Source organism: Periplaneta americana, chromosome 8 (genome assembly GCF_040183065.1).
Source record: "Periplaneta americana isolate PAMFEO1 chromosome 8, P.americana_PAMFEO1_priV1, whole genome shotgun sequence".
In the NCBI taxonomy this organism is placed as follows: domain Eukaryota; kingdom Metazoa; phylum Arthropoda; class Insecta; order Blattodea; family Blattidae; genus Periplaneta; species Periplaneta americana.
Window position 1 is genome coordinate 135,853,931 of NC_091124.1, and position 288,358 is coordinate 136,142,288.

At 35.8% G+C, this 288,358-nt stretch overlaps 2 protein-coding genes across 7 annotated transcripts; both read left to right on the top strand.

The window, feature by feature from the left end:
• The first annotated feature begins 14,957 nt into the window (after positions 1-14,957).
• LOC138704245 (uncharacterized) lies at positions 14,958-17,179 on the top strand. The gene is made up of 2 exons (XM_069832123.1): positions 14,958-15,273; positions 15,877-17,179. The coding sequence occupies exons 1-2, from the start codon at positions 15,119-15,121 to the stop codon at positions 17,177-17,179; spliced, it is 1,458 nt and encodes a 485-aa protein (XP_069688224.1). The 5' UTR covers positions 14,958-15,118.
• Positions 17,180-48,281: 31,102 nt separating this feature from the next.
• Positions 48,282-225,855, top strand: TTLL15 (tubulin tyrosine ligase-like 15). 6 transcript variants are annotated; one of them, XM_069833686.1, is made up of 11 exons: positions 49,294-49,325; positions 51,253-51,492; positions 61,320-61,562; positions 61,712-61,867; positions 65,248-65,367; positions 84,909-85,138; positions 97,876-98,039; positions 127,235-127,410; positions 140,270-140,400; positions 160,636-160,849; positions 224,404-225,855. In XM_069833686.1, exons 2-11 carry the CDS (start codon positions 51,376-51,378, stop codon positions 224,512-224,514), a joined length of 1,662 nt encoding a protein of 553 aa, XP_069689787.1. In that variant the 5' UTR covers positions 49,294-49,325; positions 51,253-51,375; the 3' UTR covers positions 224,515-225,855. The 6 variants fall into 6 exon arrangements, with proteins under 6 accessions (XP_069689791.1, XP_069689790.1, XP_069689787.1 ...); XM_069833687.1 differs by lacking the exon at positions 224,404-225,855 and adding an exon at positions 166,877-167,342 and having other exon boundaries at positions 49,295-49,325; XM_069833685.1 differs by lacking the exon at positions 224,404-225,855 and adding an exon at positions 172,765-187,721 and having other exon boundaries at positions 49,298-49,325.
• The last annotated feature ends 62,503 nt before the right edge of the window (positions 225,856-288,358 follow it).

Genomic DNA, 288,358 nt, shown 5'->3' on the forward strand with positions numbered 1-288,358 from the left:
TCAATTATAGCCTACACTTTCGGTATTCGAACTCAGGAAATATTGCCGACACTTTGTCCAAACAAAAGACTGTAATTTTACGGAAGATGTGCATTGCCTGTATAAGTTTTTAGATTTTTCCTGCAATTTTTTATGTCTCTAATAAAGAATTACACTTTTTCGCACCTCAAACCCAGGATATAATGCCGTCACTGAATCCAAACTACAGACTGTAATTTCGCGGAAGTGGAGCATTGCGTGTACATGTTTTTGGACTTTTTCTGTAAGTTTTAATACCTATAATGATGAATTATATATTTTCGGGGCTCGAATTCGGCCTTAATTGGTTCCTATGTTGGCGGTTCCATAGATGAACCGTTCCTACCCAGTCACGCAACTCATACGTATAAAATATGCCAACATTTGACAGCTGGCGCGACAGTAGCCCTCTAGCGGCAGGCAAGTTAAAAGTGTGCACACGACATACGATAACTAGACATCGGATTTTTAGGCACTAAAAATTGCAGTTTTAGGCACCTAAAATAAGCTCAAAATTTGTAAAATTAGGCTCTATTTTAATGAAAATAGGCATTTTAGGCACATCAACTTATTTCTTTCACTGAAATTTTTAGTTATACACTAAAATACGCACAAAAAAGTATGTTTAAACATTAAAAAAGAATACTATATTATATTTATAAACAGAGCTGCACAAATTTAATATATTGAAACTAATGAAATAATGATTATTGATATCAAGATTACTCATTTTAAGTTATTGAAATTCAGTTCCATGCTCAGACTTTATTATAATCATCTGCACAGTACACCACCAGAATTTTTTCTAAATTCTCCACAGTTAACCTTTGCCTTTTGTCACTGAGAATCATTTTGAAAGCAGAAAAACTTCTTTCAACCGAAACTGATGTGAGAGGCGCAAATTTTAAATTAGGTACAATAGAAACATCAATACTTACTGGAACATTTACACTTTCCCCCGATATCACTCTTGATACTTTTTCCAACAATGAAAATCCTACATTCTTATTTAATACGTTGTCCCACTTATTTTTAACTTTTTTCCCAGTTTCGCCCAAAGCAGAATGTATGTTCACTTGAGCTTCCTTTACTATTGCTATTTGGCTACAAAGAGATTGTTTTTCACGTTCTAATTGTTCAATGCTTGTAGGTATGAAAGAAAAGTTTGATGTTATGTAGGCAATATCGTTTTACACTCTTGAGTCATTCAGACAATCTTTAACTGCTTTCACACACGCTGCACTATCAGTTTCAGGTAATTTATCAATAACTGTGACCACTTCTTTATAATACTTAGAATAATACACCACTGACTGAATCCAGGTTCCCCATCGTGTAACAACCGGCTGAGGTGGGAGTGGGATATCTGGAAAGTTCTCTCTGAATTTTGAAATCCTGGATGGGGCTTTACAAAAACATGTTTTTGTGTTAGAAATAAACGAACTGACAAGAGGAAATTCATTCCGGATTGTTTCAGAAACCTTGTGAAGGCCATGTGCTAGACAGGTTACATGCGTGGGGTTAGGATAAAATGTTTTAAGAAGTGGAGCTGCAGCAACCATGTATGAGGCAGCATCAGTACAAAACAACAGAACTTTAGAATCGTCTATATTACCTGAGTATAAAGACTGTAGGCCTTTATTTACAAAATAAGCAATGGCTTGGCTATTCACTTTCGAAAGTTCCTTAACACATACGAGGTGTGGAATCGAAGGTCCATCAGGACTAAGTTTTCCTACTACCATATTTGCTATATACCTATTCATAGGATCTGAGGTTTCATCCACAGAGACCCATATGTAAGAATCACCTATATCCTCCCGAATGGAAGCTAAAGTTTCATTGTATATTCTGTCTAAGTAATTTTTTCTTAGGGTCGACTCAGATGGGATATTTTGTTTGCAGTATATTTGTAAAAACTGTCTTAAAACCGGATTTTCAATACATTCCAGGGAATGTTAGCAGCAACAAACGCTCTGGTTAAATCAGCATAGAAATTGCTGCTGAGATTGGATGAAGTAGGCTGTGTTAGTAAAGTTTGTTGCAGTTGATTTTTCTGCTGAGCTTTAGCCTTATGAGCCGCTCCTTGCACATGCTGTTTTAGGTGGCACTTCTTTTCTTACGAATCATAAAAATGTAAAGTAAACTGAATTAAAATAAAATCCTAATTGTTATATTGCCGTATTTCTATCACAAAGTTAGTGGGTTCGAATAATCAAAATTTTAATGACCTGCAAATACTTTAACTATCGGAATTTAAAAGGTTAAAGTGTAGTGGTCTTAAAAAGAATTATACCTCAGGATAGCTCAGTCAATGTATAAATATTATAGGCCTACTCATTGAAATTAATAGAATTTATATATTTCAACTATTGTTACATACCTGTTTGCTACAAATCTTGCAGAATATTATTTTTCCATCATAAGTGAATTCTGAATATTCTGTTAGCCATTGCCGGATCAATGTAGATTTTGCACTTATATTTTTCGGCATTATCGCGTTAAACTTCACAGGAAAACGTCCTACCGCTCAAAACTTCTCAACACAAATAAGGTGAGGGAAAGAGCAACTGTTAACGAGCATTCAAATGAACCGTTGTTATTGAGATTCAATTGGACAAAAATACAAAGTTCCACTTATTGTTGCATTTCCTGGTAGTGTTAACACTAGGAGGGCCATTCTTTTAAATATTTTGTAACGGTTTACCCTACTAATTCGCAGTTTTACGACTTTTCATAAATATTTCAAAAACACTCTTTCTCCAAAAATTGTGATTTTATGACACACTGAAGGGCAGTACAGCTAATCGGTTTCAGACCGAAAACAGTCATTTTTATAGTATAGTATATCTCTGAATCGGTAGCAGCACATGTTGTGATTGTTGCCTGCTTCAAAACTAAGGTTGGTTTTTTGTCGGCATTTATGCCTCTAAACATGTTAAATTCGGTGAAATCTATTGCGAGTGTCGTGAGATTCAAAACATTTTGTTTCCTTTATCAATGGTTTCATGGCCGGTGTGAAGCAAACTTTCCACTTTTTAAATGCCTTAAATTTCGCAGTGAATGCATGTATAGATTATAAAAAGTAAGAGTAAAATGCGAAACTTTACAGTGAGTTAGACATTTTTAGGCGAATATTAACAAATTAGGCTGTAATAACCGTTTTAGGGCATTTTAGGGCACTATAAAACTCTTTGAATACCATTCAATTTCCATGAAACACGAATATTAATAATTATTTTTACTTTTCTCCTAAAGAAACAAAATAAGCATTTGCCCTAGAATCCGATGTCTGATGATAGCACATCAGAAAACGGGTTTTGCGTAATTTAGTTTATATGTTTATGCTATACAATAAGTGTATATGTTTCTAAGTAATTCTACTTTAGAATCCTGGAAGAATGTCACACGCAGTTAATCTACAAGTTTCAGAAGCTGGGAATAAACGTAATTCTTTCTGCTCCTTACAACTGAATTATGGCCCTGATAGCGTATCATGGTTTGAAATATGGTTTCGTGCGTGGTCGGTTAAGTCAATTCATTTCTAAATATATTTATGAATCATTGGAACTTTGTATTTCCTGTGAGAAGAGTAAAAATTAGTATCTTCAAAATTGTAGGGCATATCTCGTAGGGTACATCGCGTGGTGAACGCTCTACCTATTTCCTGAGAAATTATCGATTTTGCATACCGCAAATTGGGGTAAACTCGGCTGCTGAGGTAAACTTGAAAATAAAGAAAAGGGGAGGATTTAAATATTAATATGAAGTTCATTATTTTTCCATTTCTTAAGAACCGGTATTTTCTTTATTATTTTGAGTCACAAATAGTGCTGATGTTATGGTTTAAATTTGTATGGTAATTTTACCGCTTTTTATATTACATTTCCAGTTTTCACACATAATGCCTAATTTTAACTTATCCTACCTATATAATACGTAATTTACATGCACTTACTGTTAATATGACGTAGCAGGGGCGTTTTTGCGGGCTACCGGCCGTAGCCCAAGGAAATTACAAAAGAAAAAGTTTATAATATAACATAATGTAATAATTTTGTATTATTAGTTTTAGCATAGTAATTAAAATTAAAGTAATTGTTAGATATATTTTGTGTAATAATAGGGTCAGCGGTAGCCCAAACCCTTTAACCACTATACGCCACTGTGACGTAGGTGAGAACAAATAAATGAACACACAATTTTGTTGAAAAAATTGTAACTTCAATTAACTCAGAAAATGTAAGCCTAATTTTATTTTCAGAGCAGAAGTAGTGTAAGTCAAAAATGGGTAATGAGGGGTTAAAGTAAACATTCTATAAAATAGAGCGCAAAGTGGCAGTTAATATGGAATGTATTTAAACTATTAATTGTCAGTGAATAGTACGAAGGATATATTAATTGCTACTTTGCGCTGTATTTTACAGAATTTTTACTTTAAACTTCATTACCTAATTTTGACTTATACCACTTCTGCTCTGAACGGCTCAAATAATCACTGGTAATGTAAAATCAACACCAATAACAGTCATGCAAATTATTACAGAAAAGATTGCTTTTTATATTAAATTTAAAAAGGCTCTTTTATTTCTTGAGAACTTAATACACCTGCCACATGAATCTACACCAACACATCAGAAATTTATCGACACAGTCTGGATTTATTCAAGAAGTGAATATTTCGCAAAAGTATTATAATACGCCATGAATTCTTGAAAAAATTAACACTATGATCCCTATTTGAATGCTATATAACATTCAACTTTTGAAAAATATAAAGAAAAAAACACGAATACAAAAATTATGAAATTACTTGCATTAAAAACTGTAGATATATTATCCAAAATCGGAATGGTTACACATTTACACATATGATCTCTGCAAAAAAATAATATACTGTAACAGGTATTTACTTTGTTTTTATTTAAACTGTCCTTCCTGACATACTAATAGGTAACTGATAAGTAATAAATGTTTTATAGAACACAATACGTAGGCTATCTACAACTTGGATTATTGGTTATGACTGAGTTATGATTTTCTCTTGGTCTTTAGGGAATCTGAAGAACGACAAATTCGGAGATTTAAACTTGTTGTTACTGCAATTTTCGTCATTGCACACATTGCCTTTATTCCGACGCATGATTAAAACGTTATTATAATATCTCGCATCCCTTTAAAGCACGTGCTGGCTGTATCAACCCTATGACCAGTGCCTTGCCTGCCGCTTGGGCGCTAGTGTCGCGAATGTTGGCAAAAAAAGTGTTGAAGTTGCGCGACTGTAAGTATTAGACTGTGGTTCCTACCTACTACAAACATAATCTTTGTAATAAGACAGCATTATTTTACACTCTTTGCGCGTCTTGGACTCTCTGCTCGACCTGCATTAGGTTTTTATCGAGAGGAAGATTGGCGTAAGTAACAATTTTCGTTACAGTGGAGGCAGATGAGTTAAGGTTGGTAGCGCAAAAAGCGCTAGAAATATGTTGGCACTCCTTCAGATGTTACAGCATAGCGGGACAAATACTGCAGTTGGAAAACTGCAGTTAGTGTCCCGCTAGTGCTCTAATAGTAACATCCTAGATCATATATAAAACAGATTGACCAAGGTTATAATAATTTAGACGCAACTGGAAAATAACGGACGCTATGCGTCGCTAGTGTCGAGAAATGAGCTTGCAATAACCAACACTAGATGGCAGAGTACCTGAAAACAACATAGAGTAATACGACTGTGGGATGACTTTTTTTACGTCATGCCACATCCAAATATCTTTCTCATTGTAATGTGAGGTTGTGTTACTTTGATGTGTCGCTTAATTGTAGCATACAGAAGCTTGTTTTACCCAAATTTATCAACACACATAGATGACATTTTGGTACATGGCTGATACAATATTGTTTGCGTTCAATATATAATCTGTCATCATTTGATGTACGATATCTAATTGTTTTTAATTTTCAGTATACAATACCTCACTAGCAACAATTAACACAAAATACTAAAAAGAGCAGATTTGTCTGCGTTTGTTGAATGCACATCATGATGCTCACGAAAAGGCACTAATTTATTTTGTGTGCACAAGATTACAATTTTTTAATATGAAGGAAAAGCAGGTATTCGTCTTCTGAAATTTATCCGATGGGGGAAGAATTACAACTCCCTCCCCCCAAACATGTTTCCTCTTTGCTAGGCCTACATGTTTTCATTTTACAGGTGTATTATATGATGCGATATGGAAGCAGATAAATAATAACTGTACGTTTCTCGTCCACATTAAATTCAACGTGTTCATATCGTAGGCCTGATATATTGCTTCATGTAGGCTACACAGCTGGCAGTGTTCTTTTTACGAATAAGCGGTCGTACAAATCATTTTCTTTTCATCTGAACTATTGCTAGAATATGCGTTTGTGTTTTTATTTGCTCTGTATGTTATTAAATAACTACTGAACATCGTCTTTGGTTAACAAATTGTTCTAGTATTCGTTTCATATCAGTCTTACGGTATTGAATTATGTCCATAACGTGGGCGAGATGATATCAGGCTGGAAAATTCGCTCTGAATGCATTTTTTACACAATTTTCTAATTTTCAGCAGATTTACGATACCCTATGCGGTTTCTCTGCCAATGCAGAGTTAATTGCAATATACGGTAATTCTGTTATTTTCCTGGCACTTTTGTATCCGTTCTCATAAACGTACTGATTTAGATTATTTACCCTACTGTAGATATTTTGCTTTCTACAAATCATCGTTAGTCAAATGAAATAGTCTATAATAGTTGTTTGTAACGAATTAGTAGACAATCTCAATCCCTCCTGATCGCCTCCCTTACGAATTTCTTTCTCACTTTAATCAAATTTCATTTATACTGCTCCTTAAATTACATAAACTAGTGCTGAGGTAGTTACGGTGATTTCTGAAGTGAAAATAGTTCAATTTATAAGGGTGAAATCAAAAATAATTTTTGTAGCCTTTCCTTGTCCTTAATTGAAAATTTGAGTAACTTCATATTACGACAATATTTCTTCCTTCTTCTGCAGTTAACATAATCGCAGATGGACATTTCTAAATGAAGTTTGTTACACAGAAACCTTTGAGACAATATTGACACTTGAAGTTCTTTATACATATATATATATATATATATATATATATATATATATATATGTAGTTCATCTATAAGAGTTAAACTAGCGCTGCACTATGCCATGCACCCCACCCCTTGTTTTCTCCCTTGAAATATATCGGTGCCGGGTAGAGTTCCCGGGTAGCTCAGTTGGTAGAGCGTTGGTACGTTAAACCAAAGGTCCCGAGTTCGATGCCCGGCCCCGAAACAATTTTTCCCTATAAATTATTCAAACCAACTTTGCAGGGAGTTATACCTGAAAATCTTGATTAGCGCTGAGGTACTTTCCTTCATACTCAGCTTCTTCACCTTGCATACATGAGTCTGTAACGGGTTAGGTTTGGTCAGTGCTGTCATGGTAATTTTTTTCTTGGCCATGCACCACACCCCTTGTTTTCTCCCTTGAAATATATTTTACTCTCCTCTCTCTATCTCTCCAATTGTCATTTAATTATTTTTTTTAATATTAAAGAAGAAGTAAAATTGTTTTGCTTTACAATTTAATTGTACAAGTTTGATTTAAAGAATACACCATGTAGCACCACCATTGATGCACACTTGTCTCGATGAATCCTGGAGTGTATATTTGCAGCACTTCTCGTTTTTCAACCATTATTTTATATAATTCTGGATTCCAGTGCTGAAAAGGTGGATAATTTTTTGTTTATGAATATCAAACAAAATACCGGTAGGTACAGTAGGAACAGCAAGAGATGATCTAAGATCTGTATAGATCTCCATGTACAAAACTTAGGCACCCATATGCCGTATGGCTCCTTACAGACAAAATTTTCATTTCCCCATACGATTAATTTAAAAAAATTGTAGGTTCCATACGATTAATTAAAAAAACTTGTAGGTTCCATACGATATGTGGCCTCGTGTGGCCTCCATGACAGCACTGGGGTCAGTTAGTTTAGGCACTTTTACACCTTGCATATACAATCAACTGCATCTCCACAAAAAAATTCCTTATAAATTGAACAGTTTTCACTTCAGAAATCACAGGAACTGCTTCAGTGCTACTTTCACCCAGGTAGTAGTTAGCAGTTAATCATTTCAAACCTCTTGTTATATTATGAAATAGCATCACACAATGCTACCAAAATAAATGTTCCCAGTGTTAAAATTACAGAGTGTAAATTTCGCTTAGGACAGTTTTTGCTCTGGAAAATTAAAGGAAACAAACCGTACGTCAAACCAGCAGCTGAGACACAAAGCACCTGAAATTCGAAAGTGGTTAAACATTTTTATATTTCGTTCTTTCTTATTTACCAGCAACAGAAGTACCAGTATCAGATTTTTTGCAGAGCTAATATCAGAGGCCCCTCCTATTAGAGAATGTTTTGAATATTATTATATTCTGGAAAACTACATTGGCACATCAACCTCCCCTCCCCCCGCATGAATTCTGAGCTGAAGCACGAAAATTTCAAAATGTACAAACTACAGATGCGGCAGAATGTTACCACAGTGGTCTTCAGGAAGAACTTTGTAAGACATATCCAAATATCTTCATGGTCATTATATGTATTAAAGTAAAACATATACTACATGTGAAGTACCTACTAAAAATGAGAGAAATAGAAATGGGAAGGACAATAAAAAAAAGTGGAATGGACAAACACTAAGAAACTATTCATCTTGAATCAGTATGAACAATAGGACACTTTTTTTTTGGTGCCAGTGGTACAGAATATAAAATTAAGTTGCATCAATAAGTTTTTCGAGTTTAGCATTACTCTAAGTATTTATTGTTCCCCTGTTGGAAAGATGGAATTACTTTGTTTGAAACTTGGTGAAATTGTATTGTACCTTAACTCAATTTATTAAGGTACAATAAAATTCAAAATAATAACTGCAGGCCATTTTAAAATAAATCTGTTGGATGTAAATTATTTCTTAATTTATTAGGACCATAAAGGTATTTTTACAAGCGATAGATTGAATCATTTTTATCTTAATAATTTAATGTAGGATGATTATTTCGGGAATTGTTATGCTCTAAATTGTGAGGATATTTTAATACTTTTTTAAAATATACATTTGGAATATTTTTCCAGTTAGTAAAGCGTAATTCAGAGAGACAGAGGTCTCAAGCATATTTATTGACACATGCCAGAATTATTAAATATGAAAAAAAGAGTTCTTGCACTAACATACTGTTTATAAAGTAACCAAATCTTAAGAAATACAGTATATGTACTGGTATTCTATATAAAGGCATAGGAGTGAATATAAATCTGTTTTAAGGAATTCCTATTTAATATTCCTGCTATAGGAACATGACAAAATAAATACAACGCAGCATGGAAGCTAATTCAACTCTTTATCGAGTATTGTTGATGAGATATGTTATGAAGGTAGACCGAATCATTCAATATAAATGTATAAATAGGACGAATAATAATAGATTAATTTCATTGTATTTAGTATCAAAACTGAAAGCGGTAACTAGTCTTTGAATGATGTTTTAACAAGTATAAATAAAATGGACTCTTGACAAGAGACACACATTTGGCTTCAGTAATAACTAGGACTTCAAGGAATTTATGGTAGCTCACCTGTCAGGCAAAACTCTGAATAGTCATTGTCAAACTATAGAAGCCATTAAAAAGTATTTTTTTCCCCACCCATTACATATGATTGCTTTTTTTCAAGTCCCGGTAATAACTTTAAATTAATTATCCCACATATTTGGGTGGGGCCTTTCTTTGTTTCTGACATAACTTATGAGAGTTTCTCTTTTACACTTCAATAGAGAAATACAACTTTCAGTGGGCAATGAATGTGTAACTCTAATGGAACTCTAAGAACCACAGCATTAATGTTTTCTTCTTTTCTTTCTTTCCCTTTAGTGTTTGTTGCAGATAACATCATGCTATTGGATAATTATACATGCACCTTTCTAATAAAATTGGCATATATTTCACTGGTCTCAGAAGTAAAATAAATGTATAATAGCTTCTCGGTGAAAAATATTTACTGAAAATTATTGTAGGATTTGAATAGAAATGCCATTTCTCAGGCAAGGTTATTCGTGGATGACTGTATGATATATAGAAAAAATTAGTGATAAATCTTATATCACCACCTTGCAAAACTAGCTTCACGTTATTGAAAACTGGACTACAACAAATAAAATTAAAATCAATGTGAGCAAAAGTAAATCAATATGTATCCTTCTGTAAAACACAAAATTAAATTCGTCTCCATACCAATTAAATGGATCACCAGTGCCATAAGTAAACACTTAGGTACTGTATATATTTTAGTAACAATCTGGTTGAAATAAGTTACTAATATTACAAGGATAGCTTGGAAAGCAGTACATTTCTTTATGTGTATTCTTAAGAAAGCTAACCGAAAGTCAAAAGAATTAATGTACAGTTTCCCTGGAAAAGGATGAGACGATTGAATATTCCCCAAGTCTCAGATGTAAGACACTGCGCATGATCGGAGACCAGAGCACTGATACACAAGATAACGAATATTGAGTTACTTAAATGCAGGCTATTTGGTTTGTTACTACCATCGTTCCGAAATTCACTTCAAATACTGCAAAAAATATGATAATATTACGTAAATAAAATATAAATATATACGTAAATCGTGTAGTAAAATCGACAATGGACCTTCATGACTAGATCGACACTCCGCACACAAAGGAAAGCTTTCGTGTCGTTTCAATAGCTCAGACGCTAAAACTTCTGCCTGTTGTGTAGAAGAGAGCGAGTTCGATTCTTAATCTACGTCAGCGATTTTTTTTGTCTAAATAATGTTGAAATAGTTAAGTAACGTTAAAATAGAGTTTTACAAAGTCCTGAAATTAAAACTGTTCTCAGACAATGCAAAATTACAAGTTATAATATTATAAACGTTAATCTAGTGAATGCATTTACATACACACACACACACACACATATACAATGTAAATGTATATATATTAAAAACTAACAATTAAAATGAAATTTAAAAATATTCCTAAGCCACACAGACAAACTTTTACAAAGGTTTAGAGTCCTTAGGCTATGTCATTTGCTGAGTAATTATTACAATATTTTATTAGTAGCTTTCCCATATGTGTAAGAAATGCACTCGCACAAAACACTTTTTGTTAAAAGTGTGGCTTTGGATTATTTCACTCTCACCCCTTCAGTTGATTTTAACTATTTTATCTACGTGTTTCCAATAGTGTTTAATTTAATGTGCATTCAATTTTATTCATGTTATAATTGAATGAAAAAGCAATGTTGCAATTATTGACTAATTATATATATTAATACTAATTATTAAATGCAACTGTTAAGTAACCAATTGCAGTGTCTTTTGCAAAATCTTTAATGTTTAAGTTGTCAATAATATTTCTGTACCATATACTATAAGACGTTAAAAGAATTTGCAATAGATTTGGAATCCTCTACTTTATAATCACTTGTTTTAATGGAAAAATATTTTCTTTCTTAGAATATCTACAAGTTTAACTTTAATAATATTCCGAATAGCTTTAATTGCATTATCTGAATTTTGTACTTTTCTATTCAAATGTATTCTATTTCCCTCTTTCATTATTTTTGATAAATTACACTGTACTTCTTGTAGTATTTAAGAACATGAGGATCATTACATTTCAGCTCATTACATAGAGATTCTTCTTTTTAATACATTAGATTTTTAAGTCCCTGCATTATCTACATTTTTTTACTTTTGAATTTTTTCACAACATTGAGTGGAGAACATCCACTGAAGTGATTCTGAAATTAAGTGAAAGATACAATACATTTACCCTTAATACCAGTAGTACCAGTATCATATACGTTTTTCCAAGATTCATATTGTAGACATAAATGTAAATAATCACTAGATACTTGAAATTGCTCAGTGACATTGGAAACACTTAGGATTTGTTTATCATGTTCAGAAAAGCCATTGATTATAGATTCTGTCGAATATAAATTCAGTCTAATTCTGTGTACAAAACTTTTATCAATGGCTGTGCTACTTCAGCTTGTATGCTGGTAGATAAATTACGCTACAACTAAGGTTGTCAGTTTCAAGGAGTGAATTTAATTTACTTTTACGGAAAAGTTCCGAGAGATAATCTATGTTTATGTCACTACAGAGTAGCCACCTATGCCCACCGACGCCCTCGAAATCGAGACGAATTGTGGAATCAAGTTATTGACACCTGGGAAGATCTCGCCGAGGATCAGAACCTATTGCACAATCATGTGACATCCATGCCGGATTGACTTAGAGCTGTAATAGAAGCTGATGGCATGTGGACAAGATTTTAAGTTAACAGGTCTCGTTTTGTTTCTTATGATTATTGTTTCAGGAAGAATACTTTTAACTTCCAAGTAAGATTTTTTTTTACGAGGTTCAACCCACTTGTAAGACCCAGAATTTGGGCATAAATTATTCCATATTTTTCGACAAATTAGACAGTCGAGGAACTGTGAAGAAATTAATTACACCTCAATAAAAAAGAGTTTTACCCGGGATCGAACACGAGACGTTTCGGTTATATAGTAGAACCGACACGCTACTATATGAGCTACCGAGACAAGTCAGTGACAGCAGCAGTCCAGAATGTAGATCCCATAGCAGTCGTTTGCCATTCGGTACAGAGAAGCAATGATAGTTTGTGACTCGAGCTATGTTGTGAAATCGTGGCCTTAAATCGCTATCTTCTTCGTGATTCTTATTCTGGTCCTTGTCCTTGTTGTGGTCCTTGTAACAATTCTTGTTGTATATGTCATGGTATTTATTGTTACGTCGATATCGAGTGAACCGCGCTGTAGAACTTTAACTTCCGACGACCAAGAGTCGTCTCATTCCTCTTAAGGGTAACTGTACATAACCCATGTTCGGTCCACTGCTGTGGAGTAATGGTAGGCACATCTGACCGTGAAAGAGTGGGCCCGGGTTCAAATCCTGATTGGGACAAGTTACCTGGTTGAGGTTTTTTCCGAGGTTTTCCCCAATTGTAAGGCGAATGTCATGTAATCTATGGCGAATCCTCAACCTCATCTCGCCAAATATCATTTCACTATCACCTTTCCCATCGAGGCTAAATAACCTAGTAGTTGATACAACATCGTTACATAATCAATTTAAAAAAGACGTCAGAGAAGCAGAGGAAGTTACAAAAGCTTGTGGTGGCGAATTTAAAGTTTCCGTGATGTTCAAGAAAGGAAAGTACTACAAATGGGAGGAAAAGTAGATAGCCTATATTGGTGTATTCATCACATGATATTACACAGGAGATATCACAACATATGGTTGTAAATAACCAAGGACATTTTAAATCTGAATGTGTATTTTAGTGTAATCAAGTGTTGCTTTGTATAATAAGAACTGTAGGCACTGTGTATAAATCTCGATATGCATCTGAAAAAAATAGTAATCAACTTGGCAGATATGTTCGTGTGTCACAATATAATTCGTAATATTTTATTTGTTAATGGCACTGTTATTTTTATTAAAGTACGTCAGCAGTTACATGTACTACACAAGTGTCTTAATTCTTTGGAAAACAACTATTTATGTCATTTGGCACAATAATATGAACATTTTCCATTTTGGTAATAAATTAAGTGGCAAGAAAATGTTCATATGTCACACCATATAATATTTCATATTTTTTACATTATTAATTATTCCTTTTCATTAAGATTTTTCTGTTTATATTTTGGAATGCTTACGTTAAAAGACAGTGATGTCTCTTTCATAAGTATTTAATTAAATATCCTGTGACGATCATAGTTACTTCGAAAATGTTATTTGTGTCACTATGGAATGACCCATCAGTATTGATAGTATTGTTACAAATTACAAAACCTGAAACTGTTAGAATGGGATCAGGAGTAGTGACAAAAAAATGTAATGTTGTAGGCCTACATGAACATGACTATTTTAATCCAGTGTCTAATAAGGTGTGAAGGCCTTTTGAGGTAAACAGTATTGAAAATGTGAGGGAAGGGGTAATGGATTAGGCCTGTATACTTTATAATATTATTAACTATATATTGTTAAAGTACCTAGTAAATATCGTAATATGTATATTATATAATACTGTAAACGAGACATCACAGGCTGCAAACTAGATTATTCTTGTGTTTGTATAAGACTACTACTGCTTAGGTTAGGATAGTATTATTTATATATTGTAATCAGGCTATATGCACAAATTTTCCAATATACTACTATCATAACTAAATAGGTAATGTTAACATTAATTTTCATACGCTTTTGTGGTGCAAGTTAAAATAATTCAAAGTAAAGTATAATAAAACTCCGACAACATTATAATCATGAACGTCAAATTCTCTTATTTCATTTATTTTTCAGTCCCTTATTTTCCATTGTTCTTTGGATTTATCATTAATAAAATATCAATTAACGGATAAATTATGTTATACACTCAGTTGATAATATAAATAATATTCACGACAAATATATAAAAACAGAAGAAATAACGAATCATATTATTGCCGCCCGATACGGTACCATTATAACATGGTCTACATATTGCTTTGCCTGGCAGAGATTCTGAATTATATTCAATACAAAGGCGTACTTTATCTTATCTCGTCGCTTCGCCCACGTGACAACTATAAATAGCTGTCTCGTTCCGAACTTGTCTATGTTCCGAACCAAAGACGTTGTAGTTATATATCTAGACACACAATTGGCGCTGGTGTCGTGTACAAATTTGAAACCGCTCGCGCAGGTTCGCGCGACGCCATGTTTGGGGAGCACGAATGATTCTTTCTATAGGCTCCGTGCGTATAGCACTTTGCTGCTACAGGCGGACACTACGAGAACTACTTGTAGGCTTGTCTTCAACAGCTGTGTGTGATCTGTGTTGACAGCCGACTGCTGGAAGATTCGAGTAGGAGTGATTTTATACGCATTTATTTAATCTTTCATAAAGTGTTGCCTTTAGATTGCTATTTTAAAAATGTCAAAGCGGTCCAGCAAAATTATGTGCTGTGTTTTTAGCTGTAATAATAGATACTGTAATACAGAGAAAAATGTGAAGTTTTATAGTTTTCCATCACGACCCCACGAAATGGATTTGAAAAGACGGTGGATAATAGCAGTAAATCGGAAAGAGTGAGTTTAAATTAAGTATTTGGGATTTAAGTATTTTAATTAATACCTATTAAGTTTTTACAGAACTTATCGTAATCGAGGATTTTACAATAAACCTACAGTAACTATTGCATGCAAATAATCACGTTAATGTTATACTTACAAAATAAGCAGCTGTAGGCCATATTTGTAAACACATCATATAGTAGGGCGCATTGTATTCAGTAATTATGGCAAAGTCTTTATGATAGCCTGTATTATATAATTACAGAAATAGGCCTATATGAGAAATACGGAAAAATAGTATCATTACATACACACTTTACAATTACAGAATCATATTATGAATATAGAAGGAATTACAAATACAGAAAAATAATATAAATAAAAGTACATTACAATATTGTAATAGTCCTAAAGATATATCATTACGAAGACATATAACAAAAAATAATTTATACTCATTACAACAGAAATTACAAAACATTTAATAGAAACCAAAGCTACATTTTATGAAATCTATTTGAAGTGATTTTCTAAATATCATCTGCCTCTATAGTTTTGTCAAACATTAAACAATATGTTTACATTAATATGTCACATTTACACGAATTATTTTTATAGGGCAGACGGCACTTTATGGACACCTTCCAAATCATCTAGAATCTGTAGCGAACATTTCATAGGAGGGTGTAAATCTCAAAATCCTGCTAGTCCAGCATATGTTCCAAGCATCTTTCCTGAATGTTACAAAAGGGAGTCAACAGGAACAGACTCTCTCAACAGATTTAAAAGACTGAAGAAAAGAACTGAAATAATTTCACAGCCGGATACATCAGACCCTTTGGAAGATAGTGCGTCTATCCTAGTGACCACCAAAACTGATGCCCAAACTCAGACAGATAGAAATTATGACAAAGAAAGCAATTTTGAATTCAGTTGTATGGCGGATGGAAACAATGTCAGCACACAAGCATGCATATCAGCCTTCCACGCACTGTATGCCAAACCTAAGTGTTCCAGTAAACTGTCTGGGTCTGACTCCCCATATGAAAAAAGAGGATTTTTTGGTTATAGTTCAATTTCTGATGAATCACAATTAAATGTCCTGGCTGGTGTTAACACAGAAATTTTTAATTTATTTTTGAACTTACTGTCAGACAGTACCCAGCGTAAAATTAGTAAAGAAAATAAACTTTTAATATTCTTAATGAAAATGAAGTTAGCCTTGCCATTTGCTGCCCTTGCTGTAATTTTCAATGTTCACCGTAGTACTATTTCTAGAATATTCCAATCTGTTTTACCTACACTTGCACAAGCAACTAAAAACTTTGTTTTCTGGCCTAGCAAAGATACTGTTAATGCAACATTGCCTACTGTGTTTAAAGATAATTATCCGAATTGTAGAGCTATTATTGACTGCACTGAAATTAAAACAGAACAACCTCCTGAAATCAGTCAGCGTGTATATATGTACTCTAACTATAAGTCTGCATATACTGCAAAAGTTCTTATTGGAATTGCGCCTTGTGGTATGGTAACATTTATTTCCAAATGTTATGGAGGTAGAGCCAGTGACAGTTTTATCACAAATGACTGTGGAATTTTGAAACTGATAGAACCAGGAGATCAAATTATGGCAGATAAAGTTTTTCCCGGAATAAAAACTGTATTGGAGGAGAGCAATGCAATTTTGGTAATGCCACCCTTTATGAATGAAGGTCACTTAACACCTGATCAAGTTGATGATACTTATAATATTGCTAGTGTGCGGATCCACGTTGAACGCTGCATTCAAAGAGTGAAAGTGTATAATATACTTCAAAAATGTCCAAGTGAACTATTACATTGTATTGATGACATTGTGCACATGTGTTGTGTTATGACTAATGTACAGCCTCCATTGATTTCTGAAGATCATTGTTAGAACGGTATGCCAGTTCTTTTAAATAGTGTGTGAAGTAAAACTGTTGCAACTTTTCAATACAGCCCTTCAGGAACATATCATTTCTTTGAATTTCTATAAGAATGGAAATATGATTCTCTGTATAAATGAAAAAATCACAGAAATCAACGCCACAACAGTACATCAGCAGTTGACACTGAGTGAAATATGTATGACTTTGTTTTAGTTCCAAATTTCCTCGTGAATTTTTTATAATATAGGATACATTAATGTCCCCAATCTCACCGACAATGGGTTTTTCCTTACATGAAATAGGACATTTAATTTCTAATACTCTTTCTGGCTTACCATTCATCATTACAATCCCATCAGGACTAGCACACAACCAAGGTTGGGTTAAGTGAATGAAAAGACCACAACCAGCAACTGTTCTGTCATATGAATTTGTATATTTGTCAAGTGCAGGTTTTTTCTAATTTACTTCCAAAAGTTACATTCCTAAGACCCCTACCATGAAGCAATTTTGGGTTCATGAGGGTATTTACCAGCTTCTCATGATCTTTTTTTCTAGTTTTAATTGAATGTGCCCTACTCGCAGAAATCCTTATTTTTCTTTCTGTAAACCATAAGTCTGATTTTGATTGATGCAAGGTTTTTACACAAATTTCAGTTGCTCTGGTCTTATCAATTAGGACATGATTATCATAAAGATCATTTTCTAATGCAGAAATGTTGCTACTACATTCATTAATTATTATAGGCCTAGTTTCTTGTTTCATTAATAATGTTGTGATTAGCCCTTTACATGCATTATTCTCAACAATAGCTGTGATATCTGTTATTAAATGTCCCAGCAGTTCATTGACAACTTTAAGTGATTCTGATTTTTTCTCTTCGTTTAAAATTTTTGTCAGTATACATGGGGTTTTCAGTGCAGGAATTTCAATTTCTTCAACTTCAAGCCTCTGCTTTTTTTTTTGGGAAAAAGTTCTTCTAATCTCTTCCCCTTGCTATATTTCTCTTTCCCCGCATTTGAGATATGGGGTCGAGACCATTCGCAGGGCTGATCAGTTCGCGAAGTGATGCGTTCGGAGTTAACTGCATAAACAACAGCGGAAATGTGTCTACACTTTCCTGACGATCCAGCAGGACATTCGCAGGAACTATTAGTCGCTTCTCTAGCAGCATTAACCTACGATAACATGAGGTCGTCTTTTTAAGTCAGCATCGTTTAATGTATAAATTAACATCAATCACAAATAGTAATAATACATAAATAACTACGTTACCTCTATGGTGACATGATAAGGTTTCAGGCTAACTAATGTCTGTCTTATTACATTTGCAGTTATTACACTCTTGCAAATTCCAGCGAAATATTTTTCTTGTAAATTTAATACATGACCACTTTCTGCAAGTAAACGACCTTTCTTAGAAGAATTTGGCCGATTATTGTCATAGAAAATACTTTGAAATCCCACTGTTATTATTAAATCTGCCATGGCAGTACACTGTGAGATGACAGCTGATGCTCGCGCGGTAGTACGCAAGAACTTACAATTTTCGCCACTCAGAGCGCGGCGGTGCATTTCTCCCTGCAACGCACGGAGCCTATAAAGCATTCGGAGTTTAGAAAATACCATTGACTATATAGGCGTTTTCTTAGTGGATTTCCTCCTTCACTGTAATATAAATAAACTTATTTAAGTATTTTCTAACGTCTAATATAAAATAACAGAAGTAAATCTTAATATTGCAACTAAGCATTGTTTTAAATATAAACGCCTTATACTGCTCATAAATAGACATTAGTTTATTTATTTTTACTTATGTTATTTTATATACGTTAGAAAATACGTAAATAATTTATTTAAATTGTATTACAAAGAGAGGGATGTCCGCTAAAAATATCTATATACCCAATGGTAATTTCCAGACATCATTCTCAATGACACAATATTGTCAAAATGTGATTGTATTCATTGCTGGCTTAGTTGTTAAATCGTTAAGAAAAATATGTGTAATAAATCTAAAGACTCAATTTATGGTACGTAGTCTACCAGCAGTAAACAAAATCTCTTTTATTTTTTAACGAAAGAATAATGGGAGTTTTGTCATACAATCATCTGAGATTATAGAAATATGAAGCGATTATACAGATGTTGACAGTTCAATGGCATATTACCACCCACCCTTAGATCGTGTGAAAACGATGTGCTCTAGAAGTAGAACACTTGTACAAATTTTCTACACTTATAGGAACATATTTTAGAAAATGGATTCCAGATTCCTCCCGAGAATCATATTTTAAACTTATTAAATTGACCATAAAAGTACATAAAGATACTGACGTAGCTCAGCGGGCTAAGAACTGTCGGTCCGGAGTCGCGCTCGGTCGCGGGTTCGATTCCCGCTGATTTCCTGGTTGGGTTTTTTCTTATATCCCCAACCGTAAGGTGAATGTCAGGTAATCTATGGCGGATCCTTGGCCTCGTCTCGCCAAATATCATCTCGTTATCATCAATACCATCGATGCTAGATAATCTAGTAGTTGATACAGCGTCATTAATTAACCAAACAAAAGAAAGTACTACATAAAGAGCAGATGTTAGCACACAGCTTAAGGTTACCAGTACAACACGACTTTACATAAAAATGTTGTAAGACAATATTTAACGGAGTCAATAATAATAATAATAATAATAATAATAATAATAATAATAATAATAATAATAATAATAATAATAATAATAATAATGAATCAATAGGCAAGATGTTCTGTACACTAGGCCTGAGTTCTATTATATGACTAATTGACTAATTCATGTATGTGACGTTTATTTCATGCTACAGCTGTGATAATAAGCTATTGCACGGTAGGCCTACTTATATTTCTAACTGAAACATTAGGTACGTGTTTCTATTTTACAAATGTAGGCCTATATTATGTGATATGGAAGCGAATAAATAATAATTGTTCATTTCTCGTCCATATCAAAGCAAACGTGTTTACAATATAGGCCTAATGTAACGTCTTACACAGGCAGTGTTTTGTTAATAATAGTTAATACTAATAATTTTCTTTTCATCTGAACTATTACTACAATATGCATTTGTATTTCTGTTCGCTCTATATGTTGTCAAATAACTATACAACATCTTTAGTTACGTTATCAAATTGTTACAGTTTTTTTTTCGTTTCATGTCAAACTAGCGGTAACTAAGCTTGATTATTTCTTTAACGTGGTCGCTTTAAATGTTAATAAGATTTTTTTTCATTTATCCATTCAGATAGCTTTATAAGAGACACCAAACATATATATTAAACATTCAGCATTGTATAGTGCAGCCGTCTGCTAGCCGGTGCTTCTCCCAAAACATGGCGGCGGACGCGAGCTTCAATTTGTCCCTACTCTAAACTTCTGCGCAGCCTCGGCTGTAGGGGCTCGTTCCGAACTTGCCAAGTTGCCAATGTCATATAGGCCAATAATATTTATCTATGGTCATCAGTTGTCGACAGTACATACCGAGATTATCTCGTAAGCAAGAAATAATCGATTTAGAGTTCGTGTCTCGTGATGGTGTTGGTCATTGTGCCATCTGTTGACGATTATTGAACTACATCAAGCCGGCCTCACCTGCAAACCCTAAAGCCTATATAAAAGAGCTATCTGTTAGTATATATGATCTAGGGTAACATGTACATTTCACAATAGCTGAGACTCAACATAACAAATGGCGGCAGTTATATTGCATCGTTTAGGGTCGTTTTCTCCAAAGTTAGTTAATCTTGGGATAAATTAAACCCGTTCAACTTTCCTATTCAGTTTAAACATGCTTCCATTTTCTCCATAAATATCTAGCATCCCACCGTTTAAACTAATGTTGGCACTAGATGCTGATGGGTTCTCATGTGTTGGGTACACTGAACAATAACTTGATTACTGATGGCGCGTCAACATGTCAGCTGTTTACAGAGAATTAATCCTATAATCAAATCAACGCAAATAAAGAAGGAATGCATATACTAGTTTCACAAATAAATAAATCATTTATATCCATATGAAGTGTTGTCTATCATTTAATCAGTAGTTTTCTTGAATTTATTGGAAAGTATTCTCGATTCCACTTTTCTATGATAGGCAAGATCGTACAATAATTTGTGTTAATGTGCATTATCGATGGCATATGTGGATCCATTTTAATATAAAAATTAATTTCCGTTAGTTTATCCCTTTCCCTCCGAAAATCAATCTTAATTAATTTCAAGAAGACAACTTCCAGATTTTTAATGTGTTCGATAACCCACTAAATTAGGCCTACCTGATGTACCCAGGATCTTGGTAATTCTAAGGGAAATTGCTTTTATTTTTAACATTGTAGTATGTGATCTAATCTATTTATGTAATATTCACAGGCCCAAGTTTATAATTGGTTAGAATGGGCAAATACCCAGAGCAAGAGAAAGTGTTTACTTGGTTATTAGGTTTAGAACATCGTGTACCTGGAACCATTTCTAGCACCATGTATGGAAAAAGTTATCTTTTCTGAGAACTATAATAGTGCAAAAGATAAAGGGGCTTTCTTAAAGCAACACTGCACCTTGTCAGATGCAGGAATTACTCTGCTGATGAGACTAAGGGGCAGACAGTAAACACTAGATGGACAGAACTCAGAGAAAGTGTAGATTTACTGCAAGTAACTTTGTATCTTACTCAAATCCTGTCAGTGGGATAGATTTCCCCCATTCGTCTTTAAAAAACTTGTTGATTATGATACTGTATGTCAAGTGTAAAAGCTGTGTAGTGAGGAAAACAGCATGAAGCAGTAGCTGTGTTAGAAGTCTCAGGGTTATTAAAGTCACAGATTCAAGCAACAGGTTTATGGCTTCATTCAACAGGCGTACTAGGAGCAAGTCTTGATGGACTTAATGATATTCAGGGGAAAACATGTACAAGTAAAAGAAAATGGCCCTATAAATACAAAAACACAACATTGACTCAGGCACTGAAAGGGGTAAATGATTATATATTGTTTGTGGATGATGTTTTTTTTTTAAATATGGACCATTATTACTGTCATCAAATCCAAGGTCAGTTGTATATGACAGGTTGTGATGTAGGATATTTGGCAGTATGGGCTCCACAGCAGCCTGTTGTGTATTTCGTCGAGGACTCTTCATGGGAAAAAACATGTAAATATTGCAGTCATTTTTCAGTCATAAATTCGTGCCATGGTTGCACGAACGTAAGAAGTAATAATGTGAATAGACTTACATTAACACCATTAACAGAAAAAAATGTGGTGAACAAATTTTCAAGTCATTGTAGTTTTCCAGATAAGGATCTGTGAAAGAAAAACCAAATTAGGAAAGAAGCTACACGTTTCATTTCACTAGAAACACATCCAGATGTAGACAAATATCTGGCGTCAGGTTGCCATGGCACCAAAAATTTTTTGTATGGTGCCTGAATTTTTTTATCGAGTTCTAACTTTCCAAGATTTCAGATTCTTTTAGGCTATGTTGTTTCGACCAATATATAATGTTCACAAAAACAGTCGTAGGAAGAAGTTTAAGTGCGTAATGTGTTTTAGTAATTAATTATAATATTGTTTAATGTATTTGTAGTGAATATAGGGGCATTTTACTTCAAGTGTACATGTTTTTCCCCTCAACATCATTAAGTCCATCAGGACTTGCTCCTAGTATGCCTGATGAATGACGCCATAAAGCTGTTTCTTGAATATATGGGTAAAATGCAGAGTCTTAAAATTTTGAAGTTTTGTGTATATCTGTAATGTCAAACATGATTCTTAACAATACAGGTGAACTATCAAAACCAAACTGAAAACTGCTGTCAAGGCATTAACAAAATGCTTAACTCCACTGTTCTATAGTGCTACTCTTCTCTAATGTGCCGTTTTACCCCTCTATTTTGACAGCCTCACATCTACGTGGCAGTCAAAACAATCCTAATATCATAAAAGTGGGTTTCCATTACTAAATATTGCAAGATGATTTTAAATGTGTTAAAATTTACAATATATGTATCTGTTGTGACAATTTATTGAGTGTAGCAACTGCTATGGAGCTAAAACAGTTGTTTGATTTGTTCAGTCTAAATATTTGGTTCAGAAAGATAATTATATTTCGTGCTGTAACTGTGAAATTTAGATCTATTAACATGGTTGTTGAAGTTTTGTCAACATCTAATAAACAGGTTAGTATGCATAGATTTACGACAGTTAAAATTTTTTCTCTGATGAATAAAGATCTAGAGAGTGTAACAAACGTTTCTGGTACAGTGAAAATTTTAGTTTTTTTTTTTTTTTTTTTTTCAAATATTTGATGGTAAATATTACATTTTCAGCCAAATTATTAATAAAGGATTGCATCACACCACAATCAAGTAGTTCAACTCCTACACCATAAAATTTGGTCATGGTTCCTGAGAAAATGGAAACTAAACAAGAGAATAATTTTAACATACTGTTACAGTCTGTATACCTTTTTTTTTTGAGAATGAGAAATTTGGATACATAGCACTTAAGTTACTTACTTACTGGCTTTTAAGGAACCTGGAGGTTCATTGCCGCCCTCACATAAGCCCGCCATTGGTCCCTATCCTGAGCAAGATTAATCCAGTCTCTATCATCATATCCACGTCCCTCAAATCCATTTTAATATCTTCCCACCTACGTCTCGGCCTCCCAACCAACACTCTATATGCATTTCTGGATTCGCCCATACGTGCTACATGCCCTGCCCTGCCTATCTCAAACATCTGGATTTAACGTTCCTAATTATGTCAGGTGAAGAATACAATGCGTGCATTCTCTGTTGTGTAACTTTCTCCATTCTCCTGTAACTTCATCCCTCTTAGCCCCAAATATTATCCTAAGCACCTTATTCTCAAAACCCTTAACCTGTGTTCCTTTCTCAAAGTAAGAGTCCAATTTTCACAACCATATAGAACAACCGGTAATATAACTGTTTTATAAATTCTAACTTTCAGATTTTTTGACAGCAGACTGGATGATAAAAGCTTCTCAACCGAATAATAACAGGCAATTCCCATATTTATTCTGTGTTTAATTTGCTCCCGAGTATCATTTATATTTGTTATTGTTGCTCCCAGGTATTTGAAATTTTCCACCTCGGATACATAGCACTGCTATACGAATGCATAAGATATTACACCATAGAGAAGTGCATAATATGAGTTTTGAAGAAATGTTTGGGGATAAGAGGTTTTAAATGTCTTAATAAATAAACGAATCCTGAAAGTTTAACATATAAGGTGTTACCACGTCAGTTTGGTGTCCAGTATAATCCCTAATGATAAGAATCCCAACAGAGCTGTTCAGTGTGACGTCCATTCATGGCAATGCATTCCTCTGCCCTTCGGTGTAAGGAATCACTCACAATTTGAATTTGTCTTAATATGTTAATAAGAAAGTCCTGATAACTATCCCCAGTTAATCTCTGTGGTAGCACGTGTGACCCTATTAATCTGTCACTAAGAACGCCTGCCCATACGGTGATTGAGAATTGGTGCTGATGCCTTGTTTCTTCAACTGCATGGGGATTTTCATCTGCCCACACATGCTGATTATGAAAATTCACAACACCATCTCTGATGAATCCCGCTCAAATCTGCAACCAGACTTTTGTTTTCAGTATTCCTTGCGACCTATCATTATTCCATGCCAGGTGTCAACTATGGTATGATTATCTGGTAGTCTGCAGTATTGTAGGCAGAGAAATGCATTTCCATAAATGGACGTCACATTGAGCATCACCTATGAGCAAGTGTACAGAGCTCCGAAAGTATGTGTTGTAGGACTCATGTCTATTGGACATTATTTTCTTGTTTTGATGCATACTATCACCTCCTAAAATATTGGATACTTTTTTTAACATCTTGTATATTTCAGATTTTACAATGTTTCTTCAATGAAACAGACACTCTGAAAAAGTCAGAGTTAAAAATTCTTTGCACTAAGTTTCAAGATAAAACATATTATTATGGAAAAGTACGAACCAATTCTAAAAAGATACAGGATATTAAAATATTAGTTAAATGTGTGAAACCTAAGGCACAGAGTAAAAAAAAAATTCTGAAATAGTCTGCAGGAGATACTACCGCCAGGGGAGAAGATGATAACAAATCAGTAATGGATAGAGAATATAACATAATTTATTTGAACAGCTTTTTTTTTTGCTAATTTTTAATATATATATTGTAAATTTATTTAACTCACAACAATGTAATTTATTCTTCCAACAATAATTCCTTTCTACAATTCGCCTTAAACGCTCTCGTCAACAATTGGATTTTCACTCAACACAATATTCGTTATAAAACTCCACCGACGACAATGACAATTTACTTGGACTAGTACGAACAACAATGAACTGTTAATCTTAACTAATATTTACAAAGCACTATTTACAAATCAGAACTATCAGTTCTCAGTTCATAGTTCTTCTATCTCAGTCACTCGAGTTCACAGTATCTCGAACCCCAGACCTTCAGAGACAGTTCACTGTACTCGAACTCGGGTCCCTCCAACTGCGGTCCACTGCACTCGAACTCAGGTCCCTCCAACTGCGGTCCACAGCACTCGAACTCAGGCCTTCGGGTGCTGACGCAGATGCAGACGCACACTCGAGTCGAACTCCGGTTTGCTTGACTGGCTTGCTTGCTCTGGCTTACTCACTGACTGAATAACTGGAAAACTGCTCGAGTTCGCTGGCGCTTCTTCTTTTATAGCAAAATCATAGTTGCGAGAAATTTCTACAGGTGTGTAAAGAATTATCTAGATATCTCCACTTCGACGGACTTCTCGAAGGGTCGGGAAGATCCGTTTCCCATTCACTGCGTTAAGTAGCAGCTGCTCGCGATCTGCTTTCTTGCGGGACGCTGGTCATGAGTTCGATTCTCACGTCCCTGTCACATTGCCCCCTCCTTAGGGCTGCTCGTCCCGGGCAGTCCCTTGGTAGGCTGCTAATCGGTCCAGATGCACCACCATCATCTTCCCTCGAGGTTGTCGCTGGATGCGGTACACCACGTCGTTGATCCGGGTCACCACGCAGTATGGTCCATCCCAGGCACGCTGCAGCTTTGGTGATTTCCCTTTGGTCCTCGTAGGTCGATACAGCCACACCAGGTCGCCCTCCTGGAATCCTGCAGAGTTGGCTAATCTGTCGTAGCGCAACTTCATCCTGTCGCTGGCCATCTTGAGGTGCTCTCTGGCCAGTTGGTGAACTACATTCAACTTCTCGGTGAGTTCTCCCACATAGTCAGTTGCTGGCTGGTCGGCGCTGGGTGGCCTGCCAAACAGCAGATCACAGGGCAGGCGCAGCTCTCTCCCGAAGACCATGTTTGCCAGTGTCATCCCTGTTGTATCGTGGACCGAAGCTCTGTAGGCCAAGAGGAACAGTGGGACTCTGGCATCCCCGTCTCGTTGATGGTTGGACACCACCTTCCGCAGATGCTCTTCCAAGGTTTTGATGTAGCGTTCCACCATACCATCGGACTGTGGGTGGAGGGGAGTGGTCCTGGTTTTATGCACCCCCAGACGCTCGAACAATTCTCCCATCAGGTTGGATTCGAAGTTGCGCCCCTGATCGCTATGCAATTCCCGGGCACCCCGAATCGGCAGATGAAGTTGTCAAGCAGCGCGTCGGCCACCGTCGAAGTCTCTTGGTTGGGAATCGCGTACACCTCTGGCCATTTTGTGAAGTAATCCATGGCGACTAGCAGGTAGCGGTTCCCGCGATCCGTGACCGGGAACGGTCCAGCAACGTCGATGGCGATCCTCTCAAAAGGAGCTCCCACGTTGAACTGATGCATGGCTCCCCTGCTGCGGGTCCTTGGTCCGCGACTGGCTGCACAGGTGTCGCATCTTCGGCACCATTGTTCCCTGTCGGTTCTCTGATGCAACCAATAGAACCTCTGCCTTAACTTGTCCAGCGTCCTGTTGGCTCCCAGGTGGCCTCCAGTCACTCCAGCATGCGACTCCTCCAGCACTTCCTTCACCTTGCTCCTGGGCAGGACAAGTTGTTCTATGTGGGTCCTTCCATCGGCCGACTCCCAAATCCTCTTCAGGATACCGTCCTTGACAATGAAGGATTCCCACTGGGCCCAGTAGTTCTTGTAAGTGGTGCTACGGTTGGCGATATCGGCCCACACTGGTCTCTGGCCGGACTCCACATCTCGTAGTAGCTGTCCAATGTTTGGGTCCTCCAGCTGCTCCCTCCTTATGGCGGCGTTATCCCATCCTGGGCTCGGCTGGGCGGCAATTGCTCGGACTGCTTGGGCGCCATCCCGCTGTTCTACTTTCAGGCAGTGTTTACAGACATCCGGGCACGGGCGTCGTGATAAGGCATCAGCGTTGGAATGTTTCTCCCCTTGTCGGTGTTCGGAAGTGAAGTTGTACTCCTGCAGTCGTTGAACCCAACGGGCGGTCTGCCCCTCCAGATTCTTGAAGCCCAATAGCCAGGTGAGTGCAGAATGGTCTGTCCTCAGATGGAACTCCTGGCCATACAAATATTTGTGGAAATGCTTCAGGGCTTCCACAATGGCAAGAAGTTCTCTACGGGTCACGCAGTAGTTTCTCTCAGCCTTGGACAATTTTCGGCTGAAGTAGGCAATCACCCTCTCTTGCCCGTCCTGTTCCTGAGAGAGTACTCCGCCGATGCCTACGTTGCTAGCGTCCGTGTCAAGTGTGAACTTCCTTCCAGGGATGGGATATCCCAGTACAGGAACAGTGCAGAGCGCCTCTTTCAGTGACTGGAAGGATGACTCCGCCTCGTCCGTCCACTGGAATTGTCGTTTCTCCTCGGTCAGCTGGGTTAGAGGCTTAGCGATGTTGGCGTACCCAGCTACGAATTTTCTGTAATAAGTGCAGAGGCCGAGAAAGCGGCGCAACTCCTGCTTGTCCCTCGGTCTCGGCCATCCTCTGACGGCTTGTAGCTTCTCCGGGTCCGTGGCCACTCCGTTGGTCCCTACTACGTGCCCAAGTTAGTTGACCTTCTTCTGGAATAGATGGCATTTCTTCGGGTTCAACTTCAGTCTGGCTTGTCGCAGTCTCTCGAACACTTTCCTCAGGTTCAACAGCTGTTCGCCGAAAGTCTTGTCGACCACGATGACGTCATCAAGGTACAGCAAACAGGTGTCGTATGTCAGGCCTCTCATTACGGACTCCATTAGTCTCTGGAATGTAGCCGGGGGGTTGCAGAGGCCGAATGGCATAACGGTGAACTGCCATAGTCCCTGGCCTGTAGAGAATGCCGTTTTCTCCTTGTCCTCAGGATGTAGCGCCACCTGCCAGTATCCTGACTTGAGATCCAACGTCGAGAACCACTCTGCTCCGGCCAGGGTGTCCAAGGTGTCGTCAATTCGTGGAAGGGGAAAGCAGTCTTTCCTGGTGACGTCATTCAGTCTTCTGTAGTCCACGCAGAAACGCAGGTCCCCATTCTTCTTCTTCACCAGCACCACAGGTGATGACCAAAGGCTGTCGGATTTCTCGATGACCTCTCTTGCTTTCATGCCCTCCAATTGGCTGTCAATCTCCCTCTGTTTAGCTAGAGGGACGCGTCGAGGAGGTTGTCTGATTGGGCGAGCATTTCCGATGTCGATGCGGTGCTAAACTTTCTCCGTTCTCCCGTAGTCATTTTCAGACAGACTGAACACGTCCTGAAATTCTGTCAGTAGATCGTGGACTTGTCTTCTTTCTCTTTTGCTTAAATTCGCCGGCAATTCTCGAGCCAGCTCTTTCAGTGATGGGTCTAGATCTGGACGTGGTCGGTGACACTCCTCGTTTTCTGCCAGCGACGTCACAGACACCACCGGCTCGACGTTACCTAGTACAGTTCCACTAGGCACCTCCTTGTCCCGATTGGTGACATTCAGGACTCTCACCGGTACCACCTTCTGATTCGGGAGTAGGTATCTGGCCACATAAACCCCATCTATCGGGGTTGTTTGCGAATCGAGGAGCAGGTTTCTCTTAGGTTGTCCGTTCAGTCTTGCCGTCACCACCATCTCGCAGCCCGCTGAGATTGTCACTCGATTCTCCAAGGTGAGTCTGCTGGCCATGGGTTGGTCTTCGACGTCTCTCAGGAACACTTCATCCCGACCAAAACGCAGGATACGGCGCCGGACGTCCACCATTGCATCGAAAATCCGCATGGCGTCGAGTCCCAGGATGACGTCTTCAGTGATGTTGGCGACGAACACCCACATCTCCAGTCTCCTCTTTCCCAATGTCAGATCCAGGAAAACCTCCTTTTGGATGGGCAGGTTCTCGCCTGAGGCAGTACGTAGCTCATACCGGCGCAGCGGCGTCCTCCCAGGTAGTCCACGCACGAATTCCGGTCTGGCGATAGTGAGAGACGCCCCGGTGTCTACCAGTACTCTGCATGGGCGGCCTCTTTTCCATCCGTCAGCAATCAGCCCATCGTCGCATCTTCTGTTAACCGTCTTCAAGATCAGCCGAGGGGATGGTGATGACGGCGCCGACGTGCCCCTCATCGCATCGGCCCCTTTTAGTTTTCCTGTTTGTGACCAGATCGGTCACAGTCCCTCCTCAGGTGTCCAGGCTCGCCGCAGGACCACCAGGTAGGCACTCCTCGTCTTCGTCGCTCTGGTGATTTCGGTTGACGCTCCTCGACGTCGGCCGCCGCGACGCTCCTAATCCGGTGCGATGCCGAGACGTTCGCAGTCAACTTGGCTGCCTCCATCCTGAGGGCCGCCGCCAGAGCTGCGTTGATGGTGCGATGCTCTGCTAAGAGTAGCCGTTGTTTTATTTCCGGGTCTCGAACTCCGCTGCCGAAGGTGTAGGCCGCCTCTCCAGCGATGAAATCATTAGGTAGGCCCCTGAGGGCCTTATGGGCCAGTTATTCCACCACCATCGCGAATTCTTGTAGGGACTCGCCTGACTGTTGGACCCTCGTTTTTAGTTGGGTCCTAAATGCTGCAGCAAGTTGATGGTCACCATAACGTCCCTCCAGGGCCGCCATTATCTCAGCGGCTGTCCCATCTTCTGGAACGCTGTGAAAAATCTCCGACGCCTGTCCTTAAAGCGCGGTCAGCAGCTGAGTAGTCTTTTCCGCTGGGGTCCACCCATTATGTGCTTCGGTGGCCTCGAACTGGCGACGGAATATCGCCCAAGACGTCGTACCGTCGAACTTCGGCGTCTTGACGTTGTGATGTCTGGCTGAAGGCGATGATTCCGCAGGGCCACTATATGGAGTCCTCAACTCTGTGGCCGCTTCTTGCATGGCACGTCGAACCTCCTCGGCAACTATCTGTTTATGTTCTCTAGCCTGGCGATCCACCAACGCGAGAATGTGCTTGTTTTCTTCAGCATGTCGGTCCATCAACGTCAGTATGTGCTTGTTTTCCTCGGCGTGTTTGTCCATCACCTCACTCGTCTTGTCCAGCAACTCGCTTGTCTGCTCTTGACGACGCTCGAGATCGCGGATTTTGCCGTCGAAATGGTCTACCTCCTGTCTCAACTCGGCTACTGTCTCGTTTATAGTTGTAAAATTCTGGTTTAGTTTATCCAAATCGGCCTTAAGTTCGTCTTTTACGATGGCGACAATTCCATCTACGTGGGCCGAAACGCTTTCAATTTGCGTAGTGACGTCATCTTTCACTCCGCTTATGTCGCCTTTCACTCCGCTTATGTCGCCTTTCACTTCACTTATGTCGTTCTTAACCTCACTGATGTGCTAGTTCATGTCGTTCATGTCGTCTTTCATTTCTGCTTTCACGTCACTTATATCACTTTTCACCTCACTGATGTGTTTGTTCATTTCTGCTTTCATTTCCGTGATGGCTTGCAGGATCTGCTGTAGGTTCTCCATTGTCGATAATATCCCACTTCTGACACCAATGTAAATTTTATTAGTAACAACAATGTAATTTATTCTTCCAACAATAATTCCTTTCTACAATTCGCCTTAAACGCTCTCGTCAACAATTGGATTTTCACTCAACACAATATTCGTTATAAAACTCCACCGACGACAATGACAATTTACTTGGACTAGTACGAACAACAATGAACTGTTAATCTTAACTAATATTTACAAAGCACTATTTACAAATCAGAACTATCAGTTCTCAGTTCACAGTTCTTCTATCTCAGTCACTCGAGTTCACAGTATCTCGAACCCCAGACCTTCAGAGACAGTTCACTGTACTCGAACTCGGGTCCCTCCAACTGCGGTCCACTGCACTCGAACTCAGGTCCCTCCAACTGCGGTCCACTGCACTCGAACTCAGGCCTTCGGATGCTGACGCAGATACGGACGCACGCTCGAGTCAAACTCCGGTTTGCTTGACTGGCTTGCTTGCTCTGGCTTACTCACTGACTGAATAACTGAAAAACTGCTCGAGTTCGCTGGCGCTTCTTCTTTTATAGCAAAATCATAGTTGCGAGAAATTTCTACAGGTGTGTAGAGAATTATCGAGATATCTCCACTTCGACGGACTTCTCGAAGGGTCGGGAAGATCCGTTTCCCATTCACTGCGTTAAGCAGCAGCTGCGCGCGATCTGCTTTCTTGCGGGACGCTGGTCGTGAGTTCGATTCTCACGTCGCTGTCACAATATATATATATATATATTCTAAATAACGACTTGACGACTTTTTATACAAGTAAACCTATTATTATCATCTAGCGGGTATTTGTTATTAATTTTGAAATCTATAGTTTAAAAATTGAATTATTATGTTTTGTATTACTACTGGATAAAGACAGCAGACTACTTCTTAACACTGTTTAATATTCTATAACCATATTTCGGTGAATAAAAATACAGGTATATAAAATTTCAAACTGATTCCATTACTGGAATTCAATTTCCGTGCTAAAAGGCATTATGTCAGTTTTATATAACAATTATTTTTAAATGATTAAACAACTCCAAATATTTATCCATTATTGAAAACGTCGTGTCTGTCAGTACTCTACAATACTGAATGTGTGAAAAATGTGTACAAAAAATCTTTTGAAGATACAACATTTTTTCCTTCTCGTGAAAACTTGTTTTAACTGACATAAGTTAATGCCTTTTAGCTCTGACCAATTCACTTTTACATTGCTTTATGATGTATATTGCACTGTATGAAATTTTATTTCATGATCACATGTTAGCGTCCGAGTTTGATATTCTGGGTAATTATGAAGTTAATATTGCTAATTTCTGTGTAATTTTTTCAGAATTTTTTGAGGTGACATATTTTGCGTTATTCAAGTTCAAAGGTCAAATTACATGACCTTGCAAACTAAATGATTACAAACATAGCTGTGTTGTATATATATATCATTTCAAAGGTTTTTTCATTACTTTTCGATTAAGGCCTTTCCCATGTCTGTAAATTAATTAGGCCTATTATTTGAGTTATACCAATAAATAGAGTCATATGCTAGAAAATCCTTTACTTTTTAAATTCTTTGAAGTCCTGTATTCCTTAAAGTATATAAGATATGAACCTAAAATTTTATATGAATATTTACTTTAACAAGGTCTGCAAATATGTCAAATTTGATGAAGATCAGAGGATGTAAGATTGTGGGCTGAGTGATTTGGCATGGAATGACTCAATACAGGAAAAGTACTTTCATCTAAATCATTTATGTCATCCTCCATTACAGTAACATTAAATTCATGATGTACATCATTTACCACCTTTCACATTGAATCATTTACATAGATTTCATTTTGTGAAATTAAGATATTTCCTACTTTGATCGATCTCATAATTAACTGCAAATAAATTTGTACTCTTAATTTTGCTTCTGTTTCATAAACCTGTCTGACAGATATGTGGTAATTCCCAGCACTCATTTGATGGTAGTTACCACATCTGTCTTCCAGGTCATCTGTTTGCACCCAACAAGTTAAAAAATAGTTCCTATGCATTATGTTGATCCAATGAAAATAAGTCAAGCAAGACATCTGTTGTGTGATAGAATGACAACTGCCTGCATAACTGAAACCTGTCATTCCTTTGCTCAACCACACAGAAAAGCGAGTCGTAAATTCTGTAATATTCTGAGAATTTAGTGTATTGGTTCCTGGTACGTGTTTTTAGCTGGCTGACTCAATAGCTACTGAGGATAAGACATTACTTAAAACCCTGAAACTTTTAACTTTTTAAGTGTTTTAATAGCCACCTGTAACATTTTAGTATTATGCACATTTTAATGATTTAATGGAAAACACTGCTGAATAACAACTAACAATTTAACACATCAGAGTTTTACCATATTTCAATAAATTGTCTTCTAGGGCATGAAGGACTTTAAGAGCAGCAAAAGAAGCCTCTCCTTCTCTGCAGCTATATCATCACAGAAACTCTAATAACCTGATCTGTTTGGTTCAGCCAGTTATTTCTGACATAACTCACTTTAAAATAAGTAGGCCTACACTGCCAAAAATAAAGTACAGGGGTTGCTCTGTGAGATTGCTATTGGGGCATTACTAAATAATGAAACAGTATTTCTGTTTATAGCATTGTTAACTGAGACAATGTCAAAAACGTGGAAATCTATCTCCTCCAGCTTTAAAATAATACCTCTTCCAAACAAATACAAATGTTCGGCTTTTATGGTTGCAACACATAAGATATGTGCTACATCTAAATAACTTGTATCCAAACTTTGTGCCATAAAAACTGAATTTCCTTCTGCCTGACCAACTATTATATTCCCACTCAGTCGACCTGGTTGGCGAGTTGGTATAGAGCTGGCCTCTATGCCCAAGGTTGCGGGTTCAATCCCGGGCCAGGTCGATGGCATTTAAGTGTGCTTAAATGCGACAGGATCATGTCAATAGATTTACTGGCATGTAATAGATACCCTGCGGGACAAAATTCCGGCACATCCGGCGACGCTGATATAACCTCTGCAGTTGCGAGCGCCGTTAAATAAAACATAACATTTATTCCCACTCTTGTATTCAAACTGGGCTTTTAAATGGATTTCATCCACGAGCAGTAAGACAATTTTATCTTCGTCTTTTAGAAATTATACTTTCTTGGGCATATAATTTAAGAAATTTGAAGACTGTTGATCTATTATTGTATATGTGGAAAAATTGTTGCAGACCCTACTTAATGTAATTTTAAAAGGCAACAATAAACCTGATTTGCTTCTTATGTATCTGTAACAATGTAGCCTATGGATACAGATTGTACCAGTGACCAGAAAACCATTAACTTCCATGAATATCTCATGCTGACTTCTTAAAATGTAACAGAGAAACTTGTTGAACTTTAAAAATAGCAAACTAATTGGCTCTATTCCTGACAGATCGATACACAAACTGTTTAGCAAGTGTTGAATCAATTCCAGTTTGTCAGTAACTGCATATTCTCAGTTTTTAAATATAACACTAATTTCATTCACTAGAGTGTTTCACTTACATATGTCACTTACCACGACTGGAAGAGTTGCGTTGTCTATCCTTCTTACTTGTATATCTTTTACATGCACTATAACTAATCACTATTAATAACTACATAATAGGCTACAGTATTCTGGGTAAGGAACTTCACAAATTAACAACAAACACACAGAGATATCTTTCGTCATTAGTACCCAATCAATGTCCAATTTCGATTTAGAAGTAAGTTCATCTAAAGAATTAAATATCATTTCCATTTGTTTATTATACACAGATAAACTCTCCTCCAATGAAACTTTAAGGCGATTGTATTGTAGACGTTCCCTACGATCAATAGGATTCTCCCTGGATGATGATGCTTCACAAAGATATGAAAGACAGTCAGGAAGTTTTGAAGGCACGTATCTGAAATAAATTTTACATATGAAAACTATTTCAGATTATGGTGAATATTTTATGCAATTCTTATTTAATTATATTTTATAGAAGAAGCAAAATAAACAATAAAAGAAAACAATGTGTCTTATTGGTGTTGAGGTCATAACCTCAAACCTGGAACAAAATAATAATTATGAGTCTTTCAGGATGTGAACAAGTCGCAGTACTATATTAACAAATTACACTAGTGTATAGGAAGCTATTACAGCTTATGTAACCTAACTAATTTTCCTTTACAAATTGCAACTTACCTTTCTTAAGACGGGAACGTTACATTTGTTGTTCATAATCTCCCAGTCTTCGAATCACACACTGATGCTTCTATTTCATTATTCTGGGTTTCAAAATGTAACTCGCATACCTGCGAAACAAATTAATACTCATTAGTTTTTGTTTCTCAAGTTAAGTTTTACAACATAGGCTACATATCAGATGATGTTACATAACCTCTTATTCAAATTCTACTAAATACCTACCTCACATTTGAGCAGTGGCGATTTCTCTTAAGGAGCACAGGAGCAGTGCACCACTTCTTCAAATAACACATGTTTTTAAAGTTATATCAATGAGCTGCCATAGACTATGTGAGCGACATAATTCTTTATTATAATACTATGTAAAAATAACACTGCAAGTGTACTGGTCTTGTTGACGCCTGGGACTTATGTTTACCGCTCGACACTTGCGGCACACTGTTCCAATCGAGCATGCGCAGTAGTAGAGTTTCACTGGCAGGCTTTGGAGCATGGTAGGGAGCCAGTACAGTGTGCGTAGGAGGGGTTAGGAGCACTTACAGATGTGTTCTCAAGCTGTCTGCAGTAGCTGTTGGCCCGTTCTATCATAAATATTGCAATGAATAGTGTGCAAAATCTTTTAAATATGTAATTTTCTGTAAGAACTTTACACGAAAAGATAAAAATAAAGAAGATGGGTAGACCTACACATGAATTAAAATTATAAGTGACGAAGAACAGTAATAGAGAAGTGACAAGAAAATCCAACATTCGGACTTAACGAAAAATGCAATATGTGGCTGCAATATAAAAGACGCTGTATTTTGTTTTCCTTGCCTATTGATCGACGGCGAACATTTACTGACAAAAATAAGTGCGTTTTATGAATTTTATTTATTTTTCTGTTTTAATTTAGGACTGTGCGTAGTAACTACATAATTTTGATTATCGTTCTGCAGATATGATTGATTTGAAACACATGAATGAAAATAAAAAAAACACGATTCTTCAGCTGCACACATCAACAATAATGTTAAATTAGCAGTATTGGTATATTATTTTAATGTACCGAAGTACATGTGATATTTCCATGCAGATATTCTGCGTCATCATAGAAAAATGAAAGAGTAATGGAACGGAGAAAAATTCCCTCCGGCGCCGGGATTTGAACCCAGGTTTTCGGCTCTACGTGCTGATGCTTTATCCACTAAGCCACACCGGATACAACCCCGGCGCTGGATAGAATCGTCTCAGATTAAGCTCCAACTCTTGGGTTCCCTCTAGTGGCACAATTAATCGAACTATTTTCACGATGCACAATGCTTTGTAATGGTACTACTCATCATTTCATAGGGCAGAGAGGCGAACCTAGCGGCAGAAATTGTCATGACTCACAGAGACCTACTCTCGATCGTGCTATGCGCCAGCTTGTGTAATCACGTAAGCAACGCTAGAGACACATACCCGTGAGTGGCAGGCAAGAAAAATGTCACAAATTGAACCGGCTAGCATCAGCCATTAAAGGGAGTATTTGCTGCGCGAAATTCTAAAACAGTACCACAATACATTGATGTAGCCTGGTGATAGACACTGTTTTAAACATCTTTTACAAAGGATGAGTCGTGATGAAATAAACGTGAATGGCAGAGGAGCGCTATATTTATCAAAGTATTATAATGGCGATAGTCTAAAAAATAAATTAAATCACCCATATACACTCGGGATAAGTATGTGAAATATTGAATAATGGCAATGTCAACATTAATTTTCAGTATTACTAGTATTGTTTTAAGGACATAATAATGGATATTTACTGTAATATTTAAAGTGATCTATATTTCAGTCCTTTCATGCAAAGGAAGAGGAAGGTATATGGTGCTTAGAAAATATTTAGTGGTGAAATATGAGATCATAAAAATTCTGGAAACTGATTTAAAATATGAGAATAAATTTTATCATAAAACAATCTATTCATTGTGTAGTTGATGACCACCAAGTTAGAGGTCAGTATAGACTGTTTAATACAATAAATAGCGGTAATAGTAGGCCTAGTAGTAGTGGTAATAATAGACCTAGTAGTAGTGGTGGTAATAATAGGCCTAGTAGTAGTGGTAATAGTAGGCCTAGTATTAGTAGGCTTAGTTTTTGTGGTAATAGGCCTAGTAGTAGTGGTAATAATAGACCTAGTAGTAGTGGTAATAATAGACCTAGTAGTAGTGGTGGTAATAATAGGCCTAGTAGTAGTGGTAATAGTAGGCCTAGTATTAGTAGGCTTAGTTTTTGTGGTAATAGTAGGCCTAGTATTAGTAGGCTTAGTTTTTGTGGTAATAGTAGGCCTAGTAGTAGTGGTAATAATAGACCTAGTAGTAGTGGTAATAATAGGCCTAGTAGTAGTGGTAATAGTAGGCCTAGTATTAGTAGGCCTAGTTTTTGTGGTAATAGTAGGCCTAGTAGTAGTGGTAATAATAGACCTAGTAGTAGTGGTAATAGTAGGCCTAGTATTAGTAGGCTTAGTTTTTGTGGTAATAGTAGGCCTAGTAGTAGTGGTAATAATAGGCCTAGTAGTAATGGTAATAGTAGGCCTAGTTTTGGTGGTATTAGTAGGCCTAGTAGTAGTGAGACCTAGTCAGTGCTAGTGGTAATAATAGACCTAGTAGTAGTGGTAATAGTAGGCCTAGTAGTGGTCATAGTAGACCTAGTAGCAGTGGTAATAATAGGCCTAGCTAGGCCATCAACTATATTTTCACTAATTTGTTTGCATTTAATATAACCAAAAATTAGAAGTACATGCTGTACAAAACGGAAATTACATGATTAATTCAACAAAACAGTTTTAGACAGATATAGTCTGCGGATTTTCTTATGCACTCTGCTATTATAATCCACTGTAATGTGATGGCACCTAACCCTTACATAAATTGTTGAAATCAGTCTTAAAAACCTGATTAATGTGTTTCTGGAAAAACTTTTATCCAAGAAATATTCCGACATTCTGTAAACACATTCAAAAGAGGAACTGCATTTGGAATATTCTTCCAAATATTAAGATATGCATGCTTTCCTGGGCATCCTACAATAGTAGCTATGTTCGAACAATTATTTACGGCGCAGTATTTCACCATTTTCTTATTATTTCCCTTCAAGTGTACTTATATTTATTCTTACTCCTCAATAAGCATGAACTGCTTGCACTCCCGGCGAAGCATCAACTCCCTTTAATGGCGGCCGAACAGCGGTTCAATTTTGTATGCGAAACTAGCGCCGTTGGTGTCTCTAGTAATATATTACAAACTCTTTGCTCACAACCTGCTCTTGGTAATCTGAGAGTACTTGATGATCCTGACGCGGGAAACATGTGAAAACGATGGCTGGAGTGAAGACGGAACAGGCTGCAAGCCTAAACCCTGATAGTGAAGAAGAAGGGTAAGGATATCACTGGCAGTCCGTGCGTTTTTTTTAAGCAAGACGTAAAGCGCTGCAGCAAGACCGTTCTTTTATTACATTTGCTTCACCGTCGCTGCAGCAAGCGTGCAGAAAATCAAAACTTCGCTTTAAGAGTTTGCTGCACGATCCATCATGGCGGAATGTGTGTTTTGGTCTTTTGCAACATTTATTATTGTCAAAATCATCTAGTAATAATAATTCCATGTCATTATCATGGAAGTCGAAATTATTTAACATGTTTGGTTCTTTTAGGGTTAAATTTATTACGGCAGAAATAGAAGCCAATATTAATTGTCCACCATTTTGCAGTCAGTTGACCTACTTTCGTTTTTTTCGACCTTCATTTTGTTGCAGCAAAGGCATGAAGCGCTTTAAAAAAAAACCGCAAGGAGTGCATGAGATGGCCGCGTATGTGCAGGATGCGCAGTTTACAATCTCACAACCTGAGGCCTTTTTTTTAAAGCAAGACGTAAAGCGCTGCAGCAAGACCGTTCTTTTATTACATTTGCTTCACCGTCGCTGCAGGAGCGCTGTAGCAGGCGTGCAACAAATCAAAACTTCGCTTTACGAGTTTGCTGCACGATCCATCATGGCGGAATGTGTGTTTTGGTCTTTTGCAACGTTTGTTCATTCATTCATTCATTTTATTCCATAGATCTTACATGAGCAATGAAGCTTTAAGATGTGGAACATGTCAACATTTTACAATATTACAATTACAATTTTTACAAATTTTTATAGTTTTACAATTTAGTAATTTTCTACAATTTTTACAATGTTGTACAATTTTTTTACATTTTGGCGAGATGTAGTGAGATGAAATGAGGTCCGAGGATTCGCCAAAATATTACCCGGCATTTGCCTTTTCGGTGGGGGAAACCTCGGAAAAACCCAACCAGGTAATCAAATCAAAGGGGTTGATGCCAAGGACTCGCCATAGACCATCCGACTTCAGTCCCACGGCTGTAGAAAACCTCGGAAGAAACCAAAGTCCAAAGGGAGATCCAACTCAAGCCCGAACGCAGCTCCGGATCAGCAGCCCAGCGAGTCTGCCGACTGAGCTACATCGATGGTTCTACTAAAAGTATACAATACATAGCCAATCAGATTAAATTTACAAACGCAAACGATCATTCATAAGTTGAGCTATATTATAATACAAAACAATTTAATTAAATTTAAGGCATAAACAATTCAACCAGTTGTGATATACAGAAATTGATAATACATATCATGCAAACTACTTCAAATTACAAACACAAACAATTTATCAGTAGATCTATATAGATTACTATTCAATTTAAAGCATATACAATTCATCGGCCAAAACTATAAAAAAAAATATACAATGCAAAGTAGCATACTTTCATTAAGCTGTACAAATTTGTGCAATTAATATCAAGTAGATTAATTCAATTTATAATCATAAACAATTCATCAGTTGAGCTATACATATTACCATTCAATTTACAGTAGGTCTATATACAATTCATCAGTAGAGCTACACAGACTAGTAATCATTTTAAGAACATATACAATTCATCAGCCAAACTATACAAACATATACAATCAAATTAGTTCAATTTACAAACTTATTTTCGTTAAGCTATACAATTCATATGAAGTAGATTAATTCAACTTATAAGCTTAAACAATTCATCAGTTGACCTATACAGTACACTATTCAATTTACAGTACATACAATTCATCAGTTATGCTAAAAAAAATACAATACATAGTAAACAGATTAAGTCAATATAAAAACATATTTTAGTTGAGCTATATAAAATTGTACATGTCATTTAAGTAGAATAATTCAATTCACAAGCATAAACAATTCATCAATTGTATAGAAGGTATGAGTATGTAGAAATTTGGTTAATTCTTTTCTGAACCTTTTCTTGTTGTTCTTCAAATCTTTAAGATAATTAGGCAGTGCATTGAAGACTGTTATACATGAATAGCGAACTCCTTTTTTAAAACAGCTTAGACTAACAGAGGGTAGATGAAGATCTGATTTATGTCTTGTATTAAAGTGATGAATGTCTTGATTAGTACTGAATTTATCTTGGTTCTTAATATACAGCATCATTAGGGAAAGAATGTATTCACAAAGTAAAGTCAAGATTTTTAAGTTTCGGAAAATATTTTTACATGAGGTCCTTTTATGCACACCGGTCATTATTCTTATAGCTTTCTTTTGTAAAACAAAAACGTGTTTAGCTTCAGACGAGTTACCCCAGAATATTAATCCATATTTCATTACAGAGTGAAAATATGCAAAGTATGACATTTTAAGTAAGTTTATATCACCAATAGTATATAAGGATCTTAATGCATAACAGGCAGAGCTCAATTTACGAGTAATACATTCTATATGCGTTTTCCAGTTCAAGTGATTATCCAATTCTAAACCAAGAAACTTTGTGCTTATAGATTCTTTGAGATGAGTTCCATTTAATCGAATACTGTAGGAAACCTGAGCACTATTGTGTGTACTAAATTTGACCGCACTGATTTTATCAACATTAAGTGCTAGTTTATTTGCATGGAACCATTCATTCATTAGATTCAGCACTGTATTATAAGTGTTTATAAAATGATCGTATTGTTTGCTTGAAATAAATACACTTGTATCATCTGCAAATAAAATTACATGAGATGAAGTGTTTATGGTCAAGGTTAAATCATTAATATAAACTAGAAACAACAATGGACCTAAAATTGACCCCTGCGGAACACCATGTTTAATATTTCTAAATTCTGAATAAGTAACTTTATGACTATTTGGTACATTTATTTCTACTTTTTGTTTTCTATTTGATAAGTACGATGTAAACCAACCCAACATCTCATCTTTAATACCATAAAACTTCAATTTTTTTACTAATATACTATGGTCTACACAATCAAATGCTTTAGCCAAGTCACAAAAAATCCCACCTACATGTAGTTTCGAATTTAATGAATTTAGTATTTCATCCACCAAACTAAAAGCAGCATTCTCTGTCGATTTTTGTTTTCTAAATCCAAACTGTTCTAAAACTAATATATTGTTGGACTCCAGGTAATGATATAATCTATTATACATAACTTTCTCAAACGCTTTTGAAAATGTTGTTAATAATGATATGGGTCTGTAATTAGCAATAGTATATTTATCTCCCTTTTTGTATATTGGTTTTACTATTGAATATTTGAGTCTTTCTGGAAAAATACCACATTGCATTGACAAATTGCATAGATAGCTTAACGGAGGGGATAATATTTCAGAACAAGCTTTCAGAACTTTACTTGGAATTTCATCATATCCAGAGGAATATTTTGTTTTTAGTTGTTTTATCACATGCATGATTTCTGCTGCGGTAGTGGGAATAAATCTGAGACCTAAAAACTCAGTGTTAAATGCATCAGTTAGGTAACCAAGTGCAGCATCTTCTGCACAATCTTGAATGTTTAAGTTCTGAATAATATTTATATAGAAGTCGTTAAAATGATTTGCAATTGATTTTGGGTTATCTATTTTACTATCATTGATTTTAATGCAAGTAATATTTTCACTCTTTGAATATCGATTAGTTTCATTTTTAATAATATCCCAAATAGTCTAGTAATAATAATTCCATGTCATTATCATCGAAGTCGAAATTATTTAACATGTTTGATTCTTTTAGGATTACATTTATTACGGCAGAATTAGAAGCCAATATTAATTGTCCACCATTTTGCAGTCAGTTGACCTACTAACGTTATTTTTCGACTCTCATTTTGCTGCAGCAAAGGCATGAAGCGCTTTAAGAAAAACGCACGGTGTTTCACAATGTTTACAAACTTTGTAATTTGTAAACTTTGCTTGTAGATTTAAACTTCTGTTTCACAATCTTTGTTTGTAATATTGAACTTTACAAAGGAAATAAAATCTTTACAAATTAAATTTTGCTCACTTTACAAGCATTCTGTTTAACAATTAAGGGCAATTTTACAAACGTGTAAACTTAACTTGTAAAGTTAGCACATTTTTCTACAACAGCTCTGAGATGTGTAAAGTTTGATATTGTAACAAATTCTGAATAAATACAATAAAGATATATTTATTAAATTAATTTTTGAGTAACTGCGTAATATTAAGAATTAAACTAGAGCAGTTTTGATGTTATTAAGTAGTTCTAATGACTCAGACGAAGATACTGAATTTAGACCTAATCAAACAAAGACGTATGCATAAAATTTTCCGGCCAAGAATTAATAATACGTTCGTATCATTGTATGAATTTAATGAAAGTTTTCGAATGAGTCCCGCGATATACTTCAGAATACCGCATGATTATTTATATACGAAGACTGTATTTAATAAATAATCGCACTTAAAAAAGAAGTTCCCTGCACCAAAAGTAAATTAATTCAATAATGCAATAACGACACTGAAGTCGTTTCGAGTCCCGTTTCGCTGGAATCTCTCCTCCAAGATATGGGACATCACATCCAACATGGAAAAGTGGTGCCCTAACCTCAAAGCGAGAACTGTATTGTTTTGCATTGGTTTAATATACTATAGGGATACCACTTTGTAAATGCAGTTGTAATGCGCATGTGCTAATCTCCCCACCTACAGTTCTTGTTCATGGCGAGCGCTGAGTTCGTAGGGAGTACAGTTGCGCCAAAGTGAAGTGAAGTGGTAGTATAAAATAAATAAATGAATACTAGTAATAGTGCTGTGTGTTTAAGTTATAACCAGAGTATTGACATGTCTTTACGTGAGTAATATTGTTTGATCATAAACTCGTGGATGAATGTTCCCCAGAAAAATAGACGAAATTATGCGAGCATGTGCGGAAGACAGAGGACAAATATTTTGACCAGAGGTGTACGGTTGAAGCGGAAGTAAAGAACACAATCCAATAAGAGTCTCGATAACAGCGACTTAGCACCGCCAACTTCGGTTAAGACACAGATTCTGATTGGTGATCGACGTCGGGGAATGCACAGAGGGGAACACGCAGCGAGTATGGGAGAAGGAAATGATTTAGATTTCCGCCATAGCTGCCTTTTCTAAGTGGTCTAGCTATAGCTGTCGGTTCCGTGAGTTAGTAGATAAGCACGGAATTTCTAAGTTACGTGTGCAAAAGTGCCCATAGGGTAATTGATGTTGTTAAAAGAGTTAAATTCGAGACAGGTTTTTGATAATAAATTACAATAAATACATACTTATTAAATTGATTTTTGAGTAAGTGGATAATATTAAGAATTAAACTAAAGCAGTTTTGATGTTATTAAGGAGTTCTAATGACTCAGTCGAAGATATTGAGTTCAGGTCTAATCAAACGAAGACGTATACGTAAAATTCTCCGGGCAAGAATTAATAACACGTTCGTACCATTGTATAAATTTAATGAAAGGTTTCGAATGAGTCCCGCGCTATACTTCGGAATACCGCGTAAATATTTATATACGAAGATTATATTTAATAAATACTCGAACTTAATAAAGAAGTTACCTGCACCAAAAATAAATAATTCAATAATGCAATAGCGACACTACATACGCGGTATTCTGAAGTCGTTTCGAGTCCCGTTTCGCTGGAATCTTTCCTACCTACAAGATATGGGACATCATATCCAACATCCAAAAGAGAAAAGTGATGCCCGAACCTCAAAGCGAGAACTGTATTGTTTTGCATTGGATGCATACTAGCTGTCAGTTCCGTGGGTTAGCAGATAAGCACGGAATTTCTAAGATATCAGTGTGCAAAAGTGCCCACAGGGTAGTTGATGTTGTTAAAAGAGTTAAATTCGGGGCAGATTTTTGATCACCAAAATGTTATTTACTATAGCACAGAATTTTTATGCTGCTGATGGGATCACTAATGTTTGAGAGGTTAGGAATGTAACATTAATAAATACTGATGGATCAACACAAACAATTAACCTGATTTTGTGTTTAGACATCGTAATTATTTTATCAATTGCATATTTGTACGTGGACCAAATCTGTTATTTACTTATTTAACTGAATTTTATGCTAACTTTGGTCATTTAAGTAATAGAATTATTGGTATACTCGACCAATCACATCACATGAAACTCCATTGTCGCCAATATATAAAAATCTAAATACTTTTAATTTTTTTAACAATGCTTTATATTTTCTGTTGGTGAAATATGAATCAGAAAGCTTAGAATAATCTATTTTAGTACAAAATATAAACAGTAGTAAAAATACAGCGATTTTAGCTCTGCTCCTTAGCAATTTTAGTAAACTGTCGTTGGCGATATTGTGTAACCAATAATGCGTATTTGTAAATTTCTTTATCTGATTTTGTAAAGTTCGTCAGACTTTACAAACTAACAAAATAGCATTGTGAAACACAATTTACAAGCATTTGTAATCTTTTACTTGTTGTTTGTAAATTGTTAATTTGTAATTTGTAAGGATTGTGAAACGGGCCCCTCTTGGTAATCTCAGAGTGCTTGATGATCCTGACCCGAGAAACTCGTCAAGTGCGGAGCGGCACAGTGTATATCGTTGCTTACGGGATTACACAAGCTGGCGCATAGCACGATCGAGAGTAGGTCTCTGTGAGTCATGACAATTTCTGCCGCTAGGTTCGCCTCTCTGCCCTATGAAATGATGAATAGTACCATTACAAAGCATTGTGCATCGTGAAAATAGTTCGATTAATTGTGCATTACTGATTGAGTACGAATATTATAAATATGCCAAGCATATTACAGTGTTATTTGAAGTTTGTTCAGCTAAGTCATATTCGAAAATTGTCTGTGTTTTGCTATGTGAAGAACTCGGTACCAACAGGTCGTATCTTTATAGGTTAAGGTAAATGTCAAAGTTCTCTCGTATAACAAGCAATGCTATGTTAAAAGTGGCGAATTGCATTTTCCGACTCTCGAATGATGTGACCCGAAATGTAAAATAATTTCATGCATTGTTTCACTTACCAAGCATTACTGATATAGGCCTAATGAAAATGTGAACGACGTGATGTAAACATTGAAGATAATGTTGTTACTATTTTCCCTTTCTCTTTTAGAAAATACCGACAAAATTAATGAATTATCTTCATGCTGTACTTATTAGGTAATTAATGTGTATTTGTCTGTATTTTAGACCTGTGTATTGTTACGTAATTATCAGTGAATTAGGTTAGAGAACTTAACAAGGTTAGTATGAGATTAGGTATGCACCTCAAACTGTAACTAATAATGGCTGCTGCCGAAATAGGCTGAGGTGGTTATCGTGTGAAACAAATTATATCTGGAATATCTAGTTTTATTATATACGGATACGTAAAGTTTTTTTTTTTTTGTTTTAGCATGTGTTTGTAATTTTGTGAGGTTATGTCTAGCCTAATTTCTTTTTATTCTTGTATCATTACCAATACATTAATTTATTTTATAATATTCATTTCAGGTGTTACATCTATGGTGGCAACTCTACTTATGTTAGGATATGAAGTAACAGTATATATTCAACTTCATCATTTGCTAAAAATTAAAGAAAAACTGTATGTGTTAGACTCATTCCATCGTCATTTCTTCTTATGTATGTGAACCACGTTCGTTCTAAAAGTGCTACAATAAATGAACACTATAGACAACGTGATGGAACAATTTACAAGTTACTGTTAAAATGCTCAACATTTTCAAGTGGTGCTATACCCATTGTTTCAAAATGTACATACATATTTTTACATTTCTATAAGAGGTGTCATAAATTATTTCAGCATATTTGTAAATTCTTCAAAATTAATTCTTCTAATTAATACCATAAAGTAATGAAATAATATAGCCTAGGCCTATATGTGATTTTATACTACCGGTATTGATGTTGATCTTGGTAAATTAATCCAATTTCACAGTGTTGTCTTTTGTATTGTGGTTCATAATAATTATAACAGTATGTACGTGGAAATGTTTTTAAAATAATAAATTCTAGCTCATGATTTTAAGTGGTCGTTTCAATGGGAGGTTATATTGGAAAGATGATCACAAATGGATAATTTACTGCAAGATACAAGAACTGAATATACCCAGGTAAGTAAGTGTTCCGTTGAAAGTGAAAGTGAAAATTTCGTTTTACAAGAGCTGAGTAGGCGTACACGCACTAAAATACTACAGCGTTTACTATTACTATGCTCAATAGATTAATCAGTAGGCCTATAGAAATGTTTTCACCACTGCAAGAAAAAATCGCGCAATAATTATACTTCTCAGTTATTGTGACGTCCGTATTTTTTTTAAAAAGAGAGGGAAAAGTTAGGCCTTCTTGCAAATGCGTAATTATGAATTCAAGGAAATTAAAGATAATGCAGTACCTTAATTAGTTGCAATATCTTATTTAATAACAATATTAATAATATTAGGTGAAAAGGGTAGGCTATAGTGCGTATATGTAAGATGTCAAGTTAATTTATTTCCGGAAATGTTTGGTGTATGAACTGAAGTACAGAGCAGACAGCCCCTCAGTTTATATGTAATATGTTTTAATATCAAGAATGACAGCCTTTTATTGTAATATAATTGAGGAGTAGAAGTTTGCAAATTACGTCTATTGTCCATAAAATATTGTACGAAGCATTTAATAAGCAATGATGAGTCCTTTAAATGTCCCAAATGTCAATGTCTTTTAAGTGTTCTGCTATGAATATATAGGGCAGAACAGCGCTCCGAGCGGCGGAATTGGCATTACGAGGGAACCACTTCAGACTCGTTTTTCAAGCTCTATGCGCCAGCTTGTATAATCTCGTAAGCAACGGTGTATATGCTTAGCTTCCAAGCACGGCCGACTTGATGTTCCCTTCGCTTTTTTTGTATAAAGGAGAAGCGAAGCGAGCACATCAAGTCGGCCGTGCTGCAAGTTACTTGGCGGCTAAAGGCTCATTCACAATGAAAATTAAACATAACGTAAACATTAACATAAGCACATAAACATATGCCGCAAACTTAAGTAGCCAAGGCCCATTCACAATGAAAATTAAACATAACGTAAACATAACACGCGTGTGGAAACAAACATACCGAATCAACAAAACTACAGAATCTATTACATAAAAATGGAGAATTGCACAATGACTGACGATGTAGCTATTCAATTTATCTTTCTAATAACTACAATGGCATCAGTATATGGCTTTCAATACTTGAAATCAAACAAACGGAGATGTAAAATAATAAACTTTTCGTCATATGATTCCATGTTGCGCGCCTAGCTATCATCACGGCCAATAGATCAAATATTGCCTGTAGGCAAAGCCCATGAGATGTTAAACAAAAAGTGAAAACACGCTTTCCGCTTGTGTACTGTTTCCAAATCGCATAAACATAAGCATGAAAGTTTGGAGTTTGCAAACTTTCATGTTAACGTCTTATGATTAAGATTAAGTTTATGCTTATGCAATTCATTGTGAATGCTTTCATTAAATAACATGGACACAAGGTTTTATGCTTACGTTATGTTTATGTTTAATTTTCATTGTGAATGGACCTTAAGGCACAGTAAGCTACGGTTTGGCTACGGCGATCTTCGCCGACGATTATCGCTGGCGTTCTTCGCTGGGATTCGGTCCCGTTAATTTGAATGTGCATGGTTTCTTTACGGCGATGAACGTCAACGAAGGTCGCTGGGCTCGACGAACATCGTCGGCGTTTGCCTTGGAGGCAAAAACCTGGCGATCATCGCCGAGAAATCAATTGTAAAATTACGGTAGGTAATGAATTAAATCATTTAATAACATGTGATTTATACATCATACATACCATAATGGCGTTTAAACATATCTTTCTGGAATTTCTTCACTAATGACGATATATTAATTGATTAAACACAAATCCCTGTTCGACATGAGCCAAAAAGAAGAACCAATGTAAAAAATAACAAATCTATATTTTGCAACAACCAGAACTGTTAATACAATTTGAGTAAAATGATTCATAATTGAAGCACACACGATGCGGCAGATTTAGCTACTGAAGCAAAAGTTTGAGTGTGAAATATTAAGTGAAGTGGAATTCCAAGCAAAGGAGAGAAGTCCAACAATCTCCCTCTCACATTATTTTTTTTTTATTTGTAACATTATTTCCTAAATAAATGCTCCTAAATGAAAAAAATAACACTGTAAAAAGTAAGTTTTTATATAATTTGTTTTTACCTTAAAGTTATGCTTATCTTTCAGCAGGGCTTATTGGTTTGTGGATAAATTTTGTGGGTAATTTTACAATATCATTTTCAATTGAACTTAAAACACAATGAAATTGTTCGGGAGAAAGTCTGAAATATTCCTTAAAATTGGTGGGTTCATTTTCAAGATGTCTTAATATCAATTAATTAAAAGACCCCTCTGTATATCTATTTCTAAACATGACATTAACTACTTTAAAGATCCGTACTTGTTTTTCAAAGCAAAACATACCGTATTATAACTTTATCATATTGTCGTCCACTTATCAGCTGATCAGACATGGTCAACTATATAAAACAATAAACTATCCACCTAGGCACCTACGAAGTTAGCCGGAAAAGTAACCACTCTCTGACGATGACCGCTGGCGATTTCAATCGTCAGCGATGTTCGTTCGACGAAGATCGTCGTAGCGAAACCGTAGCTTAAAAAAGATAATACCACAGTCTAAGACATACAGTCACGAAACTTCAACACTTTTTCTGCCAACATTCGCGACACTAGCGCCCAAGCGGCAGGCAAGGCACTGGCCATAGTCTCGTTCAGCCAGCACGTGCTTTAAAGGGATGCGAGATGTTATAATAACGTTTTAATCATACATCGGACTAAAGGCAATGTGTGCAATGACGAAAATTGCAGTAACAACAAGTTTAAATCTCCGAATTTGTCGTTCTTCAGATTCCCTAAAGACCATGAGAAAATCATAACTCAGGAATAACCAATAATCCACGTTGTAGGTAGCCTACGTATTGTGTTCTATAAAACATTATTATTACTTATCAGTTACCTATTTGTATGTCAGGAAGGAGAGTTTAAATAAAAACAAAGTAAATACCTGTTACAGTATATTATTTTTTTGTAGAAATCATATGTGTAAATGTGTAACCATTCCGATTTTGGATAATGTATCTACAGTTTTTAATGCAAGTAATTCCATACTTTTTGTATTCGTGTTTTTTTCTATATATTTTTCAAAAGTTGAACGTTATATTGCATTCAAGTAGGGATCATGGCGTTAATTTTTCAAGAATTCATGGAGTATTGTAAACCTTTTGCAAAATATTCACTTCTTGAATAAATCCAGACTGTGTCGATAGATTTCTGATGTGTTGGTGTAGATTCATGTGGCAGACGTATTAAGTTCTCAAGAGCCTTTTTAAATTTAATATAAAAAGCAATCTTTTCTGTAATAATTTGCATGACTGTTATTGATGTTGATTTTACATTCCCAGTGATTATTTGAGCTGTTCAGAGCAGAAGTGGTGTAAGTCAAAATTAGGTAATGAGATTTAAAGTAAATATTCTGTAAAATACAGCGCAAAGTAGGAATTAATATATCCTTCGTGCTATTCGTGCTATTCACTGACTACTAATAGTTTAAATAAATTCAATATTAACTGCTACTTTGCGCTGTATTTTAAAGAATGTTTACTTTAACCCTCATTACCCATTTTGACTTACACCACTTCTGCTCTGAAAATAAAATTAGGCCTACATTTTCTGAGTTAATTGAAGTCACAATTTTCTCAACAAAATTGTATGTTCATTTATTTGTTTTCACCTACGTCATATTAACAGTAAGGGCATGTAAATTACGTATTATATAGGTAGGATAAGTTAAAATTAGGCATTATGTGTGAAAACTGGAAATGTAATGTAAAATGCGGTAAACTTGCCATAAACATTTAAACCATAATATCAGCACTATTTGTGACTCAAAATAATAAAGAAAATACCGGTTCTTAAGAAATGAAAAATAATAAACTTCATAAATCAATGTCTGTCATATTAAGGTTTAAATCTTCCCCTTTTTTATTTTCAAGTTTACCTCAGCGGCCGAGTTTACCCCAATTTGCGGTATGGAAAATAGTTAATATCTCAGGAAATAGGGAGAGGCGTTCACCACGCAATGTAACCTACAATTTTGAACCTACTAATTTTGACTCTTCTCACAGGAAATATAGAGTTCTAATGATTCATAAATATATTCAGGAATGAATTTAATTAACCATCCACGTACGAACAATTATAGTATTTCAAACCATGATACGTAAACAGTTCCATGATTCAGTTGTAAGGAGCAGAAAGAATTACGTTTATTCTCAGCTTCTGAAACTTGTAGATTAACTGCGTGTGAAATTCTTCTAGGATTCTAAATTAAAATTAATAAGAATCATATACACTTACTGTATAGCATAAAAATATAAAACAAATTACGCAAAACCCGTTTTCTGATATGTTATCATATGTCGTGTGCACACTTTTAACTTGCCTGCCGCTAGAGGGCTACTGTCGCGCCAGCTGTCAAATGTTGGCATATTTTATACGTATGAGTTGCGTGACTGTATGTCTTAGACTGTGATAATACTGTGGCTAAGGTATATGTGTCATGTCAGGTAACGGTGTAATCATGTAGAGGGGCTTCATTGTAGTAAAAAAATTCGTGGACGGAGTGACTAGCGTTGTTTCTTGAAATTCACGTTATGTTTGAAAGAGAATGCTTGCAAGCAAGTTTTGTAAACTCAGACATGTATCGGTTTGCCTCAAAAGTGAAGTACAATTCACAGAATGCTGAGTATGAGCACTTGCCGGAAGAGAAGGTATAGTAGCCTATGTTGACATTGCGATGTTTATTTTGTAATATTTTACAAATTCCATAATAGTGGTAGAAACGCACTATAACATCAATACACTTGAAGCTAGAATTAAGTTATTAGTGAATTTACTAGGCTTACGCTCTGTTATTCAGTTCAAGCCACACACAATAACCGTCAAGGGCAACCTAAAGTCAATAACTAACCGAGTTACTAAAATAAAATAAAATTTTGCCAAAAATGCCCATAGAAATAAGTAAGGGTGAAGCTTTAAATAAGTCCTGTCATAAGCTTGTCACGAAACACAAAGTTAATTTTTTTAAAAAGACTAAACGAAAAATTGACATTGCAATGTTTGTTTTTAGTTTTCTCAAAACTTGGTCTTTGTTACTTGGTCTCTTATTGACTTGAGCTATTCAATTGTTAGTAACATATTAATTTAATAATAATAATAATAATAACTTAGCTATAATTCAGTCCATATTAATTTTCCTACTCCCCTGAAAAATGCATTAACAAGAAGTAAAAACACGGTTCTAATCATTTTTCCTCCAATTTTAAGACAACGCAGCCAGCGTGGCATACAGTCAAATATATCTAGACTCCAGAAAAAATATGAAACTAAATATCCACACTCTGTGAGAAACTTTTAAATACTGCCCATGATAACGACCTGAGACTTAGGAGACAATGTTTCAGACACATGTAATAATTATTATTACAAAAAAAAAAAAAAAAAAAAAGAATTATACAAATCGTCCTCTATAAGCTTATATATATATATATATATATATATATATATATATATATGTGCCTTTTTTCGTTATTTTAAATTTAATATCAACAAAATGTATACATTTATCCGTAAAAGGGACATCCATGATACTGAACATTTTATGATATTTAAAAATTATAGCATCCTGAAGATAACTTAAACAATCTAATAATCTTCTAAAATCATTCACAACAATGTGTGCAAAAAATAAGAAAATAATAAAGTTTGAAAACTTGTAAGTTAGCCTAATACAGAAATTATATAGCGATGCAAAATACACCCTATTCTGATATTCAGCCATATATCATATTTAAGGAATTGTAAGAAAAATAACAATATGAATAGTGAAACTAAAAATAGTAACAGTTACAGCTTTGAAATTAAACAGATTTAGACAATTAGTTAAGAGTTAGCCACAAAATCCTGTGAAGGGCAAGAACCTTGTGACTATGCTGGGTGGCTTGTCAAGCAGTTCCCGGTTAGCCACTCTGGGAATAATGGTCACTTGTTTTAAGATGCTGTCTGGGTTAACATTGAAGGATTCACTGTTCACTAGTCACTGTTAGGGTTAGGGCCTACAAGTGACTTGGTGTTGAGCTTCCATTGTTGTCGGTCTTTCGCTGTTCTTGACCATAGATGGCCGAATCTTGATCTAAGTTCGTCCGCCTACTTTGCCTTCTGTCTTCCAACGTTGCGTTTGCCAATCCTTGGGTCCCAAGTTGTAAGGATATGTGTCAATCAGTTTGTGTTGAGTCTCATCACGTGTCCTGCCCATTTCTTCTTCAGCTTGTCAGCTGTTTATAAATCGTTAAACATGAAAAATGCAGTTCGAGAGTTACATGGTTATAGGTCGTCCAATTACCTTGGCTGCATCTAACAGTATATAATTATATGTCTATCTTTCGAATCTGGCAACTTAAATGTTCCTCCCACAGCTTAATGCTATTCATACAGATAATTTAAAATTGGATTTACACACACATCTTGCGAAAAACGATGTAGTTTATTTGGCATCCTGTACAATTTTATTATCTTACATTTCTTGTGAACAGGTTTTTTTTTTTTTTTTTTTTTTTGCGATTTCTTCAAACTTTGAAGCTTCTGTGTTAATTCCTTTGATATAACTTCGCCAAATACCAGTTTTCTTCTTACAGTTTCTGGAACTCTTCTGTCTTTTAACATTTGATTCACTTCGCTTTTTGGCATCATTTTTTCTTGTGGATTCTTAGATAAAATTTTGCCCGAACTCTATGATATCTTTTTTTTATACTTCATACATCTTTTGATAAGATTTTTATTTATGGTTTGTAGTTTTGCTGTGTCTGTATATGCTTGAGCTCTTTCATGGCTGTATACCTCTTTTTACTGTGACAACGTTTTTTAGTTCGTTTTAGCATTCATCTTATTGTACTGTTTACGTTTTGGTTTTGTTAAGAATGTTAGATAAGGGTGCAAATAGCCATAGTAGCTGACGCGCCCTTTTAAACCCACTAACTAACTAATTCTAGGCTGACTGTTTTCTTCCTCCGATTTTTCCTGAAAACTGTCATTTTCTCTGGCTTATAGGTTATTAGAACTTTTAGATGGGTTATTCAAAGTTCAAGACTTAAAGCTTGCAACAGATGCATTATCTTGCTCATTGTTGGAATTTTCTGGCGTGTTTCTCGCTAAAAATTCTCCAAGACACTCTTCCTCCTTCCACTTTGTTCTGTAGTGTTTTGTAGCAATGTTCAAAGATTTTCTATGTTTTATGAGCACTCGAGGAGTCATAGCTTCTGCTATTTTGCCTGATTCTTTAGCTCTAACGTATAAATGTTATGTTTTTGCACTTCGAAAGCTGCTATTTTTCAGAATCGTTTAAAAGCTGTAATTTTCTATGATCATGCTTCAGTCTTCCTCTCCTTTTTTTTTACATTCCCTTTTCACTGTATCCTTTCTTCTTTACTCATAGCTGTCTTAGATCTGATCATTTTTGTTAACACTATACAGTAAAAATTCCTTAAATAAGGAGTGTCAGAGAGATTCATAAAATTAAAAGAAATAATTATAACATTAAACAGTGCTTTTATTCTGCTGACATGCCCCAGTATACGTACTGGTACCGGTAAACTTTAAATTGTAAAAATTGTGGTGAAAATTTGGATTTAATATTGTTTAAAAGTGTGTCTCCTGTTATGTGCTGCCATGATCGCTTGATGTTCGAATTGTGGTGCCAGGAAGTATCAACAGATTGACTCTCATCAATAGTTATCGGCTGTATCCTATAATATATCGATCTGGTTCAATAGTACCTACTACTATTTCGATTGAAATTGCTTGCTGCTTAAAATTTGGAATCTTTCTTCGTGTGACTGATCAGATTCACTTCCTGTTCACTTTACTTTGTTGCTTTGCGTGCTGTGGTTGCATCTTTTGTGCATTTTGTAAGTGAATTGATTTGTTTTGTATGATCTTTTATCAAACGCAAGAATAAAAAAAATTATTCTGTTCTTCTCTTCTGCTCCGCCGACTAAGAAATTGAAACTTTCAGAGAGTGAATCGAGTGTGTTGAAAACATGTTTGGGGGAGAATGCTGTGATCGAATCTCTAAAGTAATGTAATATAGCGTTAACCATTTATCATGGGACCTGAAGATGCCATTTATGTTGAAAACGTTTGTCCCCTCTTGGCTCTGCTAATAGATTGCATAATTATGTCATAATGTAATGACTTATTATCAACAATAAAGATAAGTAACAGACGGAACAAAATAAACATATATATTTTACTTTTATCATACTTGCTTATCGGAACAATATGTGAATAAAACTGAATAGCTGTAAAAGCTGAACATGTGGTTGTGGCTACTGAACATGTGGTAGCAAATGAACTTCCCGAGTGTTGGACTCCACAGCAAAAAAACTGACTACGAAAAAAAATGACTGGTTAATCGTGAAAAATAATAAACTTGGCTGTAAAATATGCCAACAAGTAATCCATTTGGGTTGGACAGAAACAAGCAGGTATGAACATTTCTAAACCATGGACAAATGTTCAGATTACTTATTTTGGTGAAAATAACAAATTTCAAATGACTTCACTGTGAAAAAAGATTCATGATTTTCGTTCATAAAGCTGCCACTAATATATTAACTGTTGCAAAAGAAAATAAGTTTTTGAACACGACAAAGAGATAACGGTTGAACGACTGTTGAGGGACTTCCCCCGATTTTGGAATAGACACCGACGCACTTAGGTTAGGTTAGTTTAGGCTTTTATTATCCCGTCAAGATGCAGGTGAAAGCGATTGAGTGTGATTTTTTGTTTTCTATGTTGGCATTTCAAGTGCGTCGGTGTCTATTCCAAAATCGGTGGAAGTCCCTCAACACTCATTTCACCGAGATAATCTCCAAAATCATCAGAACAGCCTATAGAATTACCAAGAGAAATCAGATATTCAATCATTGATTTCGAATCTGAAATTGATCTCCAAGAAGTGAATGATAGCGACATTCTTCATTTGACAAATGCTTTTATCAATATACAGTAGTTAAGCATATTGTAGCCGAAATGAAGAAAATAATTGAATCTAATTGCATTATTTCTTTGCTAATTGACGAGAGCACCACTATTATACAATTGTCATCTTTAATAACATAATATATATACTTTTGATCAGTTATCTAGATATCATATGAAAATTTTATTGGGGATTTCAATGCTAAAGTAGGATGGGAGGATATTTTTAAACCGGCTATTGGAAAAGAGAGCCTACGCGTAACTAGTAATGATAATAGATTTAGATTAATTAACTTTGCCACGTTTAAAAATTTAATTGTAGGGATCATGCTTTGGCAACATCGTTAAAAACTTTAAATTGGGAGATTCATGAGGAAGTACATTGTGTATCATCAGATGGTTCTTTTAGACTGGCAGACATTATTGCTATTAATGGATGCTTAAAATGGGCTCTTGTTCTTGACCCTACTATCTGTTTCGAAAGAAACCTAAATCAGGCCACCGAAGTTGATATTGAGAAGAAGTCTATATATGAATCTTGTCTGCCTTATCTTTCTCAAAAGTACAACGTCCCTCTTAAACAATGGTCTGTCATTGGCTTGCTGTTTGGCAGTAGAGGTTCTATTACAAAATTCACATGGAATTATCTTAAGGAACTTCACATTCCTTTTGTAAGTCTGTCCTTATAAATATTATCAAGGATTCGGTTAATATATCATCATCTCTATTTCAATTAATCCACTTATATTTGCCTTGAACAATTAACTTTCATTTTTCTTTAATGTATCACATCACATTATATTGTACATGTTTATTGTATTCAGGACCCTTGTGGTCACTCATATTCTTTGAGCTGATGTCTATAATTTAGAAAAAAAATATATATATATTCCCTCATAAGGATGGATATATATATATATGCTTGGACTACTCCAGATGGATTGATACACAACCAAATAGATCACATCTTGATAGATAAATGAAAACATGCTAGTACCAGTATAGTAGACATTCGAACCTTCAGGGGTGCAGACTATAATTCTGACCATTGTTTGGTAATTGGAGAACTAAGAGAAAGACTATCAGTAGCCAAGTGAGCAGAACAACAAGTTAATATTAGGAGATTTAGTATTCCGAAATTAAAGGACGTGGAAACTAAGGAACATTATCAGGCCGAAATTTCAAATAGGTTTGGCACTTGAAGGTCCGACAAAGTTGGAGAAGAGTTGGATGTTAATAGCATGTGGGAAAATATACGAGATAATATCAAAATTGCAACTGAGCAGAGCATAAGTTATTATGAAACTAAGAAAAAGAAACCGTGGTTTGATGAAGATTGTACCATAGTAGTAGAAAGAACGAAACCGGCAAAATTGAAATTCTTACAGGATCCAGTTGAGGCAAATAGAGATAATTAAGCTTATTTCAATGACAGGCAAGAAACAAGTCATACACTCAGGAATAAAAAGAGAGAGTACTTGAAGGAAAAAGTTAAATGAGGTGGAAACAGATGGTAAGAATAGAAACATTACAGATTTATGTAAGGGTATAATGGAATTTAACAACAGATATAAGGCAAGGGTAAACATGATCAAGGAAGAGAATGGTGACTTGTTTGCAGACTCTCACTTAATCCTGAACAGTTGGAAAAACTATTTTGTGCAACTACTATGCATTTTATGTCAAGCGTTATGTAATTGGTGTAGTAAATCGGAGACTGATGGGTTTCTCTGTATTAATATTAATTGTGTGGATGGCTGTCAACCTTCAAGCTTTTGTCTGTGAGCTTGTGGTTGTACTGTGCTAATGTGGATTTTAATTTTAATCCTAGTGCTTTCCACAATGAGGGCATAGAGATGTCTTACTATTGCTGTCATGTTCTGTATTATGATTTTGGCTGACACCAGTACCCTATTTATCGTAAAAGTTGAAATGATGTATGTACCTTATATATATATATATATATATATATATATATATATATATATTTATTTATTAAACACACTGTGTACAATTTAAAATATGAATGTTCACTGGAAGTTCTCATCATTTGCGTAAAAGTTCATTGAGTGAGTCCTTGAGGGGCATGCAATTAGGTGATATTGTGGGCAGTGCTGACCGCACAGCCTGCAGGAACACTGGGATTATGCCTGGTGATATCCTCTTTGGTCACAAACTCTATGATGAAAGCCATGTGCCGCGGTCCTCGTGAACACATGCCTGAGTTCGAAGTTTGGCCCTTTCCAGTCCTCTGCATGCATTGTGGGCATCCGGAAGAAGTCTGGGTCAATTGCAGATGCCTTTTGCTCCCTGTCTTCGATGTGGGCTTCGTACGCTGTTGTGCTGCCTAGGTTGTTCTTTGCCCTCAATTCCCTGATGAAGAAGTCGGTGTCTGCTAGTACGTACACAAGTCTTGTCCGCACGGTTTTTGGTATTCGTAGTGCTCTTTTTATGTACGTAGTCTTTACAGCTTCCAGCCTTTTCAGGTTAGCCTTGGTGAGGTGAGCCCATATTTTGGTCACTGCATAGCATGCTATCGGTGCTATCTTGATATTGAAGAGTCTTAGGGCTGTTTTTAGGGACAGTTTCTCGAGGTTCTTGATTTCATATATGGACTTGATTGCTGCCGTGCATCTTTCCTCTATATGTTTGGTAAATGTTTTCCCCGTTACTTGCATGGTTAGGCCTAAGTACCTGTAAGAGTTTACCATCTCAATGTTGTCGTTGCCACATGTGAAGACGTCTGTTCTGGCTATATTTCCTCCTCGTCTGAATTTCATAACCTTAGTTTTGCTAGTGTTTATTTCTAGTTCATTTCTTTTTGACCATTCGCTGAGCGCGTTGAGTCCCTGCTGAAGAGCTGGCCTGTTTCTTGACAGCATTATCATGTCATCGGCATAAAGTAGCATTGATATATCTTCTGAGGCCACCTCTTCGATCACGTCGTGCGTCAACAGGTTAAATAGCATTGGGCTGAGGGGGTCTCCTTGAAGAACCCCATTCGTCTGGGTTATAAGCCCAGAGCGGCCAACTTTGTCACTAACCGTTAGCCGGTTGAAGCTCAATGTTTTCTATTAGTTGAAGATAAGGGTTTCTTTGTCCTAGGGTATCAGTTAGTTTCGTCATTAGTAATGTTCTGTTGACTCCATCGAATGCTTTGGCATAGTCCACGTAGATGGCGTATATGAAGCCTCCGTTTGTGTGTGTTGCATCCCATATGATGTCGAGTACCCTCTCGATTGCCTGGATTGTGGACCTGCTGGTGATGAACCCAAATTGTTCGTCTGGTATATGTAACATGGCTTGAGGTAGAATGCGGTTTAATAATAGCTTCGTGAGCACTTTGAAAGGGGCGCACTCGAGGGCTATCCCACGATGTGTCGGGCGAATTCTTTGGTCCTTTTCCCTTATATAACACCTGGATGATAGACTCCCTCCACCTTGTGGGGATTCTCCTCTGCTTGATACACTAGTTGAATAATCCTGTCCATACCTCTATGGTATTCGGCAGTGATTCTTTCAGGAGCTCGTTTGTAAGGTTGTCCGGGCCAGGTGCTTTGCCTGATCTGCATCCCTGGAAGGTGTTCCACACCTCTTCGACTGTGAAGGGAGTGACCGGGTCCTGCTGTGTGATTGAGGTCTGCGAACTGTCCAATTGAGTCCTTTGGTATATCCTGGTGAAATGCTCCTCCCAAGAGCTCATGGCTATCTTAGGGGTCACTTTCGTTCTCCTGGGTTCAAGTATCCTATGAGGAGTTGACTCAGCGGCTGCTATTATGTCGAGCTCTTGCTGTTCTGTGAATTGTCGAATCTTCTGCTTGAGCAGTTCTTTGTATTTCATCCTTTCTTCTGAGTATTCTGCTAATGTCTCTGTTTTGTGTGTTCTCCATTTGTGTAATTTCTGCAAGGTTGATTTCCTTCCGATGTAGCAGTCTTCATCGATCCAAGGTTTGCTTCTTCTTTCGAATGGGATTTTTGCTGCTGTGCTAATCAGGGACGATTCTAGCAGCTCAAGTGCTCTGTCGATATTCCCCGTGCCTGTCAGATACTTTATTTCGCTTTCGTACGTACCTTATATCATCTTCAATAAAATTTTAAAAAGTTGTATGAACTGTACAAGCTAAAACTGTATTATAATAAATACAAATATTACTTCTTACAATTAGATTTAGATTTATTTAATAACATATAGGCCTACATAAAAAACACTACATGAAAGTACCCCGAAAGAGCAAAGCTTGTGTTCGGGGACAGTTCTGTTTTGATAGAAATACTTGAAAATTACATACAATTTTACATTGTTCACCAAACATACCTATTTTTTCTGAATTAAAATTTAAGATTGTGATTACACAGATTATACATATCAGTAATTCACAAAAATATAAATCTTTACTGTTTCTAAAATAAAATTTAAAATTCTTGCACTAAGATCACATTCTTAAGAAGAGTAGATAGAAACATACATAAATATACATACTTTGTAGACAAAATACTAAGAAGGTGATATTAATAAAGTTAGTAATAATAAAACTAGTAATAACTGAGTGTAAAAAGAGACGATGTTGAGATTGGTGGTAGATTAATAGGCTATTGACTTATTATTAGTAGTATAATTAGTACAGGTTATGTAATAAAGATAAGATAGAAAAAATATACTTAGGATAGAAATAAACTTGTTTTACAAATACATGGTACATATACAACAGGGAAGTCTGTCATATAATTTTTTTAATTCTGGATCTGAAAATTTCATTGCTTAAAGTAGTCAATTCTGGATGAAATTTTATTATCGAATTATATAGACTTGGACCATAATTTGTACTGTGTAGTAAAGCAGCAGATGTGAGACATTTAGGTTCAACTAGATTAAGAATTTCATTTCGTCTTGTATTATGATCATGTGGCTGAGCCATAAATTTCATTCTATTTTTATGATAGGATTTCATTAAAGAGTATTTATAAATTTGGTCAACTTAAAAACATTAAATTCGGAATGGATCAAGTTTGTTGGATAATCCAGTTGCCTTTTCAATTGTATAGTAGTTCTTACAATTCCACGCTTGTTTGAGTGCAATGAAAATCATTAGACATGGGTGAAGTATATCACATATGGTTGGGATACTTGATCCTTGTATATGAGAAAAAATAAAAATCGTATTTAGAACATGAAATTCTTTGATTTTTACTGCTGTATACAGTAGGGATCTGATTACAAAATAGATAATGTAAATGATATTCAGTAATTTGTTAATATCCCAAAAAATTCATAAAAATAAAAAGTGTTTACTGGATCAAGTATCCTGACTTTTCCCTACATTCAATTTAAACTCTCCAGGAAAGATAATCAGTTTTAGAGTTGTGTTAATCTATTTGAGAAAATTTTAATTTTACAGAAGTAGATCATAACGAGGATGTTGATGATGATGATGATGATGATGATGATGATGATGATGATGATGATGAAGAAGTGAATTTAATAGGGATTTTTATAGAAAATACACGTGGTCTCAGTAATTGTTTGCACTTGTAACATTAATGCTCTTTTTCTTGCTTGTAGAAGAATCGTCCAGTAAGATGTGACACATGTTGGAACACATATCATGCATTCGGTCTAGGACGAATCAATAGCCGAGGAATCTTTGTGCTGTTCTTAGTGGTTTTCTGCGTGATACTTATGATACTGAATGTTTATGAGCTACATCACTTTGACTCGAACTCACATCCTGTTGTCTCTTGGCCAGATAAAGTTTCTGAGAAAAATGCATTACGAAAACCAGGCTTTGCAGTTTATGGAAAGAATGTAAGTTGCATTTAATTTTCATACCTAGTAGTTTTTATTAATATTTATTTATTTACTCTGGTGGAGATCAGTTAATAGAAGTACAAGAAAAAGTGTATATATGTCTTTAAATGAAAGTTTACATTACTTATGATTTATTTTTATTTTAGGTAGATGCTGGTTATTTAAAACATGTGTATTTGGTACTTGAGCGATTGGGTTTTGAACGTAGAAATGAATCAGAAGACTGGGATGTTCTCTGGGCTCATTTGTATCCATTTCGTGTCTTGTATTCCAGTCTTAAAAATCTTAAACCTCATCAAAAGGTAACAGATTCATAACAGAGATTGCTCTCTCTCCTTGCCCCATCTGAGTCATTCCACATCAAATCGCACAAAATTATACAAATTTTGACCTTCATATTTCTGATTGCATTTATATTTTTTTTTACCAACTCTATGGGTCTAATAAACCAACAAGTGTATTTTTATTTCCTCGTAAGTCCACATGTTTTTAAAATATTACATGTTAAAATTCGTTAAAAATGTTACACAATGCAACATTTAAAGCGTCATATTTCTGATATTGATGTTAAAAATTTTTTGAAAAATGCATTTAAAAGCTTATAGTACTGTATTTTATTAAATATTTACTAACTAATTTTAATATAATTATTACAAATATTTCTTTATAATTCAGTTTTTAAAACATATATATCAATGTGAAATAGCCCTATTACAAATCTAAAAAAAAGCCTACTAGGTGCACTGAAGTATTCTTAATAATTCCAGAAAAAATTAGAATGGGATCTCCAATAGTTTAATGGAAATTTAATTATTTACGACACAATGTGTAGCGGTCGGCGCAGCAGCAGTGGACGGGAAGCGTTAAAGCGCACTGGGAGGTTTATCGGCACTGGATGATTGACTGAACATTGCAACATTACACCCAGTATGGAACAAGTCACTCGAGGAAACACTGCTAATTTACTTATTATGATATCTTCAAATAACTGTACATTATGCTTTTTAAATGTTTCTTTTCATTCACATTTTAAATTTTCATTCGCTTACCTTCTTTCTTGAAAGAAAATTGTTTTACTAAATCTTCAATTTTTGACAATGGAATGAAAAGAATGTAATTTTAATGTACCAGTTATTGGTTTTAGATTATGGTATCTGGCCTGCAAATTTTCAGTGTGGTTTTTGTGCTTATTCAATGGACAAAATATAAATGACACATTAGAAATGGTTTTTGTGACCAATCAAACAGTTTTTTTTTTTTGGGTGTTATAGGATCTTGTATAGGCTAACTCTCGTGGCAAGTCTTTTAACAGTATCTCCAATGCAATCACATGGACCTTTACCATGCGACATTGCAAAGAAGTGTCATTCAGCACTAATTCCATAATCTTCTTCATGTAAGCAATTATTTTTAAAATTCTTTTTTTTTTTTTGTATTGTGAACTTGATCCATTGGAAAAGTAGATGATTTTTTTCATATCATTGAATTCTTGGTTTAAGAAATTGATTGCTTTGGATTGAAAAAAGTGAAAGGGATTGGTGTCATGTTTCATGGTTTCTGAGATGACAATACTTTTGTAACGAATTTCTGTATCTCCTTTGAAATATACTACGAAAGGATTTATTTATTTAAATATGCAGAATAAAGAATATAATTACAAACAAGAGAAATAGAAATAAAATAATACAATCAATATAAAAAAGGAGATACAGTAGTATTAACAAAATCTGAGACCGAATGAGCAGCGCTCGTGTTCGGTTGCAGTTCAGATATAATATTAATAGGCGTATAAGAGAATATAATATAAAATAAAATAGGAAGAAAGTTAAAATTGTATTGTATTGTGGCTTGGCATATGTTCCAATGCACACCTTGTATTGAATCTTGTATTACAAATGAATAATTTTCAGAAAAGTCTGCAATAACTATATAATTTTCAGGTTGTACATTTCTTTGCATTCCTTCAAAAATAAAATATGGCTGACTTTTGAAGGGATGACGATGCATCTTCTACATGAAAAACTTTACATGCTAGGGAGCCTTTTACTTTTTGAAACTTTTCACGGGGGTATCGTTTTTGTTGTAGCTTTCTTTTCTTGATAGGGGATTCTATTGACATCAAACTCTTGTTTAATTCCTCAATATTAGTGATTTCTAGCACTGTATCCATAGAACTGCTAGAAGAAGAACTGGGATAATCACTTTCTCTTTACGCACTTTCATTTGATTCATGTTTATTAATATCACAAGAACTACTGGCTTCACATAGCCTATAATTTCATCTGACCTATCCGGAAGTTGATAGATTTTTTACGGAAAGAATTACATATTCGCACATTCAAAGACTCCTTTTAATTGAGCTTTATCAATAAATCCCGACTTACGCGTCTTAGTGTACTTTTCGTTTTAAAAGCGTGATTAGGAAGGCCAAATGGATTTAAACACTTGTTATATATTACGTGATCTTTGCTGTCACTGATGTTGTATAGAAGTCACGCCACTCCATGAAATTCAAACCCTGACTGATTATTTTTCTCTTCTATATTTTGTCTCATGCCATCTGTTTACTGTCATAAAGTTACTGCCTTACCCAGCCTTGCTATCTTTAAACACTTGGCTATATTACAATATAAACATACAGCATTGTGAAGCGCTCCCCTCTTAGCTGAGCTGACAATAATAAAATAATTTTAGATAAGATATTTACTCTTCCTTAAGGTATTAATCATTTGATGATTAGTATGTTGACATCAGATGCAACGGGGGATTTCCACGGGCAGCCTTCTAGCCTATGGCTGCAAGCAGTTCATTAGCTGGGCATCGCGAGTGCGTGCATGCCTCTGGAAAATAAATTGTTACAAATGTATGGGTGCCGATCCCATATTTATAAATGCAGTAGTTTACAGATAATACATCAGCGAACAAGTCTATATTTTTCTCAGATTTTTAACTTGGTTATTTAATATAGTAATTTTGCTTTGAAAAAGAAATGATTAAAAAAATAGGCCAAATTTTAAATTTATTTGTGATAGGCCTAAAGTAATAAAAAGTGTTGTATTTAGTCTTTCAAATACGCCAAACCGCAAATCTCAATTATATGTAGACACAGAGTTCCAAGTGAGTTTATGTAACAGTGCGTGCATAATTTGCGTAACTACATAACTACACAAATAATTAATAATTGTGAAAATAAAACAATACGGGTCTCCTTATTTGATGTCTGGAATTCATGAAAAAAAATTTGGCCATTTTCGAGAAGGTCGTGTTTTATTGCTGTGCGATTTGACATGGAATGACTCATCTATCATGCCAAGTGAATAACAAGTATAATAATAAGATCACAACTTAATTTAATCTAATTTGATGCTAAACCAAGAAGTAATCTATAAGCTAAACAGTATATTTCAGTAATGTGTAAATTATCAAAATCAAGCCTTGATAGTTTTATATTAGCAAGAAATAACATTATTACTTTTTTGAAATCTTAATTATTAAGTAATTTAGCAATTTTTAAAAGCACTGATATTTAATTGAATTAAATGTCAATTTATTTAAATTTTCATACTCAGAATTTACTCTTTCTAATAGACTTTGTCAGGCCATGAAATTACTCTTTTCTGTTGCAGTTGTGTGACAGTTCAATTATAATTAGTTGTTTTCAGCACCTTTTTCTTTGCTCTAGGTGAATCATTTTCCTGGATCAGGATACATTACACAGAAAGTTGATCTCGCCACATCAGGCATTCCATACATTCCCAGAGCTTTTCGAATTCCTGCAGATATTGAAAAACTCTTCCAATATGTAAGTAAAATGTATTTAAAAAATGCATAGTTTAAGTATACAGGGTGATTCACGAAGATCGTGCAGTACTTTAGAATCTGATTCCTTACATCATTGTGAAGAAAAAAGTTCGTATATACATGTGTCCGATTTTGAATAGTTTTGGATAAAATCATGGTTCTTTCTTTCGAAAAACGATTCTTGGGAGCTATATGTGTTGCATTACAGCTGTTAACAACAGCAAGACACATTCTCGTGACATCAGTGTCAGCATTAGGGATAACGTAACACAAGCATGCTCACCATAGACGGTACTTCGTCATTGTCTCTGATTCAGTTTGCTGTGTTAGCAATATGCCTTTTCACTTTTCCAACTTCAAGTATGCAGACATGATTTATGTATATGACTTTTGTAGGAGTTTGTTACAAATGCTGTGGACGAATATCAAACAAGATTTTCAGATCATAGAATGCTGTCATGTGGTGTTTTCGTTCGCACATTTCAGCCACTAAGGAGTACTGGTTCATTCCCCAGTGCTGCTATGGTATATGAGCTTGCGATTGCTAAGAATTAAGAATGGGAAATATTCAGCCAGTACCAGAAGCATATCCAGACGACTGGGTGTTCTTCAAAGTAGGGTGTGGAGTACATAGAATGATGAGGGGATGTACATATCATTTACAGTGAATTCATCATCTTCAGCTAGAGGACTGTGATAGACGAATTTAGTTTTGTGCATGGGAGAGTTGCACTGGTTCATTTTGTTTAGTGATGAAACTCATTTTAGGGTAATTCCATAATTATGTCAACCAAATTGCCATTTTCTCAAAGTGGTTCTAGACAATTCTTGAATGCTATACCATAGACTTTAATGTCTATATTTTATGAAATCAAAGATAATTGGCCGTATTTTTGCATAAATCATATGTTGGCAGCACTGTGAACTGAAGATGTTTGGAAGTGAAGACATATGCTGATTTTGTGCAACTTTTGACAATTATTTACAGGTATGTACTACAACTTTTATAATAGGAGTTTGATGTTTCGAGTAAAATAATCCTTGTAAATTATTATAAAGTACTCTTTTTATATGCTGCAATGCATACATTGCAACAAGTATAACCTTAAATTATAGTTAAATCATGTCGTGTCTGTCACAGTAATTATTAAAAAGTTCGTCCTTACTAGTCTGTGTATATAATTAATGCACAATTTTTGTTATGTTCCACCACTTGAGGGAGTACAAACTACATGTAACTTTTGGTGTGCATAATTACCAATACCCATGAAAGATATAGTGAAGAAAGTTTGTCGTGTCTGTCACACACATATATTCTTGCTCCATTAGCAGCATATCTCTTTGTTTCACACTATATTTTTTAAATTACTGTGAGAAAAATGTACATGTTTTTCCTTACCTGTGCACAAAATTATTATTATCCAGAAAACATTTATTTATAGGTAATGGGGAAGACTGCTGCAGGGAGGAAACATGTGCAAAGGGAGAGGCTAAAAGAAAAGGGCCTGTATCAAGAGTATGTCAAGAAAGAGACAGAAAAGAAACGTCATTTGAGGAAATTGTTTAAAGAGAGAGCATCTAAAGAAGCAAGAGAAACTTTGAGGAAAAAACGTAAGGAGGAGCAGAGGAAATACCGTTTCAAAAAACAACAGGTGAAGAGGAATGCAGGCAATGCTAATTCTGTGAATGAACTGGATTCACCTGCATATAAGACCAGAGCATCTTTTGGAAAGGCAGTTGCTAAGGCAAAGCGAGCATTACCCGCAAGTCCAAGAAAACAGTCGACTGTTGTGCGAGCACTCTTCAAGAATGTGAATCCCGCAGAAATTAAAGCAAAGAAAAGAGGACGAGCTGCAATTTCATCAGAAACAACTGATTTAGTTTCACTGTTCTATGTAAAAGATACCATTTCATATCAAGCACCTGGTATGAAGGGTTACATTATTACGAAGACACCAGATGGAAAAAAACATAAAATGCAAAAACGCTATCTTTACTTCACCATTGGAGAAATATTTGAAGAGTTTAAAAGGGAATACCCAGATGTTGACATAGGCTTGTCAAAATTCAGTTATTTGCGTCCAAAACATGTAATGTTACAATCTCAAACACCAGAAAATCTATGTCTGTTTGTATCATGAGAACATTCGCCTTTTACTTGAGGTTGTTCCTAACTTTCCAAAGAGAACAGGCGACTTTGTGTCAGCCATTGTTTCTGATCCTGATAACAAGGACTGTATGTTACAGACCTGCAATGAATGTGGAGAGTTGAAAAAATACAGAATTCTAATGGAAAATGCTACCGAAAACAAAGATTCAGATGAAATTTGTAAGTTTCGTCAGTTGTTGAAAGATGAAGACAAACTAATCCGCGCAAAGCAAAGCGCAACAATTCGAGATGTTTTAAATAAAATTGAAGAGAAATGCACATACTTCCTATGGCACAAATATATTCAAGTGAAACAAGCTTCTAATTTTGACCGAATGAAAGCCAGTGTCAGCTCATCACCAGATTGATTTTAGTGAAAATTTCACATTTAAATATCAGGATGAGATACAATCTGCACATTGGGCATCCAGATCCTGCACTGTGTACTGCTCGGTCATATATTATCGAGAAATGTCCTCAGACAAAGTGAAAGTTGCTTGCTATGCCTGCCTATCAGATTATATGATGCATGACTAATATAGTGTTGTTGCTTTTAATGATGCTGTACTGAAATATTTTCAGGCTCGACACCCAACACTTGATGTGAAGAAAATAAACTACCAATCTGACGGCTGTGGACAGCATTTCAAACAGAAGTACATGCTTTGTTACATTACAACAGTAACCGGTATTTCAATAAATTGGCACTTCACTGCCACCTCACATGGCAAGGGTGCTGTGGATGGTGTAGGTGGCTGTTTGAAAAGAAGGTTGCAGGAAGATCTTAAAGCAAGAAAAGTTGACCCAACCAGTATTGAGGAACTGGCTAACTATGCAGCAAAAGTGTGTCCAAACATATCTATACTATACTTTATGTTTCTACCGAGGTTATTGATGGATGGAAGCCAAAACTTGATAAAATATGGAACACTGGTGTTCATAACATTCCAGAAACTCGAAAAGCTCACTGTTTCCGATCTATTCAGCCATACATCATCAGTGTTCATACAATATCAGAAGATTTAGAAGGTTTCCATGTTAACTTCAAATCAGGTGAAGCAACTACTATTCAGCTGAAGGAGTGTGAACAGGGAAAAGATGATCTGAAACCTGGAACATGGATTCTAGTACAGTATTTGCTGTCAAAAGAGAAGAGAAAAAAATATGTTGCCCAAATCTTAACAAACAAGGACGATACAATTCATGTAAAATTCCTTCGGCATGAGAGAAAGTCCAAGAAATTCTTTTGGCCTGCTATTGGTGATGAGGCTGATATTGACAAAGACCAGGTTATAAAAATTCTACCAGTTTGATAATAGGCTTAAACTAAATTTTCAACATATCTGTTTTGATAATGATGTTCTTTAATTTGCTAATGCATGTAATTTTGTAAATCATATTTTGAATATGTAGTGTCTGTCACAGTTTGTATGTCGTGTCTGTCACGAGAAGAGAGCTTAATATATACTTCATAAATGTTTCAAATGAAAAACTATCTGTAGCATATTAAGGAAGGATATTCTACCTTTCTATGATTATAGTACTAACAAAAGAAGTTGTTAATATTGGAAGATATAGTACATTGTTGGACTTCCCTTTAATTTGTGTTCCTTTTTTTGCCGTGTCTGTCACATCATTACTTGTACTTAGAAATCTGTAATAACTAGAGATTGATACTTGCTTCTTACATGAAAATGTAGCTGTGTACATGCACTTTGTATCTGATATAGTTTCAAAGTCTGCTAATGTTATGTTAAAGTAGAAATAAATCTTTATATTTTTGTAGAGAGTCATTTGTCGTGTCTGTCACAAATGGAATTACCGTTTATCCATGATGGGGTTTTCAATGTGCACAATTCACATGAAATGGAAGTAGAAATAAATAAGAAGAAAGGCAGAGACAGAAATATGGCAGAGATGAACAATGCAGAAAGATCAGACATAGTGACAATTAAGGATAAAATTAAAGAGGTATTGGATGTGATTGAAAAATGTGGGATTGAGATTAGCAAGTGCAAACAATGAAGAGGTGTGAAGGTGCGTACAGTAGAATCCCTCCTAACCGGCATCAGTGGGACAAGGCAAGTTTTGGATACGAGATTTTGCCAGATAATTTAATAAGTATTTAAAAAAAATTAACTGTTCGTATTTTATGATGCCAACCTGTTGAAACTGCAGCCATATGAAGCTTATTTGTGTCACTTGATCACAACTAAATAACATAAAACTGTGTGGATTTTCTAAATTAAAACATCACTTAACACAAAAATACACTAATTTTCGGTTTGGATATTCACTGAACTTGAAATTCATACGAACTTCCTAATGTGGCAACACTGACAACCCAAGCTTGGCAATCCATCCATGGGTTCTTTTGTGCCTGATAATGGACAGGGGGATTCTTTACGTTTTTTAAGCATCTTGGATTTCTTATTTTTCCACCACTGTCAACGTCACTTTGTATGTACCTGCAGCATTTCCTCATACCCCAAGTACATGATCATTGTTTTCTTTGAAACCCTTAGGCAAGATTTCTGTCACACACACCAGTGTTGTTGTAAGAAGACACCTTCATAATAAACTAGTCTTGTCAGCATTATATATTTGTTTTGCACTAACATTACGTTTAGACACAATTTTCTGGAACTGATTAATAAACTGATCTGCAGACACTTTGTCGGCATTTCTTTATTCACCGGACACGTCTGGTTTTTGGATTCCATGTCTCTCTTTGATTCTATTAAGCCATGCATCGGCCCAGAAATGTACATTCCCTCAGATGTTTTAATTGGAACCATTCGTATAAAACATGATCTAATTCTTCACAGTAGGACTATTGTACAGTTTTCAGATTTTCCGCAACATTTGTAGATTCAGTGCTACTGATGAATCACCGGAGTTGACTGCCTTCTTTCTTTATATCGTATAAAGTTGAACTTCCAACTTTATATTCGTCCGTTAATTTGGATCTACTATCTCCTCTTTCTATTTTCTCAGGTAATTGAAGTTTTTGCTTTAGTGTGAGGACGTTCCTCTTGCACTTAGCAGTATTAGCCATGATGCTGTCTTATCACACGAATGAAACTTACATGCTGTAGGAACAGAGAATTTCACACTTTCCTATTTAGACTCATCCAACACCCCCTCGAAACGGGCGAGTTCTAGTGGTAAATTTAAAGATATCGTCTGCGCATTGTTTGCAAGACCCAAGCGGCAACCTACCGATGCTACCCGATCTATCCCAGGGACATAACGGGGTTTTCTGTCTTATGTTTTCATGCTGAACAATATAAAGAGTAAACACAATATGCGGCATGTGCGATCCACGAAAACCAGTCAAAAGTGCTGTTGTTTTGGTAGTGCTGGTTATTTGGGTGTCGGATATGAGAGATTTTACTGTATATAGTAACAGTGTCGCAATGAATAGTGGTAAGTACAGTAGAACCCAGATTATCTGGACTTGACTCAAACTTCTTTCTCTCTATATCACTCAAGGCTAAAAAATTGTTAGGCCTACTAATCGTAAGTTATTCTAATTCTGGGATTTTTGCCATCCTGATGAACTAAAAACATACTCTGAGAACATACGATTCCTGGTCAATCCCGCCAAAACTGGATTGTTGGGAATCCTAATCCAGCATGTGTCAATTGAATTCTTTGTTGCTTGTGTTCTGGTCTTCATTTGAGTGATCTGGTTCTGAACCAATGCAGTAAGATGAGTGGAAGGAAAAAACAGTCTGGCTCTTTTGTTGAGATACGAAATGGAGGCAGAAAAGAATGTAGTGCAAGAAATGTCGGAATGTGTTAGAAGGCCAAATACACAGAATGAAGATTCATATTGAAAAATGCAAAGAAGTTAACAGTGATGGTGAAGGTAAGATATTAATTCAGATATGTTATTTTGGCACTAATTGTTCCTAATTGGTTTTCTAATAATAAATCGTAAATTCATAACATTCACTTCTTTCAATAATTCTACTTTTCTTTTATTTGTATCGGCTATTTTAAAGAAAAATACTAGCTGTCTGAAAAGGTGGTATTCCTTAGATTTACAGGTAGCTTGATCTGTATATGCTATCAGTACTGTATTTCGCAGTGTGGAACACTCAATTTCTCCAGCTAATACAACAACTATGTCCCAGTTGTAATCCCCCACAGAGAAAATAAATTGAAGGTTCTTTACTAGATCACAAGGAAGAAAATGACAAGTGGGTCATTCCATGGTGACTAACGTAACAAACTGAAGTATCCGTTCAAGAGAGAAGAGGTTATATACACTGATTTTATAAATGTTAAACTCTTTTAATTGTTAAATAGTAATCAACGAATACAGTTCATGCTATGAGCACAGTCAACAATGCGGAAACAAATATATATTAATTTAACTTACTTACTATTTTGTTAATGTTGCCACATCAAAAAATTTAATTATCAAAAGTACAACATTCCTCCATAAGGATATACATAAATATACTTGGCCTTCTCCAGATAGATTGACACACAACCAAATAGATAACATATAACATCTTGATAGATAATGTATAGAGACTGGAAAAACAATTTAATAAAACCATCTGAATCATACTCGTTCATTTTATAGGCAGTCTTGCAGGTCGTATTTAAAAAAAAAAAAAGCTTAGGAATATTAACATTTCCTTCAGTATATTTCTGGAACTCTTGTCGTATGTACATGACAATTTAGCTCCATTAGGTTATTCTCTAAGATTTCCTTCTAGGAATAACTCAAGTGTTTTAAATTTAGTGCACATAAGTTATTTATTTTAGATTAAGTTACTAGCACGTAAGTAAAATTTTTGACGAAACCCTAGGTTTTTCCACTTCAGTTTAACTGATTTATGCAAACGAAATTTTGACAGCCTTTCGACTCCAACCTTACTTATCGTTATGCCCACTTTGTTTTGGGCGCTTATTTTAATGGCAGATGCTCTTTCAATTTTCTTCAAACATGGTGGTGCAATGACCACTCTATAATCTCTCTCCTAACTAGTTGCATTAAGCAATATTACACGAAGGCTATGATCTGCAGGATTGCCGACATAGTATTTAGAGTTAAGATGACTCAGATTCTCTGACATTATAATGCCAATATGTCGGTTTTGAGAACGTTTCTATATTGTTATTAAAAACTTCAAGACTTAAGGTCTGATTCTCTAGTGTGTAATTTTCTGAGTACAGTTGTGTATTGGATATTAAGAACTACAAAACGTCATAGTGTTTGATGACATTATTACCATTACGACAGAAATATTATTATAATTAATGCAATAATGTGTTTAGATCTAGATTCATTTTCCGGGCTGAGAGGCCGTGGTCTGTTGGTTGGTTTTCTACCAGATGTTTCGTCTGCAACTGCGGCAGACATCTTCAGTGGAGTGGTATCCAAGGTCGTAAAACTCTTCTCGGTGTACCTGAGGCAACTGATCCTGTGGCTAGTTGTGCTGGCATATATATAGTGCAACTAGCGGGCCGAGGCCTGTTGTCGCTGCGGTCTGCTCCGCTTTGTTCGCTGCTCCTGTTCTGGGTTCCGTCCTTCTGTTGTAGTGGCTTCTTATCTATTCTGTTTAGGACTGGGTACCAACATTTGTTTAGCTTTACGCCTTCTTCCTTGCGATTAAAAACATGACAACAACTTTAATCGGAAGGAAGAAGGAGTAAAGTTAAACAAATGTTGGTACCTGGTCCTAAACAGAACAGATAAGAAGCCACTACAACAGAAGGACAGAACCCAGAACAGGAGCAGCAAACAAAGCGGCGCGGACCGCAGCGACAACAGGCCTCGGCCCGCTAGTTGCACTATAAATACGCCCGCACAACTAGCCACAGGATCAGTTGCCTCAGGTACACCGAGAAGAGTTTTGCGACCTCGGATACCACTCCACTGAAGATGTCTGCCGCAGTTGCAGATGAAACATCTGGTAGAAAACCAACCAACAGACCACGGCTTCTCAGCCCGGAAAATGAATCTAGATCTATAGACTCCGGCTGTGAAAGCCTACACTACAAGATTAATAATTTGTTTGTCACTAATTATACACATTAATGCTATATTGATGATATGAAAGTGAAATCTTTTGGGGTTATATAAGGAAACAACATTTCAATGGATACCTAGTCATTGTGGTATACCTAGAAACGAGAAAGTCGATAATATTGCAAAACAGGGAACATATTTGCAAACCAAGACCTCTTCAAGTGATATCTCTATCCAGTGCTTTTACTTCTATAAAGTCTCATTTTATAAACCTATGGATCAACAATGGCTCTCTTCTGAAAAAGGAAAAATTTTACAGTCCATACAAAAGAAATCAAATAACCTGGAAATGTACAAAAACTTGCCCAGACATGTTCAAACATTTTTAACAAGAGCTAGAACAGGTCACATTGTCACACAATTGTACCTACACCGATTTCACCTTTCTGATACTCCTACTTGTCTGTGGTGTAATAATGATGATGACGATCTGGAACACATTCTTCTATACTGTCCATCCATAAACCACAAAAGAAATAAATTAAAATCATCAGTTCCAGTTGCAGAAGACACAGCCCTGTAGTATTTATATTGACTACACCCCAACTCTGGCTACTAGCAACAGGCATCTGTAATAAACACCGATCAAAATACTCCTCATTTCTCATGAAAAACAGAAACTGATTAGACTACAGTGGACTATAGTAGAGCTCTATATAGACAGAGTACCGCAACTGTTTTCCCTGCCACTTGCCGACAATGCAGCGCTCTGGTTCACATGACCTCATGCGCTTCTCTGGACCCAAAGCCCGCTAGTAGTAGGATAAGAAAATCATTAAATTGAATTAAATAGCAGTTTTCTTCTTAGTTTAAACACAGTAAAATGCCGCAGTGCTGTGCATATGGATGTTACATAAGGCAAGAGAAAGGTGTACATCTTTATCGGATACCTCAAGGGCAAAGAGAAAGAAAAGAAGAAAAATTTGGGTGGCAAGATAAACTGGTACAAATGAACACCATCTAAATATTCCCGATTATGCGAAGTGACTATGGTATTAATGTTGGTTTATTTCCTCGCAAATGGTGATTATTTCCTACATATACTGTAATATATAATATAATACAGGATATCCAAATATTTTTCTCACTGATAACTTACGAATTCCAAAAATAAGTTCGGGGTTCTTCAGATTAATATTATGAAAGACTTCGTATAATAACAACACATGGCACTTTCTTTAGGGGCTTAAAGGGTTATAATACACCGAATGCTCTTGTGAGTAGTGTTTTAGATAAACTTGAAAAGTTCATATCAACTGAATATCCCTATTTAACATCGACAGCATATTAATTACCATACATAGCTATTAGTTCATCGGAACAGTACAGCTTCCCTTCTGGTCTAATATCTTATAATGTACTTTTGACCCCAACGCTCGATTTAGAAAGTAAAATTATTATGCTAAGTACGAATTATATAAGAATAAATAATATAAAATGGACATGCTTGCAGTGGAGCTCTATACTGCTGTATACTAGTATTTCTATAATTTCAGTGATTGCGTGCACAGCTATAAAAATAATGCTTGTAATTTCTATCATAAGAGAATGTTGCTGTTACCTTGTCTGACAAATTTCTTTGAAGTTGGGGAAAATCGAAGAAAGTTGAATTCTCTGTCTGGTGCGACATCCAGGCAATGAAGGTATTTTGATTTATTTTCTTTGTCACCTTTATTGTTTTTATTAGCCACCGATCCATAGAAATGATACTGTACGAAAATTAATAAACTTAATATATAATAAGTTTATTATGCTGGAAACTGTGGCCACACGGCTTTTCATACACATGTTACACAGATTTTTAACACAAACACATGGATGAATATTAATAACTAATGAAATTCTTTGTCAGGAAACTCTATGACCTTTTCCCTACGAAAGGACCCACGTTCACTGTTCGAAAAACTTATACTTAACACTTCGCACTAACTTAACACAAATTAATGTAGAACAGAGTCGAGAGTGACTATCGGACTGAACTGATAATAAAGCTGTCAGACAAAAAAGTAACGTTTAAAATCAAAGAAATATTGGAGAAGGGTTTTTAGAAAGCTGAAGCACAAAAAATCTCCCCTTTGAAAGTTAAAGTGGCACATATAGGCCTAAGTCGTTTGAAAATAAAACCTTTGTTACACGTGCACTTAGAATTGGGAGATAAATAAAACCATAAAAACGAGACATGACAGTCTCACAAGTTCAATGAAAAGAAGAAAAAAACGACAGACCTTGCCCTTCAACATTCTGGAAAGAAGAGACTTTCAGCCTATAGAAAAAAGGAGTTACCCATTTTTAAAGTTAGCTTACTGTTTCCGTAATGCGGTAAGTGGGTTGGGCGACACTTTCAATGTTTTGTTTTAGAAATTCAGTGTCCATCATTTCACTGTGGCTGTCTGAGGATCACTAGAAGAAAAAGAATTGCTTGAGCTATAAAAATTAGTTTCCTTTTAACATCTCTCTTTAGTTATTATCGCTGCGCGAGCCAGAGTAACGACCGGCAGATCAAAGAAAAGGTTAACCGCAATAACAGACCTGTCGATTGCATACTGTTCTAAAGCGATGTTGTCGCATCTTTTTCAAACTGCAGGGCGTACAAACGAGAAACACGACTACTTTATAACTAATATATAATAATAATAATAATAATAATAATAATAAAAATAATAATAATAATAATAATAATAATAATAATACTTCCATGCTATCTAACTACATTAATTAAATAAATATGTAAATTACAGTTATTAATTACCTGACATCCTAGCTCTCATCTGAACTGATTCCTTCACTGTCACTGTCACCTACACTTATAATGAATGAGTCTATCGTTTTCAGAATCGCGAACAATATATTGGCGTTCTATTTCTCTTGTCCTGTTAACACACTTTGTCCACAATTCCGAATTTATAAGTTCAACACATTCTCGTATAGTTCTGCATACACTGTTACTACGTGATGGAGTCACATTTCGTTTTCGAACTTCATGTTTTATGCACGCCCAAATAGGCCTAAGTTCAATAGCATTTAAATTACAGTGATATGGGGGCAACCGCAAAACCTCATGGCCGAAATCTCTTGCAATTTGTCAATGATAAACTCTCTACTGATATTAGCTTCTTTTATAAGTTCAAGCAATACAGATATAGTGGGGAGTGGATTGGGTACTTCTAGATTGTGTTGTACCATGAAGCTAATAATATCATCCTTTCTTGTGGATCTATTTGGTAGCCTAAACTGTAGCCTGGAATGATAAGCAGCGTTATCCATTACAATTATACACGGAGGGCTTGTTGGAAGATTTTTCATTAATTTGTTTGTAAACCAGTCTCGAAAATTTCAGAATTCATTTCATCATGTGAATCTGCTTTGGAGTCACCTATATTTCTAGCTGAAAGGAACAATTTGGAACCCAGCCGTCACTACTACCTGCGTGCAAAACCATAATTCGTTTCCTGCTAGATACAGGGGCATTGAAGGCACATGAGCAACTCCCATCATCCCAACCTTTTTTGGGGACATCATGGGTGTCATACCATGTCTCGTCCAAAAATATAATTTTATGGCCTGCCAATCTTTTAGAACGAAGTGTGTTCAAATATTTGTACCTCCACGTTACTATTCTCGACGACTCCATTATCACGCATCTTTTGTTAAGAACTTGGAACCTGAATCCTAACTTTTTCAATAATTCTCTCAGTGTTGTTTCTTTGTAGGGGAATTCACACTTTTTTTGAAGTTCTATTAATATTTCACTAACTGTTGGCGACTGTCCATTTTAAAAAAAAATCATACACCGTTCGATGAATCAGATCGCAGGTGAAGTTATCAACTTTTTCAAATTTCTGTTTTTCATTTTTACATTTTTTGGGTGTTTCAGGACTTCTTTCTACAACTCTGCTTATGGCTTGCCTACTTAATCCAACAGCTTTTGCGGTCTTTGGAATCGGTCCGTTGCCCAATTTATTACTTTTGACGTAGGCATACACATTACAGATTATTTTCTGAGACTGTTTATTCAATGTCCCCATACATTTGCTACCTGTAATTGTCTTACTTCTACTAGTTGAAGGAACACACGCACTTACATTACTTTCAACTTCATCATCGCCTTCCCACGGCCTCCACATCTTAAAATATTAACACCAACTTATAACTTCCACATGAAACGCTTTACTAAACTGAACGAACATTTGTTATTAAAAATGGCAACCTTGGTTCTTACTCCACGTAGACTTGATATGTACACGTCAAAATTCAATCCAGGATTGCCATTGGCGGCAACCGTTTTTTGTAGAATATGATTGGAGCGGTGGGACTAAAAGAACCACAATCACAAGTGACAAACAATGACTTATAAATATCAAAGACTTGCCAGTCGTTACTCTGGCTAGCGCGGTGATTATACTGCTTACGGAAGGTCGATATTTTTCTTCCCCTATTATGACTCTCCTTTTTGAATACTGTATTCAACAAAACTCTTCCCCTTTTACGATCATGTATGCTACATAGTGAAGAGATTTTCAATGTAAGTTACAATACATTATTGACCAGTATAACTAAAAACCATCCTCTAAATAAGTCTCCGAACATATTACAGATATTCCCAAATGAAACAAAATATTATTTTGTTACTAATTAAAAGGACACGATAAATTGCGGATTCTCTGGTAACTGTTGGCTGATCCCTGTGCATTCGCGAAGCATATTTTGGAAAACATTGATATAATATAATATAATATAATGTAATACAATATATTATAATATATGATACTGTACATAATATACATCTTAATTATATTACATATGATATATAATTAAATAATAAAATATGTATTAGGCCTACAGCTTCCTAATTTTCCATATTTTAAATATGAGACAGCCTGGCACTAACAAATTGGAAACTGGCATTGCAGAGGAACCTGCAGTTTTACCCATTCCACCAGCAGAAAGCAACTATGGCCTGAAGAAAGATTCACAGCAGATGGAGCAGGAAATTGGTGTGCTTCAATGCCAGCTTGATCTGATCAAAAAGAAGTTAAAGCTTTGAAAGAAAACGAATCACTGGCAGAGGGGTTAGATAAGTTTCTAAGTGATGACAAAATATATTTCCCAAAAAGGGATACAATAATACTTGCAATAGGCTCATTATACACTTACTCTCCCTTCTTGCCAGAGCTAATACGCGAATAACATGTATTTGCAACGCTTCTAATTGAGATACAGGGTTGGGCAGATAAAACCGGCCCCATCTCATGTCATATGATTTGGAAAATAAATTATGTAGGGTATTGATTTCTTTTCTTTCTTTTTTCTTGAAAATGTAATTATGTTGGCTATACTGTATCTTCCGCGTGTTTTCTGTCGTTGTTGCGCCATTGTTGCTTATAACCTCTTCTGGTTGCTGTTTAAAAGTCAGACGTTCTAAACACATGTAAAGAGTTGTTCTTTAAATAAGCATGACTTATTTAATACCAGAGCGAATATTCATTGTGGAGGCGTACGTACAGACCAGCTCTATTAAGGAAACACAACAATTATTCAGAGACAAATATCCGCTTCGCTCAGTACCAGCAAAAAGCAGCATTCAAGATTTGGTGCGAAAATGGTGTACGACTGGATCCATAAAAAATGTAACAAGGAACAGAACTCCTTCTGTCCGGACTCCTCAACTTATGGCGCGAATTAATGAATTTATGACTAGGAGTCCTCGAAAGTCTACCACGAGATTGGCTCAACAAGTTCATGTGAGTAGGAGAACTTGCGGACGTGTGTTGAAGTGTTTGAAATTCAAACCGTACCGAGTGACAGCTGTACAACAATTGAAAGAGCCCGATAGAGATAAACGTGTAAATTTCTGCTGCTGGTTGTTGGACATGGTTGCAGTTGCATCCGCAGTATCACCCATGAGGAATTGACACATGTTTTCATGAACCTGTTAAAACGTGCACAGAAGTGTCTAGATGCAGATGGAGGGCACTTCCAACATTTATTATGAAGGTAAATGCATTTTATTTTCATTCCATTTGAAGTTTGTTTCAAATCATTAGTACCTATCAATGTCATAATACGGGCCGGTTTTATCTGCCCAACCCTGTATTATATTTAAAAGTTCATAGTGTCATGAGTGAGACATGTAGCTACATGTCAGTATATTTACAATTACTATCAGTGCCCTAGAATGGAATATGCAGCATAAAAATAGAGAGAGCGTCGATTTCCCTATTCCAGCAATGTTAACAGAGCCAGCGCTTGGGTCCACCGCCGACCTTTGTGGTACTCTGTCTATATAGAACTCTAGACTATAGTGCACTTTATGTTGTCGGCAAACAGCTGGATACATTAAGAAGATTGATTGATATAAGTAGACGTAGAGAATATCTTAAATTAGATCTTCATTTCTGAAATTTACTCAGTGATGACTATGTAGTATATTATACATGTTACTGAAAACTACAAAGCTTACGTAAGGTAACAATATTATTATTAAAAATGAAATATTTTTATAGTTATTAATCAAGTCATGTGAGTCTTTTTCAAATATTTAATTGTGATATGGTGTAGATATTTATATGTGTGGTTCTGTAATTTTCCTAGGTAATAGTGCAGTACTATAGGCCTAAAAGAGCATAGTAATTGAGTTATCTTCCTATTTTATTTGTGTCTTTAAAATATATAAAAATTAATTTCATATTTCTTTGGTTTAATCATTTACATTTTTGTGACCCCTGCCAAGCATATTAGGGAGAATAGCAGGTCATTTCACTTCTTGCTGCCATGATAAGTTAGTTCATTTCCCACAACCACCAATGAATGAAACACAGCAACTATTAATGATTTATGAAGAACAATTTTATTTAGGGCGCATATAAGATTCTACAACTCTGATATAGCATTTGCCTCACTTTCCGCATTTCAGCAATAGATCCCTCAGAACAGCCTATAGCCTACCGCTGAAAATAATTAAGCCTTCACTTTGATCTGATGAATATCCCCTCCTCTATCCCTGATTAATCACAACTGCATCACATTGTCTCATGCCAACAAAACAAGCCCGCTAGAAAGACTTTACTTCAGTTTGTAACCATTTCTCACACATTCTTTAGTCACACAAGTTAATCCAGCAGTATTTGGTAGATCAGTATTGTCTGGAGAAAGCACAAAAATTACAATTCCTAAGGAAATACCAAAAGGTATTACTTACTAATAAAATAAGAGACCTACAAGATTTTGTAGTCTCTTGATTACCTCAGCAAGATCTCTTAGGAGGAAAAAATGAGTCTGCCCTCTACATTTCAAGGTAGTTCACGAAACATGCAGTGGGTATACCAAGATGCTATGTCTATTGTTCGAAAGCATGGAAAACCTGATATTTTCTTAACTCTCACCTATAATCCGCAAGTCCGCACCTGTGGAGTAATGGTCAGTGCATCTGGCCGCAAAACCAGGTGGCCCGGGTTCAATTCCCGGTCGGGGCAAGTTACCTGGTTGAGGTTTTTTCTGGGATTTTCCCTCAACGCAATATGAGCAAATGCTGGGTAACTTTTGGTGCTGGACCCCGGACTCATTTCACCAGCATTATCACCTTCATCTCATTCAGATGTTAAATAACCTAAGCTGTTGATAAAGCGTCGTAAAATAACCTACTAAAATAAAATATAATCCGCAATGACCTGAAGTAGCTACTGCATTACTTCCACATGAAAACCCACTGATCATCCTGACATTGTTACTTCCATTTTTGGATTGAAACTCAAGAAACTTAAAATGTATAGGCTCAAGAAAAAATATTTGGCATAAACAAACCATTCAAAGGGAGTATGTTTTATTATTATGGAAGCAGATAGCTTCCAAAATGTCTCCTATTCATTGAAAATAAATCTGAAAAATTTTATTTGAACTACTAATGAACTTAGTTCGCAGCATTTGTGCGCGCGCGCACACACACACACACATGCACACACACATATGCACACATACACATACACACACACACAAAAAATCGGCCTGGTTGGCGCTGTTGGTATAGCGCTGGTCTTCTATGCCCAAGGTTGCGGGTTGATGGCATTTAAGTGTGCTTAAATGATGGCATTTAAGTGTGCTCATGTCAGTAGTGTACTGTCTTGTAGAAGAACTCCAGTGGGACAATATTCCTGGACACTGGTGACACTGATATAACCTTGACAGTTGCAAGCGTTGTGAAATAAAACATAACATTTAACATTTACATATGTATAATTATGTATGTATATATATTATATATGTTTATATGAAGATATAATAATATATCAGAAACAGTGGAAAGACCATGTCTTGCAAATGACTTCCTCAAGATATCCAAGGCAGGCTTTATTTTACAAACCGACTGGTACATGAGATGTGAGACAACCCTGATGTAGATGGAGCAACCAATTTTAGCCTAGGAGCAGGTCTTTTAGGTCTAATCCTAAGCAGAAAGAAGAAGAAGAAGAAGAAGAAGAAGAATTTCGTTAAGGCTATGGATAAGAGTGAAGGAGATTTTGCTTATCTGAGAAAGCAGTTTCCAGAGCTAAGTGATGTGAAAGTGAAGAGGAATATTTGCCGGCCCTCAAATTTGAAAACTTCAGCTAGATAAAGACTTTGAGGAAAAGTTGAATACTAAAGAACTACTGGTTTGGATGGCCTTTTGTTCATTGGTTAAGGATTTTCTTGACAATAATAAAGCTGAAAATGATAAAAAAATTAGTGCAAGAACTGTTAGATATCAACAATTACGATGTCGAATGTTGCTAAAGATAGATTTCCTCCATTCTCACTTTGAATTTTTCCCCAAAATTTTGGAGCTGTGTGCGACAGATTCCAAAAGGATATTAATAAGAAAAATGTAGCAGAGGTATCAATGAAGATGGAATCGCCACATGATGGGCGACTACTGCTGTTTTCTGGTTAGAGAAAGTGACACAGTCTGCAAGAGGAAATAGTAACTGTAGGTGTTTCAATTTATACAAGATAAAGAATAATATATGTTGTATACTTCAATTTACTGGCAAACAGACTTACAAGGTTGTTTCCTTAGATGATACTCTTTTTTAGTCATAATTCAAAATAATTTATAGACTTAAAGTAAGGTTTAATAAGTTATTGAAAAACTAGTGATTATTAGTACATGACATGAGAATTTATGACCACTTTTTTAATATTGGCATAAATATAGAGATCTCTGTTATTTTTTATGTAAAATTCAAGTATTCTCTTACTTGTATTGTTTAGTAAATCAATTGCAATAATGCTAATATCAGTATTACATGTAAAATCAAACAGAATTGTGTGTTTTTTGGAAAATCTACTACACCTTCGTAACACAAAAACGTTAGGTCTTAACGACATTTTCACTTAATCTTCGTGTTCAGAAGAGTCGATTTAGTAAAAAAGACCTGGTTTTGTCCATGTTACAGATAAAAAGTTGAAATTTGCCGACTAGTAGTGTTATAGCAAAAATGAAGGAAATTGACAAGTTTACTGATAATATGTCCTGACTGAATTTCTTAAGGCAAATGGGTCATTGCAGCTTAGTGCTTACTGGCTCATTGAATGTGGAATTGATTTCTGACACAAAATAGTCCCAAATCCTGTACATTCTAGTGACAAGTTGATACATTTACACACATTTTCCTTATTGCTAATCGTTTTATGGTGGAAAGGAACTGGGCACCCTACCCAATTATCTCCTGATCTAGTTGCCTCATAAGTAGTGCCTTCTTGGTATAACTTGTGAGGTTCATACCTATAGTGATGATATTCAACCAGTACAAGCCGGTTGTTAAATTATTTCTAGATAATATTTGCAATTATCAGGGACATATACCGCATATGTTTAACATAGGTACTCAAGAGAGAACTGGTTGTTAAATTTTTTGAATATTACCACTGCATACCTGTCTTTGGACAGTAGACTGAACAATGACAATAACAACAACAATCACTTTATATGACCTGAATAATATGTATAATGAAAAATACATGCAATTTACTTTCGTTTTTGGGGTAGGGGAGAGAGGTGATCTATTATGGAGTTCATTTTTGTTGTTATAATGAGACTTTGGCGGACGTCACTAGTGGTTTTTGGTTTTTATTTCCCTATTTGTAACTCCATTTCTGAAATCTACATGCATTGAGATGTATATTATTTGGTGTATTTATCGTATCTCTAATTTGTATCGTAATTCTGGACTGTGGTTTGGAATTTGATGTTAATGCTTGCATGACAGTTTAGAGTCTTGTTGAAAATACAGTATTACTGAAGAATTTTGATTTGTATGGTAACAGTAAGATACTTGTGTTTCTGCTCAAAATTTGTTAATTCTTCCCTTGTTAACAATTGTGCCCTGTGTATATGTAGCTAATTTTCTTTTGAATACCTGTCAACAAAATAATGTTTAAACAATAATTTTGGTTGGACTGTTACCTAATTGGATCTTTTCCGAAGTTTTTCCCTATTGTAAGGAAAAGTGAGTTAATCATGTTGCCAAAATACGAGTACTATCTTGCTAGCATCAATTCCTACTCTCTCTCTCTCGTCTCTCTCTACTATCTGCCCTGCTTCGGTGGATCACTGCCTACCGCCTCGCACATATTTCATATTTTACAGCACAACACAATACAACCAAATTAATATGCATTAGACAATAACCACATACATACTAAGACATATCCAACGACACACATTGCATTTCTACAATATGTTATGGCAATTCCCTTGAATATAAATAGATTCATTTTTTCCTTTACCACCAACTCGTCTTGGTAGCCGAGAGGTCTAAAGCGTGACCAAAAATCGTGCGTGCGTTTAATTAGGAAGATCAATGGATCAAATACTACCCTCCGCGAAGTCATAAGAAAAAAAAAAGAGAGAGGGACATGACGCAAGGAAGAGAGAAGAAGAGGCTGGAGAGGGAAACAGGACGAAGTTCCTCTTTTGCTTCGTAGATGCCGCATTCACTCTTTTTGTTCCACTTTCCTCCACTAGATGTCACCCCACCCTAAACCCCTATTTCCCTCTAGGGTGTGTGGTGAGCTTGTAGGGAAAAAGTGGAAAGGGATCATGGGCAGAGCTTAGTGTTTGCTGTTTTACGATTTGCCTTAAATAAATTATGAAAAACAGAAATGAGAGAGATCCAACATCTTTATAATTCGGTTGTAGAAGTATAACTTAAAGCTACGAGTTTCTTGCTATTGGAAAACAAGCAACAAAAAATGGAGAGAAATATAATGATGAACTTCTTCATAGAAATTATAATTGCTCATCATGTGGAAATTTTGTACATATTTAAAAGAACGTACGGTAATATTGGATATAATTCTTTTGTAGGTTAAAGTGAATGCTGATGCCCTGTTTGTTCAGAAGAGTAATGATCATCGAGGTATCAGCATAAAGAAGGTGGAGGACTTAAATCTGGAAGTTAAGGGCACATTTGTTCAAGAGTATGTTAGCAGACCTTTGCTTATTGATGGGCATAAATTTGACATAGGTGTGTATACTATACAGACTTCAATTGATCCACTTAGAGTGTACATCTATAATGGAGATATGATATTAAGGTAAGTTATGATTGCACTGGAATATCAACTTTTTAGCTTTTTTGTTTAGGTTAGTTACTTTGTTGATATTGAAATACAGTGAAATTTCATTTATATGTTTTTTATGTGGATCTGAAGAAAAATACGCATAAGTGAGAAAAATGTATAACTGAAATGGCATTTAATTACATCTGAAATAATAATAATAATAATAATAATAATAATAATAATAATAATAATAATAAATAACATGTGGTTAGTCCACAAAAAAAAAAGTCAGTTACAAACTCTCTTCCTCTTTCTTCCACTCATCAGAATTCAAAAATCAATCAGCAACCTTCTCGTCATATCAGGTTGAGTCTACTGTGAAAATATTTTCAGTTTGGAGGGGTGTTAAGGTACCTAGTTGTAGTCAGTGAGGTTACAGCTTTGGTGCTGGATCCTCATTGCTTAAATGTTCTATCTTTTTCCTCTGTACATATTCACACACTAATTCTCTCTCTCTCCTCTCTGAATTGATTCTTCCACTGGTGCATAACTGATTTACCTACTGAAGTTGGCATGCATGGAGACTAGAATGGGCAGCTTCGAATTTCTAGGAATTTCAAAGCCGGCCACATCTTAACAATGAATACATAATATTGTACCATATTTACGTGATAATACGCAATTTTTTTTTTTTTTACAAAATGTCGTCTTGAAACTGGAGTGCGTTCTGTGGCATATTATATTTGCATACAAACACTCAGACTCGATCAAATTAAAATTAATGCTCTTTTTATGTTAAAAGATACGGTGGAAAACAACTGACAGAAATGGTCACTGTGAGTTCGTGTTTTCTCATCTTTCGCATACTCTTCATTTGTAATTTCTTGTCCAATTTTGACGATGGTAATTATTAATACGAATAATATTGTTAACTACGAGAATGGCTTAACAAAATTTTTTTATTTTGATTGTGAGATTTTATGAATATAACATTTAATTAAACCAAAAGAATTTACCAGTAATTAGTGATGAAAGAGTGGCATGATGTTGATAATTGTGAGTCAGTGTTCTGACACCAACCCAGGCCTGTTTACTGGAAGTCCCAGTTCTGATACTTCAAGGGAATGCCTTATATATATATATTTCATTTCATTTATTGCATTCCATAGATTTTACTTACATTAGAATTCAAGCTTCAAGATGTGGAACAAGTCAAAATAATTTTGCAAGATTACAATTTTTTTGGCGAGAAGAATTAGGTAAGGTCAAGGAATTGCCATAGACCAACCAGCATCTGCCCCATTGCTGGGGAAAACTTCGAAAAAATCCAACCAGGCCATGAGACTAAATGGGGATCCAACCCAAACCAGAGCACAGCTCTGGATCAGCAGGCCAGCGAGTCTGCCGATTGAACTACATAGTACATTGCAATCAGATTATTCAATTTACAAACCTAAACAATTATTCATCAGTTGAGCTATAAAATAAAATACATAGCAAGTAAGTTAATTCAATTTAAAAGCATAAACAATTCAATCAGTTCAGGTATACGAAAATTGATAATACATAACATGCAAATTACTTCAAATTAGTCCACACCTGTGGAGTAACGGTTAGCACGTCTAGCCGTGAAACCAGGTGGCCCGGGTTCGATTCCTGGTCGGGACAAGTTACCTGGTTGAGATTTTTTCCGGGGTTTTCCCTCAACCCAATATGAGCAAATGCTGGGTAACTTTCGGTGTTGGACCTCGGACTCATTTCACCGGCATTATCACCTTCATCTCATTCAGACGCTAAATAACCAAAGCTGTTGATAAAGCGTCGTAAAATAGCCTACTAAAAAAAAAAAAAAACTTCAAATTACAAGCATAAACAAGTCATCAGTTGAGCTATACAGATTAGTATTCAATTTAAAGCATATACGATTCATCAGTCAAACATATACATTACATAGTAAACAGGTTGATTCAATTTACAAGCATACTTTCATTAAGCTACTGGTATACAAAATTGTACAATTCATATCAAGTAGATTAATTCAATTTATAATTATAAACAATTCATCAGTTGTGCTATACAGACTACTATTCAATATATAGCATATGCAATTAATCAGTTGAACTATACAGACTACAGCATGTACAATTTGCAAGCATATTTTAGATGAGCTATACAAAATTGTACATTTCATATCAAGTAGAATATTTCAATTTACAAACATAAACAATTCATCAGTTGTGTAGAAGGAATGAATATGTAGAAATTTGGTTAATTCTTTTTTAAACCTTTTCTCATGGTTCTTCAGAGCTTTAAGATAATTAGGTAGTGCATTGAAGACTGTAATACATGAATAGTGAACTCCTTTTTTATAACAGCTTATTGGTATATTTCATTATTTTGAGCTATTAACTCATGATAACTGAAATGAAGTAAGAAAATCGCTGGTCACCCCTTGCTTACCTAGCTACCCTGTAGATACGTATGCTTGACAGATGCATAGATGTGCGTATAGTGTAAGTATAAAAGTATAATTATAGTCTGCAAGGTAAGGATGAGAATACCTAAACTGCAGCAGACAAAATATCTGCCTTACGAGACAAGTTAGCAATTTGGTCTCGGAAAGTGAAAGAGGGTAGCTACGAAATGTTCCCAAATACATCTCACTGTGATTCGAAGAATGAAATAAAAGGTTCAATTTACAACTATCTAATATTACTCACGGATGAACTCGAAAGTTACTTTCCAGATCTGAACACAAGGCTTATGACTGCATAAGAAATCCGTTTTTGTCATCTGAAGTTAGTGAACTTTCCTTAGTAGAGGAAGGTGAATTGGCAGAGATTAAAAATGATAGGAGGTTGAAGTTGAAACACCAAAGAGATAATTTGAACGGATTCTGGATTTCACTTGAAGATTTTCTGCATCTTGCTAAATGGGCTCTTGTGGTTTTGTTGCAGTTTTCAACCACATATTATTGCGAAGCAGAATTTTCTCTGGTGATCAGTATCAAAAGAGTTTAAAAAATGCTGGATGAAGAAATGCGAGTGAATTTATCACATATTCGTTCAAACATGAAATACATTTGTAAGATTCGCCAACCACATGTGAGCCACTGAAAAACTAAAACTAAGGGTGAAAATAAGTATGATTCTTTTCCTTACCTTAGAACTCTGTGCAAATGTTTCTTTCACCTCATATAATATGTTATTAATACAGGAAATATGTGTGTTAATTTTATTCATTTTATGAAGGATGTACAATTAGCCTATTAATGTGTAGAATACTTTCATTTGAGGTATAAGGTGATGCACTAAAATTCTAGAGTTGACTAGGGTGTCGCCATATAACAAAATTTGGAAAGCACTGGCTTAGACTAACAGATGAAGATCTGATTTATGTCTTGTATTAAAATTATGAATGTCTTGATTAGTGCTAAATGTATCTCGGCTTTTAATATAAAACCTCATTAGGGAAACAATGTACTCACAAAGTAAAGGCAAGATTTCTAAATTTTGGAAAATATTTTTACATGATCTATTTATATGTACACCAGGCATTATTCTTATAGCTTTCTTTTGTGAAACAATAATGTGTTTTGCTTCAGACGAGTTACCCCAGAATATTAATCCATATTTCATTACAGAATGAAAATCTGCATTTTAAGTATGTTTATATTACCAAAAGAAAACTTACAAATTAAACCAAACCCTTTAACTCTATTAAATATAGAATATAATCTAAATTTAACAGAAGAAATACTGAAATCAGAAGTAAACACTGAAATACTGAAACAATTGTCTTTAGAGACAATTAATATTAGGTACCCTCCACAAAACTGGCTTCATTTATACACCGACGGATCCTTGATCTCCAGAGAACAAGGTGCCGGTGCAGGTGTTACGTGCTGTCTCTTCTCACTTTATAGATCTCTTGGATATGGAACAACAAGTTTTGATGGTGAAATCATTGCAATAAGTGAAAGTCTCAGGAATCTTCTATGTCACATCAATAAATTTAAGAATGCAGTTATATTGTCAGACTCCAAAGCAGCTATTCTATCAATAGTCTCTAAACACACATCTTCATCTCAAACAGCAGAAATAACTAAAATGCTCTCTCAATTAATATCACTCAATAAAAGAATTGTATTCCAGTGGATACTATCCCATTGTGGAATCCTGGGAAATGAGAATGCGGATGCTTTAGCAAAGAAGGGCAGCACTGCTACTTACAGACCTGTTACTAAATCTACGTATTACTCTGTGATAAGATTTATTAAATCTACATACTTAGACTTCAACAAACAAAATTTGATAACACAATCTCAAGGGAAAAAATGGAAATCTCTGCATCAGAATCCACAGTTAATTCCCGATTTACCACGAAAATCGTCTGTAGCTGCATTTAGATTGGCAACAGGCCATGATTGTTTGGCCAAACACCTGCATAGAATTGGAATATATCAGTCCCCTAACTGCCCATTGTGCAACTCAAACCAAGAAATGGATTCGGAACACCTCAAAATCTGTGCTTCAGTGGCTGGCCATGATAATATCTTTGAAAAATATTGGAGTGCAAGAGGTCAAATGACTTTGTCAAATGCCTGGCATTAGAAAACAACAACATATTACCAATAGCAGATAAGTATCTTAATGCATAACTGGCAGAGCTCAATTTAGGAGTAATACATTCTCTTGTGTTCTCCAGTTCAAATATTATTCAACTCTAAACCAAGAAACTTTGTGCTTATAGATTCTTTGAGATGAGTTCCATTTAATCTAATGCTGTAGGAAACCTGAGCACTATTGTGTGTACTAAATTTGACTATACTTGTTTTATCAACATTAAGTGCTATTGTATTTGCCTGGAACCATTCATTCGATTCAACAATGTATTAGAAGTGTTTATAAAATGATCGTATTGTTTGCTTGAAATAATCACACTTAAAGAAGATACAGTAGGGACAGTTAGCATATTTCGTGGGAACATATTCTGAGTGTGCATGTCACGAAACAGAGTGGAATATCTGGAATATCCACTAGATGGTTCTGCATCTATATAAGGAATCTGATAGGGTAGCATAATTTAGTATTGACCGAGAATATTTATTGCTCATTTTTTAACAATTTGAAAGACATGAAGCAAAGGAAAAGCAACATAACCATAATAATAATTACTTCTGTATGTAATAAACATTATGAAAATATTCACTAATTGATACTAACATTCAAGTCACTGGTTGATGCTTATGTTGGTAATATTTAACCATGAGCTGCATAGATCATGGCGTTCATTTTGGTGAAGTGTGGACGTCAACAATGGATGTAATTGGCTTGCTAATAACATATTAGTGATGGATATTATTTCATATCAGTAACATTATACTTTAGCCTACGTGATTATTTGTATTATTGACAGTAATATTTTTATATTGATAGTGATTTTGGTTTTCAAATTGGAATTAACATACACAATAAAATTTCGTACTGTATCGGTTGGATAGGGTGTCTCTAAATAAATGAAACCAAACCAAACCTAGGCTACATAATTACCTGATTAGGTTGGTGTAGATCTAGCTCTTGAGTCTAGGTAGTATCACGGAGTGATTCAAAAGATACAAAAATTGATATGAGCAATAACCCTTGCCCATGTAGTAACATGTCAAAGTTTGAACTCAGTGCATTATTTCCTGAGTCCGAGCTTTGTATAAATATAACTTATTAGTATGGGTATGAAGGATTTTAAAAAATGTCAAAATTTACATACTATATAATGACTCTTGTCCATAGTAATGAGGCATCGTTTCAACCTTGCAAAAGAATTATTTTCTGAATTCGAGTCTTATAAAATTATAAGTAATTAGAGTTTGGTGTAGGCCTTTTGTGTGTATCTATGAAGAAGTTAAAAATCTGTATTACTGATTGCAAAAAATCCTTTACAAGACTAGAAGAAGGTAATTTTAATTCAAATGTGTTATTGTAATATATCTTTTACAACAGTGAAGGAAGTAATTTAAATGTAGCCTATTACAGCAATGGAAAAGTGAAAGACGTTACTGGGATTAATTTAACTGTTGCCAGTTACCTATTGCCCTCCAAGTGCAACACTCCATGACGAGTTGATAATTACTAGGGGTCAGATGTTGATGACTTAAAAATCAACTTAAAATGATCAATAAAATGCCCGTAAAATAATGGAAAAATGACATAAAATTAAAAGAAAATTACATTTAAATATTATTCACCGTACTTGTACCACAACTTCTTAAAAATTAGTCACTTTGTTTCAGTGACTGCCCTGCAAATGTCGGAGAGAGGAGGCAACTTCCTGAAATTAGACTAAGATAAAGGAAAAGAACATGCAACAAAATGAAAGTTTTAAGGGAAAACTATAGATTTTAATGAGTGTTTGCAATGTTTTTCAATCAGGGGTGGTCTATGTCAGTGCCTTCATTCTCAGTCTCCTTCTCCTTCCGCTCTTCACTTTTGTTACTAGATCTTTCAGATGGGGAGTGTAAATAACAAAACAAATTGTGAGTGCAGCATACATTCATGCAATCTTTGTGTTAAAAATACTGTGTACTGTAATACATCCCTTCCAAACCATATTGGGGACACAACGTCCTAATGTCCAGGAAACTGTGAAAGTTTCCCCCTTCCAAACATAAATTCTAAAACACCCTCGTACTAACAAAAGAACAATAGTGGTCAAAGTCCTCACTTAAACTAAGCTGATGTCAAGCATTTTATATTACTTCTGTTGTGTGAAGTGAAGCCTTCAGTGAAATGAGGGATGGACTTTAGAGTTTGTTCCAAACTATAAAACTCAAAGTTCACTGTTATTCACTTACTCAGTAGATAATTACTAGTAGGGCCTACTACGCATCTGTTTGCTTAGAAAAAGATTTAACAGGCCTATATGTAAAGAAGGAAGTAAAATGCATTCAAAATGATCTAAAAGTTCTTCAAAACATTAAAAATGATCAGAAAAGACCGAAAAAAAAAAATGTAAAAATGACCTATTAGTTCAAAAATGTAAAGAAATGCAAAAAATGCAATATAAGAAATTTATTTTTTACATTGATATTGATATAGAAAGGATTTGTATATTCATAGGCATCATACTAATGTGAAAAATAAAAATATGACATTTCATCAACATCCGCCCCCTAATAATTACGTAGTTATGTGATAAAAGTTAGATAGATACTTATTAGGTCCACTTTGTACACGTATTTAGTTACTACTAAAATTAGTAGCCTATATCAGATATACAGTGAACATATATTTTTAATTGTAACAGGTTATCCTAAATTCTAGCATATTTATTAATTGTTTCCTTTATGTATTTGTTTGACAACATATTGTGATCCAAGACGAACTGCAATGGTTATGGAAATATAGAATAAAACTTCCAGCACGTCTTCAGCGATGTTGGCGATGAACACCCACATTTCCAGTCTCCTCTTTCCCAAGATCAGATCCAGGAAGACCTCTCTCTGGATGGGCAAACTCTCGCCTGAAGCGGTACGAAGCTCATATCGACACAGCGACATCCTCACAGGCAGGCCACGCACGACTTGTGACCTGGCGATAGTGAGTGTCGCCCCAGTGTCCACCAGTACTCTGTGTGGATGACCTCTTATCCATCCTACAGGTATCAGCCCATCATCACATCTTCTGTTAACTGGCTTCAGAATTAGCCGAGGGGACGGTGATGATGGCACTGACTTGCCCCTCCTAGCATTGGCCCCCTCTCTCCTGACTGGCCAGATCAGTCACAATTCTTCCTTAAGTGTCCAGGTTTGCCGTAGAACCAGCAGGTGTGTGCTCGTCGTCTCCGTCCTTGGGTGACTTTTGTTGGCTCCCCTCAACATCGGCCGCCTCTCTCTCCTGACTATAGCCAGATTGGTCACAGTCCCTCCTTAAGTGTCCAAGTCTGCCACAGGACCAGGAGGTGGGCACTCTTCGTCTCCGTCGCGCGGGTGACTTCTGTTGGCGTCCCTCAACGTCAGCCACCTCTCTCTTCTGACTGTAGCCAGATCAGTTGCAGTCCCTCCTTAAGTGTCCAGGTCTGCCACAGGACCAGCAGGTGGGCACTCCTCATCTCCGCCACTCGGGTGGCTTCAGTTGGCGTTCCTCGATGTCGGCCGCTACGACGCTTCTAATCCGGTGCGATGCTGAGATGTTCGCTGTCAACTTGGCCACCTCCATCCTGAGGACTGCCGCCAGAGCGTTGTTGATGTTGCGATGCTCAGCCAAGAGTAGTTGTTGCCTGATATCTCGGGATGGCGAACTCCGCAGCCAAAGGTGTAGGCTGCCTCTCCAGCGACGAAGCTAGGAGGTAGGCCCCTGAGGGCCTTATGGGCCAGTTGTTCCACAGCCATTGCAAATTCCTGTAGGGACTTGCCTGACTGTTAGACCCTCGTTTTCAGTTGAGTCCTAAATGCTGCCGCAAGTTGATGGTCACTATAACGTCCCTCCAAGGCCGCCATTATTTCTGTGGCTGTTCCCTCTTCTGGGACACCGAGAAGGATCTCAGATGCCTGTCCCTGAAACGCAGTCAGCAATTGGGTAGTTTTCTCTGCTGGCGTCCACCCATTATGCACGGCGGTAGCCTCGAGCTGGTATCGAAAAATCGCCCAGGACGTCGTACCGAGAAATTATTCAATTTAAAAGTTAGTGGTATTCTGTTAAAAGTGAAAATAGTGTCCCATACGTAACAAATTAATCGACATTTTTAAACTTTATGCCTTATCATTAATGCAGAAAAATTATTAGTAATAATTTTTAAAGTATGGTGTTATATTGTAACTGAAAATATATTAACATAAAAAATGTGGGGTATGAAATAGGCATTAAATTTTATTTTAAAATCTGTTGCTAATGGACTGTTTCCTTGGATATTAAGAAAATTCAATTTAATGAGATATGTTCTGTAAAATTTGAGAATTTATCAGGTAGTGAGGTTGCCAGCATTATAGAGGAAAAGCCAACCTCCTATTATGGCTTTGGTATACATTATAACAACATATAATTAGTAACACATACATAAGAAACTTGATAATTAAAAAGATAAGTTTCATTACTTATACGATTTTAGTAGGGCTGCTTGAACTAATGTGATTTTGATCATTATAATAATTTAACTTGTGAAGGAAGTTTTTGTTTCACTTGCTTGATTAGTTATTTTTTTATTCATAAATATTGGTTACATAATTTTGAGGTTAAGAAGCAAAAATATTTAGGTACAAAATTTATTGTAAATGTTAAATAGGCATACAATATGATGTAATACTCTTCATGGTATGCCATTATTATTCACTTGTAAGGCATGGCTCTTATGACAGTTGCAGAAAGAAAACATAGGCAAAAAATAAAAATAAAATAAAAAAAATCCAGAGCTTCGGGAAAGTGTAAAAAAAGAAAGAAGAAGAGAGATTGAGAGTACAGAGAAATACTTAAGAGATTTAAATTGAATAAGAGAGAGATTGACCGTGTAAGAATTTGGGAAAGAGACAGGAAGAGCGTTCAAAGTCAGAAAAAGTTACAAGCTGCTCAACCTCAGATAACAGAGGCATCAACATCAAAGATTTCATCACAAGTAATAGGCAAGGCATTCAAGTGGGTTGAACACAATCTTCCAACATGTCAGCCTCGGTAGCGTAGTTGGTATAGTGCTGGCCTTCTATGCCCGAGGTTGTGGGTTCGATCCTGGCCCAGGTCAATGGCATTTAAGTGTGTTTAAATGCGACAGGCTCATGTCAGTAGATTGACTGGCATGTAAAAGAAATCCTGAGGGACAAAATTCTGGCACGCCGGCGATGCTGATATAACCTCTGCAGTTGCAAGTGTCGTTAAATAAACCATAATTTAATTTTTCTTCCAACATCTCCAACAAAACAAGTTCATGTCCTTTCCAACACCAAAATCTGTCACCTTCAAAGGTAAAAAATACTTTCTGAAAACCTTAAACTCTATTTGATAAGTGATTTAAAGAAAGAAAGAAAGAAACGGAGTGATGCACTAAGTGAAAAATAAAAGTGTGAAGTGATACAGTTCTACAGAAAGAATGACATAAGCAGAATAAGACCAGGAAAGAAGGAATATGTTTCTGTGGAAATCTTGAATCTCGAAAGCGGAAACAAATACAAAAGCATATTTTAATCGTGAAAATTCAAGAGGGATACGGTTTGTTAAAAGAAGATCATAATTTTAAAATAGGATTATCCATGTTTAAAACACTGAGAACATCAGAAGCATTTCCAACATCATGCAAAGTTCACAATGTATGCATGTGCTCATATGAAAACATAGAAATGCTTGTGGAAGGGCTGAATAAAATAAATGCCAATATTTGCACTTCCAGCTAATGTAATTAAGATGATTGAATCCAAAAATTCAAAATTTGGGTATATAAGGCACACTCTGAAACAATCTTTTAGTTATTATTGTTAAGTTAAGTTGAATAGGATAAGTTAATACTAGTGTGTCCCATATGTAACTTACACATCACAGAAATTATATGTTTGTGATTGGAACATATAAAGAAAACTCTTTGATCTGATAGCATATGTTAAGTACATATTGTAAAGTAATGCTGAGCACCAAAAAGCATTTTTAACTGGAAGTAATTTAAAAAAAAAATGAAGTGGGGAAAAAAGCCAGTTAATAAAGGCTGATTTTCCACTGTTCTGTATGTAACAGGTATTAATTTTTTTGTTTTGTTTTGCACTGAAATGAGATTTTGGATTCCTGACTTTGGTATAATGTAAGGAAAAGCATTCTGTTGAATTATATGTGAGTCTCTATTCTTAAAAACTATAAATTATATTCCAGTTCAAGAAACACTGTATTGCAAAATGTCCCATACGTAAAACAAAAATACTGTGGCTTTACCCTTAACAAGAGATATTTTAATATAAGTAACATATTCGTTATTAGAATATATTTGTAGTATGTTGCTTAATTTTCATTTTACTGTAAATATTTATAAATTCTTAAATAGAAGTTTTTTTATAATCCTAATAAGTTCAAACATTGATTGAAAAAAGCTAATTTTAGGTCTTTAAAACCTGAAAATTAAATAGCTGGATAATTTCATTTTGAATTAATGCTCTTTTTTGTTGAAAAAACTAAATTTTTAACTTAAAATAATTAAGTAATTGATTAAATGGCGATCTTACTCGTGTTAATTATGTAAGCATGTGCAGCTTACAGCTGTTTCGGTGCTATTTGACACCATCCTCAGAGCCTACTAGATCTCAGCGCTATCTCAACTTTGCTGCCTGTTGTGTGGGTGCATTCGTGTGATGAAGAGTTGTGTCAAATAGTGTGTGTGTTCTGAAATTAATCTGTGTGTTGAGAATTTGACTGGGGTGTGTTTTAGTGTGTCTGTATATTTCATATTGTTCTAGTGTGTCAAGTTTTTGGTTTTAGGGTTGTATGTGTAGGATTTCCATGTCTGTATTTATGTTATTGTATGTGTGGTTAGCATTAGTTATGTGTTCGGCAAATGTAGATGTATTGTGTCCTCTGGTTATTGCTTTAATATGTTCTTTGTATCGAGTTTGGAATGATCTGCCTGTCTGTCCAATGTAGAAACTGTCACAACGGATTAACATGGATTAAAATAGTTATTTATGATTCTCTTTTCGGTACAAGTGTGTATCATACAATGTTTTTTCTGTGATAGCACAAATTTACGTTAAATAAATATTTCAAGTAGGAGAGGTTATGAGATCACGATTTCACAACTGTCTGAACACATTACCATTAAAAAAATAAGTCTAAACTGGCCATATAATCAACAAAGCAGTTAGGAAAAGTTGAATGCTACATCTTGTTGCATTGAATACTACAGATTTAACTTCAGAATAATCCAGGCTAAATGTACCATAAATGTAAATTTGAAAGGCATGTTGGTCCGACAAGTTAACAAAGCAATATTTTAATTTATTCTTTTTATTGTCTGTGTCGCTATTTTAAGCTGCATATTTTTTACCAAATTGTGATCTATCACCTGCACACATGTCAAATATTTTTATGTATTTTTTGAGACCTCATGAAGGTTTTTTTTACCATATATATATATATATTTCAGACTGTTCATAAGTCTTTTTATTTCTCTTATCATTGTATTTTTCTTATTTTTATATTTTTACGTCATGTACTTTAACATTTTTCGACGTTACTAGTCTATCCATGTCTTTATATGAAAAGCATAACATCGCAAAAGTCTGACCTGAGGATGCTATTATTATAGCGAAAGCGCTAGTCAGAATATGTTCCTGCAACCTATGTAATATTTTGTAATTTTTAATAGACAGTTATTGAAGGACTCTTGATATTTGTTTCTTTAAATAAATGTAAATGTTAAATTTGTTGTTTGTTTGTGTTACTTTTTATTTTTATGTCATGAAAGATCGATAATGTACTAATTTCTTATTGAATGAAGTTTGTACATTGAATATTGCATTTTCTGTGGGAGTGTGTAAAATGAATAGCAGTGCATAAAGTGATTTTTTTTGTTGCTTTTCTTACGCAATATGTTTTAAAGGTTTACTTTATGCACTGATAACAGTGGGTAAAATGCAACTTTACACACTATTGTAGAAAAAAAGATTTAAGGACTGGTTCTATGAACTGCGACAAATTTGTCAGTTGCTTCGGGCAAACTAGCTGAATGATACCACTGTACATAATGATACAAGTTTCCTAGTCCCCAGAAATTTTTTGTATCAAGGTTCGACTGTATTTAATCTATTTCAGGTTCTGCCCAGAAAAGTATCATCCATTTGATCCTAATGTGCTTGACAAGTATGTAGTAGGGGACGATTATCTACCCACTTGGGAAGTACCTTCTCTGAAGAAATATTATATAGACCTGGGATTTTCCATGAAGGAATCACTCAGTGCTCATTTGAGATATACTGGTATGTATCTTTGAATGATTATTGGGCTTGTGAGTGATGTGAAGTTACTCGTTTGGCATGATATTCTGTTGAATTCTGAAACATAACAATATACAGAATAAAGGTCACTAGTGAGTATTGCTTGAATAATATATGAGGATTTTCCTCGAGACAAAAATTGAGCCAGATTTCTGTATTATAGATTTCTACGTTGAAAAATGTGCTACATATTTCTGAATCATCCCATATTTATATTATAACTTCTTAATAAGAAAAATGCGGACTGATTATTTTTATGCACTTCTATTTGAATTTAAATTCTAAGACGCCTCTTCACTTGCGTTTTATAAATTTAGTTCTGCATGTATTTCTTTTTTGAAACTTAGTTTAAGACAAAACAGTTGTTCCTCAGTTTATTGACTTGTAGGTACCTAATGTTCAAGAAAGTTAGAGACCAGACTTTTCTGCAGTAGAGATTATCTTGTTAAAGTAGAACTAAAGTTTTAAACACTATATTTTACTGATTAAATTTCCAACTTCTTTACTGTGTTAATACTGTATTTAGGTTTTACCTTGCGTGACTAGTTTCAAAGTCTTGTGCTTCATTGTCCAAAGCTTAGTGGAGATCCCGCGCTGTCTTCTGATTTCCTGTTGTGGTGTGGTGTGTTCATGATTGTGCCGAAAAGGGTGTGTGTTTTGAAATTGAGTTGAGTGTTCAGGATGTGATGTGGGTGTGTTTTTGTATGTTTATAAATTTCATATTGTTCTAAGGTGTCAGGTTTCTGGTTTCTGATCTAACAAAATTCATTGATGGCAAATAAAAAAAAACATCAAGTTCATTATTGGTATATAATTTATTTTACATGATTCTTTTAAAATATTCCTTCCTTTAAATAATATGTTTTCAGTATGTACCAATTAATATCAGTAAATTTATATTTTAGCTGTAGTTATAATACTAATACCAAATAATTAGTCATAATAATATTATTCATTGTTTGATACACTCTTTTAACACTTATAATCACTGAATAACTTTATGATGTCTTGACTGTGTTAACTTTTGCTATTTACCTGGCTGACTAGTTTCGAAGTGATATCCTTCATTGTCCAAAGCCTAGTGAAGATCCCACGTTGTCTTTTGGTTTCCTATTGTGGTGAGGTGTGTTCATGTTTGTGTCGAAAAGGGTGTGTGTTTTGAAATTGAGTTGAGTGTTCAGGATGTGATGTGGGTGTGTTTTTGTAGGTTTATAAATTTCATATTGTTCTTACAATCACTTTCAGTACTATTTAACTTCTTTAAATCAGCTCAACTGGAGTAGCACATGGGGAGAAACTGCTCTTAGTGTCCCGCAAGAAATTTTTCAAAGTCCAATGATGGGACACTGCGCATGCGCAAGACACAGACAAGTAAAGGAGCTACCACACCATAGATAAAGCTAGTGCTCTAATAGTAACTAACATGTACTTAAACCGTTTTAGCAGGTACATTTCACAATAGCTGAGACTCAACATAACAAATGGCGGCAGTTATATTGCATCGTTTAGGGCCGTTTTCTCCAAAGTTAGTTAAACTTGGGATAAATTAAACCCGTTCAACTTTACTATTCAGTTTAAACATGCTTCCATTTTCTCCATAAATATCTGGCAGCCCACCCATTTAAACTAATGTTGGCTCTAGATGCTCATGGCTTCTCATGTGTTGGCTACACTGAACAATAACTTGATTACTGATGGCGCGTCAACATGTCAGCCACAGATCACGATGTCAGCTGTTTACAGCGAATTAATCCTATAATCAAATCAACGCAAATAAAGAAGGAATGCATCTACTAGTTTCACAAATAAATAAATCATTTATATCCATGAGAAGTGTTGTCTATCATTTAATCAGTAGTTTTCTTGAATTTATTGGAAAGCATTCTCGATTCCACTTTTCTCTGATAGGCAAGATCGTATAATAACTTGTGTCTTGTGTTAATGTGCGTTATCTGATGGCATATGTGGATCCATTTTAATATAAAAATTAATTTCCGTTAGTTTATCCCTTTCCCTCCGAAAATCAATCTTAATTAATTTCAAGAAGACAACTTCCAGCTTTTTAATGTGTTTAATTACCCACTAAATTAGGCCTACCTGATGTACCCAGGATCTTGATAATTCTAAGGGAAATTGCTTTTATTTTTAACATTGTAGTATGTGATCTAATCTATTTATGTAATATTGGCTAAACTCCAGAACATGGATTGCACCCTTCCCCTCTACCCCCACCGCACCTACCATGCAACTTGCTACTTTCCTTGCAGGCTCCTCCCTCTCTCGCGTTCTCACGCTTCATCTCGCTCCGTCCGAGACACGCGCCACCTCGAAACATCATGGCGGCCACTGACGATCTCCGTAAACATCGCGCCGATGATCCGACGTGTAGCACATGATGAAAAAAGCGGGGTATCGGGGCTGCAAGCCCCGATTATGATCCGACGTGTAGCACATGATGAAAAAAGCGGGGTATCGGGGCTGCAAGCCCCGATGATGATCCGACGTGTAGCACATGATGCCCCCCCCCACCCATCATTACCCACAATTCCCACCGTCCCTTAGTGACTTGGGGAGGGGATGGAAGGTGCAATCCATGTTCTAAAATTTTCCCGTAATATTCACAGGCCCTAGTTTATAATTGGCTAGAATGGGCAAATACCCAGAGCAAGAGAAAGTATTTTAAGGTAGGATGTTGAAAAATTGTTAAATACATGCTCAATAAAAATGAATATTTATAAATAATGTAATAAAAAGAGCCTTTTATTTGGTGAATTGGCACAATTATTGTTTCACTTTTTTGTTTGGTAATAGAATGGATGAAGTTAAAGAAAGAGGTTAGGGTGCCAACATTTGCTCTGTCCAGTTTTCCAGTGACCTAAACCCATAAATATTCATAATAGGTGTCATCCTCTTGTATTATTTTTATTTCAGTAAACGGTTGGTTGCACTGTATGATTGGTTCATCGTCCATTATGAATTTTGATCAGATTTTCATAAGCTGATTAATGTACACTGTAAGGTCCTGTGTTCAGAAATGGAGAATTCAGGCAAAAAAAGTAAGAATTTTAGTCCAGTAGAAATTGATTTCTGCTCTCTTTAGTTAGTACAAAGAAAGATATATTAGAATGTAAGAAAACCGATAGTATATCCTTAAAAGACAGAAAAAGCTTGGCAAGAGCTAGCAGAAAGTTTCAATGAAATTAGTGGAACTGTAGTACAGTAAGAGATTGGAAGATATTAAAGGGGAAGTATGAAAACCTCAAAAACATCTGTAAAAGGAGATTTTCCGAAGATAAAAAATACACATAGGTGCAAGTGGAGACCCAAATCAACCGAACTTAATAATAACTTATATTAAAATAAAAGAGATTATTGGCACAATACGACTTGAGGGGCTACCATCTGTATGTGACTCAGATTGTACTGGCCAGTCATCACTACTCGCATCTGTGAAGCACCCATCTGCAAACATTGGAAAAGCACAATTTCCTTCTCAAATCCAATCAATTCAAAATTCCAATGTAATTCCCTTTTCATCTGTGAATCTATACAAGTCTGTAGCTTCTGAATCCCAAGCATTTGTCGCAGGTGACGATTCAAATCCCACTGATCAGGTAACTGAAGATATACCAATATAATAGTATCTCAGGATAATATACAAATTAATGAAGTAGAAGCCATTCCATGTAGCAGTCAATTCAGTACTACTTCCACTCCACTCCTAGTAAAGAAGAAAAGACCATCACAAGTTCATTGGCAGGAAAGAAACTTATGGCATTATGGCAAGAAAAACAAGTTCTGCAGTTACAAAAACAAGCAATAGAGGATCAAATTCAATTCCAAAGGATGGAGCATGATTTTAAAGTACCGGTAACATATATTATGAAAGAAGAACATACAGTGAAGAACTTTATATAAAAAATAAGGAGTTTGATCTTGAGATGAAAAGAAGAATTCTTGAACTTGATGTTAGGAATAGGGAATTGGACCTTAAATCAAACAGCTAACTGAAATCACAAGATTTTGATGTAGTTATGGTGTTTATTTTGTTCAAGTCTTTCTTTTTTATTTAAATTAAAAAATTTAAGCTAATGTATTAAATCACTTTAAGTACCGGTAACTTATATATTTAAAGACAGTATTGACAACTTCAGTTTTGTAGTGGTTTTTAGTAGTCCTAATATGTTCTGATGTTATTTTGATATTTTCATAAAGTCATTCGGTTTATATCATTCACTGTATTAATAATACCATAATCAACATATCACATCAGGTTATCATGCTACTTAAAACAGAAGATATTTATATTTATGTAGCTTCTTAAGTAATTGAATAACAAGTTAATCAGTCGGTAGTTTAACTTAATTCCAATTGAAAAACGAAATTTATTGCATGTTATCACCTATCACATAATTTATATATGGCTTATTTATAATATAGTAATAATACATAAGAAAAAAAACAGTAGGCCTAGGTCTAATTATAACGTGACATCAAAATGTTTATAAATCAATTGTTAGTTTCATTTCTAATTATTTTAATAGACATGAACATAATATGAAATATACAGTATATTTCCTCCAGCTAATTTCTTATATGTTAGAAAATAAACACACTGCATATTTCAAGTAATTAGTTACGTTCTGTCATTGAAATCCGACAAGTGGAATTTTTACATAAATTGTGACTACACTATAATGTGTTAAAATGTTTGTGTATAAGTAATAATATTTTATACAACACAGTTACAGTTAAGTCATCATTAGATTCTATATTATGGAGGTCGTGTTGCATCTAAAGCTACATCACACAAGATAATAAGTCAGGTGAGCCGTGCCTACTACCACGGCCGTTCACCTAGTACGTCACTTCATCCGTCAGAGCGCTCTCAGACGTCACAGAATAGATAGTGCTATCAATCCCTTCAATTGTTCTTTCCAAATAATCCTATTGGCCGGGTCATTACGTCTCACGAGGATAGAGGAGGAGAGAGTTTACCTGTTTTAACGGAGATACACGGAACGTCACTTGGGTTCCGGTACGCTGCAGATACACTTAACAAGATTTAGGCTCTCGTACGCGGGAGATATTCGGAAACACTTGGCTCAGATTCAAGCTCTCATATGCGACAGAAACATTTAACAAGACTTAGCATTTTGGTATGCGGCAGATATAGACAACGTGACTCGGGCTTTGTACGTGCTGGAGATAGATCAGTGGAGTAGTTAAATTGCGTCGTGTGTGTTTGGGATTTTAGTTTAGTGTAGTTTGAAATATCGCTTGCCAGTGATACGTCTTGGGGGCAAGTTTTAGTATTTGCATCGAGTAACATATTTGTGAGATATATGTGTTTGAGGTAATTTGTATTGGGAATTATGTAAGGAGATAAGATTTGAAATGTGAGTTCATGTTCCGAGACGGTTAGAGTCAGCGATTACGGTCTCACATATGGGTTTAGTGTTTTCCCTGCTCCATTTTGATTGTTGCTTTCCTTCGCCGCTATTCTCTTATCATGTGCGTCTAGTTTAGTTGCTATTTAAATGATCCTTGAAATTGGAATTATCGTCCGTTACTTATTACGTGCATCTGTCTCCATCCCTCTCTCTCTCCGTTGGGTATTCATTTTGTAAAGTGCAGAGATTTGTGTTAGTGCTATTTGCACAGTTTATGTGAGCAATATGTGCAATGGGTAATGTATAGTGATCTGTCATGTAATGCCTTATGCTGGGTAGAGTTCGTCTCTTATTGAGTGTACATGTATTTTTAGTTCGGTTAGTCAGACTGAGTGGTATCTATGGTCGTATGGATCATGTATTAAGTTAATGTGCTGGCTGGGTGTTGTGTTCAGATTCATACTCAGATAGTTTACATATATATATATATATATATATATATATATATATATATTTAGAGATTGGTTCATGAACATCTGGTTAATAGGTTAGTCACTGATGGTCGAGAGACGGCCATATTAGATGGTTTAATCACTTATAAGTGTGTTGGCCTCAGCCTTGTGATACTTACATGATTTACATATCCTGGCGATATCATTTCAGATTAGTTTGTCCTATTTTCACTCATCTATTTCATGTTTATTGTTATTTCATTTTTCATTTATGTACATTGTTACTTATTATTGTTAATTATATTTGTTTTACAAATTCACACTATTCATTCTAAAAGTCTTCCACCAATCCTTTCAATGTGCCGTCCACCTGGCGAAAGCAGCCAATATAAGAAAGATAAAGAGGAGGAGTGGATGATCGTACCACCGTCCTCACAAATGGTAGCAGAACGTGGTTTTAAATGGTATAGTATGGTTTATAAATCGTTTACCGGGGTTATAAATGTTATAAATGGGTTATTGTGATTAATAGTTACATATGATTTTGTGTTGGTGTTTAGGATTTGACATTGTGGTATTTGTAAATTTCTTCTGGCTGTTTTCGATCAACTGTTTGCATTTTTGCAACCCAATTTTGAGGTGCATTGGATTGATTGCTCATAATAGTGTGGATTTGTTGAAATTTTGATAATTTTTTTTTTTACTTGAGATTAATTTGATATTTCTTTGTTTAAGTATGAGTGTTCAAATTGGTTGGTGTTGGGACCTATCGAAGGTTACCTTGATTGCGGAGCTGGAGCGTGTTGGCATATCTATGGAGGGTAGGAAACGGGAGTTGCAGTCTCGGTTTTCCCTATACTTGGAGACGTTGGACCTGGAGACTGTGAGTAATATTCGCCTGCGAGTCGAGGATGAACTTAGAGACAAATATGCTATGCAAGGGGTAGGCTCACAACCTTCTGCAGTTTTGGGGCCAAAGAAACGAACTTCCATTCAGGTGGGAGATGAGGGTCCGTCTACTCTATTATTAGGTGGGGAAAAACAAATTGATCCCGTTAACATGACACAATTGGATATAGAGAAAGGAAAATTGGGCAGTGAGAGAAGAATATTTTCTTCCGATGTAAACCAGTGCCATATGAAGGTATATTTGGATTTGGTTAGAAATTTGCGGTTGACTGATGGTAAGAATCCGAGGTTATTGATGGGATTTTTAATGGAAAGTATAGGAATCCATGCCTTGGGATTAGTTGAGGATCGAGAGTTCATATTGGGTTTGATCCCACGGACTAGTGGTTTATTATTGGAGATTTTTGGACGGGGCATCCGATTTCTATGGACTTGGCCCATCCTTCTCGAAAGAGTTGTTTTGGAACTTCTTCCTTCATGTTTGCGAGAGGACTTAGTTAGATATTATTTATCGCTCCGATTTCAGTTTCCGGAAGAGAATTTTTTGGAATTCCTCGACTCTGTATATAGGGCCAATGTTATATTAAACCATTATTCTACTGAGTCCCAACTGATAGAATTGATTTTGCAAAATATGAGTCCGTGTACTAGATCACACTTCGTGTTTCAATCTAGGCCACGCACGATTGAAGAGTTACGTGAGTTGGGCCGAAGTGTAGATAATTCCTTGATAGCGGAAAGGCAACGGGATAGATCTTTGCCATATCATTTTCGTTCACGTGAACAGTGTTCAGGTACGCGTCCATTGAATCCTGTGAGTCAGCCTAAAAATTTTGTACGAAAGAGGCCTCTTACCTGTTTTCGATGTGGCAAGTTGGGTCACATTCAAGCTCAGTGTCGGGTCTTGCCTCATAAGGATTTTCAAGATTCTAGCAAACCCGAACGTAAAGAAACACCACGTAATCCGGTTTTTAATGTTAATAAAAGAACACGCCATAGTCAGGCACATGTCTTGCCTTGGGTCTCAGTAAAATTTGGAGAGGTTATTATCCCGCTATCTTGGACACAGGTGCTGCTGCATCCATAATTAGAGCGGACTACGTTCCATTTTTGCATCATATGAAGAAGATACAGAGTAAGCAGTCGATCAAGGAATCATGCCAGTTAGCTGATGACAGTGATGTCCCTGTTACTACCTTGGTGCGGTGCCATTTTCGTATTAACGAGTATTCTTGGACTCATCCTTTTAGAATTATCGAACATTTACAGGTCCCTATAATCTTAGGAAACGATTATATCGTGAGGTCTGGCATGGAGATTTTCCCTTGGGATAGGGCGTATGGATTTCACTTCAGGCCAGGAGAGAGTTGGAAGTGGGATGAGAAACCCATAAGTAAGAATCTTCCGGTTAACCTTGTGTATTCGGAGGATGCCGACCCAGAACCATTGGCACTGGTTTGCCACGTGTTGGGGTCAATACGGTCATCTTGTTGAAGAATTCCCTGAGTTGTTTGTAGAGCGATGGGAGATAGAGTTAGGTTAAGATATTCCCGCAAAGCTCCGCTCCGAATCAAGTATCGGCGAAGTTGATGTTTAGATGGTCCCAACCCTTGACCATTTCCAGATTTCTTTCCCCTGTCACAGTCGAATTAAGTTGCCCAGATACAGGCTGTTCTATTCGTAAAGCCCATGTCTCGCACTTAAAATTAGTGGGGAGAGAGGAGAGAGTAGTTTACCCTGTTAATGTGGTACCGAGTTCCTGAGTCCGGGGGCACTGCTGTGTGTCCTCGTTATTTGTTTATTTTAATGTGTTGGTTATTTTTTTTTATTTATTTGTGATCACTGTATACTGGTATTATCTTCTGTACTATATGTATACTGTATGTTTGCAGATTTTGTAATCCGGCGTAGTCTTTCCTATATTCCCTTTTAACTTCCGTAAATTTACCTAATCTACCATACCTTAATATAGTGCTATCTATGAGAGCAAAACCATCGTGGGATCAGCATGCACCGAGGACTTGACGAGCTGGCACTCGTCCGACATTGGCCGGGCCGCCGAACGAATTCTGGGGACACCTGGGTTCTATTCTGCGATACTCGAGCCTTTTCACTTCTCGACTTGCGAATCTTCCAGGATGCTTTCCCGGAACTCGTATACTTGCATCCACACGAAAATTTTTGGATTTTCTACGTATCTGTTAGGCTTCATCTTGTTGGCCGTAAACAGTAACCGCTGGTTTATGGGGACCAGTTGGTATCTGTTTTATCCTCCAAGTGTCTTTTGGAGTTACTACTTATTCTTCTTCTACTAGTTGCAGTTCTATGAGCGACGACTGGTGTATGGGAACCAGTTTGGACTTAGGGTCCAGTATCATCGGTTGCAGTAACTAACGGGATGCCGCTCCAGACATCTATTCCAGAGCAGAGGGCATCGGTTTCTGGAGTGACAGAGTTCCTCCAGTTGGGGCTGCCGGAGTGCAGTCAGGAAGAACCGGGGAGTAACCCGGGGCCACTTAAGTTGCTGAGAATCGTCGGGAGGGGGGCCGAGGTGCCCGAATTGGGGATGTGGATTTCCCAATATCTGGAGCCGCATTGATGCCGCGCAAGGATACCGTGGCATTTGGAGTTCCAGCGAATTGATACTATATCCAACGTCCATGGATAATTTCAACCGTTGCTGGTTCACCAGTTGAAATTCAGCGCAGTGGGGGAGAGTGAGCCATGCCTACTACCACGGCCGTTCACCTAGTACGTCACTTCATCCGTCAGAGCGCTCTCAGACGTCACAGAATAGATAGCGCTATCAATCCCTTCAATTGTTCTTTCCAAATAATCCTATTGGCCGGGTCATTACTTCTCACGAGGATAGAGGGGGAGAGAGTTTACCTGTTTTAACGGAGATACACGGAACGTCACTTGGGTTCCGGTACGCTGCAGATACACTTAACAAGATTTAGGCTCTCGTATGCGGGAGATATTCGGAAACACTTGGCTCAGATTCAAGCTCTCATATGCGACAGAAACATTTAACAAGACTTAGCATTTTGGTATGCGGCAGATATAGACAACGTGACTCGGGCTTTGTACGTGCTGGAGATAGATCAGTGGAGTAGTTAAATTGCGTCGTGTGTGTTTGGGATTTTAGTTTAGTGTAGTTTGAAATATCGCTTGCCAGTGATACGTCTTGGGGGCAAGTTTTAGTATTTGCATCGAGTAACATATTTGTGAGATATATGTGTTTGAGGTAATTTGTATTGGGAATTATGTAAGGAGATAAGATTTGAAATGTGAGTTCATGTTCCGAGACGGTTAGAGTCAGCGATTACGGTCTCACATATGGGTTTAGTGTTTTCCCTGCTCCATTTTGATTGTTGCTTTCCTTCGCCGCTATTCTCTTATCATGTGCGTCTAGTTTAGTTGCTATTTAAATGATCCTTGAAATTGGAATTATCGTCCGTTACTTATTACGTGCATCTGTCTCCATCCCTCTCTCTCTCCGTTGGGTATTCATTTTGTAAAGTGCAGAGATTTGTGTTAGTGCTATTTGCACAGTTTATGTGAGCAATATGTGCAATGGGTAATGTATAGTGATCTGTCATGTAATGCCTTATGCTGGGTAGAGTTCGTCTCTTATTGAGTGTACATGTATTTTTAGTTCGGTTAGTCAGACTGAGTGGTATCTATGGTCGTATGGATCATGTATTAAGTTAATGTGCTGGCTGGGTGTTGTGTTCAGATTCATACTCAGATAGTTTACATATATATATATATATATATATATATATATATATATATATATTTAGAGAGTGGTTCATGAACATCTGGTTAATAGGTTAGTCACTGATGGTCGAGAGACGGCCATATTAGATGGTTTAATCACTTATAAGTGTGTTGGCCTCAGCCTTGTGATACTTACATGATTTACATATCCTGGCGATATCATTTCAGATTAGTTTGTCCTATTTTCACTCATCTATTTCATGTTTATTGTTATTTCATTTTTCATTTATGTACATTGTTACTTATTATTGTTAATTATATTTGTTTTACAAATTCACACTATTCATTCTAAAAGTCTTCCACTGCGCACACCCAATCCTTTCAATGTGCCGTCCACCTGGCGAAAGCAGCCAGTATAAGAAAGATAAAGAGGAGGAGTGGATGATCGTACCACCACCCTCACACAGGTTAAAAAAAAATAACAATTTTAGGCTTAATAATTATGGTGTAAGTTACTGGTACTGCTTAATTTTCAGTGAAGTAAAGTTATAATATATACTTTTAAAAATATCCAAGTTTAACATGAATAATAAACAATGTTACATGTACTACAGTGAATGAAACTTACTTTATGTTAATTTCATCCCTTTGTTTCACTGATTCACAAACAAATTTTAGTCATGAACGTACTGATGGATAAGGTGCTGGTAATGCTTAATTTCCAGTGAAGTAAAGTTATAATATACTTTTGAAAATATGCAAGTTTAACATGAATAATAAAGAATGTTACATGTATTGCAGTGAATGAAACTTATTTTATGTTAATTTAATCTCTTCCTTCACTGGTTCATCAACAAATCATGGAAGTACCGATGGATAAGGTGGTTTCGCCTGACATTATTTTCTGCTACATTTGGGTGGTTGTTAGCTGCTTGAGGGAAGTTATGCACAGCGTTAATGGCATCCAACTGGTCATCAATAACAGGAGGTATATTTTCATTCTCATTGCAAGCTATATTGTGTAAAATAGCTGTTACCGCAATTACACTTTGAATTCTGTCGAATTTTAGTCTGATTCCAGTAGCTAAAACAGGAAATCTTCTTTTCTATACCCCATAGCTCTCTCTACTGGACTTCTAGTCCTTATGATGGCCTCCTGAAAAAGTTGTTCCTCTGGCGTGTGTGTAATTGTCAGTGGTGTACTGAGATAATTTTGTACAGCATATCCACTATCTCCAACTAGAATGGCTGCACCAAATTCTCCATCTTTAAATCGCCTCTTAATTATTGAAGAATTAAAAAAATGTGAGTCATGAGATGAGACTGGCCACCTAGCTGCAATGTCTCGAATCAACAAGGAAGAATCAGTCACAGTTTGCACATTCATTGAAAAAAAAATTCCTTTCGATTTCTGAAGATTTCTGAATCTCCTCCACCTTGTGATTGTATTTTCACATGTGTTCAGTCAATTGCATTTATATAGTTAGGAAAACGCCAAATCGTATAAAATCTGTGCTTAACCCTTGCCGTTCCTTTAGGTGTTGGCATGTTGATATAACGCTGTGACAAATGTCCTATAGCTGTAGAAACTTTTGCCAGGACTGAGAGAACAGAGACTGGAATTAGAGTACAGAGAGTGGATTGAGAGGACAGAGAATGATCTGAGAGTACAGAGAGTGAACTGAGAGAAGATATTTGACTGAGAGGAATGACAGTGGACTGAGAGGACAGAGAGGAGCCTGGGAGGATAGATAGAGCACTGTGGGATAGGGAGTAAGCTAAGAGAACAGAAGGAACAGAGACTGAACTGAGTGACAAGAGGGTGGAGAGCGAGGATAGTGAGTAGACTGAGAGACCAGAGAGTGGACTGAGAGGACAGAGAGTAGACGGAGGGGACAGAGAGTAGACTGAGAGGAAAGGAAGTGGACTGAGAGGACAGAAAGTGGACAGAGATTACAGAGAGTGAATTGAGAGTACAGAGAGTAGACTGAGGGGCAGAGAATGGAATGAAGGGACAGAGTGGATGGAGACGACAGGGAGAGGACTCAGACAACAGTGTGTAGCCTGAGAGGATAGGGAGTGGACTGAGAGGATAGGGAATGAACAAGAGGAATGGGAATGAACTAAGAGAACAGAGAGTGAACTGAGAGAAAAGAGAGTGGACACAGAGAATGTTGAGTATATTGAGAGAACAGAGAGTGGACTGAGAGGACAGAGAAGGGGTAGAGATTACAGAGAGTGATTTAGAGTACATTGTGTGGATTGAAAGGACGGAAAGTGATACAAAGAAAACTGAGAGGATGGAGTGGGCTGAGGAGAAAAAGAGTAAATTGAGAAGACGAAGATTGGACCGAGAGGAGAGAGAGCGAGAGAGAGAGAGAGAGAGAGAGAGAGGACTGGGGTAATAGAAAAGGAAAAGGAAACAGAGTGGACCGATATCAAAGAGAGAGTACCGATACTGTAATTACAGTGAGTGAGGACTCGGGGGGGAAAGAATTCTGACTCGCAGTTTCCCCAGTTCACTCTCAGTCTTCTCTCTATCCTCTCAGTCCACTCTCTGTCCTCTCAGTTCACTCACTGTACACTCAATCCACTCTCAGTTTTTCACCCCACTCTGTTCTCTCAGTCCACTCTCTGTCACCTCAGTCTACTCTCTGTCTCTTCCCTGTTCTCTCAGATCACTCTCTGTTCACTCTATGTCCTATCAGTCCACTCTTTGTCTTCTCAGTCCACTCTCTGTCTTCACTCTGTCCTCTGAGTCCACACTCTGTGCTCTCAGTACACTCTCTGTTCTCTCAGTCAACTCTATCCTCTCTGTCCACTTTCTCTTCTCTCAGTTCACTCTCTGGTCCCTCTCTTTTCTTTTAGTTCCCTCGCTACCCCCACAGTGCTCCATCTATCCTCTCAGTCTACTCTCTTTCCTCTCAGACCACTTTCTGTTCTCTCAACCACTGCCTGTCCTTTCATTCCACTCTCTGTAGGCCTACTCACAGTCCACTTTCTGTACTCTCAGTCCACTCTCTGTACACTCAGTTCACTCTGTCATTTTTGTGCCTTCTCTGCCCTCTGCCTTCCCTCTGTCCACTCTGTCTCATCTCAAAGTTCAGTTCATGAAGGAAAGAAAAGAGTGAGAATAAAACAATGACTGAGAAGACAGTGACGACTGAAATTTAGCGGAAGGGGTTCAATATGTAAGGTTTTTTTAGATTTAGATTTTCCAGCAAATCCTTCATACCCACATTAATGAATTTTAATTTTGAGGGGCTCTAACTAAGGAGATAACACGCTCACTAGGTTCAAACTACAGTCCGATATTAAACGGAGGGGGTTCATTATGTATACAAGTTTAGATTTTTCCTGCAATTCTTTATTCCTACAATAAGCAATTATACATTTTCAGGACTCGAACTCAGGAAGTAATTCCGTCATTGGGTTAAAACTACAGACTGTAATGTGGCGGAAGATTTGCATTGTGTATACAAGTTTTTAGTTTTTCCTGAAATGTTTTATTCCTTTAATAAAAACTTATAAGTTTTCGGGGCTCAAACCCAGGAAATAATGCCGTCACTGGGTCCAAACTACAGACTGTAATTTGGCGGCGGTCGAGCAGTGTGTATACAAGTTTTTAGATTTTTCCTGGAAATTTTTATGCCTCTAATAAACAATTATAGCCTACACTTTCGGTATTTGAACTCAGAAAATATTGCCGTCACTTTGTCCAAACAAGAGACTGTAATTTGGCGGAAGATGTGCATTGTCTATACAAGTTTTTAGATTTTTCCTGCAATTTTTTATGTCTCTAATAAAGAATTATAAATTTTCGGAGCTCAAACCCAGGATATAATGCCGTCATTGAATCCAGACTACAGACTGTAATTTCGCGGAAGTGGAGCATTGCGTGTACATGTTTTTGGACTTTACCTATAATTTTTAATACCTATAATGATGAATTATACATTTCCGGGGCTCGAATTCGGCTTTAATTGGTTCCTATGTTGGCGGTTCCATAGATGAACCGTTCCTACCTACTATAAACATAATCTTTGTGATAAGACAACAGTATTTTACACTCTTTGCGCATCTTGTACTCTCTGCTCGACCTGCATTCAGTTTTTATCGAGAGGAAGATTGGCATAAGTAACAATTTTCGTTACAGTGGAGGCAGATGAGTTAAGGTTGGTAGCGCAAAAAGCACTAGAAATATGTTGGCACTCCTTCAGATGTTACAGCATAGCGGGACAAATACTGCAGTAGAGATGCACATGGGTTACAATCTGTCGTGGCAGATTTATTGAGAACACCTTTAAGATATTGTTGTTTACTTAGATACATATTATTTTTATCTCTTTCAACCTTAATTCCTAGGTAATACCGTATTTAACTTCACTCTTATCGACCATTTCAAACTTGTGACAAACTTTATTCTTCATTGCTTATATTTCTATATCAGCACATCTAACACAAGATCATCTTTCCATATTTTCATTTCTTTTTACATACAAACAGTAATCGGAATTTGACTTTCGAAACCTAATTCTAGCATATACTCATTGAATCTTCTAAGTCCATATCTTCACTCTTCCTCCAAGATCCGCTGTGTTCATTTAAACACATTTTTCAGGAAAAAGAAAAAAATAAAATATCACTTTTAATTCCCTTGATTTTCAAAGTTATTTTCGGTATAATTTCAATCATTACATGAAAAATGATGTAATTATACCTAAAGTAGCATTGAAAATTGAGGGAACTGAAAGTGATAGTGGTTTTTTCTTTATTCTGAAAAATCCGTTTAAATGCACATAGCAGAATTTGGAGGCACAATGATGATATAATGATGTATGTAGTTTGCATAGCTACTAAGTTTGAATATTGTTATCAGAACCTTCTGAAATTTTCATATAGATCTTTTGTAAGATAATCATTTAAAAGGGCAATCTTTACATGCAGGTGAACATGCATAGTCAAGTGATAAAGACATTAAAATTCTAAAAGTAGTTAACTTTGCTACAAGTACAAAAGTTTCATCAAAGTTTCTGTGTAAGAAATTTTTAACTGTTAGAATTTTTCTCCGTTCCATTACTCTTTCATTGTTAGCTCTTGGTTTACCTTCAAAGTCTCTTTTTAAACAAAAACACCATTAACTATCTGTTATCCACACCTGTGGTGTAACGGTTATCGTGAAACCAGGTGGCCCCGGTACGGTTCCCAGTCAGGGTAAGTTACCTGGGTGAGGTTTTTTCCGGAGTTTTCCCTCAACCCAATATGAGCAAATGCTAGGTAACTTTTGGTGCTGGACTCCAGACTCATTTTTACCAGCATTATCACCTTCATCTCATTCAGACAGTAAATAACCTAAGATGTTTATAAAGTGTCGTAAAATAACCTATTAAAAAAATATTATCTGTTAATTTGCAATTTTCAGAAGGTTTAACTAATTCCAGGTTTGGCTTTTCTCCAAGGAATTCACCTCACTCTTCATGCTTCCTTCCACTTTTTTCATCTTCTTTACTGAGGATGTCTTCTTAGGTACCTGTAAGTTCTCTAGATGCAGAGCCAAACTTACCATTTCATAACCATAAAACCAGGATGGTAGTCTTCTGTTTCTTTCACTTCTTCAGACTGTATCTTCTATATATTCTTCATCTTTCACTTTCTCCAATACTCGAAAACAGAATTATCAGTAAAGTGTACTTGAGTTCGTTGTCGATCATCTTCAGAATTTCTAATGTCTAGAGCAGTCATTACCAATTGATCGAATTGTGATGTCAGAGCATGCATTTCCTGTTGGAGAAGAGGCCCGGAGAAATAGAGCTGAGCTTGGATCGTGGCAGATCGTGGATTGTTAGAGCTACTAGCTCTGGTTGAATGAATAGATCTAATAGTGTAATGTAGAGAATAAGTAATATACAGAAAGGAAAGTAGATATCAGTTCCTTTGATCATTATGAAGCCGTGCTGGCAGTTGTGTTGAAACCAGAACTGCTATACATACTAGTAATACAAGGAAATACAAAAATGAAAAAGTATTAGCTACAGAATTAGACTTACTTACTTACAAATGGCTTTTGAGAAATCCGCAGGTTCATTGCTGCCCTCACATAAGCCCGACATTGGTCCCTATCCTGAGCAAGATTAATCCAGTCTCTATCATCATATCCCACCTCCCTCAAATCCATTTTAATATTATCCTCCCATCTACATCTCGGCCTCCCCAAAAGTCTTTTTCCTTCCGGTCTCCCAATTAACACTCTATATGCATTTCTGGATTCTCCCATACATGCTACATGCCCTGCCCATCTCAAATGTCTGGATTTAATGTTCCTAATTATGTCAAGTGAAGAATACAATGCATGCAGTTCTGCATTGTGTAACTTTCTCCATTCTCCTGTAACTTCATCCCTCTTGGCTCCAAATATTTTCCTAAAAACCTTATTCTCAAACACCCTTAATCTCTGTTCCTCTTTCAAAGTGAGAGTCCAAGTTTCACAACCATACAGAACAACCGGTAATATAACTGTTTTATAAATTCTATCTTTCAGATTTTTTGACAGCAGACTAGATGACAAAAGCTTCTCAACTGAATAATAACACACATTTCCCATATTTATTCTGCGTTTAATTTCCTCCCGAGTGTCATTTATATTTGTTACTGTTGCTCCAAGATATTTGAATTTTTCAACCTCTTCGAAATAGACTTATTATATTTGCTATAAAGCAAATGTAAGAAGATTATGGAACGAACAAATCTATCTGTATAATAGAAAAATACAGTAATAGTGGTAGTAGTAGTAATAGGCCTATTAATAGCGAAATAATGATACTAATTATATTTAACCGGTACATATTATATTAGACTCTATGCAATTGCAAGGAATACCATACTTAAACGGGCAATATCTTTTGTCTCATTTTTTTAAATTCCCATTCACTTATGAAGCAACTACAAATATGTAGAATCTACATCGTAGACCTACCAGTTCATGCCAAACATAGATTATACATTTCATTGTACAGTATCTGTATTACCTAATCCTACTATTTCATCATTCGATAGGAAGTAAAAAATGACATTTCATCTGAAATTAAGGCAATATTTCTCTATCTCACTTAAATTATTCACTTTCAACTTTACACCAGAAAATATAAATTCATTTGGGGCAGGAGAGTACTGCCATTCTTCTGTCATTTGTCTTAAACACGTTGTAGACAATTGTAGCACTATATAAGCTTATAAACATTAGGACTTAAAAACATCGTTAGAGCCACAGTTTTCAGATCCTTTGCGTATCACATTCCTTTCTTGCTACGATCCTGTAAATCCACTTGAATTTTCACAATGTGTGCTAAATCTTTACGGTAGTTAAAAACATATCACATAAGTTTTATAATTGCTCGCTATTTTCACCCGCAAGCTGAGAATCACGGCTGTTTTCTCCTACAGATGACAATGAGGATACTTTACTTTGTACATGCCATTTTTTAAGTCATTTTAATTTCCTCAATCTTTCTTTCCTAGAATTGTGAGCTGATAAATCAACTTCACTTCCAACAGAAATAGTTATTTTGGAACACTTTGCAGAAATTTCAGGGTTGATGCAATTACTTGCATTTTCATTTATATCTTCAACCTAGAAAATACGATATAAAATTATTTTTAAAGACATGTAGTTTGATAGCTAAGTTATATCAGGTTACTTTCTACATAAGTAAAATATGCCTACCTACTAAATAAGTGCATTTAGCTTGGGTAGACACAAATGGTTTTTTGCAAAAGGCCAAGCCGCCCAGGACTATAGTTTAGTCTAAAAATAAGTCCACATGAACTTAGAGTACATTAAATACATCAGAAAGATAGCAAAATTATTTAAGTATAGTAGCGTGTACCTATCTCGTTCCTAAGAGATTAATACATTATTATTAGGTACTGTAAACGCTAAGTTAAACTGGTTTGCCTTACATCACTCCTTCGATAGGGTCTGGTGTTGCAGTCTGCTCTGAGAGTCTACCTGGATTGTACGGAGAATGAGAGACGCTCGCTATGACGTCACAGATCATTGAGTTGGAAGTGACTGGTCTAGAGAACTGTGCATATTCTTCTCATTAAAAATTACATCTCTGGAGGTAACAATTTTCTCTTTTTCAATGTTCCACATTTACATAACCTAGCATGAAGAAATAAATCTAATTTCTAATCAGATTTAAATATAATTTTCTTTAGAATATGTATAATCTTAGATAAAAAAATGACCGGCTGCCATACTTTAAGTCCCCTTCATAAGACTTTGTTGATTTTGTGAGAGCTTAGGTCAGGTGTTCTCAATCTGGTACTCTCGTCATGCGAGTAAAAAATGCTCGCGAGCATAAACACTTCTGAGGTCTTTCTTCAACTCAAACTTTGTTGTATGAGCTGGGACAAATATCGTTGCTCTCCGGCCATTATAATAGCTTAAAGACCAGATAGGCCTTCTCGTATTTATAGTGTATAACTCTTCTCAGTTTGGTGTGGACTTAATCAGAAAAATCAAGATTATGTAAGAGAATAATATAGCTGCTCGTGCGGAACTTCAATTGATAGATCTCCACTCCTTAACACCGAAATATTTGTTTTAAAAACAGAAATTAATAGTCCTTGGGCAGCAGAAGATACAAAAATACTCCAAATACTACGAAGTGTTTCTTTCAAATGTCTGGCTATGTTCAGGACAACCTACCTATGCTGGAGGGGCAGGGAGAACTTTTTCACTTACGAAATATCTCAATAACAGCACGATCATGTTTGACTAATTCACATCTGCAGGACTGTTTCCATGTAGCTACAAGCGACTTCTCCTTGGACATCAATGAAATTCTGAGTAACATTTAAGTTCAAGGATCTCATTACCCTGGTCAGCGTTTTAAAAATGTGTTTATGTTTATTTATTTTATTTATGTATTGATATAAGCCTATTAAACATATTATATTCCATGGTGCTTACTCATTTAGTACTATATGTGGATGGTGCTCACAATCTTCAAAAGGCTGAGAACCTCTGGCTTAGGTTTTCACGTGAACGAATTTCTTATGCATGACTCTGCTCTGTTTTTTCTTTGCTTTTTTTTTTTTTTTCCTGTCTGTTTATAGATTATGTGTTATAAGTTTAAATGTCATATTAAAAATTCAGATAAGTTCGTAAATTATAATATCAAATAGTTTGTTTAATTTTCAGTCTATCACTTATCAAGGTATAGAAACAGGAATAAATTAATAATAATAATTTATTTAATCTGACAGGATTAAGGCCATAAGGCCTTCTCTTCCATCCTACCAGATAGCACATATAAATACAAAAAAGAAATACAAACACTGATGAAAATGATACAACTTAAGTTAAAGCCCTATAGAGGGTCAACAGAGTCAAAAGTACATTATAGAGCTCTCATCGAGCTAATACAACGAAAAGAAAGAAAATAGAGATGGCAATGATGTTATTGATAACTGACAATAATAATAATAATAATAATAATAATAATAATAATAATAATAATAATAATAATAAATACATTACATATTAATTTTCAATTTTACAACAGCATAGTTAAAATATTTACTATATGTCATGGGTTAAGGTGAAGTTGCGCAACCTGACATGTGTTTAACAAACAATTCAACGAACTAGAATGTGATTTTTTAATTTAAATTTGAATTTTGATATTGTCCGACAGTCTCTGACGTGGTCAGGGAGAGAATTCCAGAGACGTGGAATAGATATGCTGAAAGATGATGAGTAGAAGGATGTTCTGTGCAGAGGAATAGAGAGAAGGTACATGTTCCGGGTTCGAGGTAGTGAAAGGTAAACAAAATGAGATGCTAGGTAAGAGGGTGTGGAGGTGTGGATGATTTTAAATAGTAATAAGAGAGAGTTGAAGAATCTTCTTTCTTTAAGTGGACTCCAAGACAACAATTCTAGTGACGGTGTTACATGATCGAATTTTCTAATGTTACAAACGAAACGAACGCAGATATTGTGAACACGCTGTAGTCTATGGGCAAGATCAGTATTTAGATTCGTGAATAAAGAATCGCAATAATCGAAGTGGGGCATCACTAAAGTTTGGATCAGGTTCTTTTTAAGGCTGAGAGGTAAAACATTGGTTAAGTGTTTGAGGGAATGAATTATGGAAAAAGTTTTCTTACATATGTAGGTCACTTGACTTTGAAAATTTAAATTTGAATCTAAATATACCCCTAAATTTTTTACTGTCTTACTATATGTAATTGTAGTATTATTTATTTTTTATTTGATACAGTGGCTAGATCTATTTTGTTTAATGCTCGTTGGTGGCCCATTATTATAGCTTGTGATTTGTCTGGGTTTAGTCTGAGTCCAAATTTTTGCGCCCATTGAGCTACAGATGCTAGATCTTCATTAATTCTGGTCACAGAGTCATTGATTGTACAAGTTCGGGAATGAATGTAAAGTTGTAAGTCGTCAGCGTATAGGTGGTGTTTTGAATATTTTAAGATCTTTGTTACGTCGTTTATATAAAGCGTAAAAAGTAATGGCCCAAGAACTGAGCCCTGAGGGATTCCGGCCTTGACGGTACGCCAATTGGAAGAATGACCACCGGCTACATCATTCTGCTACATCAAATTATAATATATTAAATTATACATCACGAATATTTTCGACTTTTCATGTAAGTCATCTTTGGGTGATGTGATTTGCTGACAATACAATTGAAACGTAGATGAAAAGATACAATGTTAAAAACACACATACCGGTATATAAAACATTTGTAAAATATTTAACCTTGCTTGCTCATTTTAAATATGGTTATAAATCATGGCGTCAAATGTAGTATTGAACTAAAAACATTCAGATAAAAACAATCAAATGAATATGGCTGCGATTAGGAGAAATATATTTAAATGGCAAACAGTGTGCCAGTGTTGAATTAAAATTGTTTAAAATTATTTAAAACTAAAGGCTTGAGGCTTGTGCATTTGTAATGCAATGTTCAACCCTCTCCCGCTCTCTCCCCTCTCCCCCTCTTTCTCCCTCTATCTCCCTCTCTCTCCCTCTCTCCCTTCCCCTCTCCCTCACTCCATCTCTCTCCCTCTCGATCCATCTCTCCCTCTTCCTTCTCTCTCCCGCTCTCTCCATTTCCCCCTCTCTCCCCCCTCTCTCCCTTTCTCTTTTTTATTTTTTTGAGATTTTGTTTGGATGGATTATAAGCATCATGTTTCTTTTACTTTCTTTCTGTCATTTCACTGTATATATAATTGTAAGTGAATTTGCTTATTGCGAAATAAATGTAAATCAGTTAATAATAACAAGGAATCTGCCCTATGGCAGTATTAGTCCTTACATATCTATGTCAAACTTACTTTTATATTACCGGTATCATTGTTTCTTAAGTGTTGTAAATAGTGTGTCATCAGTTTTGTCTGTCTCTAAAATGTAGGTCCTTGCGTACATATATTAATCATTTTTTTTATCATCATTGTTCCTTCCTTAAAATATTTAATTTGAACACTACTGTATTGTCAGTCACTTTTAGTGTGTATTGGCGAAGTTGAATTCTCTTTATAACTTCGGTCATCTATACACCAAAATTCATTACTCTAATGGTAGGATTATAAATAAGGACATTGAATAGAATCCTTTGATGTGGATGAGAAACAAACTTTACTTTCCCTTCCTTCCATAAAAATTCATAGCCAGATACGAACCCTAAACCTCAGGGCTAATAGCAAGCCCAAAAACCAGTGTACTGCTATTATGACTCAAAAACATTATTTATGTAATGGTTATGGTGCTAATACTGATAATTATTGTGAGAAATTTGTAGACCATTGTTTCATTGGTACACATTTTGCTTTCATCAGTCATGTACTGTAGTTGATATGATAAATATTTTAAAATACACATTTAACAGTAACTTAAAGAAGCTTTTTGATATATCTTTGTTATTTTGTTACGATCTGAAAGACATCAGATATGTACAGAGATGGAAATAAAATTTCGAGGTACTCTTGATGATGCTTAGGGTATGGTCAGACAAGCTACATTTGTTGCAGGTTTTCTGCGACAGATGTAACAAATTATAGACTGCATAGGTTAAATGCAAGCGGCCACATAGAGCAGTAAATGTAACTTGTTAGGTGCATTCCAAGGTCGTGTCGCAACTTGAATGTGCTGGGCCCATTTCTTCAGCTACAAATACTGCTGCTGGGTGGCTACACATTGCTACAAATGTAGCCAAATGTAGCCACGGTGTGAGTTTGGTGTGTCAGTATGGTTGCCATTTTGTTTACATATTGTAACCAGGTCATCATTTCTTGTAAACTGGAAGTATTTGACTTTCCTGTATTTGGTTTTCTTCGCATAATTCTTGCATCCGAACATGGCACAATCTGGCATTTTGTAGTATTTAAGTCACACATATAAAAACCTGTATAAACTTTTTTTATATACACATTTCGTAATTTTACAATAATAATAATAATAATAATAATAATAATAATAATAATAATAATAGCAACCAATGATCAGCGATAAAGTTATTAATAAAGTAATACTCATGTGTCTCTTTATTCAACAGAAAAATTTCAAGTTCTTTAAATATGCTGTAAAGTTATTCTACAAATCATCCCCTCTCAGTAGACTGCCTACACATATTAATAATCCTTTATTAGGGAAAATGAATTCTAGAAACAAGTAATAATTATAATAATAATAATAAAATAAAACTTAGGGGCAACAAGCATCTGACATGTTAGGCCTATTCATGACCAATTAATTTTCCTCCTTAAACGAATTAACTTTACTGTTAGTTACTGGGAATTCCTTACTATGAAATCAATATTTTTAAACTTTAAGTTTATATTAATATATATATTTCCGCTTTAGTAGATCCCAAAGGAGACTCAGAGAGTCAAAGAATAAACAAGTCAAAAGACTTTTGTCCTCTAACTGACAATGAATAAAGAATAAATATTATGTAATGAAAGTACAAACAGCCATGTAAAATGAATGGCCATGCTGTAATTTTTTAGCAATGAGATAGAAATCGAAAATCAAGTAAAGAACACACAGATTAAGACTTTAAAAACAGTGAAATAAATCAAAGTTATTCATTTTACAGTAGAAAATTACAATAACTTATTGTAATATCAATTTACAAATGAGAATGGATACATGTATAAGCTAATTTTAAATGCTATTTGTTTTAACCTTATTCCTGTTTTTGTTACTTCACCAGAAGGAAAAGTAAATATCGGTACTAAGTTCCCTGCTGGTAATTGAATTTGCAGCCAGATATACAACACCTTGGCATTTTATTTAGGCCTAATGTATTCTAAAATAAAACAAGTGACATTTATGAGTGCAATGAAATTTGTCTCTCGAATTAGCTGTAAGGTATCGCAATTTGTACCACCCTGCTTATCTTATAGCGTTAGAATGTCTTTTGCTTGTCAAAAACTCTATGAGACACTGAAACTGTAACATACCCTAAGACTCACTTTTCAGTTCCACCCCTCCCCCGAAATTTAATAATCTGAGAAACGTTATCTATAAAGTTAAAGAGAATGTAAACTCTGTTTTCTATTGGATGAAATGTACAGTGGGAGAAAGTCATTCTCAAATTTGAAGGAAAACCCGTTTCCCTAATGGATGGCATCAGTATGTACTTATATGTAGTCAGAACAACAGAATCAACTTGTAACCGTAATTGCTGAGTGCTGCAAGTCGCAAAAGAACTAGACTACAAATGTCGCTAGTGTAACATGTCTTGTAGCCACACATAGCTACATTTAATGCAGAAACTGAGGAGTATTTGTAGCGTCGTCTGGCCACCCATTTTGCACAGTTACGGCAGCTACATTTGTTGCAGAAAACCTGCGACATTTAGAGCTCGTCTGGATGTAGCCTTACAGTACGAGGTGCACATTACTACATTCCCTGTCCGTATAATACTGGAACCGGACTGTCATACGAGATCGACATGCCAATCAGATGACAGAGTTTCTGCCTCGTCATAATAGCTCAGTCGTTAGATTCGTCTGAGCGACGTGCAGAAGATCATGGGTTCGGTTCCTGTGGATGAATTTTTTTGTCTTAGCATAAAATTGTTTCTGACAACTGCGGCGGATGTTTCAGTTAGTTTTTTTTCATTATATGTGCAATAAATTATTTCCCATGTCCCATGGGATTATATTTGGTTTGACCTCACAAAAAGAACAGTAAAATATATATATATATATATATATACAAGGCCTGTCTAAAATGTATCCGACCTTAAATTTTCCCGCGCAAAGTAGTGATTCTAAGGCGGCGCCACTGTGCACGGTGGAAGGAGGAACCGTAATGTGCATGCTTGAATTTTTTCACTGCATTTGCTTGTGCCAGTCACTGGCTGGTGGTCGCCAAGTAAGGTGCTGTTCTAAGTGTTTGTCGGATTTAGTTTTCTCGCAAGATGGCTGTACGAATTGAGCAAAGATACTGCATCAAATTTTGTCAAAAGCTTGGTGATTCTCAAAGTCAAACAATTCGTAAGATTCAGCAGGTGTTTGGGGAAGATGCGATGGGTGTAACACAAATTAAGGAGTGGTTCAACCGATTCAAAGATGGCCGCACACCAGCGGAGAGTGAGCAGCGTTGTGGCAGGCCCCAAACTGCTCGGGAGTGCAGCTGTTGTTGAGAGGGTGCGAAATTTGGTGATGGCAGATCGTCGTTTGACCGTGCGGGAGATTGCCGAAGAGGTTGGAGTGAGTAAAGATTCTGCACATGCAATTTTGCGTGATGATTTGAACATGAACCGAGTGGCTGCGAAATTCGTGCCCAAGTTGTTGTCCCCAGAACAAAAAGACCTCCGTCGTGACGTTGCACAGGACCTTCTGGACACCGCCAACACTGATCCTGGGTTTCTGAACACCGTGATAACTGGAGATGAGTCATGGGTGTACGGGTACGACCCAGAAACAAAAAGACAGTCGTCGCAATGGAAGCATCCCGAGTCTCCAAGACCGAAGAAAGCGCGGCAGGTGCGAAGCAAATCAAGGTGATGCTGACTGTTTTCTTTGATGTCCGAATACGCACCGGAAGGACAAACGGTGACAAAGGAGTACTATCACGATGTTCTCCGGCGACTCCGTAATGCAGTTCGGCGCAAAAGACCAGACATGTGGACGGCGAACAACTGGCACTTGCATCACGACAACGCCCCCGCACATTCATCCCAATTGATCCACACTTTCTTGGCCAAACATGGAATTACAACCGTTCGTCAACCTCCCTACTCTCAAGACCTGGCTCCTTGCGACTTCTGGTTGTTTCCAAAATTGAAGATATCACTGAAAGGACCCCATTTTGAGAGTAGAGAAGAGATAATGCGGAACGCAACGACGGAGCTGAACACCATTCCAAAAGACTTCCAGAGGTGTTTCCGGCAGTGGAAGGATCGGTGGGCTAAGTGTGTGCAAGCACAAGGGGCCTACTTTGAAGGGGATTAGGGTCCCAACCCCGTCAGGTATTTGAAATATTTTTTCTGGCTAAAGGTCGGATACTTTTTAGACAGGCCTCATGTGTATATATATATATATATATATATATATATATATATATATCTGAGCCGTTCAGAGCAGAAGTGGTGTAAGGCAAGAATAGGTAATGATGATTCTGTAAAATACAGCGCAAAGTAGCAATTAATATTAAATTTATTTAAACTATTAGTAGTCAGGGGATAGCAAGAAGGAAATATTAATTGCTACTTTGCGCTGTATTTTACAGAATTTTTACTTTAAACCTCATTACCCAATTTTGGCTTACACCACTTTTGCTCTGAACGGCTCATATATATATATATCTCGGAAGATCCATTTTGTCTTCCTAATAAAAAATAACTTAATCACAATAAAGAAAGAAAAGAAACACTGGAGGACCCAGTACTTCGTCCACCAATCATTGCTTCTACCACTGCTCTGATCTGGCGAGGCATGGAATTGACGAGACTGCGGAACAAGGGTTCTCAATCTATGGCGAGGTCTTCCCACATTTCGAAAACTTGACTTCACAGGTCATCCTAATTTCGAGAGGGATTGCTTTTTAATTTCTCGTGCCTCCTCTCTTTCAATTCCGCCTACACATTTTTTATTACTTTCAAATCTGGCGACACAGGAGGCCAGTGATTACTTTGATATTGGGCCTTCCAGCAAATCAGGCTTGAACGTCTCTCACTGTATGCACAGCAAAGTTACTCTGCTGAAACAATAATGTTCCTTCAGGATAACATTCTCAAGGGGATGGGAGGAATACGGTCTTCAAAATGTATCAGTACTACGCCAAATTCAATCAGCCATAGACTCTCTCTATGACACCTGTCCTATCCTGAGACATCCAGACCCAGCATGATACACTAATGTGTCCTGATATGCTACATCTGTTCACATGTTGCGGGTCATACCTCGAACCTGGCTCTCGATAAACTCTGACAGGTGTCCATCATAATCAGTCGAAATGCTGGTCTCATCAAAGAAAACAACTCTCCCCCAATGGAAACCGTAATCTAGGCTAGTTACAAAAGCAAGACAGTCTGCAACTTGTTCAAATGTCATTTTCTTTATGCACATTTGCATGTAATATGAGACAACTGGTGATTGTAGTTGGAGATATTGTCTATGTATTGAATGATAAAACTGGTTGCTATGATAACAGATGTTATTGTGCGTGGTTAAATGTAGAGCACTATTTTTAACTGCTCTAAAGCATGTGTACTAAACTCGAGCAGTGATCGTGGATAAAAATGGAGGTAGCCCATGGTAGAAATGCACGTCAGTGTCATCAAGGGTTACTTGAAGCTTGTGGCAATGATGCACTACGTTATCGGATGGTTGCAAAATGGGTCTCCCCCGTCCATTTGTGACGAACAAATGAGTTAGTGCCAGGTCTCCTTCCTGTTGACCATCAGGTCGACGCAGGTTGGACGCAGTCATCGAACTGTGTGGTCATCCTGAACAAAACCTCCACATGAGAAAATTTGCAGGATGCTGGGTTACTCATAACCTGACAGAAGCACAAAAGTGGCACTGATACATAATAGCTCAACTCCACCTACAGAGATACCACAATGAAGGGGACGTATTCCTGCAACGTATTGTTGTCATTGACGAGACGTGGGCAAAGGCATACGAGCCTGAACTGAAGCATTACCTTAATGAATGACATCACAAAGGATCACCACTCCAAAAAGAAGTGCGATATGAACCTTCTAGGGTGAAAGTCATGTTGATAGTGGCATATGACACTGAAGGTGTTATCATTAGCCATGCCATACCTAAAGACCAAAATCTCAATTCAGCGTACTACCAACATTTTCTCGAACATAACCTACATCCAGCTATGCAGTGAAATATCCACATTTCCTGAGAGACAATCCACCTTTCATCTTGCATGATAATCCTCATTATCATGTCGCAGGAGCAGTGGCTGAATTGGTACAGAAATGGGATTGGGAAGTATTGGTACATCGTCTGTATTCCCCTGACATGAGTCCTTGTGATGACTTGTTTTCACGGTTGAAAGAACCACTTAGAGGCAAGAGGTTTCCAGATATTGCATCAGTGCTTCGTGCAGCAGGGCAGTCCATCAGAGAGATCAACAGAAACAACCTTGCTAATGGCATTCAACAGTTACCACAGATTTGGCAAAAGATACAGGAACATGCTGGTGATTATATTGAAGGGACGTAAATGTATTTTCCATGTAAATTCAATGTGATGTTGGTACTGTCTTTGTTGCCACTACTTTACTTACAACCCTTATATAATCTATTCTCAGATGGTTACAAACCTTCGAGAACAGCCTGCAGTTGATGAGCAGAGCAGAAGGGATCTGCAGAAACTGCTCTGCACAAGGCTTCGTCTTGTTCTCTTGTAGAAATACGTGGATATCTAGAACCTCCCCATGATTTCGAAAATGGCGAGCCCACCCCTGAGACATAGAACGAGGAATTCCCAATCTATGATCCACCTCTGGGGCTGAAAAACCATTTTCGAGTACAGCAATCAGCTGAATGAAGTCTCAGTCCTCTGCAGTCCGCCATTTTAATGATGCGTGGCTTCATCATGCACATCGACATAGCTACTATTAAATAAAACACACACCTAATAATAATAGTGGCACAGTTTATGAACAGTTCACTCCAGTATTATTTTGCCAGTATTATAGGAAGATATATTTTCCCTACTAATAACAAAATCGCGAAATTACTCAAAACTAACGACTAAAAGTTGTTAAGTAAACGAACACAGTGAGATAATCGTGATTATGACATTCCTCTCCAAGCTTTCTGATAGCTCTGTGGCATCGTGCTTGATTGCTAAGAACAAGGCTCTGTGTTCGGATCATGATGTCTACTTTTTTTTTTTCTTAAATTCATAATGTAGTTCAAATTTAATTTATTGTTATTCTGTTTTACTACAATACCCATCTACTCTTAATATTAGCTCACTTTTCATCACATCCTTTCGGATTGCTACAAGAATCGAAGAAAAATTATATATTTCAATTGCTGACAAAACGAAGCCTTGGAGAACTGGGCATGCACAGTGTGTTTTAAGCGAAACTTATACAATAAGAGAACTCCAAATTTTATTTCTGTATCTGTACATTCGTTATATGTCATAATTCTTACATGCTAACGAATTTTCAATGTGTAGGAAAGGATCCAAACAAGATATGGGACCAAATTGATGATGCACTGAGACACACCTATTTGAAAACTGAGCCTTTGATGATTAAATCTGCATCAAATTACAGATCAAAAAGAAATTTCTTTGAATTGGTGCGCTTTGATTTTGTTGTTGATGAGGACCTGAATGTTTACATCATGGAGGTAAGATGTTTTCTGTATATTTTGATGACTTGGCTGATATAATTTTTTCCTTTCCACTTTAATATTATATTGGAACTGTTACTGTTATTTATGTCACTTGCTTGAATCTCATTACATACCACTACAATGCTTGCTTGCCACTTGCTAGGTATTTCTATTTTCAGATATTGAAAGGATTTCACAGTATTTCATGTATAATTCTCTTGCTATTTTTCGAGAATTTTAGGTTAGGTAAGATTTCAGTGAAGACAAATTCTCTGTGAGTATTGATCGAGTTTATGGCTTGTTTCTTGCTCTACGAAATATTTTAATTTTGTGATATTGTATTCTTCAGTTTTTTCTCGATATTATACAGGGTGTCTATGAAGTTTCAATACTCCAAGTTTGTAAATTTATTACATGAACTGAATATCATTTGAGTATTTATAAACTACACTGATACATATGGTGAATCATATTCACAACATCATGTGCTGGAAAGTTCCTCTCCCTCTTGCAAATATAAGTCCTCACACTTGCACATGTTCTATGACACACTTTGTAACATTTCAGGAGTAATTGTCTGCGTAATTGCCTGCAATACAATAATCAACTTGGGGGAGGGGAGAGGGGAATTAAGGCACTGTTTCTTTTCCGTTAACAAAGTACTTAAATTAAATTTCTACATATATGTCACTTTATTTCGTCTGTTGGTGACTGCAAGATCTACTGATTTTTAAAGCAAGGAAATAATAAAAATTGGGGTAGGAATTGCTTAAGTAAGAGTATTTAACCATAACACACAGTGGTGAAACAGGTCGCTTGCACTGCCTTTTATAGTGAACGTTTTCTGTCTTCTTCTCACACATATCACTGTTTCTGTCTTTCTCTTATGCGCCATATGTTAATGCCATACTGCTGTCAGCACTCTTATTTGCTTAGACCATATATGCCTTCTTAAACTGCTGTAAGTGTACTTCGAACTTCCTTTATTGTTCCTAAAATTCGATACCAAAAATGTGTTATTGTATAATAATGCTTTCTAAATTGTTTTTATAATTTTTCTTCTGCTTGACGGATTTAGGCCTTATACCAGTTTCCACATGAAGAAAATTTGTCTTGCTACATTCACTTTTGTTGACGTACATAATTTTGTCCAATATTCTTCTGAGAAGATTAATTCCATATGTAGATGAAATTATTGGAGATCATCAGTGTGGTTTTAGGCGTAATAGATCGACTATTGATCAGATTTTTTGTATTCGACAGATATTGGAGGAAAAAATGGGAGTATAAGGGTACAGTACATCAGTTTTTCATAGATTTAACCCTAGGATGCATGGCCTCTTGGACTTACATCAATGCATAATGGGGGCCTCAAAGGCCCCCATTGTAAATTCAATGGATATTCTTATCTTTTAAGTTCAATTTCAATGTTGTGGTATTTTTATTCAGTTAGTTACTCAATATAGTGCTCTAATAGAATAATTATGCACTATGTATATGTTTTTAATAGCTAAATATGATAAAAATTTCTCTATATGCACAAGTTCTGAAATTATAGTTCCATTATATAAAGTGGTCCTGCGCTGTGTCGTCGTGGTCTAAGGCATCCTGCTTAGGACTCGCGTTACGAAATACGCGCTGGTTCAATTCCTCATGAGGGAAGAAATTTTCTATTGAAATTTCGGCCAGTGTATGAGACCGATGCCCACCCAGAATTGTGATGCACTTGGGGAGCTATGATAGATAGCAAAATCCAGTTATGAAAGCCAGCTGTAACAGCTGGGGGAATCATCGTGCTAACCCCACGATACCGCCATTCTGGTTGGATGATCGTTCACCTCTTCTTCGGTATATGGACGTGAGTTCAGCAGCCTGCTGGTCGGTCATGGTCCTTCATGGACTGTCGTGCCTCGGATTATTATTATATAAAGTAAAGTCCAATGCCCTTTTACTGAAAACAGTCTTCCCAAACAAAAACACTTTGCTCATTGCACACATTCTTAGAACATTTTGAACAACACTGAGCAGTTTTTCTTTCTAAGTCACGTAGGCACAAAAAGCATCCTCTTTTTGCCATTATTCTTGGATGAAATCCATATCCACCTCCTGGGGCCATTTGACTCCACACCGGGCAAATGCTTGAAGGACATTCATGTTCAAGTCTTATAAGTTCAAGGTTGTAAGATTGCGCCAAGTTTTTTTCTTATCACTGCTAAACGTCGTCCTTCCAGATTTGTACAGTATACAATAGACTACTATATTAGTTGTAATGAAGTAACTCCATCCATGCTTCGGTATTGACGAAATTCCTGTTACGACACCTGGAGAAATTTTGTAATATTATGAGTAGCACCCGCTTAGAAGGTGGTAGTGTTTTATTCCACTGAGTTCCATCACTTACGATCAGAATGTTCGCAGGCAGGGAGTATTTTCTGTATGATTGATGTCAGATGCTTCATCACTACTTATGTACTATGTATTCTGAACTATCTGATATAGACCTGTATTCAGGTCATTCTCTGAAGCTTTGCTAGATTCATCCAACCATTCAGAAATTGCGGTTGAAGAATTAGAATTATCTGTGTTTATTGTAGTACTTGAAGTAGGCCTTTCTTTAGAAACACTAGTTGATGCCATACTCTATACAAAAGAATAAAACTTTCTAAGTTTAGAAATAAGTGTGTAAATAGAAGTAAGAATAAACATTTGCACGATTTCTATTTTTTTCTCTCTATGAGGCTGGGTGGGGAACATCCCTATACACCGCGAACTGAGGCCTATTGTGCGCCCCTGGAATGAGTTGCAGCCCAACGACCGCACCCATGCCAAACCGACCTAAGCCCTAACACCCTAACGACCAGTCCCGTCATCCCTCTAAGTCCGCGAACCATTCCACCACATTCCCCCCTCAAACAGTCTGAAGTGTACGCCACCCGTCCCGTCTGGCCAACAGTCTGAAGTGTAGGCCACCCCTCCCGTCGGGAGGAGAGTGGATACCTTTGCTGGGTCACCAAATACCGTTCTTTGAGATATCCATGGAGGCCGGCCGAAAGCGTCAGGAGTATCGAAGGGCCGCCGCAGGCTTGATCTGAAGGCCAAGAAAGACAACCGGAATGATAAGGAAAGGATGATGAGGAGGGGGAAAGGAAGTGGCGAAAATGAGTGGAGTTCCATACGCCTGATAAAGTTACCTGATATTCATCCATAGGAATGAGGGAAAACCCCCCAAAAACCTCACACAGGCAACTCGTCTCAAGGGGGGAATCGAACCCCGGCCTGATGGGTTGGGGAACGAACACATTACCACGAGACTACAGCGGTGGATATTATTTATATTAGTAATACAAAAAAAAAAAAAAACACAATTTAGAACAATAAAAATACTTGCATTTCACAGCACTGAGATCAGCAGCTTACTTTGCCAATGTTAAATCCAAAATTTGGTTATAAAATTAAAATGTTGCAACAATGCTACTAGGATACAAATGTCCGAAGTGTCAACATTCACATATTAGCAGTAAAACATAAAATTGTATGGCTATATAATGAATAAAGCAGGACAGGCCTGAGAGGCCCCCGCTGTGCATTATACGTGTAGAATTAACAAACATTAATTTTAAACAGTTTATTTTAATGTATCTCCTTAAATGATCATACAACATGTTCTTAGATATATTTTAGAAGATTATATGAAGTTTGGTGCAATTTCATAATATTTTAACACGTTTAAGAGTGTGATAAAATTGATGAAAGGCGTCAAAGACCCCCGCCATGCATCCTAGGGTTAAAAAAGGCACATAACTCGGTTAAGAGAGAAGTTTTATATAATATTCTTAATGAATTTGATATTTCCAAGAAACTAGTTCGAATAATTAAAATGTGTCTCAGTGAAACATACAGCAGAGTTCATATAGGTCACTTTCTGTCGGATGCTTATCCAATTCACTGTGGGCTAAAGCAAGGAGATGCACTATTACCTTTACTTTTAACTTTGCTCCACAGTACGCCATTAGGAAAGTCCAGGATAGTAGAGGGTTTGGAATTGAACGGATTATATCAGCTGCTTGTCTATGCAGATGACACGAATATGTTAGGAGAAAACCCACAAACTATTAGGGAAAACACGGGACTTTTACTTGAAGCAAATAAAGAGATAGATTTGGAAGTAAATCCCGAAAAGATAAAGTATATGATTGTCTCGTGAGCAGAATATTGTACGAAATAGAAATATAAAAATCGGAAATTTATCCTTTGAAAAGGTGGAAAAATTCAAATACCTGGGAGCAACAATAACAAATATAAGTGACACTCGGGAGGAAATTAAACGCAGAATAAATATGAGCAAAGCCTATTTTTATACGGTTGAGAAGTTTTTGTCATCCAGTCTGCTCTCAAAAAAGGTGAAAGTTAGAATTTATAAAACAGTTATATTACCAGTTCTGTATGGTTGTGAAACTTGAACTCTCACTTTGAGAGAGGAACAGAGGTTAAGGGCGTTTGAAAGTAAGGTGCTTAGAAAAATATTTGGGGCTAAGTTACAGGATGAAGTTACAGGAGAATGGAGAAAGTTACATGCTTCACCTGACATAATTACTACTACTACTACTACTACTACGATGGCATCACAGCCCAAAGTCGAGCCTTAACCTCCTCAGTTTTCTTCCTCCAACTGTCCCTGTCCTGTGCTAATCTCCTCCAGGCAGTTGTTCTGAGATAATCCTGAAAATCGATCGTTACCGCATCTATCCATCTATTTTTGGGTCTTCCAATTGGTCTTTTACCATGTATTTTCCCTTCTAAGATCTTCTTTGGTATTCTGTTCCCTTCCATCCGATAGACATGTCTGGCCCATTCAAGCCTTCTTAATTTGATGAAAGTAACAATATCGAAACTTCTATATAATTTATATAGCTCGGTATTATAATGTATTCTCCACTGCATATTTTCTTGCACCTGTCCAAAAATTCTTCTGAGTATTTTGCGTTCAAATATACCTAGTTTAGGTTCTGTCTCCTTAGATAATGTCCAAGTTTCGCTTGCATAACAGAGAATACTTCTAATAATTGTTTAGTATATTTTAAGTTTTGTTTCCTTGTGCACACAGTTAGATGTCAATATTGCGCTTAATGCAAAATAGGCCTTATTGGCTGCAGTGATTCGACTCTGTACTTCAATTAATTCGTTATTGTTACTTGTCATTACTGTTCCAAGATATTTAAACTTCTCAGTTTCTTCAAACATGTTTATCGTCAGATTAGGAGGGTTGTATATATTCTGTTTATTTCTTACTTGTGCCATTCATTTGGTTTTACTTGCATTAATCTGCAACCCGATTTTAGCGGCTCCTTGTTCCAGGTCTTTATACACTTCTTCTATTGCTGTCAATGACCGTCCCATAACATCCAAGTCATCTGCGTATCCTACTATTTGAACGCTTTTGTAAACTAAAGTGCTGTTAGGATCTATGCCTGTCTGTGTTATCACCCAATGTAAAACAAGATTGAAGAGCATTGGTGCTAAAGCATCCCCTTGTTTCAGCCCATTATCAATATTAAATTGTTCTGTTGAACCACCATATATCTTCACTTGAGCCATGGTTTCTGCCATGGTCATCTTGACGAGTCTGATTATCTTTGGATGTATCCCTTGATGAATCATAATTTTGTATAATCCTTGTCTATTAATGCTGTCATAAGCTGTTCTGAAATCTATTAACAAATGATATAAGTTGAGATTATACTCCCAGAACTTTTCTGTCATGCCTTTAACAGTGTAAATTTGATCTATGATCGACCTTCCTGCATGGAAGCCGGCTTGGTACTTGCCTACAATATTCTCGTAGTATTTCTCCAATCTTTTCCGGAGAATGTAAGTGAATATTTTGTACATTGTACATAGGAGAGTTATGCCTCTATAATTTTGGCACTCTAGTTTGTCTCCTTTTTTATAAATTGGACAGATTATTCCAACTTTCCTTTCACTAAGTATTTGTTCTTCTTGCCAAATCTCTTTTACCAGTTTGTATATTGTCTCTACCATATCTTTCCCTCCTGCTTTGATTAGCTCTGCTGGTATTTTATCAATACCCGGAGCTTTACCATTTTTCAGCAAGTCAATTGCAAGGGTACATCCAGCTCATCTGGTGGCTCTAATTCTTCTTCCTCTTCCTCTGAAAGATTAACTTCATTTGATTCTTCATTTACCTCTGTGTTCAGTAATTGTTGGAAATGTTCTTTCCATTTTTGTAGAACTCTTTGTGGTGTGCTGACAATTTCTTCTCCATTTCTAAGTAAATTTGTTCTCGGTACATATCCTTTTCTGTGATATTTCACTTCTCTATAAGCACTTTGAGGTTGTTCTCTTTGAAATTGTTTTCCATTTCTATAATGCGTTTATTCCACACTTCTCTCTTTTTTTGTCTGCATATATAGTTTGCTTCCTGCCGTTTCTTTTGATATTCATTGTACTTGTTCCTTGTTGGACGGTCTAAATAAATTTTCCTTGCTTTGTTCCTTTCCTCTAGTGCTTTTTGACAGTCACTGTCAAACCAATCGTTTTTCATAGTCCTTTCATTATATCCTACTGCTTCTTCACTTGCTATTCTGCAGGCTTCTTTTAGTTCCTCCCAGCAGATCTCTATTCCTTGCTCAAATCTCTCTTTCCAATTTACACATTCTCTACTTAGAGCTTGTTGATATTTATTTCTTACTTCTTCTTCTTTAAGTGCCTCGACTTTTATTTTACGAGGTCTTTCTGCTTTCTGATTAAATGTACTGTCTATCCTGCATAAATATTTCACCTTAACAAGGTAATGATCTGAGTCTGCATCAGCTCCTCTAAATGATCTCACATCCTGAACTCCAGATGCTCTTCTCTTGTCTATTAATATATGGTCTATTTGTGTGGTGGTCTCTCCATCTGGTGATCTCCATGTTTGTTTATGGATATCTTTATGCTCAAATTGAGTTGAACTTATGATCATATTTCTGCTTTCCGCTATATCAATCAATCTCCTTCCATTGTCATTAGATATGTCTTGTAAGCTATTCCTGCCTGTGATGTTTCTGAACTCTTCCTCTTTCCCTATCTGGGCATTGAAGTCGCCTAAGATTACTTTAACATCATTGGATGGTATCATATCCAATACTCTTTCCAATCGATTATAGAATTCATCCTTCTCAATAGGATCTTTCTTCTCCGTTGGCGCATATACATTTATCATTGTCATGTTGTAAAACTTCATTCTCAATCTCAAAACACAAATTCTTTCATTGATAGCTTGGTATCCTATTATACTGTTTTTAAATCTTGGTTTAACAATAAATGCCACACCATGTTCATGTACTCCTTCTTTCTTCCCGCTATGCAAAATGGTGTATACTTTTATATGTTGTATATCATCTAACCTCCTGAATAGCAGTTACAGGTAATTCGTACCTTTTAATTTGTGATAAAACTGACTGTACGGCTCCTGTTTTGTATAATGTCCTAACATTCCATGAACCAAACTCAAAGACTATGTTCCGTCACTTAATTCACTGCCGATGTTTCAACCAATTCCGAGGCTTCAATTGAGGCTTCTCAACAAGTAGTTTTTTTACAGCTGTGGGGGTGTCAGCCCCACGAACCAACCCCCAACCTGGAGGACCAGGTCTCTGTATTTATGTCCCCCAAAGACAGGGTGACCCAGCTATACCCCGAGGCTCTGGGTGCTCATTTGATCGCCTTTACGATCTGTATGAGCTCACAGTGGAACTATTCTCTTTCTCGGTCACAACACGGGACCACCGGACATAATTAGGAACATTAAATCCAGGCGTTTGAGATGGGCAGGGCATGTAGCACGTATGAGCAAATCCAGAAATTCATATAGAGTGTTATTTGGGAGGTCGGAGGGAAAAAAACCTTTGGGGGTGCCGAGACGTAGATGAGAGGATAATATTAAAATGGATTTGAGGGAGGTGGAATATGATGATAGAGACTTGATTAATCTTGCTCAGGATAGGGACTGATGGTGGGCTTATGTGATGGCGGCAATAAACCTCCGGGTTCCTTAAAAGCCATAATGGTCCCCATACACATACAGTCTGCCTGCAGTTCAGGGACTGTCAGTTCAGAATGACAGATCGAAATTGAAGCAGGCCACACATTATTCAGTCCATGCTGACAGTTGTGAATTGACAGTCTGATCGAACAGTCCCAGGACAGCAGTTCGACTGTCTCTTCACCACCCACCCACCAACACGCCCCCCCCCCCACACACACACGCACGCACGCGCACACACACACACACAGACACAGACCCCCCCCCTCCTCCCTCCCTCCCTCTCAGAGAGAGATATATATATATATATATATATATATGAGTTCAATTCCATTGTGAACATTGCATACCGTCACAAAAACCAGAATGAAGATTGCATTATTTCTAATATTGCTGCTCTTAACGTCAAAAGAAAATCGAAAATGGCTGTGGATGAAAGAGTGGTTGTTAAATCGTGAAATTTATCACACATGAAGCTTCTGGAATGTCTGCAAAGTACTAGCAGTGAAGATTTGAAAAAAATTAAGAATGAATGAATAATGTTTCGGAAAATTGAAAATGATCAAATCTTATATTCAGAGAAAAATACAATAATGAGAAGTGCAATCAGTGCATGCGAAAGATTAGTAATGATGTTAAGATATTTAGCAACTGGCCATTGATTTGAAGATTTAAGATTTTCTGCAGTCATCTCTCCACAAGCACTTGGAAAAATCATTTCAGAAATATATCATTTTATACACAGAGTGTCTCCTACCTTCAGGGTCAAAGTTATACAGATGGTAGAGGACTCTAAACTGAGCATTTTGACTTAAGTGCATGACATTTTGCTCCACTCTTAAATATCCCTGGAGTATGTTGTACAGTGAGGAAGGCAGGTAAGAATCTGTTGCCCAGGTGGTCATGGATTTGAATGGGCAGTGTTACAACCACATTCTCTTTCAAACAACAAGATATATAATATATTATTATGATGTAACGAAGTACCTCTAAGTGGCTAGTGGCTGGGATCATATGTACTTCAGTACATCATAATAATATATGATATGCGAAAAATAATTACTTTGTGATTTAAGACTGTGCATACTCTGTCTGATCCCGGCCACTTAGTCACTCATAACGAGTGCACCTCTACACATGTATGGATGTTGTGCCACTGTCATACATCTATGACGCAGTGCTTGAGGGTAGGCCACTAGAGGGAACCCAAGAGGTGGAACTTAAACTGAGAGGATTCAATCTGACTTCGGGATGGGAATCTGGTGTGGCTTAGTGGATAGAGCATGAGCATGTAGAGCTGAAAACCCGGGTTCAAATCCCGGTGCCGGAGAGAATTTTTCTCTGTTCCACTCATCCTTCCTCATAAGATATATAATGGTTTTATTTCCAAAACAACATATACATAGCAACATCTTGAGCTCAGAGCAATTGTTGAAAGTGGCGACCACCTATCTCAATACATACATTGCAACACATTAAATTTTGTAAGCAATAACAAATCACCATGGAAGCACCAGGCTGTTTGTTATAAAAATTAAAGCAACTTAAAGAAATGTCCCCCACATACACTTTCAAGATCTCGAGGCGTCTGAAATATCCATTTCCGACCACTGTGCTGGTTCCTCATGTCAAAATGCTCAGTTTAGAGTCCTTTATCATCTGTATAATTTTGACTCTACTGGTTGGAGACATCCTATACGAAACTCTGAAGGTGGAGTATATGAAAGTAAGTATTGAATAACTACACTAGGCATTAGACAAATATTTATTTAGAATCAGTTGTACAAAAACTGTAACTGAAATAAAATCATGTTTCTTACAAAAAGCATTGCAAATGTTATTAATTTTCTTTTTAACTGTATGTACAGTGGCTTCATTGTCTACGGTCTTGCAACAGGTCACCAATTTTTCATATTATGCTTGTAACTTTAGTTTTCTATTGCTATATACTTTATGCTTAATGTTCCACAAAACAGATAACTGCTGATAGAGTACAGTAAATCATTAAATCTACTAATAAATGTGTGATCGATCACTCATAGTAGAACTCATTGTTAAAAACCAAAACTTTTACTAAGCTGAAAGTTTGGACCTGCAGGTACGATCTGCAGATATACGAACATACACACACAGTTTCGCGTCATTTTTATATAACTGCAGGTCTAAACCTTTCGACCACTTGCGTGTATATGTTGCAATCTTAATTGAAGGCCAGAATTGTCACAGTTCAGAACTGTAGACAGATTGAGTGTGTGTGTGGAGACTGTAAGTAAGTACATTCTTTTGAGGTGTCCAGTATTCTTTCTTCTTTGGGTTTATAGTTTAATAACAACTTGAGGAATAGAAATATGTCCTGGCCACATTACAAGCAGGACAGGTTCAGTGGTAAGGCTGCTACCCCAGAGCTTTTAAACCTACTTCTCTATGTATTAACCTCAAAACGAAGGTTACCACTTCAACAGTATCCATCATTTCAAAAGTTCTTCTTGTCTTCTGGAATACTGTTGTAGACTTCACTGATTGGCCTGAGCAAGAGCTCCTTCCTGGTACTGACATTTGGATCAGCTAAGACTGGAATTTCTAACGACATGTGCTTCACCACTTCCCCTTTCTTTGTGGAGTTTAGGGTCAGATATGGCAGGATTTTAATAATTTGCTTAGTGAAATTTCGAGAGCAATAATGGTTTGTAAACAGGAAACTGTACTTTGCACAGTACAAAATGAAATTAATTCTTGTGTATAGTCTCAGTGCAGTAGGACAGTTTGGAATTTCAACAAGTTTTGTTTTACTCAGTTACTGATCTTTTATTATATCTGTGCCTCTGTGCAACATCATAGCTTACGAATAGGGGGAAGAGAGATGGTAAAAGGGTGTACTAATCTATTAGAGAAAATATGTCTTTAGACAAACAGTGACCATAGCATTCAAATGAAGGCAACCAGATTATCTTTTGTTTTGATTTGTAGTATTCTGACATCCACGAACAAGATAAGCCACTTGAAACTCAATGGTTAGTCACTGGCAGAGATAATTACAGAATCTGTACAGTTGGAGTTGGCGATTTTGGCAAGTGACCTCGATGGCATTGCTAGTAGGCGAGCCAAATGTTATTCTGTTTGGACTGAATGAATGAGTTGCGATAAAGCTGTCAGTCATATTGCCATTATTATAAAACACATCACAGTGCAGTCCGAATCATAGTACTTCTGTAAATGACTTCTGTTCGTAATAATTTTACAATTCGCCTCCCACATTTTCTAAATTAAAAGGAAAAAGAAAGAAAAAAACATTGCATAACCAGAACCAAGAAATTATTGCAAATGTTTATTACTTCATGAAGCAACAGGCGAAAAAAGGTATCAATTGTGTTGAATTGTCTTCATTAATAACAGATATTCATGAAGTACAAGAATGAGTTGTGGAAGCGACAGAAACTGACACATTCGATAAATAACCAAAAGAAGAGTTATGCTGAAATAAGAGATGAGATGAATAGTCTAGTTCAATTTTATAAAGGAGCCTTTGTTTTAAATTTAAGGGCTGCATGTCTGCCAGTTGAAAAAATTAACCAGTATCTTTTGATCATTACTACCTCCCATTTTACATCCCTTAATGTTCGTATTTCGTAAAACTCCGTCTTATCTTCTGACTAATGATTAACAGAAACTTACACTCAGGGTTTAAGGTGATTAGTCAGTCAGTCTGTTGATTATATTTTTTAATTATACAGTATGTTATATATAGTCTTTATATTTTATAGTAACGAGAAAAAGATTATGCAGCAGCAACTGGAATTATCTGCCTGGAACTGGTCCCTTTTCATACGCATGTACACATAAACTACTGCAATTCTATAAAATTGGTTATATGTGCATTGTTTTTGGAGGTAATTGTCCATGTGAGTCCACTAGGATAATCGAGAATGTATGTTTACTCTTATGTCTCATCTATTCCAGCAGTTTGCTTGTGACGAAGATAACAACCAACTTTGTAACTATAAGTAACTCGCTCTGGAGTTCTGATTAACAAAATCCATCTGCTGAAATGAACGACATCCACTGTATTTCCTGAGTTGACACTTACTCAGACAATGCACCATCATTAAATCGATTAACACAACTTTGCTTTGTAAGCATGGTAATAGTTAATTTTTAAGTTAAATTAATTAATTTACCGGTAGCTTTTCCCATCAACCAGATATGACTGTGTGTATACAGTGTGGTCGAATATGAAAAATGGAAATCTAAATGAAGACCAGATGAGACTTAATGACTTATAGGCTACTTACCACAATGAAAGAATCAACTTCTGACATTTCTAGTAAAACACTTGGAAGGTACGGGACCAAAGCATGGTGTTACAGCTAGCAGCCTTCCCCCTCCTCCCATCCCAAAGAAAGACAGCAGGCGAAGGGCTGATGGAATGAAATTTTGCGTTTATTACTGATAAGCATGGAAATGTTTACAATACAACAGAGCTAAAAGGCATGTGACAATGCCGCCTTCATTTGCTTTGTGGCATCAGAAAGACGAATGACGAATTCAATTTCTTGTGACTAACCCAAGTGTGTAGATGAGAGTTCAAAAATAGACGTTGCAGAACTCTCAACTCCTTGTGAGTAGTGTAGTTGTGAAGTGCTGAACGTTGAAAAAAAAAACAAAGAACAGAAATGTTAAAAAATCACTGTGTAAATCTCGACATATCATTCAGCTGTTTAGCACCTCTCTTGCAGTTTGTAATTATTGTTTTATTTATTTATTTTACCGGTACTTATTTATTTATTTGTTCATTCACTCATTCATTCATTGTTTCATTTATTTATTTTGTAGGCGAATATGTCTCCGAACCTGTCGTCACAGCACTTTCCTCCAAACAGAATTCTATATGAGCAAGTTCTCTTTAACATGCTGAGTTTGGTTGGTGTGGGGCGCAGGATACATGGAAATTCTCTTCGTCCCAGGTATATTTTGTTTTATAACATGTGTTCATTTTATATACTGTATGTGTGCATGCGTGCACACACTCATTCACTCACTTTCTCCCTTCCCCCCTCTTCCTCTCTCGTTCTGTCACACACACAGCAGTGCTCACAAAACAGATAGTCTGCTTGTAGGTAGTTTGTGCCAGTTAATGTGTAGTTAGATAGAACATAAAAACCATGTGTGAAAATTGCTTAAATCTGTCAGTTGCTTGACACATTTTAATCGATCATCAGACAGATGTCTTTCAGTTCGTCTGAGGGAGATTTTCTTTATTCTTGACAGATTAATTTGAAAATAAAAATAACTATTAGTATTTATTCAATGAATTGTTGGTGAGGAAAAAGCATAGTACTGTAGGCCTAATTATTGTATAATACTTTGTTATGAACTAAAAGTGGACAAAGGAAGATTTTCTTTAATTTACAAGAATGATTTTGGGAACATCTGCCTGCATTTTGTAAATAAGTAATAGTGGAACTGAAATAAAATTGAATGGTTGAATGAAAAAGAGGCCTCAGGTCACTCAGGCCTTTTTGTGTAAAATGTTTTTTCGGAGTCCTTAGGGTTTGAAATACGTGCCTTAGAAATTTCATGAACGTAACATTAATGTTGGCAGTGTTGGAGCTGTGTAAGAAATGTTAGCAAATGTGGAGACATCAGCTGTCTATCCTCCAAACACATTGTGGCTGTGTCAAACATGTTACTAGTTGTGTTTAAGACGTTTTACGAAAAGTCTCGAAACAACTTCATACAAATGGAAGGGGGTAATAAATTCTCTGATAATGGTTCATGCAGTGAACCAGTATCTAAACGAACAAGGAATCTTGGGCGAAAAAAATCTCGCAATGAAAAACAATGGAAATCCAATTTCGGAAAGGTAAGAAGAAATTCTGGATTATCTTATAAAAGAGAAGACGGATGCATTATTCCAAACAAAGTGTTTAAGACAGTGAGTGGATGCTGCCCAAGGAAGTGCTGCACTCAAATTTCATCAGTAAATCAGGAAGAGCTGCACACAAATTTTTATAATCAGAAAAATAAACCAATGCAAGATCTACTCTTATCAGGTTGCATGATAAAATAGATACTAAATCACGAAATGTAGCTCCAGTTAAAAGACCATATGAAACACTATGGGAATATTACTGTACTGTGGACAGTTCAAGGTTATTGGTATGCTGCAAATTTCCTGGTAATTTAGTTTACAGATAATGCATTAGGGAACAAATCTATTTTTTTTTTTTTTTTTTTTTTTTTTTTTTTTTTTTTTTTTTTTTTTAACTTGACTATTTAATGTGTTGTTGTTGTTTTCTAATGCCTGGCGTTTGACAATAAAGTCATTTGACCTCTTGCACTCCAATATTTTTCAAAGATATTATCAAAACCAGGCACTGAAGCACAGATTTTGAGATGTTCCGAATCCATTTCTTGGTTTGAGTTGCACAATGGGCAGTTAGGGGACTGATATATTCCAATTCTATGCAGGTGTTTGGCCAAACAATCATGGCCTGTTGCCAATCTAAATGCAGCTACAGACGATTTTCGTGGTAAATCGGGAATGAACTGTGGATTTTGATGCAGAGAGTTCCATTTTTTCCCATGGGATTGTGTTATCAAATTTTGTTTGTTGAAGTCTAAGTATGTAGATTTAATAAATCTTTTCACAGAGTAATACGTAGATTTAGTAACAAGTCTGTAATTAGCAGTGCTGCCCTTCTTTGCTAAAACATCCGCATTCTCGTTTCCCAGGATTCCACAATGGGATGGTATCCATTGGAATACAATTCTTTTATTGAGTGATATTAATTGAGAGAGCATTTTAGTTATTTTTGCTGTTTGAGATGAAGGTGTGTGTTTAGAGACTATTGATAGAATAGCTGCTTTGGAGTCTGACAATATAACTGCATTTTTAAATTTATTGATGTGGCATAGAAGATTCCTGAGACTTTCACTTATTGCAATGATTTCACCATCAAAACTTGTTGTTCCATACCCAAGAGGTCTATAAAGTGAGAAGAGACAGCACGTAACACCTGCACTGGCACCTTGTTCTCTGGAGATTAAGGATCCGTCAGTGTATAAATGAAGCCAGTTTTGTGGAGGGTACCTAATATTAATTGTCTCTAAAGACAATTGTGACTATTTAATGTAGTAATTTTGCTTTGAAAAAGAAATGATTAGAAATGAGGAGCATCGTTTCAAAACGTATTAAGTCCAACAGTGGACGAAATTAAATTTGTTACTTTCTATTTATTTATCTTTCATGCTGTGAAGTCTGATGGTTCCAAGTCGTCATATTTGTAAACTGTGAAACAAGTACTTCAAAATGGTTTTGTGTAGTGTTTTGAAAACTTGTCCGGTTTACGAGTAATTCAGTTTTTCGTCGGTCGTGTAAAAAAATTGTAAGTTGGACATAATACGATTTGAAACGATGCTCCTCAAATTAGGTCAAATTTTAAATTTATTTATGATAGGCCTAAAGTAATAAAAAGAATTGTATTTAGTCTTTCAAATGCGCCAAACCCCAAATCTCAATTATATCTAGACACAGAGTTCCAACTGAGCTTATGTAACAGTGAGCTCATAATTTGCGTAATTTCAAAAAGTCATAACTACACAAATAATTAATAATTGTGGAAATGAAACAATACGTGTCTCCTTATTTGATGTTTGGAATTCATGAAAAAAAAAAAAAATTCGACCATTTACGAAAAAGTCATGTTTTGTTGGTGTGCGATTTGACGTGGAATGGCCCCCATTTAGGACCGGTTTCTGAAACGTATTACCTTTTATGATATCTATTACATAGCTTTATCTGATGGATAAGTGTTACCGAAATGTGAGATAGCATTTATCCAATGTATAAATCTCTGGATAGCTTATCTCGAGAAAAATGAACAGATAAAGGAATCCACTGGATAAGTTATGCAATATGGCGAAAGTGTAAACATTACAAATTACTAGTAAATATTGTAGAAATAGCAAGATGGACGTTTCTTCATCGTCGTCATCATCATAATCATCATCATCATAATCTTTTTCTTCTTCATTATCTTTCTCATCAGAAGAAAAAATGTTAATGCCGATGTGACAGCGACAACATGGATAAATATATAATAGGATGCGAAACTGCGGTCAGCACCATCTGGATTTGGGGGTCTGAAATAAGGTGATCAGTGCCCAACGTCGTAGGTGGTGAACATTAGAACTATGTGTTGGGTACATTACCCAGAGTTCTCTATTTATCCGTTCGAGATATTGCTGTACGGGAGAGTCGAGGAGCCGAGAACACGAGATGGCGGACTGAAACTTGCTAATAATAAGTGAACATAAAGTGATACGTGTGTGTATAAGCAGTGTATGTTAAACAGTGATGTTTATGGACGTTGTAAAAATAGTGTTGTTGAATATATTGTAAAGTAATAGTAATATGATAAATTGAACTATTGTGCCGTTTCTTTTCGGCACACAACCTTTTATTTCCATTTTCTCTTTTTTCTTACTATCCTCGTTATCTTTCCACTTTTGTTTTAGTTCCTCTTACTCCTCATAGATGGCTTATATCTTTTCCATTTGTTCTAGTTCTTCTTACTCTTCATAGATGGCTTACTTCCTCTCCATTTTCTGTCTTACCTTCTCCTCTAGTTTAGTTGTTTTCTTTTCTTCCATTTATCACGTGATTGCGTTTTGATTTATTATTGGTTGGGGTTCAGTTAATATTTTTACGGGGGCCAGTTATTATTTTGTAATAGCGTTAGTTGATTGGTTAAGACTGAGGGGCCAGTTAATATTTTGTAGTAGCGTCATTTGGCGTCGGACCTTCGTTGAGGAAGGTTGTGTAGAGAGTTGAGTCAGTGGCGAGCCTTTGAGTATGAAAGGTGTAGACGAGTGAAATCTGGAAGTACGACTCGTTCAGGAAAGAAGTGTAGCAGCGAGGTTTACTATGTGGAAGTAAAGCCGGGTCTACAAACAGAATCTTTGAGGAAGGACGTGTCGTATACGGGAGCCGACTGTGTGAGAGTGACACCAGGTCTGGAAATAGTTAGAATGTGGTAACCGTGGTTATTGGTTGCTAATAATCGCGATTGGGTCACGAGGACGAATATTCATATATCGCGAGCGTCGTAATTGTATAAACATCGAACTGGGTTCGAGAATCTTTCAGGGAAGAGTGCAGCCAACTTGGACTAAATAACGGCGATATTAGATTTGTGTTACGTTTATTTCTAGCTGTGATGTGACTTTTGAACCAACTGGAAACTTGAAGCAGTGTGGGTTATACAGTTTCTATCATTCTTATTCGTACATATCTAATGTAAACTAATAATATAACCTAATGTACAAAATAATTATATTCATATATTAATAGTAGTGTACCATGATTTAAAATCCATTTCTTAAAACGTTAATTTACAACCAGTTTTCATTTTAAGCCCTAATTAACAAAAATATTAATAAAAACATTACTTTGAAAGTAAAACTGTATGTCATTTATATTCGTACACTTGAGCAATGTTGACATATTCGGGGGTGCCGTGCCTTAATGGTAACAGCGAGTGTGCATTTCCGCGTGCTCTGGGGTTTGTTTTGCTTCAGCAGTCAGTTCTGTTCAAAATGGGCAAGTCGAAGGAACTCAGTGCCGAGCTGAAGGAGACGATAGTTAGACTGGCTCTAAAAGGTTATTCTTTAAGGAAAATAGGCGATATAGTATATAAAAGCCATTCCACGGTACAATACGTGATTAATAAATTCAAATACCGTGGATCTACTGCAAATCAGAAGAGGAAACCAAAAGAAAAAATACTAAATGAGAGGGAAGAACGTTTTATAATAAGACAGATAAAATCAAATCCACGGTTAAGTGTGCCGAAACTACGTCCTCTCGTGACAAAAACCACAAGGAAGACTGTTAGTGAATCAACGGTGCGACGTGTCCTATATAAATATGGATTTCATGGTAGAAGGATAAGAAAAAGGCCCTTTGTAAGTAGGAAAAATCGAGCTTTAAGAATTAAATTTGCTAAAGCTCATGTAAATAAGGAACAAGAATTTTGGGACAGTGTTATTTGGTCGGATGAGACCAAGATTAATCTTTTCGGATCCGATGGTGCCCATAGAGTGTGGAGAAAGAAGAATGAGGCCGACAAAGTGGGTAACACTCTTCCTGCTGTGAAACATGGAGGTGGCTCCATAATGATTTGGGGCTGTATGTCCTCGAAAGGCGTGGGTAAGATCGACTTCATTGATGGAATTATGGACAAAGTGGTCTACAACAACATCTTGAAAATTAACATCAAGGAAAGTGCAATAAAAATGGGTTTGCCGCCTGTCTACATTTTCCAACAAGACGACAGCAAACATACGGCCGAAATGAATAAACACTGGTTGATATGGCACGTCCCGAAACAACTCCATACTCCTCCTCAATCACCCGATCTGAATCCTATCGAGCATTTGTGGTCCAGACTTAAGGAAAATGTACATAAAAATACAGTTTCTTCCAAAGAACATCTCAAAACTGTTGTGCTGGAAGAATGGCGAAAGTTCACTCCGCAGCAATGTAAAACATTGGTAAATTCCATGCAGAGAAGGTGCCAGGCAGTGATCAAAGCCAGAGGATATGCAACCAGGTATTAGAACGTAATTGTTCATGTTATTTCTGTATAGTTATTTAACTTTGTTACTAAGTGTACGAATATAAATGACAGGTAGAGAAATTATATATTTTGTTAAATTTTGTTTATTTACATGTTTACGGTACATATGGAATTCATTTTTTTTTTGTTTTATTTGTATTCATAATACTACTGAACAGAATTTTCAAAGAGAAATATAATATTTTCATTTCATATGTCTTTTATCATCAAAGTTGTTACATTTTTTCACCTGTACGAATAAGACTGATAGACACTGTATGTGAGTTACTTCTACGAGTAAGATGGCAACAATGTGCAGTCTTTACGAATGTAAGGTAACAAACTATTTCCTTTATTGATGTTATTTCTCAGTCACGAACATTTTACTGTGAAGAAGCAGCAGCGTTATTGTTTGGTGTGTATATTCTCAAGAAATGTTTTATTGAGAGAGTGTGTGTTGTTACTCAACTACCTTGACAAGCAGATTTCCATCCCGATCATAACGTTTCATGGCAGGGTTATTCTGTACTTTATTACAACCAACAAGACTAGATAGGCCGAGAACGGTTCACTATCTAAGTAGTTCTTGCAGACTTTTCCATTGTGCTGTACAATAAATACCCAAAGAATACAATCCCAATTATCTAACCTTTTGCTTTATTTTTTGTCTCTGTCTGGTTATATTTTAATCGGGTAGTGTAAAACACATCGTCTCTTTTATCTTCCTGTTGGTTCCGGTAAGAATTTTCAGTAGAATATGCTGTGAGGAATAAAACTGTAAATGTTTTATTTTAAATTGGGTTAGTTTTGAATTTCAACGAGGGTGGGAGGGAATACTTTCTGCACAGTTTAACATTTTCGTCACTAGGTACGCTGCTAAATGCATGGAGTAATTACTCTTTTTGCTACTTGGTGCACTGCTAGATGTAATAACGCCCCTCCCACAAACAGATGGCAGCAAGATCAATTTCTACAACAGCGCCTCTAGTGTGTGTTACGAGAAACTCAGTAAGTTTCGCATCCTATTATATATTTATCCATGGCGACAGTTTCGTGACCAAAATAACCCTTTTGATGTATATAATGTTGGTGAATTCAAGAAACGATTCCGATTATCAAAAGACCTTGTAATGAATCTTCTTTATGAAATTGGTCCACATCTGAAACAAGAAAAAATATGACAATATCAGGAATGAACCAACGTCTGTTATGTTGTCGATTCTATGCATGTGGCAGTTTTCAGATTGTGATTGGGGACAGTTTAAATATTAATAAATCTACAGCTAGCAGAATTATTAGAAAAGTGACATGTTACATTGCCTTACCTTGACTCAGTTATGTTAAAATGCCAGAAACTGATGCAGAGGTGGCTAACACTAAAACACAGTTTTTTAATATTGCAGGATTTCCTGGTGTACTTGAATGTGTGGATTGTACTCATGTGCGAATTCAGTCTCCTGAAGGAGACAGTGCTGAAGTGTATAGAAACAGAAAAGAATATTTTTCTTCGAATAGCAAGTGGTGTGTAATGCAAAGCTAGAAATATATGATACTATTTCCCGGTGGCAAGGCTCAACTCATTATATAGCAAAAAAATACCACTCAGCACGAATTCCAAACTCATCTTCATCACACGTTGGAAAAATTTGTTTTATTCTTGTATTGGCCACTTGATCCATCGGACATGTAAACTATGTTGTTTACGAATTGCAATTACTGCTTCAAAAAATGTATTAGTTTGGTCTGAGAAAGATGTACAGCACTGGTATCATGTTTTAAATGTTCTGAAATGGCAACAAAATTTTTATGTTTAATTTCATTGTTCTCTTTGTAGTACGCAACAAAAGGATGGATTGTGGCCTGATTATTGTTCCAATGAATTCCCTGTACCAAATCTTGGACAACAAAAGCGTAATTTTATGAAAAATCACATATCACTATGCACTCTCCAGACATAGTTTTTCTTTGTGCTCTCTTAAAAACAAATTTTGCTGCTGGACTATAAACGTGTGAGGCAGTAAGTTTTAATAGTTTGTTGGACAATCTAGTAAGTCCTAAAATGGTGATAGCAGAGTTTCTAAATTTGTTCGATCCACTGTGATGCATTGTCTATAGGTAATTTCTTTTACAGACTATTCATCAAAGAGTTACCATAAATATTGTGTTATTTTTTGAGTTCCTGGGCAAGCATCACATTTCTTTAAGTAACAGTTGGATGATGGAGGATTGCAGATTATGTGCGACAAACAGTCTTTATAATTAGTGAGAATGGCTTCTGAATTTGCAGTGAGACGAGCAATATTAATTCCATCAAGCATTAATTTAACATTTTCATGATGAGCACAGGCACAAACTGCGTGTGTGTCACAGTGGCGGCTCGTAGTCAAATGTCCAGGGTAGGCAAAATTTACAGAACATTTTTATGTAATTACCGCGATTCAATGACAGCTCGCTGTCATCATGCCCCCCCGAAAACTTAACTCTTGCTTACATAACAATACTGTTACATCAATGAGCCGTCTCATAATTTGTCGGTTTTTTCTAGTTTATTGTTATACTGTTGTCTTGCAACCCTTGTTGTTCAGACAACATTTCCGAAATTGGATTCAAATTCTTTTCAAGTCTCTTTAGACTTACCGAGTTACAAATACGATCTGATTCCAAGTACCTTCTTAGATTACAATAACAAACGTGACCACCTACAGCTTAGCTTTAACTTCACTTCCTGTTAGCCATTTATGTGTTTCATACCATACTTACTTACTTACTTACAAATGGCTTTTAAAGAATCCGCAGGTTCATTGCCGCCCTCACGTAAGCCCGCCATCGGTCCCTACACTGTGCAAGATTAATCCAGTCTCTATCATCATATCCCACCTCCCTAAAATCCATTTTAATATTATCCTCCCATCTACGTCTCGACCTCCCCAAATGTCTTTTTTCCTCTGGCCTCCCAACTAACACACTATATGCATTTCTGGATTCGCCCATACATGCTACATGCCCTGCCTATTTCAAACGTCTGGATTTAATGTTCCTAATTATGTCAGGTGAAGAATACAATGCGTGCAGTTCTGGGTTATGTAACTTTCTCCATTCTCCTGTAACTTCATCCCTCTTAGCCCCAAATATTTTCCTAAGAACCTTATTCTCAAACACCCTTAACCTATGTTCCTCTCTCAAAGTGAGAGTCCAAGTTTCACTACCATACAGAACAACCGGTAATATAACTGTTTTATAAATTCTAACTTTCAGATTTTTTGACAGCAGACTAGATGACAAAAGCTTCTCAATCGAATAATAACAGGCATTTCCCATATTTATTCTGCGTTTAATTTCCTCCCGAATATCATTTATATTTGTTACTGTTGCTCCAAGATATTTGAATTTTTCCACCTTTTCGAAAGATAAATCTCCAATTTTTATATTTCCATTTCATAGTGTTTCATACCATGAAGGATTAAATTTTCTTGCACCTTTAGCACTGACTTTATGAACAATAGAGCTTAATGCAGGAGTGGGTCGTCCATTGTCCAAAATACTTCTCTTTTCAGTGTCATTACGACGCGAAAACAGACAACGTAACAGTTTACTTATTATATCAGTCATAATATAATATTATTGTTATCACTTACATTAACTATAAATCACCAAATATACATAACATTAATATACAGTATGTACTTGCAAAAATCACATTTTCTAAAATACATTGTTTAAAAAAAAAACATCTTTTAAAACACACTATTTAAAAACTGTTATACTACTTGTAACAATTTTTTACTTTCCTTATACATTTTAGAAACAATTCTGAGAGATGAGATGAATAGTCTAACCCAATTTTATGAGTGAATCTTTGTTCGTTCCAACTCGTGAAACTTTCAAACAGAAATTTTGCAAATTGTAGGTGTTCGATAATGCTCGTGGGTTCTCGTTAGGGCAGGCAGAATTCAAGCTTGCTGGCTTAAGCATAGAACGCATGCGCTAAGAAAGCATTTAGAATAGCGATCTCTTTTAATGCTTACTCCAGGGCCAGCTTTGAAGTTACGTGGAAGGTCGGCTAACTTCGCTCCTGCCTACCTTCTGATGCATCGTGATCTGTCCAGTGTATTCTTGTCGCATAAATCGAACTGCCAGTAGTGAGCAACGTCCAACTAACCCTCAAAAAATCCCGTTCATAGTTAATTGAAGAATTTCTAAGAAGCTAGACAAGAGTGTATAATTATATAAGGTTTTCCAAATGTGTTGGGGTAGTTAATAAATATCCACTTTTAGGTTTTTCTAAATGTGTTGAGGTAGGCTTAGCCTACCCTGCCTGCCCTGAGGAGCCGTCTCTGGTGTGTCAGTTGTTCTAAGGAGTATACATTCCTTTGGTCTCAGTTCGCAGAATTTTGAAAACCCAATTTTGATGTCCAGATATTGCTCTTTGAAACACTTTTGAAGATGTAGTCAGGGACACGTCCCAGAACTGACTTTCCCACATTGAAAGTTGCTGCTCAGACATAATATGGTTTAATTACAATTTTATTGTTCAAATAATAATTCAATTATAACATGATGGTCGTCATTGTTTTAGTAGGTAAAATTCTATAATTTGCATTCAGTTACACACTGGTATGTTTCCTAAAGATCACATAATATTAATCTTTTCTGTATGTGAACTCTCATTCCATCTTTTTAAAGTGAAACACAATCCTTTTTACTGGCCATAATCCTGCTCACATCATTAGAATTATAAAATGGAGCAACCTTCTCTACTTTAAATGTTCCCAAACTTTTTTCCGATTTAGGATTAGGAGTAGCCAAAATCCCCTTTTGTGCGTCTACTTGTTTAGAAATTCTTATCATGTGAGTGGTAACATTAAAATGCTGTTGAATTTTACTGTAGGACCAACTTAAAAAAAATTGTTAATATTTGTATTTTGAAATTTCTGTCTGTTTCATGGAAAGAGTTTATCAGTTCCTGTATTATATCGGAATTATTTGAATTTTCAGCTGAAGTTGAGTCTTCTGTGATATGAAATATGTTTATATAATTATGTTAAGTGTATCTGTAACTTCTGCATTTTTTGTTTTGGATTTCTTTTTAATATAATTTTCTCTTCTTTATTGGTGATTGTCCTATCATCACTAAGCTCTCATTTAGTTTCTATACGTCTACAACTACAATACTGACTGAACTGTCAGACGATGAGATAGGGGTATCACTTTTTACACTTTCTGTTATCACGTTCACATCACTAGTACCAGGCAGACACAATTCACTTGCACTTTGTTCCTTAGGAAGTTTTGAAATTTTAACAATGCAACTGTTACACACTTTCAGATCAGGTGACAAGTTATGTCTTGTCTTTTCAGTTTCACAAGCATTGCAAAAGTCACATGCCTAATATTTTACTTTTTTTTTTTCTGCGATTAGGCAGTTTGAATGGATGAAAACAGTAACTGTAACTTCGTTTTACCTTTTCATGATTGCAGTAACACAACAGTGCCTCAACTGGATGGTTTGTTGATACAAAAACTGTTGGGGTTGCTGGAGGGCGCCTTGCAAGCTATTAATACTCTTCCACACCCCTTCCATGTGCTCGCCTTACCAAAGTCCGCTTCTTGTCACTCGATGCAGCATGTGTAGCGCCAAGGCACATGGCGCTCCATGAACACATCTTCAGTCAATTATTTTTGAAGTTATTTCTTACTCAAAAGCAACCTGAAACCAATACTCGTAGTTGTATGTAAAATATAATAGATTATGTATATATTTTGCATTTTTAAAATAAGTTAGCCACCAACATAGCTCTGTTAGCTAAGGCACTTGCCTGCCAATCCGGAGTTAAGCTCGGGCGTGGATTCGATTCTTGCTTGGGCTGATTACCTGGTTAGGTTTTTTCCGAGGCTTTCCCCAGTTGTAAGGCAAATGTCAGATAATCTATGGCAAATCCTCGGCTTCATCTCGCCACTATCACAAATTTCGACGCTGGATAACCTCGTAGTTGATACAGCGTCGTTAAATAACCAAGAAATAAAATAAAGTAAGCTTATTATAAAAAAAAATGTTTAAAAGGTGACCCCCTAAACCAAACCCATTTTGTATTTCAACTTATACTTAAAACAAAATTAATGCAATAGTCCATTTCTTCCCATTTCAAATGACACCAACATTCAACGTCTGTGATACATAGAATTTTAACAATGAGCATTTTCATACTGCATTGCGCATGAATTTGTCATATAATTAAAATAGTATAAATAGTAAAATATTAAAGTATGATTCCAGAAAAAATTACAGATCTCTTATTTTGATCTGCAGAACATATTTTAGAAGATCTAAGCAAATACTAAATGGTCACGTTTCATAGAGAGGTGTTTGATTTGACGTGGAATGACTCACATCCACACAACACAACACGATACCTAGTTCGAAAGTCATAGGATTTATTGTTAGATAAAAGGGTAACTGCTAAGTGTTGATGGGACATTACATGCTTTTAAAACTAGAGGTTATCTGTTTATTTATAGTAACACCGCACCACTGATAATGTCTTTCTTTGTGACATACGTTGCCTCCTCATTACTCCCTCTTGCTGTGGCTTTCGCAGCTATATGCTTCAACACGCATTATCTCAATCCGACCCTTCTGACCTGAACACACCATCAGTAAATTATTTGCACAGTGACTTATTCGAATAGCATTCTAATACCAAAGCAGTTCTATGTAAAACATTTCAAAGAATATGATATTTTTTTTCTATTTTTAGAAGTTGGCACGTGATATATAAAAACATATTTTAAAAATATAACCCCTTGAAAGGGACCTATTTTATGTTTTGATTGAACACTAAAAGTTAATATACAAGTGCAATTGTTGCATTTTAAAATGATATAAATACGGAATTTCTATGATTTATAGAATCTTCAGTATAACCATTTTCATAATATGTTGCACACTAATTTACGGAAAAATAATATTTAATAAATGACTAAATATTTGTGTCCGCCCAAAAAAAAAACATACGTGAGTTATTTAATTTAATCAAGATAATGTGTGTGTGTGTGTATGTGTGTGTCTATATATATATATATATATATATATATATATATATATATATATATATATATATATAAAATTGGAGCAAATACTAAGTTGTCATGTTTCGTAAGTGTTTGATTTGACATGGAATGATTCACTGGATGGTGCTGAAGTTTGTGAGGCAAGAAATGGAGAGGAAAATTCAAATCTTGGTCCTTCATTCGAAACAACTCCTACAAAGGATGGCTCAAACCATGATCCTTCATACCAGAAGACGTCCATAAAGAAAAAGGACCTTGTTATTGGAAAAAGAGCGAAACTGCAAACACAGACCATGAAGATAGTGAAAAAGTGTAAAATTTTCTGTCTTTTGTAGTTGATAAAGGGAGCATCTTAACCCAATGGACTTATTTAAATTTCCTGCACTCGGACTATACTCGTATTTTATATCCAGTTTGCAGTGGAATGTCAAAATATTGATAGAAAAAATAACTATGCAAGATTTTTAATGCAAAATTTATTAGAAGTTACGCCGAAAGTATGTGGTTACAGATTAAGATGTCTTACTAAAATAATTTGGTGTGGTAAATTTCGCGCGACCACAGCTCGTCAAATGATGCGATTGGGTTAATAATTAAGAATTTGAAATAATTAACTGCGGATGCGACAGGTGTACCACAGTAAAGAAATTTTCATCCATCAAACTCAATAACTATCAAGATTCGACTAAAGAACACAAAAAGAACATTAAATTCTCTTTTGACCGAACCGACTATTTTTCTCGTGACTTATTGCACAGAATAGGCTTAATCTATGAGTGTTATCGAAACAGTGCATCACCTATTGCATAGAACCTGACTCAAGTCATTCTAGAAAAGTCTGAACTGTTGCCATTCTTTCGTCATAAATAGTGTATGTTTGTTTATTTTTTTTTTTTTAAGCTTTACATGTACTTTCTTACTTTTGCTTCGAATGAATTTTAATTCCTAAATAATATGATCGTAACAATTGAAGGGTTCATAAGGTATTAATAATATATTTATATATATTAAAATATGTTTGACACGTGTTAAAGCTGCTTTCAGGAAGGGGGATGGAATAGAAACCTTCAATCTGTGTTTGAAGTTGTCATAGTAGTCCAGTGACTAGTGCACTAGACTTACGATCCTGTGGGCCTGGGTTCGATCCCTGGTGTATCCCTGATTTATAAGTTGTGTTGGGCAAGCTCATGGTCCAGGCAACATTGATTTTCTCTAAGAGCTCCAACCCTGTGGCATCCCAACAAATCTTCATCATCTCATCTCGGATGTAGCATTGATCTGCCTTCTAAGCCACATTCTGGGCAATGACTCTGTCAATAAATTGATCTGCACAACTGACTTCATATGGGTGAATGATGAACAGTCATGTACCCACCATTAGTAAAAACAAATCCTACCAGAAATAGGAACTATGTACAGGTGAACGATTATTCGTTAGATGACTTGGATGAGGCTTTGTTCACGCAGTTATATTGAAAAGTCACAGTTTTTTAAACTGTACTCAGGGCTGCCGAGAAGGGGGGGCAAGTGCATAAGGGCCCGTGAGCAGTAAGGGCCCATCAGATTAAGTGAGTCTAATTACTTTTTATTATCACGAATAATTATTCACAGATACATACTGGTACTATGAAATTTTGTAAGAACATTTGTTACATGAATGTGACATATTAACCAACAATAGTAGAATTAATACAAATTACCACTTCAGTACGTAAATGTTTAACTTTTATATAGTAGAATATTGGTTTCCCACGTTAACAATCATCCACACGACACTTGAGGGCTCCGGGATTTTCCTGAAATATGTTCCTGTTGCTTGTACTGAACACGTTCAATTGGCTTGTCCTCTTAACTACCAACCTCTGCCAGCCACCGCAATATGCTAGTGGACTCTCCCAAATCCAAGCCGCAGGATCACTTTTCCTTTTCAGTAGGGCCTACATAGTATGTTTCGTGACGAAACTTTCGTCTTTTCATTGTCTTTTTCTAATAAATTCTGTCCATTAGTGTTATCAATGGATAATGGACAAGTGGAAGCATGTTGGGAGCTGAAAAGCGCAAGGAGAGACAGAAAAATTGGAAGATATTAAGAAAGGGAGTAGAACTTTTAAGTTAGTGTGAAATTGAGCGACCTTGGAAAACTAAAAGTAGCAGACAAATTGTGTCACTGAATGCATTGTTCGAAAACAAGAGCCTTTCCAAAAACAGTATTACAGTATTTTAAAAACTCAGCAATGGAGAATGTGTTCCCAGAGACTGACTAGTGTGGAGTGAAACAAATCAGGGAAAATAGTACAGTGACTGATTTGTTTCACTCCACACTAGCCAGTCTCTGGGAACACAATCTCCATTCTTGAGTTTTGACAATAATACTGGAAAGGCTCTTGTTCCCTCACTTAGAAGGTTATTAGGCAGGTTGGGGGTACTTTTCCGAACAACACATTCACTTTTTAGTTTTCCAAGGTCGCATGTTACTTGCCATGACTCAGAGTTAGGAACTGGTGTGTGTAAATTTGTTTCACTTGCACATATTAACACATCATTTTTACTATTGTTTGCTTGTTCTGATTCAATACTAGTGTTATCAGAATTTTTTTCTAAACAGCCACAACCATCAGTATTCACTTCTAAGTATGAACTGTCTTCATTTTTGACAACCTGAACAGACGGGGTTGAGATTGGTTTATTTTCTGTACCTTCACTAGTAACGCTCAATTTCACACCAACTTCAAAATGAAGGAAATAAAAATGTATTCAGAGTAACAATGTGCCAAGAAAGACTGAGTAACCTTGGCCTCCTTAGACTGTAGAGCGATCTTGCTAGGTCTTTAAATATTGATTATATAATTGATGATTTTGCATCAGTGAAGTTAAGAGAGTTGTTTGTTGGTGTTAGTCTGCAAGTCAGAAATTGCAGTTGTTTAAGAATAATGTTTTATGAAAACGACAACGAAAAGACGAAAGTTTCGTCACGAAACATACTTTGTAGGACCTACTGAAAAAGAAGCGTGATGAATATAATATATTGTGCTAATGTGAAGTTTTGCTAAAAGTTTTCAATGTAACAAAAGTGCATATTTTTAGATTGGTATCTGTGTATGGCCTTATCTTTTTATTTATTTTGCAAATAATTATTATGGTCAGAATAATTGGTAACTTGTCATTTTTATATATATTATTTTAATGTACCGAAGTACATATGATATTTCCATGCAGATATTCTGCGTCATCATATGATGTAAGAGTAATGGAACGGAGAAAAATTCTCTCTGGCGCATCTACGTGCTGATGCTTTATCCACTAAGCCACACTGGATACCACCACGGCGTCGGACAGAATCGTCTCAGATTATGCTCCAACTCTTGGCTTATTCCATCGGATCCCGGCCAACTAGAGTCCAAGGCAATTCGGAAGGCGGGTTGTCTGCTAGCGTTTGCGTCGAGAGAGACAGATAGAGAGAGCAAGGCAGCATACAACATTGCCACATCGTACTTCACACACGTGCAATACAAATAGCGCAGGAGAGAATTTAAATTATCAAAAGACAATAATGACCTTAGCCATTGATTACTGTAAGCATGACACCAAACAAACCCTCTTTCCTTCACTAACAATATTCTTTGCACGTTTCTGAATCCCACACCACATGCTTCTGCAGTCGTTTCTTGCACATTGGCAACGTTGCTGCCAGCATCAAGATGGCCGGCAGCTTTCTGCTCGTTAACGTTTTTATAATAATTATACACCTTAAACACTGTTTTCCGCGCCTGCTTGTGTAATACTTGTGTTTTTACAGTCTCTTCTTCCATTTATTTACCTTACATACACATAGTAAATGTTAGTTTTACTTATTCAATGTATTGAAACACTTGCACGTGAACAAACGAACTCAGGAAGTGCTTGTTATAGACTGATTCTGATTGGTTCTCCTGTTCAAGCTTGTGACGTCACATGCCATACAGGCTACGGCGCATCTAGTGGCCACCCGTCTTCCGAATTGCCGTCTAGTCTAGTCACTCATAACGAGTGCACCTCAGCACATGTGTGGACTTCGGTCCTACGTTCATAGACATCTATGACGTAGTGCAGAGGGTGGCCACTAGAGGAAACCCAAGAGTTGGAGCATAATCTGAGACGATTCTGTCCGACGCCAGGGTGGTATCCAGTGTGGCTTAGTGGATAAAGCATCAGCACGTAGAGCTAAAAACCCGGGTTCAAATCCCGGCACCGTAGAGAATTTTTCTCTGTTCCATTACTCTTACATTGTCATTTTCAACTTTTTTTTCAGCAGATCCCGAGCACAATATTGCACAGGGGCCCATAAATCCTGTCAGCGGCCCTGACTGTACTTATCTGTTTCTGTTTATTAATACATCTGCCTGTCATAACAAATGACCATATAGGTCCGGAAAACAATTTCAGAAAAATACATATATGGAATAGAGAGAAAATATACAATATTTTTCATGTTTCCATTCTCTTGTTATAAACGGCTTATTTTTAAGTTTAGTCACTTTTTAATCTTTACATGTACTTTCTTATTTTTCCTGTAATAAATTTTAATTTATACATAGGCCTAATATGTTTATAACATTTGAAGGGTTCATAACGTATTTAGCAAAGGACATGGCAACTCTAAAATCTAACATTTGGCACATGTCAAAGCTACTTTCAGGCAGGGGAATGGGGTGAGGGCATTAAGGCTTGTCCTGAAGTATATGAGGCGTTCAGAAGTCAACATGATTAACTCCACTTTTGGTTATTTCAGAGTTTATAAGTTGGCAATGTAGTAAATCGACCATATTTTCAGTGGTCAATGTGATTTACTCCATAGTTCAGTAAAAAGCCCACACACAGCAGTATTCTTCTCGACTACATCACAGAATTAATAGTGTGTATTTAACTTTAACCTTGAATATCTCAAAATCTTTGGAAAAGGAGTTAATCATGTTGACTTCTGAATGCCTCATATACGACATTAGATATAAAGACGGGCAACATTTTAGATTTTGTTGTGTTGCAAACTGGAAAAACCCAGCATATGAATCACTGATTACTTGTCTCTTATCTAAAGGCCACTGCTGTAACCATTGTTACAGTGGTTCCCAACCTTTTTCGACACACGACACCCTTGTGATGTACCGGTATTAAAAATCATGAGGCACCCCTGTATATTTTCTCTCCTAAAAATGTCAGAAAAATATAAGTTTTTAATTTAAGTTCATATAAATTCTTACATTACTGGTTTCACTCGTTTATTGAAAGATTATAACACACCAGAATAAAACATACTAATACATTTAAAAAAAATTGTGGTTTACAGTGGAATTCACTCAAACTAGTTCTGTTTCATTAACGTGAGAGTTGGAATTGATGCTTAGAACACAAATGTTTGTTATCAGACCTAACAGTTGACAATGAAACATGCATATCATCCTCAAGGTTCTGCAGTCTATTTCTTGCTTTGGATTTTATTGTCGCCATAGCAGAGAATGTTTGCTCACACAGCAGCGATGGAGGCTGTGCTTCCCCTAGTATTTTACCAGAACACAATATGACAGTATTAATTCCAGCTGAATTAAGATCAGTAAGTTATAACAAATGACGGACATTTTTCCCTTTATATTAATTTTACTATTCAGTACGACTAAGATGTAAGTTACATACGTAAAATCAACCACATCCAGTTGGTGAAGCCAGCTTGCTGTACTATAGATAGTTCAAATAATTCGTACCGAAAAATAACAAATAGCGCTGTAATCTGTATAGTCGACATCTAGCAGCCTGCAGTGTCTATGTGAAAGAGGGAGAGAGAGGAGAGAGCTACATCACTCTACTCCCTGAGTAACCATGACAACAGCAGTTCAACCAATAAGATAGCTCATTAGTGGAATGTTTAAACTTAACTAGAATGCGCGAGGGGAACCGAATTTGGATACGTCCTACTAGTTACGGCTGCTTTCGGCTGTAAATTCCTAAACATAGTTTTAAATCCTAAAACATAAATTGGAAAATCTAGTTTTAGTTTCTTAAAACCTATAAATTCTGTGCTTGGTAATGAGGTACGTCACAGGCCTTATATTTTTAATACATGTAATGCAAACTCTCATCAGTCACATCTTGGCCTCTTCAACTTTCAAACCCACCATCCGCCACTGTCACACAGGTATGAAGTTGAAAAGGCAACTAGGTTAGAGTACTCCTCTGTCAGAACAAGCCAAAAAACAGCCACTGATGCCTCACACTTAGTAAACTTAATTCTTGAGTGTGGAATCAGCACAGAAATCAATGAATTCATCTCGTTCACAAGATGTGAAATCTGTTTTCTCCACACAGCCTGCCAAATCAATGGTGATACAATCCAATCAATATTCTTGGTGGAAACAGATGAAGAGTACAGATCTACTGCATCTTGAAGTCTTGATAAGTGATCAAGAATTTTACAGATCTCCTTTCTGAACTGCAAACTTCCGAGAACCGAGTTTTCTCTTAAAACCTTTGATTTTATTGGTTGAAGAAATTATTGTTTCCTGTTGCATTGAAACATTCAGCTCATTTAGCTTATTAAACATATCTGCCAAATACGATAGCTTTAAATACCATGAATCATTTAACAGCAGTACAAAAAGTCTTGATTTTCTTTCTTAAAAAGCTTTCACTTCTTTGTTGGATAAATGGGTTCAGTACACCACCGCTCGATTACCACCTCTCTTCTGTGTGCAATATTAATGCAGTGTGAGCTGCACACATTTCCCTACATAACTGTTAAAAGTCCTACAATTCACAGGTCGTCTTGATGTAGTTAACCATTTTCACAACCTGGTTAAAAACTGCAGTAAGCTCTTCACCGCAAGCTTTTGCAAGTAGCGCCTCTGTGCAAAAAGCAGTGAGTTTTTATGATGGATGGATTTTCATTCAAAACTCGGGCAGTAAATTCTTTATATTTCCCACACATTGATGGTGTACCATCCATACATATTTCACAACAGTCTTTCCAAGGTTTGGCCATTGGTTGTAGTCTGCAGCATTCTACAGAAAGAAACTGCTCAGTAATTTTTTTATCATCAATAAATCTAATAAACCCAAGGAGTTTCTCTTTGTCAGTGTCAGTACTCTCGTCCACTTGCAAAGCAAATTTGCTATGAGATTTTATTTTCTATATGACTTGTTCATTTATGTTGGATGACATCTCATATATCCTCTGGCTGATTGTATTGTTGAAGAGGGGAACATTACATTATTACATTATGCACATCTGTGGGAGAAGCTAGGCTCTAAATAAAATTACATTGGGACTTATCATTTCTCTTAGTGGATTGAGCCAGGGACATAGACTTTTTTGAACTAATTTTCAAAGATATTGGCACTTACAGTCTTTTTTATTTCTAGTCATCAATTGCAACGGGGGAGTTTCCTCTTCCTTCCACAAGGAATTGTGAGTGATATTCTTGAGTAGTAGATATGAAAAAATGTAATAAAAAGTCTGCTTTGAATGGATGTTGGATGCAGGTCAAGGGAGGAAGAGGTGATGCAGGTGACAGATAAGAATCTGGCAGTGTTTCCTGACGTGTGTGCCAGTAAGCTGTGCAGAAGTAGTTGTGTGTCTCCTGATTGCCAGCTGTGCAAACCGTGTCTTACCCCAGAAACTGTGGATGTGCTGAAAGATGCTTACATGGAGCACATTAATCGACAGGACTGCAAAAGGATCTTTCCTCCACATATGGTAAGGAGACTTAACATACCAATTCTTAGCTTTGTAAGCACTTTTGAGTCATTGTTTTCATGTTGGAAATTACAAGAAACCCTTCAGTTATAAACAGAGAAATGAATGGTAGATAAAGGGTACAGAATTATTGACAGTGTCCGAATTTTAATTATATTTTGTCTTTATTTCCTATTTTACAGACAGTGCAAACTTATTTATAAATCCTGATAATGGTACTGTGATAATGTATGTATTTATTTACACTGCAAGTGGGCAAGCACCCGGTGGCAGTGGTACACACAATATAAACAATACACAATAAAATTACAATACAATACACAATACAATTATACAATACACAATACAATAAGAATACACAATACAATTTAACACAAAAATTACAATTAATAATAAAACATAAAATAACCTAATTTTACAATACAACCTACATATGTATAGATCCTACATAAGTTTCAATAGTCTTTCACTTTACTCTCATCTCACTCACTGTAATGGCACTATGACGCATTTCACTGATACTTTAGGACACATTTCACTGACACTATAACACATTTCACTGACACTAAAGAACACATTTCATTGACGCTATAAATTTTCACTGATCGGAACTATTCACTGCACTGTAAAACCATAACTTCACTGACTCACCACGCTTCACTGATACAACAGTTCAAATAAGACAAATAATTACACCCTTATGCATACTTATAAAAATAACTACATTTAAGCTAAGCATTTCTAGTCTAAGGCCCTCTTACATGTTATTTTTAAATAATTTACAATTCAAACGAAGCGAGTAACTCGTCAGGCTAAATAAATACATGTCACCTTAAAATATTAAATGTTAAATGTCACCTTAATTTTAATTTGCACTTTATACACAATTTTTAAAGTTATTCTTGAATCTCCTTAAGGAAGGACAGCCCTCAAAGACCGTTGCAGGCAGGTCATTCCAATCATTTATAATTCTATTTAAAAATGAGAATTTACCTACATTCATTTTCTGTTTCCTACATTTGATTTTAAAATCATGATCGTTCCTACCATAGTACGTTGGCTTTTCTAACCGAGCCGTTATGTCTACCCATGCTTTCTGACCTAGAAGTGCTCTATACAACGATAAAATAAAATTAATCATCATAGTAGTGCCCATAGTAAAAGTTGTCATCATCATCATCATCATCATCATCGCCACCGCCACTCCTACACCCATCCCCACCCCCACACCCACCATCACCACCATCCTTGCATTAGTTATGAGTAGTCTTATGTTGCCTAGCCATCTGTTTAGAGTCTTTCTATCTGTTACAGCCTCACAGACAAATTAATTTTAGCATTTGAAGAATCCCTATTCGTTCTTCTCTTCCAAAATTACATCTTTTACTGTGTAATTTTTAATGTAATTGTAGGTTCCATTTCTAGTTATTTCAATATATCTTTATTTCTTCAGTGATCCAGAAACATACGTCTTGTTCTAGTCATAATTTTAAATCTGATTTCAACAGTTCTCATCAGTTTTCCATATCACATATCTATTGGTAAAGCAAAGATGTTACATACTTCTAATATGTTATGCTTTTGCATTTGGAAGTGTTCATATGTAAATTTGATCTATTACACCTAAAACTTAAAAAAATTTGAAGATTTAAAAGTATGATAACTATATTGAAACCTAAGTTATTCGTTGTTGAATCTTTTGTACACTACTTTTAACACTTGAAAATAAATAATTGATTAAATGGCGATCTTACTCGTGTTAATTATGTAAGCATGTGCGGCTTACAGCTGTTTCAGTGCTACTTGACACCATCCTCAGAACTGTAACATAAATACAGACATGGAAATCCTACACATACAACCCAAAAACCAAAAACTCAACACACTAGAACAATATGAAATATACAGACACACTAAAACACACCCTAATCAAATTCTCAACACACAGATCAATTTCAGAACACACATACTATTTGATTCAACTCTTCATCACACGAATGCACCCGCACAACAGGTAGCGAAGTTGAGTTGACGCCGAGACACAGAAGGCTCTGAGGATGGTGTCAAGTAGCACCGAAACAGCTGTAAGCCTGACAGGCTTACATAATTAACACGAGTAAGATCGCCATTTAATCAACTAAGGTATTCATTGTAGCCTGTTTGTTGAAGTACAACATTACAGCATAGATTAGCTTCTAATAAATTCCTCAGTTTTGGTTGATTTATTTGAAAAATAGTAATTAATAGATTATTTATTTTGATAATTTACTTTTATGGACATTTTTAGTTATTATTATATAACTTCTTATTTAATTTTGCATGACCATTTTATTGTTATGGTTACTGCTGCTGCTTCACATTACATAACAATGATTTAATACATGCGTGTGTGTGCGCGTACATACGTGTGCGCTTTTTCTTTTGTCAGTAGTCCGAAGACTGGTCGGAATCTCATATAAGTGACACCAATAAGGTATCGCTTGTGAGGTAACCAATCTGGAATATAATAGGCTAGGATCGCCAGTTCCTTTCCCCCTCCATTGCATACTTAGCTGATTAGTAACATTACAAGTGTATATAGAATACTAAAAACTTATTTTTCGAACCATTCTGCACTTGTTTACGAATTTAATTCATTCGAGTTTATAAAATTCAAAATTAGTGTGGCATGTTGTTCTTCAGTCAACTGTCCGAATCTCATAAGTGACACCAATAAGGCATCACTCATGAGGAAACTAAGTCAGGAGATAATGGGGTAGGGCCAATTCCTTTCCCCCTCCCATTGCATACATCGCTGACTAGTAGAGTTGCCATATTTTTTTGAAGAAAATATGGGAGGCCAAGGAATCGACAAAATTTCACGTATAAAAATAAACAAATTATTCAGTTTAGTTACTAAAAACAACTGTATTCTACACCTCGCCAGCTAGGCTTAAATTAAGAGTATTTTGAGACAGATTTTGTCTCGTGTAATAGTTGAAGTCGACTGCAGTTTTCAGCTCTGATTTGATTAAATGTGTCATGCTCATGTTTCGAACATCTGACCAATTATACTACTCAACAAGGTTTTTCATAACATGGACAAGAATAACTATTTTTATGTAATTTGTATGTGCTGATTACGAATATGGCATTGAAAAAGAGCCTTACGTCACATTTTTTTAGAAACTTATATTTTTTTAGTTAGCGAATCGTATAAAAATGTGTTAAATTCTAGCCACTTTGAAAGATGTTCTTTTCTTTAACGTACATCTTTGACACAATTATATATCATTTCCGTTCTTTTAAGGTACCATTTGAAACATACTTTCACTTTTGTGAGTTAAATGAGTGTTCCCTTAGCGATGGTTTACTGTTTTATTACCCTTATTATGCAGCTGCACAGAGGGTAGATCACATCTGGCTATAACTGATTGGGAAAGGAGGAAATACGGTCGCTGTTGTATCGTTAGACAAAAAATGAACAATTTAGCGATTAGTTCTGAATGTGCAAGTGTTGTGAGCGGTATTAGTTATTCTGTAATAGTGTTGAATGGATCGCAATCGTCGTTCATGTAATATTTTTCCAAATAGTTTCTGCTATGTTTTTGGGAAATTAACTTTGAAATCACAATGTCGATCAATTACAGACAATGTAAAAAAGGCATATTACTTGTATTTTGGCTGTAAAGTAGGTAAACAAGGTAAAAATTGGGCACCACACGTGTGTTGTGTAACATGTTACGTGAAGTTAACAGAGTGATTGCGGGGGAAAAATAACAAAATGTCTTTTGCTGTTCCAATAATTTGGCGACAGCCTACCAGTCATCTGGAAGATTGTTACTTCTGCATTACCAAAAAACCACAGGGATTTTCAAGAAACACTAAAGATATAATTGTGTATCCTAATCTCCCACCAGCTATAAGACCTGTGCCACATTCTCCTGAACTTCCTGCCCCTATTCCTCCACCCAGTGAGTAAGATTATGTCATTCCAGAAGAACACGAACTATCAGAATCCTCAGACTACCTTTCAACTTCCGCTGATCCCACCTACATTCCCGAACATCATAGAACACCACATCTGACATGACAGGCAGAACTTGATGACCTAGTTTGGGATTCAGGTCTTTCCAAGCAACACGCTGAACTATTAGGTTCTAGATTGCAAGAATGGGACTTATTAAGCAAAAAATACCAAGATTTCAGTGTTCAGAAAACGAAACGAAAGCTGACTTGTTATTTTGTCATGGAAAATTGTGTTTGTGCCTGCAGAAATGTGAACGGGCTTATAGATGAATTAGATATTGAATATAATCCAGAAGAATGGAGACTGTTCGATTCATCAAAACTAAGCTTAAAAGCAGTTTTATTGCACAATGGTAATACAAAACCTTCCAGCAGTGGCTCATTCAGACACTATGAAAAAACTTAAGAAAACATGTCACTAATATTAGATGCAGTAAATTTTAATTAACATCACTGGGTAATTTGTGGGGATTTGAAAGTAATAGCTTTGTTGCTTGGATTACAAGGAGGATTTACTAAATTATGTTGTCTTTTAATGTTGTGGGACAGTCGAGCAACAGCATAACATTATGTGGTGAAGAACTGGCCTATCAGACAAGGTTATATTCCTGGTGAGCATAATATTAAATATCCTCCGCTAGTGCAACGTGAAAAAGTACTTCTTCTTCCACTGCATATAAAACTAGGGCTAATGAAAAATTTTGTGAAAGCTCTAAATAAGAGTGGAGAAGCCTTTCAATACTTAAAGACTCTGTTCCCTAAAATCAGTGATGCTAAATTGAAAGAAGGTCCACAAATTATAAAACTTTTGAAGGACAGCATTTTTGAGAAAGTACTTAACCCAAAGGAATTACCAGCATGGAAATCTTTTGCATCTGTTGTCAAAGGATTTTTAGGAAATCACAAAGCAGGAAATTATCGCCAATTAATAGAGATATTACTAAGAAAGTACAAAATAAATGGCCTGCTGTATGTCACTGAAGATCCACTTCTTACATTCACATTTGGACTTCTTTCCTGAGAACTTGGGGGCTGTAAGTGATGAGCAGGGAGAGCGATTTCACCAAGACATTGCTACAATGGAGCAACGGTATCAAGGAAGATGGGATCCAGCGACTATGGGTGATTATTGCTAGTTTTTAAAAAGGGAAAATTCCAGTTCTCATAAGAGAAAAAATGAAGGTATTTTTTTATCTTTCTCTATTTTATTGCATGAAGAGTGGTTTTTATAAGTCTTAATAGCTGGTCAGTTATTAATGTATCAGTTTTATCATATCTATGCTGCTCTTGGAAATTTTCAAACAAAAAATGAGAACAAAATGATTTTTCAGTGTATCAAGTAAGTATGTATAACACAAAAATGTAACGTGTTACAAACTTTTCATTTTCATTTTCGTATTCAGCGCAGTTAAGATCAGCCTATTTTATTAATGTTATGGAAAAAACGTTCATATTTGTTGAGTAGTGTTATTATTCATGAGATGAAACGCCCTCTTTTTATGAGCATTACTACTGCGTATGCTTAGAACAAAACTATCCAGTTTTTTCAAATTTATAACATTAACACAGCTTGATTTTAGATGGGTGAGCACTAAAACCCATTTCTGGCAAGCATTATTTTCTATAAAGAATGCACATTTTAATGCATTTCTTGTATAACAAAATTCATCATAAATCATCATCATTCACGACAAAATGAAATGTTTAGGATAAAAATGTTTACATTATGCAAAAATAAGGGAGAACAATGCTTGAAGAGAAGAATAATATGGGAGCCCGGAGACTGTTAAAAATTAGGGACAAATACGGAAGATCCTGGGAAATATGGGAGGGTTGGCAACTCTACTGACTAGTGACATGTTACACTGATCAGATTCCAGATGTATGCAGACAATATTATTCTTCCTCTGACACATATTGTCAAGTGAGATGTACCGCCTGATAATAGATGTGCATATGAGCCAGAACCTCAGTCAGGGGTAATAATGGCTAATGTATGTATGTTTATCTAATGTTCAGGAAGTTGTTCTCCTTCGTGCTTCCCAATATTTGGAAGTAAGGTCTTCATGAAGCTTCAGGGATTTACAGGATGCCAAATGTTTCATATCCATTTCTTTATCTTTGGCACATAATGGGCAATTAGGAGAGGTTACTGGGATAAGTCTATGAAGTCGTCTACCCAAACAGTTGTGACCAGAAGCATAGACACTGACTTTGGGGAGCAGGGCACTTTCTGCTGCCTCAACTAATACAGCCAGGGGCGTCTCTCCTAATAATTCGAAGAAAGATTCTTCATGTTAAAAAAAAGGTATTTTTAATGGACTAGGACATAAGGCAAAAAATAATTATTTGAACCTGAAGAGGGTCAGCTGTCGCAGTGAACATGTTAGTGATGCATCCGACAATGTGCCCTCTCTTTCTTTCCTCCTGCATTTGAAGTCAGTGAATCCCGACACATTATGCAAAGATGACTCCACTTCTTTGTCTATGATCCACAGTTTTTTAATTCAGTTAAAATCTGTCAAGTATTGCAATTGAATAGTAACTGTCATAAGTGTTACTGAGTGAAAGTAATAATACAAAATTAACACTTGAATCAACAATGTATTCGACTGTAATTTTGTCTAATGGCAGTTAAGAAATTATTATTAATGTTCAACATTTTTTCATAGAATTACTTACATTTGTTGCGAAATTTAGAAGTAACATTATCAACATTCGGTTTTAATGATTGTTTTTTTTATGATGATTGTTGTTGCGAGTGTGTGCTTGTGATTGCGATGGTAACTATTGGTAATGGATAAATTCTTAATAAAGAAAACTAGCCAAAGTAAAACTACAGTGGACAGGAACAGAATGAAAAATTGAGTTGTAGTAGTGACAATGAAACTAATAGCTCATGTTCATCATCACTGTAAGGATTAACAAAGCGTAAGCAAAACAGTGAAGTGGAAAAGGTAGTATATAAGGGCGTAGTTTTCAACAATTTCCATTGGCATGATATGAAATATCAGACGATATTAATTTCTGTAAAATCTTATATATAAAAGTCAATGTGGCTATGTATGTATGCATATATATGTATGTATGTACTCTATACAAATCTACATGCTTTGACCGATATGTGTCAAAGTTTCCACATTTAACCTTCATAACCAGGAGAAGAACATAGGCTACATTAAAATCGAACAAATGGATATTAAATTAATTAAAACATAAAAAATAAAATTATATACGTTCAAATATTCATGTATAATATTAAATGCAATCTTCTACAGTCAGTTGTTTTTTATTATTGTCTTTTGTATTCAATGTCGACATTCACGAGGCCGTGGAAGAAAGAGCACAAAAGCATTGTTGATATATCATGAAGGCCAAAATTTAGGCAATTCATGCAAGAAGTATCTTTCCTCAGTCCAGGTAGTATGAGTTTCTTGATACAGTTTAGATAGTGAGCAGGCTGTATTTTATCCAACCGAATTCTTGAATTCTTTGAAACCACATAATTTCATACTTAGTTATATATATACATATTTATTTATGCAAATGAGGGGAAAAGAAAGCATTTTACACACATAAAAAAGCAATTTAGTGATATTTTTGTTATGTTGTTAATATTAGTATGTGAATGTACGTAAGCCCACTGAAAATAACACTGTATTAATTCTAAATTATACGTCTCTCAAAATATTGTTCTTGTCCGAAAAAGTGTTACTGCGAGATTCTGTCTGTATAATCACGTTGCTAATCACTAAGCATTGTGGGAAGAACAAAGTCTTCATTTCTAAAGTGTACGTATCCCAAAATATTATTTTTGTTAAACAATGATATTGCGAATTTATATAATGTATCTTTATTTTGTATACAAAATAAGATATAATATAATTAATATGTCCTTAATTTCTGAGATATAATTTCTCAAGTCATATTAAAAAAAAAAAACAGTGTACGATATTAACTGGCGTACAGCGGTCAAGGGGTATAAAATCTTCGAATATAAATTAAATAACATGACGTACATATTGATTCTTTGGTATGACCGATAGAGAGATAATTTTTCTGACGATGAGACCCCAATGGGTTAAGACTGTTAACAAGCAGATTCCCTAATTATCGTCAGCTGTCTTTGAAGTTCAACTGAAAGCACGCATAGTCATGAAATTACGTGAAATGTGTGTCAGAACAGCTTCACATCAGTGTGCAGATCTTACATCATTTTATCTCTGCCTCTGTGTAACATCACATTTGCGGTGGGGAGAAAAAGAGATGTGTGAAAGGTTGTAATGCTTTTTAATACTCTAACGTCCACAAATAAGATAAGCCACTTGAAATTTAACTGTCATTGACCACCAGAGATGAAATGTAAGATCTGTAGAACATTGGGTCAACGCTAAATGGATGTATAAGTACCAAGTGGTGTGTTTTTGTTTTGCTGAAATTGAAGACAATACTAACTCATTTAAAGTTCGTGTAATTGTAGCCTGTATATATATTTTCGTTGGTTTTACTTTGTTTATAGGTTGATTTTTTCTATTATTTTATTTTATTTCTGGTAATGTAGAAGAGATGGTCTATTGGCCTTAACTACACCAGATTAAATAAATAAAAGAAATGAAAAATATATATGATTAAATTTAAAAAACAATTAAACGCAAGGGTCATGTTGCAAAGTTTTCTTCTTGTGCCTGATCTACAATAGCTGTTTCAAATTGAGTTAACCCTGATAGGTATTAATTAATTCATGTAAGTGATGCTATGTAAAGAATCATCTTCATGAACGAGGTTGTCTATAGTTGAGTTTCCGAGATTTCCGACAAATCTAGCAACCACTTTAATTAAAAACAAAAGCAAAAATGAAAACCCGGGCAATGCCAGGTTTTTCAGCTAGTATGTTATAAAATGTTTGAGATACAACAATTAAAAGAAGTAAGCGCCTGTGACCAGAAACTAGCCTAAACATAGCCACAGCAGGCTTTTGGGGTAGATCAGGAATTAAGTTACAGCTGTTTGATAAGTGTTTCCATTTTAAATATTGTTCATTTGTTAGTTTGTACTGATAGTTGAGATTGATTTTCCTTTTGATGATTCTTTTAATAACTTGTACCAATAAGAAAAATGTTGACTTAGATCATTTCTTTGCTACTATGTCAGCTTTCTCATTATCATTTCGCATTATAAAGCCCGAAACAATTTTTCCCTCGAAATTATTCAAATCAACTTTACAGGGAGTTATACTGAAAGCTTGATTTGCATAATACACGTCACTGTTCGTTAACAGAAAACCACAATTTAAGTCACACAGAGTTAGTGTGCTCTCAATGTTGGTTGCTTGACTGTTGTCAGCCCACTTTGAGGTCTGTGGATATAGAGGGAAAAATTGGATCGGTGTCTGGTAGAGTTCCTGGGTAGCTCAGTTGAGAGAGCGTTGTACGTTAAACCAAAGGTCCCGGGTTCAATGCCCAGCCCCAGAACAATTTTTCCCTCGAAATTATTCAAATCAACTTTACAGCTGATACCTGATACTTTACAATACCTGAAAGCTTGATTTGCCATACAAATAACATTGAATGACTGAGTGAATAGTCTCAATTTTGCTGTCATAATTAGTTGTATATTTCTCAACACCATCATTCCCCATAAATGTGGTCCTGGAACACAACTATGGTCCATTCAAATTTTGTACTCAATAATGTAGTATCTTGTTTATCTATATTTTTGCTGTACTATATATGTTACTTCTACAATGATCTTTGAATGGTTGTATCGTGGATCATAGTTATGTTCCAGGACCATAGTTATGGAAAATGACAGTACTTCTGTAGAAAGAAAAGAACTGGCAGGTTGCACCAATTCTAATGCCTTCAGGATTGAAATGAGAACCAGCAATGTAAATAATTTGAATTCAGTTATTTTGCGAATATCATCTGTAGACAGTTGATAAGGTACTCTTGATTCTTCTTCTTCTTCTTCTTCTTCTTCTTCTTCTTCTTCTTCTTCTTCTTCTTCTTCTTCTTCTTCTATTAAAAGTTATATCTAGGCCTAAATCCAAGAAATATTGGATCACAATGTTATTGATTGGGTTATAAGGACATGACAGATTTTGTTTTTCATTCTATATATCTAAATTTTTTTCAGTTTTATGATTTTTTGAAAGAATCCATTTTGGATTTTTAGAGTATGTTCACATATAGAGTTATGATACTTACCCCATTTACTAGAATTGAAGTCTTGTTAATTTTTCGTGGCTGCTATTGGTGTAGACTTAATTGCTCCAGTTATTATGCATAAAGCTTGATTTTGTATATTGTGTTGTAGAATTTCTTTGTTTGAAAGTGATGCTATGATTAACGCCACATTACTTTAGGGTGGACTTTATTTATCTATGTCATGTTTAATGTTTGTCTTGAGCTGTCCCATGGATAATTTCTGTAAACTGACATATTATATAGAAATACAAATAGCCTACAGATATTTTATTTACTATAAAACATATATTTTTTGGCTTCATCTAAAATTTATTTTAATATTACAACTATAGCAATAAAGTAGATTGTCTTTTGTTCCAAAATAAATGCAATTCAGTTTCAAAGGCAACTTCTATTTACAAATGAGGAAAAGAATATTTCCTAGTCCAGCTGCTAGATATTTTTGAAGTTAACAGTCTGTGAAACTAATGTATTTAAGTCGACAAAACTTTTGGGCTATGAATTTTTATGATTTTAAATAGTCATTGACGCAAAAATGCATTCAGCAACTTCAAAATGCATTTGGAAATAAAACATGAAGCACCGTCAACAAGGACTGTGTAAGATTGGTTTGTGGAATTCAAACACGGACATACATTAGCAATGATTTCAGCACAGGTTGACCTGCTATGCATCAATGATAAAGGAAGATAATCTAATCACCTATGCCGAGATTCTAGCACCTCTGGGGATAGTTATGAGTGCAATACAAAAGATTGTTCATAATCATCTTGCTATGAGAAATCTGTGTGTTCAATGGATTTCACATAATTCGACAGAACTTGAGAAACAAGCGCGTGTTGATAGGTGCACAAGAGTACTAAAAAAATTCAATTGAGGCCAGCCAAATTCTGTATTCACATAATAACAGGTGACGAAACATGAATTTACTGTTATGAGCTAGAAAATAAATGACAGGTCAGCACAATGGATCTTTCCAGGCGAAGATGAACCAACAAAATTCAGGCACGACCAAAGTACTGGCAAGAAGATGGTTGCCTCATTCTTCCGTCTGTTCTTTTTCGTTGTACTATCAATACCGAGTGGTATACCACCATTTGTTTACAGACAGTCTTGGAAAGAGTGTGTACAGAACGATCTCAAAGCTGTATCATCCTCCACTATAACTAAGCATTGTCCCACATTGTGGATCAGACTTTTTGGCCATTTGAGATGTGAAATTAATTACTCATTTGATCTACATTCTTGATCTGGCATCATGCAACTTCTTGTTTCCAACCAACAAGAAGAAAATGCGTGAATTGTCCTTTAACATTGGTGAAGCTGCAATTGAAGCCAAATGCAGAAATGACTTGTTGCTATACATTTCAGTTTGCAGAAACTTTTAGTGTGACCCATAGCATATATACGCTGTTGATTTGTTTCCTGCAGTATACAGAACAATGCTGAAAGTGATTTCGAATGATAAGAAATTAAACTGAGTGTTAATAAATAACATTATTGCTAAGTTTATAGGTTTCTTTTTAATAAATTGTGAGTTATTTTCTATTATCACAACTTTAAGATAGGTAATTCTGTAGGTAATTTTTCATCATGGAACTCTAGGCTCTGGATACTAATAAAAGTAATAAATAAAATCTTAACTTTGTGTAAGTGTAACAAGTTGTACCAATTTTGAGTGATGATAAAATTTTGTTGCAGACTGTAAAGGAAGCAAAGAAGGGTGTCAAACTGGAAGAATACTCTCCAGAAAATCAGCTGATGTATCGGTGGTTTCAAGGCAAATGTCTCATTGATCAAACATGGTGCTAATTCATAACCTCATTATCTAACAAAAATGAGACTTCATGAAGTATATGTCAGCATCATGTTAAGTGGCTCTTGTCTCCAGGATACTGCTTTGCATGTAATGAAACTTTGTTCCCCTGACCGAACATTTGATAAAGCTTCATAATCATTAATTTTAAATGTCCAGTCAGAGTAATGTTATGTTCTGACCAGCAGCTACTTGAACTTCATTTAGAGAGAAGTATAGAAATCAGCAAGATCTGATGTTTATTATTTTATTTTATTTTTATTTATTTATTTAACCTGGTAGAGATAAGGCCATCAGGCCTTCCCTTCCCCTCTACGAGGGGATTACAACTACAATATTAAGAATACAATTACAATTAATATTAAATTTACAAATACAATAAAAATCAAAGTACTAAAAGATTAGCTGATTAATAAAAGCTAGACAGTTTATTGTAAAAGTTAAGAAGAGAGAAACATTTTTTTTATTAATTAAGTAAAAATTAAACCTACTCTATGCAGTAAGAAAATGCTTAATAAGCTTGCTTTTGAACGCTACTAAATTCCGACAGTCTCTGATGTCACTGGGTAGGGTATTCCACAAGCGCGAGAACGAGATTGTGTATGATGATGAATACGATGTCTTATATGTTGGTATGGCTAGTATGCGGTTATTTTGCGTGCGTGTGAAGAGATTATGATATGATGACAAGTAACTGAAACGGGAGGCAAGGTAGGTAGGTAGGTTTAGAAGTGTGAAGGACTTGGAAAAGGAGAACAAGAGAATGAAAATTTCTACGTTTGTTAAGCCGTAGCCAGTTTAGAGTTTGGAAGGATGGGGTAATGTGATCAGTGCGACAGACATCGCAGACGAAGCGAACACAAGAATTATGAACACGTAATTTTTGCGACTGGTTGACATTGAGGTCATTCAGTAGAAAATCACAATAATCGAAGTGGGGCATTACTAGTGATTCCACTAGTATTTTCTTGAGTGATAGCGGAAGGAATTTTCGAATGTTGTTTAAGGAATGTAGTATGGAAAGCACTTTTTTGGTAATATGGGTTACCTGGTTATTCCAGTTTAAATGCGTATCAAAGTAAACTCCAAGGTTTTTAACACAGGAAGCAAAAGGGATTATTGTGTCGTTTAACTTGACTGGAGGAGCAGGTTGATGTCCCACTAGGATTGCTTGTGATTTTCTTGCATTGAGAGTTAAACCAAACTTTCTTCGTAAATCGTCTGCGTAAAGAAGATGCTTACAGTCCTGTAGAGTCGAAGGGATGTCATTTACGTAAATAATGAATAGTAGTGGTGATAGAACAGATCCCTGTGGGATTCCAGAATCAACGATACGCTATGAGGATGTTCGACTTCCAATGCAAACACACTGCTGACGTTCGCTGAGATAAGAGGAGAACCAAGAAACTGTGCTTTCTGATAGTTGGAGTGATCGTAATTTTCTCGTCAGTAAGTCATATTTACAGTGTCAAATGCTTTACTGAAGTCTAGTAGTGTCAGTATTGTAATTTTACGTTTGCCCATAGCTTTTCGGATGTCTTCCGTTACTTCCAACAGTGCAGTCGTTGTACTGTGTCGAGTCCTGAAACCTGACTGATGTGTGTCCAAGAGTTCATATCTGTTTAGGTAGTCAATGAGTTGTCTGTGTACTATCCTCTCTAACGCCTTCGATAAGGTAGGTAGAATACTAATAGGTCGATAGTTGTTGGGCGTAGTCGGCGTTTTAACTTTGGGTATAGGGCGCACAAAGGCATTTTTCCAAGCTTTAGGAAAAATGGATGTCGTCAGCGAAGCTTTGAAAATGTGTGTCAGTGTTGGTAAGATTACGTCAATAAGTTTCTTTATCATTGAGATACTAATGTCGTCAGAACCTGTCGCTTTGGATTTGTTGCGTTTAAGAGCTTTCTTCACATCAATAGGTGTAACGTCGTCATCATCATCATCATATCCTTCATGTATTAGACCCTACAGGATCTGTTATGGTCTCATGCCAACGCTTGCGTGGTCTTCCCAATTTCCTCTTTCCTCTTGGTACATAAGTAGAATCTGTTTAGGCCATAGGTGTAACGTATGAAAAGTAAAATCTGTCTCTGAGTGGGTCAACTATCTGAGGTTCTGCCATTGTCTGTCGCTGTGTGTTATGGTCAATACTGTTAGTTCGCGGAGTAGTGAAGTGTTCATTGAGGCGTTCTAATGAGATGCTGATTTGTTGTGTCTGTCCTTTTGTATTTCCAAATCCCATTGAGTTAATATTTTTCCACATGTCCCTAGTGTTTACATTTGACTCAGTTAGTCCTTGCATATATTTCAGTTTGGTGTTTTGTATTTCTTGATTCGTCATATTTTTTAGTCGTTTGTAATTTCGTAGGTTGTCATCAGTTTTATCCCATCTACATTTTCTGTAAGCGGCATACCTGTTGGTCATCAGGTCTTTTATCTTAGTTATCATCCATGGTCCTGGGCACCTTTTAACACGTTTAGTTTTCCGTGGAGCGTGTTTGTCATACAGTAACACAATAAGTCCGTTAAGAATGTCCACTTTGTCATCCACTGAGTGTGCAGTCCAGATCGTGTGCCAGGGCAATTGCTATTGCAAAGAAACTAGTCTCATCAATGCGTTTCAAGTCGTGGAAAGTTATTGTATTTGGCTTCATTTTAGGGCTTTGTAGTGAATATGTTAGGTAAATGATGTCATGAGCAGATGTGCCTGGTGCAGTTAATTGTCCGTATGACAGTACCCTGTCCGTGTACTTAGTAATAATCAGGTCTAGTAACGTCTCGGATGTTGCAGTGTGATGCATGGGCAAAAGTGGTAAAATAATCATATTATACGATTCGAACAGTGTCAGAATTTCTCGAGTGGCGGGTGACTCGGTGGCTAGCAAGTTGGTATTGAAATCTCCCAAAACTAGAACATGTTCAAAATGTGGTGATAAGTCCAATAATGCGGTTTCAAATTCCGTCGACATACTAAGTCTGGGGGGGCCTGTATACTACACTGATTAAACATTTCTGATAGGAAGCGAAAATTTCTATAAGCATAAATTCGGAATGAGCTGCATATTGGTTGGGTGACTGGCGTAAAACTCTTGGTTGCAGGTCTGAATGCACGTAGACAGCACAACCACCTCCTCTTTTTCCAACTCTGTCATTTCGACAAAGAACATAGCCAGGTAAATCCACTAGAGAGGAAGAGAGGGAAGGTTTTAACCATGTTTCAGAAATGAGGATAACGTGGATGTTCAAAGGAGCGAGATGGGAAGTATTTCTGATAGTGTGATATTAAGCTTTGGGCATTTAAATGGGCTACCTGCAGTGCAAAAGGATTGCTATTGACCAAGTCTGCTTTCAGAATGTCTGTGCCGGCGTCAAGATGGAGGGTGTAAGATATTAGTATATTAGTAAATACATTATTTTGAATATTGTAAATGAATTTTACGTACTTTGATATCATCTAAGTATTTGGTACCTGCCACGTAATTTTTCTGATCTATATAATATATATATATATATAATAAATCTGTGAAGATTCTACAAATTTTTACCTACCTGTAATGCCATTTAATGATATTCTGAAACTTTGTGTAGTTGTGTTATAAATTTGTATCTGCACACAAGAGAAACTTCACTTAACTTTTGTTAAATTATTACATGTTCCAATGAGGAAAATCTTTAAAATGAATTCGATAATATTTGTGTGTGAATTTAGCAGTTTATCCAGTGTATAAATCTCAGAATAACTTATCCCCTGAAAAATGAAGGAATAACTCTTTATCCACTGAATAAGTTATACAATGTGGTGAAAGTGTAAATGTTACAAATTACTAGTAAATATTGTATTAATAGCAAGATGAACATTTATTCATCCTCATCATCATCATCTTCCTCGTCAGAAGAAGAAATGTTAATGCTGATACGACAGCGATAATTTCGTGACCGAAATAACCCTTTTGATGTATATGACGATGGTGAATTGAAGAAACGATTCCGGTTATCGAAAGAATTTGTAACGAATCTCCTTCATGAAATCAGCCCACATCTGGAACCAAGAACAAGAAGCAATATGGCGATATGAGGAATGAACCAGCTGCTGTTATGTCTTCATTTCTATGCATGTGGCAGTTTTCAGATTGTGATTGAGGACAGTTTAAATGTTAATAAATCTACAGCTAGCAGAATTATTACATCGCCCTACTTCGACCCAATTATGTAAAAATATCAGAAACTGATGCAGAGATGACGGACACTAAAACACAGTTTTTTAATATTGCTGCGTTTCCTGGTGTGCTTGTATGTGTGGAGGGTACACATGTGCGAATTCAGTGTCCTGGTGGAGACAGTGCCACAGTGTATAGAAACAGAAAAGGATATTTTTCTTTGAATGTGCAAGTCGTGTGTAATGCAAAGCTAGAAATATGTGACATTGTTTCCCGAAGGCAAGGCTCAACAGTACTGTTTTCGATTCTTCACATCTTCGTGCCCGTTTAGAGACAGAAATAGCAGTTATATTCTTGGTGATAGTGCCTATCCTTGTTGAAGGTATCTTATGACACCCATTATTAATCCAGGAACAGCGACTGAAGTCAGGTACAATACAGCTCACACAAAGACACAAGGAATTGTGTGGAGAGAACAATTGGAATATGAAAGAGGAGGTTTCCTTGCTTGTCTTTAGGGATGAGGACAAAATTTGCAAACTACAGCAGCTGTAATAGTAGCAACAGCTGTACTACATAACATGGCGAAGAGAGGATGAGTTACATGAACAATTACCTGACGTGGATTATGACCATGCTGTTCATAACAATGATACTGAAGGGAATGCAGTACGAATTGGAAATAATTAATACCTATAATATAATGGGACTTATTGGACACAAATTACAAAACATAGCCTAATCCAAATCATTTTGCTTTATATTCAGCTTTCTTGTATTCGATCTCTAGTTTTTTAAATTCAGTTTCATACTCAATTAATTGCATTTTCACATTATGTTCCATTTCTATATACTGTAATTTTACCTTATGTTCTTTTTGCATTAAACGTATTTCTTCTTCTGCTTTTTTCAGTTTTATTTCGATCATACTGTTTTTGTTTATGCACTTTCGTACAGTACCTTTCTGTTGTAAAGTTCCAGCTGTAGGATAAGACTATGTGGTAGTTGGTGTTGACTGTGATATGTCAGTTGAAGGGTGTGGTATTGTGTCTAGTGCTGTCTGTGTTGAGATAGTTGTAAGATGAGGGACTGATGATACTGTTGATTGTGTACAGGCTGTTGAAGGTTGATGTACTGCAGTCTCTTCTGGTTGTTTTGTACAAAATACGAAGCACTGCATCTTCTAATACACACAGGCTTTCTTGATTGTCTTGTGCTCCAGATGTTCCTGAATAGTCAGCTGCATCCACCTCTACTTCGTATATCACATTGTCTAACAATAAAAAGTATTGAAATTTAAGGTCCATTCACAATGAAAATTAAACATAAACGTAATAACATAAAAATTTAACGTGTAAAATTACTGGGATGTTCATATATTTAGTACTGATTTCCTTACTTACTTACTTACTGGCTTTTAAGGAACCTGTAGGTTCACTGCCGCCCTCACATAAGCCTGCCATTGGTCCCTATCCTGAGCAAGATTAATCCAGTCTCTATCATCATATCCCACCTCCCACAAATCCATTTCATTATTACCTTCCCATCTACGTCTCGGCCTCCTCAAAGGTCTTTTTCCCTCCGGCCTCCCAACTAACACACTATATGCATTTCTAGATTCGCCTATACGTGCTACATGCCCTGCCCATCTCAAACGTCTGGATTTAACATTCCTAATTATGTCAGGTGAAGAATACAATGTGTGCAGTTCTGTGTTGTGTAACTTTCTCCTTTCTCCTGTAACTTCATCCCTCTTAGCCCCAAATATTTTCCGAAGCACCTTATTCTCAAACACCCTTAACCTATGTTCCTCTCTCAAAGTGGGAGTCTAAGTTTCACAACCATAAAGAACAACTGGTAATATAACTGTTTTATAAATTCTAACTTTCAGTTTTTTGACAGTAGACTGGATGATAAAAGTTTCTCAACCGAATAATAACAGGCATTTCCCATATTTATTCTGTGTTTAATTTCCTCCCGAGTATCATTTATATTTGTTACTGTTGCTCCCAGGTATTTGAATGTTTGCACCTCTTGAAAGGATAAATTTCCAATTTTTATATTTCCATTTCGTACAATATTTTCCTCACGAGACATAATCATATAATTTGTCTTTTCGGGATTTACTTCCAAACCTATCTCTTTACTTGCTTCAAGTAAAATTCCCGTGTTTTCCCTAATCGTTTGTGGATTTTCTCCTAACATCCGCATAGACAAGAAGATGATGTAACCCGTTCAATTCCAAACCCTCTCTGTTGTCCTGGACTTTCCTAATGGCATACTCTAGAGCAAAGTTAAAAAGTAAAGGTGATAGTGCATCTCCTTGCTTTAGCCCACAGTGAATTGGAAACACATCTGACAGAAACTGACCTATACGGACTCTGCTGTACGTTTGACTGAGACACATTTTAATTAATTGAACTAGATTCTTGGGAATACCTAATTCAATAAGAATGTCATATAAAACTTCTCTCTTAACCGAGTCATATACCTTTATGAAATCTATGAATAACTGATGTGCTGTACCCTTATACTCCCATTTTTTCTCCATTATCTGTCGAATGCAAAATATCTGATCAATAGTTGATGTATTACGCCTAAAACCACACTGATGATCCCCAATAATTTCATCTACATATGGAGTTAATCTTCTCAAAAGAATATTGAACAACATTTTGTACAACATCAACAAAAGTGATAGTCCTCGAAAGTTACTACAGTTAGTCTTGTCCCCCTTCTTAAAGATAGACTAAATACGATAACCTATCAGTGATAAATTCGACCTTTTTTGCTGCTTATTTTATTCTTTTATGAATAAAGAATCCTGTTCCTAATTGGTGATTATCGTTTCCTTCCCCATAATACAACAAGTAATCTCCTAGTTGTGTTATGCCGTTCCCATCTAACCTAACCTCCTGTACTTCCACAAAGTCTATTCTATATCTAGTTACTTCTTTTGCTACTAATGTTACTCTTCCTGTTCTATATAGACTTGTAATATTCCAAGTACCAAATCTCAAAACCTTATTCCTTTGCTGTGGTCGTGCCAGAGAATCAGTCCCATTCCGAGGTTTACTGTTAGGTTTCGTAACAAGCTGTTTTTTTACGGTGATGGGTTGTTAGTCCTTCACCCAACCCCCAAGCTGGAGGACCACCCCTCATCGGCTGTCCACGACTGCTTATTCAATATATTCACAACTACCCTCCATATCTGGAGGCAGTCTCCTCGATCCGAAACCTGAGGATACGCCATGCCATGGTGATAGGGACCCACAATACATGGACTGATTTCCTGCATATATTTATAGTGACTTACCATGACCAAAGTATTGTGCACTTGAATCATATGCCATTTCTAGTGGTTCAAACTGAGGCTGAAGTAAGTTTATTTTTTTGAACTCGTTTCACTCAAGTTAGGAATGAATACCCTATCACCAGTTTTGTACCTCTCCATCTGCAATTAATTGAACAGTAACGAATATTTTATATGGATTGTCATAAGAGAAACACATTAACCATTTTAGACGAGCATTGTATGTTTAAAATTATTCTTACCTTGTCTCTGTTTAAATCTTTTCTAGCTGCTTTTTTCATGCAGTTGTACAGAGCCGAAGCTGCTTTGCAGAGCGTGGCCCTATACGGGAAGACGCATTGTATTTAATAGTGATCTCTTCCCATGCTTTGTTTTTTGTTCTTACGGTTACAGAATTGGTCTTTTTATTTTCGATCATATGCTTGTAATTGGCAATTGAAAGTTCTTTTCAAAATCGTCTAAATTCTTTCCACGTTTAGCAGCCATTGTGTAATTAATATCGATAGCAATACTTTTATTTTACATTTCGTCAAATAGTAATACGTAATGCCCCTGACCACATGATCGGAGAGAATCTAACCATGGATATTCAACCATGATACAACCATGCAAATACATGTGTCGACATCTACTAGCAACAGAAGTAACTTCCTATTCAATGCATTGTTATTCATCAGTAGATTTGCTTTCAGAAATGGACGTGTGTTTATCCATTAGAAAAATGTTATAAAATGGGTAGCTATGTAGTAGATATCTCAAGTTTTATGTAATTGGGCCTAAATGGTTGTGGACGAAAGATTCAGTCCAACTCTTTCCTGGTTCCTCTTGCAAACTCGAACCTGTAGCCATTGGTAACTTCCTTAGAATCTGATGTTGATCTGAAGGGACCAACTCGCATGTTCTGAATCCTGAGAGAATGTTCTTCGCAGCATTGTCACTAATATTCGTCCGGGCCATTTCGAACAAAGAAGGAAACTGAGACTTTGTTAATGTTCCTCCGTGCTTCATTTTCCATGTTGAGAGAACTTCACGCCATGCTGGAAGAATGACACATCGAGTAGTTGGAAGAGATGTGTGGAGTGGGAGGCAGTAGAACAAACCTAATGTCATTTTCTCTGCATGAACGAATGACATTTGCTGTTATGTGACTGCACAAGTTGTCTCCCACCAGAACTTTAGGGCAGTCCAGTCTTATTAGATAGGGAAGGTATACCGATGTAAACCAGCTTTTGAGTGTGTTCATGTCGAACCACCCTGACTCTCTGTTGTTGTATGCAATCCCTAGTGGTCCATTTTCAACCTACATAGGATAAAGATGCTTTGCTTTGTAAAGCACATAGGGTAGCAGCATCTTCCCATCTCCTGTCATCTTATCTTCGTGGTATCCAGTAATCTTTCTGGATGTTTACATCTTCTTACAATTACAGTTATGTTACCAGAGTCGTTCGTAAAGTTGGTTTCGTCTTAATTCACATCATTTTGAGGTGGAACCTCCTTAACAGATATTTTTAGATTGTCAAAATATTGATTGCTGACCTAGCTCTCTTAATGTCTTCTGACACTGACTTCCGGATGTCTTTTCAGTAGAGATTTCATATAGTCGGCTCCTGGCATGTTGATGATAAATCTTTTTTCTTGCCTTCCCTGCTTATCCAGAAACCCCTTTACCACTAACCTTACATCATAATGTCGCAATAGAAAACCCCAATCTCCACAGTCAACAAGTCCATCTATTAGTTGTTCTCTTCACAGTTACTAAGCACAGTTGGTCTTCCAACTTTTACGTTTTTTTGTTTACTATTTCATGCAGTGTACATTTTGGCACACTGTATTTTTTTTTAAGCTTGAGTGTAAGTTAATTTAAAGGTTCTCACCTCTACTAATGGTTTTTCCATAGCTTCCCTATCATAATTTCGTCTACTTCCGGGCCTAGTTTTCTTTTTGTAGGGCCTCAGCATTATTCGGTACTGCTGAAAGTAAATTTAATCAATAATTAAAATAAATAATAGAATATTAATTAAATAAATAAAAACAATCATTCAGTGTTATTATTTATCTAAACAAAAAGCGATACATAATAAATATCTTACTGTCCGCGAAACTTATCTGGGCAGCTAAAAGAGAGGCGCGAGGAGTAGAGGGGTCGCTTCTAGAGGTAAGCGGGACATGAGAGGGAAGGATGGTCTACGAGGCGGGTAAAATACATTTGCTTGCTTAGTGTGATCTGTACTTACAGTAATTTTGCTTTCTGTGAAGACATATTTATGCAGTGGCCGGTAGTAATACGAGATGCAACAAGATTATATGCGCCTTCTATACTCGAGGTTGCCGGTTCGATCCCGGCCGAGGTCGATGGCATTTAAGTATGTGTAAATGCGACAAGGTCATGTCAGTAGATTTACTGGCGTGTAAAAGAACTCCTACGGGACAAAATTCTGGCACACCGGTGATGCTGATATGACCTCTGCAGTTGCGAGTGTCGTTAAATAAACCATAATTTAATTTTAATATAGCGTACATAGTAAGGAGAGGGAGGTAATAAGGTCAGTGGTTATTTGTTACGATCAAGAGGCGAAAGAGAAATGTCTTACTTACTTACGACTTTTAAGAAAACTGGAGATTCATTGCCGCCCTCACATAAGCCCGCCATCGGTTCCTATCCTGTGCAAGATTAATCCAGTCTCTACAGTAATCATATCCCACCTCCTTCAAATTCATTTTAATATTACCCTCCCATCAATGTCTCGTCTTCCCCGAAGGTCTTTTTCCCTTCAGCATCCCAACTAACAGTCTATATGCATTTCTGGATTCGCCCATACGTGCTACATGCCCTATCCATCTCAAATGTCTGGATTTAATGTTTCTAATTGTCAGGTGAAGAATAAAATGCGTCCAGTTCTGCGTTGTGTAACTTTCTCTACTCTCCTGTAACTTGACCCTTGTTAGCCCCAAATATTTTCCTAAGCACCTTATTCTCAAACACCCTTAACCTCTGTTTCTCTCTCAAAGTGAGAGTCCAAGTTTCACAACCATAAGAACAACTGATACTGTTTTATAAATTCTGACTTTCAGCTTTTTTGAGAGCTGACTGGATGACAAAAGCTTCTCAACCTAATAATAGCAGGCATTTCCCCTATTTATTCTGCCTTTAATTTCCTCCGAGTGTCATTTACATTTGTTACTGTTGCTGTATTTGAATTTTTCCATCTCTTCAACGGATAAATTTCCAATTTTTATATTCCCATTTCGTACTATGTTCTAGTCACGAGACATAATCATATACTTTGTCTTTTCGGGATTTATTTGAAAACGTATCTCTTTACTTGCTTCAAGTGTTTTTCCTAATAATTTATGGATTTTATAATACATCTAAACGACACCAGCAGTGATGACTATGATGATGATGATGATGATAATAATGGAGAAGGGAAGAGGAGGAGGAAGAAGAAGAAGAATATTGATAATGACTGTATGTAAAAGTGAACTTTTTGGAAACCCAGCAACTACAGATCTGTGCTTCTAGTTTAAAGACTTCATGCATCGCTTACCATCAGTAGCTCATGGCCAGATACGAATATTGTAACAATTGGAGTTGTGATCATACTGTATAGCACACAGAAAAAGAAAAATGTAATTTATTTATGTTTGTTATTTTGTGAAACCATGTACTTTCACCTACCATATCCAATGGAATGCACTGAAATTAAATACCGAATGATGTTTTTGTAACTCAGGGGCGTATTTTGTGGGCTACCGGCGGTAGCCCAAGGAAATTACAAAAGAAAAAGTTTATAATATAACATAATGTAATAATTTTGTATTATTAGTTTTACCATAGTAATTAAAATTAAAGTAATTGTTAGATATATTTTGTGTAATAATAGGGTCAGAGGTAACCCAAACCCTTTAACCAGTATACGCCTCTGTTGGAACTGTACAGTTGTCAAAAAAAAAAAAGTGGCCGCACTCGTGAACAGCAAATATTTTCTAAGTCCACTTCGGATCACAGCGATGTTACACGATGCATGTGCTTTTAGAAGCAGTTCCGGAACTATGGAATCATTTCATATCTGCTCCTCATAGACCAGCGGTAAAGAGCTCCCTTAATGATTTGAAGGTTGTGAGTTCGGGCCTTGTTCAAGTTTTCATTTTATTTTTTAATCGTTCTTTAGCGATATAAATACTGCATCATTCAAATTATCATTTATATTCTGTTATCGTTCTTTATCGATATGAATAATATTCAAGTTATTTATATTTTATCGTTCCTTTAGCGATATATATAATATTCAAGTTATAATTTGTTATATTCTGTTATCGTTCTTTAGCAACGTGAATAATATTGAAATTATCATTTGTATTCTGTTATCGTTCATTAGCGATATAAATAATATTCAAATTATCATTTACATTCTGTTATCGTTCATTAGCGATATAAATAATATTAAAATTATTTCTTTATTGATATGAATAATATTCAAGTTATTTATATTTTATCGTTCCTTTAGCGATATATATAATATTCAAGTTATAATTTATTATATTCTGTTATCGTTGTTTAGCGACATGAATAATATTCAAATTATCATTTGCATTCTGCTATCGTTCATTAGCAATATAAATAATATCCAAATTATCATTTGTATTCTGTTATCATTCGTTAGCGATATAAGTAATATAAATTTAATGTTAGGTTTAGAACAATACAGCTGCCTAATAAGAGTGTTAGTTTTTTCTTCTTATATTGTTATATTATTACATTATACTATCCTGTAACATAATAAATTGGAAAGCTGTCACGAGGATTTGAGCCTGATATGTTGACATTTCAATTCCGAATTTCACGACGTCCAACATTCCTAAGTTCTTCCGACTGAGCTATGTCATTTACCTGGTATTAACGTAATTCAGCACATTGTCAGAAACACAACTGAACATTCATTTCAATTATATTCTGAATATTTAATAATGATATAAAAAGGTTATGTTTATGACAATAATATTTGTAGTTGTAATACCAATTGCAACAGCAGCAATGTTAACAGCAGCAATGATTAAGGATGATTAAGGACGTATTGCGTGGATACAGTTCAATACAGATTTTTCGAAAATAAATTACGACATTGAGGTCGAGGTTATAAAATAATTTTATTCTTCTTAACTCTGTGGACTTTATGTTTGAAAATGATATAGTTATTAATAAGACTCTTAACAAGTATTTATATTATTATTTCCTAATTGAAGAATATATGTTTTTAGTATAATGAATGTTTTGCTGTTATTTTAAGACCTGGGTAGAGGCTAATTCTCTGAGGAAACCACGACGCCATTTCTGCCTGTGACATTGACTGACATGGCTCCACAAAGAGGTGTAGGAACGAATGAAAGTATAATACGGGCTGTGGTTCATCTTGGTTTTTCGGCATCCGAGCAGATAGGCATTTCAACGTTTCAGAAAGGACAGCCTGGAGATGGGTGCAAAATTATCAATGCTCGACAAATTTTTGGCCGAAAAGCTGGGCGTGGTAGAAGAAAAATTTCAACACTACAACAGGACGCCAGATTAGTGGCAGAGGTTGAAAGGAATCCCTTTCATTTGCTGCTACTTTGAAGGCAATTGTTAATTTCCCTGGCCATGACCAGACCATGAGAAATCGTTTAAGGGCCAACAATTTGAGATCTCGACATGCCATTCCTAGGGAAGTTCATAAGGAAGAGCATATACAGGAGAGTTTAGTCTTTGCAGTGGGAAATGGTGATCAGGATTGGAAAAGAGTAATCTTTTTAATGAAGTCACCTTTTCTACTACAAAGGAAGGACCCACTCTTGTATATCGTTCTCCTGGTACCTGATTCGACCACAGATATGCTGCCATGCATGCCCGCAGTGGTAGAGTATCTGTGTCATGTTGGAATTCTTCAATTTCAGCACGATAATCATCCCGTCCACACATCTCAATTGATTCAGGACTGGTTTGCGAGGAGACAGGATATTGAATTGATAGACTGGCCTCATCGCTCTCCAGACTTGAACCCTTTAGAGAATATGTGGGCACAAGTAAAGAAGCATATGCGGAAAAATTGCCCCAATCCCCTTCCAAGACGTCCTGATGATTTGTGGAAGCTCGTCCATGGTCCCTGGGATGCCGTGACTGAGAACAGTCAGTATTTGAAAACACTAGTCGATTCCATGCCCACTCGACTGCAAGATGTGATCGAGATGGGAGGAAGATGGACTAAATATTGAATCGTAGGTTTTTGTTCTTTTTTTTTTTTTTGTTTTTTTTTTATTTATTTTTTTTTTAACTTTTAATTGTTTTAATTTTTTAAGGCAGATGTCTGTAAGTTTGTTTTGTTTATGCCAATAAAGATGTTTTTGTTGAGAATATAATCTTTCTTTCCATTTGCAGCCATAATGTCATAATAAATAATGACACATAATACATTCATGAACCTGATGTTAATTACTAAAACAGTCATAAAAGAAACAGAAGCAATTATATTTTCTCTCTCTCTCCTAAAAAAAACATAAAAAGCATTAGGTTGTGTTCGAATGCACGACCTTACGAACACTTGGCCGAAACGCTACCATTACGCTACAGAGTAACACGCAAAAACTTTCATTCTGGCTGTAGATATCAGGCCACGTGGTCCAAGAACATGTAACATCACCTGTCTCCGAATTGTAGCAGAGAAACCCGAAGGGAACTTTGTGTCTAGAGAGCGGCCACTATTTCTTTTGACAACTGTACATACAACTGCTGCAGCGACGGTCCCAGCAGATAGCTGCGGGGCAGCGAGAGAGCACTAGGGATCCCAAGTGCCTAGATAAGTTGCGCGGAAAATACCTCTTACTTTATTGATTTTGCTTCTGAAAATGTGTGTTTCTCTGCTGAAATATATTCAGAAGGTACAAGTTTATTTTTTCTGATCTTTATGAAAGAAGAAACTTAACCAGCTGTATAGCAGTACATAAATGAGACACAGACCTCTTGCAAGCACTGCACAATATTGACTGACTGATGTTAACAGGTAAACAACAACACTCTCTTCTTAACGTTTCTTCTGTTTGGTATTATTCTCCGTTCAGTATTACCCTGTTTATGGTACATAATGAAGATGTCAATATGAAATTTGTGGTCTTCCTGTGCCTTTCCACTGTGTTCATGGACTCATTTCTGGATTATGGTTAAGTTTGGTGTAGATAGGCTACTGTATAGGTTTTTGTAATGGCTCTATGAAAAGAAAATGTAATTTTAAAGCATTATATATATTTTTGTATACAAGTTAAAAATGTTTATGTTATTCTAATTATATATTATTTTATAAATTTTGTTACTGTTCATAATTTTACAATAAAACAATATTTGAAAGTGTTATATTTTATTTATGTAGATATGACCTTAGAAGGATTTCTTTTAACGATTTGTGAAATTTTCATTGTTGGATGATAAAAATGTTCACAACTCAAGAATGAAAGACATTTGTGGTCTATTAGAAAGTCGTCTGTATCACAACTATCACATTCTTCCTCCTCTTCTTTATCTTCATGATTAGGCTCAGTAGTGTGTTTGATTCAAACAGTGGCGTATACTGGTTAAAGGGTTTGGGCTACCGCTGACCCTATTATTACACAAAATATATCTAACAATTACTTTAATTTTAATTACTATGGTAAAACTAATAATACAAAATTATTACATTATGTTATATTATAAACTTTTTCTTTTGTAATTTCCTTGGGCTACCGCCGGTAGCCCGCAAAATACGCCCCTGGATTCAAATGACATAGTTGTTTTGAAGTATTTTCTGGGAATGTACCTAGAAAGAGCAAGAGAACTGATTGACAAAATAGTGAGTCACTTTAGGGTGTTCACTTATTTGTAGCCATTTCATGGTATTTTCCCACTTGAGTGTTTAATTCTTCAACTAAAAACAGTCCACACTGTGGAGTAACGGTTAACATGCCTAGCTGCGAAACCAGGTGGCCTGGGTTCGATTCCCGGTTGGGGCAAGTTACCTGGTTGAGGTTTTTTCCGAGGTTTTCCCTCAACCCAATATGAGCAAATGCTGGGTAACTTTCGGTGTTGGACCCCGGACTCATGTCACTGGCATTATCATCTTCATCTCATTCAGACGCTAAATAACCTAAGCTGTTGATAAAGCGTAGTAAAATAACCTACTAAAATAAAAAATCAACTAATAACATCATATTTACTTCTTGGAATGTGTTTGATAGTTGTGAATTAATTACGTGATATCATTGTGAGATGTGAGGGACCATGAATCTCACCACATACAGGGTGGAAGGGGACTGATGCACCAACATTTAAGAGATGATTGTACATGTTAAATATAACAAAACTTTTATTACACTTTTTCTTCGATGAAGCACCATTAAGCAGAAAAAAAATAGTCTTTGCCCAGTGTTTGCAGCACTCTATTGTGGTAACAGACCGAGAGAAATGGCTGATTGCTATACAAGCAGGTAGTTATGTTGTCAGCAAAGAGCTGGATACATTAAGAAGATTGATAATTCAATTCAGTTTATTAAGCCATTAAACATACAGTGATAGGCTTCGTCACAAAAAAAAAAAAACATAATTGAAAACGGTAATTAGAATGAAAACACAAAACATTTTGAAACTCCAAAATTAATTAAAACACTTCACTCTTATGTAATAATTGTAACTATTCTAAATAACTTTATTAAAAAACAATTTCGTATGAATTTATGTTAAGAAACTCATCTACATAGTAGAAAGGATTAATTAAAAGCCAATTATAAAATCTAGCTTTGAAACTATTGGTTGGTAACTTATAATATTGACTGGGAAGCTTACGGTATTATATAATTTCATCCCCACGACAGAAAAATTTGTACTTGTTTTATGTAATCTTACTTACTTACTGGCTTTTGAAGAACCCGGAGGTTCATTGCCGCCCTCACATAAGCCTGCCATTGGTCTCTATCCTGAGCAAGATTAATCTAGTCTCTACCATCATATCCCACCTCCCTACAGTATGGAATATTAATTTGTTCACTATTTCTAATTTCATGATCATGTATATTGGCTATTAATGAGTAATTGTCTATATTTTGTCGAGTGTAAAGGACTAGATCGTATATATATATATATATATATATATATATATATATATATATATATATATATATATATATATATATCTCTTAATATATATATATATATCTTAATATATAAAATTGAATGTGGGTATGTATGTATGTATGTATGTGGGTGTGTATGTTCTCTATACAAATCTACACGCTTTGACCGATATGTGCCAAAGTTTACACATTTAACCTTCATAACCAGGAGAAGAACATAGGCTACATTAAAATTGTGCAAATGGAAGTTAAATTAATTAAATATATAAAAAATAAAAATAAATAGATCAAATATTCATGTATTATATTAAAATGCAAAATCTTCTACAGTCAATTGTTCTTTATTATTTCTGTTGTATTCAACATAGACTTTCACGAGGCCTTGGAAATTTTAACACGAAATTAAATTACATTGTTGTTACACATCACGAAGGCTAAAACTAGATAATTCATGCAATAAGTATCTTTACGCAGTCCATGACCGTATTATGAATTCCTCGATGCAGTTTTGTAGATAGTGAGCAGACTGTTTTATCCAATTGAATTCTAGAATTCTTTCAAACTACAAGGATTGCTACCACATAATTTACTTAATATTGAATAGCCATAGTAGACCTATTATTGCGAAATATTGACTCACCAAAATTATGCACTAACAAGAATTTGTGTCAAAAACTCATGCGAAACGTAATATGAGTGGCAATATTAACTGGAAAAACGAAAGAAGATAATGTTTTTATCCCACGTATTGCTATTATAGCCATTCGATTTTAAGCAGTTATTATAAGTTATAGTAATATTTGTGATAATATTGCAATATTATAATATTGCAATAATAATATAGAGCCTATTTTACTGTTACTGTTAATAAGTTATGGTCACTAATGACTTGGCCGTTTATAGAAAAATATGATTTTCTGTTGTGGTAGTGTTCTACATTGCTTTCTCCAGGAGAGTGAATTCTGATGAGTATAGTCTCCGTTACTGGAAGACACCCTGAAATCCATGTATTTGATAGAATCCATCCGTTACAGATTGTAGTTTGGCCTTGAAGGAAATTAAATATATTGTGGGCAGAAAGGCTTAATAATGCATAATGCCGTGGTACGATAAATATTATCATCAATCACAATGTTAAATATCTTAAATATCCCTGTAGCATAAGGTCTTAATGTTGTTAAAACTCTATTCATAGGTGAGATGGAATTATTTCGATTAGTCAGTTTCTTTGGATATTAGTGGCACTTTCTTTAATATTCGTCACTAGGGAGGAGAAAACATAAGTAAATATGGTTCGTTTTGGTTTTATATAGTTCCCTTGCCGAGGTCTCTGGTAAGTCTAACAAACAGTTTATTTAGAAATAGACCAAAATTTAAAACCCGGGCAACGCCGGGTAATTTAAGCTAGTATATATATATATATATATATATATATATATATATATATATATATATATATATATATATATAAATTTATGACGGTTAATATCTGTGATTGTTTGAAAAGAGATCGACAATGTTCAAGATAGTTTGATTGACATAGAATTCTAATGGCTTTCTTTTGCAAAATCAAGACACTCCCAATTTTGCTACCATTTCCCCAGAAAATCAAGGCGTACCTAATTATCGACTGAAAGAACGAAAAGTAGGCACATCTTAAATAATTTTGAGAAACACAAGTCACTAATTTCTTTAATAAATATATAACTCTTGATAATTTTGTGCATATATATTCGATATGTTTTTCCCATGTTAAACTGGAGTCTATAAAAAGTCCTAGAAATTTGGTATAGTTTTGTACCTTGTCCTTTTTTATTAAATGATTTAGGGTAAAAGTTATGTTGATAGTCTTTTCTTGATTAAGCAAAAAACCATTAGATTCAAACCATAAAGCCATCTGTGATAGAATATCATTGGTTAGAGCATGTAATTCATTCAGAATAGAGCTAGAACATAAGAATGTAGTGTCATCAGCATACATAATTGTTATAGCTTTAATGAGGTACAGGCAGATAGGTAAAAATCTGAGTACTTAGTGTTTTGAGTCTTTTTTTTTTTTCAAATTAAACTTTTTAGCCATGAATTTAAATTGAATAAGTCCACACCTGTGGAGTAACGGTTAGCACGTCTAGCCGCAAAACCAGGTGGCCCGGGATCGATTTCTGGTCGGGGCAAGTTACCTGGTTGAGGTTTTTTCCGGGGTTTTCCCTCAACCCAATATGAGCAAATACTGTGTAACTTTTTGTGTTGGACCCCAGACTCACGTCACCGGCATTATCACCTTCATCTCATTCAGATGCTAAATAACCTAAGCTGTTGATAAAGCGTCGTAAAATAACCTACTAAAATAAAAAAAAATTGAATAATTGCGAAAATCGTTAAATCTTCCAATGGAGCAGTGTCGGATGCCTGTGACTGAGTACAGCAAAGGGGGAGAGGAAGGTAAGGGATGGGATGATGATGTAATCTGATCTTCACTTGCTGTTTTGACATGACATCAGTTTTCGGAAATGAACCTGGAACAATACACATCGAGGGAATACTGAGACATGATTATCATTTTTATGGAGAAGTTCAGCAGAATTCTCTGGCAGCTGCTCAGGGTATGCAGAACGATTTCTGCAGAAAAGAGCTTCATATCGACGCATGATTACAGCCACCATACAGCGATTAGTAGACACGGGTAATGTCATGCCCACCTATGTCCATTGTGGACCTGCACCTTCGTGCAGAAGAACTTGTCAGTCTCTGTGTCATATTGGCTATTGTTGTGAGAACACAAGATAATGAGAAATCCATTTATTAAAGGGATTAATCTGTGGTTTAAATTCAATAAATGTTATTGCGAAAAAAAAAAAAACAATAGAACCTTATTTAATTGCGGAACCAGAAAGTGATGATCTGGCGGTCGGAAGAGAGATATAGAAAGAAACAAAAGGTACGTAAAAAAAAAAAAAAAAACATTATAAACATTGTTCCAACAACAAAGATTTTCGGAATATGTATGGTAAGACTTTCCTGTGTTAAATTTCAACGTACATCGTTTACATGTTTTGACCTATTTATGGGTCATCTTCAGAACTGGTCGTTGTTAGTCTTGGCGCCACTTGTTCTGTTTCCTGTGAGGGTGTGTTCCTTTCGTATAGTATAGAGTCAAGGAAACAGGAAAGTCTTACCATACATATTCCGAAGTGATACAGTGTTAAAAGTTGTGTAATCAAGATTTATAACAAAGATATGTTAACAATTTTCTTAGGTTTTAATTTTTAATGTTTGCTTTAAGATATGAAAATCCAGTCCCAGAAGTGAAGAAATTTAGAAGATCAAGTAACCATGACAACAAATCTTACTGCTGCAATAAAGTCACTAATATGGATATCATGATTAACCGAAATCGATTATATACACGGTGTAACGAAAGTTTCTGGTACAATGAAAATTTGACGTTATTTCTTAATTTTTTGTGGTAAATATCACAAAATAACGCCACTTTATAGCCTAGTCCTTACATTACTGTTCTTCAGTAGTTGATATTATATCCTTTTTTCAGAACAATGCAACACACGCCTACCAAGACTATCTGAGTCTGAAAAGTCTTCCTGAGTAATGGACTCCCACTCTTCGGGCACTCGGGCGATCAACTCATTGCAATTTCTTGATCTGGATGTTCAAAACACACTATCTTGTAATCTGCTCCACAGGTGCTCTATGGGATTTAAATCTGGAGAATTTCCAGGCCAGTCTGTCCAGACTTTGATGCCAGAATTCTTTATTGTGTCCAGTGTACTCTTAGCTGTGTGGGCTCTGGCTCCATCTTGCATGAGGAACGCAATATGTTGTTTTGGAAATTTAGTGGTATCCCTTAGAACTTTAGAATGTGCTGGGAGAATGTGTGTACAGTAATATTCGCCATTCACAGTTTTCTTCTCATTGACTATGACAAGTTGGTCTTTCCATAACGTGAGATTCCTCTGGCCACCATAATCTTAACGCCAAGCTTGGGTACCTGTGTAGGCTTTATAGAGGATGGATCCGCTGTTCGAATTCTGGCATTTTGACGATTCGGAATAGAGTGAAGTTCCGCAGGTGACTCATCTGTGAACAGAATATGAGCCCTTAGAATTCTGACATCAGGTGCATCATCTGTGTGTCCTTCTTTCAGCAACCTTTCACAGAATTTAATTCGATCTGATATGTTCTTTTCACTCAGCATTGGCTTGATTCTTGATACATAAGACCTCTAACTCCAGTCTTGACTACGACAATGCCTACTGACTGTCATGTGTGAAATTTTTTTGTTTATAGAGCGGTAACACTTTGAAAAATTCAGCCTTTTAGCCACAGCCCGAGTTTCTACACCAACCTTGTCCTTCACCCATTCCCTTATTTTTCTTTTTGTTAGAGGTGACATTTTGCTTGGTCGACCTGATCGTTTAGCATCAGAAACAACCATTCGTTTGATTCTTCCATTTTAAAACTTTTGTTGGTGACATTTTCAATAACCTGGCAATATCACGTACAGATTTTCCAGTCTTGTCCAAGGCTTGAACCTGAGACCAAGCATGCTTACGTTTTGTTGGTGCCATGGTGACCTGAGTGACTAAAATAAGTGTCAGTATCGTTTATTAAAATTACGCATTAAAATTACATTTAATTGGTTTATTATCCGGAAAGTATAGAAAAATAAAGATGTAACAAAAATTCCTGGTATGTACTAGAAACTTTTGTTACATTTTTGTGCTATGAATAATTAATATTGAAAGAAGATGACACTTAATTTCAATCATACTACAAGATAATTTATTGTTTAAAGAATATAAAACAATACTCACCACATTAAAATCACAAATTACAGGAAAAATTTATGACCTCTTATTTACACTACCTAATTTAGTACAAATTAACTTACACTGTTAAGATATTGAACACATTTCCCGACAAATCATTAGTAAAGAATTGGATCACACCACAATCAACCAACTCCATCATAAAATTTGATCATCATTCCTGGGAAAATGGAAACTAAAGAAGAGAATAATTTTAACAAAATATATCCGAAACATTTGTTACAATCTGTAGAAATATTTCTAAAACTAGAACTGAGTTTTTGAAATTTTTATAATTTAATCTGATTTATTATATTTTTTGTCTGTTTCAGTAAAAAATGTCGAATTTATCAGTGACAGGTTATCGTATTTAGTACTTAAGAGTAGATGGTGCGAGATCATAGTTATAAATGCTCACGCCCCTACAGAAGAGAAAGACTATCATATTAAGGATAGCTTCTCTCTGAGGGATTGGAACACACATTTGATCAGTTATCTAGATATCACATGGAAATTTTATTGAGGGATTTTAATGCTATAGTAGGACGGGAGGATATTTTTAAACCAATTAATTGGAAAAGAGAGCTTACACGTAACTAGTAATGACAATGGAGTTAGGTTAGTCAACATTGCGACATCAAAAAATTTAATTGTCAAAAGTACAACATTTTTCCATAAGGATATACATAAATGTATTTGGACTTCTCCTGATGGATTGACACACAACCATATACATAGATCACATCTTGATAGATAAACGGAGACATACTAGTATATCAGACATTCGAACTTTCAAGGGCCAGACTGTAATTCTGATCATTATTTGGTAATTGGAGAACTAAGAGAAAGACTATCAGTAGCCAAGCGAGTAGAGCAACAAGTTAATATTAGTAAATTCAATATCCTGAAATTAAAGGACGAGGAAACTAAGCAATATTTCAGATCTAAATTTAAAATAGATTTGTCACTTTAGGAAGTTTCGACGAAGTTGAGGAAGAGTTAGATGTTAATACCGTGTGGGAAAATATCAGAGATAGTATCAAAATTGCATCTGAACATCAGGGAAAGGATTTATATGTAAATACATATTTACTTATAAAGCTAATATAATTTATATTTTGCATTATCTTTATGTTTCACAATGTGTAGGGTTGAAAAATCCTACTTTTATTTTCCATATTTTTCCATATTTTAGAGTTTAGTACATATTTTCGTTAATTTCCATATATTTTCCATATTTCATATAAAACAGTCCATATTATATTAGGTTTAACAATAAAACAAAACAAAATTCCATTAACTTTTAAAAATACATTTCAACAATAGAGATTTAAACACATGTTCAGTAATCCCTTTAACATCAGAGTTATTTGAAAATTAGCAGTCCTATCAACAATGGGAAAGTAAGTTACAAAACTGTATTAATTTAATTTAAAATTTTTAACAGACTTCAGTTGTGCAGCTCAACAGTTAAATGCCAGTCAGAGTACACATAGGTTCAGTTTTGTAAATCATACTATAAAGACGGTAAATATGCCAAAAGTACGTCATTCAGTCAATTTAAAATCAAAACTAACAAGTTACATTTCAGAATTTAAAGAAGATGGTTTATCAACTGACAATAAAATATTATTTTGTAATTTGTGTCAGTGTGCAGTATCATCTACACAAAAGTTCCTGGTGCAACAACACATTACAACTAGTAAACATCAGGCCAACAAACAACTAAATTCCAAGCAGAGACAATTGTTTTTAACACAACCAACAACATCGAATGTAAGATCTGAGTTTAACATCGACCTGTGCCGTTCTCTCATCTCTGCTGATATTCCTCTCTACAAACTAAAGAATAAGGTCTTCAGGGAATTCCTTGAAAAATATACTCAACATACAATCCCGGATGAGTCAACACTTAGGAAGACGTATGCTCCATCCATCTACGATGAGACAATACAGAAGATAAGAGATGAAATTAAAGATAGTTCAATTTGGGTTTCCATTGATGAGACTCCCGACAAAGAAGGTAGACTTGTTGGTAATGTAGTTATCGGTTTGTTAAGTGAACAATATTCTGAACGAATTCTTTTACATTGTGATGTTCTAGAAAAGTGCAATAACAAAACTATAGTTAAACTGTTCAACGAAGCTATGGGTATCCTGTGGCCAAAGGGTATTATGTACGATAATGTGTTATTCTTTATTAGCGATGCTGCCCCTTATATGGTCAAAGCTGGACAAGTATTATCTGTTGTATATCCTAAATTGACTCATTTTACTTGTGTGGCGCATGCATTTCATCGTGTGGCAGAAGTGGTCAGAGACAATTTCCCTAAAGTAGATTTGTTGATTTCATCAGTGAAAAAAGTATTTCTCAAAGCTCCCAGTAGAGTTAACGTGTTGAAAGAAATGTACCCTGAAATTCCATTGCCACCAAAGCCAATTTTAACTAGATGGGGTACATGGCTAGAAGCAGTTGAATATTATGCCGAACATATAGACTCTATTAACAATGTTCTCCTTGCATTGGACTCTGAAGATGCAGTCTCAATTGATACTGCGAAAACAGTTACCTGTGACATAAGTGTGAAGAATGACTTAGCTCACATTCAGCATACATTTTCATGCATCATAAAAACGCTCAAAAGTCTCCAAAATAGGCACCTTTCACTATCTGAAAGTTTTGAAATTATAAATAGTACTGTGGAACAACTGAATCGTGGTAGAGGTAAAGTTGCAGATGCAGTAAGAGCTAAGGTGGACACTGTACTTTCAAAAAACCCTGGATATGAAGAACTACAAAAGGTTGTTGCTGTGATGAGTGGTGAATCAACAGTGAAGATTAACTTGGACTTATCCCCAGCAGACATTGTGAAATTGAATTATGTACCAGTTACTTCTTGTGACGTCGAACGCTCTTTTAGTCAGTATAAATCTATCCTCAGAGACAATAGAAGAAGATTCACTTTTCAGCACTTGAAAGAAATGTTTGTAACCTATTGTTATGGTAACAGACAATAAAAATTGTGTTTTGTTGAAACTACATTGGAAGATAAGGTACGTCCATTATATTTTTTGTTTAGTTTGATTAAAATGTACCAATATTTAACGTACATAGTCATTTTTTTATAATTTTAAGTCCATATTTAATTCCATATTTTGGTAAAAATCCATATTTAATTCCATATTTTGGTAAAAATAACTACATATATATTTACATATTTCATATATTTTTAGTCCATATAAATCCGTTCCCTGGTTATTATGAAACTAAGAAAAAGAAACCATGGTTTGATGGAGATTGTTGCATAGTAGTAGAAAGAAGGAAACAGGCAAAATTGAAATTCTTACAGGATCCAGCTGAGGAGAATAGAGATAATTATTTCAATGAAAGACGGGAAGCAAGTCGTACACTTAGGAATAAAAAGAGAGGTTACTTGAAGGAAAAACTGAATGAGGTAGTAAAAAAAAACATTCAAGATTTATATAAGGATATAAAGGAATTTGAAGAATGGATATCAGGTAAGGGTAAACGTGATCAAGGATGAGAATGGTGACTTGCTTGCAGACTCTCATTCAATCCTGAACAGATTTAATAACTATTTTGAGCAACTACTATAAATGTACATAGGCCAAATAGAAATGATCGGGACGAAATTCAAATACAAACAACTGAGCCACTTATACCCGAACCCACACCTTCAGAAGCCGAAATTGCTATAGAAAATCCTAAAAAGTATACAGTAAGTCTCCAGATATCGATCAAATTCCAGCAGAATTAATACAAGAGGGTGGAAGCGCATTATCTATCGAAATTTATAAACTTGTACTTGCTATTTGGAAAAGGAAATTGTACCAGAAAAATGGAAGGAGTCCACAATTGTACCTATTTTTAAGAAGGGGGACAAGACTAACTGTAACTTTCGAGGAATATCACTCTTGTTGACGTCGTACAAAATGTCCAATATTCTTTTGAGAAGATTAACTCCATATGTAGATGAAATTATTGGGGATCATCAGTGTGGTTTTAAGCGTAATAGATCGACTATTGACCAGATTTTTTGTATTCGACAGATAATGGAGAAAAAATGGGAGTATAAGGGTACAATACATCAGTTATTCATAGATATCAAAAATGCATATGACTCGGTTAAGAGACGAGTTTTATATAATATTCTTATTGAATTTGGTATTCGCAAGAAACTAGTTCGATTAATTAAAATGTGTCTCGGTCAAACTTACAGCAGAGTCCGTATAGGCCAGTTTCTAGCTGCTCCTTTTCCAATTCACAGTGGGCTAAAGCAAAAAGATGCACTGTTACCTTTACTTATTAACTTCGCTCTGGAATATGCCATTAGAAAAGTTCAGGATAACAGAGAAGGTCTGAATTTGAACGGGTTACAACAACTTCTTGCCAATGCGGTTTACGTGAATATGTTAGGAGAAAATCCACAAACGATTAGGGAAAACACGGGAATTTTACTTGAAGCAAGTAAAGGGATAGGTTTGGAAGTAAACCCCGAAAAGACGAAGTATATGATTATATCTCGTGACCAGAATATTGTACGAAATGGAAATATAAAAATTGGAGATTATCCTTCGAAGAGGTGGAAAAATTCGAACATCTTGAAGCAAGTGTAACAGGTATAAATGACACTCGGGAGGAAATTAAACCCAGAGTAAATCTGGGAAATGCGTGTTATTATTCGGTTGAGAAGCTTTTGTCGTCTAATCTGTTGTCAAAAATCTGAAAGTTAGAATTTATAGAACAATTATATTACCGGTTGTTCTATATGGTGGTGAGACTTGGACTCTCACTTTGAGAGAGGAACAGAGATTAAGGTGTTCGAGAATATGGTTCTTAGGAAAATACACTCAGGGACAAAAAAAACCGGACACTTTAATATTTGCTGGTATTTTGCAAAATATTATCTTCTCATACAATATTATGGTAGCCATCTGTTGTTATGGAGATGTGTATACATTGTTGATTGTTTTTTGTTTTATAAACAAGCCATTACAACCAAATATTCCAATTTTGCTTTCGGAGTCTCAGCTATAACAATTTTGTCTCAACCATTTTGTGCTTCATTATCGTTATCATTCGTTATTTCTTTATTTTTAAATTTTGTGAGTTTAAGTGGGGTTGTAACATTTGTCTTAAAACAAGATGTGGCTCGAGCTGTATCCCTTTACGATGATGGACGCAGTGTACGTTACATTGCAAATGTTATTAATATGGCTAGAAGCACAACCCATGATGCCATAAAACGGTATAGAGAGACCCTAGAATATCCCAGAAGACCAGGTTCGGGTCGTCCAAGAGCCACAAATCCAAATGAAGACAGGTATAGGGTGTTGAGAGTTCTTAGGGAGCGCAACCTGCCAGCTACTAGTGTAGCCCAGCAATTTGTTAACATGCATGGACGCCCAATTTCGGCCAAAACAGTTAGAAGGAGGTTGAAAGCAAGTGGACTGATATCAAGTAGACCTGCAACTGGTCCCAGACTTCTCAGGATGCATCGAGTTGAACGACTGCGTTTTGCAAATGATCACAGGGATTGGAGAAATGGACAGTGGAACTGTGTTCTGTTCACCGATGAGTCCCGTTTCAATCTATGCTCACCTGATGGACGTGAAAGAGTTTGGAGAAGGAGGGGAGAACGATTTTCACAGTGTTACATTTCCGAAAATGTGCCGTATGGAGGTGGTGGAGTGATGGTTTGGGCAGGAGTGTGTACGGATGCTCGTACAGAGTTGGTTTTTGTTGAAAATGGAAGACTAACAGCTGATAGGTATATAAATGAATGTTTGGCTGATCATATTGTGCCATTTGGCCAATTTGTAGGCGATAATTTTGTTTTAATGCATGATAATGCACGGCCGCATATTGTCCATGCGGTCGGAGATTATCTCAAAGAAGTGGGAATCCATGTTCTTCCATGGCCAGCAAGGAGTCCAGACATGAACCGAATTGAACACGTGTGGGACATGCTGGGACGGCGTGTTAAGAATAGACACCGAGACCAGAATCGTTACAAGAGTTGAGGCGAGCACTTGGCGAAGAATGGGAACTTATTCCCCAAGAAGACATTGCTAACCAAATTGAGAGCATGCCAAGACGTATGGATGCAGTTATTCAAGCCAGAGGGGGTAATACCCGTTACTAAAAAGAGTTTTTAATGTTTAAGGCACCATAAAATGATAAAACAGCTAGACCAAACGATGCCATAGTTATACGCCCTTTGTAATTTTTTGTAAATTTTCTCATCAGAGATTTTTATTTTTTTCAAATGTTGTCGTATAAGGTGCTAAATGAAACATTATTTTGTTTAAATGGGTTTTGTTTCATTTTGAAATAATTGGCAACAAAATACAAGCAAATATAGAAGTGTCCGGTTTTTTTTGTCCCTGAGTGTATTTGGGACTAAAAGGGATGAGGTTACAGGAGAATGGAGAAAGTTACACAACACAGAACTGCACGCATTGTATTCTTCACCTGACTTAATTAGGAACATTAAATCCAGACGTTTGAGATGGGCAGGGCATGTAGCACGTTTGGGCAAAACTAGAAATGCATATAGAGTGTTAGTTGGGAGGCCAGAGGGAAAAAGATCTTTGGGGAGGCCGAGACGTAGATGGGGGGGATAATATTAAATTAGATTTGAGGAAGGTGGGATATGATGATAGAGACTGGATTAATCTTGCACAGAATAGGGACCGATGGCGGGCTTATGTGAGGGTGGCAATGAACCTACGGGTGACTTAAACCCATTTGTGAGTAAGTTGTAAGTGTAAGGTCTGTACAAATTTTGACCTCAATCGGACTCCTAGTTTCAAAATTAATTTTATTTTAAATAAGTAAATTAATGACACACCTAATCTAAATATTCCATGTACAGTTGTCAAAAGAAAAAGTGGCCGCTCTCTTGAAGCAAAGTTCCCTTCGGGTATCTTCGCTACAATTCGGAGGCAGGCGATGTTACATGTTGTTGAACCACGTTGCCTGATATCTACAGTTATAATTAAAGTATTTTGTGTGTTGCTTGATAGTGTAATGGGAGCGTTCCTGCCTCTTATTCATGAGATCCTGCGTTCGAATACGCCCCTATGCTTGCTTTTTATGTTGTTTTTGTTTTGTTTTGAGAGAGAGACAAAATATACATAATTGCTCCTTTCTCTTTTACGATTATTTTTGTAATTAACATCAAGTTCATTAAAGTATTATGCCATGACTTTATCATTATGACATTGTGACTGAAAATGGAAAGAAAAAAGATTTTATTTTCAATAAAAATATCTTTCGTGGCATAAACAAAACAAACTTACTAGCGTCTTCCTTAGAACATTCAAACAATTAAGCGTTCAAAAAACAAAACTAAAAGTGACGAATCAATATTTAGTCTATTTTCCCCTTATCTCGATCACATCTTGCAGTCGAGTCGGCATGGAATCGACTAGTCTTTGCGAATAGCGACTGTTCTTAGACACGACATTCCAGGCATTCTGAACATACATACATAAGTGTTCTGCCCATGGGCAGGTCCTTCACTGCAAACCCAGTATTCTCCAATCTTTTCTATTTTCTGCCTTCCTCTTAGGCTCCGCATATGATCCACATATCCTAATGTCGTCTACAGTGGCATATGCTGAACCTGGAGTTTGGATGTTCTGTTAAGGGGAGAGGATGGTATTTTTTTTTAACTTTTTTCCTATTTGTTGTAAATTATTAATTTTTTGTATGTAGAGAGCTCAGAGCTGTGGCAACTCAACCAAATAAAAATATTTTGAAAACAAAAATAGTGGGCCCAAATTTGAAAAAAATATACCCCATGCAGGATTGCACTAAAACCGATATATCTAAGCCGTTTTTAAAGATAGATTCAAACAGTTTTTGCAATGTATTTGCAAAAGTATGTTCTACAAACTGTCTGTAACAGAATTTTGATATTAATCCCTACGTTTGTAAAATAAACAATTAAAATTTAGTAACAATTTTCTGATTTCCTTTTTTGCAAATAAACGGACGTATTTTTAAAATGGAATCAATTAACAAAATTCTGTTACAGAGAAAAGTTTCCTAATAGTCTAAAGAATGTGTGTTCTAAATTTCATGCAGGTATCTTTAATAGTTCAGAAATTATATTAATTTTGTCTAGCAATGTAGCAAAAAAAAAATGAAGTTACTGGAAACCGATAAAAGAGCGGGCGTGTGATTTAAAAATCCATAGCGCTGGAAGTTTGAAAATGACGTTTCAACATCCGATAAGGGCACAAATACTCACAAAATGTTATGCAATGCATTCCACACACATCAAAGAGTATTTTAAAGAAAAAACATTTTTTTTTTTATTTAATTTACCGGAAACAACAATAAAAGTGGGCGAGTGATTTAAAAATCCATAATGCAGGAAGTTTAAAAATGGCGATCCACATATATCATAGAGTATTTTGAAGATTTTTTTTTTTTTTGTTGAAAATTTAGTCATTTTTCATCAAAAATACCATCTTCTCCCCTTAAAAATATATAGTTGGTATATCTCGCACAATTATTATAGGCCTAAGTGAAATATCGGGTCAACATTAACTGCCATTTTTAATATATAATTTAGTATTATTTATAAATAATAACTATTGGGCGGATGTTGGTGACCTAAAAATCTACTTAAAATGCTCATTAAAATACCCTTAAACTAAAGGAAAAATGACATAAAATTAAAAGAAAATGACATTTAAATAATATTCAAAGTACTCGCACCACAACTTCTTAAAAATTAATCACCTTGTTTCAATGACTGCCCTGCAAATGCCGGAGAAAGGAGGCAACTACAAATAACGTTATTCAAAATTGCATCATTTATGATCAAACAATAAACATGGCCAGCAAAATAACCTGTTTGAAGTTCCACAACCCGCTAACTATTCTACAGTTTCATATTGTGAAGTAGAAAAATGTCTAGTATAAGTTATTGTTCGCTTTTTGTTTTATACTGTTGCACTAAATTCGGAAGTGGCGGGGTAGGTCTACCCTTATTCACTATATGTAATTTCTCTCCTAGTGGGCGAGAAGAGAATGGCTTTTGCAAAAGATCTTTTACAGTGTACATTTCCAAGTGCTATTATCATTAAATAAGTAATTTAAATTGTTCACCTGCGCTGGCACACAACTATGAACCCTAGTAAAACCTAAACACAGTAAATTCACTCACACAAACAGTAAACACACACGTCAAACACAATATTTTGTAACGCTATTGACAAGTTGACCTGCCTGTATGCAGGACGACTTGCGAGCTTGAGAGAAGCCACCTTGCGCACGTGGAGAATTATAGCAGTACTCAGCAGGGGATGTTCTTTTGTACGGACAGGACAACCAGACCAGACCTCATTCCACTTCGTCAGGGAGAGCGTACGTTACAAAACGAAAGCCGTTCTGGGGATGGTGTGTACATTCAACCAGCAGACATTTAAAATATTTAAATGGTAATGAATTAAAATTAGTCTTGAACTATATACGTCAACTTCCAATGAGATTACCACGCATTTAAATTGGGATAAATTAAAATTGTTGTTGCATTATATAAAACAACTTAAAATAAAAAATGAGATTACCGAATTTACAGGGTGTCCAGCGCACACCTTGAACATCCGCAATACACGCCCCTGGTCGTCTATTATTCTTCTCAACCAGAGACCCAACCAATTCCTTTTTCTCTTTCTAATCAGTTTCAGCATCATTCTTTCTTCACCCACGTTTTTCAACACAACTTCATTTCTTATTCTGTCTGTCCATTTCATACGCTCCGTTCTTCTCGACATCCAAATTTCAAATGCTTCTATTCGTTTCTCTTCATTTCGTCGTAATGTCCATGTTTCTTCCCCATACAATACCACACTCCACACAAAGCACTTCACTAGTCTCTTCCTTAGTTCTTTCTCCAAAGGTCTGCAGAAGATGCTCCATTTTCTATTAAAAGCTTCCTTTGCTCATGTTTGCAGTTTTTCTTGGGAAGGATAAATGCGGTAACTTCCCGTTGCCTTCCGCACACCACTGTCTCTTTCGCATCTTATTAGATCGCAGGGAGCGCAAGCGTGGAGATGAAGAGAGTGAATTTAACTAATTGGGCCCTACGGACTTCACCAAAATTCACAGCAAGGGTTAAATATTAGTTCTATCAGGATGTTTGAGCCGATCAGAGACCGGGAAATCCCAATTAGCCTTTGCCCCTCGCCATCCTGGACTACCTGCTACAAATAATCAGAAAATCTTGGCGGGGGATTGGGCCAAGTTTTCCGAAAATGTTTCCACACTCTTGCCTTCGTAGCTCAGCGGAAGAACGTCAACGTCTCAGATTCAATTCCTCGTCACTCCTTTTCATTTTATTGTGGTCCAAGATAATATAATGTAATAATATAGGAAGAAAAACTAACACCATTATTATGCAACTGTATTGTTCCACACCTAATATTAAATTTATGTTCTTTATATCCCTAAAGAACGATAACTGAATATAAATTATAACTTGAATATTATTTATGTCGCTAAAGAACGATAACAATATAAATATCTTGAATATTATTTATACAGTATCACTAAAGAACGATAACAGAATGTAAATGATAAATATCGGTTTATTTAATTAATATAAGATATTATATTATAATATATATTTAATTATTTAAATAAAATTAACTATTTTACAAAGAAAAATAGTTATTTGTATTATAATAATTACTTACATAAAATACATATTATTTATATCGCGATAGAACAGTAACAGAATATAAATAACTTGAATATTATTTATAACGCTAAAGAACGAAAACAGAATATAAATGATAACTTGAATATTATTTGTATCGCTAAAGATAGTTAACAGAATATAAAAAAAACGTGAATATTATTCATATCGTTAAAGAACGATAACAGAATACAAATGATGGCTTGAATATTATTTATATCTCTAAAGAACGATACATAACAGAATACAAACAATTATAACATGAATATTATTTATATCGCTAAAGGAACGATAACAAAATATGAATAAATTGATATCGATAAAGAACGATAACAGAATATAAATGATAATTTGAATATTATTTATATCGCTAAAGAACGATTAAAAATAAAATGAAAACTTGAAGTAGACCCGAACCCAGAACTTTCGAATCATTAAGCATGTACTCTACCGCTGGTCTACGAAACGGAGATATGGAATCCTTCCATAGTTCCGAAACTCCTTCTACAAGTAGGCCTACGTGCATCGTGTAACATCGCCGTGACCCGAAATTGACTTAGAAAATATTCGCTGTTCACGAGTGCGGCCACTTTTTTTTTTTAATGACAACTGTACATTACATTTAAATACAGCTTTTCGTGTATAGATTTTGAAGATAAAACATGGTATTAAACCGCAAGTATTGTTACATGAATCACTGTATTTATCTATATTGACTATTGTATAACTGTTATTTTTAATTGTTTACAATAATATAATGAATTTCAATTTTATTATGTATCATGCAAAAAATAATGCGGACTGGAAAGCCCTAGATCATACATGTTGAATGGATGATTCAATGAAATTCTGAATAGTTGAGACAAATTTGTATCCATAAGTCAGTAATGTTTATTTTTAGCCAAAACTGAGCAAGTCCTACAGATTTTTTACAGTAGGTCGAGGGCATTTTGTGCAAATCAGTCTTTCACTACATTCCCAGCATTCTCCAACCTATCCTATTTTTCGCCTTTCTCTTGGTCTCCGCATACGATCCATGTAGGCTATTTTAATGTTGTAATGTGTCCTTCCCCAGTATCCTCCTTCCGAACATCCGAATGGGGGCGTAGTTTACATCCGGAACCTTTTAGCGTGGAGACACTCATGTCATTTGCATTTGGGGGGGCGGAGATAACTGCAGTAACTTCCTGTTGCTTTCCGTACACCATTCTCTCTTTCGCATCTTTAAAGATCCCAGGGAGCGTCAGCGTGGAGGCGGGGAGAGTGGATTTGACTAATTAAGCCCTTTGTACGTCACCGAAATTCCCCACAAGGGTTTTTGATCGGACCAGAGACCGGGAAATCCCAATTAGCTTTTGCCTCTCCCCTCCACTACAAATCATCTTATCGTAAAAATGTAGATCTACGGAAGAAATTAGCATATATTACACAATATTGTAGCCTATATGTCACAGAAACCTTGAAAGCTTGTATTATCTATTACTGAAGATATTTACATAGCCTAGGTACTTCATTGTATCTTCTTTTTTCATTCTTCGCTAGATTGGGGCATGATAACTGATACATGCGACATGTGTCATCTTGGACAACTCTTAAGGAAAAAAATTATCATGTCGTAATCCAAAAACTTCATATTGAGTGGCAGTTGCAGCAAATTTTATCTTTGGCCTCATTTCTCTTCTTTTAAGACTAGATCTACACTTTCGGGTTTTCGAGAGCTTTATTTGTACTCGTAATACTACGTTATTTTAATCAGTACTCTTGGTTTCACAAGTAAAGAACCTTCGTTGCAGGGTTGGGTTCAGGAAGCCATAAATCTGACTGACACGATCCCCCAATTAGTGAAACTGTGGACAAAGATACCGCCAGGAGACAGCCGAGAATGCTGTGTTGTGAATTTTCCATTTTTGAAAGAATCCAACCAGTTGCAAAAGAAAATACATTTAAAGAGTCCAGCCAAGAGCAAACGTGGCAACAGCTTCCCCTAACTGGCCTGTCAATCACTGTCATCTGTGCAGAAGTGGTGTGAGGCCAGGGTTCTTTACTTGTGGAGCCGAGAGTAACTCAGCTTTGTTGAGACATTTCATTTTGAGTTCATCTTTCTTTTAATATTCTATACTATTATTTTATTATTACTATTATTATTAATTTTAATCATAGACAAGTCGTTCTCGGCGATCGAGTTGCTAAAATGCTAGTCGTTCTCGGTGATGTAGTTACTAACATGCTAGTCGTTCTCGGTGATCTAGTTAGTACCATGCTAGTTGTTCTCGGTGATCTAGTTATAACCATGCTAGTCGTTCTCGGTGATCTAGTTACTAACATGCTAGTCGTTCTCTGTGATCTAGTTATCAACATGCTAGTCGTTCTTGATCTAGTTACCAACATGCTAGTCGTTCTCTGTGATCTAGTTATCAACATGCTAGTCGTTCTTGATCTAGTTACTAACATGCTAGTCATTCTCGGTGATCTAGTTATAACCATGCTAGTCGTTCTCGGTGATCCAGTTACTAACATACTAGTCGTTCTTTGTGATCTAGTTATGAACATGCTAGTCGTTCTTGATCTAGTTTTTTTATTTTTTATTTTATTGGGTTATTTTACGACGCTGTATCAACATCTCAGGTTATTTAGCGTCTGAATGAAATGAAGGTGATAATGCTGGTGAAATGAGTCCGGGGTCCAGCACCGAAAGTTACCCAGCATTTGCTCGTATTGGGTTGAGGGAAAACCCCGGGAAAAACCTCAACCAGGTAACTTGCCCCGACCGGGAATCGAACCTAGTTTCGCGGCCAGACGCTCTGACCGTTACTCCACAGGTGTGGACTTGATCTAGTTACTAACATGTTAGTCGTTCTCTGTGTTCTAGTTATCAACATGCTAGTCGTTCTTTATCTAGTTACTAACATGCTAGTCGTTCTCGGTGATCTAGTTATTAACATGCTAGTCGTTCTTTATCTAGTTACTAACATGCTAGTCGTTCTCTGTGATCTAGTTATCAGCATGCTAGTCGTTCTTGATCTAGTTACTAACATGCTAGTCGTTCTCGGTGATCTAGTTACTACCATCCTAGATCATATATACTAACAGATAGCTCTTTTATATAGGCTTTAGGGTTTGCAGTCGAGGCCGGCTTGATGTAGTTCAATAATCGTCAACAGATGGCACAACGACCAACACCATCACGAGACACGAACTCTGAACCGGTCTGGTCGGTCTAAATCGATTATTTCCTGCTTACGAGATTATCTCGTATGTACTGTCGACAACTGATGACCATGGATAAATATTATTGGCCTATATGACCTCGGCAAGTTCGGAACGAGGGAGCTAAATATAGTTGTCACGTGGGCGAAGCGAAGAGATAAGATAAAGTACGCCTTTGTATTGAATAGAATGCAATACAATCTCTCGGCGCAAAGCCAATGTACCTATATAGAATATGTAGACCATGTTATAAAGTTATCGGTCGGCTAAATTATGATTCGTTATCTCTTCTGTTTTTATATATTTGTCGTGAATATTATTTATATTATCAACTGAGTGTATAACATAATTTATCCGTTAATTGATATTTTACTAAGATAAATCCAAAGAATAATGGGAAATAAGGGACCAAACACTGAAAAATAAATAAAATAAGAGAATTTGACGTTCATAATTATAATGTTGTCGGAGTTTCGTTATACTTTACTTTGAATTATTTTAACTTGCACCACAAAAACGTATGAAAATTAATGTTAACATTACCTATTTAGTTATGATAGTAGTATATTGGAAAATTTGTGCATATAGCCTGATTACAATATATAAGTAATACTATCCTAACCTAAGCAATAGTAGTCTTGTTTATTTCATACATGTTCGTATAATTATACAAAAACAAGAATAATCTAGTTCGCAGCCTGTGATGTCTCGTTTACAGTATTATATAATATACATATTACGATATTTACTAGGTACTTTAACAATATATAGTTAATAATATAAAATATACAGGCCTAATCCATTACCAAGAAATACCCCTTCCCTCACATTTTCAATACTGTTTACCTCAAAAGGCCTTCAAATCTTAAAAACTATTAGACACTGGATTAAAATAGTCATGTTGATGTAGGCCTACAACATTACATTTTTTTGTTACTACTCCTGATCCCATTTTAACAGTTTCAGGTTTTGTAATTTGTAACAATACTAACAATACTGATGGGTCATTCCATAGTGACACACATAACATTTTCGAAGTAACTATGATCTTCACAGGATATTTAATTAAATACTTAAGAGTTTATGAAAGAGACATCACTGTCTTTTAACGTAAGCATTCCAAAATATAAACAGAAAATCTTAATGAAAAGGAATAATTAATCGTGTAAAAAATATGAAATATTATATGGTGTGACGAACATTTTCTTGCCACTTAATTTATTACCAAAATGGAAAATATTCATATTATTGTTCCAAATGACATAAATAGTTGTTTTCCAAAGAATTAAGACACTTGTGTAGTACATGTAACTGCTGACATACTTTAATCAAAATAACAGTGCCATTAACAAATAAAATATTACGAATTATATTGTGACACACGAACATTTCTGCCAAGTTGATTACTATTTTTTTCAGATGCATATCGAGATTTATACACAGTGCCTACAGTTCTTATTATACAAAGCAACACTTGATTACACTAAAATACACATTCAGATTTAAAATGTTCTTGGTTATTTACAACCATATGTGGTGATATCTCCTGTGTAATATCATGTGCTGAATATACCAATATAGGCTATCTATTTTTCCTCCCATTTGTAGTACTTTCCTTTCTTGAACATCACGGAAACTTTAAATTCATCACCACAAGCTTTTGTAACTTCCTCTGCTTATCTGACGTCTTTTTTTTAAATTGATTATTTAACGATATTGTATCAACTACTAGGTTATTTAGCCTCGATGGGATTGGTGATAGTGAAATGATATTTGGCGAGATGAGGTTGAGGATTCGCCATAGATTACATGACATTCGCCTTACAATTGGGGAAAACCTCGGAAAAAACCTCAAACCAGGTAACTTGTCCCAATCAGGATTTGAACCCGGGCCCACTCATTTCACGGTCAGATGTGCCTACCATTACTCCACAGCAGTGGACCGAACATGGGTTATGTACATTAATTCTTTTGACTTTCAGTTAGCTTTCTTAAGAATACGCATAAAGAAATGTAGTGTTTTCAGGCTATCCTTGTAATATTAGTGACTTATTTCAACCAGTTTGTTACTAAAATATATACAGTACCTAAGTGTTTACTTGTGGCACTGGTGATCCATTTAATTGGTATATGAGACGAATTTAATTTTGTGTTTTACAGAAGGATACATATTGATTTACTTTTGCTCACATTGATTTTAATTTTATTTGTTGTAGTCCAGTTTTCAATAACGTCAAGCTAGTTTTGCAAGGCGGTGATACAAGATTTATCACTAATTTTTTCTATATATATTATACAGTCATCCACGAATAACCTTGCCTGAGAAGTGGCATTTCTATTCAAATCCTACAATAATTTTCAGTAAATATTTTGCACCGAGAAGCTATTATACATTTAATTTTACTTCTGAGACCAGTGAAATATATGCCAATTTTATTAGAAAGGTGCATGTATAATTATCCAATAGCATGATGTTATCTGCAACAAAAACTAAAGGGCATGAAAGAAAAGAAGAAAACATTAATGCTGTGGTTCTTAGAGTTCCATTAGAGTTACACGTTCATTGTCCACTGAAAGTTGTATTTCTCTATTGAAGTGTAAAAGAGAAACTCTCATAAATTATGTCAGAAACAAAGAGAAAGGCACCACCCAAATATGTGGGATAATTAATTTAATAACGTTATTACCGGGACTTGAAAAAAGCAATCATATGTAATGGGTGGGGAAAAAAATACTTTTTAATCGCGCTTCTATAGTTCGACAATGCAGACTATTCAGAGTTTTGCCTGACAGGTGAGCTACCATAAATTCCTTGAAGTCCTAGTTATTATTGAAGCCAAATGTGTGTCTATTGTCAAGAGTCCATTTTATTTATACTTGTTAAGACATCATTCATAGACTAGTTACCACTTTCAGTTTTGATACTACATACATTGAAATTAATCTATTATTATTCGTCCTATTTATACATTTATATTGAATGATTCGGTCTACCTTCATAACACATCTCATCAACAATACTCGATAAAGTTGAATTAGCTTCCATGCTGCGTTGTATTTATTTTGTCATGTTCCTATAGCAGGAATATTAAATAGGAATTCCTTAAAACAGATTTATATTCACTCCTATGCCTTTATATAGAATACCAGTACATATACTGTATTTCTTAAGATTTGGTTACTTTATAAACAGTATGTTAGTGCAAGAACTGTTTTTTTCATATTTAATAATTCTGGCATGTGTCATTAAATATGCTTGAGACCTCTGTCTCTCTGAATTACTCTTTACTAACTGGAAACATATTCCAAATTTATATTTTAAAAAAGTATTAAAATATCCTCACAATTTAGAGCATAACAATTCCCGAAATAATCATCCTACATTAAATTATTAAGATAAAAATGATTCAATCTATCGCTTGTAACAATACCTTTATGGTCCTAATAAATTAAGAAATAATTTACATCCAACAGATTTATTTTAAAATGGCCTGCAGTTATTATTTTGAATTTTATTGTACCTTAATAAATTGAGTTAAGGTACAATAAAATTTCATCAAGTTTCAAACAAAGTAATTCCATCTTTCCAACAGGGGGACAATAAATACTTAAAGTAATGCTAAACTCGAAAAACTTATTGATGCAACTTAATTTCATATTCTATACCACTAGCACCAAAAAAAAAAAGTATCTTATTGTTCATACTGATTCAAGATGAATAGTTTCTTAGTGTTTGTCCATTCCACTTTTTTTATTGTCCTTCCCATTTCTATTTCTCTCATTTTTAGTAGGTACTTCACATGTAATATATGTTTTATTTTAATACATATAATGACCATGAAGATAAAATGGATTTGAGGGAGGTGGGGTATGATGATAGAGACTGGATTAATCTTGCACAGGATAGGGACCGATGGTGGGCTTATGTGAGGGCGGCAATGAACCTTCGGGTTCCTTAAAAGCCATTTGTAAGTAAGTAAGTAATGACCATGAAGATATTTGGATATGTCTTACAAAATTCTTGCTGAAGACCATTGTGGTAATATTCTGCCGCATCTGTAGTTTGTACATTTCGAAATTTTCGTGCTTCAGCCCAGAATTCAGGCGGGGGGAGGGGAGGTTGATGTGCCAATGTAGTTTTCCAGAATATAATAATATTCAAAACATTCTCTAATAGGAGGGGCCTCTGATATTAGCTCTGCAAAAAATCTGATACCGGTACTTCTGTTGCTGGTAAATAAGAAAGAACGAAATATAAAAATTTTTAACCACTTTCGAATTTCAGGTGCTTTGTGTCTCAGCTGCTGGTTTGATATACTGTTTGTTTCCTTTAATTTTCCAGAGGAAAAACTGTCCTAAGCGAAATTTACACTCTGTAATTTTAACACTGGGAACATTTATTTTGGCAGCATTGTGTGATGCTATTTCATAATATAACAAGAGCTTTGAAATGATTAACTGCTAACTACTTACCTGGGTGAAGCGGTTCCTGTGATTTCTGAAGTGAAAACCGTTCAATTTATAAGGAATTTTTTTGTGGAGATGCAGTTGATTGTATATGCAAGGTGTAAAAGTGCCTAAACTAACTGACCCCAGTGCTGTCATGGAGGCCACATGAGGCCATATATCGTATGGAACCTACAATTTTTTTTAATTAATCGTATGGGGAAATGAAAATTTTGTCTGTAAGGAGCCATACGGCATATGGTGCCTAAGTTTTGTACGTGGAGATCTATACAGATCTTAGATCATCTCTTCCTGTTCCTACTGTACCTATTTTGTTTGATGTTCATAAACAAAAATTATCCACCTCTTCAGCACTGGAATCCAGAATTATATAAAATAATGGTTGAAAAACAAGAAGTGCTGCAAATATACACTCCAAGATTCATCGAGACAAGTGTGCATCTATGGTGGTGCTACATGGTGTATTCTTTAAATCAAACTTGTACAATTAAATTGTAAAGCAAAACAATTTATTTACTTCTTCTTTAATATTAAAAAAAAATAATTAAATGGCAATTGGAGAGATAGAGAGAGGAGAGTAAAATATATTTCAAGGGAGAAAACAAGGGGTGGGGTGTATGGCCAAGAAAAAAATTACCATGACAGCACTGACCAAACCTAACCTGTTTACAGACTCGTGTATGCAAGGTGAATAAGCGGAGTATGAAGGAAACTACCTCAGCGCTAGTTTAACTCTTATAGATGAACTATATAAAGAATTTCAAGTGTCAATATTGTCTCAAAGGTTTCTGTGTAACAAACTTCATTTAGAAATGTCCATCTGCGATTATGTTAACTGCAGAAGAAGGAAGAAATATTGTCGTCATATGAAGTTACTCAAATTTCCAATTAAGGACAAGGAAAGGCTACAAAAATTATTTTTGATTTCACCCTTATAAATTGAACTATTTTCACTTCAGAAATCACCGTAACTACCTCAGCACTAGTTTCAGTAATTTAAGGACCAGTATAAAGTAAATTTGATTAAAGTTAGAAAGAAATTCGTAAGGGAGGCGGTCAGGAGGGATTGAGGTTGTCTACTAATTCGTTACAAACAACTATTATAGGCTATTTCATTTGACTAACGATGATTTGTAGAGAGCAAAATACCTACAGTAGGGTAAAGAATCTAAATCAGTACGTTTATGAGAACGGATATAAAAGTGTCAGGAAAATAACAGAATTACCGTATATTGCAATTAACTCTGCATTGGCAGAGAAACCGCACAGGGTATCTTAAATCTGTTGAAAATTAGAAAATTGTGGGAACAACTGGATAATACGCACGGCAGACCAATATCGATAGTCGACTCTACTCGCTGGCCACTAGTCACCGGGCCGTACCGAGCCGTATCAAACAAAATATAATCGAAATGGTGGTAGTCAAATTCGCGACTATATTCTTAAATAATTCACTCCATTAGTCAAGTTCAAGGTTTTATGTAGTACAACGGCGGTTTTTTGAATGCATTAAATGAAAATGAAGATGTAATAAGATAATAAACTAGGTTATCACAAGGAAATTAACAGGAAAAAAGATGTGTTTCACGGAATACAATTAAAATGACGGAAAGTAAATTTCCGGTTAATGTTCGCCAAAGCGTAAAGTACGTAATTATGACGGCGTTGCTGTTTTATTTCTGGCCTATAGAAAAAGACCTAGCCTTCTACGAAAAAAAAATTTAAGGACCATGAAATTATTCACCGCTTTCATTATAGGCCTATTATTTTTTAACAATATTACGAATCAAAAACTGTCATATCATATAATTTTAACTACTACATGGACGAACCAAATCAAGCTAACCTAACCTAACCTAACCAAAGCTAACCTAACCTAACCAAAGCTAACCTAACCTAACCAAAGCTAAGCTAACCTAACCAAAGCTAATTTAACCTAACCTAAGCTAACCTAACCTAAGCTAACCTAACCAAAGCTAACCTAACCTAACCTAACCAAAGCTAAGCTAACCTAACCAAAACTAATCTAACCTAACCAAAACTAATTTAAGCTAACCTAACCTAATCTAAGCTAAGCTAACCTAACATAACATAACATAACATAACCTTCGTAAATGCAAGGCCTGTAACCAGAGCAAGAAGGGATCTCAATCATTTAATCTGCAAGTACACGCAAAAATAAATTCAAGTAAGGATCACGCTCCCACTGCATGAGAGGTCCGCGCATGCGCTACAGCAAAACTGTTTCTGTCCCGAGCCTCTCATCTAAGGCACTCGTCATAATTTACTCGCAATATTTACGCAAATACACATTGTCGCTAACAGTGGTGCTATCTCTCAATAATGTTCAGAACGAAGGAGGTAGACAGAGAGAGAAAAAATTTCTCCCGCCAACTACGCCACACACCAACGTCACGTTCTTATGTTGGTGACATTGTGTATTTACTTAAATTTGGTGCTAAACGTAACGGCACGGTTCAAAGTGACCGTGCTAATTCTCCAGTATAGCGAAATTGTGTAAAAAAAAATGCATTCAGAGCGAATTTTCCAGCCTGATAATATCTCGCCCACGTTATGGACATAATTCAATACCGTAAGACTGATATGAAACGAATACTTGAACAATTTGTTAAACAAAGACGATGTTCAGTAGTTATTTAACAACATACAGAGCAAATAAAAACACAAACGCATATTCTAGCAATAGTTCAGATGAAAAGAAAATGATTAGTACGACCGCTTATTTGTAAAAAGAACACTGCCAGCTGTGTAGCCTACATGAAGCAATATATCAGGTCTACGTTATGAACACGTTGAATTTAATGTGGACGAGAAATGTACAGTTATTATTTATCTGCTTCAATATCGCATCATATAATACACCTGTAAAATGAAAACGTGTAGGGGGAGGGAGTTGTAATTCTTCCCCTTTCGGATAAATTTCAGAAGAGGGATACCTGCTTTTCCTTCATATTCAAAAATTGTAATCTTGGTCACACAAAATAAATTAGTGCCTTTTCGTGAGCATCATGATGTGCATTCAACAAACGCAGACAAATCTGCTCTTTTTAGTATTTTGTGATAGTTGTTGCTAGGGAGGTATTGTATACTGAAAATTAAAAACAATTAGATATCGTACATCAAATGATGACAGATTATATATTGAACGCAAACAACATTATATCAGCCATGTACCAAAATGTCATCTATGTGTGTTGATGAATTTGGGTAAAACAAGCTTCTGTATGCTACAATTTAGCGACACATCAAAGTCTTATTGTAACATAACCTCACTTTACAATGAGAAAGAAATTTGGAGGTGGCATCACGTAAAAAAGTCTTCCCACAGTCGTATTACTCTATGTACTTTTCAGGTACTCTGCCATCTAGTGTTTGTTATTGCAAGCTCATTTCTCGACACTAGCGACGCATAGCGTCCGTTATTTTCCAGTTGCGTCCAAATTTAACATAAGCTTGAGCGATCTGTTTTATATATGATCTAGGCTACCATGCTAGTCGTTCTCGGTGATGTAGTTACTAATATGCTAGTCGTTCTCGAAGATCTAGTTACTACCATGCTAGTCGTTGGATCCGAAGTTCGCGTACTCAAGCTCGGCCGAGGACGATCAATTTAGATGACGATAAAATCCCCAGTAGGGCTTCCTCCGGAGAGGAAGTAAAGCTGTGTGTTCTGTGTCGTAGAGATTTTCTACGTCTCCTTTCATCAGAAAGCATGTAGATACAGCAGCCTACCATCTTCACTCGAGTAGATCTTGCCAAATCTTCTAATTCTGTTGTTTTTATAATTATAATTATGATCATTATTATTAAGGGCGAATCTCTTCAATGAGAATAAGGACATTTGAGAAATCCAATAATTATGTGAATGAGAGTGCTTGCTTCCACCTAACGGAGCGAAGTGAATAATTCGGACTACGGTAATTTGCTGAAGGTTAGGAAAGCTGCCCGACAGACGTCACACTGTACTTTTCTTTGATCCAAGAACCTCCTAAATACGGAATTCACTGCTACGCTATCACTGCTGCATTACGCGGAAGAATCCACAGGTCTAACGGCCTTCAACACAGGTGCAACGCTCTCTGGCGCTGCCCAGGAGAAAGAAGCCAAATTACTCAACGAAAAAAGTGTACGGTACGTGACGTCAAGCCAAGGCTACTCCAGTTCAGGATCTACGTAGAATGTTAAGGCCTGAAATGACGCAAATATGAGCCAAAACTTCATGATATCATGAGTGTATTTGAACAGGAATCGAATTGATCGTTAAATTAGACCAGTACATTATCCCTAAGTTGTAGTCTTTTATTTTTCCATTACCTGAGTGTATATTTTTACAGTTTTATAATATTTCTCTGATTATTATCTTTGTAGAAACATCACTGGTTAAGAAAATGAACTTAAAACTAAGAGCATGGGATTGTACGTACATGGACAGATATAATAAACACAAAATAGTAGATAGTTTTGAAAAGAAATAAAAATTACGCTCTTGTTTCTGTTTATCCTCTATTAAAACTAATTCTCAATTTATACACATTCAAAAACAAAATATGAATGAATAATTAAAAAAATGTACGTTAACTTTTTATTTCATCAATTGAAAATGACCTATCAAAAATGCTAGTAATAAAAACCATCATTAATGTATTACAGACTTTCTGGCAATAATATGTTGTACATGCATTTATTCAATACAGTTTTTATCCTAAGGAAAATAATATTGCAACCTGCAATGAAGTTACATTTTATTCCATTGCAAAAACTGCAATTTAAGATAGTCGTAAAGCAGGATTGTTTTTACATATGAGCACTGATCAGCTCATATCAGCAATGATCAGCACATATCAGCACTAATCTATTTTCTTTTACCATTGTCATTTCCCTCCCACTCATCCTCTCCCTCACCCTTGACATGAAGGAAACTTCCAGTGCTGGGATTTTATACACGCTTATGGGCTGAGAGCTGAATAGAGTGCAGTGAAATTAGTATTTCCAGGTAAAATCTATCCTCGCCATATTCTTTGTCAGCTTATCGGATCACGATGATCACCGAATGAAAGTTAGTTTTTCTGAGCAAAGTAGAATATTAATCTGTGCAGAAGCAGCAACTGTGATTTGTACAGTGGCTGTTCGTCAAGTGAAGTTAGTGAAACGGCACTTACCCTCTTGGCTTAAAAACCACGCTTTTAACATCTGTTTTTACATGAGATTTTATAACGTTTAATGTAAATGTTAAATTTGAACTTCCTAGTTCTAACCAAGTCGCCATATTCTTTTCTGGCTTTGTGTACTAGGTACTGACAGCCACTGAAGGAGAGGTCTTTAGTCAGAGGCTATCCTACGGCAGTCATCGGCAGAATTGTACTCACGATGACAACAGGCAATGCAACCAGCAATACACATGACGTCGCATGGCTGAGGGTAGGGTTGAGGGCCCGCTCAGATCAGTGGCATGCAGCCATCACAAACTTCATATTTACTGTACCGTAACTTTCAAGGTGTCACAGAATTCTAAGTTTGTCACAAGTAGCCAATCTCAAGATAGCTAACAAACTTTCATCTTTCAGCCGCGATCTTTATTTTGATTTCGGTAGTTTCAATTTTGAAAAAAAAAAAAATGTTCGCAACTGTAAGTGGAACCATAGTTGCTATGTATATTAGCGGCAAATAGCCTAAGGGAAGCATATTTTTCCGTATACGGAATTTTAAAGAAATTTAAACCACACATGTCTTTGCACCGCGTTTGTAAATACGAGTATGTATCACTCTGTAAATCGGCTACTACTTGCTTAACCTTGTTTATGTCTATGGTCAAAGGATTCGCAAAAGTAAGAAATCATTTGCAATATTTTTAAAATCACCGAATCTCCGTTCTTGAAATTTTGTTTTTTGTTTTTTGTTTTAATTTAGATGAGCATAATTATTTAAATTTGATTCAGAAATATCAGAAAAAGATTGTAACCATGGGGAATGATGGAAACTTTTTTTCTCTCTAATAACTTGATTTCCACATATCTATTATTGTAATGAATGATCGCACCATATCGTACATATTTACTAAGCTTTGCTATTGTCCTTCGTACTGCAATTTGGATTTTAAATGCTCATAAATACCTGTGATCTTCTGATGCGCTTTATGACATAGGCTACATTATAATGACGTTTAATATTGTGTTGATAAATGCACTTTAAAACTTTCGAGCACAATAAACATATACTATTGTGTTTCGCCCTCGGTAGCGTAGTTGGTATAGAGCTGGCCTTCTATGCTCGAGGTTGCGGGTTCGATCCCGGCCGAGGTCGATGGTCTTTAAGTGTGTTTATATGCGACAGGCTTATGTCAGTAGATTTATTGGCATATAAAAGAACTCCTGCGGGACAAAATTCCGGCACACCGGCGACGCTGATATAACCTCTGCAGTTGCGAGCGTCGTTAAATAAACCATAATTTAATAATTTTTATACTATTGTTTCCATAAGCACAAGAAAAATACGTCTCCTCCCATTCTTCTTTAAATACACGTTTCCTACTTTTGGACAGAGCCCATCTTAACAAGCTATATGTTACGCCACTGGTAGCTGCTTGTACAATGCACTTGCAAAGGGTTGGTTGGGAGGGGAGATGCGTATTCCTTGCCTGCCCCAGCAACGTTACTAAGTAACAGGCATCGCGATGGCATTTCTGCCGACGCTGCTATAAGGGTTAACCCTTCGAACATAAAATAGATACAGGATGCTCTAAAATTCCCCTTACAAACTTCTAGGACTTGTTAAGGGACTGAGTAGATAATATTTTGAATTGGAACCCATGTCCGGAAACGTACCGTTTCCGTGCTACAGCCGTTTGAAAGCAAGCACTATCTGAACGTACGTCACGTGTCTCTACAAGTAATAGCTTCCCGATTCGTCCGCCTGAAGCGTTACATGATGAGGGGTGCTTACGGCAGATCCTCCATGGCCTCCACGATCACCGGACTTGACTGCATTGGACTTTTTCCTCTCGGGTCGCATGAAGAGTTTGGTTTAGGAGACTCCTGTAGAGACAGCAGAAGATCTGGTGGCACGAGTTGTGGTCGCTGCAGGAGAGATTGCAGATACACCAGGTGTGATAGAGCGCGTTTACCAAAACATCATTCGTAGGTGTGATAGAGCGCGTTTACCAAAACATCATTCGTAGGTACAATGCGTGCAACGAAGTTTGTGGTCGCCACATCGAACCGCATTTGTAGTGGATTTGAATGTTAACCATCATTTGAAAAGGACAAAAACAGTTTAAGTTGAACTGTAAACAAAAGTGTTTGTGACAAATGATTCAGTTTGCATTTTGTTTCTTTGGTTATTAATGAGTTGAATTGTAAAACAAGTGATGTACTGGGTCACGCCTCATAATAAAATTAATTACTTGTAAAAGTGGTCGCGTTAAAAACATGTCTTCAAACGGCTGTAGCACGGAAACGGTACGTTTCCGGTCATGGGTTCCAATTCAAAATATTATCTACTCAGTCCCCTTAACAAGTCCTAGAAGTTTGTAAGGGGAATTTTAGAGCACCTGTAGAAGGGGCAAGGCTTGCTGGGCAGTGGCACCAGAGTTCGATCAGCTGATCTAGGGCAGAAGCGATATTGGATATGGAAAGGCCAATGTATGTCTAGTGGAATATGAGTGTTTTGGATTGATTTTGGCACATAGAAATAACGATAATATTTCGTAGGTGGTTACACTTGATGCATATTAATAACCTTACTGCAATGTATTAAAGCGCGATAACGTTATTTAATTGTGTTTATTTTGGAAAACTTGAGTGCATGTACGATTTCCTCACTGCCAGAAATTTATCTTTAAAAAGGAGCAGATTTGTGTGTGTTTATTGAATGCGTATCATCACGCTTACGAATTCAAATACAGAAAAATAAATAGCCTAAGCCTACTTCAAGTTACCAAATTACCCTGTTCGTTTCGTGTTCTTGTTTCAGTTTTGCAATCGAATCTCCAATAGGTCTCAAGTTATTTCAACAAAGTAACTACAGTGTCCTATTAAATTTTTAAAATGGTAATTACATATTGCACCCGCTCGTCTCCCTCCCACCTTGGCTATAAGTATATGGATGAACTGAAACAGTTATCTAGGTGAAACTAGCGTTGAGGTAGTTCCCGTGTTTTCTGAAGTGAAAATCGTTTAATTTAGAAGGAATTTTTTGTGGATATGCAGTTGATCGTATATGCAAGGCATAACAAACGCCTAAATTAACCAAACCTAATCTGCCTGAGATTCGAATGTGCTAGGTGTATAAACTGAGTATAAAGGGAACTACCTCAGTGCTAGTTTAGCCGAAAATTGAATTACAGCGCCACCAATTTTCAAAACTGTTAAGAAAATGGCATCGAAGTACTGCTCAATGATCTAGAAATTTCGGCGTTGGAGTTTTCTTTATTTCCTTGTCACACTCAGTCAGTTCAGAGGTGCACAACGCTTGTGACTGAAGCTTCCACTTCCACTATGGGTAAAAAAAAAAGAACATAGGCTAGATGATTTATAAGGAAATGAATTGATTCAAGAGCAGTTTTACTCAGGTTTGAAACAAAACCAGAATACAATGTATAAAAATGAAGAAATGTTAGGCCTACACTGTTACTTAAATTGTTTTTATTCTAGTATAAATATCCAATGTATGTGAAATAACGTAGAAATATTATTTTCCTCTAGTTTTTTTATAAATAATTATTGTGTAATGACTTCATTTGTAAGCTTTCATTTTAACAGTACCTATTATTATTATTATTATTATTATTATTATTATTATTATTATTATTATTATTTTATATTTACTTATAAGGCCTATTGTGAGGATTTAATTATAATTTACAAGACATCCAGTTTCATTGTTACCTACGGTAGGTATAATTACCTAGGAAATTTTAAAACTCTGAAACATAATGGGTTAATATGTTTCGTTACATTTTTTCAAACATTCATTTTATGCGATAGAGCGAAAAATCATGTTCTTTCCCTTCCTCTTTGCATAAGTAGCTGCCAGTTTGTGACCTATTCCTTTTTATGGGCTTACATAATTATATTTTTTATTATTCTGTGAATTAAATATTATATAAAGACACGGTAGGCCTAGGCCCATATTCCAGTTTTTCTAGTAAATAAACTTGCCGAACTTACGAATAATTTCTAAAATACAAGGTTCGGTAGAGCCCTCAAGATGTTAATCACAAAATCATAGCTATTATATTTAATATTTCAGTAAGACACAACTTTACTTTCTCACACTATTATAGTTTTCAAATCAATAAAAGTTACATGACCTATGTTTTCACTCCCCCCAAATGAAGGGTACTTGTCAGACAAAGAAGTGCAAAGTACTGTGAAGTGACGTAAAGAAAATGCCGTGATTAAAGATTTTTTAAAAACAATAGTGTCCTTCCTTTTGTCAACTCCTTTGTTTCAATCTCACTTAATACATTTTCAGTAACTTCTAACTGCAATTTCCTTATTAAAACGTCGACAGTAAAAGTGTCCCACATTTTCATAAGACATTATAGCAGGCTTATCTTTAAGTTATTTCATGTTTTATTATAAAACAAACCATTAAAACAAGACACTTGTTCAATTAGGATCTACCGAAACATTTTTTATTTTTATTTTAATACATTCAAGGATAGGCTGTCATATCCGCAATCATTGCAATAAATTGCTTGTTCGTAAACATACTGTGTAATGTTTTGCCCGAGATCAGCTGATCTGAGAGAGCTGTTATTTTGGTGCCACATTCATCCGGTAGAGTAATATCGAACGCCCTCTCTATTTACTTTAATGCTCGAAGGGTTAACCCAACCCTGTTAGGGTATATCTTAAGTGAAGCTCTGTGCAGAAGCTCTGAGAAGGAGCTGCATGTTAACACCAGGTTGCCATGACAACGATATTTTGCTTGTTTGTGAAATATCTGTTTCGAGGCTAGGCTGCATCTCTAAAGCAGATTTAATTTTAGTCCTGTCAAACCATCTCTAGCCTCTGCAATGCGGAATTATAAAAAAAAGTGTGTTAAATCATTGTTAGGCAGTTAAGTATCAGTATTTAGTTTATTTAGATAGTTCACAGAATTATGTTAGTACGTACTTTGATAAGTTTTAGGTTTACTCATATTTATTATTATTTGTAACAGTTGATTAGAGTAATGATGAATAAATCCAGTTAATAATATGGTGTAGCGTATTAGAAAAAAACATTGTCTCAGTGAACAAAGAATGGCACAATTGATATATTATTACTATTTTCAACAGGAAGACCAACACCAATTCTTATCTTATCAATGCAGTAAGTAAATAATAAAAGTGCAAATGTAGGCCTACGTCTTACATTATTAGACTTTTGGAAGACCTACATGGCGCTATTCATAGACATTTCGCTAGCCCGCGCTACGAGCGTGCTAAACTAGCCCCGGCTATCGACTGGTTCCTTGTACAGTATTCATATCATATCGCTAACACTGGTTTATGAATACGAAAAACGTTAGTTCGCTGATCATCCACCGGAAGCCCGCGCTAAGAATGTTTATGAATACGGCCCATAATGACCATTCCTGCTTACGTGGCAGCAATTAGTTGAAAAAAATTATTTTATTAGCCTTGTTTGCTAGTTGAAATAAAGTAGCGCGTATGGAACTCGAACGGATATGACTGGTTGAATATTAATCGGACTCTCAATAAACATCCAGATTTCGCAGAACGTGTAAAAATATATACCGTAGGCTATTTTACAAGTCACAAATCTTAAACTCAATCAGAATACAATTTCTGCCCACCCTTAAAAGAAAACACACGTCTACATATTGCTCAATATAATGAAAATGTCAGGCTTAACAGATTGATTTTACGCGTAGAAAATATTGCTGTTTTATGTTTATCGAAACAAAGAACTAGCTTTCCACGGAAATCACGAAAATTCACCTTTTATAAATCGAGGGAATTTTAAAGAACTTTTGTCTCTCTAATGTGAACAAGCTCTGCAGAAATTCAGAATCAATAACACGAAATGAACTTTTCTCATTCAAATTGACGACACCGCAATTATCAAGCAAAAATCCAGTGCTCATTAATTGCGAAACTAATTGATATATCTACAGATGGAGAGTTAGTTGAACGATTATTTTTATGTGATTTGTGATCGGACCTCGCAGATACTATTTAATTTGATGGACAACATACTAGAGCCTTTGAGCTTATAGGACAATGCTACGATGTTGCCTTTGTAATGTCCGGACAGTTGAATGAACTTCAAAAGATAGTAAACTTTAATCAGCACGATTCTGTCCGACGCCGGGCTGGGTATCCGGTGTGGCTTAGTGGATAAAGCATCAGCACGTAGAGCTGAAAACCCGGGTTCAGATCCCGGCGCCGGAGAGAGTTTTTATCCGTTCCATTACTCTTTCATCGTTTAATCAGCACGTCAGACGCTTTTTATTCATTGCTTAGCTCACAGGTTAAATCTAGTACGAGGCGCATCCAGAAAGTAAGTTTCCCTATTAAAAAAAAAGAACACACTTTCAGGAAAACATTTATTGGCAACAGGTACAGCAATGTTTAAGCTATTTTTCAACATAGCCACCACCAGAATTGAGACACTTGTCGTATCGTGGGATCAACGTTTGTATCCCTCTGTTGTAGAACTCTGCCGCCTGTGAATGGAACCAGCGTGTGACAGACGTCTTCAGCTCTTCGTCGTTGCCAAAACGCTCACCGGAGGACAGGAATTTCTTGAGGTCCAAGAAAACGTGAAGCAAGATCAGGACTGTAGGGTGGATGATCAAACAACTCCCAGCCAAATTCCGTCAAAACAGCTGCTGTGCGCCGAGCCGTATGTGGACGAGCATTGTAATGGAGGAGCACAACACCTGCAGTAAGCATTCCACGCCTCTTGTTTTGAATGGCACGTCGCAATTTTCGCAGTGTTTCACAGTAACGGTCAGCATTCACTGTTTCACCTCTTGGAAGGAAGTCAATGAACAGAATGCCCTTCCTGTCCCAGAACACCGTGCACATCACTTTCCGTACCGACAGCGTCTGTTTGAATTTCGTCCTGACCGGAGATCCACTATGCCGCCAATGCATTGACTGCTGCTTGGTTTCCGGGGTGAAGTGCGAAATCCAAGTCTCATTGCCCGTGACGATCCTGTCGAGGAACTCGTCGCCGTCATCGTGATACCGTTGCAGAAATGTCAGTGCTGGTCCTAAACGTTGCATTTTATGTTCGGGTGTCAGGTTTTTCGGCACCCACCTGGCACACACTTTTTTGAACAGCAGATGCTTAGTGACAATCTCACACAACAAGGATCGCGATATCTGCGGAAAATGGCTGCTCAGCTCCTAATCGTGAAGCGACGGTTCTCCATGATGCACTGCCGCACCAGCTCAACACGATCATCATTGATGAGGGACGGTCGCCCACTGCGCTCTTCATCATGGACAGTTTGACGACCTTCGGAAAACTGCCTACACCAGCGACGCACCATCTGCTTACTCATGATGTTTGGCCCATAGACCTGACAGAGCCGCCGATGAATTTCAATTGGCGCAATGCTTTATCATTAAAGAACTTTATCACCGACCGAACCTCGCAGGCGGCGGGAGAAGGAATAAGAGCTTCCATTTCGGACCATTGCTGCCACGCTACTGGCACCAGGCGGGACCTGTCCGGCTAGCATATGATTGATACGTCATAGATCTGTTACGCATGCGCAATTGACACGGCTAATTACGTTTACTTTCAAGGGAAAAATCGGGAAACTTACTTTCTGGATCCGCCTCGTATATGTCTGTCCAGTTTTTTGCCGTGAAAGATACGAATTTGAGTTGTTACTAACTCTTTAAATTACACATTTACCAAACCGTTAATCAGTATACTTACGAACTCTAAATCTTAGGCCTATAATTATTTTATGTCCTTCTTGAATAGAATATTTCTGAAATTGTGAAATGTTAAATTATTCTGAAAAGAAAATATTGTATTAGATCTCATCCACATTAATTTCGCGTATAAAAATTTTATTACTCGTTATTATTTTTAAATTATGTATGTGATTTATAACTTCGAGACATTTCTTCTAATATCTCTTCATTACTATTTATTGTTAGTAAATCATATATTTAATTCGCAAATTTGAAGTCATCTATGTATTATTGTGGCTAATTATTATTGTTCTAAAAATAATGTGTTTAATAGCTAATTATTGTTTTTAAAATAATGTATTTAATCTGTAACTGTAGCCAATCCATTGTTATTTTCTCTTTACTATTATTATCGCCCCGGTCTCATCCTTAACATTCGGCAGGTCTTTGAGCGACCTCGAGCGTAACATTCGGTAGGTCTCTGAAATTTAATAAAATTGTATTATTGTTTTCAATTTGTTGTGTCGTCGCTCCAATCACTCGCCTCAATTTCAATGTTGCAACCAATAAGCTGCTTCCATTATAAAATGATACCTACTGGTCTAATCCACATGGACTAAAACTGAGGTTACAATGTCTCATGCTGAGGACGAACATGAAGGTATGTGATTAAAAATTATTATTAATGAGTTATTATTAAGAGTTAAGAATGTCAACGTATTCGTATATGAAATAATAATAATAATAATAATAATAATAATAATAATAATAGCCATTTAACAATATAACAAACTAGTGCTTATTAATGTTTATTGGTTATAAAATATGTATCTTGATGCCAACTGTAACCCTAATGCTAGGTTTACACGGCGACAGTTTAGAGCGAGAGAAGATCTAAAGTATCAGGAGAGCTCTCTAAAGGAGTGTTTACACGGTGACAGAATATAGCTTCTCTAAACCCATTAGCGAAGCTCTCATGATATTTATATAACTCTAAACTCTAATGTTACTCTCCGGACCGTTTACATGGTGCAGACAGTTTAGAGTGAGAGAAAGTGTTGCGAGCATATAGAAGAGAACAGGCTGGTCAGTGCGTTTACAACTATGGCAGAAACACAACGTTTTTCGGCCGCTGTAGTGTGCAATTCTTCTGAATTGAAGAAGGCAGAAGAGAAATAGATCTACGTGGGAAAAACCCTGGATATCTCGACGGAACACGCATGGAGCTTACACATCGGACCTGTAATTGGCAAAAAAGACACAACTATGAGGATTGTCATTAGTATAAAGGAAAGGCTGTTGGTCACATTACGCTTCTTAGCAACAGGTTTATACCCTAAGCATATTATTTTATTGTTCTTAACAGAATAAATTATGAATAATAATAATAATAATAATAATAATAATAATAATAATAAATAAACATATGAAAATGGTAGACTACATTGCTCATGTAAAATGTATTAAGTTCCTTTCATTATGTTCGAAAAGGTATGGTGTATGAATTGAACAACAAGAAGGTAGTGCCTGAGTTTATAATATGTAATATCTTTTCATATCAAAAATGACAACCATTTATTTTAATATAATTGATACGTAGAAGTTTTGAACTAAAGTCTATTGACCATAAAATATCGTACGAAGCATTTAATACGCAATGATGAGTCCTTTAAATGCCCCAAATGTCAATGTCAGTAAGTGTTCTGCTACAAATATCTAGAACTGAACAGCGCTATGAACGGCGGAATTGCGTCTCTACATTTACACGGCGAGAGTTTAGAGAAGAGAGGGCTAGAGATTATAGCTGATTATGGCTTGTGCGGAACCTGGTGAAACTTGGAGGGAGAGAACAGTATTGTGGTGTGGGATCGACTACCGATCGATGTTATGTGACGAGATGCAAGCGAGACTGAACAAGCGTTATCCCCCTCCACTCTTAGCCGCCCGTAGAACTGGTTTCTCCATCAAGGTCAATCTTCACCAGGTTCCGTTCGAGCTATATCACCGTGTAAACGGTTTTGAGAGTAGGTATCTCGTTGACTCTAATTAGATATTAGAGAGACTAAATAGAGCGGCCTTGAAAACTGCTCTCGCCGTGTAAACACCCTGAACAAAGAACTCGCATATGCTCTCATTATAGCTACTCTAAATTATTCAACTCAGTTGAACTACTTCATAAACTCTCGCGACAGAAGCAGTATAAATGACGGCCAAGAACAATGGAGTGTCGAAGACACGAAGATTGAATGAAGCATATGAATTGGAAAGTTGTTTGTGGAATGTGTTTAACAAGAATTGCAATAATAAGGACCTTGAGAAATCAGGCATTGTCAAAATTAGCTGAGACTGTTGAGGCGTCTGAATTTGGCTTTTAATTTTGTTAATTTATTGTAATCTGGCCATAATTTTAGCAAGGTCCATTGTTTTAGTTTTTTAATTTGTGGGTTTTATTCTTGCTTATATATTTGCTGGAGGACGTATAGCGAAAGGTCCATAAACTCCAGTAAGTGCGAACTGCAATAATAATAATAATAATAATAATAATAATAATAATAATATCACTATTTTATTATTATTATTATTATTATCATCATCATTATTATCATCACTATTATGTTATTATTATCACTATTGTTTTATTATTATTATTATTATTATTAATATTATTATTACTGTGCAATTATCACCATTCACTTGATGTGGAATATTTTCTATATTCCTTTAATACTATTGATAATGCATCATATTAATAATAATAACGCTCACTTAGTACATTACAAACAAATCACATAACTGGTACAGTGGGGTCTGTACCGGTATTTAGTCTGTTAACAAGAATATAGTTATAATTTAACAAAACGAAATAGGCACAACTATGACACTATATTAGTAGAACCATTATAAACACAATATAATGAAAGAAGATGAACAATGTTATGTGAAAAATTATTGTTTTTTTTTTTTTTTTTTTTTTCCTTGAACACTCGGTCTCTTTTGAGGAGATGAAACGCAATCAGTCATTTTCATCGCAAATTCTGCACACTTTTTTTTTTTAACATTGGAGGTAATTTGAACTTTGGCCCTTGTAGAAGAATATTTTTTTCCTCTTTAATTTTGGGGGGCACAAAGCACATCTTCTTCTTCTTCTTCTTCTTCTTCTTCTTCTTAAGAACCACTTCTTCAGCTGCATCCGTTGCCTTTATTTCATCAGGAAGCCTGAAAATTGTCTTTATACAGGGTTCCTACAAAAGATCTTTCCGGTTTCGAACACATTTAATTTACGTGCTATGAATCTGAGGTGCATGAAAATAGTACCAATGGAAAGAGAACCTCCAAACGTTCAGTTTCTTGATTTAAAGATGTTCAATGTGTCCCCCCTCCTTAGTAACACGGCACACATCAAGCCCATAGTCAAGTTCCACGTAGGTACGTGGATTTTCCGATCTTCAGATTCTGAGGTTATGTCTGTTCACCTTACCAGAAAGTTGAAAAGTGACGTCGTCTGAAAACACCACGGAACGAATAAATTCATCATCGTTTTCAATTAAAGTCTACATACTTATGAAAAAATTTCTTCGTAGTACTGTAGTAGGTATGGATTGAGTCGCAACATTCTTGCGAAGAATCGTGCCTTTAAATCTCTGTACCATTTACGGATTTTAGGCCCGCTGGGTGGATCTGCACCAAACTTTGTTCGGTAATGCTTTCGCACATTAATAACCGACTGGTTCACATGAAAATTAAGCTCTTCTGTCGTCTAAAGCAGCCATTTCGCCTCAACAATGAACAAATTTGTTTATATGTACTATTATGAGGCATGTTATCAAGTAGGGAAACAATGTTAACACAACTAAACTTTTTGAGTTTCTCTTACCATTGGTACTATTTTCATGCATCTCTGATTCATAGAATGTAAATTACATGTGTGCCGACTTGAGCTATAATTTGCACATTTTTTATCAAGACTATCAACTCCGTCCTTCGTGCAATTATAGTATTCTATACGAATAAATAAATAATGACTCGCCCAACAATATTAGTAACGCAAGTGATATGCACGGTCAGGTTATACAACTGCTGACACACTGCTCAGAAGTTAGATGGGTGATGATGTCATAAAAACGCACTGACCAGCCTATTCTTCTCTAAATGCTCTCTCTCAACATTTTCTCTCACTCTAAACTGTCTGCACCATGTAAACGGTCCGGAGAGTAACTTAGAATTATATAAATCTCATGAGAGCTCGCTAAAGGGTTTAGAGAAGCTATATTCTGTCATCGTGTAAACACTCCTTTAGAGAGCTCTCATGATTCTTCAGAACTTCGCTCTGAACTGTCGCCGTGCAAACGTAGCATGATTATTACTTTAGACCTGTATTTCAAGAATTATGTGCAAGCTTGTATAATCTCGTACGCAACAGTCGCGAGAGTTAATGAAAAAGGTCAACTTTGCTGACTAATTTAGAGTAGCTGTAATGAGAGCTGACAGTATATGCGAGTTCTCTGTTCAGGGTGTTTACACGGCGAGAGCAGTTTTCAAGGCCGCTCTATTTAGACTCTCTATTTAGATATTAGAGTCAACGAGATACCTGCTCTCACAACCGTTTACACGGTGATACTCAGCTATAATCTCTAGCTCTCTTCTCTAAACTGTCGCCGTGTAAACGTAGCATAATATACGTCAGGGTAAAATATTGTTTATTACATTGGATAATAATAATAATAAAAAAAAAAACAACGCGAAATATACAAGAACACAATAACACATCCACAGCTTATACTTAATACACAATTACAATTCAATACCCTTATATTATTCAATATCATAATACATGACTCACAAACAACCATCCTCACCATAAGAGCAACACATCCCACTCCAACCACTGACGACCGCAAGCGCCGGAAATTAAGATCAGCTGGAGCAGCAGTAGTCGCAAGACACTGAAGATGACACCACACCGGTGTCGAAACGGGCCCCGTCTGTCTAAGGTACATAACCTCGTTAAAATTATAACTCTTTTAACGTTCCGATGAAGTAAGTTTTAAGTAAGAAATTAACACTAAAACTAGTTTGGAGAGCATAATGGCGGTATTTTTAAATACGATAGAGGCATTATAATAATAAAATACGTATTATTTCCAGCTTTCTCCTAAAAAGAAAAGCAGAACTACTTTCGAAATGACTTTCTGCAATTAGAAGAGATAATTTTATTCGAACAAAATATTATCACAAACTGTGTTCTAAACATTTCACGGAAGTTTGTTTCTGGAACATACGTGCAAAAAAAAAAAAAAAAAAAAAAAAAAAAAAAAAAAAAAAAAAAAAAGGGTAAGATGAAATAGTTCCATTTGTCTTTAATTTTCGAAAACATCTTATGCAGATAGGTCCATTGTTTTTAGTTGGAACACAATTATATGCTCAGTTCCAAAAAAAGATTGAGATTAATATTGAAGGTTAGTTACAGAAAGAGAATGAACAGATTAGGAGTTTGAAAAATAAAATGCTTGGTTTGGAAAAGAATATGTGACGGATATGCAGCTATAATAATATCTACCTTAAAAAACTTGACTAAAGAGCTGAATGGGAAAAAAACCTGATTAACGAAAATTTTCATGACGTAAACAGCAATTTTTTAGATCTGATACTTGATTCAATAAAGAGACCTACAATATTCCATAATAATAATAATAATAATAATAATAATAATAATAATAATAATAATAATTTATTTTGTTTATATATTTATTGATATTTATGTGCTGAACAACAGCCATTGGCCAATAAAAGTCGAGCACAGTAATACAATAAATTAATACTATAGGAAAATGAACAACAATATTTATTATACAAATTAACTATATAACTGTGACAATAACAAGCGGAGAACATGCATTTAACTTGAATAATTTCAAGGGAAAAATTATTCAAATCTGCTTTACAGGGAACTTCACCTGAAAGATTAGATTTGCATAATGCATTTAACTTACTTACAAATTGCTTTTAAGAAACCCAGAGGTTCATTGCCGCCTTCACATAAGTCCACCATCGGTCCCTACCCTGAGCAAAATTAATCCAGTCTCTACCATCATATCCCACCTCCCTCAAATCCATTTTTATATTATCCTTCCATCTACGTCTCGGCCTCCCCAAAGGTCTTTTTTCCTCCGGTCTCTCAACTAACACTACTGTGCTCGAACCACGCGAAAGTCTTTGCGGAATGAAACGCAGCGGGGTGATGCTATGAATGAATGTTCATGTCATAAGATGTCATAAGGTCACACACGTGGGTACTAGTATTTCTATTGGCTAGCTCTCACAGCACAAACAATAACATTGACACACATATTTATACTACCCTAGTTACAAAATTAGATCACTGTTAATCTCCTGGTCTTTTAATCTCTCCATACAGGAAATAACATATGCAGGAGAGCGCATGGTTTTTAAACTGACGTTATAACGATAATATTATCTATCTACTTCGCTCCAATAGATGACGCAATAGTAAGCACATTCCTTTTACGGTTGATCTCCTGGTTGGAGTACAGTATATGCATTTCTGGATTCGCTCATACGTGCTACATACCGTGCCCATCTCGAACGTTTGGATTTAATATTCCTAATCATGTCAGGTGAAAGTACAATGCTTGCAGTTGGAGAACATGCATTGCAATGTTGATTTTACAACAAACAATACAATTAAATTTTAGAAAGTAATTAAATATTACAGAAAATATTAGGCCTACCGTTTGTGTAGAAATATTTTGCAAATAATATAAAAACAATTTACATTGTCATGATCTAATACTTCTATAGTGAATGAATAATTTCTTTATTTATTGACATTTATATGCTGGGCAACAACCATTGACCAGTAAATGTGCACAGTGGCGTATACTGGTTAAAGGGTTTGGGCTACCACTGACCCTATTATTATACAAAATATATTTTAAAATCCCTATAATAAAATTCCTTACATATTTATGTGAATTCCAGACGTCTTGATTGGGACGAAAATACGTTGATGACTTCGTCCTTGAAATTACAGTTGGGCCACTTGCAAAGTTTCTGTAGAAATGACTTTTCAATGGATATTAGTGCCAAGCCGGATAAACGTTCTTGTGTATGAGTTGATCTACAGTAGGATTTTATTCTCTTCAACGCAGAAAATGTTCTTTCTACCGATGCTGACGTAGCTGGTATTGTCACAATTAATGTTGCCAATTTAAGGACTTCAGGAATAACTTGGTTCAGCTGGTTTTCATATATGGCAGATAATATTTCATGGATAGGTTTGTTCGAAAAATCAAAGACTTCTGCTGAATATATTACACTTAATTCATTTTTCAAACGTACTTGATCAAAGTGACTGTTATAGGACTGAAATAATTTGTTTAGTGCCTCATTCGGGAAGTTTTCTCTATAAGCAGAAAATTTTTGAGATTCTAGAAGATGTGTGAACTGAAGCTTTCCATAATCAGAAAATCTGTCAGTAATTTCCATGTGCATACGATCTAGTATGCTGTAGTACAGCTGCCTGTATTTCAATTCATCATCTCCTTTTCTTCGCTTTAATGGTGGTTCCATTGTATTGACTGAAGAATTTTCATTTTCCATATTACTCCATATGGTCTGAACTCGGATATAGTATTTTTTTTAACTTTGATACCTCTTGCAAGTAGTATGCTGTCTAGACTTTTTGTCTGAAGAATATTGTAGAGCACATCTGTATGTGCGAACACTCTAGCATAGACTTCAAGAAGAAATATATTCTGAAACTGTGTGAAAAGATTCAAATATCCTTGAGCCTGCACATTTACAGCATCATCCCAGTTTTCTTCAGAGTCATTACAAATGATATTTTTAAAGAAAGCAGTCCGTTTTTCTCTGTAGTCCTTTACTGTATTTACAAGCCGAGATGTAAAATTCAATCTAGTTGGTGCTACTTTTGGGAGTTTCATGTTCATAAATTCCTTGAGTTTTCTGATCTTTTAGGAGATGATGAGAAAAATGCAGCTAAACCCGACAGTGTTTTGAAAAAAATGCGGCATTCTGGAATGGATGAAGTAGTTTGTTGCAAAACTAAATTGAGAACATGGCTGTAACAATGGACAACTAGTGCTTGAGGATACTTTTTTTGAACTTTTGTTTTTAAGCCATTAATATTTCCCGCCATAACTGAAGCACCATCGTATGTCTGTGCAATTAACTTATTGCCGACATTGTATTCTGCTATAACACCTTCCACATGCTGAAACAAAGCAGCAGCAGTTTTGTCCGAACTGACATTTGTGAATCCTATAAACCGTTCTTGAACATTGGCAGTACTGTCGACGTATCTTAAAACAGTGGACAATTGACTCTGATTAGAGCAGTAACTTGTTTCATCAACAACAATGGCCACAAAAGGTTTTATGTTCTTTATCATAACCCCACTTATAGCAAATATTAAGTCATTCTGAATTGCGAGAGAAGTACCACGAAATACTGTTGAACTCTCAAGATGATTGGCCAGTAAATGGTCAAATTCACTTAAGGAACTTAAATATTCAATATAATTTCCTATATTGTCTGATTCCACACTCTCGTTATGACCCCGAAAAGCCAATTCTTGTTTTCCTAGAAAACAGACTGCGTTAATAAGATGCAGTAAAATCTCCCGATTTTTTTTTTTCACAAGAGCATTGTGTTGGTTGATGTGTAGAGCTTTTCGCTTATCTAGCTGTAAATCAATTCTTGTCTTCCCAAAGTTTGCAAAGTTCATGTTACTACAAATATGAGCTTTTGATTTGTCGTATTCTAGGACTGCCGTTCGAAGGGAGTTCATATTAGAAAACCCCTCTTTTGACCACACATTAGTTTCGCGGCTAAATAACAAACATGGCCAGCAAAATAATTTAGACAGTTTAGAACTACCACACAATCAATTCCACTTACTATATGATGTTGAAGTGAAATGGCGTGTGTACTCTCGCTGTTTTTCTTTTACGTCCATGGACAAATTTAACTCAGGAGTTGGTCTTTCCATTTTCACAATTTCAACTTTCTCGTTGTTATGTACGACGGTTAAAAGGCACTTTTAATAAACCTTCTATTACACAGTCATTTTCAACACAAACCTCTCCAGAAACTTCTTCTGCCATATTTTTCACAATATCACTTAATTGGGAAATTAAAAACTTAATAATTCACAATTAATATAAATCTTAGACACTAGAACAAATCACAGATTTAAAATAATGCACTGCAAGAACACAATCACATTCAATTGCTAGCGTACTAAGCGTATAAGCCTGCGAAGAAACCGATCATGACAGCGGCAACTCGCCCGCCTACAGTGCACGATGGAAACAGGAGGGAGCGGGGGGGGGGGGGGACGGGCAGTTGTGCGAAGGACAGCGTGAGCGAAACGGTCACAGGCTACCTCACGCAGCAAGCGGTTTCTCCAGCGATGCCACCTTGACAACTTGTTTCTTTTCGAGAGCAGAGAGCGCATATAAATCTAACAATTACTTTAATTTTAATTATTATGTTAAAACTAATAATACAAAATTATTACATTATGTTATATTATAAACTTTTTCTTTTGTAATTTCCTTGGGCTACCGCCGGTAGCCCCGGTATTCCGCAAAATACGCCCCTGAATGTGCAGCACAGTGATACAACTTATACAATAAAATGAATAACCATGATACAAATTAACTATATAATTGTGACAATAACAACAAAATGAAGAACATGGATTGCAATGGTTAAGTTACAACAATCAATAGTACACTCTCCGGAAAAAAAACAGGGCCACCTACATTTTCTTTAAAATTCTTGAAAAGTGTAAGATTTTTAAAAATAATTGTAGGTGTCTTGAGATTCATTTAGTCATTAATTTATTTTGTGATACGTAACAATGTAATACTGAATACGCAATAGCCAACAATGATTTGAAAAGAAGATTCGTTCTTCTTGCAATATTGTGTGTAAACTTCTTGGACTCATTTCAAGCTAAGCTGAAGAAGTCTACAGACTGGTAAGCTCTTTTGAGGCAGTATTGGAGTACTTCATTGTATACAAATGTCGCTAAGTCCTACCGATTCAGCAAAAGTGGTTGCATTAATAGAAGATGGGAATAGTCAGCGTTATGTGGCTGCAGTTCTTGGGATTCTTCGATCGACCGTACAACGAGTGTACCATCGCTTTAGACTTAGAGAGACAGGAGGTTATTCCAGGAGACCCGGTTCAGGAAGAAAACAAGTAACTTCTGCTCGTGACGACCATTTTATTGTCCTAAACACATTAAGAGATCGCCATTCTACAGCTGTTGAGACTAGAAGAGCCCTCTAGGAAATAAGGCAAGTTAACGTGAGTGAGAGAACTGTAAGACGACGTCTGGATGAATCTGGGCTGAAATCCAGAAGACCTGCCAAACACCCAGAATTGCTCCAACAACATCGTGTTGAACGATTACGTTTTGCTCACAATCATGCTAATTGGAATCTGGGGGACTGGCGACGAGTGCTCTTCACAGATGAATGAGATTTAGTTTACTGTCTCCAGATGGACGTGAAAGAGTGTGGAGAAGAGGAGAACTTTTTCTCCACGTACAGCTGTGAAAAAAAGAAATGGCCGCACTCGTGAAAAGCGAATATTTTCGGAGTCCACTTCGCGTCACGGCGATGTTACACAATGCATGTGCTTGCAGAAGTAGTTCCGGAACTATGGAACTATTCCATACCTGCGTCTCATAGACCAGCGGTAGAGTGTTCCTTAATGATTCGAAAGTTGTGAGTTCGGTCCTTGTACAAGTTTTCATTTTATTTTTTAATCGTTCTTTAGCGATATAAATAATATTTAATCTATCATTTATATTCTCTTATCGCTCTTTAGCGTTATAAATAATATTCAAGTTATCATTTATATTCTGTTATCGTTCATTATCGATATAAATAATACTCAAGTTACGTATATTTTGTTAGTGTTCTTTTAGCGATATAAATAATATTCAAGTTATAATTTTTTATATTCTGTTATCGTTCTTTAGCGATATAAATATTATTCAAGTCATTTGTATTCTGTTATCGCTCTTTAGCGTTGTAAATGATATTCAAGTTATCATTTATATTCTGTTGTTCTTTAGCGATATAAATAATATTCAAGTTATCATTTACATTTTGTTCTCGTTTTTTAGCGATATAAATAACATTCAAGTTATTATTTGTTTTCCGTTATCGTTCTTTAGCGATGTAAATAATATTAACGTTATTTATATTCTGTTATCGTTCTTTAACGATATAAATAATATTAATGTTATCATTTGTATTCTGTTACCGTTCTTTAGCAATATAACTAATATTCAAATTATCATTTATGTTATGTTTTATTTAACGACGATCGCAACTGCAGAGGTTATATCAGCGTCGCCGGATGTGCCGGAATTTTGTCCCGCAGGAGTTCTTTTACATGCCAGTAAATCTACTGACATCAGCCTGTCGCATTTGAGCACACTTAAATGCCATCGACCTGGCCCGGGATCTAACCGGCAACCTTAGGCATAGAAGGCCAGCGCTATACCAACTTGCCAACCAGGTCGACGTTATCATTTATATTCTGTTATCGTTCTTTAGCGTTATAAATAATATTTAATTTATCATTTATATTCTGTTTTCGTTCTTTAGCGTTATAAATAATATTCAAATTATTTATATTCTGTTATCGTTCTTTTAGCGATATAAACAATATTCAAGTTATAATTTTTATAGTCTGTTATCGTTCTTTAGCGATATAAATAATATTCAAGTTATTTATATTCTGTTATTGTTCTTTCGCGATATAAATACTCTGTGTTTTATATAAGTAATTATAATATAAGTAACCGTTTTTCTTTGTAAAATAAGTTATTTCATTTAAATAATTAATTATATATTATATAATATCTCATATTCACCAAACAAACCTATATTTACCATTTATATTCTGTTATCGTTCTTTAGTGATACTGTAAAAATAATATTCAAGTTATTTATATTCTGTTATCGTTCTTTAGCGATATAAATAACCTAAATTTAATGTTAGGTTTAGAACAATACTGGTGTAAGCTTTTTTATATTATTATATTATAGTATCTTGAAACAGAAGAAAATGAAAACGAATGTCGGTTAAATTGAACCTGAGACGTTGACATCTAAATTCCAACGTTCTTCTGACTGAACTCCAAGGGCACAAGTATAGAAACATTTGCGGAAAAATTGGTCCAATCCCCCTCCAGTATTTTCTGATGATTTATAGAATCTCATCCAGGATGCGGGAGCCAAAGGCTAATTGGGATAACCTTTGCGGTGAATTTCGGTGAAGTCCTAAGGACCCAATTAGTCAAATCCACTCTCCTCACCTCCAAGCTTAAGCGCCCTGGGATCTATTAAGATGTGAAAGAGACGGTGGTATGCGGAAAGCTATGGGAAGTTATCGCATTTATCCTTCCCAAGAAAAACTGCAAACATGAGTAAAGGAAGCTTTTAGTAGAAAAAGGAGCATACTTTGCGGACCTCTGGAAAAAGAACTAAGGGAAAGACTAGTAGAGTGCTTTGTGTGGAGTGTGGCATTGTACGGGAAGAAACATGAACGTTACGACAAAATGAAGAGAAACTTATAGAAGCATTTGAAATGTGGATATGGAGAAGAATGGAGCGTGTGAAGTGGACAGACAGAATAAGAAATGAAGTTGTGTTGGAAGAAGTGGGTGAAGAAAGAATGATGATGAAACTGAGTCGAAAGGGAAAAAGGAATTGGTTGGATCACTGGTTAAGAAGAAACTACCTACTGAAGGATGCACTGGAAGGAATGGTGAACGGGAGAGGAGTTAGGGGCAGAAGAAGATAAATAATAGACGACATTAAGATTAGTGGATCATATGAGGAGACTAAGAGGAAGACAGAAAATAGGAAAGATTGGAGAATGCTGAGTTTGCAGTGAAAGACCTGCCCATGGGCACAACACATGTATGTATGTATGTCCAGGGTGCCTGGAATATCGTGGCTGAGAACAGTCGCTACTTGAAAAGACTAATCGATTCCATGCACACTCGACTGCATGATGTGATCGAGATGTGGGAAAGAGAGACTATATATTGAATTGATTGAGGTTCTGGCTGATATGTATATCTATTATCAGGCAGTACATCTCACCTGACGGTATGCGTCAGAGAAAGAACTAGTGTTTGTATGCGTCTGAAATCTGATTAGTGGAATATGTAGATAATCGGCGATGTATGCATTGGAGGGGGAATGGAACCTGCCACCCTACCCTATTATCTCCTGGCCTAGTTGCTTCAGGAGTGATGGTTTATTGGTGTAACTAATGAGGTTAAAACTCACAATGAAAGAAATACACATCTCAAGTAAAATAAAGTAATCAAGCGAATTCATACGCGAACCTGTTTCACCCTCTTCAAATAGACTTGTAAAAGGTCAATAAAATAATTTCCGTTTCTACAAGTGCTTCTAACACAGTGGCCTACTTATACTAATATCGTTTTCACATAATGAGTGTTTACACTTGTAAAAGAAAATAGTTACACGCAAAGTATGGTGATTTTAAAAATAAAATGCGTCAGTGGCGGCTCGTGAACTTGTGGATTGGGAGAGCTGCAGTAGATTTTGGTACATACAAATTTCACTTCTTGATATCATTACTAATAAGTATAAGACAAAAATAAATGCACTACATATCGAAAAACCAAAACTTCCTGACTTAGTTGGGAGATGTCTGTGGCATTATTTGCTAATCGTTAAAAAAAAAACTAATACCATCAATTTCAACTTGCAATCTACCAGTGCATTCTGAATTTTCTTACAATTACCTTTAAAAAGTGGCATGTTCCAAATGATTTTTGAGAGGCTCGTTTAGATTACTCACGAACTGTAGCTACCCACGAAATACACCAGGGTTCTTCGAATTGTTTTTTCATCATGTCCCCTAAGGGGAAGTTCATATTGGCCACAAAATTTGATACAATCAATATTTTCAAAAAAATAATTTCACGATTTCTTCTCACTTCTTGATTATGTTTGAGAATGTTTGTTCTGTTCGTTTCACTTAATTGCGCAGCAATATTAGTTTTGCCTAACATAGCCAATGAAACAACATTTTTCAGGTGAGATTGCTTTTTAGGGGCAAATGTCCTAAATGTGTCACGCCACTCCTAGTCCATGCAGCATCACCACCGAAAAAGAGGCAAGGAAAACAAAATACATATTTTTTTTGTTCACATCCACGTAACCACAAATGCTTAGCGTAAATTTAATTGTTATGCTTCCTTACATATATGCACTATTTCGGCTGGATGAAGCTTGAGTAAGATTTAAGTCGGGTAACGGACGACCCTTTAATTTCACTTCATTACATCAATCTTCTCTGCAAGGAAAAGTTGAGAAAAATAAAATTAATATTCTGTAATTCACACACACTCATGCTTGCAAATTTGCACTGGTTAAGTTACGGTACCAAGACGCCACACCAAAGCAACACTCAGATATACTGATGGTCAAGAATTTTCTAAAACTGGAAAAGAAGTCTATTTCGTATTTTACGTGCTATATCAAAAAATATTCTACTCGTGCAATCATTTTGAGTTAAGACAAATATTAGGTTCTGCTGGCCATGTATTGTGGGTCCCTATCACCACGGCATGGCGTGTCCTCAGGTTGCGGATAGAGGAGACGGCCTCCAGATATGGAGGTTAGCTGCGAATTTATTGAATAAGCAGTCGTGGTCAGCCGATAAGGGGTGGTCCTCCAGCTTGGGGGTTGGGCGAAGGGCTAACAACCCATCACCATAAAAAAAACAGCTTGTTACGAAACCTAAAACTAAACCTCGAAATGGGACTGATTCTCCGGCACGACCACAGCAAAGGAAAAAGGTTATAAGATTTGGTACATGGAACGCAACTAGTCTTTATAAAACAGGAGGGGTAACATTAGTAGCAAAAGAACTAGCTAGATATAGAATAGACTTAGTGGGAGTACAAGAGGTTAGGTTAGATGGGAATGGTATATCACAAATAGGCGATTACTTATTGTATTATGGAGAAGGAAATGATAATCACCAATTAGGAACAGGATTCTTTGTACATAAAAGAATAAAATCAGCAGTGAAAAAGGTCGAATTTATCAGTGACAGGTTATCGTATTTAGTACTTAAGGGTAGATGGCGCGATATCGTAGTTATAAATGCTCACGCCCCTACAGAAGAGAAAGACGACCATATAAAATATAGCTTCTATGAGGAATTGGAACACACTTTTGATTAGTTACCTAGATATCACATGAAAGTTTTATTGGGGGATTTCAATGCTAAAGTAGGACGGGAGGATATTTTTAAACCAACAATTGGAAAAGAGAGCCTACACGTAAGTAGTAATGACAATGGAGTTAGGTTAGTCAACTTTGCCACATCACGGAATGACACATAACCAGATAGATCACATCTTGATAGATAAAAGAAGGCACACTAGCTTAGTAGATATTCGAACTTTCAGGGTGGCAGACTGTAATTCTGACCATTATTTGGTAATTGGAGAATTAAGAGAAAGACTATCAGTAGCCAAGCGAGTAGAGCAACAAGCCAATATTAGTAGATTCAATATTCTGAAATTAAAGGACGAGGAAACTAAGCAACGTTATCAGGTTGAAATTTCAAATAGGTTTGCTGCTTTAGCAACTGCTGACGAAGCTGAGGAAGAGTTAGATGTTAATAGCGTGTGGGACAATATCCAAGATAATATCAAAATTGCAGCTGAACAGAGCATAGGTTATCATGAAACTAAGAAAAAGAAACCATGGTTTGATGAAGATTGTTCCATTGTAGTAGATAGAAGGAAACAGGCAAAATTGAAATTCTTACAGGATCCAATCGTAAAGAATAGAGATAATCATTTCAATGAAAGATGGGAAGCAAGTCGTACACTTAGGAATAAAAAGAGAGATTACCTGAAGGAAAAACTGAATGAGATAGAAACAAATAGTAAGAATAAAAACATTCGAGATTTATATAAGGGTATAAGGGAATTTAAAAACGGATATCAGGCAAGGGTAACGTGATCAAGGATGAGAATGGTGACTTGCTTACAGACTTTCATTCAATCCTGAACAGATGGAAAAACTATTTTGGGCAACTACTAAATATACATAGGCCAAATAGAAATGATCGGGACGAAATTGAAATACAAACTGCTGAGCCGTTTATACCGGAACCCACACTTTCTGATGTCGAAATTGCGATAGAAAATCTGAAAAAGTACAAGTCTCCAGGTATTGATCAAATTCCAGCTGAATTAATACAAGAGGATGGAAGGGCAGTACCTATCGAAATTTATAAACTTGTACTTGCAATTTGGGAAAAGGAAATTGTACCAGAACAATAGAAGGAGTCCATAATCGTATCTATTTGTAAGAAGGGGGACAAGACTAAGTGTAGTAACTTTCGAGGAATATCACTTTTGTTGACGTCGTACAAAATTTTGTCGAATATCCTTGTGAGAAGACTAACTCCATATATAGATGAAATTATTGGGGATCAACAGTGTGGTTTTAGGCGTAATAATCGATTATTGATAAGATTTTTTGTATTCGACAGATATTGGAGAACAAATGGGAGTATAAGGTACAGTACATCAATTATTCATAGATTTCGAAAAGGCGTATGATTCGGTTAAAAGAGAAATTTTATATAATATTCTTATTGAATTTGGTATTCCCAAGAAACTAGTTCGATTAATTAAAATGTGTCTTAGTAAAACTTACAGCAGAGTCCGTATAGGCCAGTTTCTATCTGATGCTTTTCCAATTCACTGCGGGCTAAAGCAGGGAGATGCACTATTACCTTTACTTGTTAACTTCGCTCTGGAATATGCCATTAGAAAAGTTCGGGATAACACAGAGGGTTTGGAATTGAACGGGTTACATCAGCTTCTTGTCTATGCGGATGACGTGAATATGTTAGGAGAAAATCCACAAACGATTAGGGGAAACGCGGAAATTCTAGTTGAAGCAAGTAAAGCGATTGGGTTGGAAGTAAATCCCGAAAAAGACTACGTATATGATTATGTCTCGTGTCCAGAATATAGTACGAAATGGAGCTATAAAAATTGGAGATTTATCGTTCGAAGAGGTGGAAAAATTCAAATATCTTGGAGCAACAGTAACAAACATAAATGACACTCGGGAGGAAATTAAACGCAGAATAAATATGGGAAAAGCCTGTTATTATTCGGTTGAGAAGGTTTTGTCATCTAGTCTTCTGTCAAAAAATCTGAAAGTTAGAATTTATAAAATAGTTATATTATCGGTTGTTCTGTATGGTTGTGAAACTTGGACTCTCACTTTGAGAGAGGAACAGAGATTAAGGGTGTTTGAGAATAAGGTTCTTAGGAAAATATTTGGGGCTAAGAGGGATGAAGTTACAAGAGAATGGAGAAAGTTACACAACACAGAGCTGCACGCATTGTATACTTCACCGGACATAATTCGGACCATAAAATCTAGACGTTTGAGATGGGCAGGACATGTAGCACGTATGGGCGAATCCAGAAATGCATATAGAATGTTAGTTGGGAGGCCGGAGGGCAAAAGACCTTTGGGGAGGCCGAGATGTAGATGGGGAGATAATATTAAAATGGATTTGAGGGAGGTAGGATATGATGGTAGAGACTGGATTAATCTTGCTCAGGATAGGGACCAATGGCGGGCTCATGTGAGGGCGGCAATGAACCTCCGGGTTCCTTAAAATCCAGTAAGTAAGTAAGTAAGTAAGTAAGTAAGTAAGTAAGTAAGTAAGTAAGTAAATATTAGGTTCTGCTGGAGGCTGGATATATACGTAATAATAAGGCAAAAGAGAATATTAATTTTGTTATATTAACTCGATAAGATTCTACAACAATAAGTATGTGAAAAGAAAATAAAAATTTTGTCATTAAGTTTCAATGGAATAGAGAATCCATTTGACGTAGCATTACAATAGCGGTGTGGGAGGGGAGGAAAGATCTTCTCTTGTGGCCTGGCTCTGCAGGCCACTGCAGCGAAATGTGGGTTTTAAACAGCGGCAGTTTCCCTCTGCTTCCCTTCACCTCTCTACCCCTTGACCATGCAAGACACAATCTCTTACGAGCTGTCCCACCCTGCAGATCCCAGGACGACTTTGAATGCAGTGTCAATTCCAATACTGTCGACGTGCAAAAAGATTATGCATAAGATAATGGATCATTCCATATCAAATCGACAAGGCTCTCAACCCGACCGACTCAGATATCTTTCAAAATTTGAGGGTTTGTTTGACCTGCCGTGCTAACTGAAACTGCCGAGTTTCATATGTCCTGTGCTTTTCGTTTTCTGTCAGTGGCGTTTCAAACATGAAGAAAACTCACATTTTTGTAAGCACGCCGCTTCAATTAAAATTATATATCTCAAAAACGTCTCCAGATAAATTTACAAAAATTGGGTGATACATTCTTAATATGTGATAGTTTTTATTACTTATATTTTTTTCTGCATGTATTCAATTACACTAAAAAAACATGGTGAAACAATTTTCATATATTCATATTTAAAAATGCGGGGGTTCTATTTTAATGAAAAAAATATATAGTACGCCTCAATTAGTGATATAATGAACTGATAAGTTTCAACTTGGAATCTTCATAGGTTATAAAGATAAAAATTCTTATGTCACAGCAAGCGTAAGCTAACCGTATAAGTCGCGATAATTATGTCCCACACATTCGTTGTATTTAATTATATTTGATCATATTCTTGAATGTCGCTATGTAATTTAACATGTAATACATAATTCAAATTTTTTTAATTATTACCTGAAATAAATTATTGTCACATGGATTTTGTTAAACCTGAAGTTCTGTAAGAAATGCTTACCTTTCATTGCTGCGATGAAATAGCCTGATCATCTTTCCAGACAGGATGCTGCGTTTGTTTCAACTGCATTTTAAAACTGCTTAGCAAGTATAATACCCATCCTAAACAGCAGGACTATATGAAACTTGTGTTCCAGGCACTGCGGTGGATTTTGCAAATCGAAGAGCAAGCATTTTTTCCTCTTCAGTATAGCCTTTTTTAGTCACATAAACGGTATTAATGTTTGGGAGATGATGCCTTGTCCAGTCGTACAATTCCCTAGGTGTAGTTATTTGTTTATCGGATGGTCTCTGCAAACTAGCACAAGCCGTAAACCTTTTAAGTGTCCCATCTACAACGTCGCATGCTCTTTTGCCATGCGATATGCAAAAATAATGCAATTCTGTTGGAAATCCAAAATCTTCTTCATGTAATGTGAGGTTCAGGAAATTTTTTTCTATTTTTATACTGAGCAGAGAATCCATCGGAGAAATACATAATTTTTGTGGTGAATTACAGTTGTTTGTTTCAATGACTCCATTAGATATTTTTGAAATAGATGTACAGCTGTAGTGTCATATTTCGGGCAGTGTGAAATGATTACCAGATTTTTAATAGAGACTGTATCGGATGACGATTCGTTATGATATATTACGAAAGTATGAATGGTTGTCTGCACATTAGTCCTGTGATATGACTGAATTTCATCTTGGATTACGAAATAATAGTTTTCAGCGAAGTCGCATAACACACAACAAGCAGGCATGGGTGTAGAAATGATTTCATATCACGTAGAAACTTACTTTGTTCAGATGATATAAATGAGTGAGTCAGTAAATCACCAAGTTTCTCCAAGAGACAGTCGAAAAATTTGTCTGTGGGTTTCATTATAGTCTCAAGCGTTGATCGGTCAGTCGTCATCCACTGCTTGTAGGTCACTGATTCACTGCAGTTTTATACGAAACATTTCTCTAAACCCTCTCTTATTTTGAATGGTTCAAGACATTCTGCACATTTCCTGAACAAGCAATTTATATGAGGAGGATTGCACACCATAGTAGCCAAGAAATGTTAAGTTGGAAAGTATAAAGAAAAATTTTCTTGAAATCCACGTAGACCTGAAACTTGAATAAATTGCTTCCGGTATAAGTTTCACATTCTGATAGGACACAAACACAGACAGTATAGTCCACTAACTCCAGCTAGAATACAATTTCTTTGTCAGGGTTAGAATTTTTAAACACTGCATATAATTAATTTCTGCTCATGTGATTTACTCCCTGATTCTTTAATCACAACAAATATTTCTTACCAGGCATCATTCTGCTTATCTCGTCAGAACAACAGAATTCTTTAACTTTATCGGCAACAGCCGCGAGCAAGGGTTTTCCAGGTTTCGGATTTGGTGAACACAAAATTCCCTTTCCCTTTGCCAGGACTTTGGCTATCCGAATTATGTATTCGAAAGCTGAAAGAAACTCTTTTTTATATTATTTACGCTGCAGCTTTTAGGTAGTAGTGTTAAAATGGTGATTTTCTCACTTTTACTTGAATTTTGAAAATTTTCCTGCAACTGAGACAAAATTTCAGAATCAGAAAGGTCCTGGTTCCTCGGCATCTTTATATCGAAGACTTTGTCTTTTACAATATTTTCAAATTTCTGTCTCTTATATTTCTCTTGTTGTAGCCTTTCTTGTTTAATAAGGAACACACCTTGGTCAAAGAGATTTGTATTTAATGAACTTACATTTGCTGTAGAGTCGACGTATTCTTCATTACTAGAGTCATTATGAGGATTCTGCGTAACAGCATCATATTATATTTTTATTTCTTTGCGACACATAGCGCATACCTTTTGTTCCTGTTTTAAATCAGGAAATACATTAAGCATCCACGATATAACACTTCTTAAATTTTTCCTCTAATTACAGTGCCCTGATTTCTCGAAGGGATTGCAGAAAACATAGGCCTATAACTTAAAACGCGACTCCATTACATCGCACAAAACTACCACATACTACGAAAACTAACGACACTGCACTTGAAACAGATTGTACGTTTTGTATAAATTGAAGACTGTATTGTATAAACTGCCACTCATGACGGCCTGACAGATCGATGACGCAGCTTATCAGACAAGTAGGAACTCGTGCGCACGCAGTGTTGGTGTAAGACGGGGTTAAGTGCTACAAACCAATACATTGATATATTTTTTTACTGATATTCCTGAAACGTTTCCAAAATGAAACTTACACCAAGGGGAGAATACTCTTACCTCTATAACATACATTTTTCGCGAAATAATTTACGTCCTGCATTTATAGATATTCAATGTTCAAATGTGTTTCACGTGACTATTCAATAAAGAATTCATTACTTTGATGCAAACCTATTTTTATTGAAACGTATGATCCCTTAGCTTTAAAATAAGCCCAAGTTTAAGATTCTACCTCAATTAGAAGAGAAGTTATGAATTATTTTTGTTGAGATAGTATGCGACATTTTTACATTTTTTTTTCGTATTGACAGAATTGCTGTAGAGATATCGTGCATTACTGAGGGCTAAAATTTTACATAATTACTTAACTTAAGGTTCTTTACCATCCTACCAAATTTAATGAAAATCTGAGGTGGTCGGGTTGAAAAGTCCACTTTTTTTTGTTGATTTGACATGGAATGCCCCTAATAGTACATATTCCCGGGCAGTTGAAATATAAAGCAATTTACCAATAAAAGCTGTAACAATTCTTCTACAAATTAAAATAAATATTATTTTTATTTTCCTGTCAAAGCAGGGAGTGCTGCAGCTCCTCAGCTCTTATGGACGGGCCGCCCCTGAAATGCATAGAAAATGAATTATATTGTGCATCTCGAAAACGCGAACTAATGGAACATTTTTCTTGTTATTTTTTAATTCAGGAGATCGAAAATAGTAAGAATTGTTAGTTTTATGTCTGGCGAAAATGACTGTTGACCAGTGTAATTGTTTTCATTAATCCTTATGAAGTCGCACAGTTCTTTCTAACATTAGTGCTCTCGTGGAGTGTTACTACAATTCAATAATCATCATGTAATATTTGTGTAAATATTGTTATAATAACTAATTTGCAAGTAATTTTGAAGTTTGGAACATGAGATTGTAAGGTTAATTGGCAGAATTTGACATCTAACAGAAACTGCTCAATCAATCGTTTTTATTGCCTTTCCACACTTTCAGAATACACTTACACATAAAGACGCTAATTAATTAGAGTTGAAAGTAAGGGTTGTTAAAAGTAAATCCTGTTAATTCACTCAGTGTCACTCTTATGCCCTTCCGAACTTTCGAAACATTTCTCACAAGCCGACAACAATATCTATTGAATTGAAACACATAATATATTCATATGCCCTTCTTTTGGAAGTTGCGCATCACACTGAACTACAACAACTGTGAAGCAATGATGTTTACTTCGTGTAGTTCTGATAATATTCCATGCATAAATCATGCAACCAATGTAACACCCCTGATCACATTATAACAGATTGATCAACCTATACGTATTACGTACATGTACACGGGTCAAGAAAATGCTCGAGATTTCAAGCACTGATGACTACCAACCTGTCCTGGCCCTGTATATGCAGTGTTCCGCAACCTTTTTTCTACTCATGGCACACCCTGGATGGGCCTGGAATCAACACGGCACACCAAAATGTTAATCGCCTCAAAAACCTATGATGTTTATTGTTTATTGTTAGTAAAATAAGATGTACAAAAATACATCTTAGTTCTTCCCTGAAGGAGTAAAAAACTCGTGCTCAGGGAGATATCTAAACACAAAGATAAACACAAACAAAGATAATTATTTGACACAAACTGGGTCAAGAAAAAAAAATACAGGAATAAATTAAATTTAAAAATACAATTTCAATTTTAACAATTTAAGTCATACAAATACATATGCATATTAAATCAATATATGTATTCTTTAAAAATTAAATTCCTAACGCTATTTTTTAATTTTCTGATAATAAAATTTTCCAAATTTGGGTATTTATCAATTATTTTATTGTATAACCTTGGACCAAAGTATGTACCAAGGCTCAGACCTGTGCTTGTGAAACACTTTGGTTCTTCTAGTCTTATAAAATCGGATCTTTTAGTTCCATATTTATGATGATACAATTTGAATTTATTACGATTTTTATGTATGAAGATTAATAAGGCAATATAATAAATCTGTTTAATTTTCAAAACATTAAAATCAGTAAACAAAAGCTCAGATGAGTAATCAATTGGTTTATTAAGGCATATTTTAATTATTCTTTTCTGAATAAGTATTAGTCAAGTGAGATTAGAAATACATGCATGTCCCCACCCTAAAATTCCATACTGGAGAATGGATTGAAATAAAGCTAAATAAATGAGACGTAAAATATTGACTCTCTTAATATAATTACGTAATAGAATCATATATTATTATTATTATTATTATTATTATTATTATTATTATTATTATTATTATTGTTGTTGTTGTTGTCATTGTTATGAAAGAGAAATCTACTCTTGCATTATCTTATTAACAATTCATGAACTTTAATTCACAGTAGAAAATACATATTTCTATTTCTAATACTAAAGTAAATAACTCTACTCATATAGTACCTTGGGCCTGCTTACTTGAACAGAGGTGGATCCATGGCGGAATCGTTGACAGTGCAAGCCTCATTTTTTCATCGATGGATCTGAGTCTCTCCATCTTTGATGTTTTAATTTCGTTAACAAATGTCGTTTCAATTTACTGGAAACCATAACAGCATTACTGAGTTTTTTTACCACACACAACACACTCGGGGATTGGACATGTCCACACCAAGAAAATCCGTTTATCAACAAATACTGGGGACCCATTTTTTTTTTATCAAAATCGGCTACTTTGCACCCGAAATATAATTCGTATTCGTGTGATGAAAGAAGAGTACTGTGAACCGTTGTGAAACGTCAGTCAAGAACTTCGCTTACTAGATGGACATGTGTCGTCTATTTACAAACGTTATTACTCTTGCAGCCTCTTGTGACAAAGTACAGTGTCTAGTTATAAATTTATTATTTGTAAGAGTACAGTTCATTACATTTAATGACTCTGATTATAACTTATCATTTTTAATTTCCAAGGCACAGCACCTTCGCCGTTGAAATATTCACAGTATTTACTCGTTTTGCCATTGCCTCATTGAAAGAACGTCTGTCTCTCTGCCGTGTAAAATTTTGCATATAGTTTTGTTCGTTTTTCCATTTTCCAGGTACAACTCTGCCTGTACCTACATTATCTAAGTCAATCAGTGCCTGATTAAGTTACGAGCTACAAGTTTTTCGCAACCAAATGAATCGGTTATTTTTTAAAGGAACTAAGTTTACTTTTTAAAGTTTTGAGATAATCGAAAAAAAAACTGTTTTGTAAGTGATCTATGGAAGATTAAACTGAAATATTTTGTGCATGTAACATATAGACATAGAGAATTAGTTTATAGGCATACTTATAAGCGTATTCGTACTGTCATTAGAATCTTCGTAATTGAGAAAACACATCATTGAACTTAGTTCCTTTCAACACGGAAATGTTCTATTTCATCGGTCATTAGCACAGTGCACCCTCGGGCTAGCGTCTCTTACCAGCGGATAAGAGATACACTAGCGTGCATCCGTGGTTGCTGGCGGGTATGCTTACTCCCTCTCCCTTCTACACGACTCGACGGTGCATGTTGCGATACACTCCTTACCCGTTACTCATTTCAGCGAGTGCTGAATACCACTGCTCTATTTAAAAGAATGTAAACACTTTTTAGTCTACGAAAACAAATTGTGCATTCATTAAATAATCTCTAATACATTTCTCAAGAAAAAATCGATTATGAAACATGTTACTTGCAAGGAATAGTAAAACTTACATTATTTTTACAATGTAGGCCTACATAGAATTTTTACAGTAGTCATACATCTTTGTAATGGGAATAACTAAGAAACAAGACAAGACTTTTAAAATATTCAATCTATTTGAGTGAATTACCAAAATATTATTCTGAGTTAAGTACAGAACAACAGAAGTAATAATCAAGTTACTGTTCCATAGCAACTATTTCATCAATCTTCTCTTGCGGTAACATAACGATAAACTTTCTAACATCTGCTAGTTTACTTGTTTTGATTAGAACTCATCCGTCAGGATAGGTTATTCTGTAATTAACCAATAACTAGTGACGCAGTAAATAAAATAAACGAAGACTTGAATTCGATTTCACTGTGGGCACACAAATTTGGATTAAGGTTAAATCCAGAGAAATCGCAAGCAATCGTAATGGGACATAATCGTCTACGAAGCACTCTTGATAGTAGTACTAAACCACATATAGTATTGAATGGGATTATTGTTATAAATACAGTGAAACAGTTAAAAATCTTGGCATTTTTATGGATAGCGATCTAAATTGGAACACTCAAGTAACACACATTTGCAAAAAAATATTTTCTCAACTTCACTCCTTGTTTCATATGAAAGGATTTCTACCACTTAGTCTAAAAAAAGGATCTTATTCAGACGCTTATAATGCCCCACTTTGATTATTGCGATTCCTTGCTAACTAACGTAAGTTCACTCTTAGCTGAGAGACTACAACGTGTTCATAATGTGTGCATACGATTCATCTGCAATACTCGTAAATTTGACCATATAACGCCTTCCCTCCAGTTACTTTCATGGGTGCGTCTGAAGGAACGAAGAACAATACATTCACTGTCTCTTCTGTTTAGAATCATGCATACTTCTACTCCGAATTATCTGTTATCGCGCTTTCAATTTCTTACAACTCTTCGAAACCGACATCAAGCATTTCTTTCTATCCCTCATCATAGAACGTCTTTATACTCATCTTCCTATACTGTAGAAATACCTCGCCTCTGGGATTCGTTACCTAATGACGTCAGGGACTGCCGGACTTTATCACAATTCAAAATTAAATTGGAAAATTTTGTCTTAGCTAATGTTTTTTAGGTATTGCTAGAAGTATTGACTTGTGTTTTTTTTTTTTCATTTTTAATCTAGACTAAAATTGCAAGTTTCTTTTTTATTTAGTTAATTAGTTAGGATACAATTAATTATGATACTTAACCGCTCATTTAAAGTTTGTGTGACTGCAACCTGTGTATATTTTTGTGTGGCTTTACTTTGTTTATAGTGTTTTTTTTTTTCTCTCTCTCTCTCTCTCTCTCTATAGTATTTTTTTCTGTTTATTTATATTATTATATTTGTATTCCTGGTGTTGTGGAAGAGAAGGCCTGATGGCCTTAACTACGCCAGAATAAATAAATAAATAAATAAATAAATAAATAAATAAATAAATAAATAAATAAATAAATAAATAAATAAAATTACCATTTTTTGGACTAGGGTTTGATAGGCGGAGCCTTGATAAAAAGACAAATTACAACCCTACCAGACTGATCAGTAGAATATAAAAGTTCTGACAATGATGCAGGAGCAAATGCTAACTTCATATCCCTAGATATTCCACCCAGCTGATTCATCACTGAGAGCGATCTTTCTAAAAAAAATGCAATTTCTTATTTACATCATAAATTCCATTACCAATCGCAATTTTAACAGTAACATTGCTTTTTGCTTTAGCAATGATGCTGTATACCAGCCGTGGCGAAAATGTGACTCGCGAGCACATTGTGGCTCGCAATGATAGCTATGAATTTCCCTTGCTTCCTACCTCCCACAATCCCATCCTCTCACTCAATAGAGTCAAACTCCGTTCCATTTGTATTTGTCTCTGACCTGCGAGAGGCGTATCGTCGCAATGTCTCTCTCGAAAACACGTACCTCTACAAAAACGAAAGTTTCAAGTAGGATGGGAGGACGCATTTTTTTGCTGCCAATATGATGAGAATATTAAATGTATGATTTGTTCAAAAGTGTTACGAGGAAAATGGTTGTATAACATAAAACAGCATTATACAACGTGTCACTGATGAAACATTAAAATGTTGTGTTATTATTATTATTATTATTATTATTATTATTATTATTATTATTAAAATCTCTGTACGTCGATCCTTTTTCAGCAGATTTACGAATAATGCGGTCAGATCTTCAATTTAAACTCACAGATTTACAATGTGATGTTAAATGAAAGCTAGATGTAAGGACTTGACAAAATAATGTTGAACTTTTCAAATCTTTGCCAAAAATAAATATCCGAAGCTTCGTCCTTTCGCTTGCTCTGTTGAAGCCATGTTCGCTACAACTTACGTTCGTGAAAAATGATTTTCAACAATGAAAATAGTAAAAACCAAATTTAGATCACGACTGACAGACAAACACCTTCATGATCAACTACGACTGGCAGTAAGTGACATAATTCCTGATTTTGAAACTCTGTCGTAGAGACATTCTGAAGACAATTAATTTTAGGTTGTGATAATGTGTCCTATGCAACCCCGGGCTATAAGCCAGGGGCGGTTATTCAGGTGAAGTAGGTGAAGTACCATTTCACCTATTTACGTGTAAAACACAATTTTATCTCGTATTAATAATTAATTCTATTTACTACCGGTTCCGTATTTCTAAAATAAAAAAAGTTTTTTCAGTCGTTATTAGTTATATAAATAGTACCTGTAACCATCCGCTGAATAGGATAATGTCAACTGTTACGAGCGCCGAGCGGTGTCTATTGAAACCTATAGACCTAATACTGTAGAGGTGAAAATATTTGGGCTCCCATTGTCATACAGCACTTGTTTTCCATGGTAACGTGACGTCACGCACTAAAGGAAGATTGTATAAGTGAAGTGAGTTTCTGAGTCTTTCAGTTACAGGGAACTGTCAGACTTGTTGTAGGTGGAGTAACCAGTTTGCAGACCTAACGTTACAGAAGGGTTGAAGCTGGTCTCCAAGGCCGGGGGCTATTGTTGAAGGGCTGTGAAATTTTACAGTATATACTACCTGACTCGAGAAAAGTATCCTCATTCCTTGTGTCTAAGCAGCCAGCCCTGCAGCGGTAAATAAGTTGGCTATATGTGATTTTATCAGGAATGCACGCCACATACATTCGTAGAGTTTAAAAGTTGTTTTCCGTCGCGTGTATTATTTCTTCTCATGAGTTTGCCAGTTTTGTTCCAGCTCTTGTAGGCCTACTTGAAAGTTTAACGCGCGCGTAAATGTACACATGTAGTTTAGTACTTATTAACTTATTATTTAATGTATTTAGAGTATATTAGTGATACGTGTATATAGTGTATTAATCCTACATCGTAGTGTATATTGTATGTTTAATCACTACAGTGCTATTATGCACCAGGTACCAGTACATAGAAAATATTAATAAATGAGTGCGAAATATGTATCCCGGAAATGGCACGGTTTGTAATATATTGGAAATGCCGTTTTGCAGACATAAATATGAGGATGGAAAAGATGTTTTAATTCTGGACGTCCTACAGTTCCATTTGTTCTTTGTTTTAAAAAGTGCTAAAAATAGAGAAGTTATATAAAATAACTTAAATTATTCCGATGAAACAAGCTTATCTCTTTGAAAAGATTGAAAATTTCATTTGGAATGCCACATAACAGGAGAGACTTTTATCATTAGCCCCATAGCTTTGCATAGAGATATACTGTCCACCTCCAGTTGAACTGAGACATTTCATGAAGACATTATGACAGGTTTGCTGCTTTAAAAGACAGGAGGATTGACTTTGTATGCAAGAAATTGGGTGAGTCCTGAAATAAATTAATTTTCCTCTTTTCATGTGTTCCAGAACTAGTAAAATTGTACGTAGTTTACGAATGGTAGGCCTTCTCATATTAGCAAAACTGTTCATGCATTTGTATATGTGAACAGCACTTCACCTATTTTCTTTATGAGAGCCGCTACTGCTATAAGCTTGAAACGGTGGAACCAAAAAGGTGTACTAGTATGGCCAAATTACCCATAGTTCACATCTTTTTCCGGTGTGTTAAACAGCTGTTATGTTCGTAGTATTACGATTACGACTTCTGTTTTGTGTTGTGAATATTTTTAAAGCTTAGTAAAATTAAGCGGGTGTTATTTTTATAAAAGTTAATATTCTTTTCTGTTGGTGAATATAGTGAACAGCAATAAAAGAAAGTAGAAATGAAGTGTTCAGTCCATGTAACAACCATAATGCGTTTAATAAAGCTACAGTGAAATGTACATGATATAATAATCTACTAATTTACTCCTATTCTCTCCACACCCATTCTAAGTCATTTACGTAAGACAAAATATAATTTTTGAAGCGTCATATGTTAGATAGAGCATAGGTGGACATATTGTGCTATTGAGTCTAATTTTTTTAAATACCTGGCTTTATAAAATACCGTAAGTTACTATGCAGAAAAGTACATTTTTTATAGTACAAGGTGAAGGTCAACCATGTCAAATATAATTACGTAAGGCTGTTCGACAATAAAATAACATTATAGGCTGCAGTATTTTCAAAGAGTGTAGGCTAATCTTCATCTTACGATGTTTGGTGACGTATACACGTCCGTTGATGTGACATATTAATGAATTTAAATACTATTATAGTCACAATCATGCCATAGTGTAGGCTATTATTTTTATCGTGTAGTTGCCACATGGCCTAATACTGGTAAATTACATTATTTTTTAAATATAGGCTATAAAATATTTTACATTTTTATATACAGTACAAAGAATATATACAGTCCTATTATAATAAATGTTCAGAAAAGTGTAGGCCACATTTTTATATAGGTTATGTAGTAGGCCTATCTTGTATATAGATGGACCATTATACGGCCTAACACAATATTAAGTTATAGGCCTATAGCTATACTTTATCATGTCTAAATTTACAGAAAAAATGAGAAAAGTGTGCATTTGTTGCATAGGCTATAGCCAGTGCTTTTCTTCTGCAGAAAAAAGTGCTGGAATTTTGTGTAGAATTATAACAGACTGGGCGGTGATTACTATACAGTGTCGTTTTTAACCTCCTTTTCGCCCAACTTTCTTGGTGTGTCAGAGTTTGATGGCAGTTCTGATGATGTTGAAATTATATAAGGAACTTCTTTTAGAGTCTCTGGATTATGATGCCGAACCTCAAAGGGAAGAGAAAAAATCTAGGCTAATTTGTATATGAAATCTTATAGACTGTAATTAAATGCACTGTACTTCATCATTGTTAAATTCTAAATATATATATAGGTGGATGATATGCTTACATATTTAAGTCTTTCCACATGCAAAGTTGGAACTGCATATGATTTCAGTCTAACACTAGAGCAGGAGGAGGACTGTCAAAGCATTCTTCCAGGAAATGTTGCGAACAAATAACGCTTCTTGCCGTTGGCTGCCAATTTGGATTATAAATTTTAGCCATTCATTTTTACGACTTAAATCTTTCGGAAATCTGTGAAGAACGTAAGCCATAATGGTTAGGCCTACATTCTATTACATCAATTCCATTCATTATACATAAATATAACAACATAATGCTTAGATATGGAAGGTCACGGCATTTCCTGAAGATTTTGGTTTAGCTGTTACACCACAAACGCAACAACTAACCATTATTAAAATGTGAGTTGGACATTTCAATTTCGCCGTGTGACATAACAGCCTGTAACAAAATTAAATACTTGGCGGTATTTCGCGGAGAATTATGGGACAAAAGGTGTACTTTGACGTCACATCCGCCCCATCGCTTGCAAGCATTTCCCCTTGGATCGCTCTCTCCTTTCTTTTTATCCTCTCAGGTCCTATGTTTTCTTATTCATTTCTTTCTTCGTTACACGTACTAAACATTAGTTTGTAGCCTTATACTGTATAAAATTATACTTAAGTGCTTGACGTAAGGAAAATGAGAATCCGTTAATAAGTCAAACAGTTGCTTCACTTCCCCCTCGGGTGTCCACCTCCCTCCATAGATTCCATGCACGTTGCAGGTTACACAGTGGATCGGCGCACGATCACATTTTCGCCACGGCTGCTGTAGACTCATGTCACACCGCTGAACTAGTGAACTACTTCTTGAAGACTCAAAAATCCCTACCATAGGGTAAGAAGGAATGCCTTCTGACAGGGAATCGGTGGGTGAATTCCTCAAACCTTTTATCTTCTACTAAACCCATGCATAGCCGAATGAATGGTTTCTATTCTGAGTTGGACATCCTCCTGAGTACAGATGGGTTTTCTTAACACCTTGTTTTTCTACATTATTGAGGTAGTTCAGAACGAAAGAACATACATAATTGGCCCCTTTTTTGGCCCTTCCCTCATGAAATGTGTACCTTGCAACTGTTTCATTAAAGTTGTGCGACCCAACACATTTCTTAGGGGGTTGCTTTACCCACGTAGTTAGTATATGTGAACGTTTTCACTCTTTACCTTTGAGAATTGTTCCTAAGATACATTTTGTCGTGACGTTGACGCTTTTTCCCTTTGACCTCGTATATTCCGTCTTATATATACTTATTAAATACAGAATTATCAAATTAAACATTTAATGTACCAAACTGCTAACAATCAACAATCACTCTGTACAGGCTCGTAAAACCCGCAAATTATTGCAGGCAGAAATGAAGGGTTGAGAGCCATAGTGGGCCAAGCGCCATTTATTAAAAACGGAGAAAGTATGGGTTGAAGTTAAGTGAATACCATAGTTTAATGAAGACTGACATACCATTTAGTTTGAATGTGCATACTTTATATTACTTGCTACAGTATATGTTTCATTGAATTATGGTATTCACTTAATTTTAATCCTTGTTTTCTACGTTTAATATATGGCGCTTGGACCACTATGGCTCTGAACCCTTCAAATATTGTTAGCACAGAGCCGCCAACCTGGAAGCTTTGTTGTTCCGTGTTAAAAAGAGCTATCTACAGTTGTTAGTTGCTTTCAACACCGAATGGCAAGATTGACCACTTCAAATATACCGTAAAGAATTTGAGTAAGTGGCGGCTCGTGAACTTGTGGATTGGGAGAGCTGCAGTAGATTTCGGTACATACAAATTTCACTTCTTGATACCATTACTAATAAGTATAGGACAAAAATAAATGCATTACATATCGAAAAACCAAAACTTCCTGACTTAGTTGGGAGATGTCTGTGGGAACATTTGCTAATCCCTAAGAAAAACTAATACCATCGATTCCAGTCTGAATTTCATATCGGCAGACACTCAACTTACAATCTACCAGTTCATTCTGAATTGTCTTAGAATAACTTTAAACAGTGACATGTTCCAAATGATTTTTGAGAGGCTCGTATAGATTAGCCTACTCACGAACTGTAGCAACCCACGAAGCACATCAGGGTTCTTCGAATCATTTTTCATCATGTCCCCGAAAGGGAAGTTCATATTGGCTACAAAATTTGATACAATCAATATTTTTTTAAAAATAATTTCACAATTTTTTCTCACTACTTGATTATGTTTGAGAATGTTTGTTCTGTTCGTTTCACTTAATTGCACAGCAGTATGAGTTGCGTATAGGTCGCGCCAGGGATTTTGGCAGATGGATTTTCTTAATGTGAACTGGAGAGCGAGTTCCTCACCGCTGCAAGATCGGCTGTTATCTCTGTCGCAGTGGAATGGGTAGGACATAAGAGTAAACATGCACGCCCGAGTATTCTATTGAACTGTGCACAGTCACCTCCAAAAACTAAACAAATATTACAGTAGTCTATATGTGTCTTTGGTATTCCCAAGAAACTTGTTCGATTAATTAAAATGTGTCTCAATGAAACTTACAGCAGAGTCCGTATAGGCCAGTTTCTATCTGATGCTTTTCCAATTCACTGCGGGCTGAAGCAAGGAGATGCACTATCACCTTTACTTTTTAACTTCGCTCTAGAATATGCCATTAGGAATGTTCAGGTTAACAGATAGGGTTTGGAATTGAACGGGTTACATCAGATTTTTGTCTATGCGGATGACGTGAATATGTTAGGAAAAATTCAACAAACGATTAGGGAAAACACGGAAATTTTACTTGAACCAAATAAAACGATAGGTTTGGTAGTAAATCCCGAAAAGACAAAGTATATGATTATGTCTCGTGACCAGAATATTGTACGAAATGGAAATATAATCTGTTATATATATATGGAAATACATATGTATATGGAAATATGTTAATCCTTAGTCAATAGATAAGACTGAGTTTTACGAAATACGAACATTAAGGAATGGAAAATGGGAGGCAGTAATGATCAAAATAATTATACCGATTTATTTTTTTTAACCAGCAGACGTGCAGCCTTTAAATTTAAAACAAAGATTCACTCATAAAATTGGGTTAGACTATTCATCTCATCTCTCAGAATTGTTTCTAAAATGTATAAGGAAAGTAAAAAAATTCAATTTCATGTAGGCTACTCCCTTGAAATAACTTCAGTTTATATATATATATATATATATATATATATATATATATATATATATATATATATATATATATTATTTTTTACTTCCGAGCAGAGAGGAGAGAGAAAGAAGTCGACGATTTTAAAAATTCACTAAACTCTATTTAACTTGAGACGTAAAATTTAAAATGAAGGTTACTCTCTACAATATTGGTTAAACATTCTTCGATTTTTTAAATACCATATCCTAAGGTACTGTTGAAAAGGCAGAAGGGAGTGAGAAATCTCATGTCATCCGATCTCGATGAAAGTCGATATCTGGGGATCTTTGCGACCACCGAATACGAATAAGGTATTATTTAGTCCGACTTTGTCCCTAAAGTGATAATGGGTGAAAAATTAAATTAGATATCTTAGGGGTTTTCGAGATGAAAATTACGAACAATACAATTTGTACGAATTCAATATGGCAGTTTCAGTACTATGAATTATATTTAAAAAAATTAAACATTGGATATCGCACAGGTAACACATGTTCAGTATTTAAGGGGGTATGTAACATCTTTTGATAGCAGGCCTATACATTTAGTAAAATCAAAAATATAATTTCTACATATTCTGAATGAATGTTGTGCTGGAATTTAATATAGTCGTCAGCCAATACCTCTAGATTAATAAACAACTTTCTAGAATCCATAAAATACAGTATTTATTGTGAATGGTAATTATATTTTTCAATTGGTGCAATTTGTGCAGGGAAAATTGGTTTCTCCGATATTTTGTAGGATTTCGAATATTTTAAAATGCTTTCTTCTCTGTTCTATTCACAATGTGCGTGTGATGAAATTATTGCCCTTGTAATATCCATTGCAATCCTATTTATTATACTCTTATATAAATCTAACTTCCGCAGCATGCAATTTTACCCAATTAACCAAATTATATTTTGATTATTAAGAAGAATAGTAATTTTATTAACTTGAATTGTCGCACCACCAGTAGACGATCCCTAGATTATTACTGGAAAAATATTGTATATTGATCTGGTAAGGGTAGGATTATATATATGCGCAATGCAATGCTTTTTCCTTTTAATTAAGAATTAATTTAATTTAGAAAATGTAGGAGACGTGTTGTAAAATCATTGTGAACGGAAGTCATTTACATTTATTAAAGGTATTCTTTTAGTAGAACTGTACCGTGGTGTGTTTCATAATAAGGATAATTGATATGAGCTGCTGTTATGAAAATATAAACGACTCAGAATGTTATCGCATCTCATTCTCGCAGCTTACACAAACAATATTGGCTCGCCTACTGGAAATGTCATCGAGGTCATCTGCCAAAATCGGTGCCTCCGACTTTAACACAGCCAATGAAACAACATTTTTCAGGTGAGACTGCGAAGATTCGTGCATTTTGCTTTTTAGGGGCAAATGTCCTAAATCTGTCACACCACTCCTAGTCCATACAGCATCACCACCGAAGAGGAGGCAAGGAAAACAAAATACAGATTTTTTTTGTTCACATCCACGTAACCACAAATGCTTAGCGTAAATTTCATTGTTATACTTCCTTACATATATGCACTATTTCGGCTGGATGAAGCTTGAGTAAGATTTAATGCTAGGTTTACACGGCGACAGTTTAGAGCGAGAGAAGATCTAAAGTATCAGGAGAGATCTCTAATGGAGTGTTTACACGGTGACAGAATATAGCTTCTCTAAACCCATTAGCTAGCTCTCATGAGATTTATATATCTCTAAACTCTAATGTTACTCTCCGGACCGTTTACATGGTGCAGACAGTTTAGAGTGAGAGAAAGTGTTACGAGCATATAGAAAAGACAGGCTGGTTAGTGCGTTTACAACTATGGCAGAAACACAACGTTTTCGGCCGCTGTAGTGTGCAATTCTTCTGAATTGAAGAAGGCAGAGGAGAAATAGATCTACGTGGGAAAAACCCTGGATATCTCGCCGGAACACGCATGGAGCTTACACATCGGACCTGTAATTGGCAAAAAAGATACAACTATGAGGATTGTCATTAGTAAACCGCGGGAGTGCGGGCCCTTTACCGTCAAGTAAAGTATGACTGGAGCGTTCCGTGGCGAATGTAACGAACTCTCAGGTAAGCAACTCACTGTGCGTGCTTCTGAAGTACAGTCTTGAGTATATGAATTGCACACTTACAATAATCATTCATTTCGAACTTAGGTATTGATGCAATGTCGACGGAATTTTGCAGTCCGTGCACCAGACAAATTCAATGCAACATGTTGGAATACCGCTCTTTAAGTTGTTTTGCTGTCTTAATAATATATGAAGCTGCATCAGTTACAAAATGAAGTACATTATTATATTTAATCTTTTGCGGCCATAAAAGGCGCACAACCTTATAAAAAACTTGGACAATAGTTGCATTGTTTACCTTTTCCATTTTCTCTGAAGTTAGCACAAATTTTTTTCCCTACACAATTCTCGGAAAGTATACCGACCACCACATTTGCCACATATCTACCACTGACGTCTGTAGACTCATCAACTGAAACCCATATTATTTTCTGATCGTTCACGCTTTCTGGAATTTTGGTAATCGTATTCTGGTACGAAATTGGTAAATATTCTTAACGTATTGTTGCTTCTCCTGGAATATGTTGATTTGTGTATTATTCCAGAAATGATTTAAAGTGGGGATTGTCCAAAGTTCTGAGTGGAATGTTAGTGTGTACCATGTCACATAAAACTATATTGAATTGTGATCCATTATTTGAACTCGTTTGGTTTTTGTTTGAATTGCGTACAACATTTTCCTTGTGTGTTTTACTATTACCGTGTCTTTCAAAATAGTAGTCTTAGTTTGTAATAATCTGAATTTACACACGACATATAAAACACTTTCTCCTTCTATAATAGCCTAAATATATCGCGTCCGAATTGTTCCACTAAATTATTTAGTATTGCACTTCGTGAGCGAGTTGTATTAGGCATTGTAATATGTGTCATTTCACACACGCAACTCTTCAATATGACAGCTAAACACACTTTGAATGTTTCGGGTTCGATGCACGGAACAGTACGGCGAAAGGCGATAGAGACTTACGTCATACTCTATACCCGTCTGCATAGTCAACTGCAATCGCCGTATTAGGGCCCGCACTCCCGCGGTCTAGTCATTAGTACGTTTAAAGGAAAGACTGTTGGTCACATTACGCTTCCTAGCAACAGGTTTATACCCTAAACACATTATTTTATTGTTCTTAACAGAATAAATTATGAATGATAATAATAATGATGATGATGATGATGATAATAATAATAATAATAATAATAATAATAATAATAATAATAATAAATAAACATATGAAAATGGTAGACTACATTGCTCATGTAAAATGTATTAAGTTTCTTTCATTATGTTCGAAAAGGTATGGTGTATGAATTGAACAACAGGAAGGTAGTGCCTGAGTTTATAATATGTAATATCTTTTCATATCAAAAATGACAACCATTTATTTTAATATACCTAATATATATGTAGAAGATTTGAACTTACATCTATTGACCATAAAATATCGTACGAAGCATTTAATACGCAACGATGAGTCCTTTAAATGCCCCAAATGTCAATGTCAGTAAGTGTTCTGCTACAAATATCTAGAACTGAACAGTGCTATGAACGGCGGAATTGCGTCTCTACATTTACACGGCGAGAGTTTATAGAAGAGAGGGCTAGAGATTATAGATGAGTATAGCTCGTGCGGAACCTGGTGAAACTTGGTGGGAGAGAACAGTATTGTGGTATGGGATCGACTACCGACCAATGTTATGTGACGAGATGCAAGCGAGACTGAACAAGCGTTACCCTCTCCACTCTTAACCGCCCGTAGAACTGTTTCTCCATCAAGGTCAATCTTCACCAGGTTCCGTTCGAGCTATATCACCGTGTAAACGGTTTTGAGAGTAGGTATCTCGTTGACTCTAATTAGATATTAGAGAGACTAAATAGAGCGGCCTTGAAAACTGCTCTCGCCGTGTAAACACCCTGAACAAAGAACTCGCATATGCTCTCATTATAGCTACTCTAAATTATTCAACTCAGTTGAACTTCTTCATAAACTCTCGCGACAGAAGCAGTATAAATGACGGCCAAGAACAATGGAGTGTCGAAGACACGAAGATTGAATGAAGCATATGAATTGGAAAGTTGTTTGTGGAATGTGTTTATCAAGAACTGCAATAATAAGGACCTTGAGAAATCAGGCATTGTCAAAATTAGCTGAGACTGTTGAGGCGTCTGAATTTGGCTTTTAATTTTGTTAATTTATTGTAATGTGGCCGTAATTTTAGCAAGTTCCATTGTTTTAGTTGTTAATTTGTGGGTTTTATTCTTGCTTATTTATTTGCTGAAGGAGGTACAGCGAAAGGTCCATAACCTCCAGTAAGTGCGAACTATAATAATAATAATAATAATAATAATAATAATAATAATAATAATAATAATAAAAAAAATAGTGATAATAATATTATTATTAATATTATATATTAATAGCAATAATAATATTAATATTATATAATATTAATAACAATATTATTATCACTATTTATTATTATTATTATTACTATTATTATTATTATCACTATTATGTTATTATTATCACTATTGTTTTATTATTATTATTATTGTTATTATTATTACTGTGCAATTATCACCATTCACTTGATGTGGAATATTTTCTATATTCCTTTAATACTATTGATAATGCATCATATTAATAATAATAACGCTCACCTAGTACATTACAAACAAATCACATAACTGGTACAGTGGGGTCTGTACCGGTATCTGTTAACAAGAATATAGTTATAATTTAACAAAACGAAATAGGCACAACTATTACACTGTATTAGTAGAACCATTATAAACACAATATAATGAAAGAAGATGAAAAATGTTATGTGAAAAATTATTGAGGCGCTGACATGGGAAAGGTAGTAACTGCCAAAAACAAAATTTTTCAGGGGAAGCAAAAAACAAATTTATGAACACTTTCTCACTTACATTATTACAGAAACTGCTTTAAATGAAAGGCATACACTCATGTTTGTGTTACATATGAAAGTTGAAAAGTCTGGCACAGATTTATCTGTGAAATCCTATTTTATGAAAATACAACATTGAAATCACTCCTTAGCCAAACTGAGAATTAACGTTATTTATACATTATGCACAAAATTTTCGGTAAAATGCATGATACTTTTCATCGAGGAAGTCTAACATAGATAACAAGTCTCTCTTTTTGGCATCAGGGATGACTGGTCTTCTTTCAAGGCGTTGCAAGCACTGCAAGTTAGTGATTGACGTTAATGACTGTCCTTTTTTAAAATTCCTGTGCTCTGCCCACATTTCAAGGTCATTAAATGACTGTCTTGTTTTTATTAGAGGAAAAACAGCTCTTGAGAGTCTAATCCAGTTGAGGGTGCTGATTTTGATAGGAGATGTATTCAAAAACTTGTCACATTCTCCAGAAAAGTCGAAGAAATCCTCATCCTTTATCATTATTACATTATTAGGCCTTACCTCTTTTGGAACCATGGTCTTGCACTTTTTTTTCTTTTCTCTGTGATGCCAAATTCCCTATCACATGGCATGTAGGAATGTTCTGAAACCAGGAATTTCAAGTCCACTGAATCAAAATGTTTCTTGGCACTAATGTAAATCAGGACCATTAGAATCATTCGATTCTTATTCTGCCCTGCACAGTTATCAATCAGCCCATATTTGTCTAGACACACTCTGATGTTGTAAAAGGAGTTACTACCTTCTCCGCACCAACAGCTGTGCACATACAACTTACAACATCTAGTGACTAAGTTTCCAACTTCGTTTCATTACATACGGACATACTATCTTCTCCGTGCCATTGGCATGGCCATTTACTACCTTCTCAATGAAAAATCTAAAAATTAGAATTTTTGGCAGTTACGACCTTTCCCATGTCAATGCCTCTATTGTTTTTGTTTGTTTTTTGTTTTAACACTCGGTCTCTTTTGAGGAGCTTAAAAGCAATTAGTCATTTTCATCGCAAATTCTGCACACTTTTTTTTTAACATTGGAGGTAAATTGGACTTTGGCTCTTGTAGCAAGAATATTTTTTTTCCTCTTTAATTTTGGGGGGCACAAAGCACATCTTCTTCTTTTTCTTCTTCTTCTTCTTCTTCTTCTTCTTCTTCTTCTTCTCAAGAACCACTTCTTCAGCTGCATCCGTTGCCTTTCTTTTATCAGGAAGCCTGAAAATTGTCTTTATACAGTACATGGTTCCTACAAAAACCTTTCCGGTTTCGAACACATGTAATTTACGTGCTATGAATCTGAGGTGCATGAAAATAGTACCAATGGAAAGAGAAACTCCAAACGTTTAGTTTCTTGACTTAAAGATGTTCAATGTGTTACATTGAACATCTTTAAGTCAAGTTTCACGTAGGTACGCGGATTTTCCGATCTTCAGATTCTGATGTTGTGTCTGTTCACCTTACCAGAAAGTTGAAAAGTGACGTCGTCAGAAAACACCACGGAACGAATAAATTCATCATCGTTTTCAATTAAAATCTACATACTTGTGCAAACATTTCTTCGTAGCACTTTGTCCTCAGGTATTAGGGCTTACAGCAACTGTAGTAGGTATGGATGGAGTCGCAACCGCTTGCGAAGAATTGTGCCTTTAAATCTGTATACCATTTACGGATTTTAGGCCCACTGGGTGGATCTGCACCAAACTTTGTTCGGTAATGCTTTTGCACATTAATAACCGACTGGTTCACATGAAAATTAAGCTCTTCTGTCGTCTATAGAAGCCATTTCGCCTCAACAATGAACAAATTTGTTTATATGCGCTATTATGAGGCATGTTATCAAGTAGGGAAACAATGTTAACACAACTAAACTTTTTGAGTTTCTCTTACCATTAGTACTATTTTCATGCATCTCTGATTCATAGAATGTAAATTACATGTGTGCCGACTTGAGCTATAATTTGCACATTTTTATCAAGACTATCAACTCCGTCCTTCGTGCAATTATAGTATTCTATACGAATAAATAAATAATGACTCACCCAACAATATTACTAACGCAAATGCTATGCGCGGTCAGGTTACACAACTGCTGACACACTGCTCAGAAGTTAGATGGGTGATGATGTCATAAAAACGCACTGACCAGCCTATTCTTCTCTAAATGCTCTCTCTCAACACTTTCTCTCACTCTAAACTGTCTGCACCATGTAAACGGTCCGGAGAATAACATTAGAGTTTAGAATTATATAAATCTCACGAGAGCTCGTTAATGGGTTTAGAGAAGCTATATTCTGTCATCGTGTAAACACTCCTTTAGAGAGCTCTCATGATTCTTCAGAACTTCGCTCTGAACTGTCGCCGTGCAAACGTAGCATGATTATTACTTTAGACCTGTATTTCAAGAATTATGTGCAAGCTTGTATAATCTCGTACGCAACAGTCGCGAGAGTTAATGAAAAAGTTCAACTTAGCTGACTAATTTAGAGTAGCTGTAATGAGAGCTGACAGTATATGCGAGTTTTCTGTTCAGGGTGTTTACACGGCGAGAGCAGTTTTCAAGGCCCCTCTATTTAGACTCTCTATTTAGATATTAGAGTCAACGAGATACCTGCTCTCACAACCGTTTACACGGTGATACTGAGCTATAATCTCTAGCTCCCTTCTCTAAACTGTCGCCGTGTAAACGTAGCATTAGTCGGGTAACGGACGACCCTGTAATTTCACTTCATTACTTCAATATTCTCCGCGAGAGAAAGTTGAAAAAAATAAAATTAATATTCTGTAATTCATACACACTCATGCTTGCACATTTTCACTGGTTAAGTTACGGTATTAAGACGTCACACCAAAGCAACACTCAGATATACTGATGGTCAACAATTTTCTAAAACTAGAAAAGAAGTCTCTTTCGTATTTTACGTGCTATATCGAAAGGCTTCTACTCGTGCAATCATTTTGAGTTAAGGCAAATATTAGGTTCTGCTGGAGGCTGGATATATGCATAATAATAAGGCAAAAGAGAATATTAATTTCGTTATATTAACTCGATAAGATTCTACAACAATAAGTATGTGAAAAGAAAAGAAAAATTTTGTTATTAAGTTTCAAGGGAATAGAAAATCCATTTGACGCAGCATTACAATAGCGGTGTGGGAGGAGAGGAAAGATCCCTTGTGGCCTGGCTCTGCAAGCCACTGCAGCGAGATATGGGTTTTAAACAGCTGCAGTTTCCCTTTGCTTCCCTTCAACTTTCTACCCCCTGACCATGCAAGACACACTCTCTATGAGCTGACTACCCTGCAGATCCCAGGACGACTTTGAATGCAGTGTCAATTCCAGTACAGTCGACGCGCAAAAAGTTTATGCATAAGATAATGGTACATATTCCCGGCCAGACGAAATATAAAGCATTTTACCAATAAAAGCTGTGACAATTCTTCTACAAATTAAAATAAATATTATTTTTATTTTCCTGTCAAAGCAGGGAGTGCTGCAGTTCCGCAGCTCTAATGGACGAGCCGCCCCTGGTTCCAACACCAACATTCTACATTAAGAATCGACTGACAAAAATGTGGGCATAGTTCCGTTCAACAACGAACGATTCAATTGTGTAAAGCGCATGCAGCTTGGACAACTAAAGTCACGTTTTTAGGTTTTAAGGGAAGGGGGCGCCGAAACATGCGAAAACGACTGACTAATGCTGATGCCGTAGGCATTTTCTGCAGCCCTACGTGCTCTTGAGACACGGTAATGAAAGAGCCTTTGCTCTACACTTATATACCTTTGTGCAAACGGCTTCATTAGATAGGTTGTCAGAGGAAGGTCACGTCGTCAACAAAAACCGCTACGACGCTGTATCCAGCTTCTTACCCACACTTTTCTTCTCATCTTACGATTGTTCAGAACTGAACACAGTTCCTTACAAAGCAGATCAGTCACAATAGCAACACCTTCTTCTAACAGTGAATCCTTGTCTATTAAGTTCTGGTCATGTTTTGTCGAACCTACGAAAGACTTCCACGCACGCACTCTCTAATTAGTTTTCTAGAGATGAGAAGTCACGGACTGTGCCCAAACCCGCGTAAATGACTGAAACGCACTGTGGTCACGTCACTTGAGCTCACGCGTGTGGTCGCTTCAAGAAAATAATATGTGCTTCCCCTCTTCCATGTGAATCGAGCTTTAAACGGAACGCGCTAGACTCACAGTTACCTCACGTCACGACTCCTCACGTTTCCCAGACGTCACTGTGACGAATCACGTGAAGGTGAATTGAGGTTTTTTCCGGAGTTTTCCCTCAACCCAATATGAGCAAATGCTGGATAACTTTCGGTGCTGGGCCCCAGACTCATTTCACCGTCATTATCACTTTCATATCATTCAGACGCTAAATAACCTGAGATGTTGATGCAGCGTCGTAAAATAATCTACTAAAAATATGAAAGCAGTTAAAAATCATTGGTTAACGCTAAGATTAAATAGTATTAAGTATGTAAGAATAGCATTCTTATTTAATAATAATAATAATAATAATAATAATAATAATAATAATAATAATAATATAGCAAATTATGAGAACACAACACTAAATAAATACATAGAATAATTTATACAAATTATCCTGTTCAATTACCGAGCGGGCTAGCGGAGTGGTAGAGGGCTGGCCTCGCATTCGGGAGGTCCGGGGTTCGATCCCAGGGGCCGGCAATCCTAACTGAGGTTTTCCATGGTTTCCTCAGTCATTTCCAGGCAAATGCCGGGATTTTACCTCTTGAAAGTCCGGCCATGGACGGCGATCCTTCCCTTAATCCTTTCATATGTGTGAGTGAATGATGTGTAATGTCTTAAATGTTCGTGTTGTATCGGAGGTGGCCCTGACATTGAGCTGATCCCTCATCCGGGGAGGCCCTCCATGTCCTTGTGTGGTCAAAGAAGTATGTATGTGATCCATAGAATAATTCCTCTCCCGACAGGTCGCGGCCCTGTAAGGCCCGGGTGGCGTGGGTCGTGTAAATGCACCTAGAAGGGAGAGGTTAAACTGAAAGAAAGAAAGAAACAAAGAAAGAAAGAAAGAAAGAAAGAAAGAAAGAAAGATCCTGTTCAATTAGAGTTTAGTGAATATTTACACTGTTAGGGCCCTTCAGCGCTCCATATACGTTTATTCTTTCTTCAACTTTCTCTTCCACAACGAACGATATCTAATTATTGTCGTGACAGACGAGCTGAAGTAATTTTTAAAATGGTCTCTAATAAACCTCTGATGTAGGATTTCTCCGAATCAATTGTAATGCTATATAGCTCATGTTTCTGTTTACGGCTGTTCCGTTCATATAGTGAAGGATTTTTAGGCACAACATGTTAGTTTATAGGCTATGTCAAAATAAAATCAAAGCTTGTTAATCTTTCTATGATTTCTGTTTTTACATAGGCCTATATTTATATAATCATTAATACAATAATTTTAAACTCATGTAATATTTGTGTAATTCTATGTAAACTGATTGATGTAATATGTAGGACCTAATATTCCTCCATTTATGTTTACAGATACTTCATTTTTAATCCAATGCATTACATCTAATGTATTTCTTAATGTTTTTTAATGAGATTATTTTAATTGGAATTTCTCTACAATAGCCTTATTCCATTTCCAATGTATAAGTCAGGAGGCGAGACTTGGCATGTGAGCTATAGGATAGGGGAAAGAATGAGCTATCGAAGAGTTTGTTTCATGATGGTTAATATTATACGAATCTACGGACATGAAAGTTCATCTCAGATTGAAAGCTATTTTTCCCCTCCATACCAATTGGTGATATAGCCACGGCACGATGAGATCACAGGACAGGTGTCTATTGTAGTGCTGCTCATCGGAGTGACTACTACCGCGGGGGAATCAGAGATTACGAATAAAGCTCTCCACCGGTGATCTCCGGTACTATCGTAAGTGGAACAGGGAACAAAGAAGGGATGCGGTGTTTCGGAGCGAAGCGAAGTTAGAGGACGTAGAGCTCAAGGACGACCGGCGCGTACGGACTGAGGGTAGTTGTGAGTGGAATAAAATGACACCAAATCGTATATCCGTCGCATGGAAACTCTTCAATTTAGTTGAAGATAATAATAAAGTCGCACGCTGTGAACTTTGTGGGCAAATTTACTCTAAGGGTGGAGGTACTTCGAATTTGTTAGACCATTTGAAGCGATCGCACAATCGCGAATTTGAAGAAAGTAACTAAGTAAATTTAACTGTTCAAAACACTTTTGAACTCTTTTAAAAAGCGTGTTTACTTTAATAAATAATTTCGTGGTTTTGTGTGCAGACAGAGTAACATTGAGAACGAAAAACTGAAAAGCAGAAGAATTTCAGCAAAAAAGGACCCTCTAAGATTGATCCAGCATATTGTTACGAGATGAAACTCCAAACTTCAATGATGAGCCGCTTACTTGAAATGAAATATGAGTTGGTGATTGTGTTGCCAGAAATGCCAAACGCTCCTAGGACACTAACAGGTCCGTATTTGGAAATCTCTATGGCGTGGACCAGGTTAGATAGATTCTCTGAGTAGGTCTAAATTTTAAAATGTAGGCAGGCCTATGTAAGTGTTTAAGCTAACATTAAGAGCCGCGGTTGTGGTACTCGTACTTGCTGTCAAAAATAAATTATTACCATTCAGATACACATTGACGGTTAATTAGTGATATCATCGTTTTCGTAGTTTTAAAATTACAGAAAACATTTGATACGATTTTTTAAACTGCTTTAGTGTTATTATTCCAAAGGTCCACAGTCTAGAAAAAAAGTCTTGAAATTTCTATAAAACGTAACTTTCGAGGCAATAAAAATCATACATAACTTATATGGAATATTTAAAAGGAAACTTGAGTTATTGGAGTAAAATATTGAGTTTCATTCTTAAACTAAAAAAAGTGTGGTAATAACATAATTACAATTATCCTTAAGTTGATATCCGCTTATATTTTTTATTACAGAGGAAGAGTGACGTGTTTTAGACGAGGCAGTTGAAATACTGACACCCTTTAACACAATGATCACAATCCTGTCTGGTGAAGAATCTTAATAAATTATTTTGGACAGTAAACTTTAACCCATTGATGCCACACGTTCCTTTTGTTACATTCTGAAGCTCCGTTAATATATTTTACGTTAATCTAAACCGATTAGAATAATAATTGACAAAAATTGTTTGCGAATAAACGAGTGTTTCCAGGAAAATTATATATGTTTACATTAGCTACTGAAAAGCTTTACTTCTGCGTTAGTTTTCAGTTAATTTTAATGTTATTAATTTGATCAATGACATAAAACTAATATGCCTTTCCACATAAACTATGAATTTCAAAACTAGAAAAAAATCTGTCAGCTAACATAATACATAGGTACTTCAAGCAAAACAAGAAAAAAAAGAAGAGCTGAAGGAAGAGAGAGAGAGGTACCGGTAAATAAAAAAGAGAAAATAAGCAACAAAAAATTACACACTTATTCTAAAAGATACGCGGACGTCAGCGGACTCCAATTACTACCTGATCCGATTAAAGGAATGCTCAGCGGAAAGTTATGTCTGCGCCGCAGCACATATACAACCTACGCGGCATCAATCGGAGGTAACCGGAGGTCTCCGACTGAAAGCGTGCAAACAACCGCTCCGGAGAAAAACCTAATCATAAGTAGCATTAGTCTATTGTAACCTAACAGAAACTGTTCAGCATAATTTTGATATTAATTTTTATTAACTGTATGTAAAATAAAAATATCAACGCTATGGTTCCAAATAAATGATTATTTAATAATAATAATAATAATAATAATAATAATACTTACTTACTTATGGCTTTTAAGGAACCCGCACCGAGCGGGCTAGCGGAGTGGTAGAGGGCTGGCCTCGCATTCGGGAGGTCCGGTGTTCGATCCCAGGGGCCGGCAATCCCAACTGAGGTTTTCCATGGTTTCCTCAGTCATTTCCAGGCAAATGCCGGGATTGTACCTCTTGAAAGTCCTGCCATGGACGGCGATCCTTCCCTTAATCCTTTCATATGTGTGAGTGAATGATGTGTAATGTCTTAAATGTTCGTGTTGTATCGGAGGTGGCCCTGGCATTGAGCTGATCCCTCATCCGGAGAGGCCCTCCATGTCCTTGTGTGGTCAAAAAAGTATGTATGTGATCCAATAGCTTAATTCCTCTCCCAGGGAGGCCCTCCATGTCCTTGTGTGGTCAAAAAAGTATGTATGTGATCCAATAGCTTAATTCCTTTCCAGACAGGTCGCGGCCCTGTAAGGCCCGGGTGGCGTGGGTCGTGTAAATGTACCTAGAAGGGAGAGGTTAAACTGAGAGAAAGGAAGAAAGGAACCCGCCCTCACATAAGCCCGCCATCGGTCCCTATCCTGAGCAAGTTTAATCCAATCTCTACAATCATATCCCACCGCCCTCAAATCTATTTTAATATTATCCTCCCTTCTACGTCTAGGTCTTCCCAAAGATATTTTTTCTTCTGGTCTTCCAACTAAAACTCTATGGGGCTATTCATAGACATTTCGCTAGCCCGGGCTACGAGCGTGCTAAACAGGATTCATATCATATCATATCATATCGCTGACACTGGTTTATGAATACGAAAAACGTTAGTTCGCTGATCATCCACCGAAAGCCCGCGCTAAGAATGTCTATGAATACGGCCCTATATGCATTTATGGATTTCCCCATACGTGCTACATGTCCTGCCCATTTCAAACATTGTTAATGTTCCTATTATATCAGGTGAAGAATGCAATGCGTACAGTTCTGCGTTCTGTAACTTTCTCCATTCTCCTGTAAGTTACTCCTTTTAGCCCGAAATATTTTCCTAAGTACAGTACCTTGTTCTCGAATACCCTTAACCTCTATTCCTTTCTTAAAGTGAGAGTCCAAGTTTCACAACCATACAGAACAACCGGCAATATAACGTTTTTTAATAAATTCTAATTTTCAGCTTTCTTGAGAGCAGACTGAATGACAAAAGCTTCTCAACCGAATAATAACAAGCATTTCCCATATTTATTCTGCGTTTAATTTCCTCCTGAGTGTCATTTGTATTTGTCACTGTTGCTCCAAGATATTTGAAATTTTTTCCACCTCATCAAAGGGTAATAATAATAATAATAATAATAATAATAATAATAATAATAATAATAATAATAATAAAGGTAAGGTAAAGGTATCCCCGTAACATGCCATGAAGTCACTTATGATGAAGTAGATACTGCTGAAAGAATATGTAAATATAACAAAACACTGGGAATCATTAATAAAATTATGAAACCTTCACTAGTACAAAGACACACAAAAATTGGGTTGTATAAAACTTTAGCACATCCGGTATTAAGCTATGGTAGTGAAGAGTTGACTGTGAAGAATAACGATATCAGTAGAATAACAACAAGCGAGATGAGGTTCATGAGAGCAACAGGTGGATATACTCGCTAGGATCATAAAAAATGAGGACATAATGCAAGAACTTCAAATAGAACCCATTATGCAGTTCATCAGAAAATATCAACTACAGTGGAAGGGTCATCTCGAACGAATGGATCGATGCAGAATTCCAAAAACACTGTTTCATTACCATCCGCATGGCAAAAGATCTCTAGGTCGTCCGATGAAGAGATGGACTGAAAATTCTAGTTTGAGACCGTAACAGGCCACTCGGCCTAATACTTGTGAGGAAGACGACGACGATAATAATAATAATAATAATAATAATAATAATAATAATAATAATAATAAATCACTAGTTATTTATCATACCTTAAACCTATAGTTAATTTCTGCTCAGTGCATATTGCGTCACGCAATTATTTATTTTCGTCAACAATTTTCTCTTTAATAAGATTGTTAAAAAATTCTAATTCTTTCTTATTCATCCTGAAGTGGGTCGATATTTAAAATATTTCTAGATGCTCATTTAGCTGCTTTTCTAAATTATAAAATTTTTATTCTCTCCGCGATTTCGCTTCATGTGCCTACTGGCTATTTCGGCAGATAATATTCATGGTTACAGAAGTAACATAGGTAGTTGGAAGTTCCTCTTCAAAATCTGATGGATATCATGTACAGTACATTCATAACACAGAAGTCATGGAAATAATATGTGTGTATGCAACGCCAACCCACTTCACTTGCGTGATTCGGGTTCCTGGGAATTGATGACAGGACTGTGAGTGACCCATTTTTCAAGTTGCACACCACTTCGGCGGGCCACGCTATGCATGATGTATCTCTGTGGAGAGTTATGTCGTGTAGCGTAAATGCATGTGTAAGTGTAGTATAGGTATTGGGTGAGGATGGTAAGGAAGATGAGGAAAGGAGAAAGAGAAACGCGGTGCCGGTACGCAGCCTACTCCTGTCCAATAGCACCAAGGGGACCGCCAGGCTTAACGTTCCCATCCGATGGACGAATCACCATCAACAGTGACATATGCATTCTCTTCATACGCACTGCGGAGAGATTTGGCATTTAACCCAGGCATATTGATGCACAATCTAGTGATTAGAAATTGTGCAACGCCACCTCTTCTAGTTCCTAGGTAGAAATTTTATACGAACATTTCTGACCCCACCATGAATCGAACCCGGGCCGGCTAGGCTGGAGACAGACATGCTACCACAAAGCTCTCGGCAGACATGGAATTAATATGTAGACAATAATTTCAATAGAATGTCAAAAAATCCTAACATATAGTCTAACGCAGAACTTCGTAGAAACTTTCTTGGGGAGAGCATGTTGATAATGTTACGGGTAAAGCATGGAGGACACTTCACTTTATTATGAGAATCTTGAGAAAGTCTAGCCCCAAATCGAGGGAAATAGCATATCTAACGTTAGTGCGATCGTTAATGGAATACGGAACTACATGTTGGGATCCCTATAGAATATATCAGGTAAATTCCTTAGAAAGAATCCAGTATAGGGCAGCTATATTTATTAAAGGTAAAAGAGAAGATGGAAACGATACGATAAAAGAACGTAAATGGGAAACTTTGGAAAACAGACGTAGGAAAACTAGAATAACATCATTGTACAGAGCACATCTAGGTCAGAAGGCATGGGTAGACATAACGGCTCTGTTAGAAAAGCCAACGTACTATGGTAGGAACGATCATGATTTTAAAATCAAATGTAGGAAACAGAAAACAGATGTAGGTAAATTCTCATTTTTAAATAGAACTATAAATGATTGGAATGACCTACCTACAGCGGTCTTTGAGGGCTGTCCTTCCTTAAGGAGATTCAAGAATAACTTAAAAAGTTGTGTATAAAGTGCAAATTAAAATTAAGGTGACATTTAACATTTAATATTTTAAGGTAACATGTATTTATTTAGCCTGACGAGTTACTCCCTTGGTTTGAATTGTAAATTATTTAAAAATAGCGTGTGAGAGGGCCTTAGACTAGAAATGTTTAGCTTAAATGTAGTTTTGTTTATAAGTATGCATAAGGGTGTAATTATTTGTCTTATTTGAACTGTTGTATCAGTGAAGCGAGGTGAGTCAGTGAAGTTATGGTTTTACAGTGCAGTGAATAGTTCCGATCAGTGATAATTTATAGCGTCAATGAAATGTGTTCTAAAGTGTCAGTGAAATGTGTCCTAAAGTGTCAGTGAATTGCGTCATAGTGCCACTACAGTGAGTGAGATGAGAGTGAAGTAAATGACTATTGAAACTTATGTAGGGCATATACATATGTAAGTTGTATTGTAAAATTAGGTTATTTTAAGTTTTATTATTATTGTGTTAAATTGTACATTGTGTTAAATTGTATTGTATTTCTTATTGTATTGTGTATTGTAATTTTATGGTGTATTGTTTATATCGTGTATACCACTGCCACCGGGTGCTTGCCCACATGCAGTGTAAATAAATACATACAACAGATCCCTAAGACTTACTGCATGTCGCTTGATGATGATGATGATGATGATGATGATGATGATGATGATGATGATGATGATGATGATGTGGTGATGGTGGTGGTGAAAATATGCGTTTGCAGCGGAGAAGATAGCACAATCATTTTTATAAATCGGTTATTTAGCGACGGTGTGTCTCCTATGAGGTGGTATTTGGCGAGATGAATCGAAGGATTTACTATGGGATTGCTTCATTCAAAACTGTAACGAGTACATATCATATGTACTTCGGTACATTAAAATAATATATATGTAACGAAAAAGCAACACGGCAATGGGCCCTCACCAGAGAGCAGCCTTGGCTTACGAGTGCAACTCACTACACCGTGGCCCTCACAATCACTTTCTGGGGCAAACATTTCCGCACGATGTAGCAAGAATAATTGAAGACTGGACATAAAAAAGGCTGTAAGGATCAAAGAGACAAACCGTAGAAAGAAAAGAAAAGTGTTTTTAATGTGCGTACTTTATTAGGTTTCAGGAAGTTACAAGCTATATATTTATACAATAATTACGGGAGAAAAAAATATCACTCTAGAAAGGTTGGTATAATTTCGTGATAGTAGAAGGGTATTTTAGTGATAGTCCTTAAATTCAAAATATTTAAGCATGTTTAGTCAAATTTTAAGTTCCTCAGTAAGATTCACACTACGACCCAAACAAAGTTCTTTTGGTATTTTGAATGGTATTAATATGCATAATGAAACAATTGATCACAACTGATACAAGGAATCCATCTTTCACCATACTTGTCGTCGTCGTCGTCGTCGAAATTTTGAGCAAAATCCGCACAAAAATCATTAGGTTTATCATTCGGCTTTTCTCTAAGCACAGATCTTTTCTGTTTGGCTCCTGAAGATGATGATGTTTTGTTGTCTACTTCTTTTAACTGACTTGACAGTTTGGGAATGTCATTCTACTTGACAGCTGTTTTGGTCCCTTCTGGTCCTCGTCGAACGTGACACGAAAAAGAATAGGTTTCTCCGCGACAGTTTTCCTTTCTTTTAGACACAATCAATTGCCTCTTTCATATTATTGTATTGCGTTTTTTCACATTTGACCCTTTGATTATCTGCTATCTGCTACATGCACGACATGCATAATATATCAGAGATGCTATGAATACGTACATAAATATTTTACGTTTCATGCATTTGATATTTCTTCCACCAGAGAATGCTGTTACACCATAGAAAAAATTACAGAGAAAGAATGACCTCGTGGAATGAGAAAAACGCTAAAAAATATAACCTACCAAGGTGAGGCTGTGTTACACAGTTCATTGATAAGTTTATAGTTTTCAGCAAGAAGTATACAATGTCAGTTACATTGAAAACAATTTGGACCACAAAACACAGCAAAAAAACTCTTCTTTTAACAAAGGAAATCGGATTGTGCATTCACTCACAAATTCATAGCTATATATTTCAAAACTCTTCTGTCGTCACTGCAAGGGCGCAGTGAACAACATCTTTATTACAATACATCTTCTGTCATTTATACTACGATCAGAATTACATTTATGACTGGTATAATTTCGTGATAAATTTAAGTAAAAATATCACAAAACTAGCAGTGTCACGAAATTAGCCCAGTCACGAAATTAAACGAATTTGCCCTACAGGAAACGGTAAAAAGGTTATCACTAGGGCCGTGACATTGGTCTATATTTTGTATTAGTCTGAGATGAACATAAGACGCCGGACAGAATGTAGTCGACGTGTTTCAAGTACAGGCAGGGGAAGCGAATTTGACACACGCCTAAGCAAGCATGTTCCGTGTTTTGTATACGATTATTGCGTATTATAAAATAAAGACAATACAATCATTGCATAATAAGGGTTAATATTGGAAAGGTCTAAAATGTTGGTGAGGTTGAGAATAATAATTGTTGGAAATCATACTTAAATTGTCACAAATGTGGTAAAACATAAGTCTGAAAAGATGTTTTTTTTTATGTTTAGAGTTTTACATTACAGTTTTAGGATGCCGAAAACGTATATGGCGTACAATTTTGTTTTCCCTATATTTAACTGTTATATTAATTTTTTTTATCACATGTATTCCGTAATATATTTTCTTGCTTGTTTTTCGACTGGTTTCGGTTCCTGCTGCAACAAACAACAACATTCATTTTCAAAGTTTCAAATGAAAATGACCGCCGAATGTCAGATGGTATAACCTTGTATGCGGAAAAACTGCATTCAACATCGACTGAAACCAAGGGCGCATATGTAAAACATTTCACATCATCAATTTCATTTATACATAAAGTTTATAACCATTGAACTTGTCATTTAATAAAACTTTTGTAATTTTTCATAATGAATTGAAACCATAGTTTTTTTTTTTTTTTTGTATTACTGTGTTCATTTTCACACACACCTTTTTGCTTATAACATTTGCAGACACTCACTTTTGAGGTGAGATTATTTGCTATCGAAATTTGCTCCACCAATTTCACATCAGTATTTTCGAGACATTCGATTGTACAGTGGATAAATCCACAAATTGGATGAAATATATTCACACTTCTTTTTTAATATTTGAGTCACTAAGGAGAGTTTGGGCATTACTTATGGAAGTTGCATCTTTTCCGTCAAACACCTGTATGACTTCATTTACGCTGGCAAAATTATTGTGAAAATATGTGCAAGCCATGATCCTCATCGCGTTAAAATGGGAACAGGAGGAAGAACTCCAGGGCACTCATTCCTGAACATTGTTACTCAATCGGGAGCCTTTAAAAACATTTTTTTTTACTAATTATATCAAGCATATTAGCTGAAATCTTCATTCATAATATAGAACAAACATATATACTAAACACTGATAGTCTAACAACAAACACGCAGAGAGAATAATGTACTGGCATTGATATGTAGATGACATGGTAGTCCTATATAATGGAAACAAAAGACAAATAGAAAACCTACATAAAAAACTCAACAATTGGTGATACTTTCAAAGTGTCACCAGTCATCATGTGTTAACTTTACAATAATCCATGGTAATGTTGAAGGTCAGTGATTTCCTTTATAATAATAATAATAATAATAATGATTTATTTTAGCTGGCAGAGTTAAGGCCGTAAGGCCTTCTCTTCCACTCAACCAGCAGAAAGTGTATATACATATGCATGAACTTACAAAGAATTCAACAATTTGATTTATATGAGAGTTACATGTATACAAGAGTTATTTATGAATTAAACAACAAAATACTATGAACTATTAATTAAACACTGAAATAAACTGTGTAGCAGAATTAAACTAAAATACATAGAATGTTAATATATTTCAAATGATGTTAGATAATAGAAAGAGATTATTATGAGACAATTTTGAAAATGCAGCACAAACAGGATGATGTCTACAGAAAAAAGCAACAGTGTAGTCAGTAATATTTTAAATCAGTATGATTGGAGTGAAATGCTAATAAGGTTATCTTTTAAGCTGTTCTTAAAGGTGTTTGTTGTCTTGCAGCCCCTAATACTTTGTGACAAGGAATTCCAATGACGGGAGGTGGATATTGTAAAAGATGAGGAATAACAAGATGTTCTATGAAGAGGTATATTTAGCGTGCCACAGATAAGTGATCTGGTATTTACGTCGTGGTTAGAATATAGATAAGAGAAACGAGACGAAAGGTAATTTGGTGTTGAGGTGTGCAGAATTCGAAAGAGTAAAGACAAAGAGTGTAAAGTTCTGCGTTCTTTAAGTCGGAGCCACGAGAGACTTGCGAAGGACGGTGATATATGATCATATCGTCGGATGTTGCACACGTATCTGACGCACATATTCTGAGCTCGCTGTAACTTGACTGACAGTTCAGAACTTAGATCACTTAACAAAACGTCACAATAATCGAAGTGCGGCATTACTAGGGTTTGTACTAGGGTAAGTTTTAGTTGCTGGGGCAGTCATGGCAGTAATGAAAGCTAAAACACAAGAGTTGTATACTGAACTTTTCCAACCCATCATTCTTCATTATCACTTTGTACCATTAATGGTACAACTAAAACGTTGGTACCAATTAGTTTGGTACGAAATGTCACAGGGTAAAAATAGACTGTGGGACACATTATCTGGGACAAATTTCTACCGGGACGAATTGTCGCACAATTATTAGCTTACTTCTTTGTCTGTTTGTTTCTATTTTTTTAATGTGCGATTTGATAATTTAAGGCGATGCGCTACTGGAAATATTCGAATTTTTACAAATGTTCTTATCTTTTTATTTTCGCGCTAAAATTGTACGGTTTCATGAGAAGTATTTTCATGAAAATTTTATGGCATAATAACAGTATATTAAATCTACAATGGATTTGGTAGAAGTTGTATTAATACACGTGTTATATGTAACCAACATTTTAAATTTAATTATTTCATAGGAGAAATTTTCTACGTTTTCAACGATATGTATTGATTTTATTTTGAAGTTAGAGTGATGAAGCTTGACATATTTATTCATTAATATCTCTGTTGTGAAATGCAGTATTTGATTGGCTGTATTCAGCATAGCAGTAAGTTATTATTAATTATTAATATTTGAATATTGGAGAAATTATATATATATATATATATATATATATTATATATATACAAGTGAACAAATTAGAGTAGGGTATTACTAATGATCCATTGCACAATATGAAGTGTTATCTTTAAGAAAAAAAAAATAGATTTAAAACCGTTATAGAAATAGGATTTTCACTAAGAAAATTAAACAAAAAAAAAAAAAAAAAAGGAAGGAAATTAAGTTAATTCTTTTTTTTTAAGATTGATATTTTCAATGTGTGATTATGATAGTCAGGGAAAATATCAACTTTCTAGCTAAAAAAATGTGGATTTTAGAAATTTCAGTAGCTCATCGCCTTAATAAGATAAATAACATTAAGATATATGAATCGTATGCAAGGACGAAGACAAAGGCGGAAAAGAGGCAAAGGTTGGAGAATCTTGAGTTTGTGGTAAAGGATCTACTCTTGGGCAGCAAACTATAGAAGAATGAATAAATTTAATAAGGTGTAAGGTATGGTATAACTTTGGACCGACACACAGTGATTCATTTTCTCAATTTATTGGTCGAAACCTCTAGAGGTGTTTGAATTAATTTGAACGTAACAAAGTCAAAACAAATCGAAAAATAACATTCAGTAATTGAAGCGTCGCGTCGGCTGGAACAACGTTATGTTACATTTGGTAAAATTTACAGGAGCGGCAAAAATATGTACACGTACAACGTTTTTCTTATGAGGGTACCAAACTTTTGAGTGGACAAATTTCACGTACTGCATTGATGGACAGTTGCAAGCCAAAGAGTATAGCAAGGTAACATGGCATATAACATTATTACACGGAAACATGCCGAATGAAAATTTTGTAACTTACAACGTTGTTTCAGCCGACGCTTCAATTATTAAGAATGGAAAATCGAGTAAATGCACATAAATAACCATAATAAATGTTTTTGATGTGGATGATCATTTCATTGTTTCTAAGAGTATTCAAAGTTATAGTCTATTTTATATAATATGTGTACAGTACAATACCTCTTTCACTCCCTAGCATCAGAGTTTGCGGAGGGCCTGAATGGACGAGGATCGTTTTTGTAAAACTTGCTAACTGAAAAAACTTAATTTTGCAGGAGACACAAAAAACTGAATGGAGACAAGTAGGTTATAGGTGCAAATTTTGATTTACATTTTATCAATGATAGCATCAGAGGTCTACTAACAGGTTATTTTGGAATTAACTTTAATTTAGTGGTACTTTTTTAATAAACCTTTTTATTTTGACACTTTTTCAAAACTTGCTTTCTAGAACCTAACACAACACTTAACATTATAATAAACTTCAGAACCCTATCATTAATGAACACAAGCATATAAAATTATTAATTTGGATTGTTAAATTATTATTGTGCATAATTTTGGACAAATTGTTGTTAACCACAATTAAGTTTATGAACAATTAAAAATAATATTGTAAATATTAAACTCGGTAAGATCACACCAAAAGGTTGATAGCCTATTAGTATTCCACTCTTTGCAAATGCTGTAGACCCTTATTGTGCTCATTATTATTGTCCTTGTAGTGGTACACGTCGTGATACTTATCATGGTCATTGTCATTGTCCTTTAGTGGTCCTTATCGTGGTCATTGTTATTGTACTTGTAGTGGCTCTTATCGTGGTCCCTGTCATTGTCCTTGTAGAGGTCTTTATCGTGATTCTTATTGTAGTCATTGTCATTGCCATTGACTATGTGATACTTATTGTGGTCGTTGTAATTGTTCTTGTAGTTGTTCTTATCGCGATCCTTATCGTGGTCAGTTATTGTCCTCGTAGTGACCCTTATCATGATTCTTATTGTGGTCCGTCATTATCCTTGTAATGGTTTATTTTATTTATTTTATTGGGTTATTTTACGACGCTGTATCAACATCTAAGGTTATTTAGCGTCTGAATGAAATGAATGTGATAATGCCGGTGAAATGAGTCCGGGGTCCACCACCGAAAGTTACCCAGCATTTGCTCCTAGTGGGTTGAGGAAAAACCCCGGAAAAAACCTCAACCAGGTAACTTGCCCCGACCGGGATTCGAACCCGGGCCACCTGGTTTCGCGGCCAGACGTGCTGACCGTTACTCCACAGGTGTGGACTCCTTGTAATGGTCCTTATCGGGATCCTTGTAGTTGTCATTGTCACTGTCCTTGTAGTGAACCTTATCGTGATAATTTTGTGGTCATCATTGCCCTTGTAGGATCCTTCCCGTGATCCTTATCGTGGTCAATATAATTGCCTTTATCGTGGTCTTTATCATGATCTTTGTGGCTCTTGTCGTGATTCTTATCGTGGTCCATTTCGTTGTACTTGTTTTTGTTGTCCTTGTTCCAACATGGTCCTTGTTATCTTTCTCATTATCCTTATTATGGTGCTTTTGCGGTCCTTATCGTAGTCCATGTCATTATCATGATCCTTGTCGTGGTGTTTTGCCGTTGTCCATGACGTAGTCCTTATCATGGTCCTTGTCTATGTCCTTTTCGTGGCTCTTATCATCTTAATGTTCCTTGTTGTCTTTGTAATGTTTCTTATCTTGGTACTTGTCTTTGTCGTGGCCCTTATCACGGTCCTGTTTATTGTGGTTCTTATTGCTTGTTCTTGTCCTTTTCATGGTCATTATCGTGATATTTGTTGTTTTTGTAATGGTCCTTATCGTGGTATTTGTTATCTTTATCAGATCTTTATCATTGTCCTTATCGTAGTCTTAATCCTTACTGTGGTCTTGGTTCTTATCGTGGTCCTTTTGTGGTTTTGTGATCCATATCGTGGTCCTTATGGTGATTCTTGTAGTCCATGTCGTGATCCTTATTGTGGCACTTGTCGTGGTCCTTGTCGCTGTCCTTATCTTCGTCTTTGTCCTTCTCATAGTCCTTATAATAGAAGTTCCTGTTGTCTGCCGTGATCCTTATTATGGTTTTTGTTGTCTTTCTCATAGTCCATATCATGGTTCTGGTTCTTGTCGTGATCCTTATCGTGGTCCTTGTCTTTGTCCTTTTCGTGATCTTTGTTATCTTTCTCGTGGTTCTTGTGGTCTTTGCCATTGCTATACATTTATCATTTCATAATAACATTGTTCTTTTCCCTACAATAAATGACTTTTGGCCACATGGTTTATTCCATACTTTCATAAAAGATAAAAGATCATGGGGCGCAATGAGGAACCTGTACCAGAAATGGGGAGATAAATGATAACATTTTGACTGGTGTGTACTTTGGAATAGGGTGAAAATACGCATTCACTGCCAGATGCCTTCCTGCATGGTTACGTCGATATCGTGTGAACCGCGCTATAGAACTTCAGTATCAGCAAGAGTCGTCTCCAGGGTTGTAGCCCCAAACTTTACAGTGCCGGAGCTCATTATGTTTTTTGAAGCTTTGAGGAAGGGGGAAGGTTTGAATTAAAAAAAAAAGACAAAGAAAGAAATTCCATAAAGTAAGACTGTAAGGAGAATGCAAGGCAACACCAATCAATACCTATTCCATTTAGCTTCTGAAGCTCAAGTAAACTGAAATGGTCACTGTAAAGCCTCGGTTTTTCTGAACCGATGCATGCGACATGCGAGGTGCGAGGCCCGCTTCGCACAAATCCGGAATAAATGAGAGATAATGAATGATTTCTATACTTGCGAGGTGCGCAGACCTCGCATCTTGCAGTTATAGAAACCACTCACTATCTCTTGTGTACTCCGGATTTTTACGAGGCGGGCCTCGTATCTCGCACGTCGCATGCATCGGTTCAGAAAATCCAAGGCTTAAGGGTGATCATTCTGCGCAATGTAATACGCAGATATAGATTTCGCTTTTGTTGCTTCACGGTGGGCTGCATTCGTTTATTCGCCAACATTTTCAATTCATTGCTTTTCAGAATTATCAATAATTTTTTGTGCTATATTATGAGCATTGGATTTCTTGTGTTCAATGATTCTTTTCGTAGTGACTTAAGCTGACCTGATCTGTAAGACTGTAGTAATTTACTGAATATGAGCGCCAATCATTAGATACAGAAATACACTCTTTTTTTAATGCACCTAATGTAATTAGTTCATGACATAATTTACAGCCTAGCTTAGATTGCTTACAATCAATCCACGGATAAGCTTCTTTTTTTCTTGATCACATATTTTCTTAATTCCATACATTCGGCCAGTTACTTTGCAGGCTGACTTTTTGACTTTCACTATTTTGAACATTATGGCGTTGAATACTCTTCGCAGTCATACTGGAACTGTATCTTTTATAACAGTATGTCTGGTTGAATTACTATGTTCATCAAATAGAAGCGATGGGCTTAAGATGTCAACAATATCACGAGAGAAAGCTTTTGTAACTCCATTAGTAACAGCAATGGCACGAGAAAAGAAAGAAGTTAATGTTTTTTGTCTATATTTATTTTGTTCCATATTTACTGAAGGGCAATAGACAAAAACAAAAGTTTCAAGCAGTCTTTTAGTCACGTTATAGACAGTAAATTAACTGTTTAAAATTCACTTCATAAAATAACTGGGAAACAAACACAACACATCTCGGTAAGTTACACCATAGGCAATCTCCTGTATCGCACAAAGATGCGAAAACTAACGAAATACGATACGAAACGAAAGTGAATTAGGAATGTGATCATTTCACGCAGGCGCACTAAAGTTGTTTTATCACTGATTACTACACACCCCGACTACGCTCCTAGTGGTCTTGCGACCCTCTACTTCCGAACTTGTTCCGGTTTTCTAAAGGAAGCACCCCGCTCCACTCCGCTCCGTCACCACTACATCCCTGATTTAGTATCACTTTCCTATTAGCGGGAAAAGCCGTATTACCTCAATGTATTAATTAATTAATTCATAGTTTTCTGCACAAAGGCAGGTCTTTCGCTGCAAAACCAAGATTCTCCAATCTTTGTTATTTTATATCGTCCTCTTAGTCTTCGCATTTGATCCATGTATCTTAACGTTGTCTATCATCTGTTACTTTCTTCTGCCACGAACGTGTCTCCCGTTCATCATTCCTTCCAGTGCAATGTAGTAATATGAATATTTGTTTTAAATATGGTAAAGGAAAGCATTAGTACTCAAATTATTTTCACACACTATTTAACAATGGAATGTTGAGAACTACTGGAGAATATATCCACATTTGATCTTCACTTCATCCGCCAAAAAATAATAATCTTGTAAAATCTTGACTTGTTCCACTTCTTAAAGCTTCAATGCTAATGCAATATCTATGGAATAGAATAAATGAAATGAAAATAAATGAAAATGAAAAACATTGTTTCTTCTCTTTTTTCACAGGAAAGGTCATGCCATAGAGCAGTGAAAGTGAGAATAATTGAATATTCACAGGTTACGTAGTTATTCTAACAATTTTAGATAAAGCTATTAACAGAAATAGATATTCAAGTGCACTCACATTGGTTACAACATTGTTTTGCGCACCTAACTATTAGTTCCAATTTCCCTAGCACAAAGGCACTTCTCTTGCTTTTGTAAAGATTACCAGAATCTCATAACGTTTTTCTTTCATTATCACTTCCTTCAGCTACATTGATTTTGTGTTTTCTTCCTTTATTTAACTTATATTATTGTAGACGCTCACTCGACGGCTTGTCTCCACGTCTGACATGCTATATTCATAGAGTTATAGTATAATATAAAGAGCGCTTATAGCTGCGCAGAGGGCTGCTGAGAGGTATCAACATCAAAACACGGACGAGTCACGTGACTTTGGGACGAACGCAGCCGATTTGTGTTGACTTGGGGCGTTGACTGACATAGGCGCGTAATGATTTTGCATAGGAAATACTGTGATTTTTTTCGATGTAGCACGATAAATAGACATATTACATTGTTCCTATTATACCTAGGTATAATGAAGTTCACCGATTGTCGAAACTTCCGCTATTCGCCCTATAGACCTATTATTATTTATTAAATATAATGTCCAGATATTTGGACTTGGTATAAGACCACTGGTCTGCTTACTTCCCGATTTAATTCACATTCAGACTTGTATTCAAAGTTTTTCATGTCGCTGCATTATTAATACGCAGCTCTTCGTAATACGAGTATTAGTCTTTGTATAAAACACATGCTGGTGAAGAATTAATAGAAAGGAGAACGTGGCCTGATGTATCATTATAAGGACAGGAACAATTAATTGAATAGTTATGCGTGTTTTATGCAATAATAATAATAATAATAATAATAATAATAATAATAATAATAATAATAAATATATCGAATATATTTCCTAGAATCAAACTACACTTTATCAAAAAATTTGATTTTTCAGGAAAGACGAAAAAATAGTGCAGTTAGACTCCAAACGGTAATTTTACCGTTTAAGGCAGATAAATTGCAATTTGACTCCAAACGAGCAGTGCAACACATCCCCTGCAAAATTCTGCACGGAAACATGTCTTAAACACATATTTCATAATGTGGAGAAAGTGGAGTTTGACTCTACAGGTGAAGAGGGACTGCGGAGCTGCAGCACCCCCAAACATTTGTGACTCTTGTCTCGTTTTATATTGTGAAATACATTTATTATTCAGTCTCTATTTAGCGGCTGGAATTTTTTTTAAATATCGCTCTCATTGACATGCACGCAATTGTTAGTGAAGTCACTTCCTCCCCTGTTGCTGCCGGAGCGAAGCCAGAGATAAGGACTATGGGTGAAGCTACTTCCTCTCCTGGAGCTGCCAGTCTCGTCTCGGATGCTTTGCGCGTTAGTTTTACCCCTCCTCCTGCTTCCCCTGACTAGCCGTGAATCCAGAATCACCAGGCGCTGAAAAATTTGCAGCAGTTTGTCAGTAGCGCGCAGTTTTAAATACATTTTCTTTAATATTGTGAGTATAATAAGTGCAACAATGTTTAATTCTGTACAATATTTACATCTATTCAGTTCAGTACTTTAAAAATTCAGGAGAAATGTGAAATTAAGTGTTCATCAATTGAATCTCATAATGGAAAGAGCCGCTAAACAAAATACAAAGACTCGGATATTTTTTGCTGATTTTTCCAGTATCCCTGCTTTCTTCTCCCGATATCAACTCAGTCTGTATTATACGATGAAAGAGTAATGGAACGGAGAAAAATGCTTTTCGTGTTTGAAGAGAGTAAAGTCCTATCTTAGAAATACGATGAGAGAAGACTGACCGCATTAGCTATGTTTTCCATTGTAAAGACTATGTTAAACGACTATCTGATTTGAATAAGAAGATGATTCAAAAGTTTGCAACTTACAAGACAAGGCGCATGGAACTAATCTTTAAATAAGGTAAATTGCATGGTTTATTTTTGTATGCAGCCCCACTGAATTCAATACCCACGAGCCGCCACTGTGAATCATATACACTATAATGGAACTAATTGATGGTGGTCTTATTTATTAATACATTCGCTTGCCACAACAGGTGATCATATAGTTGCGGAAACAATTTCTGAAAAATAATAGCCTATATGGAATAGAGATAAATAAGAAATATATCAAAATAATAGGTAGTAATCATAGTACAATATGCAATTTAGAAAGTTTAAAAACTAAGCATTATGTAAATGATTATATGTAAAATGCCTATGGCTACTTCATAAGCTTACTCTTAATGCCTTGTTAAATGAAAACTATTTTTCATTACCCTACTTAGTTATTATTGTAACGCGACGGGACTTCCACACAATTATGCAATATTTCAGATGTAACCTTCTTATATGCTATTCTGTTGTTTAGTTTCAGAATGCTCTTTTTTATAAATAAACTATTTTCTGAAATTTTGAGTGTCCTTTACAGTTATTTTTATATTGGTATACACTTTTACAAACTGTAAATTTTGAGAGTG

Bases quoted from the DNA above. Each gene is read 5' to 3' on its own strand.
- TTLL15 (XM_069833686.1), top strand. From the start codon at position 51,376: ATGTTTGAAAGAGAATGCTTGCAAGCAAGTTTTGTAAACTCAGACATG. The intron at 51,493-61,319 runs GTATAGTAGCCT...TCTTGCTTGTAG, and splicing joins AGCACTTGCCGGAAGAGAAG to AAGAATCGTCCAGTAAGATG. The intron at 140,401-160,635 runs GTATATTTTGTT...TGTTGGATGCAG, and splicing joins GGAAATTCTCTTCGTCCCAG to GTCAAGGGAGGAAGAGGTGA.
- LOC138704245 (XM_069832123.1), top strand. From the start codon at position 15,119: ATGTCAAAGCGGTCCAGCAAAATTATGTGCTGTGTTTTTAGCTGTAAT. The intron at 15,274-15,876 runs GTGAGTTTAAAT...TTATTTTTATAG, and splicing joins ATAGCAGTAAATCGGAAAGA to GGCAGACGGCACTTTATGGA.